Source organism: Lutra lutra, chromosome 4 (assembly GCF_902655055.1).
Source record: "Lutra lutra chromosome 4, mLutLut1.2, whole genome shotgun sequence".
Taxonomy (NCBI): Eukaryota; Metazoa; Chordata; class Mammalia; order Carnivora; family Mustelidae; genus Lutra; species Lutra lutra.
The window spans coordinates 153,667,651-153,922,519 of record NC_062281.1 but is presented as its reverse complement, the minus strand read 5'-3'; the positions used below and the strand labels follow the sequence as shown (position 1 = coordinate 153,922,519).

General features: G+C 53.7%; 4 protein-coding genes across 17 annotated transcripts; 1 reads left to right on the top strand and 3 right to left on the bottom strand.

Annotated features, from left to right (window-relative positions):
- Positions 1–22,163: 22,163 nt before the first annotated feature.
- CDCP2 (CUB domain containing protein 2) lies at positions 22,164–37,694 on the bottom strand. The gene is made up of 7 exons (XM_047727841.1): positions 37,648–37,694; positions 36,224–36,361; positions 32,719–33,066; positions 29,686–30,021; positions 28,416–28,769; positions 25,326–25,504; positions 22,164–22,490 (listed from the first exon to the last, which is right to left on the bottom strand). Exons 2-7 carry the CDS (start codon positions 36,300–36,302, stop codon positions 22,164–22,166), a joined length of 1,623 nt encoding a protein of 540 aa, XP_047583797.1. The 5' UTR covers positions 36,303–36,361; positions 37,648–37,694.
- On the bottom strand, positions 35,336–70,754 carry LOC125098759 (NADH-cytochrome b5 reductase-like). 10 transcript variants are annotated; one of them, XR_007126942.1, is made up of 8 exons: positions 70,652–70,754; positions 67,552–67,841; positions 66,356–66,504; positions 62,950–63,037; positions 58,965–59,069; positions 55,538–55,741; positions 49,361–51,896; positions 35,336–35,390 (listed from the first exon to the last, which is right to left on the bottom strand). XR_007126942.1 is itself a non-coding variant. In XM_047727842.1 (7 exons), the coding sequence occupies exons 2-7, from the start codon at positions 67,744–67,746 to the stop codon at positions 51,693–51,695; spliced, it is 945 nt and encodes a 314-aa protein (XP_047583798.1). In that variant the 5' UTR covers positions 67,747–67,841; positions 70,652–70,754; the 3' UTR covers positions 47,398–51,692. The 10 variants fall into 10 exon arrangements, 8 of the variants coding, with proteins under 8 accessions (XP_047583805.1, XP_047583804.1, XP_047583801.1 ...); XR_007126941.1 differs by lacking the exon at positions 35,336–35,390 and adding an exon at positions 47,399–48,225 and having other exon boundaries at positions 48,354–51,896; XM_047727842.1 differs by lacking the exon at positions 35,336–35,390 and having other exon boundaries at positions 47,398–51,896.
- Positions 70,755–70,846: 92 nt separating this feature from the next.
- On the top strand, positions 70,847–89,269 carry MRPL37 (mitochondrial ribosomal protein L37). The gene is made up of 7 exons (XM_047728140.1): positions 70,847–71,262; positions 74,885–75,068; positions 75,163–75,278; positions 78,112–78,297; positions 80,159–80,316; positions 83,259–83,462; positions 85,162–89,269. The coding sequence occupies exons 1-7, from the start codon at positions 70,917–70,919 to the stop codon at positions 85,237–85,239; spliced, it is 1,272 nt and encodes a 423-aa protein (XP_047584096.1). The 5' UTR covers positions 70,847–70,916; the 3' UTR covers positions 85,240–89,269.
- A 558-nt stretch (positions 89,270–89,827) lies between these two features.
- On the bottom strand, positions 89,828–251,198 carry SSBP3 (single stranded DNA binding protein 3). 5 transcript variants are annotated; one of them, XM_047728141.1, is made up of 18 exons: positions 250,753–251,198; positions 249,701–249,773; positions 249,398–249,459; positions 246,547–246,631; positions 137,058–137,147; positions 115,031–115,111; positions 114,066–114,125; positions 109,840–109,906; positions 109,671–109,747; positions 102,589–102,653; positions 101,855–101,903; positions 101,186–101,221; positions 100,596–100,650; positions 99,179–99,249; positions 91,765–91,843; positions 91,495–91,523; positions 91,260–91,361; positions 89,828–90,501 (listed from the first exon to the last, which is right to left on the bottom strand). In XM_047728141.1, the coding sequence occupies exons 1-18, from the start codon at positions 250,806–250,808 to the stop codon at positions 90,472–90,474; spliced, it is 1,167 nt and encodes a 388-aa protein (XP_047584097.1). In that variant the 5' UTR covers positions 250,809–251,198; the 3' UTR covers positions 89,828–90,471. The 5 variants fall into 5 exon arrangements, with proteins under 5 accessions (XP_047584097.1, XP_047584098.1, XP_047584100.1 ...); XM_047728142.1 differs by lacking the exon at positions 115,031–115,111 and having other exon boundaries at positions 250,753–251,194; XM_047728144.1 differs by lacking the exons at positions 114,066–114,125; positions 115,031–115,111 and having other exon boundaries at positions 250,753–251,196.
- Positions 251,199–254,869: the final 3,671 nt, after the last annotated feature.

The following is a 254,869-nucleotide window of genomic DNA, read 5'->3' as shown; positions in this document are numbered from 1 at the left end:
ATTTCAACCCTCCAGGCCTCAATCCCCACATCTGAATAAGAGAGTATCACGAAACGGTCTCGAGGTAAAGAAGGGGAGGATGTTTGTATGTACAGGTATTTTGTTCCCTATTAATAGACCTTAAGTCCTTAATGGCAAGGGTTATCTTCTCTTATTTATGTTGGAAAATGAGCCCAGAGCTAATAGCCCTTGAGGGCATCACGTAAACATAATCAATATTTATATCCCCTATCACAACCCCAAATAGTTCTCCTGTCCTACTTTTTCACCTCTCTGAGTGGGATCTGGTTTTTGTCTTCTCCATCAGCTTTTTCTCCAGTGGCTGAAATCTGTCTGGAGACCTGCTGAGCTCTCTGCACTCACGCTTATGCCTGTCGTCTATCTCTTCTACGGCCACGCTCCTGCCGTTTTCACCCCCATGAACGAAAATGCTTACCGCATATCTCACTCCTCTATCCCAGACCCTGAGATGAGAGGAGCTGACGGGGGCTCTGTATCCTCGCTCATCTTCCAGTGGGGGGGGACACTGAGGCATCAGTCCATAGCAATCTACCCTAGAGAGGAGTGGGGTGGAGGGCTATGGGAGCCTCATGGAGGGACGACCTGACCATGCCTGTGGTGGGGCCTGGTCTGGAGAGAATCAGAAAGGCTTTGCAAAAACGCTAACTCTGGAACTGGGCTTTGCCAGGTATCTCGGAGCTTACCAGGTAGTAAGTGGGACGAGTGGTACTCCAGGTACAGGGAAGGGATATGCATGCCAGAGGAATGCCAGAGACCAGGGATCAATCACATGCATCACATGGCTGGAGCCCACGTGCAGGCAGAGGAGGAATGGCCCGAAGGGAAAGTGGGAGAACCAGGTGCGGGACCGTCTGTGAGGGCCCGAAGTGTGGGCTGGAAATTTCTACTTGGGAAGCTTTTTGCGATTCCTGAGATGAGGAAAAGACTTAAGTAAAAGCAGAGGAACGTTCTCAGGGGCTGACTACTCAGGTCACGGTTACTCAGCAAATCCTGAGCACCTGTGGCACGTCGGGCACTGTTTGTTTCCCTTTCCACCTTCCTGAGTTTCAGGGCAGGGATGTGTCTGATTCAGTCCCGTGTCCCTGGCACAGAGTCTAGTACAGAGGAGGAGCTCAGTGCACACGCACCGAATGAGGGCATTGGAAGACCAGGCGAGGTCCTGCCCGGGATCTCACCATGCTGGACAGGGACCGAGACTGCCATCGGCCCTGAGTTTCCTGTGGTTCTGGTCAGCGCGTCTCCATACACGCCCAAGGCCCATCCTCTCCTGTCTGATGCAGACAGCAGAGCTCCCTGAGGAAGCACTCGGGATTGGATTCCCTCAGAGCCAGAAAACGCATGGCCGTTGGGAGGAGGTTCCCTTCAGAGGCAAGCAGCCCCTGTGGCCATGGGGGACATGATTTGAGGACAGCCCATGAGGGGAAATGCATCGAGCATTATCATGGGGCCCCCCGGGCCAGTCCTCGAGCTGATCAGATACTCTTCTGGAGAGGCCGTGTGGTAGAGAATCAAATCATCACAATCCCAGCTACCACACAGCGCACTCCTGTTACCCACCAGAGACTGTGCTGGGCACTCAACATTCCCTCTCTTTCTCTCATTGTTGCCTCCAAAATGGAACCTCCACCCTTATTCTTCTCCACACCCCAGTGCCAGAGCCTCTGTCTTGTCTCCTTGGGTGTGCTCTTGTCCCTCCTATAATCGGTTCTCCACCCAACAGCCAGAGCAAGCATCTAGAACAGACTAGGTGACAGGTCCTGTCACTCCTCTGTGTAAAGCCTTCAGTGGCTCCCATCACACACCCCATACAGAGGCCTACGAGGTCCCCGGGTCCTGACCTCTCTGGCCCCGTTGCCATCTTGTCTTCTACCCCTGGCTCCAGCTGCTCTGGCCTTCTGTCCCTCAAACTCATCAACTCCAGCCCTTTGCTGGGGTGTTGGCGTTCACTGTTCCCTCTAGCTGGCACACTCGGACTGCCCTGTGGTGACTTCTTGTCGTGCAGGTCTCACCTTAGAGAGCTCTTCCCTCACCAACTTCTCTAATTAGGCCCTCACGCCCAAGCCATTCTCTGACACATCTTCACAGCATTGAACCCCATCTCAACTTATTTGCTTACTATACTCAGTTATTATTTCTTTTTCTGGCGTACTCCCACCATAGCACACACTTCGTGGATTAGGTGAACTTGTCTGTCCCTCCTCTGGGTCTCCAGTGCCTGGCACAGGGCTCGGCCCCTAGCAGGGCTCCGTACATGGGTGCTGAATGAGTGGCTCCCCTCCACACCTTCGAGCTGGCCCATGAGTCCCCACACAGCCAAGCAGCCCTGTCTGTGCTACACAGGAAACCCTAATCCAGAGCGTGTGGGCTGACAGATGGTGTAGAACCCAGAGCTGAGGTCTGAGTTGCTTTTGCTTGGAATAGGATTAGCATGAATACCATCCCAGGCTAGTGGATAAGGTAAAGCTCTGTTAGTTACATTCAGATTTTGTTTCCCTGTTGCAATCCAGAACCATCCTTTTGCTGGGTGAGTTCAATTCATGGCTAAAGGTGTTGTCCAGAGAGGCCAAATGGGGTAGGCATGGGGGGGTCACACACACAGTCCTTCTTAGTCCCCATCTCGCCCTTCCCTTCCGGTCCCCGCTCCACACTGGCCTCGAGAATGACATCTCCAACCACTAAAATCCAAACTTCGCACAGCAGGCAGAAAGCCTTGTCCTGGTCCACATTGTCCCCAATGAAGCCCAAATGCCTTCTAACGATGAAGATGAAGATGTGATCATGGTAGCTTCCACAGAGCCTCCTGGCAGCCCTACAAGGCCTAGGAGTATCATTGTCCCCATTAGGCAAGTGAAAATCTGATGGCTTGGGAAGGTTTGATGACTGCTCCAGGATTGCCCAGCCAGCAAACCACAAAGACAAGTGCCAAGGCCTGGGCTGTGGACGGATAGACGGGCATTCAAGGCCCTTCCTGAGTGGGCCAGCCTTTCTCTCTGTGAAGCTGCCGTGTTCCTCCCGGTCTTCGGGTGTCCGCTTTGCCTGACTCAGTGAGGAGCCAAGTCAAAGGCAGGTGGTGGCCCCATGAAACTCCTGTATTCTGACTAAGAAGCGTCACTTGCTTTAGCCACTTCCGTTTCGCTCCATCAAGAAGCATTTTGTTTTGGGGGGTGGGGGAGGAGTCATTTTCCACAAAGAAACAGAGTTCTTAAAAACCAATTTATAATAATATGTGTATAATAACAATAAAAGCTAACATTTACAGAGTATTCTGTCAAGACTGTGCTAAGAGCTTTACATGCATTATTTTGAACAGCCCCCCTCCCCCACCGTGGTTGAAAAACAAGAGATTACGAAAAGGTGCCTGGTGTAAGGGAAGGCTCTTGTCTCCCCTTCCCCCTTCCAGAGCCCATGCTCTGACCTGTTCCCTGGGCTTCCTGTAGGGGCCTAGAACCACTGTGAGCTCTTTAATCCTCAGCAGCACTTTGAGGCAGGCATTATCATCCTCATGTTACAATCAGGAAACTGGAGTTCAGACACAGGAGGCCACTTACTCAAGGTCACACAGCTTTGGGTGGCAGAGCTGGGATTGCGCCCCAGATGGACTGCCTGTGAGCCCGTGTGCCTCCTTGTCCCGGACCACCCTGCCTCTCCCAAGGGGAGAAGACCATAGGTTGAGCTGAGATGCAGAGGCCAGGCGGGGCTTTGCCTCCACAGACCAGTCTTGGAACAAAGAATTCAAGTTGGGGCTTCCGTTAAATGACAAGTGATGACCTGTCACAGACCTCCCAAGTTATTGACCAAAAGTCAGGACCTCAAGTAGTCCAATCCCGAATGCCTCTGTCAAGAGTTCTTGCTGTGTCTGGCCGTCTGGCACCTTCGTGCCCTTGGTTTGCCCTCTGGAGGTGTTGGCCTCTGACAGTGTCAGTCAGGTTTTGTGAGACCAAAAAGAAAGAACACGACTGGGCAGGGGCGCCTGTGTGGCTCAGTTGGTTAAGTGTCCCACTCTTGATTTCGGCTCAGGTCGTGATCTCAGGGTCCTGGGATGGGCCCTGCACTGGGCTTCAGGTTCAGTGGGGAGTCTGCTTGGGGATTTTTCTTCCTCTCCCTCCACCACCCCCAACTCATGGTCTTGCTTTCTCTCAAATAAAAAGATAAGTCTTTTTTATTTTTATTTTTAAAAATTTTTTGAAGATTTTTATTTATTTATTTGACAGAGAGAAAGAGAGAGGGCACCATCAGGGGGAGCAGCAGGCAGAGGGAGAGGGAGAAGCAGGCTTCCCGCTGAGCAGGGAACTCCATGCGGTGCTCGATCCTAGGATGCTGGAATCATGACCTGAGCTGAAGGCAGATGCTTAGTGACTGAGCCAACCAGGTGCCCCTAGATAAGTCTTTTTTAAAAATTAAAAAAAAGAGAGAAAGAACACAACAGCACAGCTGTAAACTTAGACCATGCATCAACTCCCTTCCGGCTTACACAGCTAGTGTGGGTTAGGCCGCCTCTCCATGCCCCGGTGTCTTCCCTTGTAAGGCAGGAATAATTACATCTCCCTTCAAGGTTTGAGGATCCTCAAGTGAGGCCATAAAGGCCAAATGGCAAGTAGCAGCACCGTGTGCAAATGGCATTACTTTTCATAACAGGAAGAGCTGGCGTAAAGTTACAGGCTCTCTGTGAAAAGCAGCTGACTACATCCACAACTACTGTCCCTTCACTTCTTTCTGTCCCAGCCCCCCAACCTGCATGTGTGAAATCTTTTACAGTCTACAAAATCCTTTCCGTCTGTGGCCTTGTTAATCCTTGCCCAAGCCCTGTGAGGCAGAGTGTGGGATTATCACCCCCAGTTGACAGATGAGAAAGCTGAGGCTCCAGGAGGGGGATTTGCCTTGTCCAAGGTCTCAGAACTAGTGGGAGCTGGTGCGGTCCTAACACCTGGCCCGTCACTCCCTGTCCTCGCCCATGTGACTGAGCCTGTGCTCCTTAGCCTGGCACCTCGAGGCTCGTGGGGATCTGGCCCCTGCCTCCCTCCCCAAATTCATCTCTCTCCTTGCCCCTTTACGCTCCTGTCTTTCCAAGTGTCTCCTCATTCCTCAGACAGGCGGTGACCTTTCTCAGCCCTCATCCTTTGCTTCCCTCTGCCAGGCTGCCTGGTGGACGCCTGCCCATCCTTCATCCATTCCTCCCACAGTCGCCGTGACAGATGCCGACACAAATGAATTTTCATTGTTGTTGTTGTCACTACTGTATTGATCATTTTGCAGAATGGATCGGGGCCCAGGCTCTGGGGCCAAGCTACCTGGGTTTAACTCCTGGCTCAGCCACTTACTAGCTGAGCATTCCTGGACAAGTTACTTAACATCTCTGTGTCATGGAGACATGCCTTCTGGGATTACATGCAGAACAGGAGGCCCAGGACCTGGCGCCGACGGGCGTTAGCTATTAGTAGCAATCAGCATTCTCATTAGTGATCATGATTGTTCTCTATTATTTATACTCACTGATGCCTACCCTCTCCCAGTCCTGGTGCTGGGCACACTGAGCTGACTCAGACAGTGTCTGGGCTCAGAGCCCGAGGGACAGGGAGGACATGTAAATCCTCCGTGTCAGTCCATCTATGACACATCACTGTGTTGCTTAAATCCTTTTGCGTCCATGTTCATGGGCTCCAAGGAACAAAGACCCCTCTACAACCACTCCTTCCCTGCAGGGGTGGCCTGGGTCCTCGTACCCACCCCCACCCCTGCTGAGCGTCTTATCCGTGGGGAATAGCTTTATCTGTTCTCCCTTCTCTCCACGTTAACCCCAGAGATGGGCTGCTCCCAGAGTGCAAGGAGAGTCAGCTGCAGAACCATTTATCTCCCTGGGCTGCCTCCCCAGCTGAGATTTACAGGCTGTGCCTGTCACAGGGACCCCGCAGGCTCAATTACAGATCTGCTTCCAGGCTAGACTGGGCCAGCAACCTGCCTGCGTTTACTAAGTGGCCCTGGGAGAGAGCCACGGGCCCTGCCAGACCTGGGACCTCAGAGCTTGGGGCCCATTCAGCCGCCTTGCTTGGGACACATGAAGAAACTGAGGCCAGAAACGAGGAGACACACTCCAAGCTCCCACCAGGGAAAATGGGCCCAGTGTGAAGTCTACTGCAGGCCGGCAAGTACCATCCAGGGAGCATATTTTACTGTATATGAGCCCATGGGTTTATCATTACCCATATAGCTGTCTTTTTATATAATAAAAATATTTACTATGGTGCACCCTGGCGTTGAACCTTAAGTCTAAAGCAAGACATTGCACTTCCAGGAACAAAGACCATATTCCGTCCACACAAACACTAGGAAGCGTTGCCCAGCTTCACCCACCTGGGATTACAAAATGGAGTCCTGTTTTTGTCCAGAGATAACAGCCCCGAATCCCCTTCTACACAGGCAGGACCTTATCCTTCTCCATGTGTCCCCCAGGTACTCCTGGGGATTTCCAGTAGTGGTCACAAACCAGTCTGTCGATTGCAGTCACCGTAAGGTAGTTGCCTGTTCTTCCTCTCCAGCTGTCTCCTCCTTCATCAATATCCGCAGCTAACGAGGCCCTTAGAAGGAGTCCCACTACTGCCACTCTGAATAGGGCCTACTGTGCGGACATTGTCAGGGCTTAAAAGTGCCCCAGACTGCCTTTTCTCTGGGCATGACCACCCAGTGGGGGCTGGGCCTCCTGGGAGGGAGCCCAGGTCCCTTGGCACCCTGTCCTACTGAAAGCTTACCAGCCAGCAGGCCTTGACCAGGCCTCTGAACCCGAACTGTCTCAGCAGTTACCTAGAAGTGATAAGAGTCTTGTCATGAGGATCACATGAGGTCATATGTGTGTGATATCTGATATAAGAAAGAAAGAAAAAGGAAGGTAGGAAGGAAGGAAAGGAAGGTGCATGCTAAAACATCTCCTTCAGGCAGGGGGACCCCAGGAGAATGGTGGAGTTTATAGGGGCTCTCATTCCAGCTTTGTCCCCTTCAAATCAACTGTGACCTTGGTCTGTGCCATCTCTGCTCCTCAGTTTCTTCTCTTGTCAAGTTGGGAGTTCAAAGCAGGTGGATCTTGAGGTCCCAGTCAGCTCTGAGAAGTTCCACAATTCACCCGGCTTTTGGACTTGCACCTCACAGCGTCCTTTGGCAGGGGTAGACAGGGCTGGTATGATTCTCCCTGTCACTGGCCAAGGAAATTCAGACTCAGACAAGGGGAAAGTCTAGACCGGCAGGTCTCAAAGAGCATTCCCTCCACCTTCAACCTCAGTGTCACCCTCACATTTGTTAGAATTGTAAATTCTGGGGACCCAGGCTAGACCTACTAAACCAGAAACTCAGGGTGTAGGGCCAGCGATCTGTGCTGCTTCCCCATGACTCTCTTTCTGAGCATGGTCGTTTTTGAGGCCGGGCCATCCAGGGAGTTAAAGGCAAAAGTGGGACTAGAACCTGAGTTCCTACCTCCTAGGCTGCACATCTGTCATTAGCACAGCGCCCTGTGCTTAGTAGACCCTCAGTAAACAGCAAGGAAATCTTTGATCCCCACACCCATTTCTGGCCACTCCATCTCTAGGGGATCTTTGATGCTGTTCTGTGTCTGTTGTGGGTCTCTGCATGGCAGTTTGGAGCCCTAGAACATCAGGGCATTAAGGCAGTCAAGTGCCTCCGTGGTTGATGAGAAATTGTCCTGGAGGAGAAGAGCCCTTGGCCTGAGGCCAGCCAGCAAGGAAGTGAGCAAGCTGAGCCCGAAGTCCTGGTGTCCCTCCTTTTACCTCAGAGCCCCCCCACCACTGATGAGTGTCCCCGCTGGGCTAGCAGTGAGGGAGGGATGGGGGGGTCTTCTGAGCCATCTGGATGCAAGGCCAATATTCCCTCTGACGCTAGGTGTCTAATGTCCATCAGTTCTCCCTAGATGCTTCTCCCACCCCATCTGCTGTGCCTGGGGCTTATGGAAAGATCAGCTTTGGAGAGAAGAAAGGAGACTCTTTTGGAGTCTTGGAAACTCCGGCACAGCATCCAGAAACTTCTAGTTATGCCTTCCCAACCTAACTACTTCCCAAGGCCTCTTAGAAAGTTTCCCCAAGGTGGGACGCCTGAGTGGCTTAATCTGTTAAGCGTCTGCCTTCGGCTCAGGTCATGATCCCAGGGTCCTGGGATCAAGCCCCACATTGGGCTCTCTGCTCAACGGGGAGCCTGCTTCTCCCTCTGCCTCTGCCCCTCTCACCCACCCCACTGCATCTGCGCTCTCTCACTCTCTCAGATAAATAAAAAAAAATCTTGAAAAAAAAAGAGAGGAAGAAAGGAAGGAAGGAAGGAAGAAGAAAGGAAAGTTTCCCTGAGGTAAGGAGCCCTTCCCTCTGCAGAACCAAAGGGCCTGGGTCACAGCACCAAGTCGGGGCTGGTCTTGGGGAGGGTCATCGAGGGTAGCAGCTAGTGAAGGAGGCAGCTGAGTCATGGAGACCCCTCAAGAGCAGCCGTTCGAATACCGGAGAGTGGAGGTACTCAGCCAAGGTCACTCAGTTGGCTTCCTGAGGCTGACCAGATGAGGCCTTCCGGTCTCCAGAGCCTGCATCTCTCCTGCAGGGGCTCTCGGGCTTACCCCGACCTGGCACCGCTCTGCAAACCTGACCTCGTGCTCACTGGGCACTGTCCCTGGCTTCCCCTTTCACACCTCACTGGCCTGTGCCACCAGGGCTCTCTCCATTCCCACATATAAATCGGGGCTGTCGGTTGTCACCCAGACTGATGGCTGCAAGAGCCGCCATCCACTTCATCCTTGAAACTCATTCCTCTCGGTTTTTCCAGCATCATATTTTTCTGGTTTCTCCTCTTGGGTCCTTCCTTCATCCCACCAGATATGAGTGGCTGTTTTTAAAGTGTTGGTCATGGGTCATTGTGGTTGGGTCTGGCAATCGGTGGTGAGCAAGATGGTCAGGACCTGACTTATAGAGTATATAGGGTACAAGGACCCTCGAGGTCCTGTTCTGAGCCCCTCCCATGCCCTTCCTTCCTGCTCTCTCCTGATCATATCAGCTACACGCTGATGACCGCCAAGTCCCATGCTCTGCCCAGAAAGAACTTCCTCTGAAGCTCCAGACCTGCATCTCTAACTGCATGGGGGACATTTCCATCTGGATGGTCCACAAACACGTCAAGCTTGCAAGGTCCCCACTGAACTCAGGATCGTCTTCTTCAACCTCTCGTCCCTATAGCTTGTCTCATAAAACCTGGGAGACATTTTTCACTCCTCCTTCTAGCACTTCACAACCATCTGCCCCCTGGAGAACGCACTGCTCTGTCCTTCCCACGGCCAGTACCCTATGCCCGCGTCATGGACACGGTCCCAGCCCTCCTTCCATGTCCAGGCTTGTTCCCTCCAAGCCATTGCACGAACGCATCCAGAGGGATCAAAAGGAAGCCTGAACAGCGCCGTGTGTGTCAACGGATAAATGCATCGGTGATCTGTGGTTTATTCACACAGTGGAATATTATCACTCATCCGTAAAAAGCACTAAAGTCCTGGTACTTGCCACAGCGCTGGTGAACCTTGAAAACACGAAGCCAAGGGAAGGCAGCCAGACACGAAGGGTCACGTGGTGCACGCTTCCATTTCTGTGAAACGCCCAGAATAGATGGATCCAGAGAGGCAGAAACAGGGGCTGCCAGGAGCTATGGGGAGGGGCCCTGGGGACAAACTACCCCGCGGGGAAGGGGTTTCACTTTGAGCAACAACAATGTTTTGTCACTACATAAAGGTGATGGTTGCCCAGTACTGGGAGGGTACTAAAGCCCACTGAATTGTTCATTTTAAAATGGTTTGTTTTGGGGCATCTGAGTGGCTCAGTTGTTAAGCGTCTGCCTTTGGCTCACGTCATGATCCCAGGGTCCTGGGATCCAGCCCCACATCAGGCTCCCTGCTCAGCAGGGAGTTGCCTTTCCCCCTCCCACTCCCCCTGCTTGTGTTGCCTCTCTCGCTGTCTCTCTCTCTGTATCAAATAAATAAATAAATAAATAAATACATCGTTTTTTTTTTTTTTAAGATTTTATTTATTTATTTGACAGAGAGAAAGAGAGACAGAGATCACAAGTAGGCAGAGAGGCAGGCAGAGAGGGAGGGAGGGAGTAGGCTCCCTGCTGAGCAGAGAGCCTGATGCGGGGCTCGATCCCAGGACCCTGAGATCATGACCTGAGCCGAAGGCAGAGGCTTTAACCCACTGAGCCACCCAGGCGTCCCTAAATCTTTTTTAAAAAAAGGTTTGTTTTAGTAATTTCACCTCAGTGGATTAGTTTTTTTGTTTTTGTTTTTGTTTTTTTTAAATACTACCTCATTCCCATTGGGATAGCTCCTACCAAGAACAAGCAAACACACAAACAAAAGACCAAATGGAGGAAAAGGAGCCCCAGCAAGAATACAGAGAAACCGGAAGTCTCAGGCCCCTCTGGTGGGAATATTAATGAGGACGGCCTCTCTGCGAAACGGGGATCAACTCCTCAGAAAGTTAAAAATAGAACTATCCCATGACCCAGCAATCCCACTTTCGGGTATACTCCCCCAAAAACTCGAAAAGCAGCATCTCCAAGAGCTACTTGGTCGACCACGTTCCCAGCAGCATTATTCACAAGAGCTAAAACGTGTCCACCGACTGGTGAATGGATAGACGGCAGCGGTGTGAACACACACGCCGGAATATGACTCGGCCTTAAAAAAGAAAGATACCGCGATAGGCTACAACCTGGGTGAACCTTGAGGACACCAGGCCGAGTGAAATCAGCCAGGCCCCCAAAGGACAAATGCTGCATGATCCCCCTTGAATGAGGTCCTTGGAGGGGTCAGGTTCACAGAGACAGGACTGTCGTGGGGGTTGGCAAGGGCTGGGGGGAGGGGAGTCAGTGTTGCCATTTTACAGGGTGAAAAGCGCTCTGGGGGTGGATGGTGCTGATGGTGCATGACAGTGTGAGGGCATCGAATACCCCAGAACTTGTTTACAAGGGTAAATTTTATTCTAGTGTATTTACTTTCCTTTCTTCAAGATTTTATTTATCTATCTATCTATTTATTTATTGAGAGAGGGAGAGCATGAGCGGGGGATGGGGCCAAATTTATTTACTGTGGGAGAGAGAATCATAAGCAGACTCTGTGCTCAGTATGGAGCCCCACAAAGGGCTAGGTCTCACGACCCTGAGGTCACAATCTGAGCCAAAATCGAGTCAGATGCTTAACTGACTGAGCCATCCAGACGCCACTCAGGCGTATTTTACCACAAAAAAAAAAAAAAAAAAAAAAAAAAAAAGGAAAGGAAAAAAAGAAAAAAAAAAAAGATTCAGAGTAAATCTGACCTTGTCAGTATCTCTTCAGTTCCCTGTCATGGTTCTGCTCTTAGAATGAGGTTCCAGCTCCACAGGTTGGCACCCACAGCCCCCGGAACCCGACTCGCTCAGCTGTCAGTCTCTCTACACTGCTGCTCCCCCCACACAGTCTTCACTCCGCAGTCTCAGCTACTGACAGTTTGTCACACAACCCAACCACTTTCTGTAATGCTGTGGGCCTTCGCACATGCTGTTCCTTCTGCCCGGGACACTTTTCCCCATTTCCTCTACAGGTGCACGCTTCCTCTTTAAAACTACGCTTAGGGATTATTTTCTCTAGGAAGCCTCTTTCTGCCTCCCTGCTCCCAGGTCAGGGGTCTCTGGGCTCCCCTCCATTATGGCACTGATGTCACAGTGCTGTGTGTCTGTCTTTCCCACCAGCCTGTGTGCTGCCCAAAACCGCTGACAAGGCTTCATTTTCTTCCGTGCATGAGTCAGCAGAGAAGGGAAGAGTGTTAGCTTGGTGATTACTGAGATTACTGAGCTCTTCATCTAGGCATGTAAGACAGGAGCACAGAGGAGGTAGAGATGAAGGGCAGTGGTGTGTAGGGGAGGGGACGGTCCTGTCCATGCCACTAAGCCCCAGAAGCTTCTTGGAGGTGGGGCATTTGAGAAAGCAATGTTTCTCTAGACAGGGATGGCAGTCATTGGGAAAGTACAGAGGTATGGAGTTGCTTGGCATGGAGAAGGAACAAAAAGCAACTGGTCATCCTCAAGCAATGACTTTGCAAACCTTCCGAAGCCACACGTGCCTTCTTAGAAGTCACAAGGAACCCCAATCCATAAAACATACACATGTGGAATGGCTCTGGTTGAACAAGATGTGAGGGATCTGAAAGCTCTATTCTGCATCCCCAACACTCACACCATCCCAACCTCACACACCACCCCAGCTTCATACATCATCCCAACCCCCACATAGCATCCCAACCCCCACACACCATCCCAACCTCACACACCATCCCAACCTCACACACCATCCCAACCTCATACACCATCCCAACCTCATACACCATCCCAACCTCACACACCATCCCAACCTCACACACCATCTCAACCACTCACACCATCCCAACCTCACACGCCATCCCAACCTCACGCGCCATCCCAACCTCACACACCATCCCAACCACTCACACCATCCCAACCTCACACACCATCCCAACCACTCACACCATCCCAACCTCACACACCATCCCAACCACTCACACCATCCCAACTTCACACACCATCCCAACCACACATACAGCATCCCAACCACACAGCATCCCAACAACACACACATCATCCCAATCACACACACACACCATCTCAACCATCACAGATAGCATTATAACTATTATATACACCATCTCAACCACCACATACACACTATTCTAACCACAACACACCACCACACACCATCCCAACCTCACACACCATCCCACCACTCACACCATCCCAACCAACCACACAGCATCCCAACAACACACACATCATCCCAACCACACACACACCATCTCAACCATCACAGATAGCATTATAACTATTATATACACCATCTCAACCACCACATACACACTATTCTAACCACCACACACTACAACACACCATCACAGTCACACACATACACACTGTCACAACCACCATACACACACCAACCACCACCACATGGTATGTGTACACCATCACAACTGTCACATACACACCAATACATCCACATACACACCATTCACACACACACACACATACACACACCATTCCACACATACCATCATCATTCTCACCAGAACATGGGAAACCAACCGACAGTGGGTACAGGTAGAGCAATGGTTAGAGGTGTAACTCTAAGAGCAGTAGGGACTATTCACGTGTCTGTTATCCCAAGTCAATGGGAATAGCACTTAAGAAGAGTCAGGGAAGGAGAAGGATGCCAGGAGCAGCTAAGGGACTGGTTTGGAAGGCAGGGGGAAAACCTCAGGGAAGCATTTTGGATCTTTTTCATCCCAGGAAATCGGTTCACCCCAGATTTCATGGCTCAGGATCTGGGAGCGGTGTTGCCTTCCAGGTCCCCTACACCACTGGTCCCCATCCCCATCCTGCTCTCTTCCACGGAGGCCTTCAGCTTCCTTGAGCTTCCTCTCCAGGTGCACGCTTCCTCTTTAAAACTACGCTTAGGGATTATTTTCTCTAGGAAGCCTCTTTCTGCCTCCCTGCTCCCAGGTCAGGGGTCTCTGGGCTCCCCTCCATTATGGCACTGATGTCACAGTGCTGTGTGTCTGTCTTTCCCACCAGCCTGTGTGCTGCCCAAAACAAGATCCCTCCTTGTGGCCCCACAAGGTGGCGCTGCGCCCAACGCCAGCCCCAGGCTCTGCCAGCTGGGCAGAGGGACCCGGTGAGCCTCTGGCCAGCCCTCTGAGCTGGCTCCCACATCCATCTGGGCGGCCTTGGGCGCTCAGGAGCGGTCTGGTGGAAGAAGAAACCGGATGCACGCACAGAGCACACAGGCTTTCTCACCAGGCACACCTATACTCAGATATGCCCTCCTGCCACACAGACCCCAAATACTCTTGACCCTGACATCCTGCAGGAACATGTTTGGCAGAGCTGAGGAGTCATCGCTTCTGGTCCCTTCTAGACACAGCGCCCATCCAGGCACACGCAGTAACCTCTGTCCACGAACACACGCGCAGAGCTGCGTCCTGAAGTCGGACTCCCTTCCCCTCATGCTGAGCAGAGGCCCTCGCCTCCCGCAGTCTCCCTTTCCCTGCCACCTCTGCCAGCCTCCCTCCCTGCCCTACTGTGGGGATCAAATAAGACACTGGAAAAGATGGGGTTTTGTGAGAGTGCAACGAGGGTAACATTAGACACACACACGTATGTTCACAATCACACCTGCATGCGTACGAACACACATCCCCTTTGCACAGGCCCCAGTTCCACGAAAGAGAGGTCACATGCAGCTGTGCCTGTGAACGGCGCACAAGGACACATGGCAGCCACCCCCACTCTGCTGCTCACACCTGCACGCCTCGTCCAGACACCTGATGCCAGCGGGCTCCTCCTTCCCTTTTGCTATTAAACGGAGCTGGCGAAGAGGCTCAGTGTCCAGGCAGGGGTTCCTCAAACTTCCAGCCTGCCCCCAGCCAGCCCCAAGTTCAGCTCTGGGTGGAAATGTGCTCCTGCCTTTCTCCCCAACCCCCTGCCCTGGTTCCAGCTCCTGTTCCCCCAGCTGTGTGACCTCAGGCAAGGCTTCCCGCTCTCTGGTCCCTCCCTGGCTCCCTGAGGCTGTATTGTCCTCTATCAGACCTTAAGGGGTCCTGGGAGTCCTGGGGAGAGACTTGGGCAGTGTAAGACTCGCTGTCCTGCAGCGATGTCCTGGCCCATCTAGATTGTAGCTCCCTTTCTACCTCTGAGTCTGGGGGACCTTGGCCACCATCATCCTTTCTAGGAGTTTGTAAGGAGCCCAGTACGGGGCATGGTACATCAGAGGCATATGGGAAATCTTTGCTTCCTTTATGACAAGGAATCATCACTCTTTCCTTTCCCCAGAAACCACCCCCTCCCAAGATCTGCCTTCTCACCGCTGTGCATTTTTGAAAGACTCAGTTTCAGTGGCTCCTCTGTTCCACTCTCACTGTCTACACTCATCGGGGGCGGGGGGGGGGGGGCATTTATTTATGTGTGGCGGCACGTGCCGCCTCCGGGCTACTTTTTTCTGATCCTAGAATGCCATTGTTCTGTGACCTTGACCACAACCCTTCACCTCTCGGGCCTTAGTCTCCCCCTATGTAAAATGGGCAGTCCCTTTTTCTCAGGACAGGTGTGAGGATCAAAGACAGAATGGGGAAAGCACTTCATCAAACTGTAAATTGCTGGGCACCTGTCCAGGAGAGTTTTTATTCAAACAGCTTCCTTTCCTCTCCTGGGTGTGAGCCAAGAAGTGTGCACTGCCCACTGGCTCAACCTGCATTTTCCTGGAGCTCAGGTGTGGGGCAGCTTCTGTTTGGGGTTTGTGTTTGAGTTCAAAGACAGGGAAACTCCCTGGCCCAGGTGTTGGGGGCGGGGCTTGGTCAACAGAGTTGCCAGGGGAATCCCAGGGTTTGTGGCCCTGATTGCCCCCACAGTGATCAGGCGGGAACTCAGACCTCAGGAAGGAGGAAGGGCGTGGAGATTGTGGTGCCGGGATAGAGTGTCCCATGGAGTCAGGTGACCCAGGTGTGATTCTGGCTCCTCTAGGGGCCCTTAGGCTAATCACCTGCTCTCCAGGCTTTAGCTATAAAGCCAGTGTACAGGATTTATGATTTGGGGAGCCCCTTATACACCAGGGGGTCCTGAGGTAACCAAATGGGGACCAAGAGCTGACATAGCCACTGTACGGGAAGTCTCTCAAAGTCAGCCTCTCTCCCCACCTACCTTCCCTGACTTGTCCCCTCCACGTTCTTGTTTACTCTGTGCTGTGCACAACTGGTGAACTTGGGGTTCCCCTGATTCTCTCAAATCTCTCATCTCCAGCCGTTGCCTGACTGACAGGCCCTCCTCTGTGTCCAGAGATTCCCAGTCTCTCTCCTCTGTGTCCTGTTTCACATCTCTTCATCCCCCAGGACCCTGCCTGGGCTTCACCGTCTCCAGGGTCCCTGGATGCTTCCAGGCAGTGTGGGCTCCTCTTCTACTCACCTGCTCTGTGTTACTGGTGGTTTATGGGCAGGTCTCCCCACGCCGCTTCCACTGGCACGGTTTCCCCAACACCTACCAGTTCGGGGCCAGGCACTCAAAGTCTTGAATAAGTACTCTGAAGGTCCACAGCACAAAGACCAGGGGCCATCTGGAAGAGTCTGTGTGGTTCTGATTTTGCGGAAAGAGCCCCCAGAAAGAACTGGGCTCGAGTCCCCATTCCACAAGTTCCCGGTTGGGTGGTTTCCGGCAAACCTGTGAGCATTCTCATTTGTAAAGTGGGGTGGTCCTGAGGGCGAGAATGTTCAGAGGGCTCAGGGACTGGGAGCCCCTGCTGCTCTATCTCCCTCAGGGCTCTTGGCGGAGGAGCCCCCCCCACCTCTGACGGCTACAGCCAAGGATGCTCTGGGCATGGGTGGGGTGCTAGCCCGGCTTGGGCTGGGGCACGGAGATAACCAGAGCAGCCTTCCGCAAAGTGCCGGCAGCTCCCGGAGTCTGGGTGGGCTTGGACGAAGCCAGCAGAGGGCAGTGAGCCCCACTGATTCTCTAGGAGGGAAGCCAGCCAGGATGGCGTTGACTTTGGAGGGGAATGTGGACCGGCGCTGGGAGGCGGTGAGGCTGGGTGTCCAGAGCAGCTGGGCCTGGCTGGGGCGCCGTGTGCTCTGGCAAACGCGTGAGCAGGACAGGCAGACCGAGGATGCCACAGGCCCCTGGTACCAACATTGGGAGCAGCCTGGAGCACTGACAAAGCACCTGTGAGGGGCTGCAGTTCGTCGGGGCCTGTCAGACCTCGGGAGCCCAAGGCCCATTTTGCAGCTTCACACTGAGACCGGTCACTACTTAACCAAGCTGCTGTGCATGAGGCATTGTGCCAAGAAGAGTGGGGGCCACTGCTGAAGAGCAGGGACTCTGAAGTCAGGCCGCCTCTTCAGAGGCTTGATGGCATCACTAAGCAGCCATAGGACCATGGGTCAGAACCAGCTGCTGTGCCTCCCTTGTGAGGTCTAAACAAGCAAACACATCCGAAGTCTCTAAACTAATTCCTGGGGCACCTGGGTGGTTCAGTGGGTTGAGTCTGCCTTGGGCTCGGGTCATGATCCCAGGGTCCTGGGATGGAGCCCTGTATCAGGTTCCCTGCTCAGCGGAGAGCCTGCTTCTCCCTCTCCCTCTGCCTGCCGCTCCCCCTGCTTGTGCTCTCTCTTTCTCTCTCTCAAATAAATAAATAAAATCTTTAAAAAAAATAAAATAATTCTTGACACTAACCTTCACCTAATGGGACCTATTAGCTGTGATCTCAAGCAAACTATTTAACTTCTCAGTGCCTCAGTTTCCTCATCAGTGAAATGGGACTCATACCCATACTCCTCTCACAGCAATGTTACAAGGACTTACAGAAAATGCTTAGATTCTGAGAATAACAAGTATTCAGTATTATTGTCTAACACACAGCTTGTTATAGCTACAAACATGAGTGACATTTGTGACCTATCTCTACAGACTCCCCTTACCTGCTCTACTCTAAGATCTGGGCTTGGCAGTCAGATCTGTTGCCTGGGTTTGAATCCCACTTCGACTTGTTTCTTGGAGGGAATGATAATCACTACTGTTTAGAGAATTAAATGAAAACAGAAACACAAAACCCTTTTTGAACAACGCCTGGCAGAGAGTACATTGTGGGGAATGTTCTAGCTGTTGTCTCAATTGACAGATGAGAAAACCGAGATGTGGAGCTTTTAGGGAAAGCTGGTGGCAGAGCCGGAGCAGTGTCTGGGATCCTGGCAGGTACCAGGGAAGTGACTCTTGAAGGAGGCCCAGAGAATTGGTGGATTTGCAGACCAGCATCACCAGGCCAGGAGGTGAGAGAGACAGACGTGAACCCAGGGCTTGGCTCACTGTGCCAACGTGGTTTACTCCCAGACAGCATGCATGGTGCCCACAGACCCAGAGCCCTTCTGCATGGGGGCTGGGTTCCAAGAGAAGACATCGATGACAAAATAGAGTATTTTCTTGACCTTGCTGGTCCAGTAGGTGTCTTCATTCTGAAGCCAAGGACACAGAGGGCTGCTTCCATTCTTGTTCTGAGACAAGTTGCAGATGCCATCCAGGTGTTCTAAATAGTAACTTTGGGGCGCCTGGCTGGCTTGGTGGGTTAAAGCCTCTGCCTTCGGCTCAGGTCATGATCCCAGAGTCCTGGGATCGAGCCCCGCATCAGGCTCTCTGCTCAGCAGGGAGCCTACTCCCTCCCTCTCTCTCTGCCTGCCTCTCTGCCTACTTGTGATCTCTGTCTGTCAAATAAATAAATAAAATCTTAAAATAAATAAATAAATAGTAATTTCCCATCCCGCCTTCCACCGTCACCCCAACATACCTCCAAGCCCATCTCCCCAGCCCTCTTCCCATCCTTATCGTGACATACTCCTCCGTGCCTCTTTGCATTAGCACATGCTGTTCCCAGTGCCTGGGATGCCATTCCCTCTCCTTTGCCTGATGTGTCTTTCTGGCAGCATGAGTCATCGCTCTGGGCTCCTCTGGCGCTTACCCAAGCTGAGTCATCAATTTAAACCTTGTCTTGTTCCCAAAAGTCTTTAAGAGGAAAACACTTGGGGCACCTGGGTGGCTCAGTCAGTTGAGCCACTGCCTTCAGCTCAGGTCATGATCCTGGAGTCCCAGGATCGAGTCCCACGTCGGGCTCCCTGTTCATTGGGGAGTCTGTTTCTCTCTCTGACCCTCCCCATTCTCCTGCTCTCACTCTCATTCTCTCTGTCCCTCAAATAAATAAATAAAATCTAAAAAAAAAAAAAAAGGAAAACACTTTGTTTATTTCTGTGCTGGTTCCTCTTTGCCCATCAAGATCTGCTGTCCATCTTCTCCACTCTGCTCCATGTCCTAGGAAGCTGACCACATAGACTGCGTCCTTCCAGGCTCAGCCTGAGGTGCCTCGGGGAAACTGGAGGGCAGGGGGAAAGCGAGGGGTCCCCTGGCTGGCAGTGTTCCTCCAGGGAGCATGTCTCCTGACCCTGAGATGCCTGGTTCATCCCCGTAGCCAGTGAGCACCTGAGGGGGGGCCGTGTCTGTGCAGTGGCAGCACACAGCACACACTTGGGAAATGTCCTCGACTTGCCTCGACAACAGCTAGAACATTCCCCACAATGTACTCTCACAATGTACTTCCCACAATGTACAGATGTGGGACTCAGCGAATGGAGTCTTTGTGTCCCTGTTCCTTAGGTGAGGAAACCGAGTCTGAGACAGGTGAAGCAACTTGCCCAAGGTCACAGAGTCAAGGGAAGAGTGCAAATGAACCCAGGTCTGCCCAACCCACAGGTGAGAAGGCATTTTCCAAGGGCCAGCACATCCTTTTGCCCAGCAAGGATCTCCTCTTCAGTAAACTTGGTCCCACAGGGACAGGCTGGTGAGAGAACCCAAAGCTCCCAGCTGGGAGGAGGCAGTCCCAAGGTCACATAGCCAGTGGGTGCGGTTCAAGTCCCCCACTTTCTGCAAAGGGGACACTGGTCGGTGAACAGGAAAGCTGTGCCATATCTGCCATGCCTAGACACTTTCTGGGGTTGGGCATGTTGGCTAATGGGTATCATTTCAGCCCTTTCATTTCTAATAGACACTGTACTGTCATAAAGACTGTCATTTCCTACAGCTCAGGCAGGATAATCAACGTGCTAGCCGCCCAGAGGGCTGAGAGTGGCAGGATCTGGACACTCCGTGAAGATAAGCCCCATCTCTCCCTGTCGGCCATTTCAGTCCTTTCCCAACCAGACACAGTCCTTGGATTTTGAGAACCGGGCCTAGGGTCCCAAGAAGCCCCCCTTGGTTCACAGTCCCCAGCTCACGGAAGAACTGCTTCCTCTCAGCCTAGCTCCAGCTTTTCATTGTCTAATGACCCTGGGTAAGGCATTTCCCTCCCCAAACCTCAGTTTCCTCATCTGTGAAATGGGGCAATTCTGTCTGCCTCATCAGGAGGTTTAAGTGAGCGGATCTACAACCTAACTTGCCGCATGGTCGGCACTTGCAGGAAGTCGCTATGACAGTGGAGGCGTCAGAGGTGATAATGACGCTTGTCACATACAAAAAACAGAAACCGAGGCCAGAGAAGGGAGTGGTCTCCCTAAGGTCACACAGCAAGTCAGGGGCAAAGTTGGGCTGAGAACTTGGCTTTCTAGGCCAGAACTTTTGTGTGAGCTCATAGGGCAAAGATAGTCACTGAGGTGTGTTGAATCCTTCTCAGGAGCTGCGCACGGTCATGCAGGATCTCATGTAGTATCCCTCCCCCAGAACTGACGGAGCAGGTGTTATTCACATCACCCCAATTTGCGGGCAAGAAGGCGGACCCGGTGGGATGCCCTCAAAGAGGATTTGGTATGTGACAAGTCCTGTCCAAAGAAACTGAGACCCAGGTGGTTGGTAAGCTGGCAAAGTTAGCTTAGCATCTAGAGGAGTCTGAAAAGGAGAAGGTGGGTGGGAGAAAAAGAGGAAGGGGCCCCTCCTCCAGGGGCCTTCACCCTGACAGGCCAAGGTGTCAGTCAAGACTCCCCTGCTGGCACAGTACCCTGCCAGACTTCCCTTGCTCATTGTGTTGCTACGTTCTCACAGCACGCTATGAACAGTGGTCCCATTTTGCAGATGGGTATATAGAGGCTTATGCAATCTAAGTGACCTAAGTGCCCAGGTTCACATAACTAATAAGAAGAACTTGGACTTGAGCCCAGTTCTCCTAATGTCCAGACAACTCTTTTCCCCTTGCTTAATTCATTTTTTACTTTGTTAGCTCTTTTCTCTCTTGTTTTCTCTGCAAGTTACCAACTGTCTCCTCCCTCTCCCTGACACTGCTACACCAGATGTAATTAAGCATCCTGAAGGCAGGAATCTCATTTGACTTCTTCGCTGCTGTGTGCTTGGAACCCATTACAACAGCGGGGACAAAGCTGGAAACAAGCAGATGTTGGCTGGGTTGTTGAAGGAACTGTAACCGGGCTACAATATGTTTAATTGGTACCCGTGGTCAGCAGGGTCCATGTGGAGATTTCTATTGATTGTGAGGGATTCATTATGCAAATATACAGGTGGGCAGGGGAAAGCAGTGTTATTGTAACTGCGTTTTTTTGTTTATTTTTCATTAACAAGTTTGTTCCACTTCTTGATCCGTAGAGCTCTGGGGACGGCTGGAACAATTTTCAGGAGGATGCCAGAGCCCCTCTCAGAGGAAAGCAGCGGAAACCCAACCCCCGCCCCCTCACAGGGTAAACGTAGAGAAACACGCGGTTGCTGGAGTAGGTCTGAGTGAGGTCCAATGGCAGGAGAAGTCCCTCAGTCTCCAAAGAGAACTCATCTGGAGGGGAACATCAGGGGAGTCAAGGACCCCCATCGATGTAAGGAAAACACCAGCGTGAAAGAGACACCAGTCCTCTGCTTGCAGCCTCCCTGCGGTGCACAGTGTGGGCCTGCCAGTGTTTGACACAGGGATCCCACCCCGCAGCCTCGCTGCCCCCTCCCCAAATAGGATCCACTGGGGGGCGCACAACTAGGCGCCAACAGCGACACCACCTGGCGGAGGCTGGGATGACGGCGTCAGCTCCCTTTCTGTTCCTGGAGTTTGGAGGCGGTTGGGGTCTGCTGGGGACAAAGTCCTCAAGGTTCCTGAGTCAGTTCCAAAGAGTGGAGGGCCCTGGACGGTTACTGAGCTTCCTGCCAATGAAGGCTTGCGAATAGCGATGAGTTGGAAAAATAAGAGATGCCCTTATTTTTATCCCGAGTTGGTGAAGTTCCGTGTATTTATGGAAGGTCAGTTTTACCCTCTGTCCCCAGCTCTCCACATTGGCAAGTAACACACACCGGAGACTTCTTTCGATAGCAGACTATCTTTGAAATCGGTAACAATCACACACACACAACATGCCGTAGTTTACAAAGTTCGGATCCGTTCAGGCTCTTCTCTGAGCCTCATGCCAACTCTGTGAGGTAGAGGGCACATGGATCCTCCTTAGGAAAGTGAGACTCAGAGAGGGACGGTGACTTGCCAGTAGCCACCAACAAGTCGATGACACCCGGCCCTGCCTCTGTTGTGGGACCCCAAGCTGCCCCCCAGGGAAGACCGTACCCAGCTTCCTGCCCACTCACAGCAGCATCAGGACCACGATGGCAATGACCATGAGGACTCCGGCTAGGATGCAAAGGCCCAGGAAGACAATGTCACTGGTGTCCTGAGCTACCATGGCCACAGGGCCATCCGGGGCCTCCACCTCATCCCTGGGGGGTGCTTCCTGAAGGTGCTCGGCTGTGGCAGCATAGGGCCCAAGCCAGTCGGAGCCAGACAGCAGGTGGACAGAAGCCTCCTTGCGCCGTGGCTCACAGCGGACCTCATACTCATGGATGTCCTCTGGCCCACCAGCCGAGAAGTCGATGTACAGCACACTGACGATCACCGAGGTGTTGTTCCTCCTCTGTGGGGGTCAAGGGACAGTCACTCACACCTGAAGGGGCCAGGCCTGACCCTGTGCCTCTAGAGAGTTGGGGATTCTAGGGGATTCTAGTGCCAAGGGAGAAGAACTCTAGGAGCCTAGGTTCTAGGCCCAGCTTGGCCACCGACTCCCTCCCCACTTGGAACCTCAATGTTCCCACCTGTAAAAGGGACACTATGGGGTGTCTGGAAGGATATCAGATCTGATGGGTCCACGCTTGCTCTGGCTTCAAGGAGACGGGGTCTATGAAAGATAGTAACAGCAAGAACATCTGCCTTGTTCCAGGCTCTGTTTTTTTTTTTTTTAAAGATTTTATTTATTTGACAGAGATCACAAGTAGGCAGAGAGGCAGGCAGAGAGAGAGAGAGAGAGAGAGAAAGAGAGAGGAGGAAGCAGGCTCCCTGCCGAGCAGAGAGCCTAATGTGGGGCTCGATCCCAGGACCCTGGAATCATGACCTGAGCCGAAGGCGAGGCTTTAACTGACTGAGCCACTCAGGCGCCCCTCCAGGCTCTGTTTTAAGAATGTTATCTCATTTCATTCTCACTACAACCCTCCCTTATTGGTACCATTTAATCCCCATTTCACAGATGAGGAAACTGAGGCCCGGAAGTTAAATCCCTTGTCTGAGGTCACATGACAAAGTGACAGGATCTGCCCAGCTCTTGGCTGCAGGGCCTCACTCGAACCAAAGAAGGTAGAACCAAAGTGGGCTTTAAAGCATCTAGTTCAATCTCCCTTTTTGGCAATTTACTATTGTGACTACTGAGGCCCCCCAAAGGCAGTACTTTGCCCAGAGCTGGGTCCTGAAGCCAAGTCTCCTGCCTCCCAGTCGGAAGCTCTATCCCTTGGCTATGGGACCTTCCTCCTGGAATCCTTCCCCTCAATGACGCCTGCAGCCATGGTGTGTCCCTCCTGTTGAGTCCCTGGCCATCCCAGTGGCACCACCCAGGGTTAGGAAGACCCATCGAGGAGTGAAATGAGGGGCACACGTCCCAGTGACCTTCCCTACCCCTGCAGATCAGGGAGGCAGGAATCAAGTTGCTAAGAAGACCATGGGGTGTTCGGGCCAGGATCCGAGGGACAGCATTGTGATGGGCAGTCTGGTGGGGTCCGGGGCAAGGGGCTGTACTGGGCTACTCTCCCCACCCACCCCATGTCCACAGCAGCCGTTAGACCCCTCAGGCTGCCTGGCCTCCCACGTCCAGTGGTGGCACTTCTGAGATGAAGCTTCTAGATGAGTAAGATCTCTCACATGGAGCGGGCAGGCAGGAGCAGTAGGGACCTGGCGTCCCTGGACACTGGGCCACCCCTCTAAGTTACAAAGTGGCTTCCAAAAGGCTCTGATTCCACAACCACAAAGGAGGCTTCTGCATCTGTGCCCTCGGCCTGTCTGTCCCCACACCCTCTGAGGAGGACCGGTGTCCTGGATTTTTGTGGTATAGAACTGGGACACTGGGTGAAGGAAGACAGGGCCGGTAAGTGGAAGGGGACCCAGTAAAATCAGTCCATGTGATAAAGAAAGGAGGGAAAAAAATCACATAAAGTGGAAGTTCTAGGGGTTTTTGGTGAGCGAGAGACTTGAAGGGAAAAAGCCAGCCACACAAGATGCACTGTTATGGTTATGAAATCAAGTCTCCAGTGTTTTTTAAGATGCATTGCCTTGGCATTGCCTTGGGCTGTTCGAGCTGTGCCTCTCTAAGAGCAACTCAGGGCAGAGATGGGTGTTCGTGCATGTAGGACATATAAGGGCGACACTAGGAATCCAGGAGTCTAAGGTGCTCAGCCTTTATGTTTCTATGGTATTAGCCCCAAGATTCTGTGATTCTGTGGCTCCAAGTTATGGTGGTGGTTCCAGCCCTGGAGCCACTGAGAGTCCGTCATATTTCCTGGTTCTCCGCTTCATGGTTCCTTGCCTTTGGGATTCTCTGTCCCCGTCATTTCATGACTCTGTGGAATGTCCACTGAACACCCCTGGGGGATTTAGGGCACAAAGTCAGGGTGAGGGGAGATCTTCTTGGTGGCCAAGACTGCCCCCACTTCTCTCCTCAGGTCAAAAGGACAGAGGAGGCTGGGGGAGTGGACGGGTGGGCTAGAGGGGACATTTGGCTAATGTGGGGGGCAGGGTGGCACAGTTTGCTGGAAAGTGCATGGCTTCTGCCAAGCCAGTCTGGCACATCCCCGGATACCAAGGCGTGGGGGTGGGGGTGGGCTTTCCATTGAAGGGGGCGTCTCTCCTTTCCCCTTTCACTTGTGCCTAAGAATGCCGACATCTGAGATACTTGGGCCACGGCCCAGGGACTCTGAGGGCCCCAGATCTGGGGTCAAGGCCTTGAAAATATACGGAGAGTGGAAAAAATTCATCTGTAAGCCATGCTGCCTTTGGAGGGAAGTGGATCCTGTTACGTGAAAGGCCCTTTTGTTCTGTGGAGCACAGGGGCCATTTGGATCACAGGTTGGGGAAGGGGCAGCTGGAGGCAGCCGGGCTCCTGCAGCTCTGAGTCTTGAAGCGGTGAGGCCTGGGTGATGGGGAGTTCCTGGGAGAAGGGAAGGAACATCAGGAAGGCCTCCAGGGATGGTCAGGGTCAGGGCCTTGCAGGAGGAATCTTCAATAGGGTTGTCACTGGGTTACACAGCAGGGCTCCCTTCTCTGTCTCTCATCTGAGTTCTTTGTTGTGTCTACACTGATCCAGTTTGGTGGTGGGGTCACTGAGCCAGGAAGAGAAGCTGAATTCTCAGGAATGGCAGGTGCCTCTCAGCAGGGGTCAGACCCACTCCCTCCCGCCTGCCCTCCCCCCCCCTCCCCCCCCAGCCCCTACCTGAGACTCAGTGCCGCAGGTGTCAAAGCGGGCCTGGATCCGGAAGGTGCCGCCGGCTTCCTGGGCAGCACAGTTGCGGCTGCCCAGGTAGACCTTGGTCCGCTCCAGGGGCGCCAGCGCCTGTGCGGAGATCAGGATCTGGAAGTCCGTGCGGGAGCAGCTCACGTTCATGGGCACGACTGGGGACGGAGGGAAGGAGCCGCTGGAGGCCTTAGGGGCAGGAATTCGGCCCCCACCGCCCTGAGACCCCATTCAAGGGGTGATGTGTGGGAAAACCAGGGCCCGGAATCGGGAGACATCTATGCAGCCTAATGGGGATGTTTTATGTGTGTTACTCCATTTCACTCCATCAGACTAGGAGCTCCCCAGGCAGGCACCTGGCCTTCTTGTGTCCTCACAGCCCAGAACTGAACTTGGCAGGTGCTGCGAATTCTGTGTGAATGAATGAGTGAATGAGTGAGTAAGTGAGTGAATGAATGAATGAATATTCTTAATCACAAGAAGAGCTATGATGTGCTGATCTCCTTACCATGTGCCAAGCAATTCATTCAACCATTTAACAAATATTTCTTGATGGCCTACTACGTGCAGGACACTATTCTAAGCACCACAGAAAAAGAAATGGAAAAAAAAAAAAACAACCCCAACAGCCAAAACTTCCTGCCTTCTTGGAGCTGACATTCTAGTTGGGCAAGGGGGCCATACGTATGTAAAATGAAAGCTGTGTTAGAGCGGGATGAAGGAAAATCAAGCAGAGAAGCAGGACAGGGAAAGGCAGAGTATGTATGGCGGTGGGGCAGAATGGCAGCTTTGCAAAGGGCGGAGAAGGAAGCCCCACTCTTTCCCCATGAGGACCCCATGCAGTGGGCACAATGAAACCCAATTTACACTTCTGGAAACTGAAGCTCTGAGAGGTGAAGTTGTGTGCAGGGGTTGAGTCGGGATTTTATCGATGATCCCCCCCCATCCTACCTGGGGGGCTCCTGCAGCCCTCCAGGGCCAGACGGTGCAGCTTTTTGTGTCTGGGTGTATTGGAGTATGCGTGTGTGTACGGGGGCAGTGTGGGCTAGAGAGGGGGCAGTGGAGGGGGAGGGAGGGGTGGCCAGCGGGCGGGCAAAGGAGAGCCGGCAGGCAGAGGCCCAGAACTCTCAGGCCCTCTCCGGGAAATGCCTCAGACATATTTCAGCCTCTGGTGTCTGGGCAGCTAGCGATTTATGGGCCCGCTGTCTCCCACAATGATCTCGGTAGCGCTGAACGGCGCAGCACTCTGATTGATGCTGAGGTTGTCCTCTAGCCGGGAGGCCACCGGCAGCCTGGGCCACCTCTGGAGCCTCGCCCCAGCATGAGTGCCCCTGTCTGGCCCTGGGGTCCCACAGGAATCTGGGCAGGGGGGTGGGGCGGGTGGGAGTGGGGGCTCCTGCCCCTGGAACAGAGTCGGGTTCAGAGTTGCCCCACCCTTGGGCTCTGTAGGCTCCAGAAGAAGAAGGGGCTTGTCCAAGATCCCTCATTGCTGGGAGAGGGAGGACCCAGGCCTGGAAATAAGACTATCAGAACCAAAGGGGACCTTAAAGGTCCTTCACCCAGTCTCCTCATTTTACAAGTGGGATAACTGAGACCCGCAGAGAAGAAAAACCACCCGCCGGCTAGTTGTGACAGACCCTGTGTCCCCGGCTCTCTGGAGTGAAACCCTAGGAGGGGTCGCTCTCCCAGGGGATAGCTCTCCTCCCCTAGGTTATGGATGGAGCCACCTGGGGCCCTGGAGGGTGGGTCTGCCCAGGCCACTCACTGCCACTAGCTTGCTGGGGCGCAGCCCTGTCCTTCCCCATCACCACTTGTGTAGGGGCTAAGGACAGAGGGAAGATGTTTGAAAGCAGACCAGGCTTTAGACCCATGCGTGAGGGAGAGAAATCCACCCTCAGCAAGGATATCTCCTGTTCCCTCTTTTCATCCAAATGACCGCCTGCAGAGGGCATTCATTGACCCCTTGCACGGAGGAGGCCACTGGATGGTCGGTAATAGCAGCATTTGGATGTGGCCCTGGTCTGTCTGAGCTCAGCCCTGGCTCCCTCCCCCTGGGCCCTGCTGGGCCACAAAGAAGGCAGGCAGGGGTTCTAGTCTTGGCTGTCCCCCCACCCCCCCATCACCCCCAGCCCATGGGACTACAGTGAAGTGTTTCCTTTCCTTGCACCTCCCTTTCCATACCAAGCACAATAAGAAGCTTTCGCCTCCTCAGGTAGAGGGCAAAATGGGTCCAGAGCAGGGGTTTTTCTGGGCCCATGGGCCAGGGAAGGGTGCCGGGAAGAGGGGAGAAGATGGGGGAGGCTGCTGGCAGGCAAATCTAACAGGCACTACGGAAGCTGGAAAAACCCAGTGCCAACGTCCTCAGCTGCCTCTGCAGCTGAGCATGACACCTGGCCAAATTCAAATATCAAGACCAAAAAGTCTTTTAAGTACTTCTGAGAACGCCTTCATTTTCCTGATGATGGGACATTTGTAGCTGCCATCTCCTCTACGGTCTTCCAGCCTGGAATGTGGACATGATGTCTGGAGTTGTGGCAGCCATCTTGCAGTCATGAGGTCAGGAGAATCCCAGAGATACCAGCTGAGACTGTGTTAAGTCCCTAACCCACCAAAGCAGCTCCCTAGCTCCAGACTTCTTGTTATGTGAGGAAATCAAAAGCCATGTCTAAGCCACTGCCAGTCAGGATTTATGACCGATACAAGCAAAGCCTGTCCACATCTCCATGGTTATACCAACTGTTTATCATAAGGAATATGGCCATATTTTGTGTACTAACCCTGGATACACAGGACAAACCATGCATGAGAGATGCCAGGGGCCCAAGGGGGAAGGAGGGAAAAGGGGGGACCTAGGGCACGTGGAGTTGGAAGCTGGAGAGACAGGGCTCTGTGGGGTGGAAATAAACAAGGGCCATATCGGTGCGGCCTCAGGGGTCCCAGGGCAGCAGTCGGTGATGCTGTAGCCTCCCGAGAAGAGATTGGTGGGATGGAGGGAGGAAGCTGTGACGGACCCCAGACTCGGCCCCCATCCCCGCCACCAGCACACCCACACCCTCCACCCCAGCTGACCTCCAATGTAGGCCACGGAGAAGCCCCTTCGGGTGGTGCTGCGGTCTGTGTGCAGCAGAAGCAAGAGCTGGTTGTGGCCCGAGGTGACTGGTGCTGGCAGGTGGTGGCCACACCAATTTCCCAGCAGGGGGGCCTCCTCACTGGCCCCATCAAAAGCTGCCAGATGGTCGAAGTCACAGGTCCTGGTCAGGCTGTTGGGACCCTCTAGGTCCAGGTCCAGGAAGAACAGCCTGACCCGGTAGCCCGGAGGCAGGCGGATGGTCCAATGGCAGTGGATGTTGTTAGGGTAGGCGCTGGGGTACTGGGGACTGGAGAAGTTGCCCCGCATGGCTGTGTACACCTCCTGGCATTCTCCTGGGTTGGGGAGAGTGGGACAGAAGGGATAACAGTAAGAAAAGTTGGAGACTGTCACCCTCTTGGGCAGTGGGCTCCATAAAGGTCCTAAATCCAGCCTGGTGGGTGGTGGGCACCATGGTTGGCAAACCAGACAACTGATCCCAAAGCCTGCTTTAAACGGAAACAGCTGAAGGCCAGGACTCTCATTCCAATTGGCAGTCCACTTCACAAGGGCTGGTCCTGTTAGGAATTCAATCACCAGACCTAATACTTGTCCTTGGAGTTGAGTCCAAACTTGGACTTGACAGACAGGTGGCTCATGACATGACTTTGTTCATTTTCTCACTGCCCTACATCCAGCCCTACCTTCTAGCCTCCCCAAACAACACCTAGCAGACGAGCACACTAAACCCTCTTTGTCCTTCCTGCCTTCAGGCATGCTGATATCTCTGCCCAGAATACCCTTCCCTTCCTTCTGTCTCCGGCTAACTCCTTCAAAGCACTAGTCAACTGTCTCCTCCTCCAGGAAGTCATCCGTGATTCTTACTGTTAACACAGATCACAGTGTGTTGTCATCGTCTATTTCCTTCTCCATCTCTTCCACTGTCTAGTTCATTTCACTGTCAAGGGTTCATTCATTCATTTGTACACACACTGAATCCCTTTTATGTGGCAGGTACAGAGACAAACCCATAGCAGCTCATAGTCGGGGAGATCAACATGCCAACCACAAACATAAATGATAAATGTTAGATTAACGCTGCAGAAACAAAAACCAAACCAAACAACCTCCAGAAGTTGAAAGATTGGACTAATTCTGAGCCATTTGGGAAGACGTCACAGAGGAGGTGACATGCTTCTACCTTGGCACTGGCTGGGCAGGGACACACACAACATGCACAGAGACTCGAGGTACAGCCTCAGCCCCTTCTACCTGAGAAGTAGTAGGCCTTGAAGCCCCGGCCTCCAATGTTAAAGTCAGACTTGAAGATCACCTGCAGCTCGTGGCCCAGGGACACAAGAGTGGGGGGCCGCGTGCTGCCACAGTAGTGATGCCCGTGGGCGGGGCCAGGCCCCCCAAGCACGGCCACGTAGTCATAGGTGCATTCTTCATTGCCTTCCACCTGGAAGTCCATGAACACCAGCTTGATGGTGGCGGGGCCGGAGGCCCGGATCACCCAGTGGCACTCCACGTTGTTGGGGTAGTTGTCCGGGTACTCGGGGCTGGTGAGGACCCCTGAAAGGCCCGTCAGGACGCCACCACACACATCTGCAAAGAAGCCCTCCTGAGCTGAACTTTCTTCCTCCCCGTGGCCCCCCAAACCCCTCCCTTGGGAACCGGATATCCCCCAACGTGCCTCCCCCATGCGGGGCACGTCACCCATGGGAACCTTGGGAACCTTGTTACCATCACTGAGCGCTTGCTAAGGGGCAGGCACAGACCTGGCACTTGGCAATGACACTGTCTTTGACACCAATACCATCACCCTAGGGGAATGCACAGTCGTTCTCCCCATTTTACGGTTGTGACAGTGGAGGCGTGGAAAAGGTAAATAATTTACCTGGGGGAGTCTGGGTTCACCCAGACCAGCCCTGAGACAAGGGTGTGAGCGCAAGGACTCTATGCGGGAGATAGAAGGGCCAGTAAAGGGCATTGTCAAGCCAGCTGCCAGCCCTGTTGGGGGAACTCTGGGAATGGCGTCAGGCGCACACTCAGAGTTATGTGACCTGAGAGAAAGGGAGCTGGGATATTCATACACCAGCTCCCGAGAGTCCAGGCCGAGGGCTGGGAAGATGGAGGTAACCTGCTGAGACTTCAGAAGAAACCTTCACATAGAGATGCGGAGGTTGGCAGGAGCCACTGAAGTGACGAGGCCCCAGGAATCTGGGTGGGGCCCTGATGGCAGGCGCCATCCCCCCGCCCCACCCACCCCAGCTGGAAACAGGACAGCAGGACCTGCCTGGCTGCAGAGCCTGGACACTTGACCTTGTGATTCTCACTGTCCCCTCCTACCAGGCCCGCTGCGCACAGAGGCTGAGATGCCCGAGTTCAGGAATGTTCCCAAAGCTCCCTAACAGAGGAAACAGAGGCTTGCAGAGAGGATCTGGTGAAGTGGAGATGGGCTTGAAGTCTGAAGACAGGTGTCCGTCTAGGAGGGGCGCGACCCTGGGCAAGTGACAGCCTCCCTGAGCTGCGTGGGAATACGAGAGGTCAGAAGACCTGCCCAGCCTGAACCAGCAAGCACAGGCTCGTGCAGAGTCTCTCAGGCTGATGAAAGAAAGCTTTCTGGAGCCCAGCACTGCCCATCCAGCTAAGAGGTGGGTGGTGATGAATGTCCCCACCAACTGGAGGCCAGGGAGGTGGGGGGGGGCAACCTGGTTTCCCAAGACTCCAGAATCTCGCCCCAGGGCTTGGCTTTGTGAACCGGGCATTGCTCTGGGTGGGGTGGCTAATACTTCCTTTGTCCTGATGTTCCCACTCTCAGCTGTGTCACCTTGGGAAAGCACACCCCCTCTCTGCTCTTAACTTCATTGTTTGTGAAACGAGACAGCAGGTTTTGACAGTCTGTGAGATCATTTTCCATGTAACACCCTTAGCAGAAGCTTTTGAGCTGTGTTCTGGAGCTTCGCAGCTGCCCCCCGGGGCATCTATCTGCCTGCATGTGAGGCGAATATCACTCCTATGCTGTCTTCAAGCTCTCTTTAATGAGCTGGACGACAGTATCCACAGTCACAGGTTATATGCAAAAATTTCACTTATTGGGGGCCATTGTATTGACTTCTGTTTTCAGTGATTGGCTTATAATAAGCAAATGTTAAAAACGTGAACTTACAAAATACAGTAAATGCATACCAAGAAAATACTCCCTTTACCTCTTTTCAATATAAAGGATTAACGTAAGCTTCCATTTGGTCTAATGGTACTCCTGTTTTTAAAAATTTGGAAAACATTGCTTACGGTATTATAACTTTGATACCCTAACATTTTAAAAACTGAAGAGTCCAGGGCGCCTGGGTGGCACAGTGGGTTAAGCCTCTGCCTTCGGCTCAGGTCATGATCCCAGGGTCCTGGGATCGAGCCCTGCATTGGGCTCTCTGCTCCGCAAGCAGGTAGCCTGCTTCTCCATCTCTCTCTGCCTGTCTCTCTGCCTACCGATCTCTCTTTATCAAATAAATAAATAAAATCTTAAAAAAAAAAACTGAAGAGTCCAAAACTCCAAAACCATATTGAGATTGGTCTGTGATTCTTGTGTTTTAGCATTCCGAAGTTTTGTGCCTCTAAAGCCAGGTCAGGGAGGGGTGTCCCACCGGAGCCTCCCGATCTTTGTTTGAGGAACCCTGTGCCCCAGGAGCATCTGTGGGTGTCTGTGGCTTGAGCTGACATGAGTGAGGCCTTGGGAGAAGGGAAGAGGTTTGAGTGTATGCAGAGAGGGTAGGAGACTGGTGGAAAGGGGAGGAGAGCAAAGCCTCTGCTCCCCTCACTAGACCAAGGGGCGGGTTTCCAGGCTGAGGGAGGGAGGGGTAGGGCTCCGCAAGGTAAGGGGCATTAGGTAAGGCTTGGGGAGGGAGAGTGTCACCAGCTCCACACAGATGGCCCTAGTACAACTTCTACTCCAGAGGACTTGGGGGAGGTGCGGGTGTCCCTGTGCCTTTAAGTGACAGGGCACCGCAGAGGGACGGGCAGCATGGTGTCCTCCCCTTCACCCTGATGCCGTGCATGGGATAAAAAGGACGATGGCGAGCCCAAGAGGCCTTGCCCTGGATACAGTGAGACCCTCCCAGTGTTCCCAGGACTGCTGCCGTGAAGGTGGGGACCCACAACCCCCCCGACCACCGCTGGAAGCTGTCCTGTCCCCCGAGCTGCTGCAGCAGGGTCACCCAGGCTCCGGAGCAGCCAGCAAGCCCTGCCTCAGCCCCTGGCTCTCTTCCCCCTCCCCTGATCCCCGCAGGGCCCACCCCTCCTTGCCTTTCTGGTAGCCTGCAGAAAAGCCACGGCTGGCCACGTGCTTGTCTGAGTGGAAGACGACAGACATGACATGCCAGGAAGAGGTGAAGGGTGGTGGGGGCACCTGGCCGCAGAACCTCCCCAGCAGGCTGCCCTTGTCCCCCGAGGCCCCGTTGTACACCTCCAGGTAGTCGAAGCCGCAGGAGTCGTGGTACTCCAGGTCGAAGGCATGGAAGGTGAGTAACACCGACGAGCCCTCGGCCACCACGATCAGCCAGCTGCATTCTGTGTTGTAGGGGTAGAGCCTGGGGAAGTTGGGGCTGGAGAAGTTTCCGGAAGGTGCTGAGAGCACACCCCCACATTTGACACCTGGAGCAAGAGGGAAGAAAGGCTCAGTCAGCACTGGGGCCCTGGGTGGTGGACTTGGCCACAAAGCTGGGTCTTTGGGATGGGGTGAGGGAGCATGAGGCCATGACCTAAATCAATCTATGGATGTGTACGTTTGCTCATTCATCTGCTGAATCCTCAAATACTTATCAAGCACATTTTTACTCATTCAACAAATACCATCTGAGGGCTAGGCAATGTTCTAGGTGCTGGGGTTTCAGCAGGGACAGAACAGACAAAAAAGTTCTTGCCTTCGTGGAATCTCCTGTGGGCTTCTGATGGGAGAACAGATGATAAACACAGCGAGTAAAACAGAGCATCGTCAAGAGTGATTAGTGCGACGGAGGAAAACAAAGCAGAGAGAGGAGATGGAAGCGTCCGGGCGGACCTATAATTTTAGATACAACAATACTATATGCCGGATCCTAGGCGTGTGCCGTAGGGAATTTGAAAATTACAAATGCTAATACCCCCACCCTCAGTGAAGAGGAGCACAGCCTGTTTCACTGTAGTCACGAGTGCATTTTTACATGCACGTGCTTGCTTATATTTAAAAAAAGAGGGACACCAAAGTGGCTCAGTGGGTTAAGCCTCTGCCTTCGGCTCAGGTTATGATCCCAGGGTCCTGGGATCGAGGTGCGCATAGGGCTCCCTGATCAGTAGAGAGCCTGCTTCTCCCACTCCCTTTCCCTCTGCTTGTGATCTCTCTCTCTCTGTCAAACAAATAAAAAAAAATCTTTTTTTTAAAAAAAGAAAACAATGGAAGGAAACAAATAAAAATTATTTTCTGTCAAGGGAAGGAGTAAACACACAGGAGGGAAACAGGCATGAAGCTAGACCTCTTTCAAAGCGACTTGTGTTATAATTTTGACTTTATAATTATGAATGACTTTTAGTACAATTTTTAAATGAGTGAAAATCCATTTTTAAGTAACCCCTAAAAAATCCCAAACTGAAACGAAAGAACTTAACTACATATCAGGTTGGAAACACATTCACATAGGGGAAAATGATCTCAGGTGACTTGGAAATATACTTTTTGGACTGTGCCTTCCTAGTGAGATATGTCCCCGGGACAGAACGCAGCACAAAGAAATCTGAAACTTGACTCAGGAGACTTACTGTTTGTAGTAACATTCAGAACTGCTCTCTTACAGTATTTTATAAATTGGAATAAAGCACGTCTGTTAATGTCAATAGAAGCTAAGATTTCCACGTAAGAGGAGAGCAATACAACCATAAAATTAAAAAAATAAATAGAATGCTTGTGATCTTCAGTGTGAATTAAAGACAGTATGAATTTAAGATTTATTTTTATTCAAAAATAAATTAATTTCCTAGCTCTGTTCACTGAAAAGGCCAAAAAGCATGTACTGGGCCTGGGCTGACTCAGCACGCACCCCCCACCCCCAGGGGGAGCGAACTGTGGAATGGGGGCAGCTGTCAGCAATGCCGTAGGGGGCCCGAGGAAAGGAGGGCTAATCTTGCTGGGCCAGCACTGTTAGGGGAGGGACAAGATTCACAGGGAAGGTGATGTTTGAGTTTGACCAGGAGGGACAAGAAGGTCGTTAGTTGGGGACAATTTGGAGGGAGGAAATGGTGCAAACTCACAGTCACCTAGCCTCCCCAAGCCTCAGTCACGCATCTGTGAAATGGGGTGTCTGTGAGCACCGATGAGACAGAGCTACTCCCTCAACGGCCGCAGATGTACACTCAGCTCAGGCTGACCAGGCTCCAGGCCTGACCCCTGTGGCAGGCTGGGCAGGAACCCTGTCTGATTCGTGCCTTTACGGCAAGAGGACAGAGAGACAGCCTGTCCAGTGTCTGTCCTTGTCCTTCCCCCAGCCCTGCTGGGACAGGAAAAGCCCTGAGAGTGTTGGAGCAGAATTCCTGTGGCCAAGGAAGCCCCAGGTGCTGGCACAAGGGGAGGCCTTGTTCTCCGGGACTCAGACTCCCTGAACCCCAGGGTCACCTATAGCCCCAGAGGCTGGAAAATAGGAACATCTAGCTTCTCCCACTATAGGAAGGAGAAAAACGCCTGGGTACCCAGCCCACCTCTGCCACCAATGAAGTGACTGGCCCATTCTCTTTCCTCCTCCTCCTCCTTCTTCTTTTTTAAAGATTTTATTTATATTATTTGACATAGAGAGAGATCACAAGTAGGCAAAGAGGCAAGCAGGGTGGGGGCGGGGAGAAGCAGGCTCCCCGCTGAGCAGAGAGCCCGACCCGGGGCTCGATCCCAGGACCCTAGGATCATGACCTGAGCCAAAGGCAGAGGCTTAACTCACTGAGCCACCCAGGCACCCCTTCCCTTTCCTTCTTTAAGTCCCACTTGAGCCTGTAGGAAAACTAGGTACTGAGGGCTGCTTGCCCAGCCCCTCCAACACGCACAGCCCTTGAAGACCAGTGAAATGATACTGTTCACAGATAGGCACACGACACAACAGGGCTGGAGCAGCATAAGGCAACCTGGGGCCAGGGTCAGGCACAGGTTTTGGGAGCTCCCAGGTGGGAGCCTCTGAGGCCGATGGAAGGATGTGGAAGGCTTCCTGGAGGAGGTGGTATTTGATCTGAGTTTGTAGATGAGTCCCATGTTCTCAGAAGGCAAAAGAAAACAGGGACCTTCCAGACAGAGGGAGAAGCATTTCTAGAAGGGGTATGATCCTCTGCCAGAGCACGGGGTGCCCAAGGGACACAGGGGACCGAGGCTAGATGTTTTATAGAGATTGGGGTCAAACATGGGAGATGCCGAATGCCATCAGGAGGAACTCTGATTTCACCTGGCTCATGGTGGGAAAGCGCAATAAACCTTCCACTGTTCTCGGAGCCATTCCCTTAGCCCTTGGTAATTATGCCTCCTTGGACAGGTTACTTAACCTCTCTCTGCCTCAGTTTCTTCATCTGTGAAATGGAGGACTCATGCCCACCTTGAGATTTGTGGTGAAGATTAAATGCAATCATATTTACAGGCACTCTGCAAATACCGTCTTTCACCGTCTCAGAAGCAAAGACATCCTCAACTCAGTCAGCTCCCCCCAGAAAGGCATCCTGCTTTGGCCTCCCACATGGAAACCTCCTGAGACCCTGGCAGCCACCCTCCACCCCTTCACAGAACCTGCCTATCCTCGTGAGCACCTACCTTTCATGGCATGGGCCGTGGGGCCTGGGCCCAGCAGCGCTACCGCCAGCAGCAGACAGGACCCCAGCTCTGCCAGCATCTCCTCACTGGGGGGCCCCACAGGTCTGCCGAGCTTGGAGCAGGCCAGGATCTGAGGGTCTGGAGCAGGGGAAAGAGAGGTGAGTCTGAGAGGGACTCCAAGTTAATGGTGGCCTGAATAATTCATCGGCCCCTCGAATTAGTAAGCTGATCCCCAGGTGCTCCCTTCATTCCACCCTAAGGTGACGGATCTGGTGTCACTGTCTTGACACATTCTGAGATCTGCATTGGCTGCACTGTATCGGGAAGGGAAGCATCTCAGGGCGGGAAGGGAATTTGGTGGTGGAGGAAGGGCGTGAGTTTTGGGGCTGGGCAGATCTGGAAACCACCCTAAGTCGGTCTCTAGGCTGCCTGGTGGCCTTGAACAAGTCATCTAGCTCCTCTGGGTCTCAGTCTTATTCATCTGTCCAGTGGGGCCATTCAGCCCTGCCTGTAGGAAATGGAAGCCTGTGGCTTGTGCTGCAGCCCAATGGCTGTCCCATCCCCATCCACGGGGGAACTGAAGGGACCTTCTAATTAGTGAGACGAGGGGGAAAGGCATCTTTCAGACATGCTTAGATTAGCTCAGAGGGAGAGCGAAGGAGGCTGGAGTGGGCAGCTGATGAGGGAAACAATTATTTTCATGGAAGAAAGCAGCCAGAGTAACAGAATGGGAAAATTGTATTGTGCATCTCCTACAGCAGATCTGGGCCACAGCGTAAATTCCACAGGAATATTAGCTATTACCTCCTTGACGGGTCCACAAACCTTGCCTAAGCATCATCCTGTGCCAGGCTGGGTGCTAGGAGTGGGGCCACAGGAACGCCTTCAAGGGCTCTGCGTCCCACAGGAAACAGGATCTAGTTCCCCCGGGAGCCATATTTGGTTCTGTTCGGCCCAGAGCTCGTTCCTCAGCTCTTTCTCTGTGCAGAGGCTGCACAGGGCATCTGAGGGAAAGGTGGCACCTTCTTGCCTCCCGATGAGCCTGGGCTTTGGTTGGGTCGACAAGGCCTGATTCCTGTCCCTGTCACTCCTGCCGGGCGGGGCAGCCTGGGAAAGTGGCCCACCCTCTCTGAGGCCTCGGCTCCTGAGCACGAAGAGGAAGAAGCTAGTAGCTTATGGTCTGCTGCAAGGATGAGAGGAGACGGTGTGTGGGAAGTCTTAGCCGGTGCCTGGCTCCGTGCTTGGGAGCAAGCACGATTTTTATTTACCTCGGAGGAACTCAGAGGGCCAGACCACGTGTTGCTTCTGGCCCATCCTTGCATCAGGAGGTCCCCAGGGAGCCCTCTGCGGCCAGCACGGGAGGCCCCCTGGCAGGTGTTCAGCAAAGAGCATTGGGGATGGTCGGGCCTGAGGGATTGGCTTACCTGTGGGGCTTGATTGGCAGCAACAGAAAAGTTCTGCTGTCCTGGGCCATCTGAGGGGACAGGAGCTTTTGTCTCTCACACACACACACCCCATGTGCATGAGAGAGGGCACAGAACTGGTACCTGCTGAACACTAGGCCTGGTGCAGGGAGCCTCACCCCAATGTGCGGGTGCCTGGCTAACGTCCCAGGCACACGTCAGCCTCCCTGTCTCACAGAGCAGGAAACAAACACCCAAAGGGTTTGAGCCCCCTGTCTTGGGTTGAGTTGCTCCACAGGAAGACCCCGTGACAAGGATTCAAGGGCCAGTAGCTGATTTGGGAGGTGTTCCCAGGAAGCAGGGGCAGGGGTGTGGGGAAGCGAGCCAGGGGTGAGAAGAAGTCAGTTGAGGGCATGCCGGAGAGCAGGTGCCATTGTGGATGATTGAGGCGCCACCGCCATGAACACCTCCAGGAGGCAGTGCAGACCATGGCCCCACAGTGTTCCAGTGAGGGGTGAGGAAGGGCCCCCGAAGTGCAGGGGTTGCAGCCAGAAGCCCAGGAATGGTGGAAACCAGGGATGTGGGCAGGACCACAGGGGCACCAACGGAGTCGTCCAGGACAGAAGACTGTCGCCCTTAGCGCGGCTTCACCCTTGACCTGCTCTCCCTGGAATCACTCACCCCTGAAATATTCATTCCAGCCCTGAAACAGCCTCTCTTCCCACACTCCATGGAACCTCTGGTCTCCTTCCCTGCCTTTCTCCCCTTTTCCCCATGTTCTCTCTTGGGCTTAGACTCCAGGGTCAGGGCCATCCTGCTCTTTCACAACATTTGCTGGACCAGCCCAGATGGCTGCATCCTCCTCTATAGTCTGGGCCTCTGAGCACTGCAGGGCAGCACGCCATCACCACGGGGCGGCACTAGCACCTGTTTAGTGCTCGAGCCGTTTGTGGGTCTCAGTTCCACCCCTCAGCCTTTCTCTGTTTCCCTAGGTGGCTCTCTCTGACCCTCCATAGACATTATCCCAGATAGTCACCAGTCTCCCTTGTGGATGACCCCAAGCCCTCCTGACAAGCCAAAAAGACATAAAGCAGAAACTCCTCCATCTCACAGCCCTTACCCTGCCTCCAACTGTTCATGCGTCCCTTCCCTCCAGCCTAAGGGTCGGTTGTTCCACATCCTGTCCGAGGCCAATTTCCCATCCTGTGCCTGGAAGCCCACCCTTCTCACTGCCGCAGGGACCAAATCCTGCGTTAGCTCCCCTCTCTCCAGGTCCCTGGCCTCGCCTGCCTGGTTGCCCTTCTCTCATCCCCATTTAGGCATCACAGGGGTGGCTGGGATACAAACACTTTCCATGAGCCTGTGTTTCCCTCCACCTCCCACCCTACCCAAGAGCTGGCTCTCAGAGCCCAGCTTCTTGAAGGCCATGTCTACACTTCTTATCTTCACTTTCTCCCCTCCTCTCCCTCTTCTAGGGTCTACAGGGTTGTGGGGATATTGCTATCACAAAAAAAAAACCCGACCAGGATTTGGTCAGCAAAGCGCAAGGCACAGAAGGCTGCTGTGCTGGTAACCGGGGTAACCACCAGAGTGCCCCTCGGGCTGCTCAGCCCACCGCCAACTCATCGCCACCCCCCGCAAAATTGCTTCTTCTCTGAGGTTTCTGATTCTAGGCGGTGGCACAACCAACCCACCGAGCCTGAAATGTCGTAGCTGCCTCGGCCTCCCTTCCCTCCCATTCTGCACTTGAGCTTGGCGAGCACTTTAGGCTCTGGAACAATTTCTCAAATCACCGCTCCCCACACTCAGCACCTGGCTCCTGCCTGACTACCTCCCTGGCTGGCGTCCCTCAGCTCTGGCCTGCTTCCTTCCCCCGCCAAACTGCTCTCTGCCCTCATCTCCGAAATATGGACCTGACCAAGTCACCCCTCTGCTCAGGATAAAATCCCAAGTCCTCTGCTTGGCATTCCTGATTCTCCAGGACAGCTCAGACTTCCTTCCTTCCTTCCCCACATGCCAGCTGCCGGCATCTCCCTCACTCCTCACGTGCTGTGCCCTGAGACTCAACTGCCCTTTCTTCTGTCCCATCATCCCTTGACAGACTCTTATTCACCCTTCAGAACGTTGCCACCTCCTCCAGAGAGCTGTCCTGCCTGCACCCCAAGCTGGGAGAGTGCCCACACCTGGGGCCCACCTATAGCCCAGAGAGGGCCACCTGGCTTTTGTGCAAACATCCTGTCCTCTTGGGCTTTCACTCCAGCGCCCCGCATAGGGCTTGGCCCAGAGCGTGTCATGTCACTGTCTCCGTCCCTGCAGCACACCGTCCCCGAGCGCACACTAATGCTCAGCAGCCGCTGGTGGATGGCGCTAATCGGGAACACACAGCTAGGAAGTGTCCCTGTCAATCAGAGCCCATGCTCACCTGTGTCCAAAGCGTGTGCTTTTACCCCTGCCCAGGGGAATGGCAGGGGGTCTGGTTGTGTGATTTTGCCTGAAGTTCCTAGAACCAAGACCACCTGGGTTCAGATAACAACTTGGGAAGCTACTAGCTGTGTGACCTCGGACAAGTCACTTTGCCTCTCTGGCCCTTGTTTCCTCAGCTGTGAGATGAGAATGGTGGGCATCTGTCAGGCGTTGTGAGGACCAGACAGGGGAAGGCGCATGGAGTGTGGAGAAGAGGGCCAGCACTGAGCACAGGGATGCGCTCTCTCTCCTCCCGCCTTCTGTTTGTGCAGACTCCCACGGCTCCACAGACCTCAGGCCCGCTCACACTGGTCTTTTCCACTCTCCTGGAAGTCTCCTCTGGGTGGGGTGTCCCCAGCTGGCTGCCCCTCCCTGCCATCAGCAGTCTGTCCCCAGGGGAGGTGGTGGAGAAGGAGGGAAGCCTGTCCTTAGGGAGTACCTGAGCCCCGAAGGACAGTCACACTGGGGGCCTGGCAGCCTTCTGGTTCCAGGCTGTGCAGACTTCCACAGCCAAGCCTGAGGTCATGCTCTCAAACTTCCAGGGGGTGTCTTGGCGCAGAGATGCCTCTTTTCCCCGTGATGGGCTCTGCGGTGCCACAGACACCTAGCGGCCGCGAGGGCTGTCCCTGAGGAGCGCTGTCAGCACGTCTGGGGTGGGGGTGGGGGGCTGCCTCTGTACATGCCTATCTCTGTCACTGTGTGGATTTGTCTGTCCTGGGGTGCCCCTGTGTCATTCCTCAGGCACATGAGCCCTTCTTACCGTCTATGCATCAGGCACCAGGTACACTAATCTCTCTGGGGATGACTGTCTGTTTCTGTGTGTCCCTGTGCCCTTTGCACCTGCACCCAACACCGTGTACACAGAACTGCTTCTTTGCACACGTGCCCTTCTCTGTGCACGCGCAGGGATATCACCTACTGCTGTCCCTGAGCAGACACGTGTCTCGATGTCTATGGATACGCATCTAGGCCTGCATGTACCCAGTGCTCTCTCTGGATATATATGAGCATTTCCGAGGGGCGGTCCCTCCCTGGGGGTCCATCTGCGTCCAAATGCAAATGTCATAGCTGTGTGCGCACGTGGCCGTGGTGGGGGATCAGCACCGCTCCACACGTCCGTGTTTATCGTTATAAACTCATGTCTATTTCCGTGGGTACACGGCTTATAAGTCTGTGTCCCAGTTGTTGCCTCTGGCTGGCACGTCTACCTCTGAGGCTCCTCTCCAAGCCAGTTTTGTTTTCCTGTCTGCCTTCTGTTATTCCACCTGGGTACGGGGCGGGTACCATGGGACAGCAAGGGTGCTGCCTCAAGCCTCCCTTTCCTGGTCTGAGCTGACAAAAGAGGTGTCGCAGAGCGCAGGGAACAGGGAGGCCGTGCCACCCCAGGGGATTCCCGGTTGGGCCTCAGGGAGTCACATCTCTCCATTAACCAGGGCCCTGGGGACTTAGGAGAGCTTCCGGAGAGGATGGGCCTGGTGGCAGAGGCCAGGACAGAGGGACACCTGGGGAGCACCCACACCCTCTCCTCCAGATGTCTGGATGTCTGCGGGGACTGGCCCTGAAGGGTGGGGCATAGGCATGTCACCTCCCAGACCTCTGCTGGGGCCTGCTAGAAAGCCAAAGGGGGGCCTGGGGTGAGTGGGAGGAGCAGAAGGGGAAAGGAGGTGGGAGGGAATAGGGCAGCCAACAACCAGGAGACCAGATGAAGGGAAGGGGAGAAGAGCAAGGCGGAAAGCTGAAAGCATGGAGGCAGGTTCTGACAGAGACAAGGCTGATGGTGGGCTAGACTAGAGTCCCTGGGGGCGGGGGGGACAGCAGAAAGGGGGTTGTCCCTCACAAACCAGGAGCCACAAACCAACCCCAGGGCTGGGACTCTGTGAAGAGGACACTGCCTCCCTCCCCCGTCTCTCCTCTCTCTGTGTCTCTGTTTTTCTCTCCGTTGCTCTGCCCTGTCCTTTCCCAAGGTTGTGCTGCAAAAGCTACATACCAGGAATGATGTCCCAGAAGATCAGATGGGCCAAGGACCAGGTATTCCGGGAGGGCCCAGACAAGGGTATGACCTTCAAGCCTCTGGCTCCTGGGCCATGGGAAGAAAGTGAGGAGGGGGCCAGAATTGCCCCCATTTGTGGGGCCTGCCAGGCCCTGGGTCCTCTATACCGTATCTCACTGAATCTCCCAACCACACAGGGAGGGGGCAGTGCTCCCCACAGCACAACCAAGGATCTGGACTTGGCCAGGGTGGGTGCCCTCAGTCCTGGGACAGGGAGAGAACTGGGGGCCAGGCAGAGGACAGGCCCCTTCATGGGCCCTGCTCCCCCTCAGCAATGCTAGGCCACTGCCATTAGCCAGAGTTTAATGGAAAGGGTGATGGGTCTGGGTTCAGATCGTCCTGCGTTTGGACCCATGTTTCACACCTCATAGGCAATGTAACTTTGGGCAAGTCACTCACTTGCCCCTGGAGCCCCAGTTTCCTCTTGTGTGAAGAGGCTTACGAATCCTGCTCTCCATCTCCCTGGGCTGCTGTGCAAGTTAAATGCAAGGTCCGAGAGGCAAAAGGGCTTTGCAAACTGTGAAGAGCTATGCACTGTCAACGTCTGGGTGTGCTACACTAACAATTAGGTTGGGCATGAAGTTGGTGGGCAAAGCCCTTTGCATAGGTCAGGTCGTCTCCTGTAATCCACACATCCCCTTTGAGTAGGCCCCGCCATCGCGCACCGCCATCACGCAGTGCACAGACTGGGGCACAGCGATGACCAAGGATCACAGTCCTCTAAGTGGCAGGAGTGGGATTCCAACCCAGGACTGCAGAGCTGCAAGGTTGGGGCCGGTACTGACTGAGGGGGTCCTGGAAGAGGATTTGCAGGGCCAGGAGTAGAGGGGTCGGGGAGGCTCAGGAAGGAAGCCACCTGCTGTCCCAGCTTCTTCCCTCCCTTCCCTTTGATGGCCCATTAGTCCTGCTTCTTTGGCAAGCCTGGACATTTAACAAGGTTCGAGTTTACATACAGGGAGGGAAACTGCTCTGGTGACCTCCCTGCCTCAGGAGACATGGTTGCGTTGACTGTCCCAAGATTACAACTTCCAGGACGGTGTCTAGAGTATTCTACTGCCTCTTCTTACCGCTCTGGGCCCTCCCGTCCTTCTCACCCACCCACCACATTCCACCTCTTCTACTTCCACCCATCCCCACCCAGAGCTCCCGCTCATGGGAGTCTTCCAGAGCCTCCTGCCTCGCACTGGATCCCAAGCCTAAAACCTCCCTGCCTCTCAGCCAACTGCTGAGCTCCTTCTGTTTGCCAGGCACATTCACGTCCAGCCATATCCAAGCTGTGTGACCATGGGCAGGTTCCTTAACCTCCCTCTCTGTGCCTCAGTTTCCTTATCTGTGAAATGAGAATAATGAGTTAATATTTGCAAAGGGTTTAGAAGAACATTACTGGGGCGCTTGGGTGGCTCAGTGGGTTAAAGCCTCTGCCTTCGGCTCAGGTCATGATCTCAGGGTCCTGGGATCGAACCCCACATCAGGATCTCTGTTTGGCAAGGAGCCTGCTTCCCCCTCTCTCTGCCTACCTCTCTGCCTCCTTGTGACCTCTCTCTGCCAAATAAATAAATAAAATCTTCAGAGGAACAGTACTTGGCAAGTAGTACATTCTATTTACTGATTTAAATTTATTATTTTAAGCAAAGTTCAATATCTTCACAACAACTTTGTAAGTTTAAGGATTACCAAGCTCCATTTTATGGTCTGGTAATCAGAGCTCAGAGAGAGTTGCTTTTATCAGTGCCTTTATTCAACAAGCATTATGGAGCGCCTACTGTGTGCCAGGCCAGTGCTCAATGTTTTGTGTACTTTATGTCACTTCACCCTCACAGCTCTGTGAGGAGGTGTTAGTATCCTCCAAGGTTTCCAAACCCTTCCTGGGAGGTATGACTACCCTGGGGGAGACCCCTGGCTTCTGACTGTCTGTCTCCCCGAGCCCCTGAGCACTGGGAGAGCAGAGACCTGTATTTCATTGTGGCTGTATTTCAGCCCATGGCAGAGTAAGTGCTTGATAAATATCTGTTGAGAGAAGCAGTAAAAGTATCCCCAGCTTCCAGAAGAGGAAAGTCAGTTCAGAGTAATGAAGTGATTTGCCCAAGATCACACAACTGCTTGCTGGTGGAGCTGGGATTTGAACCAAAGTATAACCAGCTCGAAAGCCCATGTGTGTTCTTCCCACGACACCAATTCTACCCACACGGAGGAAGATGGGGTCTGAGCTGGTGTGCAGACTTGGGACGGAGGGCTGGAGATGCCTGGAGAGGCTGAGCTGGGTGCAAGACCCCTGCAGCCTTTTTCACTGAGAGCCCTGGTCCCTTCTGCCTCCAACCTGTCCACCCGGCTTTCCCCTCAGGCCACTAGCTATCCCAGTCAGGGAAGCAGCGCTCCCTCATCAGGTCCCCTATCAAGAAGGGGGGCCCCTGGGGCGCCTGGGTGGCTCAGTGGGTTAAGCCTCTGCCTGAGGCTGAGGTCATGATCTCAGCGTCCTAGGATGGAGCCCCACATTGGGCTCTCTGCTCAGCGGGGAGCCTTCATCCTGTCCCCGCTTCTGTATACCTCTCTGGCTACTTGTGATCTCTCTCTCTCACTCAAATAAATAAATAAAATCTTAAAAAAAAAAAAAAAGAAGAAGAAGAAGAAGGGGGTCCCCCCGAGCTTCACAAATTCCAAACACAGAAGCTGCCACACTCAGGTTCTAGGACCTCATCGCTGTTCCCTGCTGGAGGGTTTACCTGGAGTCAAGGTGAGAGGGAGGGAAGGGCACAGAAAGGAGGAGGGGTGGGGCAGCCCAAGGAAGAGGGTGGGCTGGGACCTTGGGCCATCTGGGCTTGGAGGAGACTTCAGAGAGCAAGTCCAAGCCCCTTTCCCATCCATTTTTTAGCTGTGGAAACTGAGGGCCAGGAGGGGCAGAAAAATGAGACAGAGCCCACCTTCATAGGGTGTCCCCACAGCGTGTAGACAGAATGCCAGTCTCTTCCACATTTATTCTAATAGCTTCCGTGACCCCGGGGAAATCGCAGACACCTCCAAAGTCAGTGTCTTGAAGAACCCGGCAGAAAGCCTGCATACAAGCAGGTGTTCAAAAATGCTTGCTGAATACACGGAGGAAGGGGTCACTTAGTTCTCAGAATAATCTGGAGAGGTAGGACTTACTATGCCATTGAGGAAACAGGCTCAAAAAGGAGGGAATTGACAATAGCATCGCAGGCTGCTGGAAAACGATCTCCAGATTCCAGGGACACATGTGGGGTGGGCACCAGAGTGTAGGGGGTTGGGAGTGAAGGGAGGTGAGAAAGGAGGCCCCACAAGTTACAGGTAGCCCTTCAAGGTGAGGCAGAAAATATGGGAGGGAGGGAGGGCAGAGAGGCTGGAAGACCAAAGGCACGTTCTTCCCTGGAATAACATGGAGGAAAGGCAGGCTAGGGCTGGGTTTTGTTGAGTTGTTGGGGGAAGCTTGGACAGGCTTCAGGGTTGTTTGGATGGAGCCTGTAGAGCTTGCTGGAGATCCCCTGGAGCCCTCTCTCTGGAGCATGGGGGACAGCTCCCCAAAAGCAGTCATGGGCCTGGGCATGAAGGTTCCCTTCTGAGCAGAGAACACTGCTGCCCGTAGAGGGGTCAGAGGAAGGGGATCCCTGCTCATGGGGGCCCCATTGCAGGCCAGGCACAGCGCCGCACACGTTCCTTACACCCTCTCAACCCCAACCCATGGTCATGGACTCCCACCAGCTCATTCATTTATTCCACAGATGCCACGTCCACATTCACTGGCCAGACAGAGACAAGGCTGATGGTGGGCTGGACTAGAGTCCCTGGGGGCGGGGGGAGTGGTGGGGAGGGAGAGGGCAAGCTACAGACCCCTCCCCTCATGCAAGACCACTACTTTCTCCAGCTGGTGCTTTACCTCTTGAGTATCTGTCAGTTTCTTTGCCTACAAAACAGGGAAGCTACTGCTCTCTAAAGATCGTGAGCACTGAGACATCTTAGCAGACGATGATCACTGGCCACCTCTCCCACTCACGCACCCAGAGGAAGTTGCAGAAAGTCCTTATAAGCACCAGGCTCCTGCATCTCTCTGCGTGAGGGCTCCCTTGGTGGCCAGGCACTGAGCCCATCCCTGGGAGGCCACAAGTGTAGGGGTTTGGTGCCCTAGAGCAAGCCTCAACCCCACCTTGGCACTTACTGTAGGCTGAGCCGCTTAGAAGCCAGGGGGGTCTCTAAGCTGAGCGCTGCGACCGGGGCCTGGTTAAGGCTGTCACCCTGCCCTGTTACAAGCCAGCATGCTTCGTCAGCATTGGGAGCAGGGGGCAGGGTGACACAGGGTCTCCAGCCAGAGCTTGTGGGATCCACGTGCAGGACAGCTCTGCCACCTCCCCCTCTGTGAACCTCACGCTCTTCTGTGTGGCCCTGGTCCATGCCATCTATTTAGAATGAGCCCTGTGGCATGAAAGCTCCCAGAACCATGGGGGCCCTGTGCCAGCCGGAGACCTGTGCAAATAGTACCCAGGCAGGCGACGCTCGCGGCTCCTACAATTCATGGTCAATGCGAAAGAGGAAATGAAAATGCTGCGTCTGCACTGCCCCTCCTCAGGCCACTCGGACCACCCTGGCTATTGCCCTCCTTCGCCTCTGGTGGGAATGATGTCAACCACGTGCAGCCCCCAGCTGGTTGTGCAGATCAGAAGCTCTAAGGGCCAGAGCTTAGTCTTTGATTAATAAAAAATGCAAGATAAATTAATAATGACTTAAAACGTGCAATTTGGGATCAAAATCTTTCCAAAGCATGGAGAAAATAGTAAAAAGGGGAGTTCTTGAGAGTGGAAAGTTTGAGAATGAGTGCTGTCCTCAGAGGCCAACCATGAGCCAGGCACGGCTGGGAGACACCAGGGAGACAGGAAAAAGGATGGGGCTGGGTTCTCACACCTGCTCTGGGTGAGGCGCAGCACTTGCCCACCACACACGTTCCCTTCATCCTCACACAAGCCTGGGCAACGCTGCAACTGTCCTTGCTTTGTAGATGAGTAAACTGAGGCTCAGAGAGGCCAAATTATTTGCTCTGGATACTTACACAACTGGCAGAGATTTGAATCTCGGCCTGCCTCTCTTGAAAAGGAAAACAAAATGAAACAAACGAGCCCCAAACTCTGGAGTCTAGAAAGTCGCTCTGGTTTGCATTTACAACAGAAAGCAGAGGGACAAGCAGAGGGAAGAGCTATAAGCTGAGTGCCAAGGGTGCATCTCCTACTTGCTGTGGCACCCGGACCAGGGCACATAGCAGGCGCTCACAACGGTTTCAAATGGAAGCCGGACAAGCCTGGGGGCATAAACGGGCACAGCCCAACTTGAGGGGGCGGGTATGACTGTGTTTAAGCCTCTAGTTTCTGAAGAAGTGTGACTAGGTGCATTTCGTCTTCTTTTTTAAATCTTTCATTATGGAATGATTTCAAATACAGAAAAAGGGACCACATCAGGGACCACATCACCCAGAGTCACTCAATGTTCGTATCTGGCCATATTCATTGCAGATGTTTTTATAGTGAAGCGATGCAGAGGCAGATTAAAAAAAAAAAAAAAAAGCCCTCACCCCATGCCATCCCCTGAGGTCACCACTGGCCTTGCAGTTGGTGTACCCCCTCGGTGAACATTTGACATTATTTTGTGTTTTTAAACTTTCATAATATTGGTATCTCACTGTCTTGCCTTCTACAATTTGATTTTCACTCAATTACTGTGTTTAATTGAGTCTGTGTCGATACATGTAGCTCTCATTCATTCATTTTAACTGCTGTGCGTTATTTTACTGGATGAATATAGTTTATTTCCCTATTCTCTTATTGATGGACGTATGGGCAGTTTTTACTTGCTATTTCAAATGGTGCAGCAAAGAACATCTTTATACACATCTCCTGGTGCACTCACGTGTCCCATATAACCTTTAATGACAACTGCAGCATGTTGGGATTTGTGCATTCCGACGTGACCTTGTAGGACTGCTTCATGTCTTGGAAGCTTGGTTTTCTTCATCAGTAGACAGGGTAATAAAATCGTGGACATTTTGGGGACAATCCGGGGCTTCAACATAGAGAGATCCATTCTGCAACCTGTAAAGTACTCCACGTATATTTCCTGTTTACTTCGAGGGTATTCGACATCTGGGATATGTGCTGGGCACAATCCCATGCTGGGGACATGATACACAGGCCCCGGGACAGGCCCGTAATGTGCTCACCTGTCAATGAGGCAGTCGGAGAGACGCCACCACAGCAGGACTCACGAGAACCTGCTGGCTACCCTGGCCGGCAGTGTCGAGGCAGGCGCGGCTTCAGAGAGGAAGGGGTAGTGAGCTGTGTAAGTCCTTGGAGGACGAGGAGGCCAAGGAGAGTGGAAGAGGGGAGGGCGGAAGGATGGCCTAGACCCAGAGAGCTGCAAACAGGAGGGGCCGTACTGATGAGAGAGCAAGAGTGCTCGGACAGAACCTGAGAGCTGGGGGTAAGGGGCCAAGGACAGAAAGCCATCTAGAGAGGTAGACAGAGCTGTGACGCTGTATCCTAGGGCAACAGGGAGCCACTGAAGGATTTTCAGCAAGGGAGTGACAAGCTCGGATCTGCTCGAGATCTGCTGTTCAATATGGGACCTTGGGTCAACAATAATGCACTGTGCACAAAATCTGTTGCGGGGAAGCTCTTCTGCTAAGTGTTACCGGAGTTGCAAAACCAGGTCTGGCTGCAGCATGGAGGGCATGAGGGGAGAAGCTGGGAAAACCGCCAGGGGAATGTGGAAGTGCTGCAGGCCAAACACTGAGGGGGCCAAACTCAGGTGGGAGTCCTTTGGCTGCCGTCACCCCGATGGCATGCCCCCGACACCATGCGGTGGGTGTGGCTTCATCAGGATGGATGGGCAGAACCATCCACCCTTGTATTGAGAGAGGCCATCCTCATACACCCCAGCCAATCACCTTCTTAGGCTCTTACCATCTTGCAAGGCAGGAGGTTTCCAGTCTCTGGATGATATGAGCTCTTTTGGCATATTGGTACCACGGGCATGGCTAGGTATTCACCATCATCCCACGGTAAGAGACCCCACTCTATCCAGACGGTACAGATGCCATGTGGGGTTAGGGGAAGGGGAGGGCAACACATTCTAGGACAAGAGGGGCTAATGGCTATTGCTGAGTGGCTGTGTCTAATGTCTAAAACACCCAATACATAAAATGGGACAAAGACACAAAAGAACTACTCCAGGCCTCCATTTCTAATGTGGGACTTCCTACCACCCCTAGCTCTGAGTGACAGTATTGCCTTTGAAGCATCTACCCTTGGGGCAGTGGCATGTCCCTGGCCCCCCCAGAACTAGGCGAAAAGCCCTTGCCATCCACTCGCCTGGTATCCATACTTCCCTTTCTAGAACATTCATCCCTTTTAGAATTACGAGTTTAATTTCTGTGCTCCTTATTGGGTTATAAGCTCTGTGGCGGAGTGACCAGAACTGCTGGTAGTTCCCCTGGTGCTGGAACAGAGTCTGGCTCATGACGGGCCCTCCAGGAATATCTGTGAGGAGCATCAACAGAAAGCCCCAGGGGAGGGGAAAGGGGGGAAGGAAGACACCCACATTTGAGGGGCCCGGAGGGAGAAGTGTCTTGCCCAAGTCACAGGAGAGGCAGGAAGAGATCACGGCTCCCGCTGGGACCTCTGAGGCTTAGTGCAGGCCTCATAGCTCACCACACTCAGGGGTGTGCAAGGGGGCCGTGCCACAGACCAGCGTGTCCCAAAGTACAGCCCATAGAATGCTGCTCTCAAAAGATTCTAGTGGACAGGACTGTCCTATAGTTAAATAAGCTTGGGAAACTCTGAGTTAAACAAAATGAAAACGATTTCATGACCACTAGACCTTACTGATATGCTCAGGTGCCTAGGATTTTTGGGGAAGGTCCCAGGCAGTCTTCCTGTCCTCTAAGGACTGTCAAATTCTGCCCAGAAAGCACAGTGTAAAACCTCGGGCACCGCCTCCAGATGCCTCTGCTGGGTTGTTTCCTGAACAACGGCCCAGGATGGAGATGTGCCTGTGACTTTTTGGGCCATGCAGGAAAACCGTCTTTCACAAATGGAGGTGACCACACACCCTGATATATCAGTGGGATGACCACAGAACTGTTCTGGTTGTGGGGGGCCTGGAGATCCCATGGGGCTGTCCCTTCACTGCTGCCATGCATGGAACCCTAGTGTCCTACGGAGCCCAGTCTGAAAACCGCCAGTTACCCAACTCTCCATACAGGTGACATCAGGGGACCTGGCTTCTCATGCCAGCTCTGCCGTGAACTGGTTTACCTTGGGTCCATCTCTTCGCCACATGGGGCCTTGCTTTCCCTGTTCACACAACGAGTCTATTCGACGGGATGCTTCCTGGAGTCTTGAACTTTAATCTCTGGTGTGAGGAGGGCTGTGATTCCACGACTATAACGTTCTAACTGATTCCATGGTCCTCTGGCTCTGAGATTTCATGGCTTAGTACTCCGATTCTGGGAGCACCCGCGGCTGGCGTGAGCTGGGGCAGCACGGAATGGTGGAGGCCAGGTGGTGGAAAGTAGGATTCATTGCCCGCAGTGTGCTGCCTGCCGCCGGGGAGGACCAGGTCCCTGGGGAAGTCTTGCCCCACGTAGGATGGAGGGGCTCAGTGGGGAGGGCAGTGGGGGTGGAGCGGAATCAGCAGCGGCTCAGTGGGCAGAGCAGGGAGAGGGACCCAGGTCTCCTGACTCCTGCTCTATCTTTAGATCTCCATAGCAACCGTCACCAGGGCTCCGGAGCTAAAGGCGGGCTGAGCTGGCTGCCTGCAGGAGGGAGGGTGTTTGTTTCTGTACCTCTTTTGCTCAGGAGAGGACTCTGGGCTGGGCTCTTGAGCCAGGGAAGGGAGACTTCGAGTGGAGCTGTTTGCAGCAGGAAAGGCCTGGGCCCTGTATAAATAAAGGTAATACAGGACCCACCTTGCTGGGAGAATGTGACAGGTCACAGAACCCGAGAGCGTTGTGTCAGGCTTGAGGCACAGGAGGTACATAAGGCAAGTCCCTCCTCCAAAGAGCTCTTAGCTACCCCTATGGTCATTCCCTAAACACTCAGCAAGCAACGCATCAGAGCCAGCCCTGAGACCACAGCAAAGGACACGCAGTTTCCAGGGAAAGCAGGTTTTAGAACAGGCATTTCTAGGGCAGGGTGTGACGGGAGGCCCCAAGCCCTCTAATCTGAGATACCGGGGAAGCTCTTCCTGCACCTTCTCCTGCCAGCTCCTACTCATCCCTGGGCCTGGCATGGACCTGGCTTTCTCCCGGGAGTCCTCCAGGATGCCCACGCCCCCTCCCGGGGCTCCTGCAGCCCCATCTTCCCTCCACCGAGCAGAATGTCGGCCTGAGGGAGTCAGCAACCTCGTGAGGTAGATAAGAGCTGGAGGAGCAGGGAGGCAGACATTCACCTACAGTCACCGGGCCAGTGAGCGGTGGGCCAGGCCTGCACTCCAGTCTGTGCTTCTCCCAGTGTTCCAGTGGCAGGACCCTGGCCAGGGCTTCGGAAGGGAGGCCCAGCTAGAAGAGGAAGTAGGAGTCCTCGGCCAGGCCTGCGCACAGCAGGCACTTGGCCATGTCCTTGGTAAACTCGGCTGAGCCACAGACCAACGCAAACGGCTTTCTGCGACAGGAACCAACCAGCTCTTTGATCAGGCCCTGGGCCAGGCGGCCAAAGCGGGTCTTCTCTCGGTAACTCTGGGGAAGCTTCTCCGGGGAGTTCTCCTGAGACAATGAGAAATCATGCAGGTGACTACTGGGAAGTTCAGAGTTCCCCCAGTTCGTTGTCGAACCAGGAAACTGAGGTGGGGGGCGGGGGAAAGGCAACCTTTAGCTAGCATTACCGCAGGCCAGAGACTTCTTGGCATGGGGGCTCTGATTACCCTCGTAACAAGCTCGGGGATGGGGGGTTGCTTATCCTCCCAGGTGAGGCACGGGGAGGAAGAGGCACACCCCAGGGCACACAGGGAGACAGGCCCCACCAATTCTCGCTGCCTCCAGGGGCTGCTGCACCCGTCACTCCAGGGGGATGTTTGCTCCCCGAGATTGGGGACCTCCCCGTATCTTTGTAAGGCTGTCCACCACCGTCATCATGGGAGCATGACATGTGTTCATTGGTTTCATCAGGCTTTAATTACCTTGTTGATGGAACCCATTTTTACTGAGTGGGCACTCTGTGCCCCGCACCGTGCTAGGCACCGGGATGTGGCAGCTGCTCAAAACAGACGAGCTTCCTGGTCTCGCTCTGGCTTTGTGTCCTGGGGATCCGAGGCAGCAATGCCTTAACCAAGGGGGGGTGGGTAACTATTTCTCACATAAAAAGGCTGGGAGAAGGATTCCAGGGTGCACGGTGCCCTGGTGACCCAGGCTTCTCTCTTTCTGCTCCTCTAGCCTTAGCTGGTAGCTTTCATCTTCAGGATCACAAAACAAAAGCCCACGTCCAGCTTACCCGGAGGAACTTCTCTCTTTTAAGTGGATGTTCCCCTGAAGTACAATCGCACAGAGAAAGCGCATAAGTCAGTAAGTGTGTGTAATCTGACGATCTCTAATGGAGGCAAGACACCACGTGCCCAGCATCAGAACAAACAAAACCAGAACGGGACCGTCCCCTCTGCAGACCCTATAAAGGCAGGCTTCTAGCTTCTGGGGCTAAACAGAGAGACACGAAGGAGAGAGAGGAGGCTGGAGTCTAAGCTCTGCCACCACGTCCCGGCTGAGTGACCATGACCTCTGTGAGCCACTGTGATGAATGCAGGCCTTTTCTCACAGCGCCTCAGAGGCCCACCCCACAGAGCTCATCTGACCCCACTGCGGTGCTCACGGGGTATCCTCTCTGGAGATCTGGACCTTCCATGCCCCCTCCGTGCTCTGACCCACCAAAGGGCTCTTGTGGGCCGGGACCACAGGGCCCACCGGCCTCACCTCTTCCTCCCGCTGCCCAATTCCCCCAGGCTAGTTAGGTTTGGCATAGTCCCCCACCCCCAACTGCACACCCAGAGATGCAGTGGGTCTGGTTGCTGCCCAGGTGGGGTGGGGAGCCCACAATCAGTGATTGCACCGCAGGGTAGCTGCTGTCAAGGAGGAGAGCCCCGGCTATGACAGCAGAAACACCTATGCCAGTCTAGGGGATCTAGAGAACTTTCGGGAGAGAGTCACACCCCAGCAGAGAGATACGTGGGGTGAGCAGGCTGGACAGGCGTTAGGTGAGGAGGCGGGGGAAAGTGCTTCTGGAAGGGGGGTTTGCCACCAGCACAGGCAGGCCCAGCAGCCAGCTAGAAGAGCACGGTGCCCTCACAGCCAGGAGCAGACCCGTGACCAGTGACACTGGGACATAGAGGGAGGGTGTGCCAGGAGACAAGGCCACACGGGTTGGTGTAGCTGTGTGGGCTGGGCCAGCATCTTGAGAGCAGTGGGGAGCTAGGGAAGGGCTGGAAGCAGGGTGGTAGGGGTCAGGGCTGCCCTTTTGGCTGCAAGAGGAAGGGCCAATTGGCAGGGAGTGTCTGGAGAGGGAGCCCCGTGGGGCTGCTGCGGCTACAGCCTGGCCAGGCCAGCGAGCATCCCAGGTCAAGGGGGCACCTCCCACTCCACTGCCCTTCACCTGTCCCTGCCTTTGACAGCCAGCCCGCTCATCTGCCCAGGCCCAGGCCACTGGCATCATCAAAGCCCTGGCCCAGGGCTGAAGACCCTTAATTGCCGGTCGACTTTAACTCTGTTCTCAAGCCCAGGCTCAATGCCAGCTCCTCTGTGAAGCCCTCCGTGCTTGCTGCCAGCATCCTCAGCGCCCTCCCCATGTGCTGTCTTATACCAACACGTGGTAAAAGCAGGCTTCTAGACCAGGACCCCCTGGGCTCACACCTAACTCTCTACCAACTCAGTCAAGGTTCTTAGTATTTCTGTGCCATCTCTACAACACGGGCATGATGGCAACACAAGCCTCCTAAAATTGTGGTGGGATTAAATGATTTCACACCCACAGATGGCCTAGAACAGTGCTAGGCACGGAGAAAGTGCTTGGTGAAGCCCCGTCCCTGGGGCTGTCTCTCCACAGCAAGGTGAGTGCCTGAAGGACGGGGCAGGACATCTTCATTTCCCTATCCTGGGCACCGGCATGCGGTCAGGGGACAGGAAGGCCGGCCAACAGCCTGGTGGTGTCTGCCACTCCTCCCACCTTCCCTGAGCTGGGCCCCAAGCAGAGGGGACAGGCCCATCCTGGGCACACGGTCGGGCTGCACACTAGCCTTTGCTTCATTCCCCGGCCTTCAGCTCTCCTGTCACTGCAAACACTCACCAAGCATGGCCCTCCTCATGTTCACGCCACCGGGCCTTCTGTCCCATGGACAAGCCCATAGAACCTGGTCCCTGAGGATTCCAGAGCACTGGTACTGGGGAGGGAAAGCCGTTTTCCTGACAGCACCCCACCCAGTCACACTGGGGAAGATCATGCCAGTCTTTGGGGACACTCTAAGGCTGCCTCAAGTAGGAAGCTGATGAGAAGGGTGCTCTGAAGTCCTGGGCAGTGAGGCCGACCCTGAGCAACACAGAACGGGTAGGGGCCCCAGCAGGGACCCAGGTCTGGGGGGGCGCATGGAAGAGAAATAAAGCTGCAGACCAAGGGGAAGGGAGCTCAGGGCCTGGCTTGGGTTAAGGAACAAGACCGCCCCCCCCCCCCAACCTTTGGGCCAGAGGGGAGGGAGAGGGCAAGGTGGCCTGAGTGCATGAAGGGAGGAGGAATCCGAGGGGCAGGGGTCAGGAGGCAGAGTTGCTTCTAGTTCAAGTTTCTGCAGCCTGGAGAGTCTGGAAGCAGCTTTCCTCCCATGTAGGGGCAAAGTGCTATGGGAGGGGCCCGAATAAATGCGGTGACCCCAGATCCGCTTGCTCCACCAATCCTTGATGGCGAGCAAGCCTACTCTGTGCCTGGCACCCTGCTGAGCACCGAAGGGAGCCTGGTGATCCAGACACGTGATCCCTGCCCCGAAGGAGCTTATCCCAGCCTTGGGGACATCTACGGCTTGGCCCACTGACTCCACACACAGGTCCCCCGCCCATATATCTGGTGAGGCCAGGGGGCAGCTGACAGGCAGTGCAGCACGGTGGGGAGGGCCAGAGCTCAGCCTGGGCTCCAGTCTTGGCTTCCCCCCAGCACGGACAGGCCAGCGCCCCCACCTCTCAAGCATCAGTTCCCACATCCACACACACCAAATAGAACCAGATCTGCCTTCCTTGCCGGGCACAGGGTGGCAGTCCCCACCTGGAGCAAGGATCTTTACTGCAGCCCCGGAGCAGGGAGGCCATAGCGGATCCTCAGGACGGGTGCAAGGGGCCGGCACAGTCTCAATCAGGGAAGGAAGTCATGATGCTGGGCTCACCTGGCTGAGGACAAAGAAGGTTCGGACGTTCCAGAAACGGGCCTGCTCCTGGAGGAAGGTCTTTAGGTAGATGCCCTCAAAGGTCTTAAAGCAGCCGACCAGGGTGACAAAGGTCTCATCCTCTGCGTTGTCTGTTATGGTCTGCAGGACAGGCACCATGGGGGCCAAGCCAGTGCCCGAAGCCAGCATGAGGAGCTCACCATACTGGGGAACAGAACGGGGAGAGGGCAGGTCTCAGCCCACCCACCCACCACATGGCCTATTCCTGGGCTTGCTTGAACTGCACAGCACAGCACAGCCCTTCCTGGGGGTCCCACCCGTGTGAGGTCCCCTCTCCACGTCCTTCAGGAAGCCATCCTTGCTTGTGAAAGCCTACAGCTTATGAGGTCTGTGTCACAGAAATCATGGAATCTGTAGGTTGAAATGGAACGTAAAAAGGTGTAGCCCATCCAACAAGTGGTTCAGCTGCTCTCCTATCCATCTCCACAGGACTTGGCTTACATACTTCTCTTGACAGGGAGCCCACTACCTCCCAAAGCAGATCACTCTGTCATAGGCTGACTTCCCCTGCCAGGGAGGTCTTTCCACCTCACACTGAGCTGAAACCTGCTCCTCTCAAAGCCTAGTCTGCCACCCCTATCGCAGCCCTGCCCTCTGCGCTGCCTTCTCTGCCCCAGGGCAGCCCTGTAGAGATCTGAGGGCCCTGACATGGATTCCTGAGCCTGCTCTAGACTGAGATATTTACTACACATAAGCGCCCAGCACAGCCCTGGCACAGAAGAGCCACACAATAAAAGCGAATTTCTTCCCCAGGAGGGCCCAATTCCATCAACCCATTACTGAATTCACGAATTCATCTCCTGGCTCTAGGTCTCTTTAGGAGATGTGATCTTCTTTAAGGTCAGTGCTTTAAAGGTTAGTGTCTGACCTATGCAGCAAGCTAGTCACCTTCTTCATTTTAGAGATTAGGCCTCTGAGAATGCAGCCCAAGTTTCCACCAGCTTTAACGACGGCTAATGTCTCTCACACCCCAGCATGAAATACTTCCTCGAGTATCAGTCATGCAGACCTGTAAATCCTCAGCCAAATGATCTGGCCAAGTGCTTTCACTTCTCTGAGCCTTGGTTTCCTCACAGGTAAAAAAGAGTAACAGCTCCTTCCCCACAGTAACATGTGTCTCAGAACTGTCATGGGGATTAAACAAGACGCCATCAAGTGCCTGGTGCAGATCCTGGCACTCCCACACAGTTCGACCCCTTCCCTCACTGAGCCCTGCTGCTGTCTGCACCATCCTGTCCTGTGTGCATGTCCCCAGCCTCCTGGTCCCCTGCCCGCCTGCTCCTCCTCCTCCTCCCACCACCCCTCGGGGTCTCTTCTGGAAAGTCTTCCCCGGGCCAGGAGCATGTGAGGGGTCCTTCCTTTGCATCCCCACAGTCCTCTGTACCCCCTCTTCACGACATCAGTCATGCTGTACCGCCACCATTTGTGTGGGTGTCTGTTCCCCCATCACACAGTGAGCTTCTGGAGGATAGGGCCTCGTCTGTTTTCCCCATGTATGGCCCCATGTGGAGACCTGTGAATGTCTGGCAGGAACGCACAGAGATATGCTCACGTGCCAGCCTCAGGGCGGTCACGATGTCCCATCTACAATGAAGGTGACTGCAGAGCGGCAAGACAGGGCCAGGGAGAGGGCCAGAGCAGCCCGGCGTCCCCACGGGCACAGAACCACGCCTTTGAGTGTCCCCGAGGCCAAGTTTGTGTGTGAGACGCCATGTCTCTGTCTGGCCCTACAACACCCCTGGATGGGAAGGGCCGGGGCTCTGCAGGGGTGTTCTGTGGGCGCAGGGAGGCTCCCCCCGGAAAGGATGGTCAAGACAGTGTGCATCAGGAGTCCCCTCTAAGTCAGGGGGAAACAGGGACAATTCGGGTCCCTTGACAAGGGCCTGGGGGACACGGGGACACTCTCAGCTAAAATGCAAGGCTGAGCAAGGCTGACACAGGGAGCACGCTGCTGAGGGCTACTGCCACCCAGACACCGGCCACGTCTGTAAAGTGGGGGTAGCAGTACCCCAGAGCTATGGTGGGGTAAACTAAACCCTTAGCACGAACATGAAGGCCTGGCCCAGAGGCAGCGCCACACACGTGTCTCATGGTGTTGTACACATGTATGTGGGTGCACGCACTTGTTACACACACAAACATGGACGTGTGCATGGGCCTTCCACCGTGTGTGGAAGAGGAGCTGCAAAGTTATCTGCTAAGGTAGTGAGGCTGGTGTGTCCGGGTAGATGGTCTGCAGGTGTGCTTTCCTTTCTTCTTTTTGCCTGTCTACATCTGATTTCTTTCTTTCTTTCTTTTTTTTTTTTTTTTTTTGGTAATGAACACACATCGTATGTGTAATAAGGAAAAAAAAATAAAAGCTCTTTTTATATTAAATAAAAACAATGGAGAGAAAGGAATGATTCGTTCTTTTTCATTTGCTTTTGTTTTGCATTGTTTCCTAATTATAAAGGTAGTAGGGACTCACTGCAGATGATCTGGAAAGTATAACGAAGCAAACAAAAACCACCCATAATTCTACCACCCAGAGCCGCTACCCCTGCATTGAATTTTCTTTTTCACATATTTTCTGTGCGTTTAAACTTTGTTTCCCAAACCTGTTGCACATTCAGTTTCATACATAGAGTTTGTCACCTGATCTTACAGCATAAGCATATAGCATCATTTATAAACATTATTTTAAATCCAGGATAATATTCTATCAAGTACCTGTAACCCCGTGCACTTAGCTGTCCCCCTATGGCTGCATATTCAGTTTCCTGCTATTATAAATAAAGCCTCTGTGAACATGTGCACAAGAGGCAGCACTGGGATCCTTTCCACAAGACAGACTTCCAGGAGCGGAATCCCTGGGTCAAAGGATTTGAAGATCCTTAAGGCTCTTGGTACCCACTGCCAAGCTGCCTTCCAGATATGCACCAACTGATGAGAAATGACTAATTCTTCCCGGGCCCATCAGGGAAGGAGATGCACATGCCAGGAAGATGAGGGGAAGAGCCTTCAGGCTGGGATGCAGTGGGTTCCCGAGTGGAGAGCTATGAGGCGTATTTAAAGGAGTGGTCTCCATGGTTTTGTAGCTGGAATGTGACAGTGGAAAGATATCGCAGGGTCTGGCGGCATTGGATTCCTGAGTACCAAGTATGTGAGTGTGGATATGCTAGGCAATGGGCAGCTCTGGAGAGTTCTAGAGCACGTGCGGAGGCCCGTTCCGTCTCCTCCCACGTCCAACCCCAAGGATGCTCTTGGGATTGGGCTTGGACTCAGGAAGAATGGCACAGTGTGACTCTACAGCCTGAAATGTGGAAACCGTGGTCCTGGAGGCTCAGGCGGGAGGCATCTCCTGAGGGCCTAGCGTGCTGGCACTGACCTGGTTGGCTTTATAGAAGAAGTCGCCGAAAGGTCCTCGCCAGAAAGCTGTGTCTCCTGTGCTCCAGGACCTGACGTACCGGGACATCAGCCCAGTTGGGTAGCACTGGGAGCAAACACAAGGAGACCTCACTGAGACACGTACATGCTGCCCGTACCAAACATGTCAGCCACTAACGTGCGGCCCTTCCGGCAGGCCACGTGCTCAACAGGTGCCATCTCAGAGGACCTTCCGAGTCGCCCCTGAGTTGGTACTCTCATTCCCAATTTTCAGATGAACCCAGAAGCTTATCCAGAAGGGAAATGGTGAGGCTAGCATAAGAACCACAGGGCTGACAGCCTTACCTTCAGAGGTCTCTGACCCACGGGACCACAGGTGCCCTACATGTCACAGCACGGAGTACAGAACTGGGTAAGAGATGAGTAACGTCAACTGACACTCACTCTCAGTATCAGGGAGGCAACAGGGGGTGGTGGGGACTGTGGTAAACTGGTGAGTGCAGGAATGCTCCTTCTAAAGGAGGAAGTCACTTTGCAGATCCCGGGATGTAATCTGTGGGGCTGATGATGCTCTATCTTCTGATTTTCTAAGAAGGGCAAAAGATCCACGTTTCCATGTAAAATTACCCATCTCTGAAATGTCAGAAACTAATTCTAAATTTTAAAACGCTGTGTAGGCCCAAACCAAATACATCTATGTGCTGCAATCAGTTCTTAGGTCACTCGTTTGCAGCCTCTGTGTTACCTGTCACTGTCTCCTGCTGGCTGATAAAAGTAAAGGTTGTGCAGGGGATTCCCTCATGGGAGCGGGCAGTCCACATTTCCTGTGGGCCTGCCCACTGGGGGCCAGGCACCATGCTGGGGCTATAGGGAACACAGCTAGACCTTAAGCTCCATGAAGACAGCCAGTGTCTGAACCTTGGGAAAGACTTCATAAATAGCTCAATGAATGAATGAATGAATGAATGAATCAATTACTCCAGATTCAGGACCCCTCCTGAAGGAGCTCACAAACTAGGAGGGACCAAAGTCTGATACATTCAAGGTAGACACTACCCAACACCCCATGAAAAGGACAGAATGCTGAGAGAGCCCTGAGGAGGTATAGTCACTTCTAATGGAGTAAGATCAAGGATGGCTTCCTGGAGGAGGAGGTGTTTGAGCTGGACCTTGCAGGTTAGGTAAGACTGCATTTACTAGGGACACCTGGGTGGCTTAGTTGGTTAAATGTCTGCCTTTAGCTCAGGTTATGATCTCAAGGTCCTGGGATCAAGTCCCTCATCAGGCTCCCCGCTGCTTCTCCCTCTGCCTGCCACTTCCCCTGCCCGTGCTCTCTCTGACATATAAATAAAATCTAAAAAGATTGCATTCACCAGGGATGGAAGCAGTAACACAGAGAGGGTTCTGGGCATCAGGTATGGTCAAAGTAGCACAGCCCAAGACACAGGAATGTGAGGGGGAGGGGGAAGCTCTAATAGGACTGGAAGGGTGTTTGAAGTGAGAATACAACTCAGTTTGAAGGAGACTGGGCTTAGGTTACCAGTCATGCTTTTAAGCAACCACAGCTACCTCTGGTAGCATCGCTGACTTCGCTGGGTACCATATGTATAAAGCAAGGGAAGGCCTCAGCCTTCCTGCCAGAAGTCTGCAAGGGAGGCTACAGTTCTCTTAACTTTCTGGAGGCAAGCATACCGGTTTTCTGACCCCAGTCTTGGGGAAGGCACAGGCCCAGCTGTGGCTTGAGTGGCCCTATGGCACAGACAGCACTCAAGGAGAGAGAAAGGATTCTTCTGTGCCTCCAGCACCCACACGGAGCCTGCTCAATACACACTTGTCCAACAGAACCGACCCTGAATTTCTATTCTTCCATGTGGGGTCACATTACCCAAGGGGCCTTGGGACAGTGACATCACCACTCTGAGCTTCAGTTTCTTTATCTGTAAAGTGGGATAATACGATCTACTCTGCAGGACAGTTATAAGGCTGAAAGGAGATGGAAACAGTTGGAAAGCTGGAAAGAGTGCGTGGTGCCAAGAAGGTGCCTGAGCAATGAGAGTTCCTCCCTCCCATCCACACGGGAGGTAACCCTAAAAAACCCGAGTGCCTTCCCAATTTGCAAAGACATTTCCAGCTCTTCCCAGCCAGCGGCTTAGGGATAATTAAGCATCTCTCTAAAGAGAGGCTTTCCGGTAAATGAGGAGAAAATCAGCCTTGCAGCTGGGAGAGATCCAGCTGCCCTGAAGAACTGTCTCCAGGCTTATCCTTTCAACAGAAACACACCCAGACGAGCAGCTTGGGGAAGCAGGCCATTTGGAGAGGATTTGTGGAATCTCCCAGACAAACAGTTGCGTGGAGAAGGGATCCCATCCAAGCTTCTGTGTGAGGGAATAAACACTCGGGCTTTGAGTGCAGTCAGGGAAGGCAGGAGCCAACACAGTGCTCGGGTCCTGGAGACAGGAGGCCAGGCTCACTCACCGGCCACACTTCCTACTCCCTGTGGAGCCTCGGGTCCTCCTGGGGTCTCAGTTTGCTTATCAATGAAAGGGGAATAATAATTCCCATGCTACAAGGATGATAAAGGATGTGAAAGCTATTCTTAAATACCACTGTTTCCTAGGGTTCTATGTGGGAAATGACAATGTCGACTATGTAGTAGGTTGACCTGTATGAAACCACTGTTTCTGTAAGTCAAAAATGTTAAGAGTAGGGGCGCCTGGGTGGCTCAGTGGGTTAAGCCGCTGCCTTCGGCTCAGGTGATGATCTCAGGGTCCTGGGATCGAGTCCCGCATCGGGCTCTCTGCTCAGCAGGGAGCCTGCTTCCCTCTCTCTCTCTCTCTCTGCCTGCCTTTCTGTCTACTTGTGATCTCTCTCTGTCAAATAAATAAATAAAATCTTTAAAAAAAAATGTTAGAGTATCAGAAGTTTCATGTACTTCAACCTAATTATTTTTTCCACATAATTGGATCTTCAGGATCTCTTATATATCTGGTGCCAACACCTTGGGTCCTGGGCGGATGGGGGCGGTTTGTACTCAGACTATTTTGTTCATCTCATCTCTGCCAAGTGCCACACCCACCTCAGCTGCCCCACGAGCACCCCTCCTGCCAATCAGACTGGGTACAGTTCCCACAGACCCTGTCTCACACCTCCTTCCCTTTGGTCATCTGCCCAGGCTGAGGCCTGGAATGCCACTTCCTACCACTGCCAATTTGTATCCCTTGGTCAAGGCCCAACTCCAACGCCCCGGCGCCGTCTCCACCCTGAGAATGGTCTCAGGTTAGTCCCATTCACGAGGTGCTGCGTGCCCCAACTTCTGCCTGCTCGCCCCCTTCTAGGCCGGGACAGGTCACTAACGGCTCCCCCAGCTGTGCCTCCTTTGCCCTTGCGCACGCTGGGAACACAGCACCGAGAGCTTCCTTCTCACCCTTCCCTGCCGGTTCTCCATTCCTTCACTTCAACTTGCAGCTCTAACTCAGCTTCTGCTGGGAAGGCCCGCTGCCTTCCCTGCACCCCAGCTGCCCTGAACTGGGTTAGGGCCTCCTGTCACGGCGTCCATCCCATCATCCTGCCCTGGTCTGGCCCTCTGTCCCGGGGCGGGCACTCTCTCTGACTCCTCTCTGGAGCCCAGCAACCAGTACACAGCAGGGGCCGGCGACTCGGCCGCCCCTTCCCCTGGACCCAGGGTTCACTCTCCACAAAGAGCTGAGAAAGCACGAGGGAACAGCGTGACCTTTCTTGGTCTGAGTTTCCTTTTCCTAAAATCAGTCTCTGTTGGGGTCTGAGGTGCCAACCCGCACCCCTGCCCCGGGAAAGAAGGAGATGGCAGAAGGCTTCCTTTACTCCCCCTGCTCTTTCCTCAAGCCAGCCTCCTCCCATGTGAACACAGTGGCTTTTCCCACATGGCTGAGCACCACCCCATCCCGACCCAGATGCCAAAAAGAGTCCAGTCCACACTGTCTGAAGGGCACCCGCGTGGGTCGGCTCACCTTGATTAAAACTTCAAAGTATCCTTCTGCATTGGCAGGGCTGATGGGTGTATAGGCTCTCTGAATTTCTAAGCCGTCCACCTTCCCTCTGGGGAAGAGAAGTCAGGCAGTCAGCCAGGCCAACAAACGCTTATAGGTACCTCCTCTGTGCCAGGCTGGTGAGAGCTGGGGCCCAGCTGTTCCCAGTGGTCCTCACTGAAGGTGGAGCAGAAAAAAGGGGCACTGGGCTCCCCCACTGCCATGCGCTGGCTGTGAGACCCAGGCAGGTCAGTGATCCCTTAGCTGCCCCTCTGTAAAGTGAGGACAACCGCATGTGTCCCTGTGGTGTGGTTCTATAGGATCAGAGATGGCAAAGTCTTCAAAGAGTCCACTGATGATGGGGGTTGTTTTTAGGACCTCACTGTGGTGTTTCCTGACCTCTTCTCAACCACAGAACAAGAAAGAGAAAGACTGTTAATGTTTATTAAACACTTACTACCACGTACCAAGAGCATCAGAATTCGAAGGATCCTCGATGGTGCCCCAGTCCAAAGCCTGACCTCATGCACGAATCCTCTCTATGATGTTATCAACAATGGGGCTGGGATGATAATGACAAGTAATAATTGTAGTAGTCATGTTGTAGACGATAACTACTACGCACCAAGCATATTGTGCACGTTACCTCATTTAACAAATGATAACCCGGGGCGCCTGGGTGGCTCAGTTGGTGGAGGGTCTGCCTTCCGCTCGGGTCGAGATTCCAGGGTTCTGGGATCAAGTCCTGTGTCATCAGGCTCCCTGCTCACTGGGGAGTCTGCTTCTCCCTCTCTCTCTGCCCCTCCCCCAGCTTGTGAACATATGCACTCTCTCTCTCTCTCTCAAATAAATGAGTAAAATCTAAAACAAAAAAACCCAAAAGGGGCACCTGGGTGGCTCAGTGGGTTAAAGCCTCTGTCTTCAGCTCAGGTCATGATCCCAGGGTCCTGGGATCGAGCCCCACATTGGGCTCTCTGCTCGGTGGGGAACCTGCTTCCTCCTCTCTCTCTGCCTGCCTCTCTGACTACTTGTAATCCTTGTCTATCAAATAAATAAATAAAATCTTAAAAAAAAAAACCAAACCAAAAAACCCCAATAACCCACATGAGGAAACCAAGGCTTGGACGTTACTTGCTTGAGGTCACACAGCTAAATACCATCCTTAGCTCTGACTGACTCCAGAGCGGGGTTCCTCACACAACACTTCAGAGCTTCCCAGAAACACCCAAGCACTCCTCCTTTGAATCCTACTGTGTGCAAAACTTTCTTCTTGGACATGTGGAAAGATTAAAAAGACCCCACCCTGGGGCACGTAGATGGCTCATTTGGTTAAGCGTCCAACTCTGGTTTTGGCTCAGGTCATGATCCCAGGATCCTGAGATGTAGTCCCACAACACGCTGCTTGCTCAGCAGGGAGCCTGCTTCTCCCTCTGCCTGCCACTGCCCCCTGCTCCCTTCTCTCTCTTTGACGAATAAATAAATAAATAAAATCTTTAAAATAAGGGGCTCCTGGGTGGCTTAGTTGTTAAGTGTCTGCCTTTAGCTCAGGTCATGATCTGAGGGTCTGAGGGTTGAAACTTGAGTTGGGCTCCCTGCTCAGCGGGAAGCCTCTTTCTCCCTCTACCACTGCCCTTACTTGTGTTCCCTCTCTAGCTGTTTCTCTGTCAAATAAATAAATAAATAAATAAATAAATAAATAAATAAATATCTTTAAAGTCTTTAAAATAATAAAAAATTAAAAGGCCCCATCTTAATGCATCACAAGCGAGAAGCTAGACAGAAATATTCAAGGAACGCTTGGGGAACACACAGGGAAATAAGAAACACAACCTGTGGCCTGGCTTGGATGCCAAGAGCACTGTGACATCTGCCGTCACAGAGGTAAACACAGACATGCTCCAGACGGAGAGACCACTCTCATCCGGGGAGCTTCAGGAGGCCTCCTAGAACTTCTGTTACCCTCCTGGCTATGAAAAAGGCAGGCCACTCACAGGTGAAAATGGGGACAGGACGGGAAGGAATTCCAGGCAGAGAGCACAGCCCGGGCAAAAGCTTAGAGGTAGGAAATGCAGAGCAAGCCAGGAACTGGTGGGTGGGTCACGGGGCTGGAGCAAAGCACATGTGTGAGGAAGGAGCAGGGAGGACTCGGTGGGAAAGGAAACTGGAGCCTTGGGAGCCTCCTTGGAACACGAAAAAGGAGGGACACGGTTAGCTACCTATGTTAGGAATGTCGCTGGAGCAGCAGAGAGGGTGGAGGAGAGGTGCCAAGCTAGGGACAGGGAGTGCTGGGCAGCCCTGACTTATGGATGGAGGGTTGCATGGGGCTGTGACTTGCCCTGGAGCCACTGGGATAGTGATCTTTCGTGACAGCCAACCAGGCCTCAGGCTGGACACACTGGGTGCCAACACCAGGAGATGGCATGAGGCAAGTGGCTAGAGTGTGACCCGTAGTAAGACACTCTCCTTGTCCTCTGTCGGCTCTGCTGGTTCCCCCCCTTCTTGCCAATACCACAAATGCTGGAGTTGCCAGGGTTCGGTCCTCCATCCTTCCCTCTTTCCACGCCACATATACCCCCAAATGCCACCCAGGTGCCGGCTGGTGATTTCCACACTCACATCTAGAGCTCATGTCTCTCTGCTGAGCCTCTGACCCAGAGTCAACCACCTAGCAGATGCCTCCCCCTGCAGGTCCCAAAGGGCCTTGTCCCTGGGCCAGTGGAGTTGAGTGCAGAGGGAGGGGGTCAAAGTTGAGAGAGAGGGCAGAAGGAGGCTGGGAAGAGGAAGGAACTTCAGAGGACTGGTAGAGTGTAGCTGGCAGTCAGGCTGGGGGTTTGAATCCTGGCTGCAGGACTTACTAGCTGTGTGATCTTAGGCAAGGACTTACTAGCTGTGTGATCTTGGGCAAGTCCCTTATTCTCAAGGACAAGTGTCCTTCCTCTCAACTGGCACTAATATTAGATTCATACCACAGGTTCTAGAGCCAGACTGCTTGCCTTCAAATTGTGGCTCCACCATTTCTTAACTGTGTGACATTGGGCAAGTTACTGAACCTCTCTGACTTCAGTTTCCTCTTGCGAATGATAATGGTACCTTCCGTACAGGGTTTTGTGAGGATGCAGTGAACTCCTAGGTGTTCTAGGAGGCAGTCCTAGCACACAGAACTGTGTGCTGGAGAGTAAATGCCACGTTAGTGTTTGCTGTTACTGTTGCTGCTGTTAGTTGTTATGAAAACACAATCCCAGAATCCTCTGAGTCAGGTGGCACTATGTTTGTCTTAAGGGTGATCAATGGAGGCTTAAGGGAGGCTGAGCAAGTTGCCCTCAGCCACATAGCAAGCAAATGGCCAAGCGGGGCTGCGAAGCTTTGGCTTCCCACTACCTGAGTGTACCGTAGGACGAGGTGCTGGCCAGGCCGCAGGCCGAGCTGGCAGTTCCTGGGGAGTGCGAACCGAACATGGTAAGTGTCTTCGGTGAGTCTGTCCATGGCACTGATGCGGAAGGCCAGGAAGGTCTCTGGGCTCAGCTTGGACGGACAGCTCTGTAACAGGAAAATATCCAATAGCTAGGACCTGGGGCCCAGCAGACATGCAAGCAGGCACAAGCACCCTTCTTGCTTTCCCTTCTGGACAGGCTATCTCTCTGTGGACAGTTTTTGTTTTTGTTTTTAAAGATTTTATTTATTTATTTGACAGACAGAGATCACAAGTAGGCAGAGAGGCAGGCAAAGAGAGAGGTGGAAGCAGGCTCCCCGCTGAGCAGAGAGCCCGATGCGGGGCTCGATCCCAGGACCCTGGGATCATGACCTGAGCTGAAGGCAGAGGCTTTAACCCACTGAGCCACCCAGACTCCCCATGTGGATAGTTTTTTGAGTAGTCCCGCCTCACCTCCCTTTCATGCTCTGATCAAAGAAGGCCCGAGCGTTTCACACTGAGCTTCCCCTACTTGGAAGACTTCTGCAGCTCTGTCAGCCCCAGGATAAAGTGTAGCCTCCTTGGCTGGACACTCCAGGGCCCTGTGGATGAACCTCAAGCCTCCTTTTCTTCTCTGTTCTACCAAGAATGCCTTGCTGCTTCCTGTTTGGGAATCTTTATTTGCTCAAGCTGTGTCCTTTATCCAGAACACTCATCTCCGATGTATGAAATACCTACTCACCCTTCAAACCTACTAAAAATCCAGATTTGTAGAATTTAGAAATTGATGGGACCTTAAGATGATCTAATCTACTATCCTTATTTTCCATGTGGGGAGACTGAGGCCTGAGTGGTAGTGGCTTCCTTGTCCAAAGTCACACCCTGAGCAGGAATTCAAATTCACGTCTTCCAAGTCTCAGCCCACCACCTTTAACATTCCACTCACTTGCACCTCCTCCAGGAATTCTTCTCTGAATGTCATGACTCACAGATCTCTCTCCTGTAAAATGCCCAAACCTCATTCACACCTGGGCCGACCCCATGCCTAGTTTTGGGCCAGGCTTTGAACCCGAATCTCTCTGCCGTGCAGAGTCAGGGAAATCTTCCCCACATGGGTGCAGGGTGTTGACACTGCCACCTTGACCCGTCTTGGCTGAGGAGCAGCCCTCCCTCACCTGTGACTCCTCCCCACTCAGCAGGCTCCTGTCCTTGCTGGCTCGGGCTGCCTCCCACTTTGCCAGCTCTTGGTGATAGAGGTCAAACACACAAGGTGAGCAACCACTGCCACAGCACTGGGAGGGCAAGGGCTCCACAGGCCGAAGCTGCAGCCAGGCTTCCTCATCGGCATCCTCCTCCCTCTCATCCATCATTGGTGGGGCTTGAGCAGCCTGGGAGGGACAACTTGGTGCTCTTCCCAGATCAGGTCCGACTCCGAGGCCACAGGCCCGGGGCCTCCCCCATTGGCCTGAGAGAGAGGGAAAACATGTAGATTACACTCTGGTCACCTTGATTTCTCCCATTCGCCCTGAGGCCCGCAGGTGCCCAACTCTGTGTGAGCACTGGGTCAGGGAGGACTCACCCTGAGTCCTGCTGCCTGGAAGGGGAGGTAGGCAGACAGGGTGCAATGATCAGAGCTGGCACCCAAAGTTTCCTGATTTCTTCCTGTGCTTTGGGTGCCGGATAAGCACTTTACATAGAAAAGCTCATTGAATTAAAAAAAAAATAGTTTAAATGAGAAAATATAATAGTTATGTACAATTTAACGGTTGTCAAAATTATTTAGAAGTAAGTTAAAAATGTTAGGAAGGAACACCTTTGTAACTACCACATAGTCAAAAACAAAGAACTTGGCTAGTGACCCAGAACCCCCTCATAAGTATCCCTTCCTGATCACCTCCCATCCCCCACAAAATAACCATCATCCTGACCTTTGGTATAATCATTCCCTTGCTTTTCCTTAGTTTTGCCCACTTTGTGTAGAAACTTAACCAGTGTAGTTCATTTTTGCCGGGTTTTTACTTTTATGTCAACAGAATCATACCAATGTATTCTTTAGTGTCTAGTTTCTTTTTTAAATAGTATATGTTTTTTTGATTTTTAAAATTATTTTTTTCAAGAGAGAGAGAAAGAGAGAGAGACTGAGCATGAGTGGGGGGAGGGGGCAGAGGGAGAAGCAGACTCCCCACTGAGCAAGGAGCCTGATGAGGGACTCCATGCCAGGACCCTGGGATCATGACCTGAGCTGAAGGCAGACGCTTCAGCAACTGAGCCACCCAGATGCCTCTTTTGTCTAATTTCTTTCCTTCAGGTAAGTCACCCACCAAACTGCTGCATTTAATTTAATCCTTATAATGAGGCTGGTACTAGAGATGTCATTTTTTAAATAGGAAAACTGGGGTCTGGGGGTGGTTAATAACATACCCAAGGTCAACCTAACTCCTAAGACAGGGAGGTCCAGTTTCTCAGTTACCAAACACTTCCTGTGATTCCTAATCTTTAAGAACTTTTCTACTTATCCTGCTTCCCATGTCCATTTACACTGGAGCTTCCCATGGTCCCAGAGGATGTGCTTCCAGTCTCTCCCTACACCATCCATCAGCATACCTGCCACCAGTTCTGATCACACCAGTCTCCTGTTTAGCAAACTTTAACAGCTCCCCAGTTGCCTTCTGGCTTGAATCCAACCTTCCTGCCTGGTTCCCAGGCTCCTTCTGATCAGAACTTGTCCAAATCCTCTTACCACTTGGTTTTAGAAGGGCAGTCCCTCTGTGTGCAATATATCTTTCTCTTATACAAGAAAGGGTTTGGTTTCAGAAAACTTGGATCTACTGTTCATGAGCTCTATGACTTCAGGAAGGTTTAGCAGGCTGCAACCCCCTTGAGGACAAGGATGATGTCTTATTCTTTCTCTGTTCTACCACTAAGCACAAGGCTGGCATATGGAAGGCTCCAGTGAATGGTGAATGTTCATTCAGTTTATAGAAAAGGTCTGAGAGCCAGGCACAGTGCTACATGCTGGGACACAAGATGTAAATAGGATACAGGCTCTCTACCTTTAGAGAGCTTGCAGCCTAGCATGATATCTTAATAATGCAACCCGTTTTTATCTTGTGCTATGGACCAGGTGTGTATGGTGAGCATATGAAGTCTGGAGCCCTCTTTATGCTTTTTTTACTCCTGAAGTTTTTGCAAGATAAAGTGAGAGAAGGGAAAGCTCTATTTATTCATCGTAAACTGCAAGACAGCGTGAGGGTTATTCCTATTAGTATTTGCCTTAAACTTACCTTCTCTGTGTCTTAACTACCCTACTTCCTTTGGTATTTTGGAAATTGGCAGAGAAGTTGGCCAAGTCTGTCATGAACTTTAAAGACCTGATTCCTGCCTCCTCCTAGCCTCACCTCTTTCTTCAGTCTAAGACACACTACTTTAAGCCAGTTCTTGACACATCCTGTTGTCCCTGGTGGGATGATTCTCCCCACCCTTCAGGCCTTCTTAAAGGTCACTTCCTCTCACTCTATTTAGTTCGATTATGTATTGATTCATTTAGCATGTATTTACTAGTGCTAGGCACTCGTCTAGGTGCAAGGGATAGAGCAGCGAGGAAGCAAAAGCCCCTGCACTCATGGAGTTCACATTCTGGTGGAAGAGACAGTCATTAGACAAGATCAAAATGGAAAACGCGACATTTAGTGTTAAGTGCTAAAAAGGAGGAAAGGAATAGGAAATACGTGTGCGTGTTCCAATTGCTTATTTATTGACTTGACTTACTTTCTGCCCATACGCTCTACATCCCATAGCTATTTTATTCACCAACGAAAACCCGACGCTCACCACTGCGCCTGACACACTGCAATCATTTGATAAACCGGTGTTGGTGGGCACAAGGAGCAAAGAACACCTCCATAGCTCAGGCCTTGTATCTAGGAGGCAGACAGGGAAACCCCGAGGAAACTAGATCCCGCCGGGGAAGGGGCGCGCAGTCGGATGCAGAGCTGGTGTGGTGGCCAAGGCCACTCGGACTCCGGGAGGGGCAGCGGGCGAGGTTCCGCAGCGTGGGAAGTGAGTGGGGAGGCAAGAAACTTCAGTGCACCCACTTCGGGCCGGGAGCTGTGCAGGCACGCTAACTTAAGCATTTCTAACCCATTTTTACAGTGAGGGACACTGGGGCTCGGAGGGAAGTGCCCTGCCCAAGCTTCAGCTGCCCGTAAGCGGTCAAGGTTGCCCTAAATTCGGGTTTGAAATACTGGTATTGAAGCCTCCAACAAGACCACTCACCTACACACCTGCGCCTCCCCTAGAGACGCGTTCCTCCAGGTGCTGAGCCCCCCGACTCCGGGAGGCGGGAAGAGGGTCTCACCTATGAGAAAGTGAAAACAGCTGGAGGGGTGGGGCAAGGTAAGAATGTACTGAATATGATTGGTTGAAGTGGCTGCCACTCATAAAACGAGCCTCGGCGCCCAGCCCCTTTCGGTTCCAGCAGGCCTTGCGCGCAGGAACATGGCGGCGTCCAGGTGGAGGTCTTGAGGGGGATCAAGTTGGTATGGCGTTGGTATCGGGGCCCGCGAGGCGGGCACTGGTTCGCCCTGGGCGGCTCGGCCTTGGGGATTGCGGGGCTCCGAGACGCGGGGCGTACGAGTGGGGCGTGCGCTCTACGCGGAAGCCCGAGCCTCGTCCCCTGGACAGGGTGTACGAGATCCCGGGACTGGAGCCCATCACGTACGCGGGGAAGATGCACTTCATGCCCGGGCTGGCGAGGCCGGTCTTCCCGCCCTGGGACCCCGGTTGGACGCACCCAAAGTTCCGCCGCCCAATCCCAGTTCACGAGCAGCCGTTGTACAAGGATCAGGCCTGCTACGTCTTCCACCAGCGTTGCCGCCTCCTCGAGGGTGAGGCCCTAGGACGGGCAGGAGGGGGATCTCCTTCCTCCGCCCAGCACTGACCCCAACTCTCCGTGACCTTGCAACTTTGTGGGTCTCGGTTTCTTTGGCTGCGATGGGTAGTGATGACATCTTCTGAGGGTTTCAGGTTTAAGTAGGATGAGAAGTGTGCTTCTGTGAGGCAGTGTTAGGTTGAATGGCGAAGTGAAAAGACCTGGTTTCTGGTCTGTCCCTGCCTCCCTAACTCTGTGATTTGGGGCAAGTGGCTGAAATTTCCGGAGCCTCCATTTTCTGTGAACTCAGTGGTTTTGATTAGATGATCCACATTGACCCTTCCAGCTCTTAATACCCTGGAGATATAACTGTACATTGAATGATTCGATGGAGGGAGTTTATAGTTGAAAGAGACAGCAGAAAGCATGCTTAATCTGGTCTATGGCCTCTTTTGGCAGGATTGGTGAATGTGACAGAGAGGTGCCCACACAGGTGCCGTGGGTTAATAGTGAACCCAGGGCTACCTGTCTTGTGTCCTAGGTCAATGTTCTCTGTCAGAGGTCAGAGCTGAGATGTTTTCAAGGAAGGGTTCTGGATCCAAAAGCCATCAAGCCTATTTCTGCCCCCCTTTTACTAAGAACAGGTCATAATGACTGAGCTGAATGAAACCAGTCTGTCTAAGAAGAGGACCAGAATTATTTTCCAGAGTCCATGGGGGTGGGTGAGCTTTTTATTGAGAGTCCCTTTCCTTATTCTTCAAGGTTGCCTCTTCTTCCTTAGTCACCAAATTACTGTGGGGATGGGGCAGGTTCTGGAAACACAAAATGGTCAAGGTCAGTGGGAGCAGTATTTTCCAAGGAGTAATTAGGAAAGAAAGAGACCTGGCAGGATTTGGGGACTAAACCAAAGAATAAATCCTAGATTTGAAAAAAACTTAACTGGCCAGCCTCTTAAGCCACTCAAACCCATTCCTGAAAGCTGAATTTCCAGCATCTAAACATTCCCGTTGCCCTACCCGGGTATTGTAATGGACCTCACAAGACTTGGCACCCCCCCCCCCCCCCATTTTGTTTAATTTAAGTAGGCTTCACACCCAGCATTGGGCTAGAATCCATGACTCTGAGATTAAGAGTCCATGCTAAGGACTGAGCCATCCAGGTGCCCCACCCTTGTGTGACCCTTATAACATTACTAGGCTTTAGAGTAGACAAACTCAGGTTCTCCTCTCCATCATCACTTACAGGATATGTGACTTGAAACAAATTCTTTAGTCTCTGAATTTCATCCTCCATTCCATAAAACCCCACCCGATCTGTAGATAAAGTTCCTGGCACAGGGTAGATGGTGGTGCTCAGTAAATGGCAGCTCTGATGATTACGTATTATTTCATATCCTAGGGAACCATGAAATCTCAATATTTTAATCCACTGTCAAGTTTAAAGAACAATGGCAGTGCCAGAACTAAAATTCAGGTTATCTAACTCTGGTCTAGGGCTTTTTCTGCTCCACCATAAAATCCAGAAGTTATATTTCTAAATGATTGTATTTACCATGTCCTATAAGCCTCAAAGTGAAAAGTCTCATTGCCTTCATAGCATTTATTAGCACAAAGGAGATTGCTTGAGAGTATCTCCCCCCCAGAGTATCCTAGGCTCGGTTTAATCCCAGGCATAGCTTTACAAATGAAGATACGTGCTGGCAAGAGTAGCCTGCTAACCAAAGCCGTCACCAGCCTGCTGTCAATTTGTGACTACAGCCATGGACAAGAATACAGTATTAACTTTATTCTGAGGGTAGGGGACTGGGATGTGGATTTGATGCAGAGCTTAGGTCCGTAGCGCTGGGCCAGTTCTTCCCTCAGGGAAGCCAGATCTGGGGAAGGGGGAGCAAGGGACTTCTGCTTGGCATCACAGCCCATCCCACTGACAATAGCTGTCATTCCTTACTGTCTGAAAACGAAGCAGTCTGAATCAAATCTATTTTTGTTTATTTATATCCCATCATTTCCTGAAAAGTATTTCAGGCATCTTACAGAAACCTTACAGCACAGCCAAATTAGATTAAAAACATACAGGTCAGGGAATCTACAAGAAGGAGAAACAAAATAGTGAGTTGAATACAAAAAATCCATTCTGTGAGGTTCCGCTTGCTAAAGGGGAGCCCCAAACTTGGCTCTCGGCCTGTTAAGGGTGCAGAGCAGTGTCAGCTGACCCGGCCACTTGCCTGTTTCTGTAAATAGTTTTATTAGAACACAGCCACACTCACTTGTTTACTTGTAGCGCCTGGCTGCTTCCATTGTCACAGAGTCAGAGATGAGCAGTTGTGACAGAATGTATGGCTCAGAAGCTGAAAATATTTACTGTCTGGCCCTTGAGGGAAAAGTTTGCTGACCCCTGGTATATTTTCAGTTATGCAGTTCACCATGTCTGTAAGACAAAACTGTACTATCCCGGGGCGCCTGGGTGGCTCAGTGGGTTAAGCCGCTGCCTTCGGCTCAGGTCATGATCTCGGAGTCCTGGGATCGAGTCCCGCATCAGGCTCTCTGCTCAGCAGGGAGCCTGCTTCCTCCTGTCTCTCTGCCTGCCTCTTTGCCTGCTTGTGATCTCTCTCTGTCAAATAAATAAATAAAATCTTTAATAAAAAAACAAAAAACAAAAAACTGTACTATCCCAGGAGAAGCCTGACCTCCCAGTACCGAGGCCAGGGAGGATCCTGTGTAATAAATAGAATGCGTGATCCTTCCGAAAAATCACAGCAGTGCATTTCATAGGGCTTCTAACATATAAAAATCTGCTTAAAGATAGCTCATTGTAGAAGCTCAGGTTTAGGTGAGATGTGAAAGATTATCTGTTTCAGTGCTCCCAAACTCAGGGCTGTGAAGTTGTTCATGATTAGTAAGTTATTCCATTATTTCCAGAAGCTGTTTTCCCTTGATACAGCAGCATGGGCTCCATCCTCGGCCCACACCTAATACATGGGATCTATTTGGTAGATATGGGCTTTTCCTTTTTCCTTTTAAAGATTTATTTATTTATTTATTTGGCAGAAAGATCACAAGTAGCAGAGAGGCAGGCAGAGACAGAGAGGGGGAAGCAGGCTCCCCACTGAGCAGAGAGCCCGATGCAGGGCTCGATCCCAGGATCCTGAGATCATGACCTGAGCCGAAGGCAGAGGCTTAACCCACTGAGCCACCCAGGTGTCCCGACCATGGGCTTTTCCAATCAGGGACTTGGATGTTGGTTATAAAGGGATGGAGGATTTGAAATTCTGGCATACTGATCTAGTCCTCGAGTCTGGAGTCTGTCTGAATCTTGCAGGCAACAGATGGACTGTTTCCCACAAGATTCAGCCTTACGATCCCAGCCATCTCCATTGCTCTTTGGATCGCTCCTGTGCAGGCTCTCACTACCTCAGTCAGCTTGACCATCCATAGGAAGAGAGTGCCTGCCATCGAGTTGGAATCGGCTATCCTGGCTTCCACTCTTGTTTTAGTTCTGACTCCTCAGATGTCACAGTACAAATCCTGTCTCTCTCAGGGCAGACCTCTCCCCAAGATGCTACTGGCAGACCTAAGCAACTCATACTTACTTGTCTTCTTTTTTTGTTTGTTTTGTTTTTGTGATTGATTACCCCAAAGGTGTAAAGCAGGCCCTCTGGCTTACCAAGACCAAGTTAATAGAAGGACTTCCTGAGAGAGTGCTTAGCCTCGTCGCTGATCCAAAGAACTGCATAGAGAACCAAGATGAACGGCTTTTGAATGTGATCTCTCACGCCCGTCTCTGGCACTCCACTGAAGACACCCCCAAGAGAGAGGCCTACTGGTAAGTTTCCCCCAACTCAGTAAGGTTTCTAGTTGATGGATTTTAGAGTCAGCCTTGTGCTTTAAATCTCCAAATGTCTCTTCTTTTCTCCCAGCCCAGTCATTGTGGACAGTCTGTTACAACTGTGTAGATCTCAGATTCCCAAGCATCCCTCTCTGGCCAGGCGGATCTATGCCAGAAACTACAGGTTATCCACCACCTGGAATCGAGGTTGGTCATCTTGGTCTGTTTTTTATCTTTCTACTCTTAACCCCACTACCTGCTCACCACCACCGTGTCCTTACCTGTGCTCATTTCCAACTTTCACAGACCACTTTTGTAGAATCAGACACGTCCTCCTGTCCTGAGCCATAGACCAGTTCTTTCTTTTCTTTTTTCAAGGGAAAGATGGGAGAGAGAGAGAGAATCTTAAGTGGGCTCCGTGCCTAGCACGGTGCCTGATGTGGGCTTAATCTCACAATCCTGATATTATGACCTGAGCTGAAGTCAAGAATAGGGCGCTTAACCCACTGAGCCCCGGGTGTTCCTCAGTCTTTTTTGTTTTTCCTCACTTCTTCCCATGACTTAATTCTGCTGTATCTAGTATCTGTTGAGTGCCCGTGAGGGCCTAAATGTTGAAGATAAGAGGTAATAAAGCGCAGGCAGTCTCTGCTTGTACTCAATGGTCAGAGCCTTATTACCCCATTTGTGCTTTTCTCCTTTTCCAAATCCATTTTCCACGTAGCTGCTAGAGAGATCTTTCTAAAGTTCACTTCCCTCCCCTGTTTCAGACCCTTCACTGCCTCCCAGGAACTTCAGCCATTTATGATCAGATGCACTCCACTGATCTGGCCGCCAGCTGGGCTTTCTGGTCTTCTCTCCTTCTTACCGTCCCACTCCCAGCACACCCCCAGGCCAAATGTACACTTCAGCCGCTTGCAGCTTTTTGGCATCAAGCTCTTTCTTATACCTTTTGCACTGTGCTGTATGTTCTGTCTGGAATGCTTTTTTCTACTTCCCTCATTTGGTTAAATTCTGCTTGTGAGGCTCGGCTCCAGCCCCGTTCCTACGTGAGTGCGGACATCAGCTAGTCCGCTTCTGTGCTCCTTGTGCCCATCGTGCCTCTCATTACTGGAGCAATGTTGTACCATATTGGAATTCTCTAATCTCTCCTCTGTCCTCCCACTAAAGTGAACTGACATCAGGGACCGTGTCTCACTTGTTTTTGTGCACGGTATCTAACAGTTCCTGGCATGTGAGCAGCGCCGACCGAGGGTCAGGTGGGTGATGACCACCCCAGGGGTTTCCGGCAGGGATGTTCCAGGCACACCAGCGTTCCGACTAGCGGAATCCTGGCGCAGGGAAACCGGCTGTGGAATGATTGGGGATTTTCAGGGCATCTGCTTGGTCAGGTTTCTCCAGCTTGCCCCTTTTGAGTATGGACTTCCTGGCAAGGAGTCAGCTGTGCAGAGGTAATGGCACCACTAAGGAAATTAGTGAACCTCATTAATAGAGGAGTACTTGTTGGCCCGTCATCAGCTATTACCTCTAATTAAACTGCCCTATTTGGAGCTGTCACTGGAGGAGGGATGTGGAGGGAATTGAATTGGAAACCACACTAGAGTGGTCTGTGGGGAGAATCTGAAACCCAAGGTTAGGAGAGGTCCAGGCACATTTATCTTCCTTGCAGATGATATGTGAGGAAACAGGAAATATTTTAGGAAACTATTCCTGAGGTGTGGGCGTGACGTGTTTTACCAAGCGGCTCAGAGTTCATCCATCCACAGACGTGGTATCCCTGCTTTACACACGCATTGAGGGAGACCACGTGCTAATTAGGTGGCGGTGCTGTGGACCGAACCAGCTGTGAGATGTAGAAGGTCATCACCCCTGACCTGTTACCATGGTGCTGTGATTTGACTGTCCAGAGCACCTCCAGAAGAAGATTTGGCTCCGTGGAGAATCTTCAGAAGGCCGTTCTCAGGGAGCCTTTCAGGCACATCTTGCCTGGTGGCATACAGCCTCCTGTGGAGACCTCGGGTAGGGGCATGTGCACATGCTCACAGTGGCAGCTTCTTTGGTATGTCAGGTGTGTGCTTCCTCATGAACTGATGTCTGTGTAGCCAGGATGCCAACCTGTCTTAGGTGAGGCTTTCTGACTGGCCTGATATACCCTCACTGTTGGTTGTTGAGTTTAATAGCCTTTCTTCTTAGCCTCTAGTCTCCTCCCCCTTCGCCCCCTCCCTCCTTCCCTACCACATTCTGGTCGTCACCTGGTTTGTCTCCCTAAACTCTGCCATGGGGCAGCACACTTGTGTGCCTTCGTACATGTTCCTCCTGAACTAAAATGTTTTTCCTTCCCTTTTCTTGCCTGGGTGACTATTAACCAACCAAGGGCATTTTGCGCCCTAAGGGAGATTTGGCAGGGTCTGGAGACGTTTCTGATTATCATGACTTGAACGGGGGGAGTTCTATTGGCATCTGGTGGGTGGGGGCCAGGGGTGCTGGCAGACCTCCATGGTGCACAGGACAGTTTATCTCATCAAAGAAAGAGTTAGCCAGTCCAAAATGAGAGTAGGGCCAAAGTTGAGAAACTCTGCTCTTATCCATCCTTTGGAAACCAGTTCAAAGGCATACCACTTTCAGGAAGGTTCCCAGGCCTCCCAGAGAAGGTCAGTTTTTCCTCTCTGCTGTCTCTGAGTATGGTTTGTACTTACATATACACTTACCAACTAGGAAGCTTCTTGAGAGCAGAGGGTAGCTCTCATTCATTTCTGGGTCCCCAGCATAGAGCAGGTGCTTGGGAAGATCTGTGTGGGGCAGCCCCGAATCCAGACTGCCAGGTGGCCTCAGGGTCATTGGCAAGGGAACACAGGAAGAAGAGTGCTCTGGTTGGTCCCCTTCTCAACATCTTGACCAAAGTTTTGTTTTCTGCGATTAGGCTGATCAGCTGGGAAAGCAGTTAAGACTTGAGAAGCATGGTAGGATGAAGGCTCTAGGCTTGGCTGAGCTGAGAGGTAAGGCTTTGGATCAGGGTAGACTAATCATCTTTCTCCCCTTGTAGAGTCTTTCCTCCTTCAGATCCGTGGTTCCAGTGGAGCTCGACTGAACGCCAAGGATCCGCTGCCCACCATCGCCTCCAGAGAGGAGGTCGAAGCTACTAAGAATCATGTTCTTGAGACCTTCTATCCCATATCTCCCACTATTGATCTTCAGGAATCCAATGTTTATGATGTGGAAGACAACACAGGTAAGTGTCACAGCCTTGTGTCTCCACACAGCATGGAGATGAGGGACGTGTTTTTTCTGAAGGGAAGGAGTATATTAAATATTGAGTCTGTGCTCCGCACCTCATGCACATTTTCTTCTGAGAGCCACGTAGCAGTGTATCCCCACTTTGCTTTTGACCCCTGAGAGGTAACTGTTACGTCAGAACTATAATGGGTGGCTGTTGGGCTTCTGGCCAGGTGCAAAGTGTTTCCTTTATTCACAGGTCCCTTGAAAGACACCCCTCTTCCTGTGTACCCATAAACCCTGCCCAAACTCCTGCTAGGACTGAGGAACCCCCCAGGCCTTGAGTGGGGGTATTCATCAAAACTCCATCGAATAAGGCCCCACCACCTCCCCCTGGCTATGGCGACAGAAGCCAGAGCATCAGGCTAGGCAGGCCCACAGCTCACGCCATCCAGTCCGTCCCCAGGAGTTGTAGTGCCTTCCTTCTAAACTCATTTCCATGGTGACAGCTTCCAGGAGGCCCAGCCCGTTGCCACAACCTCCCAGCTAGCTGGCCAGCCTGACCTGGGCTGTTTTCTCCCGGTCCATCTGGTTCCTGGTTCCAGAAGTCCCCTTCTGACACCCACATTCTGTCCCTTCCCTTCAGTCCTCCGTCCCCACCTCCCAGGGCCTGCCGGGTACAGGTGGAAGTCCTCAGCTTACAACATGAGGGCCTCAGGTCTTGGTCCCTCTCTTCAGCCTCAATTTGAGGAGTTCCCTGCTGCCCCCTGCCCTGCCCTCCGCCGTAGTCCAGCTACACATAATACATTGTGCTCTTTCTCACCACAGGCTCTAGTGTGTCCTCTTTCCTCTGCCTGGGGTGTGTGGCTGTCCACCTCTTATTTTCTTCCCCTCAGTAGTTCATCTGTCATCAGGGGCCTTTCCTCTGTCCTTCCCCAGCCCCAGCTCACCCCGCTCAGATCTTCACATGTCCCTCTGTGTGGACCCCCTCCCCAACCCAGGACGGAGCCCCTCAAAGGCGGTGGCAGGCCGCACTCGGCCTCTGCTCCTGGCCCTTGTCTGACCCTGGCACCTGTCTCAGCCTGGGCGCACAGGGAGTGCTGAGCAGCTGAAGCAAGGACGGAGGCCCAAGGGTGGGTGTCTCTAAGTAGTGCTTGCTTCTGGGATTTTTCAGAGCCCATGTTTTCCCAGCTTCTTCCTCCTTGTCACCCACTTCCACTAATCTGAGTTGCTCATTCTGGAAGCTGCCAGCCTACCAAGGGTTTACTCTTGGCCACAGGGGACGCGCGTGGTGGCCTGGCAGGGTTGTGGCTGGGAGGAACAAGGGCTCGGCTTTGATCCGCAGTGCCAGCGTTTGCAGAGCACTTGGGAGGCATGAGGCGAGGCCTTTATCACGAATAATAAAGTATGGGATGTTGCTAATGATTGGCTTTTGAAAAAATAATTAGCATAGCGTCCAGGTTTCCTTCTACTAGCTGTCCCCTGTGTGCTTGAATGAGCGAGAAAGGGGTAGAGTTAGAGCTAGCACACAGGAGTCAACCTGGCACAGGTTGGCAACATTTTCAGTAAAGAGCCAAAATAGTAAATATTTCAGGTTGTGCAGGCCACACAGGGTCTCCGACAGCTACTCCGTAGACATTGTGTCCGTGAGTGGGCATGGCTATGCTCCGTTAGAAACTATTTGTTAAAACAGGCAGGGGCCGGGGGGCGATGTGGCTGGCAGACTAGTTTGCCATCCCTGGAGCTATAGTGATGACATCTGCCTTTACAGAGTCTCTGTGGTGCCTGGCACTGAGCCAGGGCGAGGTGGCTTTCCAAAGGCTCTGGGACAGGCTGATACTAATTTCCGTTCCTCTACATGATTATGTACCTTGCAGGGTTCCAGGAGGGTTATCCTTACCCCTATCCCCACACCCTGTATTTCCTGGAGACAGCCAGTTTACGGCCACACCGCTTTCAACCAGATCAGCTGCGGGCTAAGATGATCCTGTTTGCCTTTGGCAACGCCCTGCTCCAGGCCCGGCGCCTCTATGGGGTATGTATGCGGCGAAGACCACCACGTCTTGACGTGGTGTTGGCCTCCTGTCTTACACTGCTTAAAGGAAGAAGGGAGGTGCAGGGAGATCCCTTGCTTGACTGAGGACTTCCAGGGACAGGCACTTCCATGCACCCTGTGGATATAAACTGGCATCTGGGGGCCTCCTGTGTGCCTGCCTGTCTTTTACATAAGAGACATCATGTATTCACCAGAATAGCCCAAGAGGTTTCTTTGTCATCCCCATTTTCCAGTTATGCCCCTGAACCACCGGCAGGCTAAGCAGCTTGTCAGCATTACACAGCAGTGAGTGGTGGAGAAGAGGGCAGAACTGGGTGTGCCCAGTTCCTCGGGCTTTTGTTATTTGTGCTCTAGTACACCCCTGTGGTTCTGTGAGAGCAGAACGGGGGCACGCTCCTCCACGGGCAGGAGGAGGTGAAACAGAGATGATACAGACCTGTGTGCCAAATGGGGACAGGCTTAGGGACCAAGACACCACTTGGTGATAGCCCCTTGATTCTGGGAGGAGGTCTTAAGGACCTGGATTGTTTAGAATGCGGGCTGAGTAGTTGTCCCACAGAGCTGTCCCTAAAATGGGGGAAAGCCTGGCCAGGGAGCAACAGCCTCGAGAGAGGGAGTAGGGAATGGCAGTATGGGATTCCCTGAGCAGGCCTGGGACACTGGATTCCGGGGTGGTGGTGGGGGGGGTTGTGTTGGGGGAGTGCTGAGAGCTGCCAGCTCCTAGGTCTGAGGCCCTCCAGTAGGAGTGAAGAGATTCACGATGTTCTCTTCTCCCTGTTTCCCATCCTACTTGGTCTAGGAACTAGTGGGGTTGGAGGGGTGTGGTTGGGCAAACGCAACAGGGTGTGGAATGGACCTTGCCTATATTGGGTATTTGCTACATTCCAGAGTTCTTTATATCCGTGTTCCTCAAAGCGTGGCCTGGATTAGTGGCATTGGTGTCATCTGGGAACTTGGTGGAGGTACAGATTTTACCGCATCAGGAACTCTGTGGTGGCGCTCAAGTAACGGGTGGTGCCCGGAGCCCTGCGGGTGGTGCTGGCTTTAGCTCGGGCTTGAGAGCCAGAGTTCTGAGGTTTGAGAACCACTGCCTGTAGCAACCCTCCGTGGCAGATGCTCCTGGCCTCATAGCTGAGGAAACTTGAGGCTCAAGGAGGCCAAGTGCCTTTCCCAGTGCCGCACAGCTAAGAGATTGGCGGCTGTTACATCTTTATGTGACCTTCTTGTGTCTCTTCAGTCCTTGAAGGTTCTCTGTTCTTTGACTATGTACTTAGGAAGGCTCTGGAAGGTTAGGTGACTCGCCCAAGATCCCACAGCTGTTGCGTGGGGAAGCAAGCACTGCGGCCCTGATCCCTCTAGCTTCAAAAGATGAGCTGCCTCCCACCTCCCGGACAGGGGAGCGGAGTGGGCGGGGCGGCGCGCCAGGGACCTGCTCTGCAGGCTCCTCGCCGCCCCTGTGCCAGCCGTTGCCGGCAGAGCACGGCTAGCGACGCTGCCGCTAATTGCCACCCAGTTGGGTAGGAGGGGAGACCTCCCCCACCCCCTCCAGGTGCGAATTATTCCTGGGGATGTGAAGTTGAGCAATTACAGGAAGAGCCTCCATGTAAAAGGTAAAATTGCTGAGAAATTTATGTACTACCTGCAGTTTTATTGATCTGTAGAGGGAGATAAGAGTCAATACAGAATCTCAGCTAACACTTAGCGGTACTTTTCTTTTTATTTATTTCTCGTGCAGCTAAGAACAGGTATTTCTAAGGCCAGCAGTCCCGGTGTGGCCCACACCGCCATCTGACATTAGCTGTTCCTAATGTCCCATTCCGCTCTGGAGGGGTGGACGTAGGCAGTGTTTTTGGATCAAGGATGCTCTGCTTCCCAGGGCCTGCCTGCTGGCTCTCTGTCCAGCAGCTGGCCCTCACCCAGCTGCACCGTTGCGAAGCCTCGGGGGGTGGGGGGGTGAGCGTGTCATTTCTCAACCACCCTGGGACACACCTGGGAGTGAAAGGAGGTACTCCTGTCCCATGGTGTGGGACTGCCAGGGCTCGGCCACGATGGGAGGGGTTTCAGTGATTTCCTGGCGTGGGATCTGATCCCAGCTCACGTCCCGTGGGCAGCCTTGCACAAATGATAGCACCTCTTTGACGCTCAGTTTCCCCATCTGTGAAGTGGGGACAGACTGCTGGATCTGTGAGCTTACTGGTGGCTATAAAGCCGGTGACTCAACCGGTGTGTGCGAGGTGTGCGGGAGCTGGTTGCTGCGGGGGTCCGGACCGAGTGGCGCTCCTTGAAGGGGGGCACCAGCACGCAGGCTGTCAGGTGAAAGCTTGCCCCGCCGACATGCCGGTGCAGATAGCCTGGCAGCCCGACGCCTTCTTGGAGCCGCACTGGGGGCATGAAGCCCAGGACTGGGCTTTCCAGGGCACCAGGCCCTTGGGAGCAAGGCGCTGTGGGAACCGAGTAGGCATAGCGCTGGCCGGGCTACTGTGGGACATCAGGCCAGTCCCTAGCCTTGCTGAGACTGTTTGCTCATTTGGCAAGTAGAGTGGGAATGGAGTGAGCTTTTATATTCACTGACCCATTTGTGGAACCAGTGTCACTGTTGTCGCCATCAGATAACACCAAGGGTTTGAGGGATTTCCTATCATTAAGCTCCCGTCACCTTCCTGTACTCTGCCACTGGCTCAGTCCTCACCCCCCCGCCGCCCCCCACGGCAGGAATTACTGCTTCTGTGTGCTTATCAACCGGGAGGCGCCATTTCAGGCAGAGCCGGCCCGAGGAGGGAGGGACGGCCTTGCCCTGGCCGCTGTCCCGCGGTCAGAGCCTTAGCCGGGAGCGGGCACTGGCTGTGGAAGCTGCTGGTTTGGTGCTGTTCTTTACGCCCCGCTGTGTTTGGTTTGACTTCCTTGTCCCGTTTTGCTCTCAGAATGACCCTAAGGTTTTGGAGCAGCCGGTGGTTGTGCAGAGTGTGGGCACCGACGGACGTGTCTTCCAGTTCCTCGTGCTGCAGCTGAACACCACGCAGCTCGCCTCCGACGAGGGCGTCAAGAATCTGGTCTGGGTGGACTCAGACCAGCTCCTCTATCAGCATTTTTGGTGTCGCCCAGTGATCAAAAAGAAGGTGGTTGTGGTAAGTCCTGCCATCTCCAGCCTGGTGATGGGACCAGGACCGTGACTCTGTGTCCCCAGAGTGATCCAGGGGTGGAGCTGAAGGGATGCTCGCAGCCGGGACTCTGGCTTTAGGGTTGTCCTACCCAGGATCTCTTCGGGAGCACTTCTCCTGTCCTGGGCCCTGCCTGGCCCTCTGCGCCCCTCCTGCTTCCCTGTGCCCCCAGCATGGCTAGCTCCTCATGGCGCTCCCATATGCCCTGCTGCTGCTGGCCCGGGCCCCTCAGGGGTGCTGCTGCTTTTTTGTAGGAGGCATCTCCCTTCTCCCCCTGCCCTCCATTTCTCTTTTGTCAGGCCATCCTCTCCTTGTCCTTCCAGGTCTAGCATAAGGACCTCCCTGCCCCCGCCCCATCCCACTGCTAGCCCCATTGCAGTCCCTCAGGTGGGTCCCCATAGACCCCATTTTCCCCCATCACAGCACAGTCCCACGGTTTCCAGATTTTTCTCTTCCATCAAATGGAGCTCCAAGCTTCTCAGAGGTGGGGCCCGTGGACGAGGCCTTCATTCATTTCTTCCCGTGGACATGGGATTCTTTCTGGGGCTTTGTCACTGTCGCTGGTGCTCCACTGCAGTCCCGGCCTGCTTTCTGTGCAGCGCACAGTGACCGTTCTGATTCATAATGTGAGGACAGGCAGCGATAAGCACCCTGATGGGACAAGGGGACCTTGGGGGCTGCTGGGTCTGCGGCTAGCTGTGTTCTGGGTCCCACACAGACCTGAGCTGGTGTGCTGTGCGGAGCTGGTGTTGGGCTTTTGAACGGAATTGGCGCGGCAGCGGCTGGCTTAGCTCTCCAGCACCTGCCGGTGCCGTTTCTGCCCCAGAAGTGCCTCCCTGGGTGGGGCCCTCTTCTTTGGCCCCAGACACTATTGCGTGTCACCTGCAGCCACACCAGCTGCCTCTGTACTCTGTTCTTACCCTGCTCTCTTCCTCCCCTGTGTGTCTCTGGGTTCTCCCTTCCAGAACACTGACTTTAGTGGCAGACACATCCTGGCTGGTCAGATGGCTCCCGCCCCCCAGCCCTGGGCTCCCGACACAGGCCCTGGGCTCCAGCCTTGCCCTTCTGCTTCCTACCTGTGCTGGCACAGAGTCTCGTTTCTCAGAGGCCGCCTGCCTTTTCTTTTTCCCTCCGGCCCATGCTTCTTGCCCTGTAAGACTCGTTCATACTCAGGGAAGCCATGAGTCCCCTTTGCTTTCTGAGCATCTTTTCCCCAGGTCCGCTCTGAGGCCCGTCAGCTTTTATCGTCGCTGTTCGGAGATCTGGCTGTAAGCTCCTTGAGGGCAGAGCCAGATTCAAGCCACTGTCGGGTTTCTGGCACGGGGCACAGGCCTGGTACAGAGGGAAGGGGCCTGATTGATGTGTGTGAATGAGGGAGGGATTATTGTCCCTGGGAATGCAAAGGGGGCAGCAGACCATTGGTTCATGGTGGTTTAGGGGCGGGGCTAGGGAGGGGGGCGGTGTCAACAGCGCTAGGAGAGCTTCATGTCCTCCAGCCCAGCCTATCCGGTATCTCTTCGCTGCTGGCTCCCTGGTGCCCCTCTTTGCTCCATGAGAGGAGAAGACCATTATCCAGACATTTTAGGATTTACATAAAATCCACCTTTGTTTTCACTGCTGCCATTAAACCTCGTGGCAGGATCCTAATGGGCTGTGTTCTTTCCAGGAACCTGTTGGGCCGACTGGTTTCCAGCCTGAGACATTCAGGAAGTTTTTAGCTCTGTACTTGCACGGTGCTGTGTGAACCCAGGACCACTGTGGGGTCTCGAGCCCCCCGGCCCCCTCCGCACAAGATGCTGTATCCAGAGCAGTGCTGGGTCCCCCGGAGCCTCCGCGCTCACCCGACCTGTGGTCTGGTTGCCGACAGAGAGCCCTTCGGCTGCCCCGGAGCCTGTGCCTGTGTGGGGGAGCTGTGGGAGGGGGGGTGCCCGTAGCTGTATGTGAGCCCCCACCGTGAGCCGGCCTCTGTGTGGGTGTGGGCCCTGAAGCCTGACCTGCCCCTGGTAAGCCAGGCTCTGCCCACAGCAGGCTCTGACTTACAATGACTTCAGATAAGAATCTTCGTCTCTTTTGAGTTTCACCTTGTTCATTTGACACTTGAGGATAATGACCTCCCGTGTTGTGAAGATGGAGTGGCTGCCACAGGATAGGTGCTCTCTGGGGCTCCCTGGGTTCTCAAGGGACTCTCCAAACTGTGGGCACATTTCATCAGGGCTGCAGAAACTGACGAGAACATTTGTTGTAGATTTCTCCCTAGCATCTGGGTAAATAGACCAAGTACATCCCTGGTTCAGCTGGCCTCTCTGTGCATACCACCTCCGAGTCCTGCCCTGGGCCCCACACCGTAGACCCAGCACCCCGTCTCGTCCTCCCGTGTCGTTTCCATATTCAGGGAAGTGCTTGAATGCCTGTGTGCTGGGCACTGTTCTGGGCCCTTGAGGTAAGGGACCTCATAGTACAAGGCCACCTAGGTCACACAGTGGGTGGTACAGGTCTGCTTCCTAGGTAAACGCTTGGAGATGTGATTTTGGGGAAGGTCTTGAGGACAAGCCCCTGTGGGGAGTGATAGGGCGTGCTGGGCAGAGAACCCGAGCTCTGTGGGTTTGCACCTGAGGTCTCGACCAGTTCCCAGTTCTGTGGGTGCCCTGGAGCAGAGGTGAGGAGCGGAGCCTTTCTGCAGACACCGCTGGCCTGCCACGAGTCATCGGATGCTCACTGTTCCTCAGAGCGAGAGAGCCCGAGGTGCAGCGGGGAGGAGGGCAAGTCCTGGAGGGAAGCAGGGAGGCTGGCCCTGCTGGAGGGCCTCTCAGGGGAGATGGGGCAGCACGAGCCACTAGAGCTGGTAAATGGCCAAGTGGAGCTCTGCCCCTGTGTGTCTAGCTCCCAGGCTCATCCTCTAGCCACTTTGCAACTTACCTTTTAGGCTTGGGTGGGATGGTGGTGGCGGCTTGAAGCCGAGCTGGGCTGGCTGAAACCCCTGGAGCCTGTGGGAGCGAGGCTGTGAGTCAGCTGGCTACAGCAGTTTGCCACCAGCAGATGACCCTGTGGTTTGAGGACTGCCCTGGGAGGGGCCAGTGCTGCAGGATGGGCCTGGGCCACAGCCCACCTTGAGTGAGGACAGCCCTTGTGGCTGGCCTTGGTGTGTCCCCTGTGGATCTCAGAGCAGAGCTCTGGGTCCAGCGCAGCTGACCTATGAGGCAAGGCAGACAGGACTGCCGGGTTTTATTGCCCCCTACAGATGGGGAGACTGAGGCTTAGAGAGCAGGTGTTGTGGTGTGAAGAGCTGGGAGTCTCACATGTGATGACAGCTGCCTTTTCCACAGAGAGGTGTCTGCTTCCCCCAAATCCCAAGAGCCTGCAGCCTCAGCCTCACCGTCTGCATCCAGGGTCCCTCCTGTGGGCAGCAGCACAGCCCTGCCCCCTCCAGCCCACAGGCCGTGGGTCCCCTCCCCAGCCAGGCCGCGACAGAACCGAAGACCGGATCAGGATTGGGGCCCGAGCCCTAAGGTTCCCCGCTGCAGACCTTCGGGGCAGTCCAGCAGTCAGCCCAGTCTAAAAACCTGCTGTGCGCCCTGCCCAACCTCGTGCTGGGAGCCGGAGCTGGAGCCAGAGCTACAGAAGGAGCCCTGGTCTCTTCTCCAGGGGCTCCCAGTTTGCTGGCAGATGCTGACAGAGCAGTGGGTCTCCTCTAGGTCCAGGGAAGCCGTGAAGGCTGCCCTTCCCATGCCTGAGCACCTGCCCACAGTAGGTGGCACAGCAGGCACCACCACAGAGGGGACAGTATGCAGGTGTGACTACCCAACAAACATCCAGTTCCTCCGTAACAGCACCTGCTGGGTGATTCTGGGGACAAGGAACACTCAGATGTCCCCAGCTTGGAGGAACACCTGGCCTCAGGGGTTTGCTGGGGGGCACTCAGTATTCTCATCCTGCAAACAGAGGTGGGGGAGCCGGTGAGGCTAGAGGCAGGATCCCTTCCAGCTCAGCACCCCGCACCATGGCTCCCGCCTGCCTGGAGAGCACTGGCGGTGGCACGGGGCCCACATGGCAGAGGCTGTGTGCTCAGGGAGCCAAACCCTTCAGAGCTGTGAATGCGGGTCAGGCTGAGTGCCGTCTGCCTGGTCATTCAGAGAGGTCTATGTGGGGAACGAGCCCAGAAGCCTTGTTCAAGAGGAGGGAAGGGCGAGATGCGAGCTTCCAGGTCCTCCGGGCTCTTCCTGTCACCCCCTTCTGGACTCCTCCCCCCCCACCCCCGCTCAGGGAGGGCTTCCAGGGGCCCTAACCGCCAGCACTGCTGTTAGTGACAGATGCAAGGCGCTGTTCTAAACTGCTCAAACACACCAGCTCATCCTCACAATGCCCTGGGAGGAAGCTTTACAGATGAGGAAACAGGACACAGGTAGGAACTAACTTGTCCATGGCCACAGGTAGTAGTAGTGGCCAGAACAGTGTCTGGCAGGGTCAGACCTTGTAAAGGTGTACCGAGCCCACACCTGGCCTGGAGCAAGGTCCTGGGGGCACAGAAAGTTCTACTTTCTCAGTGTCCAAACCCACACACCCCACTGCTTACCTCACCCCAGCTCTCCATGTGTGGATGGAGGCTGGGATTAGGGCTTCCCATGTCTGCCAGCCCCACCCAGCTGCCTTCCAGAATGCCAAAGGCTACTCTGAAAGTTGTCCAATAGGTCCCCCTTGCCTTGGAGGTGAAAACAAGACCAAACTGAAAACAGGAAAATCAATGTCCCCGGGGGCGGCGGGGGGGGGGGGGGGGGTCCCCAGCTTCTACACGGGGAAGCGTCCACCTGAGTGGGAAAGGCACTGTGGCTGCAGCCTTGGGGACCCCAGTGGCCTGCATGGACTCTGGAACAAGGCAGCCCACACCTGTTCTATGCCCTGAAAAACAGCCTCTGGCACACCAGTGTGTGTCTGAGACCCAAAGCTGAAGCCGGATTTTAGAGCGCTCCCACATACCTGATGGGAGACTGCAGTCTCCCCTCCCAACCCCCCTTCCCCAAAGGCCACTGCGACCCCACACAGCAACTGCAGATTAACATGCCCAGGAAGAGCATAAACACCTTGAACACAAAACAAGATCTTGTTACGCACCAGCCAAAAAAACTGCGGGCAACCGGCCACCTTGCGTTCTGTAGTCAGAATGATAAACTCCGACCCACGTCCCCCACACGCCCCCAAACATGTCAGGAAGGGCTGCGGAAAAAAGATGTCCCTTTAATAAAACGTTATCAACATATATCGTACACAAACTACAATGTATCATAATTACTTTTTTTTCCTCTCTTAATTCAGAACCAGACTACAAGGTAAGAAAAAACACAGAAACAGCTACAATGTTCCCAATAATCCGCACAAGGTCTTTTTTCAGGCAGATGGTATCTCACATAGTATGATATACATGGATCAGGGAGGGAGGGAGAACAGACAGCAGCTACAGGGGCGTGGGGAGGAAGGGCTGTAAATGTACAAAGAATTCAGGTGTCTTTAGGGCGAGACACGGGAGGTTTCGATGGGAGCGGTGAGGTGAGGGAGGCTGTGAGTCACCCCTCCTGAGAGGGGACAGGCTCCACTGTCGCATTTGTCGGTTTTTGAAAATAAAAACAGGACCGGAAGCAGCACGTCTGTTTGGTGGTTGTCCCCCGCCCCCACAGCTATTCCAAAGTCTTTCCATCCAGTTCCGAGTGTATACAGAGCAATTCTGGTCAATTTCCCATCTTTGAAAAAGAAGCAAGAATCAAGAGGAAAAAACAAAAGAAAACCCAAACTCCAGCCCTACAGTGCCCACACACACATGACGAGGATGATGCGAGCCAGGGCCACGGGACAAGAACGCGGGGGTCACAGTTGCCATGTCCCAGGTCATAGCCATCCTGTTGGGGGCGGCCTCCCCCACTGCGCTCTGTCCAGGCCACCACCCAGCTGGCAGGATTCTCGCTGGGAAGACTGGGGTGAGGGCGGCCGAGGAAGGGGCCGGAGCGGCACAGAGGCCGGGCAGGGGAAGGTCCAGGAGAGAGAGAGGAAGCGGTCCTGGGAACACAGTGCATGCCACCGGGTCACAGCGTGTCTCCGCCGCCGCGGAGTCCTGAAAGCGGTCAGGTGGTCAGGCCCCTCGGGCCACATAATGGGGTGGAAGTGGGGGAGGCGGTTCTGGGGTCCCAGGTGTGCAACTGCCGGTGCCACCTTGGCCGGGAGAAACCAAGCAAAACCCAAACAGGTTCCTGACCCTCCCTTGCCCATCCCCATGAACCAAAAACCCCAAGTGGAGAAGGGTGACTTTCTTTTCTCTTTCCAAAAAAGGCCTTTTGAAAGAAACCACCGATTGTAAACTGCCCAGTTTATTATTATTATCATTATTTTTAGATGGCTACAAAGACAGCGTGAGACCTCACACCTAGACTAGCTTTCCTGGTGGAAGGGCTTGGGTACAGACATACAGCAGGGTGTGGTTGTTTTTTTTTTTTTTTTGTCCTTTTTTTTTTTTAAAGAAGAAAGCAAAGAGGTTGACTGGGGTGGGATGGGGTGGGGGGGGCTTGCTAGAAGCTTCCATTTTTAAAAATTTTTCCCCCAAAAAACCCCCCTTGAAAACAAATTAAAAAAATCCCAGTAACGGTAAAACCCCAAACAAACAAACAAAAACAACATAAAAGTGTCACGTACATAAAAGGTCCTTTTGGGAATGGGCATGGGGTGGGATTTTTCTGGTCATTGACTTGAAATATATTTTTATTTTGAGTTTTGTCCTTCATATTTTATGGAATAAAAAGTTCGGCCTTTTTATTGCATGAAACTAAAATTGGGACAGGTTTGGGGACTGGAGGAGGAGAGTGGGGGCTGAGGGGGAGCAGGGAGATGCCCCTCCCCCAGCTCCTGGGTAATGACACCTCACTTCTTCTTGCATAATTTCTGGCATCTTCCCGCCTGCAATGCCGGCTCTCTCAGCGTCTCGGAGAAGAGGAGGGGGTCACACGCTCATCGTCATGCTTGGAGAATACTGGAAGGGGAGAAGCAGACAGGGTTGTGAGGCCAGTGTGTGGGAGCCTTGGGAACTGGAGAGGGCCCATCTGGGGGTGTGGGGCCCACTGCCCACTCAGGCACTAGCCTGTGCCCCCGCCACAGTGCGAGCTCCAAGGGTTCCCCCCGCCCCCTCCTTTCTCAAGTTCCCCCTTTATCCAGCTGAGGAAGCAGCAGATACTGCCCTCCCCACACAGGGTGCGCCAGGGCTCTGCCAGGGGGGTGGTCTGGGGTTCTCAAAAGCTGCTGGAGCAGGATGCTGTTTCTTCAAATGAGTTGTAAGGAGCAGCTGGCCCCTCTGCATGGAGACCCCCAGAAGTCTCTGGTTGCACGAATCTTCTTCCCCAGGTCAGACAGAAGTGGACCCCAGAGAACATGCTGCCCAGAGCGCCAGAGCCCACGACTTGTGAGTCTCAACCTGGGGTTGTTCCAGCCACATCAGCTTTCTCAGTGTTGCAGGCACTGTTGATGCCTCCAGAAGGACCTGCCAGTGGTCAGGGTGGCAGTGGCTGGGGCCATGCAGCAGGGGTTGGGGGGCAGGGGGGCTCTGCACTTTGTAGAGAAAAATGACTAAGGAGAAAGCCAGTGGCGCGGCTCTTGGGACACCAGCCAGCCAGGCTGGTGTTGGACAGTGCATTCCAGAACTTGTTAAAGGAACAATCCCTGCCCGCAGGGGTGAGTGGAAGAATCCAGGGGCAAAATGGGAGTCGGGGTGGTGGTGGGGAACACAGCACTTACATTGTCATTCTGGAAGGAGTGAAGGAAGTTCCCTCCTAGCTCACCATCGTCTCGAGGGGTGCCTGGAGGATTGCTAATGCCACTTATGTTGTTGGGAGAATTCTGGAGAGAGGAGAGAGGAGGTAAGCCCCAGCACCCCAGCAACCAGCCCACCTGATGGGGAGACAAGCTTTCTGAGGCCTTGAGGCTGGGGCAGGGTGGATGCTGTCAGCGAGGAAATAGAACACACACTCACTTTTGGAAGTCCGTCTATGTCACCTGACCCTGGAAGGAAGGAAAGCTCGGATTCAGTTTCCTGTTTGCTCTTCCACAGAGAGCCCTCCAGACCACCCCCAGATCCCACACTACTGCGCAGAGAGTCTCCTGTCCTGGCTGGAGCTCCGGGCATCTTCCTATGAGCCCAGCCAAGGCCAGTGTGGGGGACCAGGCCCGGCTGAGCCGAAGATGGACGCTGGCGCAGGGCTGGGCAGGGTAGAGCGTGGCCATGGGGCCGGTGCCTGCTTACCTAATGATCCATTCATGTGGTGTGGCTCCATGCCGCCCATGCCTCCCATTGGGCCGTCCGAGCCTGGACCCATCGGGAACTGGGGGAGAAGCACAGGGTGTGGTGGCTGAGTGGGCCCCAGGCCCTTTGCAGCTCTCTTGCAGGCTCCCACACCCAGCTGCAGAAGAGCAGTGCCCTCAGGGAACTTCCACTCTGCCAGAGCCCCTCTGTCAGGCACACGGAGGTGTCTGACATGGGCCAGGAGGCTGGAACGGGGCCCTTTCCTTGGCCCCCAGAGCTGTGCGGGCAGAGGTGAGGAACCAAATCCAGGCAGGGAAAGACACTGGGCTGAGGCCACACCATGTCATACTGGGACAATTCTCTAACCAAATGGAATGGACTTACTTGGGCTCTCTATGTCCCTGGGGTGGAGTGTGTGGCTCACCAGTCAGAACCTCACATAGACACACACAGATACACACGCACAAACGGAAGACTGCCTGTGCCCAGCCAGGGGCTGAAAGTAATAATGCTTTTTCTCCCCATTTTACAGATAAGGAAACTAAAGCACAGAGAGAGTAGGAAATGCTCTGCCAGAGGTCCCCGTCCCCCCTCGGAGATGGGAGGCGCAGGCGGCTGTTCCACAAGCCTCTGAGTGCTTCCTCAGAAGTGAAAGAGTTCCATGGGGGTGGTGAGGAGATAGGGTCTACTGAGCAACTGAGGAGGGGAGGAGCCGGGCAGGGGACAGTACAGAGGGAGGCCACTGACGACGTCCCCACGCCGAAGTGGTGGCGCAGGCGAGTCACAGGGCAGAGGCGGAGTCAGCTCCAGCCTGGGCCTCAGGCCTGTGCGGCGCTCCCAGACCAGACCAAAGGCTGGAGGTCACATCACATGGTCATGAAGGGAGGGCTGAGCTTTGTCTGGACAGCCAAGGCCCCGTGAGGCACACCGGCCGTCAGGGTGGACAAGGATGGACCATGTGGCATCTGGCCCCGTGGCAGGGGCTAGGGACACAGAGCCGAATCATGGCTGGGCCTCAGCCTGGAAGAGGAGCCCACAGCTGCAGACACCTAACCACCCCACGGGACAGATGTGCTGAGTTCCAAAGGGAGCTGCAGACAAGGCAGGGCCAAAGCTTCTGGAAGAGGCGCTGCGGAGAGGGCAGAGAAATCAGAACATGCTGCATGGAGGTGGCAGGGGTCCTGGGTGAGTACAAGAGGCAAGTGGCAGCAGGGAGTGCCGGGGCAGAGACCAGTGTGCCCAGACTGGGAGGGAGCGCCTCGGGGCCATCTGCCCACTCACAGCCACCCGAGTCTGGGCCTCCTCGCCTCCCGCCACCCTGGAGGCTTCCTAGGGCCACATTTCTGACATGTGGCAACAAACTTCACACTTCTTGATCCAAATGAGAGGAAGACAAGGGTTTAGGAAGTCAGCTTAGGTCACAACTCCATTAGACAAAACAGCTCCAAACATGATAATTCTATGAAGTTTTAGATCATTGTGGGTTTTTTGTGTATTAGTATTTTTTTTTAAATAGGCTCCACACCCAGCATAGAGTCCAACATAGGGCTTGAACTCATAACCCTGAGATTGAGACCTGAGCCAAGACCAAGTCAGATACTTAACCCACTGAGCCACCTGGGCGTGCCTCTCCTGTATTCTTTTTAACAGCCTTACTGAGATAGAATTCACATCCCATCCAATTGGCCCATTTCAAGCCCACAATTCAGAGGTTTCTCATATATTCAGAGCTGTACAACCACCACCAAATCTGTTTTAGAACCTTTCTGTCACCCCATGAAGAAGCCCTGTACCCATCAGCAGTCCCTCCTCAGCCCCCCTCCAACCCCCAGCCCCAGACAATCATTACCTCGTTTCCCGTCTCTATGGATTTGCCTGTTCTGGACGTTTTGTATAAACGAAATCCTGCGCGAGCTTTTGTGGTCGGCTTCCTCCATTCAGCATGTCTTCAAGGTTCACTCATGTTGGGGCATGAATTAGTGCCTCACTCCTTCTGGCCAGATCACGTTCCACCAGACGGCGAGGCTGCATTTCATCAGTCCCTTCAGTCACCAGACACAGAGGGTGTCCCCACTTTGTAGCTATCACAAGTACCGCTGCTCTCGACACTTGAGTACCGTCACTACGTGGACACACATCATGGTTCTCGTGGGTAGAGACCGACCCCAGAGTGGAAGTGCCGGGTCACGTGATGATTCTGTGCAGCCTCTCGAGGACCTGCCAGACAGTTCTCCACAGCGGCCGCATCCTCTTCGGTTCCTGCCAGCGGAGGAGGGCTCTGAGGTGTCCCCGGCCTTGTGGGCGCACAGGGCTGAGCTCACTGTGGTTTCCACTCGCATCTCCCTGACAACGAAGTGGGGCATCCTTTTGTGTGCTTATGGGCCACTGGCACGTCTTTGGGGCAACGTCTGTTCCCATCCTTGGCCCATTCTTTAAACCGGGTTGTTTTCTCGTGACTGAGTTTTTTTTTTTTTTTTTAATATTTTATTTATTTATTTGACAGACCAAGATCACAGGTAGGCAGAGAGGCAGGCAGAGAGAGAGGAAGGGAAGCAGGCTCCCCGCTGAGCAGAGAACCCGATGCGGGACTCGATCCCAGGACCCTGGGATCACGACCCGAGCCAAAGGCAGAGGCTTTAACCCACTGAGCCACCCAGGCGCCCCTCTCGTGACTGAGTTTTAAGAGTTCTCGGAGTGTTCTGGATTTGAGTCCCACATCAGGTATGTGATTTGCAAACAGAACTCTCTCTACTCTGGTCTGTGTTTTTACCTTCTGGAAGGTGTCCCTTTGAAGTGCAAAAGTTTTCAATCTTGATGAAGTCCCATTCATCCGCTTTTTGCTTTTGTCGCTTGGGCTTCCAGGGTCCTAGGTAAGAAGGCTTTGCTTTCGTCCAGGCCACAGGGATGTCCACCTCTGTTTTCCTAGAAGCGTTCTATCGCTTCGGTGCCGCTGGGCAGACAGAGTCTGCTGCACGGATTCCGGGTATCAGTGTAAACAGCGGTCCGACATCATGCACTTGCCTGGGGACACCCACTGTCCCTGCACTGCTTATTTATTCTGTGTTAGTGACTTTGTTACATAAATGCTAGCATCTCAATAAAGCCATATTAAGGCTGGTTAATGGGAGCAGGGAATAGAGGACTAGTTAAATAAACAGTTTCTGTAAGAAAAATGTAACATTTTTACGTTTCTGTCTTCTAGTACAGTGACTTACTTGAGCTCTTTATTGGATATTTAAATTCTATAGACTATATTACAATGTAGTCCTACAATATACAAATGTAAGTTTTTTTTCCTTGAAGCTAAATGCAATGGACTGATTAAACAGATACTACTTATGTTTGATTTTTAAAAATCACATTTCTTGGGTATCTGGGTGGCTCAGTCAGTTACGCGTCTGACTCTTGATTTCAGCTGAGGTTATGATCTCAGGGTCATGGGATCAAGCCCTTAGTCAGGCTCTGCGCTCAGTGGAATGGAGAGTGTGCTGGAGATTCTCTCTCTCTCCCTTTGCCCTTCCTCCACCCACTCCCACACAAGCTCTCTCGAATAAATTTTCTTAAATATTTTTATTCATTTGAGAGAGAGAATGCAAATAAAAGCACTAGCAGGGGGAAGGGTCAGAGGGAGAGGGAGAAGCAGAAACCCAGTTGAGCAGTGAGCCCGACATGGGTCTCAATCCCGGGACCCTGGGACCACGGCCCAAGCTAAAGGCAGACACTTAACCAACTAAGCCACCGAGGTGCCCCAATAAATCATCTTTTTAAAAAATTCATGTTTCTTTCTGTCCTATATTATAAGGGGGATTTTCTTTTATGCCCCACCCCCTTACAAAGATTAGAAAGAAGTTTTGTACGAAGAGGTAGTTAGCAAGGTTTCAGCTTAAGTGTCTTGGATAATCCGTTCAAGGAAGGTCATTTGTCCAACTTGATGAGGCGAGGATATCCTGTGCGTCCGGATAGGAACACAGGCGGCACATTTCTGGATGGGCCCGGGCCAGGCCGATGAGCTTCTGGGGTGACCCATCTTACTTCTGCAGGTGCAACATGGCAGGCAGTGCCTGCTTTCCCCACAGTACTTCTCTGGATTGCCCGTAGCCTCTAGGCCAGGTTTTTTAATTCCTTTAGGTAGTGGCAAATGCAAGTCACTGTGAGCTGCCACTCTGTTCTAATCAGGCCCTGCTGTCAGCCCCACATGGTCACTCAGAAATATCCCCTCCACAAACGCGTCTATGTGTGTAGTGCTTGGGAGGTCGCTGACTTGCACGGATTTGGGGACCTGAGGAGACTCTCCTCCAGCTCTCCTAAGAGGTCCATCATCTTCTGTATCTACAAGCTGGTTTAGGGAGATCAGCACTTGCCAGTCAGGTCTCTCTGCATCCCTAAATCCATCAGCTGGGCTGTCCTGTCTCAGACGTCCATCACTTCTAAGCTTCCCAAAGCACCACGATGTCATTCTCACTTAAACCTCTCTCTCCGGGAAAATGGTTTAAAGCAGAGACGTGAGATGTACTTGTGTGCTCCAAGCTGGATTCCAAGTGAGTTTTTTTTTTTTTTTAAAGATTTTTATTATTTGAGAGAGCAAGGAGAGAGTGTAGAGGGGAGGGGCAGAAGCGGACTCTGCTGATGCAGGACTAGATTCCAGGACCCTGAGATCATGAACTGAGCCGAAGGCCAGACGCTTAACGGAGCCACCCAGGGGTCCCGTAAGTTACAATTTTAATCGAGAAGCTGAGAAAGTGTTATTTAACGTGGCTGCTCTTTACTGGTGACAACTTTTGAGTTCTTGGGCAACCTCATTTCCAAAACACAAGTCCCTATGCTTTGGTCGATGAGGTTTTGACACAAGGCCCCAACCACACCCGATGACTCAGGTGCGGTCTGCTCATCCTCTTCTAGGCTCCTGGGGCCTCCTGCAACATCACTGAACGGTTCTGGAGCCACAGCATACACATTTCCATCTTCCTGGAATTCCTCTCAACGTTCTCTTCTCAGCGTGGTTCCCATTAGAGAAAGACGTCACGGCGGGCTGAGCCTTTGACTCTTCTCTGTGGCCCAGCAGTAATGCCAGCCACCGTGTGGGCTTGTGTCGGGGCTTCCGACTTGACAAAGTCCGAAGTCTCGTTCGCCGTATCTGCACATCTCAAGGAGACTGACGGGTGAGCCAAACCTTCCATGCCCGCTCTCACAGGCAGGCAAGCCATACCCTTTGGCAGCAGTGCCAGGGACAAGGTGTGTGGGACAGTTAACAGGTAAGAAGTTCCTACACCAGATGAAATGGGCCAAATTAACTGCGAGCTGTCTGCCAAATCCGCAGAGAGAAGGGCCAAGCCTAGCTTGCATTTGGACAAGAGGAGAGCCATCTTTGATGTGTCTTCTGTAGTTTCATTAAAATCGTTGCAGAACCCAACATGCTGATGTGAAGCCCCATCCAGCTCTGGAGTCCAAGTACCAAACAGCCAGGGGACAGGTTTTTGTCACCACGACATGAGGCACCACCTGACAGACTGTAGGAAGGTCCCCCGATGGCTGGCGAGAGCCGACAGAATCCGCCTGACTGGAAACTCCCCCTTCTGCTGACACATAGGCGGGGCCTCTGGGCCTGGAAATGGGGCCACCTCGGTCCCCGGGGCCACAGAGGGCTCGGCCTGGCAGCGGTGGCGGACATGTCCGAGGGCTATGCCCTAATGATTCGGGTGGCCACTCTCCCTGACTGCACCGGGGCACCTCTCAGGTTTCGCATGCCAGGGCCTCCCTGCCCCCTTCCCCCTTCTCTTCTGCCCGCCATCCCCGTGGCCTTGGCCATGATCTGCACCCCCCCGCCGCAGCCGCCGTGTGTCCTTCTGCCCAGCGCCCGCTGTTCTGGGGTGGTCGGGGTCTCCATCCTTCTCCTTTCCAGCCTCTCACCTCCGAAACCATGGCCCTGGTACTCACAGCGGGGAAAATGAGGCCTGTACCATCTCAACACAGAGCACAGCAGCCATGGACCCGCGGGCGCAGGCCAGGCAGACCCCGTCCAGGCCCCTGTGCGCTTGACCCACAGCCCCCGGAGGGCCATGGCGCCAACGGTCCACTAGGAGCCGCAGGCCCCCAATGAGGGCGGTAGCGGCAGGATGGTCCCCTGCGCCACTTCCAGCTGACGCAAAGCCCGGCGAGCTCAGGCCCTGGCTCCGGGGTTTGCTGTAAGAGCCCTACTCTCTTCCCCCTAACCTCCCGCCTCCACCGCCAAAACCCTGAAACACTCAGTGTCCCAGGACGTCGAGCTTTTAGTGCGAAAACCTGACGGGTGGTCACCCTAATAAGAAGCAGGGGTCACAGGGGTGCCGGCTGCCCAAGAGAGGGACAGGGGTGGTGGAGCAAGGGTGAAGGAGTGGGGTTCCCAGGCTTCCTGGTCAAAATGATGCTCGGGTTCAGTCCCTCACTGCACCCAGGAGGCCTCCAGAGACGCTGACTTCGGAGGCTGCCAGAGGACTGAACACGTGCAGTGTGCAGCACGGGGCAGTCCCCCGATGGGTGTTTTAGCCCTGTGGGGATTCAGATGTCACATCAGGACTTCAAACCCACAAAACCAAACGAAGCACCCCAACAGGCCAGAATAACTGGGGGGCCCCAAGCCCATCCTCCGGCTCTGCAGTGCAGACCATTCTTCCTGTCCCCCCGCAGTCTCCTTTCCAGACACGCTCCGGGAGCCAAGGCCAGCATGATTCACCTCCCCTGCCTGGTGCAGAAGGGCTCTGTGCCACGGTGAGTCAGACCAGCCTTCTCCTCAGGGAGCTCCCAGCTGGGAGATGGAGACAGGCCCCAGCTGCAGAGTCAAAGGGCCATTGGGCACAGGACAGAGGACATGGAGGGGTGGGTGAGCAGCAATCAGACAAAGTGGAATTTGAGCTGCGACATCACTGAGGGTTGGGACCTGGTGAAGCCCAGAGGGAGGGAGTGGCTTCTCAGCCAGGCAATGACAGGAGGAGAGGCCTAGAGGCCGCAAGGTGCAAGGGTCATGGGGCTCCCAAAGGGGCTGGAGGCACAGGGCAGGCGGGTCCCCTGATGGGCTCCAGACCCGGGAGGGTGACAGACTGCCCAGGGCGGCCCAACCCATCAGCAGGGCAGGGTGGGACCCAGGACCACCCAGAGCTTTTCCTCATGGACACCCTACCGGGAGTGGCGGGGACCCCCACAGTGAGGCCGGGCACCCAACTCTGACTGGACGGGAGGGTATCACGCCATCCCCCGTCTCTCCCAGCTACGAAATGGGAACCGTGTTCCCCAAGAGTTAATCAGTTTTCTGACGGTTTATTTTATTCATCTTTGGTAACAAATGGCTGAAATCAATTAAACTTGCTTTCCCCTCAGCTGATGAAGTTAATTATGATTTGTTATGGTATCTGATATGTAAATTATTAGAAAGCGGACTTACGTTGGACCGGCTGCCTCCAGGCGGCACTGGATTAATCATTGTGTAGATGTTGTCACTGGAATTTGTTGAATCTGTAGAACAGTGGAAACCCACAAGTCGCGGTGATTAATTCATTTCTTAATTAAAACAAACTCGTGGCACTTGAACTCATTCTTTTGTATTTTATCACCTAAAATCTCCTCTAAGTACCACCATTTTCTGGCTAATTTGTATTTAATGAAGATTCACAAAGTTTTTAATCACAGAAAATTCAACTGTGAAAACCACTCAACCCTGAAACGAAGAATTCCAGGATGCCTGTCTGGACAGCAGCGTGAATGTGGCAAAGGCGGGGCGGCAGGTCTGCATTCTCATCTCCCCACCCCAAACCCAATCTGGTCCCCAGACACTGCTGGGGACCACACGGGGACAGCCACCTGCGCTCTCCTCCCAATCCCGCCCAGAAGCTTTAATCAAATCGGGGAGAGAAACGCCACAAATTACCCAGGGGCCACCTTGCCACGCTGATGGGGCAGGAGGGAGAGGCAAGGATGGGGCTGGAGACGCATTACCATATGGAGTGGTTTAATGTGACCCAGTCTGAATGTAGGTCACACAGCTCATCAAAATGCAGCAGCAGAAAGAGGGAGCAGGAGTGGGAGCCAGAACATCACAGCCGCCAGCTCTGCCACTGCAGCCGAACGGCTCCCCTGCTACTGGGGGCCGAGGAGTCTGGGGACAGAGGGACCCCTCCGTCTCCCCCAATTAAGTGGCAAAGTCTCCTTAGAAAATCAGCTAACACATTTCTATCAGGAACAGGCCCCCCATTGCTCGGGCAGAAATCCAGCTACCTCCCCCTTCTTATTCTCTGGGTAGGTAACGACTATGGCGGAATTCCTTCTAGATGGTAGTGTGTTAGTTTCAGCTGGAAGAGAAACACAGAACGTGATGCTCTGTGTGTATGCATGTGTGTGCATGCCCGCAGGTGCGCACGCATGCCCTCTTCCGATCCAGGAAAGAGGGAGAAGGGATCTCCTATAGAGAGGACCAGAAGCCAAGAGCGCTGGGAACTTGAGGCATCATGTTACATGGTCCTGGTCCTAGGATGCCAGAATTCCAAAGCCCCTTTTTAGTCACCTAGAGATAGGCACAGCCAGGACAGGTGCTCACCAACTGGTGTGAGCTAAGGACAGCGAGACCCCTCGTTCCTGGATCTCCCCACTCTGCCCCATCCTTGAACCAGAGAGGAGTAGCCTAGCTGAGGCCACAGGGCAGGTGAGTGGCACAAGGGGCCTCCATCCCCTAAATCCCTGCCATTAAGATACCTGGTAGGGTAAATGCTGCTCAGGAGGCATGGCTGGTAAGCTTTGGGCATGAACTTGGGCCCCTCCAAGACCCCTTGCTCCCGCAATGGCACCCTCTCCCCAAGCCTTCTTACCTGCAGGACTAGGCATGATGGGTGTTCCTGGGGGACCACCACCGCCAGGAGGTCCCTGGAAATGAGATTTAAAATGGCCATCAAAAACCCATGGCAATGATACAGTTGGGGAGAAGCCACTGAGCTCCAGTGACATCAAAGACAAGGGCTCACGCAGGGCCCGGCCCAGTATTCAGTTCTTTATCGATAAAGCTCAAGGAGAGCCCGAGTGCTTCAGCCTTGGGGGGGCTGGACTTGGGCTCCCCCCGCCCCTGACACCCACCCCAGTCCTTTCTTCAAACCCAGAGGCAGCCGTGCGTGTGCATGTGTACACAAACACACACCAGTGGGTGGAACCAGTCGCCTGTGGTAGAAACCAGCTGGGTCACTGATCAGCCCCCAAGACGGGGACCCGACTCTAGGTCTTGTTGGGGGACTTTCAGGCCACCGGAAGGTACAGAAACCTGAATAGCGATAGCAGGTTCTAGCACAGTTTGGAACGTGTGCTCTGAATGTGTTTTGAAGGGGAAAGAGACAGGGACCCTGGGAGAAGATCTTATGCACATCAGTCATGTGTGGTCGGACATGCAGTGTCCTACCCCCACACTTACCACATAGGTACCAGGTGATGAGGAGGAATATGGGATCTAGAAACAAGAGGTGGGGGAACCATGATCAGAGTCACTTCCTCAAATACTCAGGTGCCCTTGGGCTCCCCAGTCCACCCAGAGACGCACCCCCTCTTGTGGGGAGAGGTGGTGGGCCTCCCTGGTTAGTCTCCCTTGGGGGACCAGTTGTGTGAACAAAGCTCGGTTCCCACACTGAACTGATCCTGAGAGCCCTGGCAGGGAGCTGGCAGTGAGCTGGCAGGGGGCGCGGACATGGGAGAGCCTCCCGTTCAGGACGGGAAAGTGAGAGCTTCTCCCCAGACCTCTGGCCTTCTGTGTGGTGCCCTCTCCCAGCTCTGCCCTCTGAGTGCAGGCAGCCAGCCTTGTCAGGGAAGAGGATCGCCAGGGGACAGCGCTCTCTAAGCAAGCCCTCAGCTCACCCGTCAGGGCTCCTGCAGAGCAGCAGGCTGGGCTGGGCCCGAACCCTGGAAGGCCCCAGCATGGTCCTCCCACACCTCCACTTAACAGTGGGGCTCCTCCCTGCAGCACTGGGGGATGGGGGTGGGGGAGTCTTGCTCCATCCCTGCCTCTGATGACACCTCTGACCTGGGGCCAGACTACCCCAGACCCCAGAAGCTGGCACACACCATCCCATCCCAACTGGGTACTCACTGAGTTAGCACTGTTAGGATTTGGCCAGGGTCTGCCAGCTCCCGGGCCCCTGAGAGAGGGAGAGAGAGAAAATTATGACAATGAACAAGGTCTTATCAAGCCCACGGGGGTGGTGCCAGCAGGGACAGAACAAGCGGGCTGACATCACTAACAGGAGGTCCTCTACACGGGCCTAGGGTCTTACGCACCACCTGGCTCTCAGGGTGCAATGGGCAGCTCCGTGGGTGGAAGCCTACAAGCTTCTATGAATGACACAGAAAATGTGTAGCGTATCTAAGATTTAATGTGCGTGTGCATTTTCCCAGGAAGGGAGCGCACAGATTCTTACGGGGCTCTCTCCCTGCAAGGTTGGGGGGAGGGTTAAGGACTAAAGCAGTTGGCAGTCACCGGTACAGTACAGGGGTTCAAATCTCGACCGTCCCTTAGAGTCGTGTGAGCCTGGGCAAGGTATTATCACCTCTCTGGGCTTCAGTTTCCCCCGTCTGTAAGTGGAGGGTGCTGATAACCACCAGCTCCCGGGGTTGTTCGGAAGAGTGGGTGGGCAGGGCCGCGGTAGGCTCCAAGCCACACCGAGTGCAGACACGCAGCAGTATGGCCAATAAGCCCACACCACCGCTAAGGGACTGAGGGCCAGAGAGGTGCCCTGCATGCCCCTGTCCACCAGTGTCTTGGGGGTGCCAGAGGGTGGGTGAGCCTCAGGCTCTGAGCCAACAGCAGGGTCAGCTGTGCCTTACATGTTAATCCCGGGCATGGCGGGGCCGAGGGAGTTGGGTGGTGGTCTCATGCCGCTGCCGTAATTCTGCAACGATAACCAAGGGTCAGTCTATGAGAAGGAGAAGGGGAACCGGAGGGAGGAGAGGGGGAGGAAAGACAAACAGAATATAAGCAAGAGGATTAGTCTGTGGAAAGGATCTGATGAGGAAAAAAACAACGTATTTGTTAAAAAAAGGTGAGGGGGTGGGGACCACATGATGGGACCACAATGACAAGCCAGCACAGAGGGGGGCTTTGGGATGGTTCTCTCAAAAGCGTGGGGATGTCCAGCAAGCCCTCACATCTCAGGTCTGGGGGTGGGGGACGGAATGGACTTGTAACAGAACTGACTGGGGAATACTGCCCAGCTCAGAAATTCTGGGCCCGGGGGTGGTGGCTGGGTCTGAATGTGGAAGGGGAAGGAATCCTGAAAGGCCTGGCCGGTGGCTGTCCCCAGGGTCCAGGACATAGAGACACTGCCCCCCACCCTTGGTTTGTCCCCCAACCCCTGGATCAGGCTACCTGATTCAGGGGTCAGCCTATGGGGCCCTTGAAATACACGGTGCTGGAGAAGCAGGAAGAAACACTCGCGGTGGGAGGGGTCACCAATTATGTTTGAGGAAAGAGTCCCTCCTCAGCTCAGTACAAACCCCCAAGGCAGACTGTGGTGAGTCATGAGAGTGCCGGGATCAAGAACCTCTAGTCACGGCCACCCTGACTCCCCACTTTCAGTGCTATTTTCTTTGCCGAAGAAATGCCTTGCTTCCTTTCTCCACATGGACTCCTACACATCTTCCAGAACCAGCCTGAAGAGCACCTCCTCGGTAAAGCCTTCCCTGGACATCTCTTGGGGTTAACTGCTCACCCCCATAATGTGCGGCAATCCCCTGACCCCTGCCACACCGGGCTATGATCGTGGCCACGTGTCTCTCCCACTGGGCTCTGAGTACCTGCTGAAGGTGGGGGCTGTATCTGAATGAGCTCCGTGCATGCGTCACCCCCACACCAGCCGTCACGGACTCGGTGCTGAACCAATGAAGGAGTGAATAAGTAAAGGGATAGAGAGAAAGATTAGCCTGGTTGGCGCTTGAAGCTCTGCCTTTGTAGTATCTGAACGAAGTAAGGCTGGTGGAAATTTGATGGCAGCAGCTGAGCACGTAACACATTTTACACAGTCTCTGGCTTGTCCTTAGAATAAACAACACCGCGAAGCTAGCATTGCTCCCATTTTAGAGAACAGGAGACCAAGGATCTGACAGGAGAAAGATCTGTCCAATGTCAGTAAGCCAGTGACTCAGCTGGGGTTTAAAGGCGGATCCGCAAGCCTCTGGGTCAGCACTGTCCCCACCACGCATCTGGTGACAACTCAGAGCCAACGTCACGCTGGTGGTGGCCTCTTCAGCCAAGGTCAGGCTCCTGAACCTCATAGCCGTGAGCCCACCTCCTCTGCCTGGTCCCCATGACAGCGGCTCGGAGTCTGAAAGAGTAGAGCCACAGTGCAGAGACAGTAACGGGAACAGCCTGGGGCTGACTGGCAGGGAGCGAGCGCTGGGGTTGAGGAGGCAGAGTGGGTGGCCACAGAGGGACCCCATGCAGGAGCCGAGCCCTCTCAATCCACGGTGGCACAGGCTGGCAGGCGGAGCCACAGACGTAAGGTCAGAGCCCAGGAGGGCTAGCCCCGGCTCGGGCACACGTATGCGACCACAGCCCCATTGAGGTCCCCGCCTGAAAGATGAAAATGCTGAGGGGCAGAGAGCCCCCAGCCCTACAGGCCCGTGAAGATCAAATGGAACGACGGCTTTGAAGTGCTCTGTTAGCTCTCCGAGGTGTGCTCTGATTTGGGATGTTAGCAGCAGAACGAACACCAAAGCCCTTAATGTTGTCTTAAGCATCACAGAACCTCGGGTCTTCAAGGGTCCTCCTAAGCCCCACGTGCAGCGACTAAACCCTCCACAAACCTTGGCCTCACTTCTGCCGCTTCAGGACAGGGATCCTGCCCCCTCCCCAGGCAGCCCACTCTCCCACGGTGGACAGACACCCCTCCCAGGGCCTCCGGCCGCAGCCTGCTGTCTCTCCTGCTCACCGAGGAGTGAGAGGAAGGCCAGCCTGGGGGCTGGTGGAGCCTGGGCTGCTGCAGCACACAGACAGGGCAACAGGGGATGACAAGCCAGAGACTCACTCCTGGAACACACCCGCCCGTGCAGTGTGCTGCCCCCTCGGAGGCTCTGGGGCACCAGCAGCTGTTCCCACTTCGATCTCACCTTCCAGAGTCTCCCTAATAGTAGCACGGCTGCTTCCCGAGAGGGAGGCTGCCCACCAGGTCCTCCCTGTCAGAGGCACAGACCCTGCAGGGCCACGTATGGCCCCCCAATGCAAAGACAGTAGGCTAGAGGGCTGGAGGGACCACAGATTTGCCCAGGGGTGCATGCTAAGTCAGGGGTGAAAGGAAAGCTGAATGTCAACTTTGGGGGGAAGTTCTCAAAGCACAAACAGCAGCCTTTTCAGAGAGGGCTTGGAAGCATGGTTTCAGAGACTCCACGGAAATGGTTCTCTTCCCTCCGTGTCCGCCTGTCCATAGCGCCGGACAGCAAGGTGACCACCAGCCAGATGCCCCTCAACTCCTCCGCCATCTGCATGGCTTTTCAGTGACAGGGGCAGCTAGACGCACGAGGGGAGGGACCCCTGGTGCGACATGGGGCTGGCCACATTCATGGCATGGTGGTGGTCCCTGACTTCCCACCCCTCCCCCTTGTCACCACTCGGGCACCCCGGACCCTGGGCAGAGGGGTCTGGCCAGCTGTCGGGAACAATGAAGGGCCCCCTGCTGGGGACTGTGGCTGGACACAGGAAAGTGCCGGGCAGCTGGCAGTTACTAGAGCCTGCTCCTGCTCCCTGCAGCTCCCAGTCTGAGGGGCTCCTCCTTCTTGGGGCTGCCCACAGCCCTCCCAGCACTATCTTCAAAGTAGGGAAAGAATATTCTAGTCTTTCGGACGCACCATCTGGGCAGCTTCCTGGGCAGCACAGTCCTGTCCTTCATTTCCCACATCATGTGGGGCCTGGGGGCCTCTATGGGGCCCCCTGGTAAAGTGCTTTAGGGGCCCCAATTTCTCCCCACCCAGCCCCCAGCTGCTCTGGTCGGGTTTATGATCCTTCCTCTATTGCTGGGGCTGCTGCTCAGAAGCCACAAGTAGGAACCAAGAAAGAGCTGGGCTGTCCTAGACCAACAGAGAGACGTGATTTCTTTCAGGTGGCATAAGGAGTGGTCCTAGAGATCAGGGTTTATCCTTTACGCGAACTTTCTCAAACACGGACAAGCTAAGATGGCGATCTGATGCCCGCCTGCGCAGACTCCATCCCCGGCTGAACAGCAGAACCACTGGTCATCGGCACCCAGGGATCTACGGGCCACAGCATCTCAGAGGGGGCCCGCGGTTCCATCCACAGGAGCAGAAGCATGTGCAGTTCTAGCTTCCCCACAACGAGACTCCCTTCTGAAAAACTTAGCCAAAACACTCCTATCAGACACTGACACAATTCTTCAAAGAAAGACTGTAACTAAGTGGGTATGTATTACCTCCTTTTTGGCACAGGCCATTGCACCAAACCAGAGTAAAATCTGTCTGAGACACTCGGGGAAAAGGGCAATGCTTGGTCTGCTAGGTCCGTTGTGACATTTAGGCTAAAACCCAACACAGGCTCAGAAAGGGCAAATGTCACTCCGTCTGGCTTTGAAATCTATAAAGCAGCCCCAAGACTACACTGTAGCTCTTCTTTGTTCGGAAAGCCAGAGTCGTCACTGGCAATTAGCAATCTTACTCCCTACTTGGACTAATAGGTTGATGGTTTTCCCACCTTTGTGCCTGCTCTCATCATGGCACTGTGTATACGGTGGTGCTTATCAAGGCTGCCCAAAGGGGCTGGCCTCCTCTTCTAAGAGCCCAGGCTGTGGCAGAGACAGCACTGCCTGCTCTGCCCCCTTGAGCCGGTGTGCTGGGGAAGGAGTGGGGTCTGTGGAACACCCTGCAGGCAGCTCATGCTGTTCCTACCAGGCCTATGGTGGACCCTGTCAGGTGATCGCCTGGCTGCCCATTTTGCAGATGAGGGACTAGAGGCCCAACAAGTCCTAGGCTGAGCTGCGGCTGCAGCCCTGTTTTCCAGCACTAAGCTCTGAGTTCATCCCTCTCTTGTCCATTAAGAGTGAGCAAGAGTACACCAATGGGGACAGACAGAAAGGCCTGGGAGCAGGAGGTAGGGAGGTCCTACCTACCCTCAGCCTTGTGGTCCAAACTTCTAGGCTCTGTTGTACCTGTTCCTGGCTGACCCCAAAACCTGCCCCACACCAGGCCAGCCCCTTCTGTCCCCAGTGAGGAGTAGGGGCAGACATTCTGGGTTGTTCTAAGGGAGCTTTAGCCCTGGAATTTAAGATTGCACTCTACCCGGATGGGTACAGGAGACACGGGCAAAGCACTTTAGGGTCTCTCTGTCAATACAATGAAGTCAAATAAAGAACAAGGGAGACATTTCCAGAGCCCCTGAGGTTGGTGGAGGTGGGATGAGTCAAGTGGCCTCATCCCTGGGCTGGTTTCTCCAACCCCTCTGGGTCACCCCTCCCAGGAACTACAGGAAAGCTCTGCCCTTGCACACCACTTGGGTGGATACAAGAGGCCTTGTCTGGTAAGACCTCAGCCTTTAGGAGCCTCCTCTCTTTAAAGCATGCCACAAGAGTGTGCCGGACTGCTGGTCGGGGATTCTGACGGGAGGAGACACCTGCTAAGCCAAGACAAAGTCCTACACTTAGAGAGTACTCTGCTCTCGGTCAGTCTGCTGCCATCCATTCCCAGCTCCCAGAACATCAGGATTACTACAGGCTTAATGAACTGCTAACGTAGGGCCTTGGCCAGGAAAAATTTTAAAAACCAAAAGCACACCCCGCACAAGGCAATCATCAAACACAGGCAACGAGAGTCCTGAACGACTGAATGGAAGCCCCCCACTGGAAGACATACATTGCTCACGAGGAGAACCTGATGCCAAGCGTCAGGCCGAGAACTTGAGACTCCCCTCGCGCACTCCTACACGGCCAGTGCTGGTCTCCTGCCCATTTTACAGATGTGGCTGCTAAGCCTCCAAGAACCCAGAGGGGCGGGCGGGGGCCTTCCCACTCCAACCTCTGGCACCCCCAAAGTCCCCAGGACTTTGTGGAAGTCCAAGGTCACTGCTTATCCGCTCCCAAGAGTCTCTCTGAAGTGCAGCTGGGGAACCTACAGGTTCCCCACTCAGGGGAGGCAACACTCTGCTTCAGACCCCGCGGCCCCTCCCACAAGTTCCTCAGTGGAGCCACCCAGCTGGGGTCCACTCGAGACAGCCACACGGCTGGAAGGGGCCGCTCTGGGGGCTCAAAAGGAACTGGTGAAAACACAAGTCCTGGGGATTTCAGGAAAGAAAACAAACAAACAAGAAAACCAGAGCTGGAACTGGCGTGCGCTTGCTTCACTGTAGGATAACGGGGCCAAGAGCAGACAAGGACCTCCCTAAAATCCTTCAGCGCCACAGATGTTTGCAGCCCCCACCGAGAAGAAGGCAGTGGGCGGGGGTGCTGTAAACACAGCTCCAGACGGAGCGGAGGACTCTGGGTGTGGGCGGACCCCTCTCCCTCCCAGCGGGACACGTGTCTGGGAGCCTGGGAGCTGGAGCACTCCTCCTCCTCCCCGAGGGAACCGGAAACCCGGGGAAGGGCCCAGAGAATGCAAACATCTGCACACTGAGTTAGGGGGGATGGACCCCCGATGACAAGCAGGCTTCCAGGCAGGGCAGAAAAGGGAAGGAACACCCTACAGCAAAACCCTCCCGATCTCACTAAATGAAATTCCCTTCTCCTTATTTAGACTTGCAGCTTCTTTTAGCTAGTCAGATCAGCAAACCCTCTGCCACAGCTACTAGAGGAAAACAAGGCCACATTCAAATACTCTGGAGGGTGGGAAGCAACTGTGAGAAAGCTCGAGAATAGGAACGGCCTGTCAGACCCCTGCCAGGTGGTCCTGTGAGAGCCAGCCTGTACCTGTGGGGTCTGGAGCTGGGTCACAAGGACTGACCGCTGTGCCATAACTGCAAAGAGGTGGGCAGGGCACTTCTCCCAGATTTCCGAGGGATGCTTTTTGACAATGGAACCTCTCTGGTCAGAAGAAATCTTAGCTTGGGGGCGCCTGGGTGGCTCAGTGGGTTGGGGCCTCTGCCTTCGGCTCGGGTCATGATCCCAGGGTCCTGGGATTGAGCCCTGTGTCGGGCTCTCTGCTCAGCAGGGAGCCTGCTTCTCCCTCTACTCTCTGCCTACTTGTGGTCTCTGTCTGTCAAATAAATAAATAAAATCTTTAAAAAAAAAAAAAAGAAGAAGAAGAATCAGAAATCTTAGCTTGGAGCCAGGGCCAAGAAACCGGCTAAGGCTCTAGGTTGAAGGGGGTTTTAGGGCTCCTGGCCAGCCTGGCCTCCTCTCCCTGGGGTGGCATCACCAAGAACCACGGGTGTAGACACACTCCTCATCCCCTCATGTCAAACAGGGAAACCAAGGCCTATTAGGGCCCACTGAGGTCCAAAGGTTCACCCAAGGACAGACAAATGGTGAGTCGCAGGCAGAGCTAGGACTGCCCCTTGTTCATCCCGCCTTTGGGTCACAACAAATTGGGACCCCAAGCCAGTTCAAGTCCACTACCCAGGAGGCTTTGGGATTCCCAGAGAACCCATACCACTGCTTGGGCACCAGACCCTCCACCTCCCAAAGTCTTCAAAACCTTCCCACGGCAGGATCTGGCAATACCTCGCTGCCCCGCTCCCCCAGCTTCCTGGAAGGCCCCTTAATCTGGCCTGCCGCCTACCAAGGGGGGCTGTTCCTGGCTGTGTGGGGGACCAGCCCAGCCGTGGGCAGAGCAGGCAGCTGGGGACTGGGCCATGTTCTCTCCCCTCACCCCTGCGAGCTGAGTGACATGAACGACTGACAGACTGTGGAAGGAGGAAAGTAGGCGGGTGCACATAGATGGACAGGGAGATGGACAAACAGACAGGGGGTTACCTGTGGGCCGGGCCCCATGGGCCCCATGCCTCGGGGAGGGTTCATTCTTTGCATTGATCCTCCCATGTTGGGGTGCCCTGCATGAGAGAGTAGGGGAGCCGTGAGGCGGGGAGTGGGGGCAGACACCAAAGACTCCCCATGCAGCAGGTGGCCCTGCCCTGCCCTCTACCTTGTTGTCGGGTGGGATCCATGGAATTGGGCAGCAGCGGCTGGGTCCCAGGAACTCCTCCCGGAGGCTGAAAGAGACATGAGAGCCACGCTGAGTGGCTGGGGGTTGGAGAGAGATGTGCCTGCCTGGCCTAGCCCACCGCCACCCTCCTGGGGCCCCTCACATGGACCTCTGACCCACTGGCTGGGGTTGGAGGCAAGGGCCCCAGGAGCAGCAGGCAGTGGGACAGGAAGCATCACACACCCCGCTCTCTCCACGGGTCTGTGCTCCCAGAGCCTGGGCTCATCCTGGCCTTGCCCCAGCCACACGCCCCTCAGCGGCAGCACGCCCCCCACACTCCCCTCCCGAACCCTGGCCCCAGCGGTTTAAGCCATACCCCATCTTTCCTTCACCTATGGAGATGTAACTCACCTTATCCCCTCCCCTAAAGTGTGGGGACCAGGAGACCCCGCCCCCCTCAGCTAAAAATCCTATCACTACACAGGGATCTTTGTACAGGGGAGCAGGTGGCCTTTGAGGTCTGGATGGGGAAACTGAAGTCCAGAGGCTCAAAGGCCCCCGGTCACCTACTGACAGAGCCAGGATGAGCGCTCAGAGTCCCCAACTCCCTGTCTTCGTCCTCCACATGAAATGCCCCCTTCCGGCCCCAGGGGTGAAGAAGAGGCCTCCCAGAGAGGGGCGAGCAGGAGACTGAAGGAGAAGCTGCCCCCCGAGAGCCTGCTCCAAGTGGCAGGTGCTGGTGTGGCTACTGCGAAGAAGGGGAGGACAGGGTGCCACGGGCTTCCCGAGTGGACGCCTGGCACACTCACAGTGGGGACCTGCTAAAACTGAATGACTCGGGACTGAAGTGATTTCAGCAGCAATCGGGAAGAAAAAGAAAAAACAAGCAGCAGAGCTGGAGGGGAAGTGTGTGCTTCTAGAACCCTGAGCCTCAGGACTTAAACACGGGCCCTTGCCTTCGAGAGGGAAAGCTTCTGGGAAAGCGGGCCACCTGTTCCCTCTGCAGACGCCAGCGCTTCTCAGAGGCTGGGCCCCTGGGACTGGGACAGCCGCCCCCTCCGCCCCCGCCCCCCCCGGTCCTGAGCATGGTGGAGGGGGGGATGGCCCAGTGGGGACCTCCACACCAGCTGTAGAACGGGGTGGTGGTAAGCAGAGAGACTAGTTCTCAGTGCTGTTCCGAGCTCCAGAATGGGCTCTGTGTGTGTGTGTGTGTGTGTGTGTCCAGTGTGCGGGGGTACTCGTGGGAGGCCACGCAAACCTGGAAGGACCTGCTGTCCTCTAGCTCACAGTCTGTCTCTCTAGCCCCCGGTCTTAGCTCTTCCGAACTCTCGCTTTCTCCCAGCCCTGCTTCCTCTCCCCAAGGACCCCAGCTGTGAATCACTTGACCGGTTTGGGTCTGCCCACTTGTGGGTTTGGGGTATTTCTAGATCCCAGTTATAGGGGCCTGAGAGGACCAAGGCAGGCCTGCCTCGGAGACTGTCTGGTCTGGGGGACCCCAGGATGTCAAGGTGGACAGGGGACCATCCAGGTCACAGACTGTCCCCACCTATGACCCTGACGGAGCAGCCGTGGCAGCCGGGCAATCACTTCCCCTCCAGGTAGCCCAGCGAGGACATGGACAGACCTCAAGGGGAGCTCCTCCTTGGGGTCCCCGCACTCTGCTGTGTCAGGACCCGGGAGCAGAGCAGGGCTGCCTGGAGGCTCAGCGGGAGTCTGGGAATCACTTCCCTCCGGCCCTCACTGGGGTGACCCGGCACTGGGGACAGGGCCACCTCGGCCTCCTCTAAGAGGGAAGGCAGATGTGCTGTGACCGAGATAACGGGTCTCACACAGAGGAGGCTGAGGCCTTCCAATGTAAGGAAGAAGCAAAAGCACAGTTCATACATGGGGCTGAAAGCGCTCGCTGTGTCGCTCCCGGAGCCTGCGAGGGAAGCGATGCTCTGGGGCCATCCCTCCGGCTCGGGGAAGTAGGCCAGCAGCTCTCGGGCAGCACTGTGGGGCTGGTGCAGGAAGCGTCTGCCCAGGGAGTGGCCAAATCCCAGGAGCGTCTGCACGGTCAGCCCCGGGCCGGCGGGGACTCCTCTGCGACGGGGACGGGAGGGCTGCCTGAGAAACCCGGGTGCCGGTCCTCCTCTTCTCAGCCCCGCTGATCCCCACTGTTCCCCACCCATCCGCCGACTCTCGCTGGAATAACAGCAATGCTTTCACTTCTATATATGGCCCCAAACCTGTCACCAGGGAGGCAGGTGGGAGGACAGCCTTGTAAAGCTCAGAGGACACGTCAACAGTCCTTAGCTTCTTGTCCCCCACCCAGTGCCCTTCCCACTGCCCTACCACAGGTGGTCCCGTGAGCCTCAGCTAGGCCTGAGTGCACTGGGGTGGCCGAGGGTTCTGTTCCACCGCCAACTGAGGCACTCTCCGCACCCCCCCCACCCAGGTGCAACACCCCTGAGAGGGGCACATCCCTCCCTGGAGGGCAAAGACTTCTTGAGTCCACAGCAAATTGGAAATTGGTATAGATTTCCAAATGTGGGGTGGGGGAGGCGGTTGGCGGGAAGGTTCCGACTGTTTTGTAATGTGAGGTGCAGAGGACAGATTTATTCTCCGTTTGCTCTCTTAGGTGCTGGCTCATGCTTAATTGATAAACAGGAACATACATGTTTCCTCTCGTGTCCCCTAATTGCTGGAGAAAAGGCCACAGTGATGATAAGAAAGCATCTGTTCCCTCCATGGGGAGGAGTCCAGTTCGGGCCAAGGAGAGCCCCTGGATGCACCGGGCAGGGGGAGAAGGTGCTGTGGGGGCCCGTGCCTGCGACGGCAGAGGCCACCCTCGCGGTGGCTGGGCCAGCACATTCACAACTCTGAACGCTGGTGAGGGGCCAAGGAAGTGGTGCTGCACTGGGAGCTGCAGACGCACTTGACCTGGCTTCCTGCAGGACTCCGGGAAGCCACTCCTCCACTCTGACCTGCTTCCTCCTCTGGGACATACCAAAGGGTCCCTCCTTGTTCAAAAAGCTGGGTGTCTGATTCTTATCTACCTCTCTCCCTCATGTCAGAGAAAAAGAAAACAAAAGACTTTTGGAGGTGGAAAAAAAACAAAACAAAACAAAACAAAACTGGAAACCTGACAGGCAATTTAACAGTACAATCTGGTGGCCCCGGACTACGACGGTCTCGCCTTAGGCCCTGCAGCTCAGCACCCAGAGGGAGGCCTTCCTTGCAGTGCTGCAACTACAACACTGCTACAGAAACAACAAGGCTACTCTGGCTGCTAAGAGAACTCCCAAGCTCCAGAGGCAACAGGGGCTAGAGGCGCTGATGATGCAGTCACATCTTTTGAAGGGTTTCTGCAAGGTCACTCGAAGAATTTTATGTAAAAAAATACTTCAGCATGAAAAGAAACCTCCCTAACATTTCTTTTTAAGTTTCTTTTAACTCTGTTGATCCTCAAAAGATATTTTATCTTTACCTCTCCAGCTCCCTTCCCGCCCCCGGGGGGGCTGAACTAGGGATGGCGGCGCGGGGGCCGATTTCTCCAGACCACCTAAGAACTGCCAACCCTCATGGGCCAGCATAAGGCACACAACCCCAGGCCGAGAAGCCCTCCCCATAAGCGGACCACTTTCCTAATTACACGAACAAATCCTTTCTTGTTTTGAGTTGGGTCTGGGAAACAGGCAGACATTGCTTAGAAACTCACAAGCGTCCTGCTCCGCTGCATCCAGGCTCCTGATCTAAGCATTCCTACGGGCCATTTCTCCCCTTAATAGCAGGATTATATTTACCAGCCTTGGCAATTCTCAAAAGCTTCCAGGAAAAAAAATGCACGTTGTCAATTAACTTCATTAAGGAGGAAGACCCTTTTCCAAGAAGGGCCTGGAAGGGAGGGGGCAGGGGCATTACCACCTTCCCTAGACTAGCTGAAACCCTGCATTCCCACTGGGGCTGCTTCTGCTGCTGCCCTCTGGGCTCCAGGAACCACCAGGGTCTGCTCTGCCACCCAGAGCCCACCAAGAGAGGTAGAGGCAATGCTGGGAGAGGGGCTGTACCGTGAACACAGAGCGGACAAAGGGCCCTCCTCGGGGACCGGCCTGTAAGCTACCTCCAGCACTCAAACCTGTCCCTCCACCTCCAAATACTTTCCCCAAGTTTGGACTGGCGTCACAGTCCAGCGGGGGCCAAGGGTGGCTGGGTGAGGGGAGAGAGAACATGAAAAGGTACAGTACCTGGTTTCCCATTCTGATCGGGGGCCTGGGGCCGCCTGCGTAGCGCGGTGACATAAAAGGCTGCAATTACAGGGAAGTAGTTCAGTGACAGCCTGCACTCCCACCCAGGGACAAACACGACTGCGCTCCAAGCCACCAAGTCCAGTTTTGTTACAACCAGCCATCTTTCCAACTCTCTTTCTCCCAGTGGCCTCTTCCCTCTGGGCACAACTTCCTCTGGGTGGAGGGAACAACAGAGGCGCCCGGCACGGGCGGCTCCTGACTCCACGTGTGTCCATGGACATCTACTCTGGGTGGCTGGAGCGCGCGGCTGGGCCTGGGCAGGGGGTGCGGAGGGAGGAGCCGTTACAGTGGTGCAGGGCCGAGGAAGAGATCTCTGCTCTCAGGAAGGGAAAATCGCGACTCAGAAGGGGACTCATACACAAAATGTTCCGGGTGTGCGGACAGAGCTGGACACACACGCGCGTGCGCGCACACACACACAGAAACCACTGACACGGGGTGCGGAAGGGGAGCAAGGATTTGGGGTGGGGGGACACAATGAGAACGGTAAGGGGTCAGCGGGCTCCCTGACTTGTGCGGGGCGATGGGCAGGAGCAGCGAGAGCGCACACAGAGAAAGCCTAGGGATGCAGCTTTGGTTACGAACAAATGGTTAACCAAACTCAAAAAACCAAACCAAAAGTGAGAGAGGAAAAAACAAAAACATAAAGGCCGCTGACAAGGTCACAGAAATCTATTTGCTTTTCTTTTGGTTTCAGATCCAAGCTGGGTGTGATGTCCAAGGAATGAAGACTGTCTTTGGGGGGGAGGGGGTGAAAAATTTTTCTTTTTAATTTCATTTGTCCATAAAGACTCGAAAGCAATGGCTAGAGCACATTTTTGATTTTTGTTTTTCCTCTGCTGGCTCTGTCCTCCTCGTGCCCCGCGCCCCCCGGCGGGCGGGCGAGCCACAGTGCTTTTTACCTGACTGTGGGGTCCCATCATGCTGCTGGGATTGTGAGGTGGAGGCTGTGCGTGCGGCGAGGGCTGTGACCCCGGAGGACCCTGTGAGGCCAGACAGTAGAGGCAGGTTATAGATCACAGCACATGGAGAAGCGCAGAAGCTTAAAAGAACAAAAATTAAACCAAAACGAAGGGCAGGCGGCGGGCGGGCGGGCGGGCGTGCGGGCTCTGGCTGGCGGGGAGGTGCGTGGCGGCTTGGGTCGCAGGCTCAACGGTGGGCGCAGAGAGCGGGAGGGAGAGAAGCCGATGAACACACTCACGGGGTGGTTTACGGGGACGGGAAATAAAACCCAGCTCCTTTGCCAAAGCACGCAGGAGCGGGGGGCCCGGGCACCGTCTACGGCTGGAGAGGAGTTTGCCATGTTAAATACGCTGGTTGTGATGGGCTCAGAGAACACGGCGACGCATAGCAAGGCCCTGGTTTGGGGGAGCTTCCGGTCTGGAGAGGGACACAGACAGGATGCAGGCTCCTGGGCCGCGCTGCTAAGGGGAGGGGGCCTGATGGGTGCATGGGGACAGGAGGAGTCAGGCTGGGCCAGAGATCAAACAGACAAGGGAACAAAAGGACGGAGGGTTACAGAGAACCCATGCCGTGAACTTTATTAATTCACCTTCACTTTTAAAGGGCCCCATGAAGTGGGGTTTCTCATTCTTTTTACCCATAAGGAAACTGGATCTCAAGGGATGAGGGAACTTGGCCACAGCCATACAACTGGACGGCAAAACCAGGATGAGATGCCTGATGGCCCTGAGACTCGCCTGGACTCCTGTAGCCCAGAACTCAAGCTGGCATGTGCAGAGGGGCAGGGGGCTGGGGCTGGAGGCCCTTGACTGCTGGGTGGGTGGGTGGGTGGAGGGGCTGGGCTTTCCACTCTAGCCAGCAGTGAGCTACCCACGGTCCTGAGCTGACCCCAGAAGCCCTGGGCTATGCTGACCTTGGCTCCCCCCCAGAAGAGATGGGCAGGTGAATTCACTCAAACCACAGGATGGGTCAAACTGTGGGTTGCAACCCATTAGTGGATGGTGAAATCAATTTAGTGGGTTGCAACCATTGTTTCCTAAAAACCTGGAACAGAATAAAAAAACAGAATAGAAACTAACAGCTCTGTGTGTATAAAGGCAAGTCTTTTCACCCACTTCTTTTCACATTTATATATATATGTGTGTGTGTGTACTGGTTCACCATGTCAAACGTATTTCCTACTGCAGGTCAATCAAAAAGCACAAAAGGCCCAACTTGGAAGCTCCTTCCTGCCTTTGGGATGTTCAGAGCTGGACAGGGGGGCTGGTGACGAAGAGCTCACCCTAATTCACTCTTCTCTACCCTAGATCATGCCATCATTACTCTCGCAAGTCGCTTTTGAGAAAAGTCCAAAACCTGCACAGGGGATGGGGGAGGTTACATTAAAGAGGAAAGGGAGAGAGAATCTTCGCGATGCAGGTAGGATTCTCTTCGTCAGCCTTCTCCCTCAAAGCCAGGCTGCCCAGCCTCCCACCTGCTCAGAAAACACAGTCCAGAGCCAGGGCGAGGTGGAGGGGCTGGTACTGGGCGGTGGGCCCAGAGACAGAAGAGGTGTGCAAGGAAAGATGGCAGGGAGCTGTCTGGGAAGGTGGGGGCGCTGCTGAGGACAGGCCTGGAGTTTCTCGGCCAAGTGAGGGGCTGCTCACTTCCGGAGAGCTCTGTGGAGCAGATGTTCCCCTACCTGCCACGCTACTAATTTCAACAAGTGTGTGTCTTTCTAGCGGCTGCCAGCAACGGCATGGTTTGTTACCATGAGCAATTTTCTTAATTAACAGACATTAATTAGCCATTTAGCAATTTTGCAAGCATTTGTTTAGCGGCTTTCCTAAACATGAATACCACTGTGATAATGGCGCTGATTAGAGGGTCCCCTAATTAACAGTACAGGGAAGGAAAATTGAAATCACATAAATTAAAAAGGGAGGGGAAGCTAATGAAGGCGGGACATATTTGCACCTGCAAGTCTTTTGTACCATGAAACTTGGGTGCAATGTAAACAAAATAAGATAATTCAAAGCCAACCCCCAAAAAAAGAAAAATAAAAAGAACAGAAGAAGAGGGTTCGAGGGTGAGGTCCAGTTGCCAAGAGGGGGCAAAAGGCCTTCTGTTGGTTCCCAGCTCTTGGCAAGAAGGGAGTGCCTCCTCCTTCCAACTCTCGTGGCCCTTCCCTGGTAGGATCCGGAGCTCCTTCGGGGAGAGCGGCTTGTCTCCGGGCAGGTCCCCCACACCTGTGGCCCTGTAAGCCAGGGGAGGCAAGCAGCAGCTGACCTGACGGCTAACTGTAGAAAAGGTATGGAAAGCGCCCCAGAGTGTCTGCCACCCACAGGGGACCTCAGCCAGCGGCGGCCCCTGCTTAGGGCCAATGCTCGAAACTGGGTCTGGAAGGCCATTCCAAGCTGTCTCCTGCCCCTAGATTATGGCTGCTTGGGCACCCTGATGTTCAGAGGCCAGGCCATTACGCGTGCCTCACCTCTCTACCTCCCTCAGAAACTCCCTGCCAGACTCTGGTAACTGGCCCCTGAAGAAGCGGCTATGGCACAAGTTCGCCTCCAAGCAGCCGCCTCAACACAGATGGCCAATGAGTAGTAAGGGCCGGGAGCGCACGGCTGGTCTGAGAGGCTCTGGGCTGGTCTGGCAACTTCTCTGGCTAGGAGGGAGAGGTGGCGAGTGGGCTGTGAAGTCTGGGGAGGGAACAGCCTTCTCAGAAGTCTCCCCCATGACTTGGAGCCCAGGTTTGGAACACTGAGGACAACAGAAAGCTGGCCTAGGCTGGCCTGTTGCCCGGAGAGAAAACCCCACCATGGTCTCGAGACAGGCGGGGACGCAGCTCAACACTCATGTCCCCAGAGCAGGGGTCTCCTGTCCCACCGCAGAGTATGTGGTAACCGGGCTCTGCTCGTGTACTTCCCAGCACAGCCCCTAGCATGGCTAGGAGCTCTGTGAGCCAAAAAGTGTTTCCTCCATGAAGGCAGAAGCCTATCAATTCCTGGTGGTCACCCGCATCCAGCCAAAGCGCCATCCTCTGGGTCTCTGCTACCTCCGCTCGGCCTGGAGCTGTCTGCCACTCGATCTGCGTCCAGACTCTGGCCCTGGGACAGTGTGCAACAGCATAGGGAGGCACCCAGCAGGCCTGATGCGTTCTTGGGGCAGAGAACAGGGCACCACACCGAAAACGGCTGCTTCTGTTAAGACGACGACAGACCTGTTCCCAGCTCCACAAGGAGGAATAGGATTTGCTGCCCTGTGGTTTAGTGCGCCCATAAGAGGAGTTTCTCTCCTCCCCTGCCTTCTCCACAGGAGACCAACAGGTAGGTGTTGAGAAGGCAGACTTTATGGTCTTTTCAACTCCTTACCCACTTGGTCAAAAGGTCACAGAGGAGGCAGACCACAAACGACCTTGCTTGAGGGCTCTGACCTTCTTTGGGTTGTTAGGCTTTTCTCTTCCCCAAACTCCAAAAGGATCCGACAGGCCGGGGGAGCGGGTACAGGTAGAAGGTGGGAGAAGGAGGGAGTCCTAACGCTGATGGTACTGATGAACTTTCCCACACAGGACGGCTGCCCCTTGGGGCCTCCTGGCTTGCTCTCACTGAAAGCTTCAGAAGAACCAACATTAGGTGCATCTGGAAGCCTACTTGGCCAAAAAGAGCCTCTGAGTCCAACTCTGCTTAGACGTCGAAGGATTTCCGTCTCATGAACAGCATATCCACCCTCCCAGGACGCCATAGAGCACATGGTTATCGGCAGACATCTAAGGTGCACAGAGTACTGGGTCAAACCAAGTTGGGGCTCCCATTGGCAGCTTGGGGAGAGTTATACCTACCTGCCTGCAGTGGGTGGCTCTGACAGATCGTCACTTCTCCCAGTGCCCTGCACTTGCAGGGAAGAAAATGATGCCCAGGACAGAGGTGTGACCTGTCCAAGACCACAGAGAATGCACTGGTGGCAGAGCCACATCGCCTAATCCCAGCGGGGGGAATCTCTTTATGACAATCATACTCCTGCCCACTGTAGGTAAAGTGGACTCAGCCACTGACTGCACTTCCCTCGTCAGAGAAATGGAGATAGTAATAAAGCCGCACGTCACCTGCATTAGCGAACGTGACCCTGGACTCATGGCTGGAAACATGAGCAGTCGCTCCGCTTCACACCTCAAAAGGGTGAAGCCACTGGCAAAACCATTCAGCGGTGGAACCAGGCTCCAAGTCTGATTCTAGAGCTCCAGGGGGTCTGAGCTGGCCCACTACTCCACCAAGCCCACAAGGGGTGTCTCCGTGTCACACATGGAATATGAAGAGCAGAGGAACAAATCCTAGAGGCTCAAGGATGGGGGGTGCGGCCAGTCACTCACACATATACATATTCTGGAGGCTGACCTTGGGGGTCCAGCCAGCCCCATGTCCTGGGGGTGGGTGATGGAGGTGCATCAGACCGGTCAGGCTAGCTGGGGAGAAGGATGAGGACATGGTGACAAATGAGCTTGTGTTGGTTTAAAATGCCATGGGGTCCAAGAGAAGCTGTCAGGTAAACTGAGGCCCAGCGTGGCTGCAGAAGGTAGGCCAACGGGAAACTGGGCTGAGAACTGAGGTCCCCTGACTGGTCAGAAATCTTTCCACTGCAGGGCACTGCCCCCGTTGGCGGGGTAGGGGGGTGATGCCAGGGAGGCCTGCACCAGGGAGAGACCCCAAGTGGGAAATCCCACAACCAAATCTGGGAGAAGGGAGCAGAAAACGTGCCCACTTCCTGCCTGGGCTTTCATTCTGCCCCAGACCCTGTTAATGGACTTTCCACTCTGTCTCCAGGGTCCCAACATCTCTGACCGGAGATCCAGAACTCCCACACTTCTTTTGTTCCCTGCAGTTCCAGCGCTGGGTAGTGTCCCATCTCACAGCCTCGGAGGGCCCTGTAAGCAGGGCCTGGGGGCCTGGGAGGTTCTGCAATGGTGCGACACTGAGAGTTCAGTGAGAGAGGCTTTCCTGTCACAGATGGGGAGGGGAGCAGAACAGCCCCACGGCACAAGAGACCCATGGTCTCCGCAGAAAGGCATTTCAGAGTGTCAGCAGGAGCCACCCATGCCTCTGGGTCGCAGCTGGCTTGAATCCCTGCACTTCCCCCGAAGCCATCCTCAGGAGGTAGATGGGCTTATGGCACGATGGCAAACGCTTCAGGTTCCATGGCCCTGACTGGCAGCCGCTCCCAGCATCTCTGGGGCACATGGTGAGTCCAGTTCCCTCAGGAGGAAAAAGGGACATTGCAGTGGGGTGGTGCAGGTGACAGCGCTAGGCGTGCGGGAGGTCCCTAGGCTTCCGTGGCCGCGCATTCACGCCTCATGTTCCGGTGGCCCCTCACTGCCCATTTATGGGGAAAGCAGCAGTGAGGCCCGCTCTGCTGGGAGCGCCCTCCCTCAGCCGGTTGAAAGCCCACACACCCTCCTTTGTGCAGCCCACTCTGCCCCGCCACGGGGCACTCCTCTTCAGACACTGTGTCTAATCCGTAGACTCCACGCAGGCTGCTCGAGGGCATGGGCATGGCCTTCCCCGCCGTGTGCACATGCTGGGCAGGGGCCGGACAGGGCAGAGAGACTTGGCCCACACGCGGACCCCACAGCCACAGTCAGCCAGCCCACATCTAACCCCTCGGAGTTTAAGGGACCCAGAATAGTACCAATGGGGTGACTGAGCTGGTCCTCTGAACTAAAGATTCTCACAGAAAAGAGAGGATAGTGCTTTAAAATTAAAAGTCAAATTAAAACAAAAAAAAAGTGCATTTTTTTTTAAAGGAGAAAAATAATAAAAGCTAAGTGCTAAGTTCAATATTTCTAAAACTCACTGCTCCTTCACCTGGCGCCACCTCACACTCTCCAAGGCTGCCTTTCCCTGACTGGAAATCATGGACTGTCAGGGAAACAGAGCTGAGGCTTAACTCCAGGCTTTCTGGGTGCAGAAGTGAGCCCGGGAAAGAGCACACATGAGAATGAGTTGTGGCCAGGGCAAATGTTGGGCTCCAGAGCCCAGGGCACTCGGGCTGGCGTCCTGCCTTGTCTTCCTGGGGTGTGGGCTGCTCATCTTCAAAGGGGAGGAGTTCAGGTGACATGGAGTTCGGGTTCCTCACAGGAAAGCCAGGAGAATGCTCTGTAAGCCGCAGAATGCTACATGCTTACCACTGGCCAAAATTTGCCTTCTGTCTTCACAGGAGGCCTTTGGGGATGGCACTTGGACGTTTCAGGTGTCTCAGAGACCCAACACTCTACACATCTTCATCCCTTCTCACTCATGGGGCCAGTGGCCGCTGGCTTGGCAAGGCTGGGGGCATGTTTTATCGACAGGCCATGGAGACAGACGACTTATATTACTAGGGGCCTGTGTCATCTGCCTGTTGGGCGTGTCACTTTAATTGAGAGAATATAAAATTACATGAATTATACACATGGTAAAAGGCATGTGGCAGACAATCCAATTTGTTCCTTGGACACAAATGCTGACAGAAAATGGCATAAGCCCATTCTGGGGAGACAGAGCCAAGGAGTGCCCGAGTGCCACTGATTCCCTGCCACCATGTCCGTTGGTGCAGTCCACCTCGTCCTTCGAGTGTGAACTTGACCACTTGGCTAGATGAGGGAGGGAGAGCTTTAGCCGCCCCTCCCCTTTGACATGCACCTCAGCAGAGGAAAAGTTCTTTCTTTACTTTGACCCATGGGAACCAAGCTGGCAGTGGCTCGCACAGTTGCTTTCCTCTCCTGCCTCTGTCTGTCCCCTCCCCATAGAAGCTTCTCTGTGCGTGTGTATGTGGGAAATACAGGCCAGAACTGGAGCTAAGATGACCAACTCGAGGGCAGAGGGAGCCTGAGCCATCTGTGTGTCCAGGACACACCCAGCAGGTCCTCAGGGGGCTGAGCTGGGCCACACCTGACGGCATGACTGCGCCGCACTGCGGCCCCCCCACCCCCGGCCCCGAGAGCTCCACGGCAGGGGCAGTGGACTGCCTAGGACATGAGCCCACAGGAATCAAAACCCTCTGGGGGCACCAGACCAGGAGGATGGGTTTTGCCAGAGAGAAGTCAAGTGGTGGCAGCCCCTCTTCCTGGGATGGTGGGGAGATGGCCGGTTAGAGGGAGGACTGTACACGATGTCTCCCCCTTGGGGTCACCTCTGCGTACCATCAGCAATCTATATGGCCACCAAGGTCCCCTCTGGGCAAAGATCAGCAGAAGACTCTGATTTCTGTCTGAGCAAAGGCCCCAGCTGACCTCCGCTTCTCACTGCACCTCTCCAAGGAGCTGGGATGGGGCTGGGCGGACGGCAAGAGTGAGAGGTCTGCCTACTTGTGAATCTGGTGCCAAGACACTCACAGGAGGTGCTCAGCGAACGTTCTCAACAGACATGAGGCCCGCTTGCCCCACAGAGACATAGAATCAGCAGGCGATGGTTTTCAAAACAAAGGGAGGAAGCGTGGCAAATGAAAGTAGTGGCAGCGTCCAAGACCTAATGCAGAGTTCCGGCACGTACTGCCCCCCGCCCCCGCCTCTTCCCCCAGCCCTCGCACAGACAGGAAGACTGAGCCCCATCTCACTGGTCCCAGGGCCAGGCTTGGTGGCCTGCACCACGCCGCAGACCCAGAACGGAGTCTGGGGTCAGCTGCAGGGCAAGGACTCCAAGAGCACGGCCACCACGCTGAGCTAGAGGAAGAGCTGGCAAACTGGCTCATGGCCAAATATAGCCTGCTGCCTGTTTTTGCAAATAAAGTTTTATCGGAACATAGCCACATGCCCATCTGTGCCCGGTCCACAGCTGCTGCCACACAACAGCTGTCTGTCAATGTCAGCGCTGTGACAGAGACCAGAGGGCCCACAGAGCCTCAGAGATCTACTATCTGGTCCTTCACAAGAAAGTGCGCTGACCCTTGGGATAGGGAATGGGTTACAAGGTGGAAAAAGGTTAAAAACTGGGGTCTTTTAAAATCCTCAAGGTAGGGTGCCTGGGGGGCTCAGTGGGTTAGGCCTCTGCTTTCGGCTCGGGTCATGATCTCAGGGTCCTGCGATCGACTCCTGCATCGGGCTCTCTGCTCGGCAGGGAGTCTGCTTCCCTTCCTCTCTGCCTACTTGTGATCTCTCTCTGTTAAATGAATAAAATCTTAAAAAAAAAAAAAATCCTCAAGGTAAGTACCATATCTACTTTCTGACTGTTAGCCTCAGATCTTCCCAATAAGACAAATGAAGCAAAAATTAACCCCACAGAGAATAAGGAAACTGAAGTCCAATGACATTACAGTATTATTTATCAGAGCCACGATTTTTCCCACTGCGGATGAACAGAATGAGAGTTGGACCAGGGAGCAGCAAACCCGAGCTGTGGTTCTCCTGCCATGATACCATGCAGCCAGTCACAGAGCCCCAGTTTTCTTGACCACTGGTCTTGCACAAAATGACCTTTCATCCTTGTAACATGACAGCCAGCATTCACATCCAGCTGGCTGGCCCTGGAGTACCTTCCCAGTCTCCTTCTCACCACAGTGCTAGGGAACGAATGCCAGCACAGAACATTCTGGGGACTCGGTTCCAGACCTTAGTTTTTTCAGCAGGTTCACACTGTGTGACCCCCTCCTTTGCGGTGAATTTCTCTAGGGTCATCTTGGGAAGGGCCTCTACCTTGAAGGGCTATGGTTGGGACGGGGTGGGGGGCAGAAGAGAGATGACCATGCCTCCAGCTACTAAACTTCTGGGGCTCCCCCGCTAGAGATTCTTTGTATGTGCCTGTGTCTGTATAACCAGGCATCCTTTTCGGGGACATGGGACAAAAGCACGCGTGGGACCCAGTCCATCTGGGAGTGTATCCAGCCACTGGGTCCCAGCACCCTGGGCTGAGGGTGCACTAAACGCTGGACACACGTGAACAAGCAGTACTGTGGACCAGAGTCCCAGGTCTAACTATTACCACGGCAGCACCCCAACAGGCATGGGATGGAGGAAGCAGGAGGGCAGCAGTGAGAGAATTAGCACACTGAGGCAGGGCCTGGAAGAAGGAACAGGTATCCTCTGGCAGAGAAGAAAGAGAAGGGGCTTCTGGGCTGAGAGACTGGCCCCTATGCTGTAGGGGCAGTGTGGCCATGGTGCTGGAGGGCCGTGGGCACAAGATGGAGACCCTGGGGCTGGGCCCTCCAGGCTGAGAAGCAGGGTCCTTAACCCTTAGGAGCTCCTGCATAAGCGTGCCAATCAGATCTAGATCTTGGGAATTACACACCCGTTCCTTTCCTTTCCAAAGATGTTTCCATGGTGTCTCTCAAGTTAGAATCAAGACTTGTAGCCACAGGAAAACTGAGTTCATGGCTATCTCGGGAGCTAACTCTCCCACGAAGCCACACTCTGGCCCAGAATAGCTAGCCTTCTTTCATGTTGGGGAAGGTCTCCAACACCCAGTCCTAGCCATGTGGGTTTCTGGCCAGGATCCAGAGAGCAAACCTCTCTCTCCCTGACACAGACTCACTGCGATAGAGACCAACTCTGTGGGTAAGCAGGAGGGGTAGAGAAAGACTCAGGATCCAGAAGCACGCCAATCCCTAGGAACACCTAACCTTGCCAAGAGAACCAAATCTCCACCACCACCCCCCTCCAAATCAAAAGATTGCCTTTTGTTCTGCAAATGGATAGAGCTGCAAAGATGCGTCTTGCTCCTGCCCGCCAGCCTCGATTCCACTCTCACCAGCGCTCAAGCTTTGCTGTTAATCACAGCGGCACAGGGAAAGCGAGGTGCATATTAAAAAGCACTGCCTCATCCACCCAGAGAATTCGTGCTCTACTTTAAGCTCTCCAGCACATGCATGCACACAGCCTTCACCCTGCTACCCCTTCGCACCCCGAAAGACGATCCACAAAGTAAGGATCTCATCATATCCAACTCGGAAGGGAAGGCACAGGGCTTTGGAAGTCCCACGTCCAGAATGCCAGAATTCATCCCCTATTGTCCACTGAGCGGAAGACGGCTGAGCTGGCCACAGCAAAGTCGGCCACGGTTCTCCCTGTGCTTTGTAGCTCCCTGGATGACTGGACGGTCTCATGCCTCCTCTTCCCCAAAACCAGAACAGCTTGGGGAATGGCCCAAGAGCTCACCTTCCTTCCTCAGCTAAGCAGAAGCAACAGGATGGGGCAAGGGAAAGAACCAGGACTCTGGGAAGAAATGGGTTTAGGAAGCCCACCCAGAGTCACTGGGCCGTGGGTTATGCAACTGGGCAAACCTCAACAGAAGCACAAGGGACAGCTAAGTGAGTGTGTGCGGGAAGGAGGGGGGGGGAGCTGTTGGAAGTGCCCCAGATTCATGGCCAGGAGCACCGTCTGCCACCCCTGCCATTCTTACTCACCTCCTCCCAGAGAGCTGGAGGACTGAGATACTGAGAGTCAAGTACTCAGTCCAGTGCTGGGAACTGACCCTCAGCACAGGAGGTGGCTCAGATCTCCCCCACCTCAAGGAATCCTTTGGGAGCCCCCTCTTCTTTGACTAGGCTCTCCCAGGACCCTAATCCCAGGGTGCCGCCTCCTGGTCTGCCACACCTCAGGCTGGAGGCATGGCCCTCCGGCAGCCTGCCTGATGCTGAGCGCACCTCAGCCAACTCTTCTGGAGTCGTCTGGCCCCTGAAGTGGACACATATTTCTTCTGCCTCTGATGCCCCAGGGGACAGGAGCCGGGTCTCCCCTGCTTGCCACTGCCCTTCCCGTGCCTGCCCTCTAATGGGGTTGCATGTCACAGACAGGCAGGTTAAGGCCCAGAACGGTAGAGCCGCGGCCCCAGAATTGACTGCACTTCTCCACGCTCTTGAGTAAGTTTCTCGGGACTGATGCTGCGATTACTCCGAGGACGAGGCTCTTCATCAGACTCAATGTCAGGGCATGTGTTTCTTGGGGCAAGGATAGGGCAAGACTTCGCCCAAGTCTCCTTGAATAACACTGACCTGAGACTGAAGAGCCTTCTAGAAGGGCAGGGGAGAATGCTGCTGTCTACAGAAGAGGCCACACAGTAATGGTGGAGGTGCAGAGGCTGGGTCTGAGAGCAGTGGCCCTGGCCCATCGTAGGGATCAACAGCTGGTCCAGTAATGGCGTGAGGGTAGCAGGGCTTAGATCACAAAGACCTGCGAGTATCTTACCAAGAGCCCAGACTCTATGTCTTTAACACAAGGACATCATCGATAGGAAGAGCTGGGGTCAGCCCCATGGACTATGAACCCCTGTACACAGGTTCCGTCTGGCCTCCCGACCCTGGGAGGCCTGCAGGGCTGGGCAGAGAGCTGTCACTCGAATGTGTACTGAAGGAAGAGATGGCTGAACGCAAGTCCCTGGGAAGGAGGGCTGGTGCGGATTTCTGATCTGCCTTTCGTTCCGAATGCATTTCCAAAGTCCTAGCTGGTGAAGCAGGGAGAAGTTGTTCCTGCTTCACAGGTGGGGAGCGGACACTCAAATGACACCCAGGTGAGGCCCGCTGGTAACAGAACTCAGGATGCCCGGCAAAGACCCAAATGCCTGGGCGGGAGAGTCGACGTGAACTCGAAAAGAAGAGTTCATATTAATGAGCCCGGTGGGAAGAGAATCAGAAGCTCCCGGCCATACGACCTGCTTCCCTGCCTCTACCTCCCCTGTCAACTCCCCCTGGGTGGACCGGGGAGCAAGGAGTTAAGCCACATAGGACAGGATTAAGTGAGGTAACACATTAAAGGGGCCTGTGCTTGCCAGGTCCCAAACACATTGGTCTAACTGAAAGGCTAATACCCATCGAAAACACCCAGAACCTCTCCCACGTGTCACTGCCACCAAAGCTGTGCCAAGCCTCTAGGAATAGCCCCTTCTTGGATGAAGAGCACCCACAGTGGCCCGTGCCCTTGGATGAGCTGCGGGACCTAGCTCCGGAGTGACCCCTAGCTCTGAGACAAGAACAGCCCCGGGACAGACCTATATGCGTCCCCAAGACAGACACCTGAGTGTTTAGCCACGCCGGGCACCAGGCAGGGCTTCGTGGGCCTCGTTTCCTGGCATCCTCACAGGCGCCCGGGAGTCTGGGGCTACCTTGACCCCAGCTTTCTGGTGAAGCTATGGCACCCAGATGGGTTAGCGGACCTTCTCAAGGCAACCCACGTGTCAGCCCAGGCTGCGTGACTTCAGAGCCTTCTGGAAGGATGGAAGGCCTTGGGGGGAGGGGGGAGGGAGAGGAATATGGCGAATGAGCTTCCAGGGGCCCAGGTGCTCATCAATGTGGATCCTAAAGCCCACGGGTCGTGTTTCCATGGCAGTACTAAACCAGCACTGAGCACGGCTCCATGTTTCTATGCAGAGTCTGTCCTTACCAGAGCCCCGCCAAGGAAGCACTGTGATTTGATGAACAAGTGCTCTCAGCACAGCTGAGGACACCAGTGCCCAGAGAGGTCGGGTAACCTCCCCAGAACACATGGTCAGGAAGTGGCACTGGCGGGAGGGAGGAGGTCGGGGGTCCTCCTCCTAAGCTCCTGGTCACAGCCACCGCACCTTGCGCTGCCCTCTTCCAAGGTGTCCATAGGAGGCCTCTCCCAGGGCTGCTGCCCTCCGATGCCTCATCCCTGTGCTGCGTGCAGAGGTGATGTGGTGGCCCCCAGTCAGGGTGCCCCTGGGGGAGCCCAGCACCCAGCCTGGAGAGAACACTGCATAAAAGCTGTGGTCCCCCAGCCATACTCTTACCAAGTGTAACCACCCCCATTTGGGTATTAGCAAGAGACAGGGGCTTGCTGGGCAACCAGTGGGTCTGGCCCAGGACCTTCATTTATCCTAAGACCTTCATCTGGGGGAGGGAGAGGTTCCGGGGAAAGGCAAGCTGAGCGGGCTGAGGAGTTCACTTAGGCAGAAGTAGGACATGAGCCCGAAACCCGCCCTGTGGATGGGCTGCTCCATCCCAGCTCTCAGAACAGCACCTCACAATTAGCACTCGGCGAGATGTGAGAAAGCCCTCTGACCCCGGCCCGGCCCCCTGGCCCAGCCCAGACTCCCCAAAGGGCAGTTTCCTTCAGCGTGGTGTGATCTTATTCAGGGGGGTCTAGCCCTAGCCACATAATGCCAAGGCATGTTATTATAGGATTCCACTGGAATTCTCTTCCTCCAACCTCTTCTGCTACAAGGGCTGAGGAATGTGACCTTTTTTTTTTAAAGGGAAAAAAAACCCCTCAGCATGATCTGCACAGAAGGTGGAAGCAGGAACACAGAAGGGTCTACCCCCTCCGCCAACTATGAAGAAACAAAACAAAAACACAAGGGGGCTCCTCCACCCTCTGGAAAGGCAGGAGGATCATGGCGGGGGTGGCAGGGAGAGGGCGGAGACAGACCCAGTCATGGCGCTGGGACAGGGGACAGGACAACACAGCAGAGCAGCTCTCAGACGCAGGGGGGGAATCTAATCTAAGAGAAATCCAAAGTAAAAAAACCAGTACTAAAGGGGAAAAGGATAAATCGGCCCAAGCTTTTAAAACCCGAGGGGTGAAGGGGCTGCTGACACCAATCTTTGACAATGGGATCCCTGAAAGTCAGACCCAAGTCAGCTCACAGCTCAGGAGGAGAGAGGGGACACCCTGGGGTCTCCAGGGGTTTTAAGAGCAGCAGTAAGAACTAGTGTGAGCCTCCCAGGTCCCAGGGTCCTTCTGGAAAGCGCTCCCTTTCCTTTCACCGCAAAGGGAGCAGAGACCTGTGGCGGGGGAGGTCCTCAGCGGGGAGGGGGAGGCCACCAGTGGCTGGGCTCCCTGGTGCTGGGCTCCCCGCTGCGGGGCCGGCTCCGCGTTAGGGGGCAGCCGAGGCCCGTGGAGAGGCCCAGTGCTTTGTTACCGAGCAAACCTCCCAGGCACTGGCTGCTGGTGCGTAGCTAACAGGGCGGCAGACACTGATTTATGTCCAACTTTCCATTTCATCAGCGAGAGTTACGGCGCGACATGCGGAGTTCACGTTTGTCGGCGGGGCGGAGAAGTGGCCCGAGTGTGCAGATAGACACACGCCCGCACGCGTGCACACAGGCACACGCGCCAGTCAAGGCCACAACTTTGTTTTCCTCTCCGAAGGGAGGGCGAGGGGGCCGGCAGCCTGGCACGTCAGGAGTAACCTTTTGTCTGCGGTTGCTAGGAGCCCCGGCGCGGTCCTCTGCCGCTGGGCAGACGCTAGGCACCAGGCTGGCTGCCGGGCGGGGCGGGAGCAAAGCCTGACCTTTGTGGAGGTGGTGTTGGCAAGAAGAAAAGCCTCCCCCTACCTTCTCTCCTGCCCTGGCCTTTCCACACAGGCCGGGCAATTGTTGGGGAGTTGGAGGGCGGGGGTGGGGGAGAGCTGTGTGTGGGTCCATGATGGGGCCAGGGGACAGCTCAGGCAACACGGTTTCCCAGCAGCCAGGGGTTTCTATAGTCCTCTAAGGCACCTAAGGCCCAGAGAGGGGAGGATGGCCCTGCAAGGACACCCAGCAGTCTGGCAACAGGGCTAGACCCAAACCAGGATATCTAACACCAAGGGCAGGGGTCTTTGGGCTTAGAGCTGCTGCTGGCTTATTCACGGGGCGGGGGCGGGGGGGGGGGGCTGCTGTGGGACTGGGGGCACACTACATTGGCTTGGAACAGGTGGGGCTGGGGTGGGGCAGCCCAGCGCCCAGCAGTTGGGGTGCCCCGCCTCCTGTCTAATCCTTCTCAGCAGGGGTGACCCTGCCTTCTGTCAGTCTGGAGGCGGACAGCAGGGTGAGGGGCGAGGAGGGGTGTTTCTGCCCCCTGAAGGAACTGGCACACTCTCCGACCAACCCGACCCCGCAAGGCATCTCTGTCCTCCTCTCCCACAGACTGGCACAGCACATCAATCGGAACCCATCCTGCCCTCAGTGATGGAGCCAGGGCAAGGGTCAGGGGCCAGAGCATGGGGCCCAGAAAGGGAGGGGACTTGCTCCTCCTCACCCAAGACAGGGCATTCATCGAGAAGCTCTAGTGCCTACCACCTGGTCCACACCCATCTTCCCTGAGCAACTCCGGCCAACGGGAGCCTCGGTTTCTTCATCTTGAGTGGAAATGCTGTTAGCTCTCAGGCCTACCTCCCAGGGTCAAATGGATTCACACACGGGGATACCTTTCCTAATCTAGAGTGTTCCACCAACTACAACAGGTCAGACAAGTCTTCTTTAGGACCTGAGAGCATGGGCTGGGAGCCTCAAGGGGCAAGGGGGCAGCCAAAGGTCTACATGCCAGGCCCTCTCCCTTCGAAAGTAAAGGGTCTGACAGGGTAGGAGGCACCTGACAGGCTCTCAGTACCCCGAAGTCCAGTGCCAAGTCAGAACCCTGGGCACACCCTCCCACCTCTGCTTCCTCCCCACTACACATCCAGCAAGACGCTGTGAGTTCAGGGCAGGGAGGCACAGGCCACTGCACTGAGGCACCACTGCTGCCCAGGGCCTGGCCACTCCCCACCCCCGGGACCACAGCCTGGAATCCACACTTACACAATGGCAGCCTGCCACAAGTCCAGCCCCTCCAGGCTGCTGGGTCTTCCTGGAAGCCGGTCATTTCCTTTCTTAGGAACCTTCCATGACTCCCCTGTCTTTAAGCTTAAGTATCTCTCCAGGCCTCCTGCCATCCAAAGCTTGCCCCTTTCACACCCACATACAGGCCTATTGCCCCCTCTCCCCACTCACTGACCACTGCCTCCTGCTCAGACCTCACTCCTCTAGGCTAGCCCCTCAGGGAAGTTTCCCAGATGGACCCCAGGTTAGGCCAGATGCTCCTTCGCCTGCCCCCTGTGGCACTGGACTGTTGGTGTAATCATTCCCTGCCTCCTCCACCAGACTGTGAGCCCCTTGAGGGCGGGTACGGGGCTGCCTCATTTTTCCGAGGTGCTCACTGAGGCTGCGTGATTGGGAGGCCACTGTGGCCTTAGAGACCATGTCTGGCCAATGGGCTACAGGATGACCGGCAAGTCTCCTGGGCCTCACGCAGTTTAGGTCCTGGCCTCAGACTGACCATCCATCAGATGTGGACCCAAGCCCCCCATCCCCCACCATCAAGTCCTCCCTTTGCTGCAGGCTTTGAAAACCACACAAACAAGGTGGTTTGCTTCTTCCCAAGCCTCTCCTCGTCCCACCCTGGCTCTAGTCAGCACTGAGGTCTTTCCTGCCGCTGTAGCTTTCTGGCAAGAGGAATGCCAACTCACTGTGCTGCTGCCTGCTTGCCGCCGGAGAGGAAGGCAGGAAATGGACAGCACTCGACCCAGCTCTTGGGAACTGCCTGAGCGGCCGCCACCGCCAAGCCCTTATTTACTGGGCTTTGATTCTCCCTGGAAACACACCATCCCACCCCAAGGCACTCAGTCCCCAGGGCTCTCTACTGGGCAGAGTCTCTACTTGGTTACCACTGAGTGCCAGGGAGCTCACTACTTTAAGTAGACAGGAGGTGGTAGAACTGTCTTACATTCAAAGACTCAAACTGGCCTCCCTCTTCTTTTCTCTGAAGGATCTGAGATCAAAGGGCTGAGGAGGCAGGTTTGAGTATCTTGTTTTGTTTTGTTTTGTTTTTTAAGATTTCTTTCTTTCTTTAAGTAATCTCTACACCCAACATGGGGCTTAAATTCACAACCCTGAGATCAAGAGTCGCACACTCTTCTGACTGAGGCAGCCAGGCGCCCCCGGTCTGAGTATCTTCTATGTGGCCGAACTTCAGACACTCCAAGTCAGTCATCATAGACTTCCTGAGGCTGCTCCTCTCCCACAGAAACCCCGGCTACTTCTGCAAAAAATGAGGCGTGTGCTCCCTATAATCTCAACAGGCAAGGTCCAAGGTCATGCGTCTAGCTCTCCCTCTTATTTTTGGATAATTTCTTAGGTTTCTGGACTATGCTTCTTCTCCCCACTCCTTCATGACTGGTGGGGAGGGTTCTCTGGAGGCAGACCTCAGAGGTGGGTGGGCTCGGCCGGCCGGAATGAGAACTCACTGGAATGGGGAGGTGGGGGGACAGGACATGTCAACCCCTATTGTGTCCCACTACAACAGAAAGTATCTAGGGATGTTCACAGCAGACGTGATGAGCTTCTGGCAAAGGGAGCTTGGGTTCCCCCAAGACTGTCTTCCAGAGAAGACTCGCTCTTTAATCCTTCGACTGGATCTTGGCAACACCAGTCTCCATCTTCGGTGTGGTCTGCCCCCAGGTTCCCGCCTCCGAAGAGTGGACAGAACCAGTGCAGAGTGAACTGTTCAGGAACACGGACCTGGCCCAGGCGTTATCCAGACCAGGGTGCTCCAGTGGCTTCCACTACCTCTGGATGGAGCCCACAGTTCTCCACAAGGTCCAGCAAAAGCTGCCAGCAAACTCTCCAGCCACGTCTCCTACAGAGCAACCACCTATCCACCCCCTCACTGGGACCCCACCCCAGAATGTGGCCTCCAGGAAGCCCCTTGGCAGGCAGGCACCTTCATTTCTTGCTCCAGGGCATGGGTTATCCATCAAGCCTCTCTGCTAGGCTGGGTGCTCCTGGGGGCAGACCAGGACTGATCAGTTCTGGCCGAGAGTCAAGCCCCTGCCCTCACAGAGGGGGCTGATTGCTATCACAAACCACAGTCCCATCTGCCTCTGGGCCTCCATTCTGCATCTATACAATCCATTCTGCATCTATACAAAGTCTGCCCTCGATCAGGGATCGGGGCAAATTCGGACGTCACATACTACCATCTACATCTGCATGTTCACGGCAGACAACGCCCACCAATATCCGCTGAGCCCACACACGGCTCAAGAATCACTCCCAACAGCGGTCCGGCAGCCAACCAATCGGGGCTGGCATCGGAGCAGAAACACTGCCTGCTTTTGAGAGAAGATGGCTAGAGTTTTCTCCTTCTCCCTCCATCATTTCCCTCCTTTTCTCTTGTTCTCTATTCTCTCTCTAGACAACCAGACATGCATCTGACCACTGAGTTAGAACACTGGGGTCCCGAGCCAGCAAGCCTGGGCTGAGACCCCGATTATGACCTGTAGCTGCTCAATGAGCAGGTCAGTCACCTCTCCCAGTCTCTCTCCCCCAGTCAGCCATGCCTCCCCTCTGCAGAAGCGCGGTGATCAAAATGAAAGTAAGACCCATGTCTAAAAACACGACATAACTGAAAACAATCACTGGAATTTAAAACAAAACAAGAACAAAAACAGCCTGTACTCAGTGCTCCCTTCTTCGTGACCCCTGCCCTCCTGCCATTCCCCAGCTCTAGACCTAGAAATCCTCATTGAAGGGCACCTCCCTTAGAACTACCTTAGGGCCAAGGAGCTGGGAGGGGGCCCACCCAGACCAGGAGGCCTGGCCAAAACTAAGCAGAGTCTGCCAGATGTACAGCCCAACTGACTTAAGCTGCATGGAAAAAAAAATGCCACTGCTTGATTATGTAAAATCCATCTGGATCCCAAGCAGAAAATCCAAGTTGGAAAGGCCCTCGGAGACCATCTGGTCCACCCTGCTTCATCTACTAGCGAGGAAACTGGGGTCCAGAGACAGCGAGCAACTTGCCCAAGGTCACTCAGCAAGTGTATAGACAAGCAGGGGACTAGAACAGGTGTCCTCAGGCTCTCATCTTCTGTATCCTTCCCCACTCCAGAACGCGGCCCCTGGACCCTCCAAGCCTGGACAGAATGAGGATCTAGAGCTTTGGGGCTGGCGGGGCTCTACTCCTGGTAACTGAGCAGCACAAATAAGCTCAGTTCAAACACCCCCTGGGTCCTTCGTGCATGCCAGATGCTGGGAATGCCAAGATGAAGGTGTCTTTTTACAAGGAACGCACAGAAGTAGAACGTCCTGGCTAAGTTCTATCATAACCCCAAGAACCCCAAAATACTCCCCAATACTATGAGGTATGGTCAGGCCAGGTCCTGAACCATCTCTCCACCAGCCCTCAACTTGTTATCAGACACATCTCGTGCCACAGGACCCCTCAACACTAAGTAAGAAAAAGCCAACGGATGGAACCTAAGGCGTGGATGGCCAAACCTTCCGACCCCAGGAGTAGCCTCGCAGCCTGCCAGTCTAAGGAAGTAAGTCCCCTATGTTCCTTTCTGTGGGGCTGGAGTTGGGGGGATGGGTAGACAGCTGCTGTCTACCCACCCACCCACCTGGGAGGTCCCACTGGCTTCGAAATTTGGCACCAACTAGGGGTGGAGTCCCGATGTGAAAACTGGGCCGGCCACCGGAGGACAGGATCTGGTCGCAGCTGAGTCAGCCAACCCAGGCCAGCTATCCTGGTGCAAAGACCCCCCCCAGCCGCAGAGCTGCCGCCCAGACTGCGGCCAAGCAGGGGAAGAAGTGCAATTGTTGGCAGCCGATTAAACCCGAGAGCATCTCTATTTCTCTTCAAATAGCAAAGCAGTGGTGGGAGAGCTGAGGCAGGGGCAGTGTCCGCATTCGATAGCTGATATTCTAGTCGTGAGCTGGTCTACTCCGGAAGATATTCTAGTCGTGAGCTGGCCTACTCCGGAAATGGGCAGTCACTACCTCCTTCCGGAGAGATACCCTTTACCCTCAGCACTGACCCAGCCAGAGGGGGTCAGCATCACAGCCAGGAAGCACCTATGCTGCCTTCATATTCACCTGACTGACTAGAAAACAATGTCCTCACCTGAGGAGGGTATGGCGGGGACAAAGCCAAAGTCACCCAGGAAGTAGAGAGTCTGGAGCACACAGGTCCCTGGCTCCATGCACCCTCCACCCCCACCCCAACTCTTGGTGGGTTCATCCTGACTGGGGATCAGAAAAGACCTCCACTCAAGAGGATCCAAAAGTTACCTCTGTTTGATGGTGGCTGGAAGTGGCCAAATAAGGACAGGATTCGGTCTGGGCTTTCTGACCACACACCCCTGAACGTCATAGAGGAGGGCCCGAGAAGTATGTCTGGAATTAGGCCTTAACCATGGACAATTCTACCAAAGCAGGAAGTTATGAGCTGCCCACATTATCAGGCAGACCTTGCCTAGCCCCAGACTCAGGCCAAAATAGAAGTCAACGGCCTATTTAACAAATGCAGCTGGCTACTGTCCACCTCTTTCTGCCACAGCAGCCTGCACTGGGCACTCAGACGCCAGCGAGCAGCCTCAACAGGCACGCAGGTGGAGACCAGTACCCGGGGCTCTGTCCACCAGGCAGGAAAGCCACAACGGCACTGTGTCCAGGGTGCACCCGTGGCCTCATGTGGGAGGATGTGTGAGCCTGGGAAAGAAGGCCCTAGCAGGTAACACCTGGGGGAAAGACCAACCAGGTACAGGACACCCACCTGCAGTGGCCAGGAAGATGGCTGTCCCTCGGCATGGAGGCCCATCTCAGACAGCAGCCCCTGGGCTTCCCCTCTGGGGAAAGGGTAGAAGCCTGTCTGCCTCCTTTCTTTCTTGGGTCCGTTATGAATGTCCCATTTTCTTCCAAGTCTAGCCCCTCTTCCTGCTTACGTCAAGCCAAGCCCCAAGCAATGCCTGGTCTGGTCTAACCTAGAGCCTACACACCCCATTTCTGAGGCTGTACCCCTTTCCACCCCAGGATAAGGCTCCAGTTTGGGCGACATGCTGGGAACGTATAGAGATATATGTGTGGCCACCCAAAGCCCTCAACCGCCATCCCTATGACTCCCCTCACCGCCATTATGGTGGTGGGCAACCTGCTCTTTCTGGTTTTGGGGAACACCTAAATTTCACGGATTCACTCCTTGGACAGTGTGCAGCATGTCCAAACCCTTCTCTCCTGAGAGTCAAGATCAACTCAAATGTGAACTCTTACAAGGGAGAAGTGTCACCTAGGCCATCTTCCACCCAGGGAGAAAATCCCCTGAACATCCCTAAGAGGGGTTTGTCCCCCTTTGGCTTAGATGTCTTAGTATCAGGGAGCCCCGCCTCCCGCAGCCTGCGTCTCACCGCTGGAAGCAAGAGGTATGGAATTCTGGCTCAAACCAAGCAAAATTCTCCTTGGACTTTGTGTCAGTGCTCCCAGTTTTGAATTTTGGGGCTTCATAGAGCAATCTCAGCACTCTTTTCTATATGACAGCTCTTTCCATAGTCTTATCTGGAAGTGTTAGCCTTTCAAAGGGGTGGGGAACAGAGGCAGGTTCTCAAACCCTGCCACAGACTGGTCTGAATGAATGAAACATTACACTCAGAGAAGCTCCTTCTAGCCCTGCATGCTAACTCCTTTCTGAGATGGCACCCCCGGTCTCAGCCTGCTTAAAATCGAAAACCCCCCTATCCCTTGTGCCAAGGGACCATGGAGATAGGGGGCGGAGCAGGCACAGAGGGGCCCAGCAGCCACCCCCAACCCTGATAGGAGATGAAGCCCTCAGAGGCTGACAAGGGGTCTTTGGGAAAAGACCAGACTCCCACCCCACGTGGGATGTGCCCCTGCCTCTGGCGGGCGGAGTGTGGGCACAGATGCTCTCGGGATGCCGACTGCGATTGCACTCGGAAAAAATGAAGTGGTTAACCAGAGGGAAAGGATTCTGAGACCTGCCAGGATGGTGGGTTTTTTGTTTTTTGTTTTTTAGATTACGCCTAAGGTTTGTAGTTTGGACAGGCAAAGTAAACAATGACGATGACAGCAGCAACACAACAGAAACAAAGAACAGTTTAGTTGTTATTAAAAAAAAAAAAAAAAAAGCCTTTTGTTATAAAAGACAGCTCCCCACTGCCTCCTGGACCATGGGCGGGCTGTGCTGTGCCTTCGAAGATGGTGTGAAGAAAACCCACTTCGGCAGAAGTGACACAGCTCATGCAAGGGGCCGGGGGGTGGGGGTGGGGGGCGGGAAGGGTGACTGCTCCCATCTCTTTTCTCCCCTCTTCAGGTTTTGGAACAGGTGGAGAAAGGGATGGGAGGGGTTGAAACCAGCACAAAGCAACTGTATTTAGACCATGGCAAACTGAGCTGCTACTTACTTCTCTCTCCCTCCCTCCTGCCCACCTGGGCCTGGCCTGGAGCGAAAGGAGCAGGGGACCGAGGGGGCCCAGCACGTACCTGAAAGAAACCCGGCGGGATGGGGCCTCCTGGCATCCCATCGTTGGGGGGAATGTTGCCAAGCACAGGGCTCGGGGCGGCTGCTGCACTCTGTGGAGACAAGGAAGCGAGAGAGTGAGAGGCGGGATCCACCCTGAGAGACCTAGAGCTCCAAACCCCTCCCCACTCCCTGCCCCCTCCTGTTCTCCTAGTCTACGGGTCTGCCCACATCCTTTGAAGACCCTCCTCGAACATCACCCTCCCAGGTGTGTCTCTCACTGGGCAAGTGATGAACTCTTCGAGCCTCTGTTTTCTCATCTCTAAAATGGGAGAACATCGTCTACCGATTTGCACATGCACCGCAGAGCACAGTGCATGGCAGCTGTTGCCAGTGTATGGATACCCTGCCTTACACACTCAGCTGCTTTGTGGGGTTCCTGCAGGGCAGTTGGGGGAAGGAGGCTTTATAAATGTTGGCATCCTCTCCAAGAGGCTGCATGCTGTATGGAGCGCATGTCAATCACTACCCACAGCTTAATGAATGAACAGGGAGCCCCGTTGGGAAACGTCCCTGGAGAGCCTGAGGAGGGCAGGGGTCTTTTGGGCCCATCAGGGTCTCGGGGGGCCACAAGAGATGAGGTGGGCCATGCAGCACGGGGAGTGGAGGCACTTTTCTTCTTAAATGCTGCTATTCCAGCGTTTACCTAGTACATCTGCCTCAGCAAATGCCTCCCGGGGGTGAACAGACGTCGTTCTCCCCAGCCTGGCTTCCTTCCAGGCAATCTGTGTCCCACCTGCCATGTGGTCAGCATGTCTGAACCTGGGCCTGCACGCACACAGGCAGGGTGAGGCTGATGGGGCAAATCACACACACACGCCCCCACCCCACTGCCACCCTGCATACACCCCTCCCCCCAACTCCTCCTGCAGGACCCCCTTACTCCCACTTCCATATCACCAACCTCACACATACCCCCCACTGAGAATCTGAGACTCAACCACCAATCTCCTCCCAGGGGTCTGACCTGTTCTCTGGGACAAGAGTGAGCCCCCTGGGGTCAGGAAACTGAAGGAGGCTGCTTTTTCTCTTACAAATGCAGCAGAATTCACTTCTTCCCTTTTCCTCAGCCAGGAAAGAGGAACCAGAAGTCCTAACTTCCAACTGTGACTGAAGGAAATGAGGTAATGTGTGAATCCCATTGGCCATGGCAAGATGAACAGATACCCCCCGGTGACCCCTGCATCTGGGCTCCAGGGCCATTACCCGTACCAGCAACAGAGGGCCGTGGGCTAGCCAAGTGGCCTTCCAGCTCATTTCCTATACAAACTGGGGGTCACCGCTGTCCTGCCTGCTCGTCGGGGTTGTGGAGGATTATGGGACAGAATGGCCTATATTTGTGCACAAGGAAAGCTCGGTAATCTGAAAGCAAGGAGGGCTCACTATGGGCAGGCACTGGGTGTCTTAGCAGACCCAGCTAAAGAGACTGGAGTGGAGATGGGCCAGCCAAGCCAGCCCAACCTCTCAAATGCTTCTGCCTACCGACAGGCAACTCTCTCGCCAACCATCCTGTCATGTGTGACCAGCATCCCCAAACACCACGAATGAGGTCTTTCCACATTCTCAGGTGAGAGCCCCACTCAGGAGGATGAGGGGCCAGCCTGCCTCTGTCTAGGGCCCCCCCGCCCCCCTCACCCCACTACTATCTGGGCAAGGGCCACCTGGGGGACTATGCCAGGCTATCCATTAGCTGCACTGTTTTATCGCTGGTTGGTGGGTCTGTGGAAATGCAACTTCTCAGGATTTACAGCCAACAATCATTCCCTGGAAGCAGGGGCAGGAAAGTTTTAAAGAAAAATCATAGGGAGGTAAACAGGCACCCACATTTTCCTCAAGTTTTGTCAGAGACCGGTTTTCCATTTAACTCTTTAATCCTTCAGGAAGTTATTTTGGTACAGAATATAGATTTTACTTCTCAGGCAGTGGCCTCAGTACGATTTTGCCCCACTCATTTGAAATCCAGAGGCAAAATCCTGACAAAGGCTTGGGCCTCTTTCTGTGCTTTTAAATGCCGTCCTATGTCTCTACCGTTCCATTGTCATGATCGGGGTTTCACCGTGGACATGAAATTCTTCTCCAACTCTTCAGTGAAAGTTTTCTGGCTCATTCTCACCTACTTATCCCTCCAAACATCAGATCATTCATAGAAGTCACCCTCCTACCGAAAGAAAAAAGTTCATATACATGTACACACACACACACAAACACACACACACACACACACAGCAATGCATGTATACATATAGGTGAATACAGATCTAGAGGAGAAATGCCATCTTTCTTCAAACTGAGGTGCCCTCCCAGGACACGGTCTTTCTCCAATGACTCACACCTTTGTGCAAGCCCCGCAGTCAAGTAGGTGCGGGGGCAGCGACAGTAATTACCAGGAAGGTAGGAGTAGGCGACAAAGCATAACCTTGTCTTGCTAAAACTGACTAAATGTTTTATTCAACAAATGTGGCACCAACTTGTCTGGGGGATGAGGACAGGAAAGATGGAGCTCCTGACTGGGGAGGCCCCGGGTGGCATGCCTGGTAGGAGCCACTGGGCCTGATGCTAGAAACAGGCTGGGTACTCCCTGCCACCCGCCTGCCCTCTCTCTCCCTGAACCCCCCAGGCGGCCTCTTAGGTGGACACGAGCACCCTGCCTGACAGAGACACAAACGTCTTCGTGAGGAGAGCGGGCTCAACACAGCCCTCTCCCGTTTGTCCTCCTTGTCCAGATCTACTCCTCTCCAGCCTTCAACCCAGATCCATGCTCTTTTTTTACAGAAAGATCTGGAAAGTCTCACCAACTTGATTCTTTAAATTAGCATTTATCATTTTGTATACGCTTCCTTTTTATAGAACGCAGCAAAGGAAAAAGAAAATTAGCGACCGTGTTTTCTTTTTTCTTTTTTTTTTTTTAAAGATTTTATTTATTTATTTGTCATAGAGGGAGAAGCGACCGTGTTTTCTTAAAGAATGTCAAGAGCACTTCCCTTCTCATTACACGGCCAAAGAAAACATGAGTTTTTAACGAATCTAGTATTATACAGAGGTAACATTATTTAACCAAGTATGGTGTTTGCTACTCTGACAGTTACCAAATGGTACCTCTCTTGTATTTGGACCTATTTTTTGGGTCACTACCTTTTGAAATGGTCTCTGCTGGCTACTTCAAGATCTACTTTTATGGAAAGATGTTCATGTTCCTTGTTATCGGTATATTTGACTTTTTCCTTAGTGATATATAAGAGCTCTTTATATTTTAAGGATATCACATAAGGATATCTTAGAATTTTAAAAAAAAGAAAAAGAAAGAAAAAAAATACCCCAAACTTTTAAATGAAGATTTGAACCCGGGAGCATGATTTACAAGTCTCCCTCCCTTTGAGAGTTCCTTTTCCTACAAAATTAGAAGTAAGTTCATGGTTCTAGGGTCCATGGTCCTTTGAATACAGGGCTGGGGTAACTGTGGATGGTGCAATTCTCTGACATCTGTGGGGAGGACAGATTTCTGCTAGCCTCCAATGAAAGGAAAGCCGTATTAGCAGTGATTAAGGTAGCAGGAAGCTGAGGAGACAACTTTTATCATTCAAAGCCTCATCCAGCAGCAAACATAAGCAAAATAATTAACCTGAATTATAACAGATACTGCTATTCTTTGATTATGAAGAAAATATGTGCTCATAATGGAAAACTTTCAAAGGGGCAGAAAAGTACAAAGAAGCAAATGAAAAGCAGATGAAAAACAGATTTACAAGGCAACAAAAGGGTTAAGTACTACCTGTGGTTCACAGAACCCAGTCCCCCAGACCCCCTCCTCCCACCCCCACACCTGAGAGCAGGTGCTGTTATTTATACCCATCTCTGAGATGGGAGGGCATACAGCAGGTGTTCAATAAATGATTACGATTTTTATTATTCAAAGACCTGCTCAAACCCGGCCATCTAGAGCCAGGCCTTTCCGGACTGCTAGAAATCGGCTTCTCCCTGTGGTTTCTAGCTTTGAGTTAGAGCTCCATTAAGGCACTCAGCAAAGCGTCTCATGTGAGTTTTCTCTAAAAACACAAAACCCAGACCAAAAGCCCCTGACGTTCACCACGGCCTACAGCTGTCGGGGCTGTGGGGGGTCCAGGGATGGAACCTCCCACTAGGGCAGGGAAGTAAAGAGCGCTGGATTCTGAAGCCAGAGACCTCCCTATGGGCTCAGGTCCTTGCTGGAAGCCTCAGTTTCCCCATGCATCCAATGGCAGGGTTAGACGGGGAAAAAACAGCTAGTACATGAACAGGAGGACAGTCCTCTTTCTGGAAGACTCCGAATTTCAACTCTTTTCTGCTCACTAAAGAACACATAAGAGATCAAAGATTAAAAACCACCCAGGCACCTCTTTGTTATCGGAGCCTGCAGGTAATAGCCTTGACATCTGAGCTCCCCGGGCCCAGGCCCTCCTCACCCACATTTATCTAAATACGCATATGTACATGGACTAAAAAGAGCAGAATCAAATCAGGCATGCAGTTTGGTAACTCATGCATTTAAAAATAAATAAATAAATAACTTAAAATTCTTTTCTAAATAGAAAACAGGCCTTGCACTGGGTGGCAGGGCCCACTGCAGCCAGCTGCCGCCTCTAAGACTCGGGGGTCAGAGTCAACATGCCAAGCTCAAGGTACCTATAGACAACTGCCTGAAGCTCCTCGAGGTCCCCTGCAAAGTATGGTATTTTTGCTCATGGCCTGGGAGCGTTCCAAGGAGGACTGATCCCACAACCCTCTCCCTCAAGAGTAGGCCTTCTTTATGATCCCACGGTGGTTACAAAGCCAGCTGGGCCCGGGGCTCACCGCAGAGCCTCAGACTGCCCTGCACTCCAGCCCCAGCTGGCTGGTCTCCCACATGCCCTCCAATGAAAGGCGGTCCGCGCTAGCACATCTGCTTTTCAGCAGTGACCCCCCTCCCTTGGCTAGTGCCGAGCATCCCAAGGCACCCTCCACTAACCCACCCAACACCAGTAGAGGACAAATGCATGCGGCAAGTCCCAGACGTGGTGCCGGGCCCTTTCCTCTGTAGCAGTAAGTCCCCTGGGGCTCCAGGAACAGCAGGGTTAGTCCAGAGGAACCAGCAGACAAGCTCCCAGGACCTCCCATCTCGCATCTCAGAGCATCTTTTGCTAGGGAACAAGTGCTCATGCTTCCTTCCACAAGTGTGGGTCTGGGGGATGGTCCCTGCAAGGTTTTCTCTTCCAGCCCCCACCCAGAGAACCTCAGCTATACTCACTCACAAATTAGCATGGGACCCCCCAACCCCTGGCCTTTGTACTCATTTTCAATCTTCTAAAGTGATCCCCGGGGCGCCTGGGTGGCACAGCGGGTTAAGCATCTGACTCTTGGTTTCAGCTCAGGTCACGATCACAGGGTTCTGAGATCGAGTCCCACACTGGGCTCCACAATCAGTACAGAGTCTGCTTGGAATTTTCTCTCCCTCTCCCCCTTCCGCTCATGCATGTGTTCTCTCTCTCTCTCATAAATAAATCTTAAACATAAATAAAAATAGAAATAAATAAACAGAAATCACCAGTGAACTGAATAAAACCAAAGGCTCAGTGAACCGCGGGACTCCTGCCAGCTTGGCCAGCCCCTCCTGGTTTACAAGGCTGCAAAATGGAACTTTGTTTGCCGATCCCCTCCCTCCTCGCCCCACCCCAATACTCAGGCCTCGGCGTGTAGCAGCACAGAGCCCACACGCAAAACCCCCAAGTATACAGCCTTTCTCAAGTGAAACCCAACACAGGTCATGTGGCCGAGCACGCGGGACACCATAGGATGTGTGGCGTATAGGCTGGGTGCACGCAGATGGGAAGAGAGGTCACTTAGAGGAGTGAAGGCATCCCTGTGCTACCTCTGTGAGAAACGAAGGTCTCTGTGCGACGCCTGTGTCCAGGAGAAGGAGGGACGCTTGCACGGGTGTCGAGACAGGGGTTTCAGCAATCTGCGCAAAAAGCTCCGTCCCTCCGGGCCAAGTTTCCTAGAGGAATTATTAACCCAAGCAGGACAGATGAGCTGAAGATGTTGACGAGGGAGCGGAGAGAATATCATCACTCAGACAGAAAGGCCAAGACAGAGAGAAGCAGGGTCAAAAGAGGGAGAGGGGACCGGAAGAGGCCTCTTGGCTTTATGCACAGACCACAGAAGAGAATCGGTTCTGGAGAAGAGGGGCTCTAATTCTGCAGCCTGGAGAAAACACAGAGCTGTTGCGATGTGAAGAGACAGAACCAGCTGGTATTAAAAATAGGTTCAGATGACACACGGGAGTGAATGACACAGGATCCCTGCCTCCAAATAGCCAGGGGGCTGTCACGTGGAAGGAGGAGTGGACGTGCTCTCTTGGTGCCAAGGGACGGCTCTGCGTCCAGGAGGGGACGCACTGAGCTACAAAAAGCTTCTCCAGGTCTGAGCATCAGCATAAGCTGCCTCAGGAAGTGGCAGCCTTTGTTAACTTGGGGTGGCTCATGGCTGGGACACAGCAAGAGCACACTGCAGATCTGAACCGGTGGGCTTGATCTCTGCTCTCCGACTCTGAGCCATGCTGACTGTCTCAGCCTCTGTTTCCCCTCAGTTACCCACCACTGCCTGGTGTTGCATGGAGATTATCAGCATAGAGGACCCCTGGAGTGAGGGTCCCTGGACCAGGCTCCCACTCTAGCTGCGCACCACCTACGGAGTGACCTAGGCAACCGCAAGCCTTCCTGCCCCTGGCCTCTGCTCAGCTCCAAACGAGGTGGCTGAGGTCCTGCTATTTCAACGAAACAGGGAGATCGCACTGAGCTCTTAGCTGAGCAACCGGAAAAAAGGCCACGTGTAGGCAGAAAAAATCCTGACCAGCCACAGTCAGGCCATCAGGCCCCAGGGAGAGCTGTCCTGGCACCGGAGCCTCTTCCCAAGTGTCCTGGGTGAGGGGGGTCAACGGCCGGACATGGAGAAGGGATGCCGAGAGCAGCAACTGCCTTTCGTCCTGACCCCAGAGATCAGGGGAGGGGATGGTGTAACGGACTCTTCAACATCCCCACTGAGACGTCATTTCTGTTTAACATAAGGAAACTGAGGCACAGAGAAGCACATGACCATGAGTGGCTCTAACTTTAGTCTCTCTGTTCCTCTATCCCTCCCCCAGTCTTGGGTCCAGAAACCCCAAAGCAGTCTCCAACCAACCCTGCAAGGGGAGTTCTGTATGCTTTTTGACACTTAGGAAAAGAAACAGCAGATCATTATAGACATGGGGCGAGCACGAGGCATTCTCTGCATTTGGGATCCTCTACCTGTTCTACTCTTCCCCCTTAGGAGACTGACCTAACCCTGCTCCTTCCAGCAAATAATTGAGGGACCCGGCCTTCAGCAAAGAGTGTGGTGAGGTGTGTGTGTGTGCGCAAGTGTGTGTGCAGGAATGCATGAACCCACGGAAGAGGCTGCTGGATCTAACTAGCAAATTACCCTGGGAAGAGAAGGAGAAACAAGGTAGGTGGGAGCTTAAAAAGGTTACGAGTGCTTTACACACGTTGGGACGTTCTCAGCAAACACTCGCTCCCAGGGCGGTGGGGGTGCGTCGTGCCTGCCAGGGCGGCAGATGACAGTGCGTGGCTCTGCCCTCAAGGTCTGGAGGATGAAATGAGCCGGGGTGACAGCAAGCTGAGGGGTGTGGGAAGGTGCTCCAGGCAGGCACGGGGAGGCGGGGATTAGCGGGATCAGGGAGGCTTTATGGAAGAGGTGGCACTCAAGCCAGGGCCTTAAAGGACAGCCGGACTTGAAGATGCGGGCGGTGATACAGAGGTGAGAGATTACCTCTGTCATCTCAACCCTCCCCACAAGCCAAGCCTCTGACAGCCGCTCCTCCAGAGCGCAGATGCCGCTGAGCCTCCCACCTCCTCAGAGCTCCATCCCAGCCCAGCTTGGGGGGGTGGGGGGGGGTGAGAGCCGGGGCTGGGCCTGACTCACTTCCCTCCTCCACAGGCAGGGGGGCTCTTCTGTGGGAAGGGAGTCGGCCACCCACCACAGCGGCTGACTGAGCTGGCCCAGTTTCTCCCCTAGACTTCCCATCAAGCCAGTCGGTACTCTAGCTGAGGACGTCAAGGGATTTGTCCGGGGTCACGGGACTCGGAGGGGCAGAACTGGAGGTCAAGCCCAGATATGCTAAAACCAGAACCCAGTCTCAGCCACGTCCCAGCTTCTCAGGTCTCAGTTCTGAAGATGATGCTTCAAGACGGTCACCCAGCACAGAAAGGTCAAGAGAGGAAGAGACCCAGCCCTTCCGTTCTCCAGGAGCCCTTCATAGTCCTCTGTAGAGGGGGAGCCTTCTATCTTCTGCGGGGCGTGGGGAAGTTAAATTGGAGTCTCAGGCGATGGGCTGAGGCTGAGACAGGTGATCGACAAGCAAAAGCCCCTGCACCAGTGACACAGCACCAAGGCAGACAATAGACCCGCTGGGTCTCCGTGATTCCACAAACACAGACCAGGTCAGGGAAGGAAAGGGGTCACGGCTGTCAGAGGACATCTGCTCAACAGAAGCCACTCTTCTGAGCAGTGGTCTCTCTCTACCCCAAGTTAGAGAAATAGGATTTCATGTTTTAGAAAATGAAACAAAGGCACTCCCATCAGTACACTTCCAAGAGGAGAACTGGCTTCCTTCCCGGAACTGAGAAGGCCACGGCCACCATCCCACCAGGCCTTGCCCGTCCATCCCAGGGAGCACCCAGCCTCTTCTGGGAATTAGATCAAAGGGTACCGTTTGTGTAAGAGGCGGAGCCCCACATAATTAATACCTGGTTATACTGTGGATGCCAGCCAGGGCACCCTCCTCCATGTGTGAACACCCCCCGGCTAGGCCACACAGCACAGGGCGCAGGTTCTAGGCGTGTACACCCAAGACCGAGGAGATTAAGGACTAGAGATGCCCCCGCAAATGAACAGTAAGAGTGGATCAACAGCACACTATTTGTACAACGCTGGTTTTCTCCTTAAAGAGATGAGCTCTGTGGCCTGGGTTTACACCATCAGCAACACACACACACAGTCTTAAAGGAGCTACTTATAACCGCAAACATGTCATAGTAGGCCAGTGACAGCTCCTTAACAAGAACACTGGCAGTTGCCTCTGCAAAGCAGAAAATTCCCTGGCGTGGACCCACACACACACTCAGTTCCAATGACAACTTAATCCTGCCAGGACTGAGGTGTGCAGAGAACAAAAAAATCGCCTGCTTCCAGAAACTTTTAAGGTTAAGAGAAATCATTAAAGGCATGACCCTCGGAACATCTTTCCAAAAACGGGAGCCCACACTCTGCTCGGCTGGCACCAAATTCAGCGGGGACAGAGCCACTTGCCCTCGGCTCAGCCTCTGCTATGACAGGACGAACGTGCAGTCTGTGAAGTGCACTGGGGTCTCCCGTTATCAAGGCCAGAGACACGGACCCTGGGCCAGGTGGGAGGCTAGTGAGCAGCCCACCACTGCGGTCTGCACGGCCGGGGCACGGGCTCAGAGCTGAGCAGATGCCACCTACGCCTTGAAAGCATGCGCTAATTGCGCTAATTTAGCTAACAGTCTCTGTTTCGTCCCCCACCCCAGTCAACCAGCATCCTTTGGTAGTGCTGGAGAGATGCAAGCTGTTGGCTTTAGTATTATTTTGTCAGCCATTAAACGATTCATCGGAGTCATTAATTGATTTATTACTGCTGCCTGCTCGGAGGGTTTAGCAAATAGAGAATGATGTAGGTCACAACGCAAAGGCGATTGGACCAAACAACACCATGAGAAGCTGGGCACCGAGAGAGTGTGCCACTGTCCACTCGGGCAGCCCTCCATGCCCAGCTGTCAGATGGGTGGACAGCAGAGCTGGCTCTACTGCCTGAAATCCGGGCGCCAGACTGCCTCCTGCTCAGGCACCGGTGTTGCCAAAGATGCAGAAGGCAGAGAACCTTGTCCAGAGGCCCCTGGCAGCTGGGTTCCAGGCACCTGCCAGGCATGATCACCAGCACCAGAGTAAGAGGGGAGAGAAGCCTCCACTGGCCCCCACCGAGTGAGTACTGGGCTGCAATGGCTGGGATGGTGTGGCAGCCCTCCAGTGCAGTGGGGAGGCCAGAGAGAGGCCCCCAGCCAGGGCTCTACTCCTGTGGAGGTAACAAGCTCCGGCCACAGTCCCTCTGTTCCTGCACTGCCCACAGGAGTGCGGGGACACCAACAGCTGACAGTAACAGGTGTCTCCTGACACCTGGCCCTTCAACTTCTCTCTGACCCTCGCAACAGTCCTAGGAGATAGGTGGCATTACCAACCCCATGCTGGCAAAGAAAACAAGCCGTCACACAGCAGGCCAAGGAGCAGCAGTCCTGGGCATCAAACCCAGGTCCACCTGACTTCGAAGTCCACGTGCCCTCCCCTCTTTCACACCCCCTTTAGCTGACACCTCAGCAATAAGCCCAACCCAAACTAGCTGGGTGACCAAGAGCAGAGAAGCCCCCTTCTTCTCAGAGCCCCCGGTGTCTCATTTATAAAAGGACAGAGTTAAGGTGGGGGAGCCCTGAGATTCCAGCTGGGGCAGGAGGGGCTGCAGGACTCAGCTCCTCCTACCACCCCAGTAGCACTGGCCCCACGGGGGGCGGATGTTGGTGGCTTGGCCATGCTGCCAACACAGGTCACACCACCCAATGCCCACTTCCTGCCATGAATGCTCTTCATGCTGGCAGCAGGTGCTCCCATGGGGTCCCCTGCTGCCCCATCTGGCCTCCAAGCCCCCACCCAAACACAGCAGGTCCAGGAAGCCCTCTCCACCCCCGCCAGGACCTGGTCGGGACCCCGGGAGTGCACGGGGAAGGTCTGCTACACAGGGTCAGTGAGAGCAGCAGCTCTCCTCCTGCTCTGCTCCCAATGCCTAGGGCTGTGAGCAAGCACAGGGAGTGGTGCTGACACAAGGGGAACCAGAATGGTCATTTTCCAAAAAAACCAAGAGGATTATAGGGTCACAGATTTGGGGGAGGTCAGGGAAGGAATACAGGTCTCTGTCTCTAAAGCAGGAAAGGTAAATGTTCTGGTTCCTGGTGTCCCTCAGGAACCAAACACTGGTCTGGTTGACTCCAATTCTTTAGTCACAGAAATCAGCCACTCAAAGACGTATCACCTGCCCACCCTGCCTGGTGGCACGGGAGAACAGAGCCCACCCAGGCAAGCCTTCTAAAGCTCTCCGAGGACGATTATTTAGTTTGCTCCAAAGTGACGCAGAGGGGCTGCCGAGCCAGGTCAGGCGTCCAGCGAGAGCTGGCCAGCTTCAGTCCTCGGTACAGCCCAGTGCACGGAGCTCGGGGGCCCACTGACAATCCGTGAAGCGCTGGAAGCTAAGGCAGGGGGGGCCCTTCAGAGCTCCCCCATAGAGCTTACAAATACTGGTTAGGTGTCTGTCAGGTGTACAAGCCATGGCCCTCTTGCCAGCATCGCCCCATAACAGGTCCAGAGCACCCCAGAAAACCTATCTTTCGGGGTCCTAGTGAAAAACCTGCTCATGGGGTGGGCCCAGGAGCCCAGCCTGGGAGGACTTAACTCGTCAAAGCCTTCTAGGGGACAGAGGAGTTTATCTACTGAGAATTTGGACCCAAATGCGGCTTCTGAAACAGACCCAGGATTTCCCACAGAGGCAGTCCACCCCCTCCCCCATACAGAACTGAAAGCAAAAGGAAGGTCTTCATGGAGACGTGCATCAGGGTCCAACAAGTGAGATGCTCGAAGTCCCATGGAGAAAGAACCACCACTGTCACATACACAGCTTCAGGACCCCGACTCACAAAGGCCGTCCCTTCACCCACATTTCCCTGAGGCACACGCTCAACCGCTCTCGGCACAGGTCCACCCCTCTCTCCGGACCGCTCCTGCATGCTCCCTCCCAGTGTGCTGCCTCTCCGTCCTTTATGTGGTCCTCATCACAGCACGTGTCGCATCTGACTGGTAATTCCTTATTCAAGTCGCCAGCTCTCTTCCCAAGGACAGGGGCGAGAGGGGCATACAAAGCACAGACAAGGTGCTGGCTCCGTAAATATTTTTGGGGTGAATAAAATCCTTGCAGAAATCCTGCTTTTCAAGAATATCTACCATGTCGACAAAGTCCAATTCTAAGGCTAGCTAACTCAGTCACCTACTAATTTACCATTTGGCTAGATCCATACAACCACTCCATCCCCTCTAAATGACACACACATACACACACACCCACCACCGCCACCACCACCATATCCAGGCATGTTTTAGGACACACTGCTCCCTCTGCCTGCAAAACCCAAGCTTTGGGCATCAGAAAACCTGCCTGCCGGTGCTGCTTGGGCCTTGCTGGCAAATGACTGGGGCAGGCCACTTGTCCTAGAGTCCCTGGCCAGCACAGTAGGATGGGATCATCTGGATACCTCTCCTCCTAAGACAGCTATGAATTAACTCAAGCTGACATCTGGGCAAAGCAGCAGTGGTTGTCAGGCAACGACAGGGAGCAGGGTAGCCTCAGAGAGCTAACCCCCCACGACCATTCCCACTTTGGAAGAAAATCGAGACCGGGCCCAGTGGGCCGGGTGCAGTGAACAGATTCCAGTGGTCTTAATGCGTCTGGTTAGGATCTGGCTGCCTAGCTTAGCCCTCTTGGCCAAGCCTCCCTTCCCGCCTCCAAACCGAAGCCTATTGGTTATTCTTAGAGAGGCTGGATGCCCTGGTTTCCCCCCTCCCTGAAGATGGATGTCTGCTCCCCTGACCAAGGGGCCTCTTTTTCCATAGGCTTCTTAATGGGGTGGAGAGAACCTGCCTACCACCTTTGGGGCTTGGGGACATCCAAGGTGGGAGGGGGTCCTCCTGGGCCTGGCTGGAAGCTGAGCAGGACAGCGAGGCAGAGGTCCCATCCTGAGACGCCTTTCTCCATGTCCCATAAAATGCACCCCACAGGCAGGAATCCTCTACCAATGTGAGGATGGCCCTTCACAGCTGGAACCCCCAAACCACAAGTTTCTAAAACACAAGGTTCCTGTGATCAGAGATGAGCCACAGTGCAAGCCCTGAGCTCACTGGGGAAGAATGTGTCCTCCTCCTCCTCCCTGATTGAGTCCCTCACTGGACATGGAATGAGAACTTGAGAAGGGCAGAGAGAAGGAGGGCAGAGACCAGGCTCTCTGAGCCCACAGGGTCCTCCAGTTGCACCCTGTTCTGCCCCCCTCCTGTGCTTACAAGGCCCTGGGAATGGCTCCAGCCTCTCCCCAACCAGGTCTCAGGTCCTCCACTCCCCGGGGGACACTGTGCTACTTCCACATTCTGTCACAGACAGGCTCCCTATCACCTTCCATGGATCTACCTATAGAACTCCTGGTTATCCATCAATGCCAACCTCAAATGTCCCTGCCTCCTAGCCCAAAGCAAACACTAGTCCCTGAGCAGGTTCAGCCAGAGTCAGAACTCAGTATCAGAAGATACCAGTTTCCACCTGCAAGTGTCTCAAGAGGCATCCAATGGAACATTCAATACCAGTGAACTCCTGACTGAGGGCTGCCAAGCAGTAGAGCACAGAGAGCTGTGTTAGGAAGGCTCCGGCTCCTCCAGCTCCCCGGCTAATTCAGATAGGCAGGAAATTCACCCTGACTCCAGACGCTCCCTCAATACAAGACGATACCTTTACTGGGGCTGGACATGAGACTTACAACAAACAAGGAGGTAACAGAGAGAGGGCTGTGGTCTCATGTCAGCCACTCCCTTCCCCCAACTCCAACCTCCCTCCTCTCGTGCCCTGAGCTTCAGCCCTGAGGAGCACTCTCTGGTCTCCAGCCTATGCACAGACCATCCCCTCCACCCAGAGTGCCCACACATCCCCATCACCATTTCAACCCTCCACCTGGCCCTCGGGCAGCCCTGGGTACCGGGCAGGATGATTTTTTTCTTCTCCCAAGCCCATGTGAAACTCTACCTATGACTCTTCCAGAACTTTCTATGTGGCTTTATTGTAAGGACAAAAGCTCTCCCTGCAGGACTGTTGGTTCCAAAGAACAGAACCCAAATATTTACTATGCCTAATAATCAATAACCAACCATTGAATGACTAGGGACTATGAAAGGGCGTTTTGGACAAAGCTAGACCTGGCCCTTCTGGGAAATTTCTTCCTTGTTTTTCTCCTTTATAAAGACGTAACTTTAAAGAACAGAACAGACTTTCATAAACCCAAAGTCAAAAGGGACAAAGAGGGGCCTTATCTCTCTGTGTTTCTGTTTTTCTCCTCAAGCAATCATTGCAAGAGACAAACATGGAAACCCTGGAAAAGGCTTGAATTTGAATCCTGGTTCTGTCCTAGCTTGAAACTCATGAGTCGCAGAGACATGGCAGGACTACCCTTAGTGGATGGCCAAGGGGTACCACCACCCCACCCCCCGCCCCAAATGCGTCTAACGCAGTCTTGTTTTTCTCCTGTTTTGTCTAATTCCATTTGAGACCACGGCCTGGGTCTTCTCCACTGAAAACATAAGTTTTATTTAGACTTAGGTAATCTGCCAGCCTTCAGAAACTCTGAATCTAGAACCTCTGAACAGGAGGGGTCCCCGCAGTCCCTCTGTTGTAGATGCAGCCTCCAGCTCAAAGACCTAGGTCAAGGGAAGGAATTGGATCCAGGACTCCGGTATCCCAAGATGTTTATACCTTGGTGGTCTCATCTAGAAAAGTGGGCTAATGACCCTTGCTTCACAGAGTCTGTGAAAGTTTCCGTGGCCTCCCCTACAACTCTGCCTGGCCTACGTCCTTCGGGTACTCCATAGAGAACTGCTGAACGGACACGGCTTCTAAACTCTTCTCTGCCTCTGCTCCACCTAGGAGGGCCTTGCCCTGAGGGGACAGGCCGGGCAGCACACACCTGTGGAGCCCGCCCCCCCCACCCCCCCACACACAAGCGTTCCCATCCCAAGCGTTCCCCGAGCGTTCCCCTCCCGTGCCGGCTGTGTCCCGGCAACAGAAACAAAGCTGCCACTAGAAGCAGGCACCGGGGACAGCCAACCCCCCCCAACAATTTGGGAGGTCGAACTCCACTCCTTTGCTTCACATCTGACTCGTCTTGCTGGTGAAGATCATGAGGGGCAAGCATCTTCACCAGGTCACGGCTCTTCCTGGCTGGGTCCAGTCATCACAAATCCATGCCACCCACCCCTACCACACCGGTAGGAACCAGACAGAAGACTTCAGTTGTGGAAGGAAAAGACCTCAAACCTGCAACCGAGCCCAGTTTGGGGCGGGTCTCTTCAGCCTTAACTTGATCATCTGTAAAATGGGAAGTCGCCACTGTCTCATGCAGGAATGTGGAACATAATCAAGAAACAAACACAAAGCAGTGGTGTGACCAGAAGGGCAACAGCAACCCCGGCCCCCAGACCGTCAGATGGGTGGGAAGAAAGGAGGAGGCTGCGGTGACAAATCCCTGGCTGGCTGCCCACCCCCCCACTAGCCCTTCCCCTCACTTATAAAATGAAGGGTGTGGATTCGACTCCTGGTCCCTAAGCCGGGCAGTACCTCAGAAACACCCGGGAGCTCTGCAACCACCCAGCTGCCCGCCCTCCCAGGCTGCAGGGATCCAGGTTTTTGGGAACCCCTGGATCAGATGTTCTAGCAGATTTCTCCTGGGTTCTGCCTCTGCCCTCACCAGGGAAAACAGACCCTGGGTCCAGTGATGCCTAGTCACATAGGCAGGCCTCTTCTGCCCCTCACCCTCCAGGCTCCCAGGAGGCCTGCAGGAAGCCTCCGGATGCAGGTTGGGGCTTAGACAGCCGCCCAAACAGGTACGGGCCCAGATGTAATTGGCCTCTCGGTTAAGCTTTCTAATCTCATTAAAGCTGCCTGCTCATGCAGACCACAGCTCTGCATTTAATAACAGAAGAGCACTGCCCTGCCCGCGGTAAGCTCATTAGGTCTGGGGACACCGGGAGAGGAGCGCACTGGACCACAGCCCCTGGCCCAAGTTGGACCCCTCTCTGTTCTTCCATGCCATGCTGCCATGTGGATGTCAAAGACTCAGACAGAAATGGGGGGGGGGGGGGGCACTGCAAAAGGGGCAGGCAGGCAGGAAGTATTTAGAGCTGGGGGGGTTCAGGGCCAGATGTGCCTACTTACCCTGGGAAGCCGGTGCTGTCCCCAGAACTTTCAATACATGAAAATACATAAATAAAAAGTAATTTTATTTATCTTACCAGGGTGTGCTAACGCCCACACCACACCATGAACAGCCACCCCTTGGGGCAGAGTGCAGGGCTCACAGCGGCTCCCCATCCCTGAGATGCAGTGGGAAGAGGCGTATGGGCTGGGGTCCAGAGGGCTGCATCTCTGGAAGAGAAGACTTGTCCTGCCACCCACCCTCAGAGAGGAGGTACCCCAAAGTCCTTCCCTGACAAGTGTGTGAGGAGGGCTGAGGAAGTAGCCAGCTCCTGGACATCAGCTCTGAGAACACCACAGTCAACGTGTGCAAACATCCCTGTGCAAATACACGTCACCCACTTCTCGGTCATCTCTACACGTCACCCACTTCTCGGTCATCTTCTCCATCTAAATACATCCCAAGAAAATAATTTAGCAGTGGTGAGAAATTCTGCCATGGTTCCGAAATAGCAAAAACAAAACATACACACACACACACACTCTCTCTCTCACTCACTCTCTCTCTCTCTCTCTCTGCTCTGCTCAAGGCGCCACACTGGGTCAAGGACAGGCGTGGAGACACGCATACACAGGCAACAACCATCCAGAGTATGCTAGGGGTTCAGTCCTGCTGAGAGAGGTTGGTTAATATTAATATTTAATAGGTAGGATAATATTTTAGAAGGGAAGGGACTCCATGCAGGTTCCAAGCCAGACTCACACAGATGCCCTGTCCAAGGGAGATGTTTGGGGGCACGCCCAGCCAAGTACACATACACACCCATTCCCACCCCCTCTGGGACTTGCTTTAAGACACTGGCATTTTCCACTCCACTTGCCAAGAATGAAGCCACCCTGCCCTGTGTGAGCCTCAACCCCCTGGAAACAAAGGCGGCAGTCATGGGGGTGGGCTAGTGCACCTCGGGCACTGGGCCCGTGTCTCCCCCACCCCTGCCATCTCACCAAAGGGGAAACAAAGGCCCCCAGTAGGAGACAGACATGCCCAGAACCCTGGCCAGGGTGCCTCTTATGCCACCATGCTTTCATTCTCTGGATAATTTGGAAAGAGGTGGCTTTTTTTTTTTTTTTTAATACCCTCAGCAAATCTAAGCTGCTTACAATCACCACTAAGCCCACCCTCTCGGGCACAAGAGCAGCAAGTTATTAGGAAAATGCTGAGGGCTGAGGGGGTGTAGGCAACCCTCCAATCATGCCAGCTCTCAGTGGGCCAGGCCCCCCCGTACAACAGCCCCAGTGCCCGTGCAGCCCACTTTCCACCTGGACTCGGTCCTCAGGCCTTGAGCACCCACCAGCTTCCTCACTGGTGTGGCTGCTCCAGTCCTCCCCTCGTTCCTACTCTTTTCCCCAAACTGACCTAATCAGGCCACTAACGACACCGGTTCATCAGCTCAGTAGACTGTCTGCTCCAGGATGCACACTAGCCTGGCTGGGCCCTTCTCGGTTCCAGCTCTGGCCACACAAACCCTCCTTCCTGAACACAGAAGTTTTTTTGAGCTTCCAAGTGTTTGCAGATGTTTCCTTTACCCGGCAATGCCCTCCTCACAGACACCCCCTCTTTCAATCACCAACTTCTATTCCTTTTTCTTTTGTGGGACCCACAGAAAATGTCACTGAATACAGGAAGCCCTCTGGGCAGAGCCTTCTCTTGGGACTCAGCAACCGGGTCCCCTGGAGCAGCATCAGCATCCGCTGTGTCCTCTTTCCCGCTTACTGTGAGATCCCACGAAAAAGTCACTTAGGCATCTCCAGGGCCCTGCTAAGGGTCCCGCACACCAAAGGTATTTGTAGGCCCACACAATTCCCCCCCCAAAAAAAAACAAAAACAAAAACAAAACAACTTTAAGTCTCAGAACCAATACTAGAGATATTGTTCAATCCAATCCTGGTTGTTTTGTTTTGCTTAAAGTCAAGAAAACGAAGGCCCAGGGAGAACCAGAGTGTGTTAAGATCACACAACTCATTAGCAGTGCCTGGCTGGTGGCTGGCCAGAGTCTTCACTGACTCCTCCAGATGGGCCCAAAGCCCCCAGAGGAAGACCAAACACAGGAGAGTGCTACAAGAAAGCGGGGCACAAGAGAGGACTACAGGCAGCCCGGGAGGAAGTGGTCTGGGGGCTCAGGAGCCCCACAGAGGGAAACACAAAGGCCAGCCCAGAAGCCCCAAGTGGAGACTATGGGCTAGAGTGTCCTGACCAGGTGCTCGACAAGGACAGGAGGAAGGACCAAGGACAGGACCTGGCACGGGGAGGCACTCAACAAACATTTGCTGTTGCACAATTAATGGCACAAATGACCAAGTATAAACCAGTGCCATGCATGGTGTCGCACAGGCCTGCACTGGGCTCCAGGATCCCGAAGAAAGGAAGGATTATTTCTGCCAGAGGGTGGGGCAGTCTGGGACAGCTTCACAGAGCAGTGACATCTGATCAGACGCCATCTGTTATTTCTCTCTAATTGTTCCACATGTGTGAAATTTTTATTCTAAGCTAGAATGTGGACTCCGAGAGGCAGAGGCTGTGGCTGCTTCTCCTCCCTTCCCCAGCCCTTCTCTCCAAGGCGTCCCCTCCATGGGGCTTCTCATAGACACTGACAGCTCGCCAACAGGGGTGAGGGCCACACCCTTCTATTTCCTTTGAAATAGGAGGCAGAAGCAACGCTGGCTTCCCGCCAAGTTTGTTTTACCTGCAGAAGCTCCCTGACGCCCATCAAGAAATCCTGCAGCATCCAGGGGCACTCCCAGCGCCCCAAATGCCCTGTTCCCCTGTGTGACGTTAAGAGACAGGCACTCTTAGGCTCTACTGAATACTTCCTGAGTCCCGTGGGCGGCACTAAGTCTCTTCCACACCTTCCCTGCTTCCCCTCCACTGGCCCGGAAGCCAACAACCCTGTAAGACAGGAATCAACGCCCCCACTTGACAGACTGGGAAAACTGAAGCCTGGAGTGGGGTCACATGGCGAGGTCAGCGGCAGGTCCACATGGGTCTTTCATATCACACTGCCCATAAGATTACTGCTCTGCCCACAGTTTCCTGCAACAGAAGCATCACCAAGTTCAGCTGGTGGAAATGAATGAGCTCCCACCCAGACATCCCACGTGCAAGGTCCACCACCACCGGCACACCAACTATGATTTCACACCACCGACTCCCCCGTGGGGCAGACCGTACCAGGCGGGGTCACTCACAAACCATACTGTAGCCCGTTTCTACAGTTGCACCCCATCTTCTCACTTTCCCGAGGCTTTGCCACCTCCCCCCGCCACATCCTCGTTTCCGTAGAGGCCCAGAAGAACGCAAACTCCAATGATTCCCTTTCTTGTTTGGATAATGGCCACTTCGCAATTCTCCCTCCCGCCCCAGGACCCTCACGGCTCCGGAGCAGGCGTTTGGGCCAGGGAGAGAACAAACGGGAGGGGATGAAAAACACACACAACAGTAAGCTGCAGCCCAAACAGAACTAATCCATTCAGAGCCCAAAGAGGCAGAGCAGATGGGAAGCCGGCATTCCCCCGCCCGCAGCCACCCCGGCTTCCGGGGCCTTCACCACAGTGTGATAATTACAAAGGGTGACCCAGCCACATGCTCTCGGGGCCGCCCCTGCTCCCAGGCACCCGCCCCTGCTCCCAGGCACCCGCCCCTGCTCCCAGGCACCCGCAGGCGCCGCCTTTATCTGGTTTGGTTTGCGTTTAGAGCCCTTCCCGAGCCTCCCCCAAGTCAGACACACAAGGGCAGGGAGCACAAACACCCTGGCCTCGGGACACACTTCTCCAGGAAGGAGGGAGGCACCAGCTCTGCACCCTCCCCTCTGGCTTGTGGGCAGGAGGGGCAACACAATCCCTGAAGGGCTCCCCAGCCGGGTGACCCCTACTCTCCCCCAGGGCAGCTCCGGCCTGGCGTCCTCGAGTGCGAGGGCGTCCCTGTCTGTCTGTCCCTCCGCCCTGTAAGCAGGAGGTCAGGGCCACCTGGGTCATTCACTGGGACACCCCCAGTGCTTACTTAGCACAGGGCAAGGCCGTGCAGAAACATGCAAAGATCTGCTTGAGGGAATGTCCACACAACTCCAATTAAGTATACTGCCATTTTTATTCCTTTGCATTTGTTCCTTTCTCTAAACCTTAGCCCCCCGAAGGCAGAATGCCTGTCTTGTTCATTACCTCCCCAATGCCTGGCACTTCGAGGGTGCTCAATGGATACCTGGTTGAGCAAAGGAATGACTGTTCACCGCCTTGAGGACCCTGAAGATCCACGAGTGGAGGGACAGCCAGAGAGTCCGGGAATGGGAGGGCCGAACGGTGGCTTAGCTGTATCACTGGTGTCACCCTGCTCCTCTGTAAAAGGAGGGACAGTGCCTCATTGGCAGCCGCAGACAAGCCCATGTGGCAGACAACAGCACTCGAACCTGGGTCCCCAGGCCCAGCCTGCCACGGAGCATGAGTCCAAAGGCACCAAGGAGGGGCTCACTGCTCCGAAGACACCGGTGATCTGGCAAGGCCAATGAGACAGACACGCGGAACAATTAGTGAACAAGATAATCACCCGGCCGATGGCATTGTACCGACAGAATAAAGTATGTGCTGTACGACATAATCAGAGACAAGAGCGGAGCATGCTGCACTAATCACACAGGACAAAGAGTGAGCAAATGGAGCCGCTGGGACGCTGGAGCTGTAGAGGAGCGCTCTGGAGACAGAGGAACCCAAGGTGTGTCTGGGGTGGGGCCTCCACCAGGAAGCCTCTCCAGATTACCACTCCCCTCCTGAGGGCTCCTGCTAGCTCCTGCCCTGAGCTTACAGAGCCCTCTGTCACTCTGGGTCCTTCTTCGGGCAATCTGCTATCCGCCACCTGCATGGGCAGCCCAGGGGGCAAGCGGCGGGTCGTGCCCCTGAGCCAGCCCCTGGTGATTGCTCAGGGTTTGTCATCTCGACACGCAAAATCACCAGTCCCACATGCTCGGCACCGTGATGAGCCTCTGCGCGCCCTGTCTCGTCCAGGCCTTATAGCTACCCCGTGAGGTGAGGCCACGTGCCTTCTGCAGATAGTAAGCTTGGTGAGGGGAAGCCACTGTCCCAAGGCCACCGTGCCAACAAATGGCAGAGTCAGAGACAATATAAAATAGATCCACTGCTCTGCAGATCTCCAACTCCTAAATCTCCACACCCACGTGGTCCAGCATGGAAGCCCCATCCCCAAGGGGCTACTGAGTTCTTGGAGACACGGGAAGATCAGAGGGAGACAGTAAAACACACACCAGATCTCAAGGACTTGGAATAAAGAGCAAATCTGTAAAATAACTCATCAATGATTTTTACACCGCTTACAACTTAAAATGATAGTGTTTTGGACGTATTCATTTAGGAGTAAATAGAGTATACTATTGAAATGAATTCCTGCCATTTCTTTAAACCTTTTTTTTTTTTAGGGGACGATGAGAAAAGATAAGAGGACAGGCATGGAGAAAAGCCAGGCAGAGACCAGTGCTGAGGCATCTGGAGGGAGGTGTGCTATGGGGAGCAAGGCTGGGAGGAACAAATCCTAGCTCTGAGGTGCACTTGGAGGGCCTTTGGGCTGTTAGCTGAGTAAGAGGGGAAGCACGACCTAACTCCAGTGTCTAGCTCCGGGGCTATGATGAGCAGAGAGCAGAGGACAGGAGGGTGTCGAAGGCCATATTTCAGACGGTATCGAAGGCGCTATTTCTGACAACAGGAAGTGTGGAGGGAGCGAAAGAGTTGGGGGGAGGCAGCCCTGAGCCCTGCACCACCCCGCCCCCGCACACTGGGTGTGTGGGGTGACATCTGGCTAGAACTAGGGGAGGGTGTGGTCAGGTAGGTTCGCCGGTGCCGAATGACAGAGAGGTGCCAAATGACAGAGGACGCCGAATGACAGAGGTGCCAAATGACAGAGGACGTGGAGAGCAGAGCAGGACTCGGACCTGGGGCTTCTGCTGAGAACAGGAGGCAGAGCGCGGACCACACAGAGAAGAGAGCTCGGAACGAGGACTACGTGGGACTCGTGACCAAGAACTAGTGGCCCACCCTGCTGCCCTATAGAACACAGCAGAAATTCCTCTGTTTCCTGAGTTGAGGAGCACTGGGTAGGTCTCCCCACAGAGCCAGGAAACACTCATTCCAACTGAGCACAGACATTCCGTGGTCACAGGGCTCGTCTCACGTTGGGGTGCAAAACAGGCCTCGGGGCCGGGGGGGGGGTGGTCGGGTAAGGCTGAAGAGGGGGTAGGGAAAGGACGTAGCAGGTGGAGCTCTAGAAGAACAGGTCATTCTAGGAAGAAGGTCTTGTGTGTGCAAAGGCTACATGCCCCGGGGGGCAGGCAGAGGCAGAAGAGCAGAGCCTAGAGGGGTCGCTGGAGCCAGTGCCAGGACGTTCTGCTGATAAGGAATAAATACTGTTGGTGCAAGGCTGGAGGTTGAGGCTGGGAATGTGGCTGGACAACGGACCAGTCCTCACTTGTGGAAACAACCCTCAGGCCTGGCCTAGGACCTCTCAGCTGTCCACTATTGATGGAGAAGGCAACCCCAGAGAAACCCAGAGCGACCCCCAACCCCACCGCCACTGCCATCACAAAGGGGCAAGGATGCACAGGACCGAGGGGCCCTCCAGCACAGCCGGCAGACATTTACCAGGACAGGAGAAAAGCCAGGCAGAGACCAGTGCTGAGGCATCTGGAGGGAGGTGTGCTATGGGGAGCAAGGCTGGGAGGAACAAATCCTAGCTCAGATGCACTCTGAGATCCTTTGGGCTGTTAGGTGAGTAAGAGGGGAAGCACAACCTTACTCCAGCTTACTCCCCAGGATCCTTACACAAATTCCCTAGCAGAGACCCAGGCCCTTCCCTTCCCTGTGTTCCCGGTCCCCTGAATGTCTCCTTTCTGCTTCTGTGGTCAGGGAGGGCACAGCACCTGCCTAGCATGGGGGGCAGCCCATGACAGGCATACAATAAATAGTAAGTTTTCTATTATCAGATGTCACGGCTGAGAGACAGCAAATTAGATCCAGTTAGGAGAGCAGAAAGTTATGTCGGCGAGCAATCATAGGGCCATGGAATGCTTTTAAAAAGAGAAGGAAGCTTCAAGCTTCCTTCAAGTCACTGCCTTCCTCTGCCAGCCTGGGCAGCTCTGAGCCACAGCAAAGCAGCAATGTACTCAAGTCTGATCCTTTTTTTTTTTTTTTTTTTAAAGATTTTATTTATTTATCTGAGAGCGAGAGAAGAGCACACACAAACAGGGAAGAGGGAGAGAGACAAGCTGACTCCAGGCCAAGCAGGGAGCTTGACATGGGACTCTAGATCCCAGGACTCTGGGATCATGACATGAGTGAAGGCAGCCGCTTAACGAACTGAGCCACTCAGGCACTCCAAGTCTGATCTTCTTATAGATGATGCGCCAAAGGCACAAGGAAGCTCTCAGGTGAGGTCATGGCTCACAGAGTTACTACTACCTGGTTCCCTCTCTGGCAGACTCTTCTGCCCTCTCCCAGTTCTGTCCCAAGCCCAGGCACCCTGACCTGCTAGCCATTCTTCCACCTCCCCCCATTTTCTACCGAGATCCGCTCCCACTCTTCATCATTTGTACAAACACCCTAACCCTCGAGGTCCCAGGGAAACAGCACCCACCGTTCTCAGGAGCCCTTCCCAGACTCCCCGCTACCTGAGTGTGCCGCCCCTCTCTCCCCCACTCCAACTCCTGGCTTCCTTCCTTACTCCTCCTCCTAGACTGTAAGCCCCCCACCCAGCCCGCCCCATTGGACAGGACCACATCTGGCCTGCACAGAACCCACGGGGCCTTCCCAAGGACGGAGTGGAGATGATACTCTAGCTAAGGGAAAGAGCGGGAGGGATGTGATAATGTACACCTTGGTGCGATAAGCCTCAAGCTGGTGTCAGCCCCGTGTCACCGAGCGCACCCACGGAGGACAGGGGAAAAGCTACAAGTCCGAACAGGCATAGAGTTTCAGGCCAGGACACCAGGTTCATTATCAGCGAACATCAGGTTATCTGAAACCAGACTGGCATAACAGAGGTAAAAAGCCGCGGCAACAGAATGGCCTCATATGAGGCCATGTTCAGCGCTCTCCTGGATAATCCCTGGGTGGGGGTGAGTGGGACCAGCACCCTGGTGTCTGACGCTTCTTAGGAGCTGTTATGGGTGTATCATTATAAAGCTGATAGCAACAGTATGTGTTTATTTGGTACAAAGCACTTGCTATGCTCATGTCTCTTTATCTACCTTCACACCAACCCCAAGATGTAAATTCTCTATACAACCCATTTCAGAGAGCAGGCAACTGAGGATCGGATTGCCAAGGGTCACACAGCTAGCAGAGCTGGGTCACACATAGCTAGCAGAGCTGGCACCTGTTTGACACTGGGCTCTTTCCGTGACAACTGTAGTCTTTCCCCCTGGTGCCCACCACCATTACTCACCTTGACACTCAACCTCCAGATTCCCAGAGTGAAACCAGGAAGACTCAGATAGGCTTCTAGCTGTTCCTTCTCCCCCTGACCCCCAGGATGAACGAAAGCCAGACTTCATTGGGCCACCCAAGCCCCGCTACCTGGGGTACCCTATGCTCCCATCACATTCTCCTCCTTCTGCTCTTCAGGCCCTAGAATCCTCAGGCACACTGCCTGCTTTGAAGGAAACAGCTTCCCCCCATTCTGGCTGCCTGGCAAACACCAGTCTCCACTACCAGATCAGCCCTACCATCGCCTCCTCTACCAATCTTTACACCAACTCCATGTCGCCCCTGACCCGAGAGAACCGCCCCGTTCTCTCGCTTCTGTGCCTGGCTGACCCTGGCCTGGGCCCTGCATGGAACCACATGCTGTACTGTGTTCAATGCTCTGTCTGGCTTTCCTGGACGGTGGGCTCCTTGAGGGCAAAGATCCCATCCTAATTCATCTTTGAATCTCTAGTGCTGAAGAATGAACGTTTTAAAGCACAGCCCCCCAACAAAAAACTCCCAAGCCCCTCACCAGAACAATATTAGAATAACAAAGAAGATTAGAACAATGCACCCCAAACCAGAGGGGCAGGGATTCATTCCTAGGTCAGTTCTAAAAATGAAGAATACCTAAGAAAAAGGTAATGTCTGCCACTGGCTTCTCCCGGATTTGGAATAGTTAGAGAGAGGAGAAGAAAGCTGGTCTGACTTACCACGGTGACAAAGTGATAATGCACTTTTTGACTGCATGAGGCACACACAGCCTATAGCTTTAGGGACTGAATCGGGCCCATTTGTCAACAGCACTCCCAGAGCATGTAAGCAAACAGGGCACGTGACTTCGAGTGGTGTGGACTATCAAGCAGGTTTTGTCATCTTCCCACACCTTAGGACACCACTGGCAAACCTGCCTTCCGGGCCTGGCCTGAAGGAGTGAGGCACGAGCTCTGCCTGGAGGGTGGTTATAAAATTTCCACCAGACCCCTTAAGACTGAGCCACCTCCAAACAATACACAATTTTCTAAGCTGCCTAAAGGAGAGCCTAAGTTTCCACAACGAGCCAGACCAAGTCAACACAGGCTTGAGCTTTAGCCACGATACAGGACCCTAGAATGAAGGGAGGTCTCAGCCAGCGCCCCTCCCCTGCATGGCAAGAGAAGGGAAATGAAGCCGGTTCTCGAAATAGTTGGCCCTGCATCGGACTACAAGGTGGGGAACTGTCCCTGTCAGGATTCGAGGCTGTGGGCGCTGTGAGAAATTCCCGGTCCCTTCCCCCACGTATTCAGTGGGGTGGGAAAACAGCAGGCGGTCAGCAAGGTGGCTTTGGGTGGCTTCTCTACCGCTCCTGACACTGCCCCTGACACCACCTGGTAAAACTCAAAGACTCTGGAGTGGTCCTGAAAATCCCCAGCTCCCCAACTGCCCTGCACTCAGAAATAACCAAAAGCCTCAGCCACTGCCAAAAAAGGAAAAAGAAAGAAAACCCCAGGAACACAGCAAATCCATGTCCAACTCCTTTGCCCCTCGGAACAAAACCCATTGCGGGTGCACACAAAGCGGGAGAAGGCTGGACAAAGAGGAGGCCAGGTCACACTCGACAAGGCGCTTTCTTGTCGTTTCCAAAACAGAACTGTCCTCTATTAAAACACTCTTGTTGCTCGGATGTTGGGGGGGGCGGCCCCCCTCCCCTGCACACAAATCTCAAAACAAAAGACAAACTGAGGTGGGGAGGGGAGGCCTGGGGCCAGCTCCTTCTACCCTGCACACTTCCCAAGGGTCTGAATGCCCGCAGATCTCGGCCCCAGAGCGGGGGCAGCTGTCTGTTATTATCCCAGCGACTCCAAGGGCCCTCGGCACCAGGGAGCGCGTCCCGAGCAGGTGAACGCCATCTGCCTGGCTCTGAGGAGATGCCCGTCTTCGTGCCTGCTGCTGCCACAGTCAGCCTCCCCGCCTCCCTGAAATGGCTCTCCGGGCTGGGCCAGGCTTTCTTCTCTCTCCCCAGGGGCCGCGGGCTCAGTCACTACCTGGCATTTATCACAGAGGGGGAGCTCTTTTGAAAAACACTTGGTCACCTTTCATAGAAATTGCTAAAGGCATCGAGAGTATGTGTTTGCGGGGTGGGGGAGGTCTGCCCGGTGCTGGGTATACACAGGGAAACAGAGCCCACCGACACACACCTTCCAGGGGTTAATTTTAAGAAAGATCTTTAATTGATCTACTAAGAGAAAAAAACTTTTCTACCTGCCTTTTAAAAAGCACTCCCCGCGTTAGCTAAAACATTCCCAAAGCACCCCGGGCCCATTTCCTCCTGCCCCCACCCTCGCTGTTTTAATCGGGGTAAGTGGTTCCCTGATGCAGTCTGCAAAGTACTAGTCCAGACCACGGGGAGAACAAGAGCTAAGTGCAAAAGCTGGGCTGGGGTGGGCACCACCCGGGCTGGGAGCGGGAAGGCCACACTTCCCGCTCTGTCTCTCCTGCTCCTGGGAAGAGAAGAGTTCCCCTTTAGAGCATTTTCACCGGCTGGTCTGTCAGAGAACTGAACCGCCCACAACCCGAGTGACAGGCAGGGGGAACAACTCCACTTCCCAAGACAAGGCAAAGCACAAAGGTGCCGGGTGAGCCATGGGCCAGTGAGAAGGGTCTCCTCGGGGTCCTATCCAGTGCTCTCTGCTCCGGGCTAATAGCACCTGGAAGGAGCACAGGTCCCCACCCTCATCTCTCCCGAGTCTTGAGCAACAAGAAATCTGCGGTCTCATGTCTTCCGAGCCACACACGCTTCACTGAGCCAACCAGTAACACTTCCTCCTCGTAGAGAGGAAAGCAAAGCAAGGTGGGGACAAGCATGGGGAGAGAGCGGGCCATCCCAGAAGGGGGCAGCAGAGTTCCGGTCTGGCCTTGGGCGGCTTGGGCTCAAGGTAGAGGGAACCCACCAAGAGCTTGGAGTAAGGACTTCCCAGACTGGAAACACCCTGGGGAAGGGCTGAGCCACAGGGACCCTCTGCTTCGGAACAAAAAGCCAGAAGGCAGTGAGGCAGTGTGGAGAACCTGGAAGTTAAAGTTGGTTCTGACCCCTCCTAGATGGCGGGGCCCTGCAGGACTTCTGGGGCAAAGAGAAGACCAGCAACCCACCTGACGCATTAGACCACAGCGGGGAGCGCCCAGGGCGGTGCAGCTGCAGGGCTTGGAGTGCTACCAATGACCCTACCAGCAAGGTCTCCAAATCAAGTCAGAGCAAACAGGCAGGGCATGCAGCACACGAAGGTGATGCACCCTGGCCCTGTGGCCACCACTATCCCCACCATTACTCTGGGAGGGAGCTGCAAGCCAGGAGGTTCAGGAAAGCAGCCCCATTACACGGAACAAGCAGCCCTTCCGCCCCCTACCCCACCTCGCCCTCCACCCTCAACCTCATGTCCAGTGCAGAGGAGAGGATCCGATTTCTAGAGTCTTCACCTGGAGAACCAGCCACACCATTACCACCACACCAAAGGAAGAAGGCAGCACACAGAAGCAGTCCTCGAATTACTCCATCTGAACTGAGCTCTGTGTTGTGTCCCTGGGTCCACAGGGCCGGGGGTCCCAGTGGCACCCGCAGCAGCTGGGCAGATGCACCGGGCACACCCTCCAGGGACAGAAGCTCTCGTCCACACCTGTCTCAGCCGACACCCAACTGCCTCTCCCCAGCATTCCCTGGCCTAGCTGCCTTTTCTCATTCTTGTGCAACAAAGCAGCAGCCCAAAGGAAAAGGGATCCAGCCCACAGCACCATCTCTGAGCTTTGTAGTATTTCAAAGGAAAGGGATTGTTTGGGGCAAGTGGTCAAAGAGGGCTTCCTTTCACAAGGAGGGTGTAGCTCACGATGAGCCTGGAAGAAAAGACGGGATTTCACAGAGGACCAGAGAACATGCTCCCGTTCATGCTTCCATAGCCTTCACTCCGGGCTCAAAGCAAAGTCACGACCTGTTCTCTGCCCTGAAGGCTGTCCTGTCTTGTCACAGCTCCCGAGCCCAGTGTTCAAAGCAGACCAACCCCCATGCCTGGAGATGCCAGGACTCAAGACCTGTCATTCCCACCTGGGAGGCAGAGACCACAGGACAGCGCCCAGCTGACGCCCCTGAAAGTCTCCTCCCCACCAAGCTCTCCTTCCAGATCAGGGGATTGAGCCAGCTTCCTGGAAATGTCTCCTCCACTCTGAATCCACTTCGGAAAGGCAGGCTAGGCTGGCAGGCTGGGGAGGAGCTGGGATGGGAACATCCTGTCTGCATCAGGGCAGGGGGGTGAGGCTCAGAGGCTGCCCACGTGTGCTTAAGGCTCTCCCCACCCCACCCCACCCCCACCTACCCTTGCAGGCCCCACTGAGCAGGAAGTGTTCATTCAAGCGACAAACAAGCATCTGGGGGTCGTGGTAGGGTTAGGGCCGTGAAGCCAACCTCTGATTTGTGGAAGTGAATAATCCAAAACAATGGGTGTGCGACAGCGGAGAAATCAGCCCCAGATGTGGGCCAGGGCCAGCTGCCCAGGGACCCATGGGGTAATCAATCCTGTTGATATGTTTATTCTCAAAAGGAGGACCTAGGGGAGGGGGCTAAGGTTACTGCCCTGGCAGACAATGGAAGGCAGCTGGGAGCTGGTCCTATGGTCCACCCTATCCCAGGCACAATCTGGGGGTTCTGTGTCCTCTTCCACTTCCAGGTTTCTCTGCTCCCCAACCAGGCACTTGAGGTTAAAGGGAGATGACCACACCAAAGTCAGCTGTGGGTCTAAGTTTTCTGAAATCAGCGAAAAGTTTTCTGAAATCAGCAAAAAGTTCCCTGGGGTCCACACCCAAGGTCTTACACAAAGCACTAGAGACTAGAGTCCCCTCCCTGGGGGGATGGCTGAACGTTGCCCAGAGGTCTTAAGCTCATGCTACTTAGGTTCAAGATGGCCAAGCGTTCCCCAAACAAGCTTTCCCGAAACCTCAGGACAGCTAGTGACCAGGAATCCTGGGGTTTTCGTTTTGTAGACCTAGAAAGAATCAAGGTGCTTGAGATGAAAATGGGGGACTGGCAGGGCCCAGCCAGCTAGTGAGTAAGCAGAAGTCAGGCCCAGCACCAGACCTCCCTTCCTATCCTGGGGCTCTTCCCAGGCACCCAAACGGCCCCCTGGTCCCAACATGTAACCCTAGCCCCAGTCCCCAATGGGAGACAGGATTACTTGGTTCCCTGGTGGATGGACAGCGGGGAGGATGACCACACAATGACAAACCACACCAACCTAGCATGTGGGACACATCCTAAAAAGCAAGTCTGAAGACCTAATGTGTCGCACAAACTCCATGGAGAAGCAGAAACAATACAGGACTCCCCTACGCCACAGAGCTCTTCCACCCACAAGAAGATAGGCCTAAGAACCTTCCACCTGACACGACGGGACCAGGAGCTGTAGCCTCTCCACTGTGCCCAGACCTGGCTGGGGCAGTCTCACCAATGCCGGTGGGGCAACAGGGCCTCCCCGCCTGGCATACATGGGAGGAAGCCTCCGAGTGCAAAAATGACTTGGGACATAGATTATTAATTGGATGGGAAAAAGCTGGGCCTGACACCTGTAATCCTGCTTCCCAGGACCAATATGCTAAGGCCTTAAATATTTCCTTAGATCCTTCCTAAAAAGGACCCGAAAGGGCCCTAGAGGGAAAGGGCGTGGAGTGAGCAGCCTAGTTAGGCATAAGCACCCCGTCACCCACTGTACCCCAACAGGTACCGGGCTGCTGGCTTCCAACGCCTCTTCCCAGCACAAGTCCGTGAAGTCAAAGGGCACCTGGGTATGAATATTGGACGAGGAAGGAATACTTGTTGATCTGCCCAGCCTTCCTTGCTCGTAAGGGGAGCCTTTGATGAACAGGGAAGGAAGAACGGAGTTGAAAATCCCGAGAACAAAAGAACGGCAGTGCTTGTCACTCCGGCCCTGATCCCCATGGCACCCTCTCCAGCCATCTGTCACATCATATAGAAATTCCCTGTGTGTGACTCTGTCTGCCTGGAAAGACGTCTGGCTCCTATCCATCTCCCTATCCCCACTGAGCATGGTGCCCAGGAGGCGCCATAAACACTGGGGAACAAAACGATGAGCGAGGGGGTGCCTGGCAAGCACTGGCTACGCCCACTCCTCAAGGCCAAGGCTCTCCAAGGCAACTTCCTCTCCTTAACCTTGACAGCACTCGAAGCTCGTCCTGCAGGATATCACACCTGGTCTACCTGTGTTCCCACCAGCCACCCTCTCCTCTCTCTTGGACTGCTGTGAGCCCTCAGCAGCCAGGGAGCAGAAAGGACTTGGCACACTTTACTTGGCGCTCCAAGAAGCACACAGCAGTCAGATATGGGGTTGGTACAAAAAGCAGAAAAGTCAGGGTTAGAACACTTCTCATCTAGAGGGGGAAAAAAAAAGAGCTTCCTTTAAAAACGTGTTTCATAATCCCCAGTGCAAGCAAAAATGCAGTCAGAACGCCCATTCATCTATTCCAGCATCAGTGTAAATCAAGACAATCCATTTGAAAATAATTTGGCAAAATGACTCAAGGATCTTGAAAGGAAAGGCCCCTACTTTCTGACCCAGTAATTTCACTTCTGGGAATTTATTCCAAGGAAATCATCCAAAAATGAAATGCTAAGATGTTCACTGCAGTGTTATGTACAATGGTGGGGTGGGAATGGGGAGGACAGGAAGGAAGATCCAGTAAGATGAACGACAGTTAAATAAAACCTGCGCAGCCATTAAAGTATAATTAGGAATAATGAGAAGCATGCTTATCAAAAGAAAAAGCAGGCCACAAACACATGTGCAGACCTGGGCAGCATTTAATCCGAGTCTAGAATTGTGTTAAGATAATGGTATAGTGAACATGTTCCTTTCACTTTCCAAACTGTCCCTCAAATGGACTCCAAAGACAGGCCAACCTGCTTAAGGTGGGGGAAGAGCCATGCCCGGGTCTCTGTCCTCCTTCAAACCCATCTAGTGCATGACGAGGCCCCGGACTTCGGCGAGCGGACAAGTGGTGGGAAGACTCTGAACCATGGCAGCCAAACTGGGTGAGTCGAGCACTCTGTTAACACGACACTTCCGAGAATGACATTTAACCAACAGGAGCCTTCTGGGAATATCTAAATACCCTCCCCAAAAAACCCAAACCAGGCAGGTGGGCTTTACTATACAGAGTGCACGGTTCTCCATATACAGAGACAGGGACACCGTTCCGCTCCCCAGCAGCCGCGGCAGCCAACTTTCTGCCCCAGTCAGCCATCTGGGGCTCAAAGGGAAGGTGTCAGATTGATCACCAGGGTTGGATTAAATTTTTTTTTCTTCTTAAATCCCCTTAACTGAGAAAGCAGCTTGAGCCAATTCTGCTTTTCTCACAGACACCAAAACACCAAGCTGTAGTTACCCCAGTTCATCTTCACACCCCCAGCGTTTGGGGGAGGGGCGGACCGAGCTTTCCAAGCAGCTCTCTGCAGTCCCACCTCCCCACAGAGAAGCTGGAAGCACAGGCTTAAAGGAACAGGATGCTGGGAAAGGGCCACATCCCCAGAACCACCGCCCCCCCCCCACCCGCCCGCACCCTCACCACCACAGGCGCCAGGGTCTCCCTTCAGAAGAGGGAGGCGGGAGTGCTTCCCACAGGCCTCGCTCCCGGATCTCCAGCTCCACTCAGGAGCCTTCCCCCTCCTCCGCTCCGCTCTGCCAATGCAGAGGTCTTCCAGACTAGCGGACTACTCTACTCGCCCAGGCCTGACCTCCACCACTTAACATAGCCTCAGAACTCACTGAGAGGGTGAGTGGAGGAAGAAGGTCACGGCGTCCAAGGATATACCAGGCACTTTCTTCCCACGATCTTTTCTCCCCTCAGCAACCTGACCAGGAGATATTCCCATTTTATAAAAGTCTTGGAGATGCTGCCCTTCTGTGGCCGACTCCTTTGCATTCTAGACTTTCTACACCACACTGGCTATTGCAGACCATGCATGCTCAACAGGGGACAGGGAACCAACCACTACTGAGCACTGAGTATGTGCCAAATGCTCTTACACACACACACTTTTTTTTTTTTTTTAAGATTTTATTTATTTGAGAGAGAGTGCATAGAGGGGAAGGGACAAGCAAACTCACCCACTGAGCTGGGAGCCCGACATGGGGCTCGATCCCAAGACCCTGAGATCGTGACCTGAGCGGAAGGCAGATGCTTAACTGACTGAGCCACCCGGGTGCCCCCTACACACACTCTTTCTAATTCTTCTAACGTGGAGAAGAGGAACTCTAGCCTCATCCCCCATCCCCAGATGAGAAACCGGAGGCTCAGAGAAGAGCTGACTTCCTACTCACACAGCTTCTGCGTGATGAGCTAGACTTGAGCCCACCTCCGCCCCTGCTCAACTGTCCAAAGTTCCTCCAGGAACCAGCCTGCAAACCACCTGTGTAGCTCCCAGCCAGGCCTACACCAAGCTGTGTAGACATGTGCTTTCATTGAGGAGAAAGGCAGGCAAAAACCAGGGTAAAGGAACTCCTGAGGATTTACCTCTAATGGGGAAATTTCTAAACACACAAGCAGCAGTGGCAGCAACAGCATGGCACAGGGGTTCTCCAGGGAGGAGGGCGCTGCCTCCCAGATCAGCAGCTCAGCAGCTTCTTCCAAAACCCACTGAGCCCGCTGTCAGCCCAAACACTAGGAGGATCCTTAATCCCCCCCACTCCCAGGAAACCCATTCTGTTACCTGCTTTCCGACCCAGACCCTCTCTGAGTCTGTTAACAATCAACCCTCCAGGCAGGCGTCAGCCTTCCAAAGGCACAACGACCGCCTCCAGGAAAAATGGCCCAAAGCAGGTTCTGCATCAATTTATTAGGCTTTAAAAGGGGTCCAGAAGAAGGGGGGGGCAGTGAAGACATGGTGTTTCCGGTATTTTTACTGTCCTTTTGTTGGCCCCTTCCTCTTTCAAGGAGGCAGGTCGTGTGGGAAAGGCCTAAGGAACCAGCCAACCACAAAGATCAGTGCTCAGGAGCCCAGTTCCAAACTCACTGTCTGGACACACTCTGCAGTTTTTCAGGTTTTGACAGAAGGGGGGTTCTCTCAGCTCACAGAGCCCCCTGAAATCCAGCAACTGGAGGCCACCTCCTGCTGCTCCCGCCATCACAGACACTCGGGTACCTGCTCTACACCAGGCAGAGAGAAGGGGGTAGGGCTTCAAGGTGAATCAGGTGTGCCCCGGCCTCTAGGGCCTTCCAGTCGAGTGGGGGAGATTCACCACAATCACCAGTGACTTCCAAGGGAAGAAAAGCAACAGATAAAAGTCATGTGGAAGACAGGATGCCTGGGTGGCTCAGCTGGTTAAGTGTCTGACTTTGGCCCAGGTCATGATCCTGGGGTCCCGAGACCAAGCTCTCCGTTGGGCTCTCTGCTCAGTGGGGAATATGCCTCTCTCTCTCTCTCTTTGTCCCTCCCCTATCCCCCAGGGTGTGCTCACTCTCTTGTGCTTTCGCTCTCAAATAAATAAACAAAATCTTAAAAAAAAATAAAGTTATGTGGAAGAAAAGCCAGCCTCTAAGATGAGAAATGTTGGCTCTGGGCTCCAGCCCCCATTCCCAAAAAAGAGGAAAAAGAAAAAAGGATCCAAGGAGGAGAGAGGCCCGGCTTCAAAGACGTCTAAGACAAAGGTTACATGGAACAGGTTTTCAGTTACAGCCCCATTGCTGGACAGTCAAGATCCCAAGTGTCATCCAGGTGTTGGAACCTGGAGCAGAGCCACCCAGACAGGCCCTGATCTCAAGGAACCTAGGTGGGAGAGAGAAGCACAAATAACTTCAATCCCCAACCTCAGTCAATCAGCACGTACCTGGCAAATGGAGACATTCACGCAATGCATTTGCGGGATGAATGAATAATGCAAGCGCCTTAAGAAGGCAGAAAAGGTGTGCTGGGGAAGAACCTGGAGCCCAGTCCTAAAGGCAAGCTGGCCCTCAAGGCACGCAAAAGGAGCATCGGGCCTCCTGGGTGGAGGGGAACGGCACGCACCGAAGCCCAGTGACACACGGGATCGTGGCACATCCAGGGAACTCCAAGAAGCCCCTCTGTTCATGAGGGACCAGGGGTTGCCCCGGAGCAAAGGCGCTGAGCCCGCAAGACCCTGGGCCCAGCTGGAGAGCACGGGCTGCACCTGAAGCAGAAGAGAAAGCAGTGGCGTCGAGACACGGGTGCAGCACGGCCAGACAACCACTGCAGAGCAAGAGCTCTGGCGGCAGCGTCCAGGTGAGGGACTTGGGCGCGGCCAGCCGTTGCTTGAGGCCCGGCGGCTGGCGGGTGTCCATCCGTGGCGTCTGTCCCTGAAGGGGTTCTTCACCCCACCCAGCTACTGTCCTGAGCGCACACTGCATCACCCGGATACGCTGCAGACACTGCAGGGGCTCTTCTGGGCAGTTCTGCACAAGCAGGCGGCCAGCTCTGGGGCCCGGGCGGGCCTTCACCTGCCCGAGCCCCAGCTTCTGCCCCCCGTGAAAGACGGGGGAACGCAGGCTAAACCCAGGGAGCTGCCGAGCGGATCAAAGAAGACGGGTACGACTCGGGCGCATCGGCGTGCAGCCGGTAAGCCCTCTGCAGGGGGCAGACCAACCGCAGTCCCTCATTCTGACCTCCCTGAGTGCCTACTGTGTGCTGTTTTGGTCAGGAAGAGCAGAACGGAGGAGACGGAGTGGAAGACCACCAGCACAAAAACGGACAGAATGCCTCCCCACGGTGGATGAAGGGGGGGGTGCGCCGGGGGGTGCAGTGTGAGGCCCTCGGCCTGTGAAATGAGGGGCTGGGTAAGGAAGGAAAAGAGGGAAGCCATGACGTTTCACGTAATGCCAGACTGCCTGGAGATAAAGGCAGAAAGCTGGCTGGGGAAATGGAGTACGGACTGCTCTACCCTGCCCTCTCCAAAGCTCTGGGACTGAAAACTTTGTCTACCCACAACCTCCGGGGCCATAGTTGGGGCACAGCTATGGGCCTGATCCCAACCTTCCCAAGGCACCGTTTATGAGCTCACTGTTCAGGAAGGTTCTGGTCTGGTCACAAGTATCCGCTCTCCCTCCTGTGGCTGGCTGACTGCTGAGACAGAGTAAGGCACAGTTTGCGCAGCAAGGACAGTGCTGATGCGGACTGAAGAACCGCACGGACCTAAGCTCTGATGGGGTGCACTGCGGAGCTGGCTGGGGGAACTGGAAGGCTTCCATGAATTGAAGTGTATGCATATAAGCGGCCCTGGCTGGCAGCCACCAGCAACGACAACGGCCAGCCTTCTCCGATCCAGGCCAGGAGGCATGTCCCTCAAGGACCCACTACAAACAGTTCTTTCTTATCACTACCACCGAATAACGCATCTGGCACAGAAATTCAAGATGGCACCACCGGTACCCGAAGATAACAGCCAGGCCAAGTCAGGCAGTGACACGGGGTGTGCACTCAAGAGATGCCGAAAGCAAGGCCCTTTCTCCCAAGATGGGCAAAGGGAAGAACAAGAAGGGAGAGCTGTGGTCTCCAAGAAGTAAGCCGGCTATCTTCCCCAGTCCCTCCAATCAACGAAGCCAGGTTCAGACAAAACCAGCAGCCCACTTAGACCTCAAATGTTAAATGGTAACTCGCGTCACCAGGCAGCTTTGAAAGTCTAACACAGCACATGTCATGGGGCAGACAACCTATACAATGACCTGTTTCCTCCAAATTGCACCCCACACCTTATGGGGGGTGGGTGGGTGGGGACCTGGGAATAAAAACAGAAGGCTCCCTGCCTTCTGGGACAATACTGATAAATAATGACTTACACTCCACAGGTCTATTCACTGAACCCTAGCCTTCGGATTTTTAAGGAACTCAGAAGACTCCAGGCTTCCTGGACAAAGAAAGGGCAGGGTATCTGAGTTATGAGAACATTCCAGGGGAGGACAGAGGAGAGAGGTCCAGCGTCCTTCCCCCTCCCCCACCCCATCCCCTAGCATTGGGAACCTCTGGTCAGCCCTGGAGCAAGTCAATTAAGCTCCCAGAGCACCTAAAACTACTCTTTAGCTGGGAAAGAAATATCTTTGAAAAAAGAGAAAAGAAAAAAGAAAAAACTCTGCCTCTAGGGCTTAATTAGCTTTGTAAAAGGCCAAGAGATGCACAGATAACATGGACTTTTGCCAAAAGAGGAGAAAAGTAAACTACTCCTGGTAACAGACAAGATCCATGTCCCCAGCCCCCGGGACCCCTCTCTCGCAGGTGGGGCTGGGAGGCAGGCCCTAGAAACCAGTTTCTCCAGCAGGGCAGGATACCAAGGCTCCCCATCTTCCCTGGAGAAGGTAGTGCTCCAGCCTCCTTGTCCCAGCCTGCTAGCCAGACCCTGTCCCAACAGGCAGTGGAGGACTACTCCTGGCCATGCTACCTGCCACACTACCTGCCTTCAGGCAAGCAGAGGGCAGAGAAAAGGCCTGCAGAGGCAGTGGGCGGTGCGGGGAGAGGTTACATCTGGGATTCCAGAAGCCTGGATTCCAGGGACGGGGAGACTTGAGGGGAATTCATCCAGAGGTGAACAGTACAGACCCAGCGAGGCCTATGGCAACTGTCCATCTCTGCTTCTACCTGCTTAAGTAAGGCTGCAAAGACTGGGGGAATGGAGGTGGGGAACTGGCAAAAAACAAGAGTCCCCTCCCTTCAGGCTAGCCTGGGCCCACCCCAGCAGGACAAACAAGTAGGGTACAGCAGCTCTCCTATGCACCCCCAATAAGATTTACTGAGTATCAGTTATTGAAAGTCGGGTGGCACGAGGTATTACGCTAAGCATTTTATAAGAACCTTCTCATTTAATCCTCAAGCATGCTCACTGAGCGTGCTCCCCCCAGTTTACAGACACAGAATGGAGGAGCTGGGGCCCACAGAACCTGTTTCTTGGAGTTCACAGCTGCTCCTTCTCATTCTTCCTTTTGACTATCCTAGGCCCCACTCTTCCAAGTCACATCTTTTCTTTTCCAAATACCCCTGAATTCCTGTGGTTAGTGACCAAAGAAGCTGCATTCAAACCCAGGTCAGTGGACTCCAAAGCCCCAGCTCACAGGCTCCAGACGTGGGGACGGGTTCTCCACAGCCTTTGGGCAGTAGGCAAAACCCTGTCAGAACAAAATCCCTCTCCGGCAATCAGGGAAGGGGCCTGCACCTTTCACACAGTCCTCTGGCGTGGCCCCATTCTCTCGCAAGCCTCTGTGCCACTCCACGGGCCACCGCAGTCTCTGGCAGCCCTCACGGATCACAGCCCTGGTCCTCACCCCCAGAGAACACCGCTCACTCACTGATCCCACAGGTCAGGTAGTGGGAGAGCCTCAAGGCCAGTGTCCATTCCCGGGGTGCTCCCAGGAAAGCCTGCGAGGCTGCAGCTTCACCTGCACCCCCCTACCCCAGGGGCATTCCATCCCAGGGGCATTCCATCCCCAAGGCGTTAGAGGCAAGCCCCCCTAGGGAGCCAGGAAAGGAAAAAGCCAGCCTGATTTACGGAATTTACCAAATGGGTCCATTTTTCACCAAGTTCCAGGTGCTTTGGGGACAACTCCAGGTTTTTAGGAGAAAGAGATTAATGGCAGGGAGTTAATGGGGCAGTGATATATTCTGCCTGAAATTTTCTGAAAAGTTCCGTGTCGAGGTGTGCAAGTCCACTGGACCTGCCGTGATTTAGTACGGCAGCCCCTGAGAACAGGCAGGCCCACTACATCGGTAAATCTGCTCAACGAGGTCGTTTCTGGAGGGCGGTTTACAAGATATATGGCCTGAGGTGTTGCCAAACTTCCCAGCTAGCTGAGCCCCAAATGTGAAGACAATGGGAGAGCCAAGGTAGAGAGCCGGCCCCCCTCTCCTAGGAGGTGGGAAAAAGTATGTCGGGAGCAGCCAATGCTGGAGAACCAAGGAAAGCCGAACTTAAGTTCTCTGGCTTCCTGCTTGTGCTTGGGTGTGGGGGAGGGTTCGAGAACAAAGGCACTCGAGAGCAGAGCCAAGAGGGAACTCAGGCATCACCCACCGGGATACCATCTTATCACTGAGAAGACAGAGCCTTGGACGCTAGCACACATGGCAGGCTGGTGTCTCCGACCAGGATCTGACTTTCCCTGGGCAGTCACGCCCCTGACCACTGTCCCCACCCCCGACTCCAGTCCCCAGCCAGACTGCACTGCCCAGGCCTGCCCTTTTCTCAAAAAGCCTCACCTCTGATCTCACAGGGAGAAGGCAGGATAGCATCGTGCCTCTCTAGCTCAGGGGTCACCAGGCTCACCAGCTCATCTGGGAGCTACAGACATTGCCTAAATAATGGCAGACACAATCCCTGAGGGTACAACCCTCCCCTCCAACAAGTCCTGAGCAGGGAGAGATCACACACCCCACCCCAGATCTTTCCGTGGGCGACAGATGCGATCACGATCATCATCCCAAGATGAGATGCTCCCTCACTCTGTAGCTCCCACTAATGTAAGAGTCCGTATCAGATCGATTACAACACCATCATTCCCCATTACCTTTGCTGGAGGATTTGATTATTGGATTAATTCGTAATCTGCCTTCCTGGTTGTTTTTTGCCTATTGCTCTCTTTATACCAAAATCACATGTAAGTAGAACTTAATCAAACGGCCCCAAAAAAGGCATTTGAATGTCTCGACTGCTGATGTCGATGCATTAGAGGCATTACTGCTTCTCCTCTGATTTTCTCCATACTCCTCACCTTATTCTGAAATCCCTAGAACCAAAACCCTTATCTGTGGACTTAACACAGTGGCAAAGATAATCCAAGGGAAAGTCCTGCTTGACATCAGGGCTGTGCTTTCCAGTGGATTTCCAGGGCCTACCCCAGCCATCTGGGACACCTCCATGCCACAGCTCAGTGGGCAACCGGGAACGGGGCACAAAGGGCTAGGTGCTGACGTGGGGTCCCTTTCGGGGAGAGGGTGCTGCCGGTGGCTGCAGCAGTGGGCTCAAACTCTCCAATCTCCCTCCAGGAGCTCACGGTAATCTGATGATCGCAGTGGATAATTAGAGTCTCTTATCAAAACAATTAGCGGATGAATGAACAGCCAGCTCCGTCTCCAACACAACTGCCGGAGAGCAGCAAGGAGGGAGAGGCAGAGGCAGGGGAAATGACGAATCACAGCCAATGGCCATCTTGTCCGCTTGGGAATAGGCGTCCCAATTCTAAAGCACACACTCACTGCTCCAGCCTCACCTCGGGCTGGGCTCTTCCGTGCCCGCCCATGTCCCCAGCGGTGGCCCAGAATGCCCTCTCCAAGTGCCTTCCCTTTTCCGGCTCCTCCTCCGGGAAGTATCAGCCTCGTCCTCCTGGCACCCTCTTCCCTGTAGAGTTCTGTGCAGACCCTCTATTTACCCAGGCTGGGACACCCCAGAGCAGCACTCAGAGCTCTTACTTTCCATGGCTACTGGCACCCAGTAATGGCTCCATAAAGGTCCATGGCTCCAATGAGCAAGCGAGCCCGGCCTGCTTCTCTCCCTCAGTGTTCCCTGGGAATACCCAGGCCGTTCCATCCAGTGCCCCCGTCTGCAATCTCATTAGCTAATGTTTAAAATTCAAAGCTCCTCCATCATTCCCGTGTCTCCCCATCTGTAAACAGGCCTGTGGGTCAAATGCCATTTGTTTCCACCGGCGAAAATATACAAGGATTAGCCAGAAAGCCCTCTGGAAACGTAATCCAAAGTAGCCTGGATCTAAGGTGGGACTGGTCTGCCAGAAGAGGTGGTCCTTCCTGTTTAGTTTTTGGACCTGGGAAATGAGGCCAAGAAGAAGGTGGGGGACCCCGAGAGGTCTATGGGGCTCTGATCAAGAGGTGCCCCAGAGGAAGAGCCCCCTGGATTCTAAACAGGACTCAGACACTGGCAGGTGGGGGGCCCACCATCTCAGGCCCAGCCTCTCTAGGGTCTTATCCCAGAGTCACCCCAACAAACATTCTGGAGTATGCTGGTGCAGTGGGGTGCCCCTGCCACATTCCTAGTATTCAACTGAAAGGGAGGGAAAAGAAAAGAAAGAGAAGAGGGAAGGGCAGAGCCCAAAGCAGAGCTCTCCATCTGCTTTTGTTTTCCATTGCGTTCCTTTCAAGGTCTGAGTTCTGCTAAGCCCCCGAAAGCCCGTGGCGTCATCTGTCCACTTCCCCCTTTGCAATCTGCCGCCCGGCCCGCTCCTGACAGCCATCCATCACTCTGTAACGTGCTGACCCCAAGGCTCAGGGGACAGAATTTTCAAGTCAAATGTAGCCGTTAACATAAATAAAGCATCGCCCCGGATTTCTTTCTTTCTTTCTCTCTCTCTCCCTTTTTTTTTTTTTATGATTCTGCAGCTGCTGCTGGGGACTCGGTAGGCAACAAAAGTGAGGCCAGACAGGCAGAGGAGAATGGCAATTCTACTTTTCTGAGTCATAACAATTATGACGTGGTGATAAGAAACATTTTCTATGCATTTTTTAAGCACCAGTTATTCTGTTTTGCAATTGTCCCCGGGGAAAGGAGGACAGAGTCAATGGGACTGAAGACTCCAAGCCAACTGCCCTGAGCAAGGCAGACCCCCCGGGGGGGGGGGGTCCCCTCCCACAGCCCACCCCAGTGCACCCCCCTAGCCAGGGCACACTCTGCATCTTAAATAAAGCAGTGTCCTTTAAGCACATTTACATGCAAACGGCTTCCTTGTACCAAATATAGTTCCGTAAGCCAGCGTTTATTTTTAAACATGAAGAAGAGTCTCCCATAATAAAGCTCATGATAAATGTTATGATCCTCCAAATGGTTTTTAGGGGAAGAGGAAGAGCGACTGGGGGACTGGGCAGGGGAACGGAAGCTCTTCGGGGGGGGGGTGTCCCCCTCCCCTTCTGCACAGCGATCGGGATGGTCTCTCTAGGCAGACGGCCCTGCTCTCCCCTCCTCGCCCTGTGCTCTGTGAGGAACACACCAGGGCCCAGCAGGGGAGTGACGAGCAGAGGCAAGGTCCTCCATGCCAATGCCAAAGGGACAGTCGTCAGGAGATCTAATCCGCTGGGCCAGAAGAGGGCAGAGGCCCTGTGAGAGGCCAGGTGTGTCCCAGAACTCTGTTGACACGCCAAAGTCAGGGCCTCTGAGTCAAAAGCCAGGCCCACCAGAGACTGTAGAGTGAGGTAACTACAAGCTTCCGGTTTCACTGCTGATCTTGCATGTGGCCTTGGCCAGGTCACAGCACCTCTCTGGGCCTCCCTTTCCTCATCTCTATCATGGCAGAGGCCAGCCCAGAGAGAACGCGCCAGGTTCACCCCTGGCCAAACTATGCATGATTCCCAGTCAAACCAGAAGCCCCCAGCAGCTCTCCCTCAGGCAGAAGGCGGCATTGCCCACTCCTCAACCAGCATAACACTGTCTTGACATCCTCACTCACATCTTGAAAGACCTGGGGTTCCTGCAACTCCTTCTGGGAGAAAAATCAACAGCCTGGTCACCCAGGTGTCTACAAAAAGCCATAAGCAATGACAATAGGATATAAAGGCTACGGACTAATCTGACTCCCTCGCAGTATCTCCCCAACCTGTGGCCCAACCCCCTTCCAGAACTGTCACTGAGCATAGAAGCCATTACCCCAACCTTGGAAATGTGGTGCCTAGCATCCCCACAACAATGGGGGCTCCTCTGACACCAAGCCTGACTTCCTCCCGGTTATCCTGGAACAGGGGAGCCCACGTCTGCCCGTCTTGGAGACCCAGGGCTGGAGCGTACAACACTTTCCCTCCCTAGATCCTCTGAATGGTGGGTTTTCATGGGAAGTGAGAAGGGTCCCCATATGGAAGCAGCTAGAAGCCAATGCCTGTTTCACAGGTCCAACGGTAAAGTTCCAAAAAACTGTTCTGGAAACTACCAGATTCAAAACCGGGAACAAATGTATCTCCCGGACTTTTGGAAAAAAGGGACTTTGAGAGTCTAGTCCCTTGTTCCCACCAAAACTCTGATCCCGGAGGAGAGACGGATACACCACGGAAAGCGAGGAGGGTAGCTGTGAGTCTGAATAAGCCTGTGACCCTGAGAATTAATGACAGACTTTTTTTTTAAAGACTGTTCAAAGCAGACACATTAAGAAAGCTGAGTATTTATCTTTCTGACATTTTTAAATATGCTGCAAAAAGGGGAATCTTAAATCAAGGTGCTTTTTTAAAGGCAACATTGTACCAGGGACAAGACCACTTCCTCTCTCTGTTCAAGGAGCATGCCTGCCGTGGAGCAAGGCTTACTGCATGTGACAGAGCCTGGGCCTCCCGTACAATCTGTACCAAGTCATGACCCAGAGGCAGCAGGACAGCTGGCTGGGCTGGAGATTGCCACCACACACAGCACCCTGTCAGAGCCTCTGCCGCCCACCCGGGCCCGCAGGCTCAGCCCAGGCCCTGCACTACAGGGGAGCTACCTCCCCTCAAGGGAGCCACGGGCTCTGCACAGGCTCACGAGGAACAGACATGCTTCGGACCTTACTCCAGAATCCAGCTCCCCATCAACTGCTCCGAGGCCTATCCCAAGCAGAGAGCCCCCCACTTCTTAGGTATCTGCGGGAGGGGCTGGCCTTGTGGCTGTCCTCCTCACCCCAGAGAGCATGTGAGGGCTGGGGCACGCAAGGGAGAGGAGCCCTGGATGGCTTCTTGGGAGAATTTTGGTCCAATGTTGCATCAGCTGTGGGGAGAGCCTTCGACATAAGCCAAGGAACTGTGTACATCCCAAACGGTCCGGTTGATGCCCACTGCCTAGCACACTGATGCAGAGTGTGGCCTGGTTCCAGAAGTGTCCTGGTTCAGATATTATACGGTCCCTCGCACCCACCCACCAGAGCCTTGAACCAAGGGAGGAAAGACACCTGTATTAAATCCTTTGCAGCAGGCAGGCCCCCCACCAAAGCAGAGGGCAGAACTGAAAACCAACGGGAGACTGCTTCTCCATCCCGCCAGAGCCCAAGGGAGACCTGGGCCAAACTCAGCTGTCAATGGAAAAAAGTAACAAACCACAAACTGCCACCACCATGGAGGGAGGGCTGCCCCAAGGGGTACTGGGGCCAGGAGAATGATTGGTGGTGACCACGAGGGAGGTGTCACCCACCTTACCTTATAGCCCCAATTCACCTGCAGTTAGGAGGAAGCTAGTAATACAGCCCCCAGGTCAGCGGGCATGACCCGCTCACCCCCACGCACCTCCTCCAAGACCACCCGTCTGCTTCTATTTCATTCACTCCGGTGTTTACCAAATTCTTCCTGATGTCGAGTCTACAATGTTACTAGAAGTCAGCCTGCCCGCAGTCCCTTGAGGTAATGGGGAGCAAGGGTGACCCCTTCCTTGCTCACAGGGGCCCCTCTCCACCATCACTGGCCACCTCACTTCCCCCTGGCCGTTCTCCACCAGAGTGAACACAGAGGTCCTCAGAGCTTCCTGCCCATCATGCCCATGGTGAGGACACAAGGTTTGTCTGCTGAAAGAGACCAAACCTTAGCATGACCAATAGCTCCAGCCCTGTGCCATCCCAACATTCCTCCCCCAAGCCCAAATCTGAAGGACACAGCCTGCTCCAAAATCCCCAAGACAGGTTCCCACCCACACCGACAGCAAGCAGCAAAGAGACACCACGACCGGATGGCCACCACCAGCCACTCTTTGCTGTGCCAGCTCTCCAGAGCACTCAACTCTGGTAGGAGACCACCACACTGGTAGTGGGGATGGGGTCCTAGGGTGCCTGTTGAGGCCAACGGGAGGAATAATGAAGAATCATCTAATTACAGTCACTGAAGGCACTGTTATATGGTTTATTAAACTCTGCAAAGAAAAAAATACAGCAACATCCATCAATGCAAATGCTTTTCTATACATCAAGCCCTTGAATATTTCCTCAGTCCAAGTAGAAAAAGAGCTTTACACATGTGTACACACAAGCACATGTCCCAGCAAGATAACCTCTGTACATGAAATCACAATGTGGAAAGCAGCAGAGGTGCGTGTGTCGCTGGAGAGACAAAGGCCCGGTATCTGGGCGAGGGCATGTTACACCATGAAAGTATGTCTGTGCATGGACCCAGCACTTAGACCAGATGCTGAATCATTTCCAGATGCTACTGTCTAGGACAGCCTTTGTTAAGGAAGAGGAGAAAAAAGCTTGCCCTTCATGCCCAGATAGTTGGGTTCAGGTTACACGAAACAGGATTAGTTCAGAAAATAGTGCAACTTCACAGCCAAGGCAAAAACCAAAGAACGAAAACCATGTAGGCAGCCGACAGGACTACGGGACTGAGCAGTTACAAAGGCCGAAGACTCCTGGTTTAATTCTAACTCCCCTCCCTCCACCCTGCCCGTGTAATCTCACCATGAAGGGATGTGGTCCCCCTTAGGCCTAAGAACAGGGCTGGCATTCCTCCGACGACAAAATCCAGTGGTATCCAATGCAGGGGAGGGGTGGCAAGGCTTGGCTCCTGCCTGTGCCTGGCTGTCATGCCTGCCTCAAGGCTACGCCAATCAGCTGGCCAAGCCTTCGAGCTCCCCCCCCACCTCGAGCAGCTGCCACTGAGGACAAGCAGTGTTGGTGCCCGCAGTCCAGGTGCACAGGAGGAAGAACCGGCAGAGAAGGGGCCCAGAATGGTGAGGGTCCCATGCCCCAAGGGCCCACTAGCACCCAAAGCCCAGGCAACAGTCCTCTGGCGAAGCCAGAATCTGAATGAGTGCATGGCCCACACCGCCCCACACTGGGCTTTCCCACCAGACCAAACCACCTGCCCTTCCCAAGAGAAGAGCCTCCAAGCACAGGTCCATGTGGGTCCCACTCATTCTCTTGAAAATCGTTAGTCACAGACCTGCAGGGCTAGAAGGTCACTCACTGGAGGTTATCTCGTCCAAATCACCTTATCTTCCAGGTGAGAAACCAGGGCTCAGAAAGGTTAAGCAACTTGCCCAAGGTCACCCAGCTCACAGGCTGAAGAGCTGTGACTACATCCCAAAGCTGCCTAGCTCAACCCACACTCCTTCCACTGGGCTAAGTTCCTGGAAGGCAGCTGCTGCTCCCAGTCCTGGGAGGCGAAGGAAGTGACAAGGGGGATAATCAGACGGTGGCGGTGGCGGCCAAGGAAGGCGGCGGCGGCGGCAGTCGCATGGCCAGGAAGCCTGGGTGGCAGCCACAGCCACTGCATCAGTCAGCGCAGCAGAAGCTGCCGCACACCTGGGTCGCAAGGAACCCCAACGTGGAGGAGGCGGCTGCAGGAGGGAGGGGCCCAGGAGCCAGAAGCCCCCGGTGCCAGTCTCCACTAAGCCCCTGACAACGGGCCATGCCTCGACCAGGTCAAGGTGCAGCAGTGGGCCCTGTCTTCCCGGGTGGACAAGAGGACCCTGCAAGCCCCCGGCCCCCACGGCCAGTCTCCCGGCCGTGACTGTAGCTTTGGCGCACTTGCCAGCTACAGGGCCTCTGGTGAACCACTTCAGCTCTCTGGGCCTTCAATCCCTGGCCTGGGACAAGGGGATGTGACCTGGCTGAAAGCGAGGCTCCTTGGTAAGAACTCCCAGGAGGCCAGGGAAGCCAGAGGCGTGTCCCCAGATGACTGGCTCCCCCGCACCATGGCCAACGCTGACCCAGAACAAGGGGCCCACATGGGAGTCAAACGCCTCGGAGGCAGGCTGAGTGCCCACCGGGGACCGGAGGGGACAAATAAAGTGTGTCACTGCTGGCACTCAGGTCAGGAGGCGAGCAAACACATGCACACGCCTCCTCCCACGCAGCATTGTTCCCGGTGCCTCCGTCAGCACTTCTACCGGGCTTGACAGCCGGGGCTTCCTAATAGGGCAGGCTGGACCCAGCGGACACCCGGTCACTTCCCCTCTAGCAGTCCGTGGGGACACGCCACTGCCTGGGGGTGGGGGAGGTGCCAGGAAAGCCAGGCTTGTCCTCAACAAAGGACTGGGAGCCAGCCAGCGACATCGAGGGGCCCCTGGGGCCCCTTGTACCACACACACGTTGGCTCCTCAGTCCTCCCACCTCTTTGGGCATCCCCGACGGGTGGGTAGTCACCAGGCAGCAGGGAGCTCACTACCTCCCTCCAGGGGCCTCCTCTGTGACCATCTGGGGTCCAGATTCAGGAGAGCAGAAGCCTCTCCTGTGTACACATCCACCCGCGGGCTGTGGTTCTCCCCTGGATCCAAACACAGCAGCGTCCTGCAGACCAGCCGCCTGGCAGAACAAAGGGCACAGCTGGCTCCTCCCTCACCTACCACCCCCGTCCTGACCACGCTCCTCCTCTCCAAGGCTGCCAGGCCGAGATACTAATAACTAGCCTGACAAGCCGGGTCTGAATTCCAAACTTCCAAGCCCTATCAACTTGGGGTCTTAATGCAACCTCTCCGTGCCTCAGTTTCCTCATCGCAAAACAGTGTAATAATGGAACTGAGAAGTATAAACGGTTTAGAACGTGCCTGGCATACAGTAGGGCCCATACAGAGGAGACAGGCTTCAATAAAACCGCCTTCAAGCTCAACACCAGCCATTTCCTTCAGCATTTCTTCATCCAGCTCCGCCACCATCTGGTGACCCTCTAGTTCGCTCCAGACAGCACGGGCCCTGGACTCCAGGCGGCTCTGCCACTTCTTCACAGTGTGACAAGGGGCAAGAAACTGTCTCCAAAGCCTTAGTCTCCTCTTCCAAATTAAGAGGATCCTCTGACCTACCACAAAGGAGGACTTTAAGGATGGAATGGGAATGCATGGAAGGCACCTCGCTATTATTATGAATTATTAACAACAACAACATCATCCTTCTTTCGGGCACGATCCTTGCTCGGTGAGCCTGCGTTCCTTTCTTTCAGCCACAGCCAACCGCTGGCAGAGGGACCCAACCGTCAGGTAAAGCCGAGGGTCACTTTCTCACTCGCAGTTCAAATGAAGCTTCCCCACCCTGTGCCTGTACAGTTGGTAATTTCTGAACCCGCGTACGGGACTTTACATTTATGCCTATTAAATTCCATCCTGTTGTTTTCCCCCTGGAATGGGAGCAAGGAGGGTTCGCTCATCAGCTCTGACTCAACCAGCACGGAGGTGCTTATCCCCAGAACCGCGATCCCCACGAGGTGACAGAGTCCAGAGAAGCTGGCCTCTCCGAACTATACAGGGGGCAGCCGCAGCTGTGAGGGCCCGGGGCCAGCGCTGCCCTCTGTCTGCCCAATGCCAGGACACGAGAGACGGCTCTGACTACTCAAGTCCTATAAGGCAGGAGGGAAAGCGCCATCCTCTCGAAATGAAAGCCACACATGTAAACTGTTGTCACAAACAAAGCCCCTTCTCGAGGCCTCCATTGCATTCCCCCCATAGAAATGTGTTTCATTTCTTCAACATCAACACAAATCAGATTTATGACATTCCGCTGATAGTTCCAGGATGGGGACTGAGCAAGCTGTGCTTCCTGGGAACAAAAGGCACTTGTGTCTAAGTGTGCAAGGAAGAGGAGCTTAATCTGTCTCCTGGACTCAGGGTTTGGCAATGGCGGGCCACTGGCAGAAGCCATCATACACAAGGACCTTTCTGCCATCCGCCCCATGGTGGCTGCAGGACACAGAGGCAGACTCAAGGATGGCGTTCAAGATCACACGTCCGTCCAGACCTCAAACTGGCCCGCCACAGTCCGCGGAGGTTCACACCATTTAAAGCCTCTCTCCTCTGAGGCCAGACCTATCAATTTCACGAACACTTTCTGGGACTCGGAGCGGCCCAACGAGGAGCGAGACTCATGGCCTGTCCTCGGAGGCGGGGGACGAGAATACACGCACCATCGTGGAAGATAAGCACTCCGTCCCCTGGAAGGTGGTGGAGAAGCAGCTGGGGGACTGGGTGCCCACTCGGACTTTCAGTTCCTACGACTTCTCCCAGGCTGAATGAAGCAGAGGGATTCCTGGGGAATGCAAGCAGGAAAAGGAAGCAGTTGGGGGAAGGGCAGGACACATGAGTCTCTCAGAAGGACCAACCCCGACCGGGAGCAAGAGCCAACGTGACGTCGTGGTGCAAGCACGAGCACCAGAGCCGGAGAGACTCCAATTCCAGCTTCACGGCTTCCTGCGTGGCTTTGCCCAGATGACTTAACCTTTCTGAGCTGCGGCTCCCACATCTGCAGAAAATAGGGAATGAACAGGACCATCCCTAGGGTTCTCCTAGCAGTCACCCTCAGGTTCTAGACAGGAACTTCCGCACCTTTGGCATGCCCTATTTAAACTGTTCACTGCCATCCAGAGGAACTATTAATACAGTAAGGTGCTAGTTCCCTTTTACCTACTGCGTCTTTGCAGTAGGCAAGGCAAATCTATTGAACAGGGGCGCCTGGGTGGCTCAGTCGGTTAAGCCTCTGCCTTCAGCTCAGGTCATGATCTGAGGGTCCTGGGATCGAGCCCTGCTTTGGGCTCCCTGCTTGGTGGGAGTCTGCTTCTCCCTCTCCTCCCCACTCATGTTCTCTCTCACTATATCTGTCCTCTCTCTCAAATAAATACATAAAATCTTTTTTTTTTTTTTAAACTTAGATTAAACAGACACTGCCTGACATGGCCCCCTATCTTAGGGGACCCACTCAAATCCCTCCCAAAGCCCTCGGAGGCCCCGGCCCCTCACCTCCCACCCTCCTCCCCTCCTGCTTTGGGGTTACTAACAAGAAAGGAACTGGATCCAATTCCCACCCAAGCTTGGTGGGCACTCCAGCTGCCATCCACCTGGAGGAGAAAAGCCAGCACTGGCTGGAGCCTCCCAAGCCCCGAGAGCCAGTGGGCACCTGGCAGGCGTCCCACCTCTGCAGACTGGCCTGGTTCAGCAGCTTCTCAAAGTCAACAACGGAAGGTTTTCAAATCCTAAAAGGCTTCTCAAGCCCCTTCTAATCTGTCTGCCATTTTGTTTCGTCTGCTCAGCTCCAGTCAAGGGGAACTTGACATTTGGAATACTAACTGCAAATAATCCCACACCAAGGACAGGGCTGGCGTGCTGCAGTGTCAGCACGTGGCTCAGAAGGATGGTGGGGACACGCCAAGACATTCCAGCTATCTGCAGAGGGTCCCAGACGGCACACGGAAGGTCGGGCCCCATGACCACCTGCATGGGGACCACGCAGAACTGGCAGCCCCTTCAGGGGCACGACTGTCTTGAATTCACTGGCCTCTCAACACGGCACCCATGCATGGGGGAAGAGAGTTGCTACATTGCTGGCAGAACCTAGGTCAGATCGATGAATGCCTACGAACAGAGCAAGTGGAAAGGACAGGGAAGCGGTACTCTCGCAAACTCGAGGTGTGAGGCCCAGCTCTGAAGTGCCACACCATGTGAGGCTGCCTCAGGCCCAGTGCCCTCTGCCCTGTACACTTTCACTTGGCAACAGCTCCCACAGTTGGTCTTCGCAGTGGGGTCCACCAGCAGCCCTACTGTCCCCGGGTGCCTCAAACAGCAGGCAATGCAGGTAGGACCACATGCTCGGCCCCATCATGCACACTTGGCTCGGTGCACAAGACCGGCCAGAGCCCAGGGTCTGGGGAAGCCAGCCACCTTAACTAACCCTCCGATGCAATAACCCACCCTGGTCCGCCCTTGAGCAGGAAGAGGTGCTGGAAGTGCCCACAGGCCCGGAGAGATGGAGACTTCAAGGGCAGGCTTTGTGTGGCCCAGGCTGACCTCCAGTCTCCAGCCTCTGAAGCAACAAGAGCTTGGCTGACACACAGCATTTTTTTTCCCCCTCAAACTTTTCAAAGACAGCACGCCCTTTGGGTATAAAAATAAAAATGCCAGGACTTCAACTGAGTAATAAAATAAGATATAATGACTTAAACCACCCATAATGTCATGTATGTATACAAATAAAGCTCAACAGTAAAGAGAACCAAAATGCATACTTGATACCTCTTGTCCCCCAATTTCCTAAGTCAGCTCCTACAACTCAACGCCTCCTCCAGGAAGCCACCTCGGTTGTGATCCCTGTGCCCCTCTTCCACATTCCCACAGCCCCTATGGCCCCTACTAAGACAGTACAGGGTCTCCAGTACCTACAACAAAGCCCAGCCAAATTCAACATTTACTTTCCATTTCCCCAACTAGACTACGAAATTCTTGAAGGGTAATACAGTTGACCTTGAACGACAGGGATTTGCACCACACAGGCCTACTTCCACATAGATTTCTTACAGTGCAGTACTATAAACGTATTCTCTTCCTTATGATTTTCTTAGTAACATCTCCTCTTCCCAAATTCACTTTATTCTAAGAACACACTACAGAACACACAGAACGTACAAAACTTGCGTTCATCCACTGTTTATGCTATTGGTAAGGCTTCTGGTCAACAGGAAGCTACTAGAAATAGTGAAGTTTTGGGGGAGTTAAAAGGGATATGTGGATTTCTACAGAGTCGGGGCTCACCCTTAACCCCTGAGTTTGTTCAAGGCTCAACTTCACTCTTCAAAGACCTGGAAAAAGACCCGGCGTGTATCTCACACTGAAAACCCATCTGTTGAACGTAATAAAGGAGTGTGGGAAGCCAAGAGGGCCTCCCGCCTCTGAGGCCACCCTCCACCCCAGGAAGGAGTCTGCGGCGCCCCAGAACTCTCCGCCCTAATAAGACAACTCCAGCCTATCCAGGGTGACCACCTGGTCACTTTGGGTCCCTCTGCCTTTAGAAAATACATAAACCCAAGGGATGTGAGCCTGAGTTTCCATACAGGCCAAGGCAGCAGAGGGAGTTCTCTCTTCCCGGCTGAGGCTAAACAGGGACCCAACCACAAACATCCAGTAATGCTGAACATGACGTGAACAATGTAAAAATAGCTGCTCTATCTCTTGCCCCCACCCTCCTCCTCAGCAACACAAAGGGCAGAACAAAGTGACACCCCTAACAAGCCTTAGCCTGCTCAGCAGCGGCGAGCCCCAGCCTCCTGCATCTGGACCAGCTGCTGTGAGCCAACAAGGAATTCCAAATTACATTTTAATTACCATAATTTTTCACAGGTACCTGAAACCAGACCATGACAACAGTGCAAGAAGTCCCCAAGTATGATGCATGAGGCCGTAGGCCCCTCTGAGCACACAACTTTTTCCCACGGCCTCCGTTTCGTGGGCCACTTTACAGTTTGCACAGTGTTCTCGGAGGACTTCTCTCCCCCACCGGCTCAAATCTAGATTTTGGGAAGAGAGTTTAACAGCAGCCTCTAAAGGGTGGTGCCTTCTACAGAGACCTTGGGTTTCTTTTTTTTTTTTTTCCTTTAAAGGGAAGTTGGGAATTGGGAGTACAATTCCTCTCCCACAGGGTCATTAGGAATATTAAAGATCAAAGGGAAAGCATAGTAAAGATTTTTTTTTTTTTTTTTTGAAAGCGAAAGCACCTTTAGGATAACTCACGCTGAACAGAGAGTAGGTGCTTAACGGACACACATGCTCAGTGTAGATGTGTCCATACAGCTAGCAGTTAGGAGAATGAGCTGTCAGGAATCAATGTGCTTACATCTGAATACAAGTTTTGCAACATTTTAGCTGTGGGATCTTGGGAAAGTTAATTAACCTTTCTGGGCCTCCATTTCAACAACTGGAAAATAAGGATGAGAGTAAAAATTACTTCCCAGGGTGAGTGTGAGTCCAGGGAAATGACTGCAAGTAGAGTACTAGCGGGGTACCCAGCCCCCAAAATAAATAAATAATTTTCCCCCTTTTTTTCCTTGGGGGGCAGGGCTGGGGGGGGAATTAAAGTGCCTAAAAAGAAGGAAAGGCAAAATGTGTGGTTCGACTGCAAACCAATTCTGGGAGGAAGGGTGCTGTGGGGAGTCAGGACCCCAATAGCTTGCCTGCTCTGGTTCTGTCTGAACACTCAGATCATTCCTCCGCCACCTAGAGGATAAGCACCTTTGAGGAAGGGACTGTGTGTCCTGCTGCTTTTCGGTTAGCCCTCGGGTCCCTGCCATGTGACTGGCATAAAACTTCTGCTCAGTCAATATTTACAAAATTAATTGAACAAATTAATTTCTCTCTCCTGCCTCTGTGCATTCCAGATATCAGAAAGCAGCAGGCTGCACAAAGAAAGCCCTCTAAGGGGGCCTGTCTCTCTTTTCAGCGGCAGTGGTATTTGCAAAGGGAGCGGGCGTCCCGGTGCATGCCAGAGCACCAGCCCACCTGTACGGCTGTTTGTGGCTGCAGGGAAGCACAGAGGCACTTCCTCGTCCAGGCCCCGTGGGCTCTGTTTGGCAAGCAGCATTGAGCCCACCCATGTGCCCAAACTGTGGGAGTCCCCATGCCCGCAGAGGAGAGGAAAGGAGGGGGGAACCAAGGGGCATGTGGCTCCCTGTGAAACCCCAAAAGCAAGCCCAGAGGCAGTGAAGAACAAGTGCATGTTTTATTTTTAGCCACAAATGATGGAAAGTTACTCCTGGAACAGTGCAAATTCTGCCTCATCACCCTTCGTCCCTTTCCAGGAGGCCCAAGGGACAAAGGAGTTCCTGAAGCTCTCTCAGAGGTGGTGAGAAAGGACACGGAGAAAGGTAAAGCCAGGTGGACAAGGAAAGGGGGTCTCCGGGAACCACCAGTCCCCCTTGCCAGCACAGATGGCTGGAAGCAGGAGCGTCTCCTCTAAGTCGCTACCCCTCCACTGGCTAGCAGGAGCCAGGGTCCCCACCAGAGCCAATCGGAGAACGGGGGTTGTTGCCACTGGGAGGCACCAGGACGTGGAATCAGAAAGACCTGAGCTTGGACGCCGCCTCTGCCGCGCTCTGAAGCAAGCCACCAAGTTCACGGAGCCTCCACCTCTCCCCCACAAATGGTGCCTCCCCAACGGAGCCGCCACACAGAGCGAGGGAACAATGCCTAGCACCGGGCGCCTGATTCACTGTCTTTTTAACGACGACACTGGGGCCCAGTTCAAGGTCTTCGAAGGCTCTGCTGTGTGATCTCGGCCAAGTCCTTCCTGGGTTCTGGGCTCCGTGTCTTTTCACCCAGTGTGTCTCGGCTTCGAGACACACAGACTCCAGGAGGCTGTGCACCCTGGCCTAAGGTGTCGCGGGCAGAAGTCTCCCTGGTTTTCAAGTGTCAGGCGCTCCACTGGAAACCATATCCTGAACTTGAACTGCACCCGCGCCTCTAGAAACATTAGGAAATTGCAGTGAATTCTGATCCCCCATGTTTGTTTCCCTCTATCCTCACCCATACTGCCTCCATGGGCCAAACCTGCCACCCACCCCCTCCACCAGCGTTTACTACCCCCTTCGCTGTGCCGTGCTGGGCAAACAGGACAGACTAGTCCCTGCCTGCCCCAAGCTTCACTGCTAAATGCTATAAAAGGTAAGTTAATTCTTTTATTACACTTGTGGTCAGCACTATGAAAGAGAAGTACTGGGAGCCTTGGGGGTCTATGTGACAGGAGGCTTGACCCTTGGAGGATCAGGAAGTATCCTTGGGGCCGAGATCTGAAGGATGGGCAGGTGCTAAACTAGAGACCAGGGGGTGAGGGAAGAGAGGGATGTACCTTCTAGGCAGGGAACGGCATTTGTGAGAAGCCAAGATAAGGCCAACTGGCTTACAGGTGAAAAAGGAGACCCAACTGCCTGTGCTGGGGCGGGTCAGGCCAGTTTGCACACGTGGATTGCGGCCACACTCTATGGGAGGCCTCCTCCGTCCCCACCCACCCTCAACCCTGAGGGGGTTTTCTGGAACCTCTGGCTTTGGGTCAAGTTTCCTGCACAGACTGAGCCAAGGAGACAGGTAACTGGGTCAGAGTGGCAAGGACGGGATGGTCTCTGGGTTCAGAATCCAGGCATGGCCTCCTGGCCTGGAGTTGGCCTGCCCGTCAAGAAAGACCCCCCTCAAACACACTTTCAGTTTTTCTACAGTTCTGATCCGTCCCTGCCTCCCACTCCCGCTTGTTTGGCTTGTCTTTTTTTTTAATTTATTTTTAAACAGGGGGCCTGCTTACGGTCAAGTTAATGCATTTTTAAAAAGAAAGCCTCAAATGTGCTGCGGCCCTCCCTCAGAGGAGATGGTGGATCCATAGCCCTCTGGGTGTTCAGCCTCCACCTCCAGGGGCCAGGCCCACGCCTCACCCCTCCCTGTCCTCGCTCCCTCCCAGGCAAGGTCTCCCACACCTTCCCCTGTACCACCTACAGAGCTGAACCCCAAGAAGCAGAAGGACAGACTCAGGGAAGGGAGAGGACACTGGACAGTTGAAAGACTTAAGTTCTAATGTCAGAGCAGCCTGGAAACCCCGGACAACACTTAACCTTCCTGTACCTCAGTCTGCTTAACTGAAACGGGGGAACCTGTCTAAAAACCGAGTTAAGTAATGGGAAAAGGGATCCAGGCTGCTGCAGACCGGAACCTCCCAAGGACCCCAATCTTGTCCGCCAGGTGCCAGGCTCCCCAAGCACGCAGGCTGTGCTCTGGGTGTAGGCGCAGAGCCACCCTGCTGTCACAGATCCCCCTTGCCCACCTCCCCTCCTATCCCCTCCCCCCCACCCTGGGGAGCTGCCACGCTTTGAGCTCCCTCAAGTGAAAACCCTCCCTGTGCCGACAGATGGGAAGTCCTAAAATACAGCGTATGGATCATGTTTCGTGACTAGCAAAACACGCCAGCCGGGACACTTTGAGAACCCGGCCGGTTTTCAGGAACAGGATTTTACACATTTCCCAGGATTGGCGGATCTGAGCTCGCCTCCGCCCACCTGCAAAGCTCTGGAGCCCAGATCCTGCATCAAGGAGATACTTAGGACAGGTGGGGGCCTGTAGGGGAGGGGAAGCCCCACAACCAACAGGTTGGCGGTGCCCAACCCCCTGCGGCTTTTGTTATTACCATTTATTGAGCACCTACTACATCCCTCGCAGCAAATTGGTTGTTTGGCACATGCTCTCAAACCGCACTGCCCGTGCTACGGTCCTGACTCTGACTCTGATTCCCTGGCCCTGGGCTCCTTATTTCCCCTCTCCACGTTTCAGTTTTCCCACCTGCGAGATGGGGCTGGGAGTATAGCCCCTTGCTGGATCACAGGAAGGGTGGGCACCCAGCCTAACGTGAGCTGCTACTAACAACCACAGTCACTATCCCAACAGCATAACCGGCACATGGCCGTCTGTCACTGCCCCCATCCTATGGAAGACAAAATGGGCACCACAGGGCCATGCCAGCCATAGGGCACACCCAGTGGCAGAGGGCATGCCTCTCCCTAAAGGGCCACAGGGAAGGGCTTAAAAGGTCTTCAAATCCCCGGACTTATCACACACACAGTGATTTCTACCCGTACTGTTTGGAGAGGACACCCAACTCATCAGTCCCACGGAAATCTGTGGGCCCGTGAGGGTTAAAGCCATGCTCCATACTGGACCGACATGCAGTTCCTGCTGGCAGAGCAGTCCCGGACTCTAGGACTTGGGAGCAAGGATTACACCCCATTCCCCTCTTCCCAAGGGAAAGAAACTGGTTCTTGGTAACATGGGTTATAAGGAGCTCCTGACTTGGGAAAGGAACGCCACAGGTAGTGAGTGTGTGGGCAAGCCTCCTGGAAGTAAAACCACATGTAACATGGGTTCTAGAACCTCAGAAGAGGACATGCAACTTGGCAAACTGAGGCAGGCTGTCTGCACTTCCAAAGAGGAGAAGACCAGAGGGGAAGAAGGGAGGTGGTGGCCAAGGAGCCAGGCACAGAGTGGGGAGGATGCTGGCCGAGGGGCTCCTATGGTTGGATGGCCGGGCTCAAGCAGCCAAGTAGACTACAGATATCATCCCACTGCACCTGACCTCCTAGGGGCAGGGACACATTCCGACAGTAAGTCCAACCAGCAAGATACAAATCAAGGTATTAACAATACTAATCCCTGGATAATGGAAGTGCCAGAATTTTATCTAATTTCCTTCACCATGAACACACATCCATAATACTGCTTGGAAGTAAGACAAGAAACTCATCACTCACGGAGTTACCTGTGTGAAGCCCATCCCTAGGCTTGACATCATGAATATTTGTAGAAGTGGACTCTTGAAGGCCCCCTCTGGGGATGAGGGATCCAAGCCACTCCCAGGAGAGCTATCACTCTGGAGGCAGAGTGGGGAGACTAAAGTCCTTCCTAGATACTTCCTTGGATCCCCTGTGGTTTGGTCATTTAGGGACATACAACCGTCCTCCTGTAGTGACCAACAGAAAGGGAGCTGAATCTTCTGGACTCAACATGTTCTGTATCTTCAGGGTGGTGAAGGCCTTGGAGGAAATGCTTAATTAATTTCCTTCTCTTTTTAGTGGGGAGGAGGTTGGGAGACCAGACGAGAGGAAGGACAGTGGGGAGCATGAAGTCCCCCCACCGCCTGCAGACAGCGCTCTGGATGCTACAGGCGCGTGTTGTCAATTCCATCTGGCCTGTGTGGTTTTCAGTGGCAGCGTTTTGAGGATACATATAATCCCAACTTCCTATTTACATTACATTGGTTTTCACCAACACAATAGCTAAAATGCTTTCTGCTCCACTCTTGTCCTCTGTGTGGAAATCCTTCTCAGAAACAGGGAGACTGTAAAGTACTGGGAAGAATTCTCATGCATGGCGAGTACACTAATCTCGGTTCTCCCGTTGCTCCTACAGGAAACTTCTGGGAGGGAAGAAAAGGGGCTGGCCCAATGCATAGGCCACTCACCCACCCCTGGCTTCACTTTTATCCACAACAAAACACAGGGGCCCCTATGAAGCACTATCCCTCCTGAAACGATAGTGTTTGCCCTTCTAAGAAAACGGTTCCAAGCTCCCACGGATGCCAGGAGCGAACCCCAGGAAGCACCTTCTTAGAAACCTTCTAAGTCCTGCCCTCACTCAGGAGGAGGAAAGCAAACACTGAAAGAACCTCCAGGTCCAGGGGTTCCCAACCCCCTTCCCCATCACCTTCTTCCAGGGAGCAGGGAGAGGAAATCCTGGCTGGATCCAGGTGGCCTCAAAACTAATAGGGCGGGAAGGGAAAAGCCTGTCCGCCTTTCTCAGGTCACCCCTCAAGTACGTGCATATAGAAGCCCAGTCTCCACAGACACTTCTCACCATGAAGGCCATGCAGGGTCTCTCCTCTCCTCACAGGGCCAAGCCCAGAACCCAGCACGCGCAGGGTCCCTAACACAAACGTACTGGACGGACTGAAATTACAGACCAATGAGGCTCTTAATTTAAGGCCCTTTCAAACCAGAGTTTGAACATGCTCTCTGGATCTGGGGCCGGCATGATCACCCTGCATTGTGCATTGAGTTGTGTCCCTGTAAAAGATTCCTTCAAGTCCTAACCCTGATACCTGTTCGTGTGACCTTATCCAGAAACAGGTCTTTTGAAGACGTAGTTAAGATGAGGTCCTACTGGAGTAGGGTGGGACCTGACCTATGACTAGTGTCCTTTCGAAATTAGAGAAACGTGGGCACACAGACACACAGGGAGGACACGATGTGACAGCAGAGGCACAGCCAAGGAATGCCAAAGACTGTTGGCAATGCCAGAAGCTGGGAGAAAGGCTCAGACAGAACAGATCCTCCTCTAGGGCCTTCGGGAGAACACGGCCCTGCCAACACCCTGATTTTGAACTTCAAACCTCCAGAACGATGAAATATTGCATTTCTGTTGTTTACAGCCAGCCCATTTGTGGTAGTCTATTAGTACGACCCAGCAAATGAATCCATCCTGAATTCTCTCCAACACTACGACCTACAACTACATTCTCACCTGCCCCTTCCTCCTTCTCTGCACTGTTCCCAGTGCGGTGTAATGTGACCCACCTTCACACATCCATGCAACCACCCTTGACCTTCCACCACCACATGCTGGGACAGGACAGAGTCCTGTCACAGTGACACAAGGTCATCTTTACTGGGTGGTGGACTCTGTCCCTTGGCCTGCCAACTGAGTGCAGCCAAGGAGAATCTGAGGCAATGTGCAAGGTATTGGGAAATGCAGAGATGTGGGGAATAAGGTAGAAGGTGGCTGGAAGTTAAGAGACTTGGCAGAAAGAAGGAAAGCAAAGGAGAAAGTTCAAGAAGGACCTGAAGGTCAAGGGCACAGACAAGAGGCAAAGAAAGTGGACCTCCTCTGCCTTGCCCACCGTAGCCAGCCCCATTCTTGTAATTCTCTCTTCACCAACTTGACGACCCCCTGGAACTTGACTTCAACAGCCTGCCAAGCAGGTTAACACCAGAGAGCCAACTACCCACAGAGCTGTTGCATTTTGAGCTTCCACAAGGAGAAAGGCAACCTGCTTCCTTCCAGGGGCTATGCTTTGATTTGTTTGGGGTTTTCAGTATCTAAAACTTGGTGTGGCCAGGTCAACACAGAATGACCAAGATGCTGGCCAGGCAGACAAATGAGGTTCATGGTTTCCACATGCTGCCTCACCTTTGCCCACTTAAGGAGCAGAGTCACCAGAGGTCCTGAGGCACAAGGGCAGGTGGATCCCAGTCACACTCCCCTGCGACACTCACACTCAGACGGAAGCACACAAGCAGCGAGGCCAGCGGACTGACAACAGTTGCAGGGAAAGCTGAGTGGCTGCTAAATCTCACTTCCACATCTATGAAACCACCAGAAACAAAGGAATGCTCTGGCAGGGACAGCAGCAGCGATGATGGCAATACACACCTAGTTGGTTACAGACCACAGCAGGACCTTGTACTATAATCTTCCTAGGCTCTGGCACTCACACTCAAAGCAAATCCACAAAATGAAGCTGGCCTCGAGGGACAGGTGCCAGCACTGGACAGGAAGCCTGATGTCTTGTCGAGAACCCAGGCTGGGTTAGAAACCCAGCTCCACTGCCTTTGAGCCAAAAGCCAAGCATCTGGCCAACATGCGCCTTTACTGAGCACCTGCTAGGTGCTCTCAGTGGCCTCACCTGCAAAAATGGAGTGACAATACCTGCCTTAAAGAAGCCCTTCTGAGCACAGACCGCAGGGACAAACAGAAGATGCCTACAAGAGCCAGCTTGGCAGGTTGGTGTTTTTTAACCTCTCTCCCCTCTACCCATGTCCACTTCGGGTTCAAATTCCCCAGCAAGTGTCTTGAAGTGCATTGCACAAACTGCGTGGAGACCCAAGGCCTCCCACAAGACCAGCCCCCAACACGTCAGCTCCACAAGGACGAGCCAGGTCAGCACCCGTGCTGTTCCCTACCACACTCCCAGCACCTACAAGTGGGACGGACACAGACAGGTACTCAAACGTTAGACGAACAAAGTAGCTGCTGGGTACCACGGATCTAAGGCCCGCGCCGCTGAAGGAAGAGGCATCAAAACTGCCATGACACGCTGAACAAGGACAGGAATCTGAGGCTATAAACGGGGAATCCTGTCCCGCCCCCCCCCACCCCATGCAACTGGGGAATAAAAGGACCACAGGGTCCCCCTAAACTAGATTAAAAGAGGAAACCAGCACAGAGGTGCCTCTGTTTCAGACTTGGAGAAGCACATTGACCCCTCTTGGAGCAATAAGGCCAGAAAAACCTATCAAGATCATTGTTTTGCAGACCTCTTTTTCAAGAGATGGCTCCCACTTTGGTCACAACTCACAAAAATGTCACTTTTTTAAACTCTGAGAGAGGTTCGGGTTCAGGTTCAAACACCCTGGCAAGTGTCCTGAAATGTATAACACAAGTTGCCACCTGGACCCCCCCCAGTCCATCATCCATCCCGGGTCCCTTCAGCCATGTGCTGGCTGTCATTCCAACTCTTCTGCCCCAAATGAAACCTCACCAAACCCTAACCCGGGGGTACTGAACTAGAAATGCCTTTACCATGCCACCCTTAAGGGCCATGTCCCACCTGACACTCCCCACCTGGGACTATGAAGGCTCACTAAGATCTAGGACTCGGGGGGCATCTGTGTGGAAGGGCAGGACAACAGAGGGACACCTAGAAGACTGGGGATCTGAAGGCCAAACCACGGCCTCGGGCAGGTGAATGAAGGGCAGGTAGCTTCCCCTTCCTGAGCTCCAGTCCTGCCAGCCATAAAAATTGGCACAGGATGGTAACAGTCCCTCCTGACAGGGATGTTGTAGAGGACTAAAAGAAAGAACAAGGGAATGGCTCCTAAACATTCATCTTTCAAAGTGAGACACAGATGCTGTTACTAGGTACTCCAGTCTTCGCTTTCCTACTGCGGAAGAAGAGACCAAAGTGCACACTAGAAAACTGGCCCACACGCAAGGCAGCCCTTGCAAAGCGGAAGAGGTCCCGTTTTTCTCAAGCAATGAACCAGTCCAAGAAAGGCTGCAGCGCAATTTACAAGGGCCACAGCCAAGAGAGATTTACACGCATATGGCCTTCGGATGGCTTTCTAAGACCGCGCACACCCTCCCTTGGCTGAGGACCTCAGCAGCAAGTAATTTTCTAATTGATTCATTAGCACTCCAATCAACTACTACTTTAGACACAAAGGGCCCTGCTCGGGTCTGAATGCCTGAGCCAGGGATGCTGGCTGCAAGGAAGACTCCTGCTCCCAGGGACTGTAAAGAGAAGCCCCAGAAACCATACCTTCCGAGGGGGTGGGGGGAGACACCCAGAGTGTGGAAACGGAACCTACAGAGCTTCTTCACTGCTAGAGTTTTCTAACTAGAACACGATTATACAAAAATGCTAAGTGGACAAGAAGGAAAAGAGCCTGAGAGGAAATATGCCCCTCCACCCCCCACCCCACAAAAGAAGTTAGCACAGTGTTCATACAGGGGGTGGAATGATGGGGTGACTTTTTCTTCCTTCTACTTTTCAAAATGAGTGTGCACAAGACATAGAATCCCTTCAGTTTTCTCAGGTGTAAAAGCCACAGCAATTACACCCAATTCCCAGTTACTGTAAGGATGAAATTAGATTGTGTATGAATAAGCAGCCCCCCGAGAGCTGTGGGCACTGGACAGTGGGCCAGGCTTACCCACCAGGCTCAGCGACTAGGGGGCCAAGCCGAGAATCAAAGTTACATTCTGGGAGGTTATAAATTACTCCTGTTACCTGTGAACTGTTGAAGCCACAAATGCTAAAAATTCACAGATCTCAAGGGTAAAGCTGTGATAATTCAAGTATAAATTAAGCTTTAAAAACAATCTTCCTCCATTGTTCCATATTCCTTTGGCACGTTGGATACTCACGAAAGACAAGGTTCCTCCACAGATGAACCTAATAGGAAGGAACTTCCAGCAGATGCTAAAAGGGAATGGTCAGAAACTCCACTGGGCCCTTTCAGGACCTGCCTGCTACCTGTACACCCAGCTGTTTGTTGAGAAGTCCTCAAATGCCACATGGCATTCTGGAAAGACTTCTAACTCACCCGAGCCTAGAGCCACATACTCAACCCACTCAAGCAGACAGCCGTCCACCCAATCCACCCTCCCACCTACCCATCCGCCCACCGGAAACATCTCTGTTTCTTCTCCATAACCAACCCCCAAGAATCAGTGGGAACTCTCTAGGCAAACTAACAGGCTTCCTTATTATGAAAAATAACTCTCGGTCTGCACAGTCTTGGGCTAGACAGGAATCAAGGTACACAGAAGGACCAAAGGCCTAGAGACGCTAGCTTACTCATCAAAATCCAAAACTTCAGAAGTGGCACAGGACACCTTAGGAAGCTTGAAAGAAACTGATTCAAGTGCCCCTTCACCTAGCAAGAAATAACTTGTTAGCCCAGGAAGTGACATTCTCCAGGAAAGCCAAATGGGTCCCAGTTTCTTGGCTGGTAGGTATGGAGGCTTCCTCAAGGGACATCATGAAAAGGAGTCAAACTTTCCCACAAAATACCCTGAGGGAACCTCTGTCAGAAACTGTCCCCACTGGGTCCACACCCCACCCTTCCTGTGAGGCTTCATCTCATCTCCAAACCACTCCTGGCTTCCCCTCACCTCCCACTCTCCAAAGAAGAAAGTCATCCATGTCATGTCTTACTATGGCAACATTAACACAACAAGGCAAACACAGAGCACGGTGGCTATCCTGAGTCTCCCCTCATGGACTCTGTGGCAGGAAGCAGCTGCATCTCACTCATGTTTTTGGCCATCCGAGGCACGGTACTTACTACAATCATTACTGTTAACAGAAATACACAGATGAGGCAAAATTTGAGGAAACCTCCCCGTAATCTCAATCAGCTGCTTTAAAATGTCAATATGGGGGTAAATTCTTTGTCATTTTTCCCTACTTTAAACAGAGGATGGTTAATGATAGCAGAACCTCCACAGGATCTGTGAGGCTCAACTAAGAATCCCCCCATAACAAACATAAAAACTACCCAATCCTACAGAACGTAAGCAGACTCTGAGGCACATCCCCTGGATGGCAAACCCGAGAACTGTGGGAGAGACTGGGGGGCAGTGGGTCAGAGGGAAGAGCTGGCCCTGATGGTCATGTGTCCTCAGGAGGTCATTCCATCCCCTATGTGGCCGTCAGTTTCCTCATCTGTGAGGAAACCGCTAAGGCTCTCCACACACCCCTGTTGTGGGGAGGCCAGGCCTCTTGAGGGCTTCTGCCAGCTCTGGAGCGAATACAGTCTGTCTTATTTATTTTGCGTCCAATGAGGCCTCAGCTCTCTAATTAGAACACAGCACATCTATTCCTTCCATGGAAATCAGGCCCATTGTGAAAGAAAGAACTTTGGACCAAAATCTCAGCCAAGGTGGGAAAGAGCAAAATCACCGCTACTTTTATATCCCGGAGGTCCCAGAAATCTTCACCTCAACCTGCATGACCCACTCTACACAGTGACTTACCCACTTATACACACACACACACACACACACACACACACAAACACACACCCCGACATGTACACATAGCTCAACCCCAACAGCTTCAACGCTAAGGATCTTTTCCTTTAGCTGTTCTGAGATGCTAAAGGCCCTGTGTAACTGCTACCCCCTCACCACCCCCACCGGAGCTGAGAAGCTCTCTCCCCACAGGGATATTAGAGCTTAGTGTACTGAAGTGAACCACACGCAGAATCAGGACCCAATTCAGACTAACAACTCCAGATTCCATGAAAGTCAGACAAAAGTGGGCAGGGTCCTGAGGCTGCCCCCGAGATGTGGCCTGACCCTCCAGTCTCCAATGCTACAGTACAGCCCAAAGATAAAAGCTTGAGAAATGCATTAAAATGCACTAAAATGGACAAAAATCGCACCCAAAGTATTTAAAGACTAGGCAAAACCCTAAAGCCACATCCTACAGTGACTGAAAAGCCAGTCTAAGGCCCAAAAGTAAAGAGAGACTTTGCAGAGATGCTGTTTCCATCCCCAGACCTGGACTGAGCAATGGGAGAGAGACAGAGGATGATGAGGTCAATGCCAGCGTTTTACAGGCGGGAGACTGTGATGCAGACGGGACCTAACAGCCAAAGCACACGGGGACCAGAACCCGAGCTGGCTGCAGGCCCTCGGCTGCAGGGGGTACATCACGTGCCCTCCCAAGAATACTCCCACATCCCAACATGGGGTCATGCTAGCCAGCAATGGGTGAGCCTCCCATCCCACTGCCCCAAGCCAGTCCTCTGAACCAGAAAGCCAAAGCCTGCAGCCAGTGCACCACACTGTCTATGGACTCTACTGATCTTAGGAGGGGGCATGTCCCTTGACCTTCTGCCCTGTTCCCACCCATCAAGACCCACATTCTCGCCCGACCTTCTCACATATCTGCCATACACACAGTAGATGGACAGCCCAACCAGGACCTGGTCCAGTGGGGCAAGTCCTTGTCTGGGATTCAGAAGGCCCAGGAGTGGATACGCCATGGCCTCTGGTCCTCAGCTTCTGCATCTATGAAATGGGAACAGAGAGCCTCCGAAGCCTCCGCTGGGCCTTTAACACACAGACCTCTCTGCACAGAACTCACTCTCTCAACAGGGAGAGGGAGGAAGGCATGTAAAATTCCCTCACAGATCCCAGGCACACTCAACCTCTCTAGAGGGAAGAAATTCAGAAAAGCAAGAAACCCAGGAAGCCAAACAACTAGAAATCCCTTTGAACCCAGGCCCAGGCTAACACAGAACTCCGCATAGGACACAGCATTCAGAGGAGCGCAGCCTCTACTTATGCCAATTATCAGGCCCTCGGGTTTCTGGGCAATCACAGCCAAGGGGAAAAGAGGAGAAACAGAGCAGACCCCTCTGAGAAAGGTGCCTCCAGTTCAAGGTCACTCTAAAAGGAAGGCCCCTTGTAGACCGGGGAGCCTCTCTGGCCAGGAGAGTGGTGTGACCTTCCCCCACTCTGCAGATCCTGACTCAGGCAACACCCAATTAAGGTCTGCTGAGCGAATGAATGAAACTAAGCATTTGGTCCCACATCTCTCTGCTCTGGGCACAGGGCTGGGAGCACAGGACACATGCAACTGATGTGCAGAACTGAATGGAATTTCCGGACCACATCCACCTGGAGGAAAATATAAGAGGAGAGAGCCCAGTGTTGACACTGCAGTGGGGGGGACCTCCCCCCACCTTAAGGAGCCCCCTCCACAAATCTAAGGATTCTCATCCAACTAAAGAAGTTCCCTGAAAATCCTTCTACAAAGCCAGTCCCTCTCAAGGCACTAGAAAACAGAATTCGGTTGACACGGTGGTGTTCCAAGAAGGCAACTATTGTATGCAGGAAAGCGAACCCCAGTGCACAGCCTTCTATCCACACCCTCCTCTTTGTGTGAGGGGACAAGCCCCACATTTGGGCTCCTGGAACCCAGCTCCCTCTCCTCCGCCCACCCTGCCTGGCCAGACCCCCATTAACGCACTGCTAGTGCCATCAACACTGTTGTTTCGGAATGTGCCAGTAACTCTAGTGGCAGGAACAGCAAGCTTTAAGCTCAGCAGAGAAACCAGCTGGAGAGGCAGCCTCATGAAATAATGAAATGCCAAACCAACCCCTACATCTTCTCCAGTCTCTCAGGTCACCTACCAGATTAGAAGGCCTGTTGCTACGGCAACCATATCTTGCAAGTGCCGGCTGAACTTCCCCATAATATTTAACCCTTTCCCGAGCTCCAGGAGGGTGGTGTGCCCGCGAGCCCAAACCCTGGAGAGTTGGCCGGCTCTGGCTGTGCTCTCACACATTAAACCAAGGCTGGAGGAAAACACTGGGCAGGGGGAAAGGGGGATGGGGGAGGTCCCACCGAAGCAAACAGATAAAACCGGAGAAAAGAAAGGCAGCACACATCCACCTTCCCTTGCCTCTGCTGCCGAGCCACAAAGCCACCGCAACAGGACCACGACGACAGGCCACCGTGACAGGCGGCAGCAAACTTTCGGGGCACCTGGCAACTCATGCACAGGGCGCGGGAGCCAGGGAGGAGCCGAGAGTAAACAAAGGCAAGATGGGACCGTGCCTGCCCCTCCCGGCCAGGCTCCGTGCCCTTGCGCTGCAGACTATTGCTGGGCCCTTCTGTGGTAAGCAGAAGGCGGACAGGAGCCAGGCGGAGGGGGACAGATGGCCAGGCAAAGCACTGGCACTTTCCAGTTGTCTGATAGGCGCCTGCTGCCAAACAAGCTCCCACCTCCCCGCAGCCCTCCCACCCCCCACCGCCCCCTACACACACACACACACACACACACACACACACACACTTCCTGGAAACCGTGCAGGCTCCAAGGTGCTGGGGCTCAGGGGCCCAGTCTGTCCCTCCCCTGATCCCCTGCATCTCCAACAAATGGAAGATGAACCGGCAGGGACAGGGACGTTGCCCCTCTCCTTTCAGGGGCAAAGCCTCCCACCCACCCCCACCCACTAAACACTCTTTGCATTCAACGACCAGAGTTCATGGGGTCCAGAGTTCATGGGGTCCGTGGGGAATAAATCTTTCAAAGGACTTCCCTCAGCTTCTCAGATTTGACAGCAGAAACTTAATAAAACCACAAAGGGGCAGAAAAACGCCACACAGGCTTCAGCACTGGGGTGAAGCCCCCTTACCTCACACACCATCCATGGCGGGTAGACTTCAAGGAGAAAGGGGCCAGGGCCCATCAGTGGGAGCAGAGGCTCCTGACCCATGAACCTACCAGCGGGGGACCAGTGTGGTTTCTCCAGAGGACCAGAGAGGGTCTTTGGAAGGAAGGAAGCAAGGAGAGTGGGGCCAATTCCCCATGAGAGCAAAGACAAAGCCGAGGCAGGAGGGAGGGAAGGAAAAGAAGGCGGCACCCTGGGAGGGACCCAAAGGACAGGCTGGGCAGCAGCAGGGGGTAGAGGTGCTGCCATGTGTCCCCAGAGAGCCTAGCACACCCCCCACCCCACCCTCAAATTCACAACAGCAGGCAAGAGACAAACAAGGCCACAGTGCCTCACACACACCACAGCCCCATTCCTGATAGAAGGCTATGGATTCACTTAGAAAGTCAGGTGGTGGGGAATGCCTGGGTGGCTTAGTCTTGTTGAGCATCTGTCTGCCTCTTTGATTCCAGCTCAGGTCATGATCTCAGGATCCTGAGATCAAGCCACACATTGGGCTCCACGCTGGACGCAGAGTCTGCCTGGGATTCCCTCTCCCTCTCCCTCTGCCCTGGCCCTGCACGCTCCCATGGGCTGGTCCTCTCAAATAGGGTATTTTTTTTAAATTTTTTTAAAAAAGAAAGCCAGGTAGGGGGCAGGATATGCAACAAGGGGGTGGGCAGTACTTCAACAGGGTTTTCTGGAGCGCAGGAAGGGGTCGACTTGCCAGTGTCCTGACACTATTAGCAGAGAAAAAGGAGAAAATTCAACCCTGCCCACCCCTGTCACCTTACCACCCTCAACCACTGTCCAGCCAGCGTGGCTACCTCCACCCCTCTCACCCTTGCAGGGGGACACCTGGGAGGAAATCCAGGCAAGTGATTTGAAGTCCTCATGTTCTCTTTGCCAAGTAATTAATAAGTCATGCCACAAAGGGCACGGCACCCAGAGAGGAGTGATGATTTTTATGAGTGTGTTCACTGTCACCTAGGCCCTCTGCACGGAGAGTGGTCAGTCAGTCAAGTTCAACAGGAGCTGAGGAGAGGCCGTGGGGTGGGGGGAGGCTCAGGGCAGGTCCCCATCCCTGGGAAGAGGAATAGCCGAGCTTTCACTAGTTTTATCACTGGGCTGCACATTCTGGCCACTGGGATACCCAGAGGGACGCTTTCAAGAGCAGCTGGGGAGGGACACTTCAAGGGAGGACCCTCCAAAGCCAAGGCAGACATGCAATCAGTGCTTATAGAATACTTCCCATACCATCCAGATATGGGGTGTCCTTACAGTAGGGTCTCCTTCCCTAATCTACTCAGGGGCTGGGCTGTGACCACACCTTTACATCCCTCTTAAGGTGTCCAGGATGAGGCAGGAGCTCCAAGAATATTTGGGAGATAAAAAGTAACTGGCTTTTTCCATTTCAGCCCACCAGCTGGGCAGGCTACCGCCAAGCTTCATCCATTATTTGGTCTCATTTATCCAAATCCTTTCAACAAATCCATATTGAGCACTTACTATGTGCCAGGCGCCAGGCAGACAAACGTGAAGACTGACACACCTGTCTGCCCTCAAGGAGCACTTCTCACCTGGTAGCCAGCCCCATACTCTGCCAGCTCTCCACCCCTGCCTTGTGCTCAGCAGGCCCTTGGGACCTGAAGGATACACCGTACTCTGGGGCTCTCACTGGGTGTGCCCCCAAGGCTTGGCCAGCATGCGCAGTTCAGCTGGACAGAGAGGAAGACAAGGACAGAGCCTCAGGGTTTCTGTGTAAACCCCAGTACCTGTAGGCCAAAGCTAACCAGCCAGAAATCCCCTAGACAATTCCACAATGATTAAACAAACTCAAGACCCTTTTATAGGGGCTGCAGCTCTGACCAGGAAAAAGAGACAAGCAGCCTGGCTTCCAGCCACAAAGGCCAACTTCACTGGCCATGGGACAGGAGAATGGGGACAAGCCGACTTCTACCCTCTGGGCCACAGTATCCCCTGCTGTAAACCGAGGAGGCCGTCCCATCTCATCTCTGAAGACATCCTAATAAGCAACATTAGGGGAACAGCACCATCCTGGCTGGACAGGGCTTCAGAACAAAGGACCCAGCAAAGAGGATCCCAGGCAGAGTGGGCGTCCGGCTGCTGTGTCTCCACCCACGCTTTCAACAACACAGGGAAATTCTACCCACGGCTCTGAATAATAATAGAAGTAACATTTAGGTAAGGTTGGGGATTAAGCTAAACCTCACATAAGAGGCAGGGATGTTGGCATTTGGAAGCAGGAAACAGGCCTGGGAACGTACTTAATACCTACCACAGAGCAAAGCCGATCACGGCCAGCTCCTGACTCCAGAGCGTCTTCACCCCGCCACCCTTCTCCCTCTCGCCAGCTCCAGACACTTTGAGGGTGCCAGGTCAAAGAGTGGGGCTGGAGGTCAGTCTGGGAAGCCACCGTTTCAGAAGAACATTGGCAAACCAGAAGCCAGGCGAGAGGCCTTCCAAAACAGAACAGGAGCTATTTTAAATGGAAACCCACTGGTGGAGGCGGAGGAACTTTATGGGAAGAACAGAGAACATGAATGAGTTGCTATAATTAACTTACCCCCCCCCCAAAAAAACAAACCATAAGAAGGAATCAAACTAATTCTAATTGCCTAAAACTGAAACATGCCGCCCCATAGGTTGTGAGTTCCCCATCACGGATGGTGAAGCTGGAGAGAAAATTTGGGCTGGGGAGGCTCTCCCCTTCAGAAGGGACTTTATCAATTGATAGAATGCTGATGGGAGGGAAATGCAAAGGGGAGCAGTCAGGCCTTTCATATTTTAAAATACACTTAAAAAAAAAAAAAAAAGCGTAGGACTCCTCAGGGATGTGAAAATGTTCTTCCTGCCCCTCACTAACCTGCAGAGGGCTTTTCATCAGCAGAAAGTTTCCCTAGACATCCTTGGTCAAATTCTTCTGGGCTGCAGAGGTCATTCATTGTTTTTCTGGCAAAAGCTGCAGGTGGTGACTGGGACACAGGATAAGTAAGAAAGTTCCATGATGTAAACAGGCAAACACTTAGAGTGCCTCTGCAGAGCACAGACTCGAGAGCAGGAATGAGGCAGGCTGGCATTCATCATGGGGGGGGGGGGCGCGAGCCGCCACACTGGCAGCGGGCACCCCAGCATCACCCAACCTGGCACACCCAGGGCAGACGGTGATCCACAGAGAGCAGTCAACACTCACCACCTACACGGGGACAATGTTCAGATCACAGATCAGCAATCACCCACGGAGGAGTCAGAGCTCGACCTCCGGCAGCTGCCGGGTCTCAGTGAGAACCAAGCGTATTGTAATCCCTAGTCCTTCCTTCAGAGCTTTGTTCACCTGCTGAATGCTCAGGATGGAGAACAGTGCCCGGCACCTAACATGTGCTCGAGAAATACTTGTAGGAAGAATGGGTATTGAAAACGAATCAGCAAACCAAGTATCTTCTCCTTTAGTTTTGGAGTCGATTACGTAACTTCTTTCCTCCCGCTGATTCACCTCTCTCCTTGTGTTCGGGCTCAAAATATGACACGAAAATTATTTTTGCATTCTCCGAATCTATGGTGGGATAAAGGAGCTGTCTAGAACCTTAGGGTAAGGAGTTATGGCATGGGAATACAGACCCCTTCATTTGAGCTCTACAAGGGTAACAATTTTGTCTGTTTCGTTCACTGCTTTACCTTCAATCACGGGATAGAACGCTGGTACGCGGTGCGTTCTGGACGAACATCTAAAAAGCATCAGCAAACACCGTCACTGCACCGTCTTGGCAAGTCACTTCTCTCTACAGGCCATCTTTTCTCAACTATAAAATGCTAATGCCAAAGGGCTCAGGGAGTCCCCAGCCAGTTCTAATGTGTTCCGAAGTCTGTGACCCAGGGGAACTGGCCTACAGATGGCTTTGATCAGAAGCCTGCCTGGGTCTTGCCCAGGAGCTTCCATGAGGGAGGAAGCTAGGAGGCAGTGTGGTGCCATAGAAAGAACACAGGCTTTAGAGCCCAAATGTTTCAGTTTAAATCCCAGCTCAGTTCAAGACACAGGACTTAAGGGATGTCATTGAACCTCCTAGCGCCTCAACTTCCTCATCTGCAAAATGGGAGGCCACGCCTAGCTGCCTCTTCAGGCTGCAGCCTGGATTACAGGCTAATGCACATCAAAGCCCCTCGTGCAAGGATTAGGGTTAGTACAGAGGGAGTTCACAGACCCTCACTCACAGAGGGACCCATGCCACTTCCAGCTCTACGCCTTCCAATCACTTCTGCCCTCAACGGGAGGCTGCTGATCTGGGGCAAAGTATAACCAAGACCAGTTCACAAAATAACGCTACTCTAAGATTCACGATCTGTAACCTGGCCTGTCCTAACTAGAAAGATATCAATGTCTATCTTACATAGCTCATCTTGAGCTTTTTGCTCCTTTCTCAGAAGAATGAACTGAGGTTTGAAGAAGATTAGGGGAAATAGTTGAGACAACTGACCACCCCTAACAAAAAGACAAGAGCCTCTCAGAAGCTGCAATTCACCTCTCGATGATGGCTGGCGAGCACCAAGCAGAGAAACGCTGCCCCCAAGAGAGCTAGCCATCCCAGGCCTCAGGGAGGATGTAAGGAGGGTGCGGGTCCTCCTCCCCACAGCGCAGCCCCCAGCAACACGAGCAAGGAAGGCCCTAATCAGCGGTATGTATCAGCACAGTATCTATGAGCTGCAGAAGTGACAGCCCAAATCAAGACAAGCAACCTTACTGGACACACTGGACACATTCAAGCCCTCCACACCACTACGACACAGTCAGGCAATGCACATTATCATTAAAAGGTAAAAGGCCTCATTTTAACTCTCCCTGACTGGGAGCCATTATCAGCTCTCCCCTGCCCCGCCCCCACTTCGCCTCTCCCTGCCTCACTAAATGAGTGTGCAACCAGAAGTTCTCTTGGAAAGAGACTGGGGGGGGGGGCATAATTATAACAGCTCAGGAAAGAGGGGTGTGAGGCCTGGCAAAGGTTTCTGGGGTGGCTTAAGGCAAGATTTAGAATTCACATCTTTTCACTCCCAGTCTGGCACCTTATTTGATTATCTTTGCCCAGGTATTCGCCTCCGTGGTTAGGACAAGCAGGGGAGACCACAAGTCAACACGTCCACACAAATATCCTCACAAGGGAAAAATCCCTGAAAAATTCCTCCCTTTTCTCCCTGGTCCTCACTCTGGACCAGGAGCTCCCCCAAGAGCCTGCTGGGTGTTCGCTGCCAGCACTGGTCCCTCCCTGGACCATCCCCAACACCCACAGGTGCTCAGTGAAGAACAAACCTCCTTGGGGCACCTGGCTGGCTCAGTCAGCAGAGTGTACAATGCTTGATCTCAGGGTTGTGAGTTCAAGCCGCACGGTGGGTACAGAGAGTACTTTAAAAAAAACAAAACTTCCTCATGCCCACTGAGTGGTGCTAGTCCACAGAGCAGACTCTCCACTGATAGTCCTCTTGTCCCCAAAAACAGGTGTGGCAAAGAGTGGGGGCCACCAGGGCTCGCTGGCGGACAGACTGACTTAGCTGCTGAGTGGGGCCGGGGGCCCCCTGGGGTTGAGGGGTGGGGCAGGTGGGTGGCAGTCCACCGGATGAGTGAGGGCTCCATCAGGTTGAAACCTGCACCCCACCCCGGGCTCCCCCAGGCAGGTCCTCCATGGGCCCAGGCTCCCACAATCTGGAGAAGGAAGCTTATCCCACCAGGAAGGAACACCCAATGGTCCATTTCCCACCCACTATGCTCCCGGCCTTGAAAGCTTCAGGAAATAGCAGGCCCCCAAATCTAACTTTGTTCATAGACAGGTAGTTGGTTTTATTTATTTAAGTCCTAGTTTATCTTCTTAAGCTGTCCAAACATTTGCCAGAGTATCTCAGCCACATGCTAGGCCACCCTGGGGATTAGTTCTGCTTTTAGTGGTGAATTTTTTTCCCCTCTTTCTCTCCCCCCAGATAATAGCAGAGACTTGCATTTCGAAGAGCCGTGTGCTCGTCCTGGGAGCACTCATCTGATGGGATGGGGGTGGTGGGCTGGAGTGACCCGTCTCAGTCTCAAAGTGCTGCTTCACGCAGCCACTGTGGAGTCTGGGAGAGAGGGCGGGGGCAGAACCCTCCCAGCCTTGGCCATCTCTCTAGAGGGCATTCCCGGTGAAGGGAGGCAGTAGGCCTGTAGGAAGCCCACTCTAGTGCAGCACCCCTGAACGCCCAGAGACTGTTTGCTGAGTCACATCTCTGTTTCCACAGGAAAATGATAAAGACGTTTGCCTGTCGCAGCCATGTGCGATTTTCAATCCAGAACAGCAAAACTCGTAACGCATACTGCCTTGTTCTGCCAGTCTGGGAAATGGGGCCAAGTGTTCCCTTCTCCTCCATTCAAAAGGGAAGGGCCAAAGGAGGAGACACACACACACACACACACACACACACACACACACAGCCCTCAGCAATAATGTAAATAATGAGCATTTCTTCATCTGGAGCAAAAGTATTATTTAACACAATTCAAAGAAATGACAGACAACCCTGCTCCCAAATCAGCCATCTGATACCACACTGACAGTTACAAAGAAGAGAGGTAACCTTTATTTATGCTCCTTTCCCCTCACTAACCACAGTCTCCTCGGGCCCTCAAGGAAGTAGCCTAGAAAAGAAACAAGACATCATAGACGAGTGGGGAGCACAACACTGGTATCCCTGAAAACTACCCTGTGAACCACCAATTTCTTTTATTAATGTCAAAACAGAACACCAAGAAAGCCATACAGTGACAGAAGCAAGCAGGGTTTGATTTTTTGCTCTCTCACTGTAGAGGTGTATCATAGGGAAAATACATAGGGAAAGGACATAGGGGAAAGGTATGCTATTTTGTGGTGGAGAACTTCCTTACTCAGACTCAACAGATAAAGACTCAGATTTACCCTATCTTACAACTCTTCAGAACACGGCAATCTGCATAGGGCTAGGCACTCCTGCTCTCTAGAGAAGTCCGGACAGGCCACCTACCCTGTTACCAGAGGGGAAACACTGGGGACAGACCAGGTTCCTGGCAAGGTCAAGCCTCGGAGGGCTCAGGTGTTGGTCTCTAACTCAAGTAAGAAATTCTTACCTACAGACCAGTCTCGTGCACAAGAAAACATTACAAAACCCCAAGAGAACACTCTAGAGCTGGGACGGGCAAACTAAGGTCCACAAGCCAAAGGCGGTCCCAAACTGCTATTTGTTAACAAAGTTTTACTGGAACACAGACACACCCCTCCGCTTCTGTATTCTGTATGGCTGCTTTTGGGCTCTGAGGCAGAGCTGAGTGGTTGCGACCAAAAGCATACAACCCACAGAGCCTAAAACACTGACTACCGGGCCCTTCGCAGAGAAAGCTTGCTGAAACCTACTCCAGAGCCCAACACAAGGGGCATAAAAACAGCCAGGTTTCAGGACAAGGACAGCTAGTTCAGCACCTCCACTTTAGAGATGGAGAAACCGAGGCATGGAGAAGAGGAGGTGACCTGCCAGGGTCAGACTGCCAGAAAGACGGAGGGGTGCCTCCTGCTTTTCAACCTAGCACTCCTCTGAACACAAAATAAAACACCAGTGACAGGCATTCCTGGATGGCTCAAGAGGTGGCTGAGCACCCGACTCTCGGTTTCGGCTCAGGTCATGAACTTGCAATCCTGACAGCCAGTCCCACGTGGGGCTCCTCCTCGGGAACCAGAGCTCTGTGGGGAGGTCTGCTTGGGATTCTCTGTCTCTCTCTCCCTCTGCCCCTCCCCCCCATCACGTGTTTTCTCTCTGCCTAACAAATAAATAAATCTTAAAAAAAAAAAAGAAAGAAAGAAAGAAAGAAAACAAAACACCGGCGACAGGAAAAAATATAAACAAAATCAAATTCTATTAAAAAAAAAATTAATACTTAGCCCAGGGTTAACATTAGCAATGTAAAAAAAATGGGGAGGGGAAGAGGACATGGGATGGTCTAAGCAAATTCATACTCAAAAGGACAGACTGTTTTGAGCACTTTAGAAATACCCCTTCCAGGGGCGCCTGGGTGGCTCAGTGGGTTAAGCCGCTGCCTTCGGCTCAGGTCATGATCCTAGGTCCTGGGTTCGAGCCCCGCATCGGGCTTTCTGCTCAGCAGGGAGCCTGCTTCCTCCTCTCTCTCTGCCTGCCTCTCTGCTTACTTGTGATTTCTCTCTGCCAAATAAATAAATAAAATCTTAGAAATACCCCTTCCACTGTTTCCCTTCCTCCTCTCTGCCTGCCTCTCTGCCTACTTGTGATCTTTCTATCAAATAATAAATAAAATCTTAAAAAAAAAAAAGATTTTTAAAAAAGGGAAAAGGGGGCACCTGGGTGGCTCAGTGGGTTAAGCCTCTGCCTTCAGCTCAGGTAATGATCTGGGGTCCTGGGATCAAGCTCCGGCATCGGGCTCTCTGTTCCGGTGGGGAGCCTGCTTCCCGGCTCCCACCCCCCGCCTGCCTCTCTGCCTACTTGTGATCTCTGTCAAATAAATAAATAAAATCTTAAAAAAGAAAAATTTAGAAATACCCCTTCCACATATCCAAAGCACATGTGCTAATTACAAATCCAGCCCTGTCCCTCCCCAGGCAGACGGCCACTCCTCCTTGCCACAGTGACACTGAAAACTTGGTAGTACTGAACCAAAATGGTCTTTTTTTACCAGTTATCTGCAATTCCAGCTTCTCTTGGTTCTCACACAACTCTGCCCTGAAGGAGACCAAATTAGTGAGGTTTGTGCTCATTTTAACACTCTAATAATTAAGACCTCTCCCAAAAGGAGTACCCAGCACTCTCCCCAAGACAGCTGTGGACAACAGGGCCGAGAGGGAGACGAGATGGAAGAGACCCAGGCCCTCACAGAAGGGATGGGGGGAGGGTCAGAATCCACATCCGCCCTTTCCAGAGCTTTCCTCAAACCAGCACCAGGGAGAACACTGGACAACATGAACGGCGCATGGAGATGAAGCAATAGGACCAAGTGAAAATTAATGAGCTGGTGTGTTGACAGAGGCTCCATTGTGCCGCACGGTGAAGCAATCAAAGGGCAAGGGCATCATACACAATGTCGAAAGGGCCTTGGCAGCCACAGGTACGAGAGGGGAGGACATGCTCAGTCGTGTCACCAACATGGCTCCTTCAAGGAAGGAATGCATACTGTGTGTGTGTGCGTGCGTGTGTAATGGCTAGTACCAGACAACTCTGGAAGTCAATTTTCTTCAATGAACTTCAAAAAAGCAATGACCGAAATACCAAGAAGGCTCAACTGTTTGAGATGCTAGAAGGACCATGACGGCAGGTGACGCTTGCCTAGGAGCCACTGAGCAGCCAGAGAGCCGGGCGGGCAGGTTGGGAGTCATCACTCATCGGGTGGATGCCAGGAAGGCCAGAAGCTTCCCCCACTCAAGGGACGGAACAGGAGCGGGAGGAGGCCCAACCACCACAGATGCTAGTGGCTCTAGGTGCTCCCTTATCTGCTTACCATCACCCTATCCCGCCGTGTCGGGAACAGCCACTCCCCCCGCCCGCACACCCTGCCATTCCCAGCTCTGCCAACAGCTGCCTCCCCCAGCGCCCCCAGCCCTGCTGGCCTGGGTTGCTCCACTCCTCCAGCCAGACTCTCCTGGAAATCCAGAGGCCTGGGCTACACAGCCACTGAGAGCACGGAATACGGAATACCTCAGCTCCAGTCCTAGCCTGGACACTTACCAGCTTTGTGACCCAGGGCGGGCTGCTTCCCCTCTGTCTGCCTCAGACCCCTCACCTGGAACGAACGCTACGCTTCCGGCCTCAGAGCTCCCAGCATGTCGGTTTATATGGAATGACGTGAATACCGACTGACACCAACTCAAGGCGACATAAGCTTGTACTATGAAGGCCCCCAACCCCTCCTTCTCAGAGGGCACTTCCCTCAGAAAGCATTCCCTGGTTCCCTTTGTGGTTTAACTGCTCCGCACTGGAGCCAGGAGCTCCATCTGCTGCTAACACCTCTCTGGTGGCATTTATAGCTGACTTATAGCTTATTTTGTATTCATGGCTATTTATATCATTGTCGTCCATGTGACTCTCAGTCAGACAGAGTACTAACTACACCAGTTCCCCATAGCCTGCAACACTGGGGGCACAACCTTGGGTAGCCTTCTCCTAACTTCATTTGTACCATACACACTGGGCCATGACACTGCTATCTCATAATTCTCTCAAAACCCCCGTGACACTCCGGACTGTTACCCCAAGGATACAGATGAGGCACTCAACACTTACTCTCTCTTGGATGCACGACTTACCCAAGTTACAGAGTTAGTTAGCACGCTGCTATCTAATTCAGGTTTGCTGAAATTAAAGAAACAGAGCAGGCACACAATAGGGCCTCCAGTCAGAATCGCAATGGCCTTCAGGGCTGAGCCAGAGCAGACATTAACACATGGAAATGCACAGAAAAGGGGCAGCAAGGGGCAGGGAGATGCTCTTCCCATTTTATTTCACACACCTCTGTGTTTTAACAATATTCAACACCAGAAGTACTTAGGTACTAATCACATAATTAAAAATTAAGCATCGTGTTGCCCTCATCTCCTACAAGACCTTGTAACCACTCAGATTTTGTTCTAATAAAACCTTAGAGATTCCCAGACAAAATGCTTACTGTAGTCCAGCTTTGAGTTCGACAGACCGGGCTGCCAGTCTGAGTGCCGTGTGACACTGTTCAAGGTACCAGAACTCTTAGAGCCTGGAATCCCTTGAGCAGGAAGGGAACTTGACCTCCTGCTCTGGGTTTTCACGAGGCTCCGGTGACGTGGCATGTGGTTCTGATGTGGTCTGCCCACAGGAGGCCCGAGTACGACAGCCTCCCCCGTGGCTTTGAAGGGTTCATTGTAGTCCATATCCACGAGTTGGTCCTTCTCCAAAATGATCTACGTGGGCGAAAACAGAATGCCACCAACCACCACTGCCCCTAAACCCCCACCCCCGAGACTCCCCTTCTGAGAAGGCCGGCCACCCTCCAGGAGCCAGGCAAGATCCAGGCTATAAAAGCAGCGACAGAAACCTTCTTGCAAACGAGGCCCCTGATGGCCCACGGTCTCTGTCATCCCATCTGTGCCTCTTGCACAAGGTTTCAGGGACATAAAAAGCATTCAGATAAATGGGTCTCCGCTACCAAGCTCTTACATGGGGAAAAACATCTAAATCTAAATCAATTAATATGTATGAAGTCCCGACCACTAGAGCCTTCAGCAGGCAGGGGGAGAGGAGAACAAATGAGGGGCCAGGTCCCAGCCCTCCAGGGCCAAACTGGCTGGAGAGGGCAGTGCAGCCCACAACACAAGGCCACGCATGGACTTCCCAGGTGCTGGTTACCAAGGTCAAGGCTTCCAGTGCGGCTGGCATCTTCTGACACTGCTGGTTAGCACCTTTGCCGGGAACTGCTCGGGCAAGTGAGACTCAGAAGCCTGTGAAGCAGTGTGGTGCGGACACACTCGTGTTTATACAGTGTGCTGTGGATACCACGTGACCCAACCATTTCACATCTACTAATGCCATCTCATCAATGGGCACAATCCGTTAGCCACGAGGATGTTCATCACAGTGCTGTTTACAGTACAAGAAAAATGGAAATGATCCCAAAAGTTCCCTAGTGAGGGTCAGGTAAATTGTATCACACCTTAGAAGGCTTTGAGTGATCACTGAAAAAGACAGCAAGTATCTAATGACACGGCTGGGCAAGGGCTTTATGGGAGCCATTCACCGGACACCCAACCAGACGCTTCATGAAGAACAGACAGCTGTGAGAGATGGAGAGGCTATGCCATAGTCCGGGGAAAGGGACTTGTCCCTCGACTGACAACTGGACCCATAGTTGTCCTGGGGAGGGGTTGGGAATCGATCAACAACTCACAATCCAGTCACTTCCCACCTGCAGCATTTCTTTCTTTCTTTAGAGTGGGAGGAGGAACAGAGGAAGAGGGAGAGAGAATCTTAAGCAGGCTCCATGCCCAGCATGGAGCCCAACTCGGGGCTGAGATCATGATCTGAGCCAAAATCAAGAGTCGGATGCCTAACCAACTGAGCTACTAAGTGCCCCCCCCCCCACTTTTAGTATTTCTGAAACCATTTTAGGATTCCTCAACCAGGTAAGGTCCTGTAGTCAAACAAGTTTGAGAATCACTGTATTGTGTACTGTCTAGCCACACCTCCACTACCTTCCCCTTCCCCAATTCTCAGATCTGCAATGCAACCCGATGCGCTGAAATCTCAAGAAGCCCTACGGTAAGGAAACCACTTACCCCTGCATTTCTCACAAGCATCCGGCTGCAGACCCTTCCCTGAAACCTGTCTGAGCATCTCAATGAAGAGTTAGGGAATGCTGACAGACTAGGAAGTACCCCAGAGGTGGCTGGGAGGCATGGGGACCCCATGCCTCCCCCTCACTGGGGCATCACCCCTCCACCTGGGAGCTGGACTAAATCAGAGGGCCATGAGGGGCAGGAGGGGAAACATAAAGGTGGGAAGTTCAGGGGCAGGACTCTCGGCCCCCCACTTCCCTTACACTAGAGGACAGCTGTGTTTTCTGTTTTACTATTTGGTCTCCCACATAAGACCTCATTTAAAGAAAGGGCTCTCCTGCTACAAAGGGAAAAAAAGTAAGTTAAAAACCACTGAATTCTATGCCTGTAAGGTCCCTTCTAACCGTTCCAGTTGACTTTCTTTAAATGTGTATTTCATGTAGGAAAAAGTCCTCTCAAATGGAGGGGCCGTGCCAGTCTTCCCGGAGAAGGTGAAGGCATGAGCTGAACTTACTCCAAAAGAGGCTCCACGGGTTTAGGGTTGGGGATGAACCAGGGAGCCTTCCTGTGGGCAGGAAGGCAGGGAGCAGGGTGACACTGCTGGGGGAGATGAGAGGGTCTGCGCAGCTAAGTGGACGGATGAAAAGGCACCTTGGAAACCAAGGTCAAGAATATCCATGTGGAGGCTGACAGCAAGAAATCGGCTGATGTTTGAAGAGTTACATGATCAAAACAAGAGAGCCACTAGTTAGGTGACCGTGGCAGATGGTTTCTGTGGCTCAGTACGGAGGAAAGGCTGAGGTGAAGAAGTGCTCGTGGTCTGGCTATCCAAGGTCAGATCTAGAATTCAAAGTTCAACTTGAATGAGAACTTCAAACTCAACCTTCACCTGAAACTTGGTGTAGGAAGATATCCAGCATGGGCCTGGATATTCAGACTCACCAACCAGTCTGAGAACGTGTCCCTGGCCTTCTGGCCGAGAAGGGATCCCCCAGGATGCCCCCCCATGGCCTCCTGGGCGCACACACCCCTCGACGTCATCACCCCTGCACCACTCAGAAGCCCCCATCCTATGAGGGTCTTGGTGTGGCATGGAGCTCAGGGGATCTGGAAATAGAAAGGAGCTGTGCGGCCTCCTCTACGCTTCCTCCAACCAGGAGGCTTCGATCCTATCTCAGCAGTTAGCGCGTTCCACCTTCCATCCCCTTATGGGGCCCCATCTGGCACTTTGACTCAAGCAGTCCTTCTTCAGGCAACCACCGCGCCTCTCACAGAGACTCTCCCGGGCCTTCTGGAAGCTGGTAGCTGGCTCTGGCAGGGAGGTCCAAGGCCTCCAACGGGAATCCAGTTACAGTACGCATCTGACTTCCACTTATCTAAAAATCCAAACAACCAGGATACGCACACGACCTCACCGGCCAAATTCCAGCTGGTGCGGGACAATGATGACAAGGAACTTCTCTCACCAGCCGGTGTTCTTCAGCTGACTGTGGCTGGCTGAACGCGCGAGTGAAAATAGCCTCGAACCCGGGGCACAAGAAAGGGTCACCGTGATCAGTCTGCCATGTCTGACACAGGCAAGGGAGGAGCATGGGTGTGCGTGCCGAGCACCTGCCATCTGTCCCGTACCCCATGACTAGCCTCCCAACTGGATTTTACTCACAGCCTCATCGTACACTGGACGTGTGACTGGGAAAGTCACAAAAGCCACCTACCTGCCTTTTCATCAACAAACCAGGATAAGAAGCCTTGTCCATCACTCCCCCAGGACTGCTGAAGGGTGCCAAAAAGCTCGTGTACGGGAGCCTGCGTTCCAAAGTACCCAGTGTGGGGGATTATGATATTTGAGGGATTACAGCTCCTCTCCACAAGAGTGGCCCTGAGGCACTACACGATCCTGAAGAGGCTTCTAAATCAACAAAGAATTAGCACCAGCGCCGGAGCTGTGAGGGTGGCAGCCCAGATGACATGAGGCTCAGTTCCAGACTTGGGAAGGGTTCTCTGTTCCCGGCACACGGGGCCGAGGGCTGCTGGGATAGCGGCGTCTTCACGGATGCTTCCCAGCATTGCTTGCTGCTGTGCTGCGGGGGCGCACACAGCCTGGGGACCTGAATGCCCAAAGCCAGAGGGCCCAGGGTGCAAATCGACAGGGCCGCCGCCTCTCCCCAGCAGTGGGGAGGTGGGATAAAAGCCATGGCATCGCAGCCAGAACACAACCCAAAGGGGGCCTTGAGGTCTCCCAGCAGCCCCAGAGCTGCAGACACTTCTCTCTGCATTATTTTTAGAACTGTACTGGGTCACCATACTGGACTTTCTGCATAGGAGCTACATATTCTTGCAAGACTGAGGTCTTCCGGGCCTGGATTTGGCCAAGGGCAGGGTCATACACCCGCACCCAGGACAACGACATTACTGGTAGAGGAGAGTCACTGTCTCAAGCTCAAGCATCCAAGTGGGAGGGGGTCTCTGGTGCCTGGCTCTCGGGGTTTGGATGCTGGGTCTTCCAAGCTGTGTGAGCCTAGAAAAGTCTCCGAACTTCTCTGTGGCCCAGGTTTCAACCGCAAAACGGCAAAATGCCTGCGTCACACGTTTATGACAGTTAAGTCACTCCACGCAGACAAGACTAGAGCCTGGCACAGACTAAGAGCCCACATGTCCACAAGCACGCTTTGCCCTACACAACTGGCATGTTTAGAAGGCTGTCTCTGAGAAGGCCTGGGTCAAGTGTTAAACCTCACCTAACGACACACGGGAGGGCCTTCTGGAGCCTTCCTATGATGTAACACAGGAGGGCAGGGACAGGAGTGTGACACACCCAGCTCAGAATCTCCCCAGGTCCTGCCAACTACTGTGACTTTGGACGCATAACCCACCCTCCAAGCTGTTTCCTTTTCTATAAAGTGAAGCTAAAATCACCCCACAGGGCTGATGAGAGGACCATCAATAATAATTACTAATATCGAGAGATAAGACACAATAATGAAAATGACTACTGTTTACTGGGGCTGCGCGTGCCAGTGCTGTGCTGGGCACTTTGCCCACGTTTTATCTAATCCTGCCCAAGTCCCACAGGCTCCTGGCCTCTCAAACAATGACAGTGGGGGAGGGGAGCCTGCCTTACAGTTGAATATTTTCTAAGTTGCAACCATCCCTCCTTTAGCTGCTGGGGGTGACAGCCCCCTGCTCACAGAGCTCTCTCTGCGCATGCCCCACAAGCAGACTCCATCCAAGAACCTCACTTCGTTTCGTGGACATGTGTTATTCTCACTTTACAGATAAAGGGAGGCAGGACTCCCCAATGCGCCCAACTAGTGGGTCTTACCACTAGTTCATGAACTTCTGTCTCTCAGCAACTAGATCTGGATCCTGTCAGGCCAGGCAGTGACTCAAGGCCGTAGCGGGTGGAGGGGGTGTCTCTGGAGCCTGGCTCTAGGGGTCTGAATGCTGTGTGCACCTGGAAAGCTCCCTTAACTTCTCTGTGGCCCAGGTTTTCAACTGCAGAATGGGATAAGGCCGGCCTCACAGGGTTGGTTTCGGGAATTAAGTCACCCCACACAGGCAAGACCAGAGCCCAGCACAGACTAAAAGCCCACCTGTCAGCCGCTACCAATGCCCACTGCCCACAGTCCTCCAAGACAAAGACCTGCACCTGCCTGGGATGTGCTTCCCTCCGCTTTCTCTTTCCCTGTCTTCTCTGAAGCCCTGCTGTGATGTCCCCTCCAGAAAGCCCCCCAAACCCTGCAGCAGCCAGACACAACCCTCTCAGGGCTCCCCTCAGATTCTGCCGGGGTCCCCAACCCAGCACAGACCAAGACCTATCCACTCGATGGTCAAATCTGTCTGCCCTTCTGGACCATCAGCTCGATCCTCACCCAGTTTTACATCCCTGGACACCAGGCTTTTGGCAGGACCTAGACAACACTCAACAGATGTAACTGACTGACTGGCCAGCCACCCTTCCCAGGTTTCCGGTTCTTACACCAGCCATCTTTCACTAAGGAGCTGGGAGTGTCAGGGAATATGCCGAGCATCACACACCTGCGCTACTAACGTACACCTGTACCTTGCCCCATTTTATGGACAGGTAAACTGAGGCTCAGAGGGGCCAGGTAACTAAGCAAAGGGCACAGAGCTGGAGAACAGCTGGGCCAGGACAAGAGCAAAGTCTACCCGATTCCAGCAGACCTTGCTGCCTAGTCGTCCTCTACTTTGCCAATGCTTTTCTCCCTTTTCTATTCTTTTGCGTGTACGGTATAACAGCCATGTGGCATCTTTTTGCACAAAGCGAGGGTCCCTGTGTGTAATCTCCCCGCTACTGGGAACAATTAATAGCAAACCAACGGGCCCCCACATTGGATGGCTCTGATGTGCCCAGGCCCTCCTCCCAGTGTCACCTGCACTAACCCACTGACACAGACACTCAAATGCCACCTGACTGACTGACAGCCAGGCTTCCACCTTCTTCCCTCTTCCCCTCGAGGGCCCCTAGAACCAACAGGGGAAGTTGGTTGCTAATGGCAACGGCCTTGGGAGCAAGGTGAGACCTAGCAGCCCGCTGCTGAGGGCTGGAGGGAAATTTGCAAGAGCCTCTGAGGCCTCTTTCCATCAATCAAGTCGCCCTCTTCCCTGCCTGGGCCTCAGTTTCCTCTTCTATAAAAAGCAGGCACTGCCCTCCCTAATTCTAGTTGTAGAGCTGAGAAGCGTTACTGAAATCCAGCCAACTGGGCCTGGAGGGCAGGAGGCAGCGGGGGTGGGGGGGGTGGGTGGGGAGATGCTGGTTGGACTTAGATGGGTCAGCAAGTGTTTTTAAAAAACAGGAATGCCGCTCAGCAGACCCACCCCCTTCATCCCCCCCAACCCCGCCAAGGGATGCACACCGAGGCCTCAGAGTTGCGTGCCATGGGCTGGGCCTGTCCCGGGCTATATGTGATTTGCGACTACTGGAGCTAGAGCTGCTATTATTTTCAGCCCATCATCCCTACGAGCCTAGAAACCTGCTCGGGCAGGAAAGACAAGCTATATTGCACCCAGGAAGTTCACAAGGCAGAGACACACGGAGCATCTGGGGGGTGGCCAGAGTGGCTGGCTGGCTGGCAGGCAGTCTCCTGACTCCCACAAGGCGGACACGGGCTCCTCTGAGCACCCACCCTGAGAGGGCCGTCTCAGCCCCTGTGCCTTTCGGCTGGCCACAAAAGGGCCGCCATCCTTTCCTTCATCCTATCCACCACCCTGTCCCTCCCAGCTCAAGTTCGTGACCTGCTCAAGCCTTTCCAGGATTATCAATACCAAATACCTAACATTTTCCAGAGAGAAACTGGTTCACAAATCACCCTCAACGATTGCCCCACCTCACAGATGAAGATGCTGTGGGTCAGAGAACGCTGTGAACAGTGAAGCTGTTCATGGGTACAAGTTTTTCCTCAGGCCTCTGCCTCCCTCCCTGAGGCAAGCCCACACCTGCACCCAGCCTTGGCCCCTGGAGACCCGAGGGGGAGCTGTCGCTGATGTCCACAATACCCACATTCCCCCTCCCAACCTGCGTGATCAGGGGAACTGGCTGGCCACCAGGGCAGGAATTTGCTTTGAAATGCTTTCCGTCCTCACTTTGTTGAAAGGTAACAGCCTAAGCCTGAGGACACAAATATGGAACTCTGGCCTGGGGGAGGGAAGAGCCCCCCCTGGGAAGACGCAAATGGCAGCATGGCACTCCAGGCCCTGGGTGAACAGGTAAGAGTCTTACCTCACAACAGATAACTTTGTCTCGTGAAAAAGCAAGCAAGACAGTAGAGAGGAGGGGAGGGGACGGAGAGAGGGGAGGAGAGGCAAAGTGAGACAGACAGGCTGGAGATCGCGGACACTGACGACCCCTGAGCTCAGCTCCCCGCACTGCCCACTAGTTTTCTGCCCTATGGTCTCCACTTGTCCAGCCTCTACTTGTCCACAGAGCAGTCTAGGGCCTGCTTCTGTCCCCAGATCCTGGGCAGGCCCCTCCGGTTGGAGCCTGGAGGACTCAGAGAGCTCAGCATTATGGCAAAAATCACCACAGTGAATCTCACTTGAGTCTCAGGACAGCCTGGCAGAAAAATGCCATCACCATTTTACCGATGGGGAAACTGAGGCTCAGGCAGGGAAGTGGCTCAGAGGTGGATGACAAAACCACTAGGTACTCTTTTATCCCTGCCTGACCATCCATTCAGTTACTGCTTTAACCAAGCTGTGGGGGGGTTGGGGGGTTGTGCAGGAGACAGTACTGCTTCCAGCGTGCACCAGACAGCGAAACACGGAATTCACTCAAGACCATCTCTAGCTCACCAGCCTGGGACTCCCATTCCGAGTCTTGGTTGAGGCTGCTCTGGGCCACCCCAGCCACCAGCCCTCTCCTCCAGCAACCACCCTCAACTCCGGTGGATCCCCAAGTGGCAGGTTGTGGCCCCGGACAACAGGCCCTGGGAAACCACCTTAAGAGAGGAGACACGGGCCACAGTCTCCCCCCACAGAAGTCTTGCCTTCAGGCAGAAAAGACAGTCAAGGCAAGCATTTTGGAGTTTATACAGAAACTGCCTTTTATAAAGTACTAGCCTTTTTTTTTAAAAGATTTTATTTATTTGACTGAGAGCAACGCAGCGAGAGGGAACACAAGCAAGGGGAGTGGGAGAGGGAGAAGCAGGCTTCCCACGGAGCAGGGAGTCTGATGCGGGCTTGATCCCAGGGTCCTGGGATCCTGACCTGAGCCACAGGCAGCTGCTTAACGACTGGGCCACCCAGGCACCCCAAAGTACAAGCTTTTAAAGAGAGATGCACAGCCAGGGGCCTTCCCTTTGGACTTTATCTTGACTCCACAGGCGGCTGTGGTGGCCCTGCCTGCAACAGGAGCCTGGGCAGTCAAGACCTGTCAGCCGGGCAACAGGGCCGGGCCAACCCGGAGCCATCCATGGGGGCACAGGTGGTGCTGACCAGGCTCAAGGGCGCCAGGGGAGGAAAGGGGGGACAAAAGGGGAAAGGAGAAAGGAGGGGTCTGGGAGGGGAGGAAAGAGCCTTTGTGCTGGCCTCCCTTCCCCCACCACAATCCCCTGGAGCAACAATCAGTTATGCAAATAGTAACCCCTCCCCCCACCCAGAGCTGCCACCACTCCTAGGGCCCCCTCCCACTCCTTCTCGGTCTCTAGGTCCCTCTCTGGTATCTCCTTTGACCCTCTGCCCCCTCTCCATTCTCCCTCCTTCTCTCTCTCTCTCTCTCTCTCTCTCTCACACACACACACACACACACACACACAGCTACAAGGCCCTTAGGCCTTGCCCATTCAGAAAAGAACCCTTGCCCCTGCCCCCCACACCATCCCTCAGTGTCTCCAATCTTTAGAAATTAATTTTACCCTGATTTTTACCACCCCCATACTCATTTCTCATTTTGGGGCCAGAAACCGCTGGTCCAGAGAAACAGTGCACAGCTGGAAAAAGCAATGCATGGCTTGGAGCTTCATAAAGTAATGTGAACACACCAGCCACTTCCATTTCATTTTGCTAATTCCCTCAATGAAATAGAGTATCTGAGGGAAAAGTCTGGCTTAGAGGCAGGGCCTGGGCCCGGGCCTGGCGGTCCAAGTGGACCGCTGCCATCCACATGGAAAGCCGGAACTGGGTGATGACTTCTGGTGCAGGGGTGGGGCGAAGGGTCTTGGCCCCCACTGCTCCTCTTTTTTTCTCTAGATACATACTTCTGATTGTTTCAGTTTCAAATTACCATCAGCCATCTAAATCGGGCATCCCAGGGCCTGCTACACAGGTGCACCTGAGGTGGGTATTCAAAGCAGCCCTTATTTACAAAGGGTGATGCAAATGCGCCCTGTAAAGCTGGACACACGCACACACCCCACAGCCACTGTCCATCCTCACCCAGGACCAGGGGTGTGCATGTCATCTGTCACCCAACATGGTGAGATGGCAAACAATGACCATGACAACGACGACAGACACTGGGCACACACAGAACCTGGTGGCCCCGTAGGTCTTGAGTTAAGCTTTTGCCAGCTTTGAAGTACGGACACATGCAAGACAGAGCATAAATGTTTTTCTGAGTCCTATCTACAGACTGGTCAAGGCTTCTCTTACCTCCTGGGCAAAAAGGCTCCAAACCCAGGGAATTTAAAACATTCCACTCTAGGAAGGCCAGAGGGCAGGCACCGGGGACCGCTTCTCTGTGTCACAGGCCTCGGGCCTCCTCTCGCTCCCAAGACTGAAAGTGCCACACCACTCCTTTCCCTCTGGAATGGTTCCCCCACTCCAAAACCCCAAATCAAAACCCACGGGGGTCCTGGCCTTCCAGACAAGGACTGTGTCCAGGCTTCACCCCATAAGCCCTCAAAGTCACTCTGCAAACCAGAAGGACCAGAGTGCTCCAACCAGTCCAGTCTCCACCAGCGCATTTGCTGGGAGCTCACTGTCCACAGGGCACCATCCCACGTTCTTCCCATACTGAATCCTGAGAAGTGAGCCTTCGGCACTATTGTCATCTGTCCTGGATCACACTGGGCACACGGAAAGGGCAGCACCTCCTCCCCCCCGCCCCCCCCCCCCCCCCCCCCCCCCCGCTCACCAGCATCAAAATGGGAGGTCTCAAATCTGCCAAAGTGTCCCCAGCAACAGATACCAAGGAGCCAAATGTTACAAATCTGCCCGTTTTCATGTTCTAATGGATCCCTGTGGCTTTGGATAAAATTCCCAGAGACGAAATCCTACACAAATTTAAAACATACCATCTATCAAACGATTCGGATGGAAGTATTGGTGAAACATGCTCGAAAAGTGGGTTAGAAGACAAAAAAGTGGCTTGGGTGACAGCATTTAAGACACTCACGCCAAAAATGGACGTGGAAACCTAAAGTCAATTTTTTTATGTAAGTCGAGAGCAGAAGAGAACACTTCTAAATTTACACATTATCTCCTGTAATGTGATTTTTTTTTTAAGATTTTATTTATTTGACAGAGATCACAAGTAGGCAGAGAGGCAGGCAGAGAGAGAGAAGGGGAAGCAGGCTCCCCGCTGAGCAGAGAGCAGATGTGGGCTCGATCCCAGGACCCTGGGATCATGTCCTGAGCCAAAGGCAGAGGTTTTAACCCACTGAGCCCCCCAGGCGTCCCTCCTGTAACCTGATTTTAAATGCGTATCATTAAGTTAATAACTCAAAATACTTTAAGTAAGGAAAAATACTTGTGGGCAACAACGCAGCCACGACAGCCAGCCTCGGTTCTGCTCTGCCTCAGCAAACCCACAGCCACCTCCACCTGACCTCCACAGGCCTCAGCTCCCTCAAGTCCAATGTGAGGTGCCCGGCCACACGGCCTCAGCTATCACACAGCCTCATACCCTTGGCCACCAGGCATTGGAGTTCCCATTTCAACCACAGAAGACTCACTGGGGCTCATCCTCTCCATATTCTCAACCAGTTAACAGCTAGATTTTTCCCTAAGTTCAGTTTTCCTCTCCCAATCTCTGCACTGGTTTAAAGATAATGAAGCCTATCTTATCCCGAAAGTGGGTGCTCTGGGGCCCAGAAGTGTGGTTTTGTCTCTTTGAGAGTTTGCCTATTGTTATTTCTAGGTGTCACACACAGAAACTTGTGACCAAAAGGGCCCCCAAACTGCTCAGGACAGGAGAAAGAAGAGCTCTTAAGGGGACCCCAGGGCCCTTCACCAGGCAAGGGGGGTCCCCCTGCCACAGCTTCAGCCCCATATCTAACTAGGGCAGCAGGCCCCTCAACAATGCTGTTCCTTCTGGAGGGGCTACCAACTGCAAGCACCAAACTTCCAAAACTAACCACCACTTTTGGGGGACTGGGGCCCCTCTGTCTGGTCCCGTTTAGTCCACGTGCAGACAGCCCAGCCAGGACCCACTGGCTACTTTTGTTCCACAGGGAGCAGACAAGGCTGGGGCCTGGGCAGCCACTGGAGGCTCCAGTTAAGTTTCACTGGTGAGTGAGTGGCGGGGGCACAAAGGAAGGAACCGCTGGGGGAGGGGAGGCCGCAGAGCTGGAGGGCTGGGACAAAGGGGACAAGAGACAAAGGGACAGGAAAAGGGAGCCCGCTTTCTCCTCTGAGGAAGGAACTCTCCATTTAGCCTAATATTTCACTCACACATCCCCGGGCCAGGAATGCACAATTATACATTCTGGGAGGCGGCTTCGGGTGACAGGGACACCCCTCCCACCTCAGTGGCACCCCCCACCCCGCCCCTGCTCCTGCCTGTCCAGGCCCCCTTTCCTCAGCCCACTTGTTCAAAGTCAGGGAGGCTGCCTTTGATCAGCTCCCTCTCTCCAGCCCCATCCGCCACCCTGAAGAGAGACAAAGAATTATTTATTTGGAGAAAAGACAAACCCTCAAAGTGTCAGCCAGTGACAGACATGATACTTTCTACACAGGAACGAGGAAGCAGGAGCGAGGCGCCGGGTTTTCTAGTCTGTGGGGGGTTGTCACCAGCAACCCACACACCAGCCACCCTCTGTACCCTCACACACTCTCAAATCCTACCTGCTTGGCCCTTTGGGTTTTTTTCCCCTTAAGACCACCACCTGCCCCACCGGGAGATTGCGATAATTAATCTATATTGAAGAGAGGGTCCAGCACCCGGATGAGGTCTGCAATCAAGATGGCAAAATCTGAAATGTGGGCGAGGTCAGACCAGAAAGACCTGGAATGTCTGGCTCGCGGTGTGGAGCCTCTCTGTCCCACAGTCAGGGAAACCTCAGGGCTGGTCTGTACTGCGGCTCCTGATTTGTTTCATTTTGATTTGATTTTGATTTTCATAGGGGAGAGACAGGATGCCATCACATTTTACATTAACAAAGCAAATCTGGCGTCCACGCCTGGGTCCAAGACAACAAAGGGGCAGTTTAAGGGTGAAGCCAGGAGGCTGGCTGTCACCACCAGCAGGGATAGCAGGAGAAAGGCAGGAGCCCCGGGTGCCCCTGTGGACAGACCGCAGCCCTCCTATGCACTTTGTGTTTAGCTCCTTCCCTCCATCTGGCTCCTTCCCTTCCCTCCCTGCTGCCCTCCATGCCTGGGCCATGCCAGAGTCCCCCTCCGGAAACCACTTGACTCCCCCAGAGCGGAGCCCCTCCAAAGCGCCTGGCACAGCACAGGAAGCACGGTCCCCACCCTCCCGGCAAGAGCACCGATCACCGGGCATCAGGACCTCCGCTCCTACTGTTTTAAAACTCAAGGCTTTTAATGAGCACCAACTGTGTGCAATCACACAGTGAGGCACTGGGGGCTCACTCATTTTTGGGGACTAGGAAAGGGCACTCCCAGTCCTGCAGCGGGGACAATGGGGGCCTGAGGAGTGGTAAAGAGCCTGTGCTCCGAGAAGGGAAAATGGAACTGGGCCAAAGGAACCAGAGAGAGGTTGGGAGAACTGTGGCAGGCGCCTCCCTCCCATGTGCACTAGGCTGGGCAGCTGGTGGGGGGCATCAGGTCAGGGGTGGACCCTCGCCCAGAGCAGCAGACGCTGCTCCTGCAGGGGCGAGTGACCCAAGCGAAGCCACACCTCCCCTATGGCTTCCTTCCCACGGATCCTCCTCAGCCCCAGGACCAACACCTGAGTCCCAGTAACACCCTGGATGGGGCCCATGCAACTGGCCCACCAAATCATCAGGCCAAGGACTGGGCCCCAATCCATTCTGGATCAAAACTCAGCTCTCCATGACAGCTTCTGTCCTCACAAGAAGAACGCCAAGGGGACCCATGGTCCTTATAAACGTTTTCATACAGAAAACAGGGAGGGGGAAAGAAGTCATGTGTGTCTCAGGTGTCAAGGCCGCTCTGCACGGGCCAGGCCCGGAGGGGCCCTGGCCCATGACCCTGGCCCTCCCCAGGACGAGATATTCCAGAACTCACTGACTCACCAAAGGAGGGTGGCACAGCGGCACATACCTGTGCCTCCGAGGTGGCCCACGGCCTAGCAGCAATGTCTGACCCCACAACCAGGAGGAGGATTTGTGCTTTTGGCCAAGTCTGGAAAAATTAACTCAGGTCTGAGAGAATGTGGGTCCCTGAGAGCATCCCTAGACCAGCATCTCTTTCATTCTTCTCTAGTTTATGTTCTTGTGGATTCATGTTTCCAATAACCAATCTTTAAAGAAGTTTTACTAGAATAACAGCCGTGCAAGGTCATTTTTTTTCCACCTCTTCTGTCTCCAAGGTACAATCATGGCTTTCTCCAAACTCGTAGCCAGACCCGACAAGGCCCCCGGTCAGCTCAGCAGTGTGCAGCCACACACACACCAACACTGGGACCCCGGAGGTATCATTTACTACCACTTCACAGAGAAGGAAGTGAACAGTCTGTCAACTCCAAGCAGCCAGCCCAAAAGCCAGAGCCGCAGCCGTGGCGGCCACGGGGGGGTGGGGGTGCAGGCCGGGACACAAGGGACTGCTTTCTGGGGAGACCCGCATTCGGGGGCCACCAGGAGTGTTCCCTGGTGCCTCCTGGAGGACAAGCCCATCAGACCTGCAAATGTATCTGCATCTTAAAACATAGAAACCCCAGAGAAGGGGGAGGAAAGGTCTGTGAGTTCTGTGAGGGTAAGTGATTTGCTGCTGTCCTATCTGCGGCCACACCTCAGAGGCACCAACTATCTGACGAACAAAAGACAAAACCATGGGATGAACATCTGAGAAAAACAAATATCTGCTCTGAGCCCTCAGTGGATTTTGGAAAAAATGTTCCCCCCAAACGGCACCATTAGGACTGCCTCAACAGGAAGTAGTGTCTGTGGGTGCCTGGGGGGCTCAGCCAGTTGAGCAGCTGCCCTCAGCTCAGGTCATGATCCCAGGGTCCCAGACCGGGGTCCAGCTTCGGGCTCCCAGCTCAGAGGGTAACCTGTTCCTCCCTCTGCCTGCCGCTCCCCTATTTGTGCTCCCCCATTTGTGCTTGCATTCTCTCTGGCAAATAAAATCTTCAAACAAACAAACAAACAAAAAAAAAGGTAGTGTTTGAAGGAAGTGATTTCAAGCCTTGGAAAACCCTGAATGGTAGATTAAAACTAAAGCAGCCCCTCCACTGGGGTGTGGCCGGCCCTCCCCTCCCTCGAGAAGAGGTGAAGAGCTACCTGCAATTAGGAGCACCCCCACAGCACAAAGTGCCCAGGCCCAAGGCCTGAGCACCCCCGCATCTCCGAACTGTGTTTATCCTCCTCGCCAAGCAAATCGTCTTCTCAGATAATGCACAGGCCAACTGTAGACTTGTGTGGCCTGATAAAATCGCCACCGATGCTGAGTGACAGGGGGTCAAATCATGACATACTCCCGCCCAGATAAGCGGGAGTCTTGGGAGAATCAGAAGCCAGCTATTTCCCGCAATGCCAGGAACACGCCGCACTCAGGCACCAGCTGCAGGACGATGTTCAGGGCTCCGGCCAAGTGCCTGCCTACCCTCTCCCCAGCCCTCAATACAAAAAGCTAAAACCAGGCAGAAGAGTCATCACAGGGCTTCCAGCCTCAGAGACCTCAGCAGTGGGCAAAAGGTTGGGCGAAATGAACCCAGAGCATTCTTCCACACATCTCTGAGGACACTTCATGTCAAAAGCGCCACCAACACGTGAAAGCCCTAGCAGGACAGTGGCTAAGGAGTGTGTAACAACTCACCTGCTGAATCAACTAGCCTTGTTTAAAAAAAAAAAAAAAAGAAAGTCAAAGCCCTATTTCAGAAAAGAAAGGTGAACAGCAGGGGTGGGGCAGCAGAACTCTGACATGCACGGAGGGTATTAAGGCTTCAGGGAGCCATTTAAATACACAGACGGGGGAACCTGGGTGGCTCAGTGGGTCAAGCCTCTGCCTTCAGCTCAGGTCATGATCCCAGGGTGCTGGGATCGAGCCCCACATCGGGCTCTCTGCTCAGCAGGGAGCCTGCTTCCCTCTCTCTCTCTCTGCCTGCTTCTCTGCCTACTTGAGATCTGTCATATAAATAAATAAAATTTAAAAATAAATAAATAAAAATAAATGCACAGATGGGGGGGCGGGGAGCCTGGGAGGTGGGCAGCCTCTTGGTACTTCCTGATCACTTTCAGTCCACAAATATGAAAATATCCATCAGGTGTCAAAAGCTCCAAGTTTATGGGTCCTGCCCGATGACTCAAAGATGATTGTAAGAGGTTTCTTAGAAGCCAGGGACATCCGAATTGAGACATGAAAAGTGAATAAAGATCCCCACGGGGAGAAAGAACAGAGGAAAGTACTTTAAGCAAGGAGGAATAGCCTGTGCAAAGGCCCTGAGGTAGGGAGCCTGGCCCTTCCCTTAACTACAGCCTGGCTATGTTTGGTATCTAAGTTTCAGGGTTCACATTCCACCCTAACCATAAAAATACACAGCTAACATGCCAAAATTCCCTCAGTTTGTTTCTTTTCCCAACATACAAGGTTAACCACCTTCTCACCTTTCCCTGCTGACCACCTTTCCATTTCTGCAGTGGTTTCCTTGGTGCAGTTGCTTCTAATTTCTGAGCAGCTCACATGGGCCTACAATTTAGGACACACCCTAGCTTCCCAGCTGGACCATGGTCACTCAGGCCGCCCATCCGTGCCTCCTGAACAGGCCTGCACAAGGACGAGGGAGAGTATGTTGCCTAAAAGGAAAAGAGAAAACCCAACCTGCTCTGGGCAGCACAGGCCAGGAAGGAAGTAGGAAGTTATCCTGAGAGCAGGAAGTCCTCGCTCATCCCTAGATGAGACCAGACCAAAGCTGAGCAACAGGCACTCAGTCCTGGGAAGGGAAAGATGATCTGGGGGCAAGGGGTGGAGGTGAGACCCTGCTCTGGCCCTGTACACGGTGTGCTGGGGACACACAAACACTTCTAACCAAAAAGCACTTGGTTCTCTGGGAAGCTGTCCTCACTCCTACTCCCCAGCAAAAACAGACTTCAGGAAGAAAATGAATCAAGTTTTACAAGCTTCCCTATTTACCCAGGACTACAAATCTATCAGTGGGGAAGCTTTTAAAATAAACTCTCTCCTAGCCATGTCACTTCCTTTCTTCTATTTGCTGCCACACAGACACACAGACACACAGACACAGACACACACATACACACACCCCTCCCTTTAACCCTGGCTATGGATCCTGAGTCTGAAAGAGGAATTCCAAATTCAGAACACACACCAAACCACCACTTGAAAACACTTCCTACTTTTTATTCAGGCTCTCTCATTTACTCGTGTGTCTACACATTCCTGGTGCAGCTCCCTAAGCAGGGATACTGTCCCCCACAGCACTGGCTACCTTTTAGCCTCTCGTTCTTCTATTCCAGAAATACTAAGGGCATTTTCTAAAGTGCTCGGCATCCTCATCTCAAAACAGTACTGCAAGTTAAGTGCAGCCTGCTTTACAGATGAGGCCACTGAGGCTCAGGTAAGCAACTGGCACAGGTTACACGATAAGTAAAAGCCCTACTGGGGATTAGGGGCCAGGCTGCTTCACCTTGTTCTCTGAACTCTGGTTCCCTAGCGCCCCATATATGTATCAAAATACAAATAGCAAAACTGCTTCCTTCAAAAAGAGACTCATCCTGGGGGCACCTGGGTGGCTCAGTTGGTTAAGTGTCTGCCTTCAGCTCAGGCCATGATCCCAGCATCTTGGGGTCGAGTTCTCCCTCTTCCTCTGCCCCTCCCGCCCCCACGTTGTATGCACTTTCTCTCACTCTCTCTCTCTCAAATACATAAGATCTTTAAAAAACAAATACATACATAAATACATAAACATAAAAAAAATTATAAAAGACTCATTGTGGATCACCAGCTGCTTTAATGTTAAACTTGAAAACTAATGGCCACTTTAACTGGTGCTTCCAAAACGGATCATGGAAAACTCGGATGGCAAATAGTAGAGCCTGTGCTTCATTGTCAGCAGCACCATTCAGTGTGGTTCCCAGAGGCACGGGGACGATGCCCAGCGGGCCGTAAGGGAACAGCAGCCCCGCAGCCAGGGAGCCCAGGGTTAGAGTCCCAACCCACCGTCCCTCACTAAAGGACCCAGGCAAGAGCCGGCAAGGGCTGGATGCCTTCTGCAGCGGCCCCTGGACCTCGTCTATGGCTTGCGGCTCTCCAGATAAGATGACCTACGTGCAGAGCACCTTACAGCCTTCAGGGCTGACCACATGTGAGCTCCTGGGAGCTGAGTAGGAAGGTGGGGAGGTGGGATCCAGGCTATGCTGGGGTCTGGAACAGCTCCAATTTCATCCCCCAGCTCCAAGGCTGCCTACAACCCGTATCCCAGGGTTCGCAGGGGAGGCAATGAGATAGCATCCCCCAGAAAAACCAAATAGAGGGACTTGCTCCACTTTAAAATCAGCCTACTCCATTCATCCTCAACTCTCTGCTGGCTTTCTATATCCCTAGATCCACCAGCAGGCTCTGCCTTCCAACCCCATCTTCCTGCCACGCCCCTCTCCTCTCTGGCCTACGTGCCTAACAGAACCCCTGCCTGTCTGCCTCCCTGTGCACAGCCCTGCTCCCACCCACCTGTCCACCCCTCCTGCAACCCCACACCTGGGTACCTCCGTCCTAGGCCCTCCATTCTCCTCAGCCATAAAGCAGAGCAGTAAGAACTTACACCTCGTCTGTCGCTCTCACATGGCTGCCCCGTACATGAGAAAATACTTTCTAGAAAGTCAGATATGGCTCTTCACGTGTGCTGGTGTCTCTGAGCCCCACCACACTTCCCATACACAGCTGTTTCCTCACCGGACTCTGTCTCTTGCAGACCACTACTTCTAGGATGTTGGTCAGAAAAGCCCCATGGGGTGAGAGATGAGGGGAGACCCTAAAAAGAACTCTAACTCAATGACTCAACTACTTGGAGGTCAGATCCAACTTCTCATTTAAAGCAAAAACAAAGCTGCCAAACTCCAGGCCATCCATCCTTCAAGGAAGGAAGGATTTCCAGCTAACCCATCCAATGAAATCCAATGTGGCCTCTTAAGTAAATTCTCCCTACTCTATGGCAGGGCCTTCGCGGATTATTTTCCCTCAAAAAAAAGAGAAAAAAAGAAAAAAGAAAAAAAAAACCATAATTTACACACTGAGTGTCTTTACTTTCCAAACCATTCAGAATTAGGGAAAGGGGGAAAAAACACGTCTGTTTCTATTTGAAACTGTCAAAATTAGCATTCAGTAATTAAAAATCACACCCTTTCTCTTAATAACCTAACCAGCATGATACAATCAGGTTGTGCCAACTCTTTAATCTAATTGACTAATTACAGATTTTAATTTAGTCAGTTACTGAACAACTGTTGACAATTTGTTTTCATTAGGGACAGAACAGAATAAATATTTAGGCTTCCAGTCACAAAGACTCCTGTGATTGGTTCTCCACCGTGACCCCAACTTCCGAGCGGGCTCTGGCTCCGGCAATGCCCTGAGACACAGGTACACACCAGGCTCGCCAGCCACAGCTCAGGTGCAGCCCCGCACTCACCTGCCCCAAGTCCCTCTTAAGGCAAAAGCTGGAAATGCAAGTGGCGGCCTACATTCCCAAATTACAGGCAATTCCCCAAATCACACACGTCACTCAAGAAGTGGCAAACACTTAAACGTTGTGAAGAAAAATAAATTCAACGCTACATGTCACTGGCTTTTAAGCAACAAAATAAGTTAACAGTCAAAATAGGTTTACCGGCATTCATCTCACTGGGAAGCAAACTGTCACTGACATCTTTTTTTTTTTTTTTTTAAAGACGCACATTTACAGGTTTCACCGGAAATGATCCAGTTCTTTCAAAGTGCATTTTGACCCCCGAGGTCCCCCACTCTGAAAGTCACCCAAAAGTCTGTTAGAATAAATGGCTCAGAAGACTAGGAATGAAGGCCTGGGGGTCAAACCATGACTCCCCTGTTTAATGACCTCATCACCAGTTAAGCCTCAGTTTCCCTGTCCAGAGAAGGGGATAAAAAAGCCTTTGCCTGGCAGAGAGTGACCGGGAATAAACGCCATAAAAGTCATGCCCACACACAGGGCCTGGCGAATGCAGGTCGGTCACCACTGTTCCAGAAATCACTTTTGTATCCCTCAACCAGCCCCATACGACAAATCGGGAAAGTGAAGTCAGTCGAAGGTTACCTACACAGCCAGTCAGTGGGGAAGTCTGGTTGTGATAGAGTATTTCTGCCCAGTGAACCATCCCTTCCCCTGGATGCCAGCTCAGAATAGCAGGGAAGGTGGGACTTACTTGCAGGGGAGGGGTCAGGGGTCCAGGGAGCATCTTCTGGAGATGGGAGCCTTCCAAGCAGAGTCTTACAGCCCTTGGGCCACCCAACCCCCCCACCCAGCTTTCTCCCTACAGGAAGGCTTTGAGCAGCCTGCCCTTCAAAGGATGACCCACCCAGGACAAACTCTGCATTCTGCCCCAGCTGACCCCCAGGGTTGGAAAACACGAGGGCCTTCTCTCCTCAAAGCCCACCCCTGGCCATTCTAAAACAAGGCCAAAGGAGCCTCCCACACTGCTAGGATGGAAGCCACAGGTTCCCAGTCAGAGGATACTAACCAGGTCTCTTGAAAACCCTCCTGGAGAGTAAAGCATGGCTGGTGGGGGTTTTGTTGTTGTTGTTGTTGTTTTCTTTTTTGGCTCAACAAAAATCCCGTCTACCTCAACTGAAATGGAACCAAAATTCCCAATGTGTTCTGTTGAGTAGAATTCTACCAACCTGGTGTGCTCACACCAGCTCCCCTGAGCTGCTAAGCAGCTCTAATCAACGACGCCATAGTTCTCATTTTTCCTATTTCTTAGTTAAAATGATGACTCGATTCAAGCAATCTATTTGCAAATGAAATATGTTCAGGCATGGAGTCCACAGGAGGTGGCGGAGAATTAATAAAAGGTGGCCTTGTCAGTGAAGAGATGGGAAAAACTCTCCATGGTGGGTATGCAGGCCCAAAGCAAGAGGTGGTCTTCCCAGGCGAGGTCAGTGAAAACCAGCCTGGTAAGGAACCATCCGACCCATGGGCAGGGCTTCAGCTCACCCACCACCCTCATGACACACACCCACCTACTCCTCCCAACGCTAGTACTAAACTACAGTGGCCTGGGCCGTGGGTCGTCAGTTAATTAGGCAGCAAAGACGTCAAATTTGGTACTAATTCCAGCATGGTGTGGTAGTGAAAAGCACTTTCCCTATTAAGTCCACCTCCAACATGACCGAATCCCTCCAGTGCCTCCGTTTCCTTTTCTACAAAAAGGGAATGCAGACTGAACCTAACCCACTGGGCTGTTCCGAGGACGACAAGAGATAAAGCCTAAGGGGCTCAGAACAGAGCCTGGCATACAGTTAGCACTTAAACTTGTTCACTGTTCTGGACAGTTCTTCCTTCGTGAAACGGGAAGAAGATCCTGTCCCCTGTGTTGCCCCAACAGGACAAAACTGAATAAGAACACTTTCTTCAAGGTCTTAGCACATAGCAAGTGCTCAATAAACACCAGTTTTCTTTGTCAGACGAGGGACTAGTTGTTACTATGCCACAACACCACGGTTTACTTATCCCTCAGCAAGAAACTACCACTCCAACTCCCAACGGCTCAGCCCTCCAAGGAAGGTTGCCCCCTCCAGCAATGGCGGCTGGAGTCCAACACCATGATTTTCACCTCGTCTCTTCTCTTCAAGTTCCCTGGGACAGAGATGCTGCTAGCAAAATAATGCCAAAGAAAGTACGTGGCGACAGTCAACTAGATTTCAGTTCATTTTCTATAGCTTGGGGTCAGAATCGACTGATGCACTCTGGTGATCAAGTTTTCTGCAATTCCCTATCCCACGCATTAGCTCCTGACAGAAATTCACTGCGGTATTTAAAGTGGCAGTCATCACAACTAACTCAAATTGTATTGGCTTCCCCGATGCTGAAATGCTCTGCTGAAACCATCAATTGGCCAATTCGGAGATAACGTGGTGAATGAACCTCCCTGTCATGCCGTAAACAGCCCCCCACCCTGCCCCCCGTCTGCAGTGGCTCCCCAGCCCGGAGATCCATGGCGAAACCTGCCACCGGAGCTGCGGGCCAGGGCGGCCTCGTGTAACACAAGCGGGCTCGCTGAGCGGGAGCTGGCGGGCGGCGGGCGGCCGGCGCTGCCAAGAGGAAGGGCCTCCAGAGAGGATAACATTTGCTACTGGAAGCCTTCTAAAAGACAGCGAGAAAAGAACAGCAGCGTGCACACGCCCAACGCCAGGCCTGCCCACTGGGCCGTCTGCCCCCACATCGGCACAGGCCACAGAGGGCCAAAGCCACTGGAAGCCCACGGCATCGCCCAAAGAAAGCTGAAAAATTCCTAGCTGTGGCAGAGGCATAGGTGCCTGCCTCTTGAACAAAGGTTTTCCAGACTCAGTGGCAGCTGCGGGAATCAGGTGTCCATCTGACCACAGGCGGGCTGTGTTACCGTCCCACTATGCCTCAGTTTCCCCATCTGTAAATTGAGAGTGTTTCTCAACACACATTCTATGATTTGATAGTCTGTTCACATTCCTTCTCAACAGGGGAACCACAGTTTACAAACCATTTTCACAGGCTCTCACCGGACACCCCAAATGCTTGAGAGGCAGGGGGAAAAAAGAAAATCCAGGCCTTCCTTCACATCGTTTCAAATCACAGATGATCCAATGAAGGCTCAGAGAGGCCAAATGACTCACCCAAGGCCATCTGGAAGAACAAGCACTTGGACCTCTGGTCCTCCAAGTCCAAATACCGCGTACCATCTGTGACACTGCTTCGGTCCCCCACACCGACCAGCACAGAGCCGGCCCACGGCAGACACCTGGGACTAAAGACCCACTGCGCTCCCACTCCAGTCTGCAAAGCCCCGCTCTGCCTACCCCGAGAGCTCACAAAACTGCATCTAGCATCCTGGGCGCGGGGGAGGTGTGCCACCCCACAGCCTGCTCTCTCAAACAGCCTTTTGTGACCGGGAGAGAAGGATCAGAGGAAAACCTCAGACAGGGGCCCCAGGGAGCAGCCGTGCTTCTTAAGGTCAGAGGACTGTGAAACAGAAGTGAAATGTCAGGCACTTCCCCCAAACACACAAAGAACGGGAGACACAAAGCCTGCTTCAGGGGCTGTGCAAACAGCTGTCACCGAGAGGGGACAGAGAATTTGGGAGGCTGGGCCAACCTGGGTCAGATGGGATGCCCTGAGATCTGTTCTCAAGAGATTCTTGCCGTGGCCAGAGGCTGAGCCCTGCAGATGTTCAAACAACACCCTCCGCAGGGGGCCGGGGACCCCGCCTCACCTGCAGACACCCAGGGCAGGAGGGGCCCCGTGGCCAGCCAGCAGGGACAAGCTGCAGCCTTTAAGTGGGAGCTACTGCTTGTTCAACACGCGGCAAGCATCTTTCGAGCACCTTTTACGTGTTCTCTGCACGAAGAATACAGCAGCAAACGCCACAGGCGGCCACCGAGGAAACCACGAAGCACCACGCGGGAGGCGAGAGGCACGGTGAGGAAACGGCTCTCTCAAGAACCCGTGGCGGTGGGAATCGTTCCCTCCTTATTACAGGTCACCAAGCGGGATCAGCAACTGCACGTCACTTGGCCTCAGTCAGCCCACCTGTGGGTCCCAAGACTCAATCCCAGCCCTCTCTGGCTAGTGGCTTTCAAAGTTTAGACGAAGATCCCCAAGAAGACAAACTTGACTTCGCAAACTCAGGACACATGTGTATTCACAAGGCAATCCCAGAAAACAGAGGCTTCCCCAAATAATACTTATGCTTACTCCGTGTGATAACAGTGGTTTCATTTTTTTGTGACTGCCAATCGTGACCCACTAACTCACAGTTTGCAAAACAAGGTGTTATCATGTGCCACTTGCCCGTCTCCATCAAAATGTGTATCTAACACACTTGATCCCTGGGCAGGGATCAGACCTTTCCTGCTTCTCGAGGCTCAGAGTCCAGCTCCCCAGTCTAGGGATTTAATCAAGACTCTGCAATAGGCCCCAGGACTGGGGGGTAGCACACAGGGGGTACAGATAAGTGTTCCTGCCCTTCGAGAGCTTGCGATCTACAAGTTGGGAAGGGAAGAGATATAACCTTGACCCTAACCATTCTCCTTCTGGGCAGCAAGTAGCAAGTGAATACAGACACAGAGTTCCTGGGGATAAAAGAAGAAGGAAGAAGGGGTGTTCTCATGGGGGTGGTCCTGGCAGGCCTTGGCGGAGACCACCATGTTCCAGCCTGGCATCTGCCCTACAGAAGGACCAGAGGGCAGGTGAGGAAAAAGCCCCCATCTCAGGTGGTGTGGTACCAAGGAGGGACCACAGAAAGGGTCAGAGGGGGAGCAGGGGAAAGCTCCAGGTTCCTAGGTCAAGAGACGTGGACAGCAGAAGAGAAAACGGTCACCTGAATAAACAACCCAGTCCAGGTGCTGGCCAGGGTGCCCCTGGGCGTGTCTCATTTCATCCTCAGGAGCACCTGGGCTGGTCTGGAAGCTATGTGTGTGACCCCGCCCCCAGCTGCTCAGGGGTACTTGGAAGACGGTGGATTCGAACCCAGGGATCCAGAGCGCTAATCAACAGGTGAGACAGCCCGTGACGGTTCAAGTCTACGGGCACATACTTCCCACACCAAGCCCACTCTGCTGCTGCCGCCCTTCTGGCCACAAGAAAACCAGGATCCATCCAGGGTCCCAGGTGCAGTCACAAAAGGAACAGCACACACTGGTGCGGTGCTTCTGCTGTGCCCGGCCCTATCAGAGAGGCAGGGTGTAGGGTGCGTGAAGGCACCTCAGCTCATTTCATCCTCAGGACAACCTTACGAGGAGGCTATACTTCATCAACCCCATTTTTCACCTGAGGAAATAGAGAAACAGAGAGGCCAATTGACGTGCCTGAGTCTGCACAGCTTGGAGTGCAGCAAAGCAAAGGAAAGTGTCCTGGATCCCGATGGGGTCTGTGGGTGTGAGTCCTACTGGGGACCTCAGGCGAGGTCCCCCTGCAGCTCAGCTGACCTACTTGTTAGATGACGAGGTGGCCTCCAGTTCCATCACCTCCAACCCTGCTGAAGACAGATATACACTAAATACATCTCTCGGTGGCCACAGGGGCTGGGACCATCCACCTTCTCCCACCACCCGTCCTGACAGCATCCTGGTCCCTCAGAAGACAGAGATCGTCCCGCACGAGGACTTTCGGAGCATTTATCCCATCCTCGGCTGCATCTGCTCTTCAGTGAGACGGTGAATGGAGCAGGCAGCCAGTCAGTGAACCAGACCTGCACCGCACACACCTCAGCGACTCCTGCTCCTGGTCTGGGAGCCGACTAACCGCCGCCTCCCTTAGGCTGAGCCAGGAAGCCCAATCAGGAAGCAGCCCCAGCACCAGCCTCCCACAGACCCCCAACAGCGATCCTTCCCCAGCTCGCTTCCTAAGGCTCCTTCTTGGGACTCCTAGCGCCATCAAAAAGTTGAGTGAGATGGGAGGTGGGCAAGGGCAGTCTCCGTATGGAACAGGGGAACTCGACTTAGCAGCTTTCGACCCCGTCCATCCCTGTCAGCGTCTACACAGCACCTTACCGCACAACTAACCTCTGGCGGGGCTTCCTTGCCTTTCTCTCAACCCCTCTGCGGCAGGATGAGCCAGGACGACCCTGTGCCTATTCCACCATGGAGAGAATGGACCTTGAGCAGCGGAGGCTCCCCCAGGAACAAGGGGTTGCTGTGGAGCCAAAATCTGAATCCTGATTTCTGCAGATGTCAAGTCGCAAGCCCCCTCTGGGTCTTTACCACTTCACCATGCGGGATGGGGACAGGACTTCTCTGCCCCACACAGATAAGGGGTGCAGACGTCTCCGGGGAGCACTTATCGGAGAAAGCTTGTGGCAGGACTGCCCGCTCTGCCCCTTGCAGGGGTGTGGGGAGGAGAGAAGACAACTGGTATGGAAGGGGGACGCCATGGCACAATCAGGGGAGCAGAGGCACTGGCAGGCACCCATGGGAAATTAAAGTGTCCACTTCCCTCAGGTCAGCTTGCCCTCCCAGAAAAAGATGCCGTTGTCCCCATCGTATTAAAAGGTCTGGGGGAGGGGAACTTTAGGGCTGCAGAGACAAAAGAAACAAACTCACCAGGCACAGAGAGACAACCATTCTATGTAGGGGATACTACTCAATTCTCGCGCCAAGGGATCACCATTCCCCCACCCACACAGCAGGAAACCCGAAAGTCTGTCATCCTACCAGGAACCAACAGTGAAGGCTGGAACTTAGGTGTGCGTCCCAGCCACCAGCCAGAGAGACCAAGCCCTTCAAAATCCAGAGGATTCAAGACCCAAGAAAAAAAAACAAAACACGGGAGAGAAGCATTTCTTAAGCCCATTCGCCAGGGCTCCAGAAAACCCCATTACCCTGGCGAATCAAAAACAAACAATCATTATTGTCTATTTGCTGTAAGCTCCTAGCAACATGTATTAAAGAAGTTTATGTGAATCGTCTAATGCACTTGTGCCGTGGTCAGAATTATTACCAAGCTAAAAAAGATTAATTTTTCTAAATACTCTAAACCCTAGACACTATTATAAAGGCTACAGCTAGTGTAACATTTCTGTTATCTTGGCTGACAGGCCCTCAAGCGCACACACCTCCCTTCCACTTCTCCCTCTTAAGACTTAAACACACACACACACAGGCAGAAAAGTCAGGGGAAGGGGGCCAGGCAGGTCTGGCCTGAGGTCTCCACTAGAGCACCCACTTCCCCTGGAAAATTAAGACAGCCTCAGGGATGCTGCAGGGAGAGCTGGGTGTCTCTGGCTCCTCCCGCCCAGTGGCCCACAGAGCTAACTCTTGGTCCAAGTTTGCAAATGCTTAGCTAACAAAGATGGCATTATGCAGAGACGTGCACACGGCTGGTCTTGGAGTTCAAATGAAGTGACCACTGCCAAAAACTTTGTTTGGGTCCCCACCACTCTACCCGCCCCTGCGCCGGCCCCACCTCCTGCCTTGAAATAAAGGGCAAGGATTTGCAATTTGGGGTCTTGCCGCCACTTGAAACCCATTAAGGTGGCTGCACAGCCTGGGTGCTGGCAAAATGCAATTCCAGTTACTCATTTAGTGTTTAATTAGCTACCGATGGAAGAGTCTGGCAGCCTTTGGGGTGAGAGGAATGGCAGCAAATGGGGTAGGAGCCCGAAGAAAGGATGCAACACAAAGTCTAAGCTCCAAGGCGGGTGGGGAAAGAAATAACTGTGTGTGTGTTTTGTTTTTTTAATCTGCCACACAAGGGTGCCAAGGGTCAGAGCCAAAGGCAACTGCTACGAACTTGCCAGGACCTCTGGGCAGATGGCTAGGCTGGCTTATCTCTGGGGAGAGCACTCCCCCACTCCTCAGAGGCGGGTCGTGGCCCTTCCCCTCCCATTCTGCCTGCACTGCTGTCCTCTCCCGCCCCCTCCCGCCCCTGCCCCCCGAAGGGTTCTGGCAGGAAGGGTTCTGGCAGGCACGGACACTCCCCTCCTGGCAGGAACCCCAGCTCAGCACATCCAAGGAGAGCCCTCTCAAATATCACTTTGCTATTTCAAACCCACCAAGGACGCTGGACCCCTGCCACAGAGCCACAAATACCTCAGCTCACGTCCACGCCTAGGCCTCTGGGGCACTTGCCTAATCCCCCCTGGCAGCCTGGAGACACAGGCTCACAGCTGGGGGCACGGGGCGGGCGGGGGGGGGGGGGGGGGGGGGGCGGAGAGGTAGCCAGGCTCTCCTTGTCAGGGGCTCACAATGGCAGAGCAGAAAGAGACCTCAGGTCTTCAGAGCGGAGAAACTGAGGCTCCACGCTCATCAAGGTCATGGGATTCCATGTCTAGTATCCGCCCCAAGTTCTTCCCTGGGAATCACAGAGGGGCCAGGGTCAGGGGCAGCAGTCTGCACACCTTCTGAAGTCAGGTACAAAGTCTCCTTTGTGGGGACACGGGTGTTTTCTGGAAGGAAAGGCCAGAGCTTTTATCACATTTTCCCTGCCAAGAGAGCCACTGTACCAGAACAAACTCCCTTCCCGAGCTCCTGTCCCCCTCTGCCAGTGATTCCGCAGTTCACCTCTCAGGGGCTTCAGACTGACTCACTGCCCAATTAATTTCCTCAGTGACTATACACAGGCACACTTGGGGTCAAGTGCCAGCACCTCCCCTCCATTCAGCAGGAATTCTGTTCACAAATGAGGGCTGTCAAAAGTTGAGAGGAAGAACCTGAAAAATCCATATTTGGTCCCAGCTCTGCCACCTGCCCCATCCCCACCCCCGCTACATGCCCCTGCACAGACTATCTGAACTCCAGGCCTCGGTTTCCTCATCTGTGAAATGGGGCTGAAACTCAAGAATAACCCCTGACCCACCATGAGGCCCAACTACAAGCCTGCCCTGAAAGGCTTTATAACGACTGCTGCGACATGAGCGGCGCAAGGAGCCCCCACGGCTCTCCAGCACCTCCAGCTCAGAGGCCGCACGGCCAGGGCACACCTACTCTACTCATTTCTCCACCAAGAAGAAAACACACATTTAGCTACCACACAAGGGAAAGGGCCGCTGGCAGCCAAGAAGGCACCAAAAATACTTCTTTCTACCAGCCACACAGGCCGGGGGGGGAAAGCAAGCGGAGAAGTTGGCCAGGTGAGAGACACAGGTGGAACAGGTGTCCACCCCACAAAAGGACAGGCCCCAGACAACAGGGTTTAAGAGAACCCAATGGTACCCCAAGGCCTTTTACCAATGCCCTGAGGAATGCTGCTCTGGTGAGAGTAGAAGAGCCCCCCAAAACCACAGCAGGGTCCCCATGAGCCTCCTCCCACGGCCTCGGAGCTCTTCTGACTTAGGATAAACCGATTTCTCAGAAAAGTCTATTCTCGTACTGAATGCCCAAACACTCCACGTTACACGTGGTCAACATCAGGGCTTACAAACAACGTTCCAGGTGTTTGGGGGCTGGGGGGAGGGCGGGAGAGAGGACAGACTGACTCAAATGAAAACTCAGCAATTCAAAGAAAATTTAAGCCCCCTCCCCCACTGAGTCACCTGGCTCATTCCAGGCCCTACAGCCTGGCTTTGACCTGAGAGGAAACTTTCCGATCACCTGACCCCTAACCCCGCTGTCAGAAGGGGAGACAATTTGTCAGGAACACAAAATCTTTTCCCTATGAGAGCGGAGACCAGGATCTTCCCAGTTGAGGTCCTTTCCCAAGACCGTTCCAGCCCCACAGCAGCAACCGGGCAACCCCTCCCTGACCCCTGCCCTGCAAGAACTTGATACTCACTACCCCCACACCAAGTCTGGGTGGCACCTGGGCTGCGCAGACTCCCCACAAACCAGAAGAATCTCTGACTCACCTCAACGGCAGAGGGAAGGCCAGTTACTGCCCACTCTTACCGACAGGATGTAAGGTAACTAGTTAACCAGTGTTAGGACGCCACGCTCAAGACCACCCAGCAAAAGTGAAAGCACCAAAGGCACATCTTCCAACACGCCAATGGCTGTTCTAGGCCAGACTCGTCAGTGAGCCCAAATGACCTATTTTTCCTTACCCGTAGGTCCTCAACCCCTTCATTCAAAGAGCACGCACGCACTGTGTGCAAGGTACTGTGGGAGCTACAGAGATGGACAACTCTGTAGACGGATGAACAGCCTCTGGCAGGGAAAAAATTAATAAGCTGCGGTTGGAAAGACAAGCCTAGAAGAGAAAGTAGTGGGAACAGATGCGAACGAATGACACTCGCCACGGACCGGCAGGGCTGAGCCTCGGCAGTCAGGGGCCATGACCCTGGAGTCGCTGACAGACTGTGTTTGGATCTTCAATCTACCCCTTAGCTGCGGATTCACCTCTCTGGGCCTCAGCTTCCTCATCTGCGAAATGGGAGTTAACAATCCCCCTCTCACCAGACCACTGGCAGCTAGGAACAAGAGACTAAACTAAAGTGGTCAGCACGGGAGCCCAGTACGTGGAGAGCTGCCAACAAAGGCTCCGTGTACACAAATAGATGGTCTCCACTGATAATGAGGTGGGGTGATCAGAGTGTGCTGGAAACTATCACAGAAGTCCACAAAGAAGTTCAGAGATGGATACAATTTGAATGGATAAGAGAGGCACGCATTCCAGACAAGAGGAAGGGAGCCTGGAAAGAGACAACAATTCTACCAAGAAAGAATGAGGGCTAACTAGATGGTAGCCATGGGAATGGACAGAAGACACGAAGATCTGAGAAGGCCAAAGAGAAGACACAGTTCCTTTTTTTTTTTTTTTAAATATTTTATTTATTTATTTGACAGAGATCGCAAGTAGGCAGAGAGGCAGGCAGAGAGAGAGAGAGAGGAGGAAGCAGGCTCCCCACTGAGCAGAGAGCCCGATGCGGGGCTCGATCCCAGGACCCTGAGACCATGACCCGAGCCGAAAGCAGAGGCTTTAACCCACTGAGCCACCCAGGCGCCCCGACACAGTTCCTTTTCTTAACTGTCTTAAATTTCTCTTAATTTACCAGTTGGTCCTCTGTCACCCCGGCAATCCAATGTCACCCCACAACTCCTCCACCATACAGATGTTCCCTCCCTGTCGCCATTCATTACTCCATCCCTCCACCCACGCAACCTCACTCTCAAGCCAATGACACCAAACGGATTCCAATCTAGGGAAAAGGGTTTTATTCCCCCAAATCTGTGAATCCTGGGCCTCAATCAGTGGGACTTCAACACTTAGTAGCATCTTCTACACATCTATGCCGATTCTGCCACCATTCCTTAATAAAGTATGGAAAGCAAACCCATGTGAGCTTTCACTGCCACCCGTATTGTTTCAAGATGCAGACCAAACCACAAATTGCCACCACCTTACATCATTTGCTAGAGCACAAACTTAGTTAAAAAATTTTAACTTCTTCAACGACTTGCAAAAGATAGCAAAGACATCCTCTATCAAGAGATTTACCTGAAATAGGCATGTCCACCTATTCCCCACAACTCTAAAACAAAACCATTTGCACAGCAAAGACTGGCCACACAGGAATGCACTCTCTAACCGTTTTTTTAAAAAAAGGAAGATTTTTTATTACTAGGTAGAAAGATCAAATTCACCAACTATTTTTATATGCTTAATGTTCCTTCTGGCCTGCTCCCCCAACCTCCAACTCAGGAAACCCTATGATCATCACCACGGATTTTCCCAGAAGAACCACATCACAAGAGAACCAGTCACCTCACCTTTTACTACTAAAAGTTTACCAGACCATAAGTACCGTGCGCCAGCCTTTTTCTCAACCTTGGAGAGGGTACAAGAACAGGTCCACTTCCTCAGCGGCCTGGTCCAAGGGCATTGACTTTTCAGTCATAACAAGATTTCATCCCATTGAGTAGTCTCAAAACCAGTGAGCCTCCTGCGGAGCAGCTAACTCCGTCTACTATAGGAGCAATTGTCACCATAAAGACATTCATGGTAATGGCACTTGTGAAAATCAACCAGATGGGTTCTGGTGTCCTAGGCCAGTTTCTGGTGTCCTAGGTGTGTCCCCCCTCTGCACACAGGGGACACACATGGCCTGGCCAAGTGGTTGGGCCCTGACAACATTCAAGAAACCAACTTCCATGCCTTAGAACTTGGAGACCATTCCTACCGACCTCATGAAAAAGCGCAAGACCAAATAAACCACCTCTTGTGTGCATGTGCACACGCACACTCACACTCTTACACACACACACACACACACAGGGACCCATCTACAAGGCCACCAGGAGATGAAGCCTAGAAGGAGGCTGGGAAGAACTGCAGACGCTTCCCCTTCCATCTCCCACCTCCCCCAGATCGTGTTTCATCTGATCATAAATTCTGACTCCAACCCATGTTTGGAGTCTAATTTTTTTTTTGAGGGGGACTGCCATGGGAGATGGATATGCGGCAGACGTCGCTCTTATAAGCATTTCATAAATCTTAAGAAACTCATCCAGGTAGAGGATGAATAATAGGGTAGCAAGCACTATGATGTGATGAAATTAACTCTCTTCACAAGAACATTTTGGACACAAGATTATGGACCAGCCAAGGACTTCAAAGTACACATGGTCTCAGTGAGCACAACCTGAGCCCTCCAACAAACACACACGCGCGTACACACACACTCGTACACACACACCTCAAAACATAATTTGAAAAGACTGCTCCCTGGGAAGTAAGGAAGGAGTCCATTTCACCAAACTCTCACTCAACCACCCCTTCAGCTCTGAAACACAAGTTTCGTATTTGTTTTTGTTTTGTGGCAGTGGCCACGGCGAATTTTTTTAATTAAACCAACACCAAGGAGACTTAGTCCCTTCCCAGCTAGCTAACTGTCCACTCTGAACCATCAGCCTCTTACAGCTGAGCCCTAACACCACCATTTTATCTTCCAGATAGGTATCTATACTCTTTTGCATAATTACCACATTACGAAACACGGTTCCCCAAGTTAGAACGGGGCAAGGGCAGCAGGGAGGTGGGCAGAACAAAAAGGCCAGGAGAAAACAAAGACCACGGCCAAGTGGCTGTGTATTTGCTTCTGGTACTAAAGAAGTTAGAGCTATCCAACCCTGTAATTATTGCCAGGATTAAAAATTTGTTACTCACATAATCATGAAAGGCTTTTGCTTCACTCGAATGTTCACAAGTGTCTCGCCTTTCAGGAGCTGCACAGTAAAGGTCCCAGAATACGCTGCAAGTTGAAAAATAAAATAAGATCGGGTTACTAATTATCACTCATGTATCCGCGACAAGTGCACAACGTATGGGGCTAACAGCACGGGGTCTCCCAAAGGCTCTAATCCCACATTTCCAGCTTTTAAACTCAGGCTTGAAAACACAACGGACCAACGTCTTCTGGCAAGCCAGACCTTTGCCCTAAGAGTATTAGTTCTTGGCCATGAGGCACCTACTGTGCGCTAGATGCCTCCCACCTGTGACCTTGCTTGTACTACCGTGACCTTGCTTGTACTACCGTGGTGCTTTAGGAGAGGTAACTAACACTACTTTATTCAAGAGGCAACTGAAGCTTGGGTGGATTAGTACAACCCATTCATGGGGGTCCAGATAGGACAGGTAGGAATCTGGATAAGAATCCGGGCCTCCTTCATCTGTGCTCCTTTCACCACCATCCCCCCAACCAAAATGGCTACATTTCACAAAAAGGTTAAACTGTCAAAGTCAGGACTATGATTCATAGGTGGAGCCATCTGGGTGACTAGCAATAAAGGAAACCTACAGGTTCTTAATCCCAGAGCCCAGAGCCCACACCCCCATCCCTCCCATCTCACCCCTCAGTCCCATCCAGGCCCTCCCCCAAGGAATTCTCATGCAAGAACCATCCCCCCCACACCCCTAAAGAATGCATATCAATTAGCCAAAGGAGAGGCTGTCAACAACCCAGTATCTTGTCCTTTCATGTTGAAATAGCCCTCCTCATAGAGGCACCTGTCCACCAATCCAGCAAAGGGCGGTGGGGGTAGGGGGCAAGGGGCAGGGCTAGATATCTCTGCCTCATCCGCACCTCCAAGATTTGGTATAGTCACTCTAACACTTTGTATTACATGAGAACAGACCCACAAGTCATCTGTCAACCAGTAAAAGCTTACACAAACGGGGTAGTCACTGGTATTAATAGTCACTGGTATTAATACGGTGCCTTAGAAAGCCTCTTCGGGTCAGAAGCCCAAGGCCCAGGGCTGGGAACCACTCAAAGGAAACGGGCACCTGGGCATAAATCTGACTCCAAGTCTAGAGCTCCTGTCCCCATCAGCAACAACCGACTCAGCAGATCATCAGACAAGCCATCTCGCTCAAGGTGTCCAAATTCCAGGGCCTGATCAACTCCGAATCAGCGCCTATGCTTCCTCCCACCTGGAGAGTCTCAGCTGTCATTTGCTCAGTGTCGAATGGCATGGAAGCAACTTCTAACAAGACCACAGACAGAGCAGCTCAGAGCCACCACTGCTCAGGTCCAGCACAAACAACAGACTCTCCCCGTTCTTGGGCCGAGACAAGGCTGGAGAAGATTGGGGTAGGGGCTGGGGGGGGGGGGGGGCCGCTTACAGACACAACAAGAAAATCAGACAGAACGAGAAAATAGGAGGCTCCTAGTAGCTGCAGACAGAGACTCAAAAACATTCTTTTCTGTCCCCTGAAGCAGCACACATTGGATTAACTTCTCCACACGCTAAAGATTTCGAACACTACAAACTCCCTGGCCCCCTTCTCAGTAACTTTTACTCCTAAACCCGAGCTTCTGCAAAAATCCGTGATGGTCAGACGCATGCACCCCGCTCACATACTGCTCTCCCAAACCACCCCAGAAAACCTATCACCCACTCCTACAGGTAGAATCCTCAGGCCACAGCACCGCAGTTCCAAGTTTGGCAGAAATAATTAAAAACTCATTTTCTCTGTGCAAGTTAGAACAGACACTTCATCCCCCCCCGTATTTCAAAGAGACTCGGAACAGTAACCTGAACTGGTGATCAGGTAAAAACGCACAGCTAAGATCCCAAGACGTGGCACTCCGATCCTTCTGAACTCCACCAAAATATCAAAAGCCATTCTGCTTTCTTGTCCTTTTCAAAAGGACGCCAGAGACTCCACCAATCGGTCCGCGAAACAGCCAGGTCTTATACTCACAGCGACTCATTCCTGCTGACCTTAAGCCCCTGTTCTTATGCAAACCTACAAGGAGAGACAGGGACCTACAGAGGTCCCACCACAGCAGGACCCAGATAAAGGAGAGAAAGGGTCACAAATAAGGGAAAGCCACCAACTACCAACTACCAACTACAGACTACAAGCACTCTGTGAGGTCAACACCAACCAGTTAAGGTTCTTGGTAAAATGAAACTTTGTGGTTTCAGGGATGCTGGGGGTTGGGGGGAGGGCCCACAGAGGAGAGGAAAGTCCAGTCAGTCTGAATCAGTATCTTTAAAGGAAGTGGCAGCCCCTTCTTGCTTTTTTTCTCAGGGTGCCTGGGAAAGGCCCCAGTAGAGCTGCACTCTAAAGGTTTGGAGCTCACAGAAGAAAAAGGAAGGGACAGGCCAGCTGTAAAACAGACCTGGTATCCTCCCCACCCTACCCCACCCCCACTCCCTCTAATTAAAGCAGCATGCAGAATTGACAAAAATCCTCCAAGGTTTTTTCAAGACCCGGCCTGGTGCCCCGGAGAGAGATAGGAAAGTAAAGGAGTTTCTATATAAACACTAGACATGATTTAGGAGCTTCTCAATAGAAGGGGAAAGAGAAGCAAAAACTTTGGGAACCAGCCTCTGCTGTCCTTTTCCTCCTTCACCAGCCCTAGTCTGAGTGTCCAGAGGCGCCCTGGTCTGTGCCAAGCCCAAAAGCTAAGGCGTGGGCTTCTGCTCCAGGCTGCCTGTCTTTGTTCACCCAGACCCAGGTCTCAGAACAAAACAAACACACACGCAAAACTATCACACAAACTTACCACCACCACGAGTGCAAAAACCCAGGCGGTTCTCCCAACGTGATGTTTTTTTCCCATCGAATCTGGAAAGCAGAGAGCAGAGACCGCTTAGAGGAGCAGAGAGGAAGGGTAGGCTGGGGGCTTCCCGGAGCCAAAAGGCTGTGAAGACCAACTAACAATAAATGCCAAAAGGTGATAAAAATTCAAAATGGTGGCCACAGTGGCTGCTCCTGAAAACAAAGGCTCTAAGAATAGTGGGGAAGAGGGGGTGTCAAGAAATTGTATGATGGGGGTTGGGGGTGGGGGCGGGGGAGTTCCACTCACCTCCGACAAGAAGGTCTGTGCAGATTTCTGTGCTCCTACGTGCAGTAAATATTCGTAGACGTATAAAGCTAACCTGGAAAGTGGGCAAGGGGCACAGAAAGAGAGGGAAGGCGTCAGATCACATGGGGCGCTCGCTTCTGGACCTTGCCAGCCGGCTTCCAGCCCTGTCTGCGCTGTCCCATTGTGGCCCCAACCAGAGGTGAGCAGCTAGCTCGACCCTGTCTCGGGCCGCGGGTGGAAGCAGTCAGGGGGTGGGTACCAGGGGACGCGCTGCCTCGAGCCGTGAGAGCTAGAGAGCAGGCCCCCAAACTTGAACTTCCAACTGGCATCGGGGCCAAATCCACCTAGGTCTCTCAAACTCTGTAAGCCTCCCGACCCCAGAGCCTCCCTCCTTTTAACGACCCACTCATTGCCACCCTCTCTCCAGCTCTGAGGGTCCGGGGAGACTCAGTCCTGGACTCCGGGGTGCTCAGCGCGCTCTGGAGAGGGCAGCAAAGCGCCACCCTCATCAGCTCCCCCCCAAGCAACTGTCCCCCAAGCCCAGGGCCAAGCCGGCGCCGCCGTCCCTGCCCAGCGCGGCGCCCGGGAGAGCGCGGGGCGGGCGGCGAGGCCGAGGGGCAGGCAAGGGAGAGCGCTCCCCGCCGAACAAAGCCCCCGGCACGCACTCCTCACGCCGCGGGCGGACAAAAGGAGCCTTCGGGGCTGCGGGAGCCACGCGCCCCCTGCCCGCGCCCGCGGGGCAAAGTGCGGCCGCCGCGGCGGGCGCCCAGGCTGGCGCTCGGGACCTCGCCCACCCCTCTCCGCGGGGCCCCCGCGCCCGGCACGCCCCGCGGCCACCAGGTGCCCCCTCCGCCGCCCGCGTCCCCCGACGCCCCGGCCTCCGCCGCCTCCCAACAATGGGCTCTCCCACGCCGCCCGCCGCGGCCTCGGGGAAGGGGCCAGGCAGGCGGCGCCGGGCCCGGGGCGCAGCAGCCCCCACCCGCCCACCTGCCTCCCACCGCCCTCCCGCAGCCCGGCGACGGCGCGGCCGCCACTTGGAAAATAGGGCTTACTTTTCCCGAGCCTGCCCGTCCGAGGGCACCGCCGAGCCTTTGCCTTTGGCAAACATGGTTTGCGGAGAAGAGGGCGCCGAGCCTCGCCGCCGCCGCCGCCGCCGCCGCTACCGCTCCGGCTTGCTCCCGAGCTGCCCCCTCGCTCCCGGCCCCCTCCCCGGCCTCGCTCGCTCGCCCGCTCGCGCTCTCCTCGCCGCACTCCCCTCCCTCCCCCCCAGGCGCTGGCTCCGCGCTCTTTCCAGCTGTCAAAGCGTCAGCCCCGGCCGCGGCCCCATCGCCCTGGAACTCCTCCCGCGCCGGCTCGGCCTGGGGTGCCGCTGCCGCCGCCGCCGCCGCCGCTCGCCCGCCGGCCCGGCCGCCCGCTGGCTCGCTCGCGCGCCCGCCCGCCCGGCTCCGCCTGCGCCGCCCTCTGCGCCTCCGGCACCGCTGCCGCCGCCGCTGCCGCTGGTCTACTTGGAGCTCAACCGAACGTGGCTACCCGGGCGAGGAAGCGAGGCGGGCGTCAACGTCCTGCGATTGATGGCAGCTTCGGCCAATCGGCGCGCGGGGGCGGGCCCGGTGGCCCGGGAGGGACGCCCTGTCAGCGCCCGGCCGCGGCAGTCCCTGCTGCGGCCGCCTCCGCCGAGTCGCTGCCCCTGCTCCTGCGGCTGAGCCGGGGGTGCCCGGGGGCGCGCGCCTCTCCTTTCTGTGGCTGTGGGGAGGGGACTCGAATTGGGCTGGGGGAGCTCTCGTCTCTTGGCCCCGGCGACGAGGGGGTTTGCCCGGCGCTCTCCACGGCGGGGACCATTGGGGGGCGGGGGGCGCTGCGGCAGCGTCGGAGGGGAGGGGGCGCGGACCCCTAAGCGGAGCGCCACCGGCTCCCTCCCGCCACGTCCCTCTCGCTTATCTGCCCCTTGCCTCCTTTCCACCACCCCCCTTGCCCGGCTCGCGCGGGCCCAGCCCTTATCTCCCCCTCCCCCTCGCCGGCCCTCCCCCCTGGGCTCCGACCCCGACCCCCTCCTCAGACTCCAGTCCGCTCCCCGCCGCCCCGCCCCCGGCCCTCCCTCCTGCCCTGTCCGCCTTCCGAGTGCCGGGCCCGGGGCTCCACGCTGCGAGCTGGGCGGCCCGAGCCGGCGCCGAGGCGCGCGGCTGCTCCTTTACTACATCATTAAAATACTTTGGAAAGCCCCAAAGTGGAGCCGCGCGTTAGAGGTCCTCGGCGTGCTTTGGGGAGCCTGGGGGAGGGGACGGGGGACTTGTGCTAAGAGAAGGGAGAGTGATTGCTCCCAAATTTCTAAGGTCTGGCAGCCGTGGCAAGTTAGCCCCTTGGCTTCTCCGCAGGAGACTATGCCGTTCCCAGCACCGGGGCGTCACCTGGGTGCCCTGCAACGTGGAAATGCGCGCCACAGAAATCTGCAAACTTCAAATAAATGGAGCTAAATTCGGGAGGGGGGGGATGAGAGTCAGGCTTGGGGGGAGGGGAAGCTTCCATTGTCAGTGACCCAGGTGTACAATGGGAAGTGGGGGGGGGTGCTGGCAGAGTGACCCAGCTATTTGCCGCGGACTCCTCTCTGTCCACGCTGAGAACCCCAAGTAGACACTTTGACTCCCTTCTTAGACCAGAAACCAGTGAAATAGGGGAAGACTCCCCCATTTTCAGACTGCTTTCAGAGCGCGGTGCTCTTTAAATGTGATAAAACACTGTCGGCACTGTCTCTTTAAAAGAGTCAAGCAGAAAAAGCTGTGTAAGCGCTGATTGGCTGCCTGTTTGGATACATCTTTAGGGGAGCCTTGAAACTGTTAGCCTAGGTTGATTTTTTTTTTTTTTAACTGCGCTGTTCCAATAAACAAGTAACGCCCCTCCCCCTAACATGCCTCGTACCAAACAATTAAAGGATAGGTCAGTGTCCTGGGGAAAACACGTTTCAAGTAGCAAAACTCAGAACTAAATTTCAACAAAATAAAGAATAATTCCCTACCATTAAAGTTTGCTTATTTTGATCTGTTGAAAAGAGAAAAGGGGCTTTTAAAAGAAATGCCCCGCAGCAAACCGATCTGCATTGGTTCAGGAAGGAGACTCAGTGCATTTTTGGAATAATGTTCTACTCAGTGTAACAGCCTCCCTAAATTAGAATACAGCCAGGCCCTACGGATGCCTCTGGATGCACTCTGTTCTTTGCTGGGACCTGGAGATCGCCTGGGAAGGGTACCGAAAAGGGGAAATACCGAACCCTAGTCTATGGTTGTCTGTATGGAAGCCCCTAGTTTAAAGGTTGTTTTGTGAATGAGGGAAGCATGGAGGTTGGGAGGGAGTTGAAGGAAATAATTACAGTTATTTTTTCCCCTAGGCGGTTTAATTTAATAGGGCTACCTTAAGGTACCTTAGAGCCCACACTAATTAAATTGGCCTGTTCATCCCCTTCCCCTGGACTTCTATTTTTGATGGGCTAGGAATGGCCAAGGATGGCTTGTCAACAGACTGACTCACAAGAAGCCTGACTCATCTTGGGTCTGCAAGGCCCACAGATTATGAGGATCATGAGTATCGGTCAGGTCCTGCCTAAAGGAAAACACTGCCCTTCTCTGGCTGGACTATGGCAGTGTCTATCTACCAAGTTGGTTATGCCCTATTAGCACCAGGCCTGCAGCACAAACCTGTCTGGACATCATTTTCCTCATCTGTCAAATGGGAAAGGAAGGTTAGAAGATCTTTAATATCTCTTGAGAATCTGATGTTCTGTGATGCTGATTTCCCTTCTACAGTTTTCTTCCCACATCCCCACACCCCCACTGAAAAAAGGACTGGCACCTTCTTTGGGAGCAAATGTGGCAAGAGGAGAGGAGTGGCATTCAGGGAACCTGTGCCGGGCACTCTGTCTTTGTGGTCTGCCCTTTGCTAGGGCCTGACCCAGAATGAGCCCCCTTGTCAGTAGGTTCCTGGTGAAGCTAAAAGAAAGGACTCAGGGAGCCCCCAGCCTGCTGGAGAGAAGAGAGTCGACAGGCTCCTGGGAAGTGGGACCACTCAGCAACCCCAACCAAGGGTGCACATGGTGATCCAAGAGGATCCAGTCCAAACCCCTAAAAACAAACAGCATCCCAAACCCCAGCCTCCCTTTCCCCACGGAATCCCCCGGCTCCACCTTCACCAGACCACATCTTTGGGCCTGCCGTCTTTACTGGGAATTCTTCCCACCCCAACGTCCCCCTTGGACCATTGCTTAGGGCTAACATGCTGTTTGATGCCATCTTCTCCTCTAAGACCTTTTTGCTTTTCACTCCCAAAGCAAAACTCATCCATCCCCCTGCTTGGTCTCATTTTGTTTGAACCTCCGTAGTGGCTCTCTGTGGTCAATTCTGCCTCTTGTTGTAGCCGTTGTTTACTGTCTGTCTCCTCCGCCAGAGCTGGCAGGGAGAGGAACGAAGTCTGAGTCATCTGCATGTCTCCACCACCCAGCACAGGTTCAGAACCTGTGTGTACATCAACTCAGTGTATGTACCAGGGGTTGGGGAACCGCGAAAGGAAAAAATGGTCTCATCCCTGAAGGAGCTCCGGACCCAGGGTGGAGATAAGAAAGGGACACCAGCAACAAAGGGATGAGATAAGGCCCGTTTCCCAGCCCCACCCACCTAAACCACAGCCTTGAGGAACTACTATACTTTTGGTCGTCAGAATACACCCAGTCATTGCTCGTATTTCCACCCCAGGCTCATTCATTCTTTCCTCCTCTCTTTCTCTATCCCTCCTTCCCTTTTCTTCTTTCTTCTAGTACCTGTCTATTGAGCATCTACTATACCAGGCATTGTTCCAGGTACTGGGTAATAAACCAAACAAAAATCCTTACTCCATCGAGCTTATGTTATTGGGAAATCCTCTGTCCAAAAACCTCTTTCTGTGACAGATGCCTCCTAATCCTAAAATCCAGCCTGGGCAGGTACCACCTCTACCAGGAAGCCTTCCAGGGAAGCCTCCCTGAGCTCCCTGACTGGGCCAGGAGTCCCCTGGCAGCCCTTGGGACACCCCCCTCAACAACCCACAACAGACTGCAGTAGGCCACAGTGTGTAGGTGTGGACATGTGTGCATCTCCCTCATGGGAGCGTGAGCTCCTCCTGCCCAGGGGAATGGTCGTCATTCACCTG

Coding starts and splice junctions, on each gene's coding strand:
- CDCP2 (XM_047727841.1), bottom strand. CDS start 36,302: ATGCTGGCAGAGCTGGGGTCCTGTCTGCTGCTGGCGGTAGCGCTGCTG. Junction 30,022..32,718: donor TTCTGCAGGCTACCAGAAAG/GCAAGGAGGGGT, acceptor GCTTCTTTGCAG/ATGTGTGTGGTGGCGTCCTG. Junction 28,770..29,685: donor CAAGGCCTACTACTTCTCAG/GTAGAAGGGGCT, acceptor TCCCCAACCCAG/GAGAATGCCAGGAGGTGTAC.
- LOC125098759 (XM_047727842.1), bottom strand. CDS start 67,746: ATGATGGATGAGAGGGAGGAGGATGCCGATGAGGAAGCCTGGCTGCAG. Junction 66,505..67,551: donor TGAGTGGGGAGGAGTCACAG/GTGAGGGAGGGC, acceptor TTCCTGTTACAG/AGCTGTCCGTCCAAGCTGAG. Junction 51,897..55,537: donor CCTTCTTTGTCCTCAGCCAG/GTGAGCCCAGCA, acceptor TCATTGTCTCAG/GAGAACTCCCCGGAGAAGCT.
- MRPL37 (XM_047728140.1), top strand. CDS start 70,917: ATGGCGTTGGTATCGGGGCCCGCGAGGCGGGCACTGGTTCGCCCTGGG. Junction 75,279..78,111: donor ATCCACCACCTGGAATCGAG/GTTGGTCATCTT, acceptor CTCCCCTTGTAG/AGTCTTTCCTCCTTCAGATC. Junction 78,298..80,158: donor TGATGTGGAAGACAACACAG/GTAAGTGTCACA, acceptor TGTACCTTGCAG/GGTTCCAGGAGGGTTATCCT.
- SSBP3 (XM_047728141.1), bottom strand. CDS start 250,808: ATGTTTGCCAAAGGCAAAGGCTCGGCGGTGCCCTCGGACGGGCAGGCT. Junction 101,904..102,588: donor GCCATGCCCGGGATTAACAT/GTAAGGCACAGC, acceptor TCCCTCTCTCAG/GGGCCCGGGAGCTGGCAGAC. Junction 91,362..91,494: donor ACATAGACGGACTTCCAAAA/GTGAGTGTGTGT, acceptor TCCTCTCTCCAG/AATTCTCCCAACAACATAAG.